The sequence below is a fragment of the Oryctolagus cuniculus genome, chromosome 2 (assembly GCF_051225735.1).
Source record: "Oryctolagus cuniculus isolate XC-2025 breed Fujian yellow rabbit chromosome 2, ASM5122573v1, whole genome shotgun sequence".
In the NCBI taxonomy this organism is placed as follows: Eukaryota; Metazoa; Chordata; class Mammalia; order Lagomorpha; family Leporidae; genus Oryctolagus; species Oryctolagus cuniculus.
This window is the reverse complement of record NC_142868.1, coordinates 184,293,493-184,581,850: the sequence shown is the minus strand read 5'-3', so window position 1 is coordinate 184,581,850 and position 288,358 is coordinate 184,293,493. Positions and strand designations below refer to the sequence as shown.

Sequence of the window (288,358 nt, the reverse complement as noted above, 5' to 3'; positions counted from 1 at the left end):
TATAAGTGCACTAGGTCTTCACATACTCATATTCGCCCATACGAACATGCTTATACTTTACGTCTCCATGCCTTAAAACATGTCTGATTCACTAACCCTGGCACCTGTCTGGTTAATTTTGTGAGATGGAGACGACAAGACAGGAATCCTCAATGTGTGGTGGTCAACAGTGTCCGCCCAAGCCTATTAGCACCCCCTTAGCTGTGGGCATCTGCTGCCCCAGGGCCTGGCAGCATGGGCTGGGGTTGGTGCCAGTGCCTGTGGAGCCAGAGCTGTTCAAGGTTCCCTGACATGAGCTGGCAGACGTGGCCTGGGGTTGGGGGTAGGACTAGATGACCTCCAAGTTTCCTTCTACCCCCCAAATCCCATGGCACACTTGGCTGACAAGATGCTAATATTCTGCAATATTAAGACATTGCCCTCTCTTCTACATACAGCTGTAACTGCAGCTTTTGTACAGTCTCTCTTTCTCCTTTTTTTTTTTGTCAGAAAACTAGTCCAGAATGTGTGGCATATAGATTGAAAGGTGATCCTTCAGTTTTGTTTTTATTTATTTATTTGACAGGCAGTCAGAGAGAGACAGAGAAAGAGAAAGAGAGAGAGCATGTGCTCCCATCTGCTGATTTCACTGCCCGAGTGCCTGCAATGGCTTGGACTGGGCCATTGCCAAAGCCGGGAGCTGGAATGCCATCCAGGTCTCCCACATGGGTGGCAGAGATCCAAGTCCTTGAGTCATCACCTTCCATGGTGCACATTAGCAGGAAGCTGGAGTCAGGAACCTGAGCTGGGGATTGAACTCAGCTACTCGGATGTGAGGCATGGGTATCTCAACCATGGAGCTCAATGCCTTCTTTAATTGCACAATGGTATTAGTATATTTATATGAAAACACATGACCAAATGTGTACTTCTTCATAAGCAAAAGTTATAAACCCTTCATAACTGCAGCTAAAATACTCAGAAGCTCCAGGCAGGAGTAAGTCATGTTTAATTTTAGAGAAATACAGAAACCAGTGAAGCAAACCCAAGAAGTTGTCTATGTACATAAAATTCTGGGCACAGTTCAGTTCAATTCAATTCAACGAATACACGGTCATCTCGCAGCATCCATGGGAGATTGGTTCCAGGATGCCCCAGCGGGTACCAAAATCCACGGATGTCCCTTACATAAAATGGCATAGTATTTTTCTATAACCTAAGCACATCCTCCCATACACTTTGAATTGTCTCTAGATTACTTCTAATACCTAATGCATGTAACTGCCACGCGAAGACTTGTTTTACTGTGCTGTTTAGGGAATAATGGCAGAAAGAAGTCTGTATATGTTCACTATAGTCACAAAATGGTGTCATTTTTTTTCATTCATTTTTGGTTGAATCCAAGGATGTAGAATGCATGGATTCAGAGGACTGACTGTGCCAGAAAACCTACTAAACATTGGGCACTGTTTGCATTTCTCTTCCATAGAAAGGAGGTCTGTTCACTTGCATGGATTTGGACTGCACAGATGGCTTTCATGAGGAGAGTGAGAGATGGATCAGAGCAAGAGAAAAGAATTCTTTTATTATAGAGCACCAGTCATGGGCCAGGCTCCGCCACACCAAGCATCTTATGTGAGCATGTGTATTTGTGCCAGGGTTCTTCAAAAAGTTGATGGAGAAATGAAATGAAAAGATAATATATATTTTTTTTCAAAATTGTGGAAGATTCTATATGTGTATAATTCCTAAACAGCTCAGCCAAGTTAGTTATTCTGATTTCCTACTTTACACATGAGAAAAACAAGTTATAGAGAGGTTAAATGACTTGACCTAGATCACCCAGCTATTAAATAAAATATACATTTTGAAAACACAATTGCCTGACTTCAAAACCAATACTTTCTGTGTTACACTATGTTTCAGCACCTTCCATCACAGTCAGAACTACCCAGCAAAAAGAAAGAAGGAAGGGCTCAGCCTGTGCTGTGACTCTTGGTGCCACAACTCCCTCATGCTAAGCTCCACCTCCCAGATCCTGCCCCCTTGTTAGTGTTCTCAAAGGGCCAGATAGGTGATCCAGGTAGGAAGTGATGGATGGCTTTTGAACTTGGCCTTGAGATGTGTTAAATATCCATGTAGTCAATTTAGGTCAAATGTTTTCAAGACACATTCATAAATTCTTTCTTCCATTAAAGCCAATTTGACTACAAATGTAGCCTCCCTGAGGTAGGATCCACTAGCAGCTGTGAATGGGGCCATCTACTGAGAGGCTAGGCTCCCAGATGGAGGGCAAAACTCACCTAAAACTGACACTTTGAAAAGGTGCCAGCTGTGGGCTCCCTGGCGGTGTGGTTTGAGTACCTGTCCCTGCCACCAAATTCAAGAATTTAAATCCCAAAGTCACAGGGGCATGGTACTAACTCAGTTATGGTATTTAGGGGTGAAGCTTCTCAGGACTCATTCTGGTCAGATTAAGTCATTCATGCAGAACCTTCATGACTGAAAGAGACAGAGAAAAGACAGATTCAGACAGACATGCATGCTCCCAAAAGACAGATTCGGACAGACATGCATGCTCCCTGTCTCCTGTCATGTGACGCTCTGTGCCACTCTGGGACACTGCCAGCAAGGGGGACATCTTCAGATGTCCTCAGTTCAGAGGCTGAACCAGTGGGGCCAACCCAATCTTGGATTGTGAGCCTTTAGAACCACGAGCTAAAACAAACCTCTGTCCTTTATAAACTTGGGTTGCCTTGTGTGTTTCATTACAGTGATGAAAGCTAACTAACATACCTGGAATCCATCACATGCTCTCTGCTTTCTGCACCTTCTGCTACTGTCAGCGTGACGTCTTCCCCAAAGAGGAGGCTCCCATGGGAACAGCAGGCTACTCCCAGCAGCAGAGATCCATCTCTGCTTCCCACGATGGGTTCTGCTCCTCTGGCAGCCACAGGCAAGATGTGTTTTATTCGTGAACATCCTTCTTGTTTCAGCAGATAATGGACTGTAGTTAGAAGACAACACAGTAAACGCAGCATAAACATTGGGATGTGCAGTTGGAATGAGTCTGCATATAAATAAGAGTGCTGGGAGCCAGGGAGGCAATAAGTCAGAAATGCAATGGAGAAAGGTTATTAAAAGTGAAGCTTGTAAAAACCTGCAACAAGTCTGAAAGCTTGGAGCATTTCTTCATTACAAAAGGACTAAGGACAGCAGCCTGTCTCATTTCTGCTGCTTCCTCGCTGGGTTACTGGATACCTCACTTATAATCCTGTTGCTACACACTTTGTTCAGCTGTAAAGTTGGAATTTTACACACTAAAAAAATGTTTTAGCGCTGTTGTAAAGGCATGCACCTGAAAGCATTATATATTAAAAAAAAAAAAGCTGGAAGTGCTTCACAAATGCAAGGTTATATTGTTCTTAATTTTTGAAAGTGGCTGATATTACTCTCCTATACATTTGAGTTCTTTTGTTGGTTGAATATCAAGCAGTGACATCTTTTATAAGAGCTATCACTCAGGTATCTATCAGGCATAAAAAGAAGCAAAAGTACTATCTGGTATATTGTAGTCATGACAGAAAGAAACTTCTTATTTGCTTGGTGTTGGTCAGGATAGAGAAGACTATGCTGCAATAACAAATAAATCCTTAAATCCCAGCGGTCAACCGTAACAAAAATGAGGATATTCCTGTCTCTCTGTAACAATGGCAGGTGTACCATGGGCATCTATCGGGTGTCTTTCCTCCAAGCAGCAAGTTCTGAGTCCAGGCTGCCTCTATCTGGACCTAGCAGTATCACAGAAGGGACAGAGAGAGCTGGAGGATTCTGGGATGCAATGTTTTTTAAATTAGGCCAAGTGGTTTTCATCGTCTACTCCTAACCCTGTGTCAAGAGCACCGTTACATGGCCCCAGCCCAGTTGCAAGGAAAGCTGTGAATGCAGAGCCCATGGGTGTTTCGGTGAGTACTGTCTGCCCTGTAATTAGGATCTGGCTAATGAATATACAGGGAAACCTTGTAGCTATGGAGAAAACAAACACTTTGATGTTGCCTCTCTGGCAGGTGGACAGGGTTAAAAATGTGCATACTTGGGGGGGGTAGGAGAAGATAACCCAAAAGAACTTCATAATCAGCTGTTGGTCTGTTAGGTGGGCCCAGAGTGATTCTAATACTGGAAACTGGTGTGTCTGCTTTCTGACTTATTCAAGGTAACATTAAGCAATTAAACCACATTTCCAGGCTAATTGCTTCCATGCCATCTTAGCAGCATGATATAATTGGGATAGTATTACCTTTTAGCCTTCTAATGCTAAGGCTAAAAGCTTTGGTCACCCATTTTACTATTGATCAGAACACTTTATTAAAAGCCTAGAATCATGTATGAAAAGAAAAACTTGTTAAATGCAGTCATGTATATTTATCGTGTAGCCTAACAGCTGGCACTTTCATAGTCTGAATTCATCGAACATTTCTGACATTCGTTACTGCCTACAACCTTTCTCAATTTTAAAGGGATTCATTGGTAACTTTGAGGGTCGCAGAAGCTCTCTCAACATTGAAAGCACTAAGATCCTAATGTTATATTTTATGACTGAGGACTGCATATGCACAGAAATGGACCTCCATGGAAAGCAAGTGGTACCTTAAAATAGCAGTCTGCATTTAAGTTAATTCTAAGTACCTTTTCCAGATGGACAACCAACTGTTTTCATCAGTGTTTGCAACTTTTCCAGCAGTAAAATGCTGGTGTGTAAAGGTTACCCTTTCAATGTATCTTCAACAATGCAGTCTGTCCATAGACTGAGTCCTTTCTCACAAATTGTGAGCTTGAATGCAATCCTGCATTCTATCTGCTTACTGTCTGTCAACAGTCTAACAGGTTTCAATAAATTTAGAAACTATAAATAAATCGTTAAGTAAGCCTGAATGATGGGCAAGATTTAGACATTGAGTTTGGCTAGCCCTCATATTTACTTAAGATTTACAGATGTGGATCTACTTATATTTTATCATCCACAAGATCAGGTAAGAATTCCCTAGCTTTTCATTCCCAAGTGATGACATCATCTCCTTCCAAACTCTGCAGAAGAAAGTAAACTCAGACAGCATTTAAACTACTTGATCTCTCACCTCTGGTTTCCCTAGGCCCTTGAATGTAATGCTCCATACATTGTTTTTGCATTTCCATCAGTTTCCCTACAAAAAAAATAAGAAAAAAATGACAATATAATACATACGACTTCTGTGTATTACCCTCTTTATGTATTTGAATTTATTCTAACAGCAGAAGTTGCGGTATTTTAAAGGCATTATTGAAATGTTTGGACAAAACAACACATTTTGTGGAAATACCAGGAATTCTGGGTAACACATGTTGATATAAGTTTCAATTAATTCTATCATAAAATTTCATATAATAGGAGCTACCTTTTCCCATCAACTATCACTCATTTTGTATCATAATTCAAGAATTGCTTGGCATTTTCCATATGGTATTCCATTAATGTTTGCAAATTTTTTTTTTTGGACAGGCAGAGTTAGAGAGAGAGAGACAAAGAGAAAGGTCTTCCTTTTCCATTGGTTCACCCCCCCAAAATGGCTGCTATGGCTGGCCAGCGCACTGTGCCGATCCAAAGCCAGGAGCCAGGTGCTTCTCCTGGTCTCCCATGTGGATGGCTTGGGCCATCCTCCACTGCATCCCGGGCCACAGCAGAGAGCTGGACTGGAAGAGGAGCAACTGGGAGAGAATCCAGCGACACGACCAGGACTAGAACCTGGGGTGCCGGCGTCGCAGGCAGAGGATTAGCCTATTAAGCTGCGGCACCGGCCAATGTTTGCAAATATTTTATAAGCTACAATTTTTGTACTCATTTCACACACGAGAGGAGTAAGTCTAGAAGAGGTTAGACACCTTGCTAAAGTCACAGGACTGCAAAGTGGGGGATCTCAGATTCAACTCAGGCCTGGTGTCTTTCACTGGGTTTTTATTGATGACATTGAGCGTTAGCAGTGAGAGAGGCTGCATCTTTCTTTGTGGCCTTTGCTGCTCCCAGAAGGCCTACGCTGATAAAGTAAGAAGATGCTCAAGTTTTATTTCACAGGAGTCCTTTGAAGGTTCTAGTTCAGAGGATCCTTATACAGGGACTGCTGAGCAGACCTGCTAACTTCCTTCTGTATTCACGTGAACCAGAGATGGGTGCAGGCATCTAAACGTGGGTTAGAGACCTTCTGTCTGCATTTCCACCATGAAACATGGATTTAAAATACATAGCTGGTCTGAATTTCTTTGTATTGCCAAAGTAAGCCTGTACTTTCATTATCTTTTTAAAGGAAAAACTTTATCAAAATAAAATTGATATACAATTAAATAGACTCATTTCAATGGCACAATTCAATGAGCTTGGATAAATGCAGTTGACACTCTGTATGTGTGGGTTCTATACTTATGCAGATTTAACCAGTTGGGAATTGAAAATATTTAAAAAGTGTGTGTACTAAACATGTAGAATTTTTGTCATCATTATTCCCTAAGCAATACATTATAATGATTTATATAACATTTACATTGTTTTAAACATTACAAGTAACCTAGAGATGACAAAATATATAAGAGGATATATATAGATTCCAAGCAAATATTGCACTATTTTCATACAAGGATTCTTGCAACTATGGATTTTGGTATTGATGGGGTGTCCTGGGATCAATCTCCATGAATATGAATGACTATAGATACACCCATTACCCACAAGCACCACAAAGATAGAAATTTCTCTCATCTTGGAAAGTTTCTTCCAAACTGCTTTTGCCAGTTCCTCCAACCACATATTTAGCCCAGGCAACTACTGATCTGCCCTCCGTGACTTTAGATTTACATATTTTAGAAGCTCAAATAAATGGAATTGTATCTTTTGCAACTAGCATTTTTAAACACACGCACAGTATTTTTCATAATATGCATTTCCATGAATTTTTTTATTTTTATTTTTTCTAAAGAACTTTATTTGTTTATTTGACAGGTAGAGTTACAGACAGTGAGAGACAGAGAGAAAGGTCTTTCTTCCATTGGATCACTCCCCAAATGGCCACCATGGCCAAAGCCAGGAGCCAGGAGCTTCTTTCCTGGTCTCCCAAGCTGGTGCAGAGGCCTAAGCACTTGGGCCATCCTCCACTGCCTTCCCAGGCCACAGCAGAGAGCTGGACTGGAAGAGGAGCAACCGGGAATAGAACCTGGTGCCCATATGGGATGCCAGCGCTGCAGGCGGAGGATTAACCAAGTGAGCCACCACACTGGTCCCCATGAATATTTTTTTAACTTTTATTTAATAAATATAAATTTCCAAAGTACAGCTTTTGGATTACAGTGGCTTCCCACCCCCCATAACTTCCCTCCCACCCACAACCCTCCCATCTCCTGCTCCCTCTCCCATTCCATTCACATCAAGATTCATTTTCAATTCTCTTTATATACAGAATATCAATTTAGTATATACTAAGTAAAGATTTCAACAGTTTGCACCCACACAGAAACACAAAGTGTAAAGTACTATTTGAGTACTAGTTATAGCATTAATTCACATTGTACAACACACTAAGGACAGAGATTCTTCATGGGGAGTAAGTGCACAGTGACTCCTGTTGTTGACTTAATAATTAACACTCTTGTTTATGACATCAATAATCACCCTAGGCTCTTGTCATGAGTTGCCAAGGCTATGAAAGCCTTTTGAGTTTCCGACTTTGATTATTTAGACAAGGTTATAGTCAAAGTGGAAGTTCTCTCCTCCCTTCAGAGAAAGGTACCTCCTTCTTTGATGGCCCATTCTTTCCACTGGGATCTCACTCACAGAGATCTTTCATTTAGGTCTTTTTTTGTTTGTTTTTTGTTTTTGCCAGAGTGTCTTGGCTTTCCATGCCTAAAATACTCTTATGGGCTCTTCAGCCAGATCTGAATGCCTTAAGGGCTGATTCTGAGGCCAGAATACTGTTTAGGACATCTGCCATTCTATGAGTCTGCTGTGTATCCCACTTCCCATGTTGGATTGTTCACTCCTTTTTAATTCTATCAGTTAGTATTAGCATGAATTTTTTTAAAGATTTATTTATTTTATTTGAAATGCAGAGTCACAGAGAGATCTTTCATTGTTCTTTAACACCCTAGATGGCTGCAAAAGCTGGGGCCAGGTGGAAGCCAAGAGCCAGAAGCTTCTTCTATGTCTCCCATATGGGTGCAGGGGCCCAAGCCCCTGGCACATCTTCTACGGCTTTTTCCAGGCCTTTAGCAGGGAGATGGACTAGAAGTGGAGAAGCCAGAACACAAACTGGTGCCTTTATGGGATGATGGCATTGCAGGCAGCAAGTGGCTTTACCCGCTCGCCAAAAGGCTGATCCTTCCGTGAAATTTTTGGTCTCTCAAATATATGGATTTCAGAGTTTTTGGCATCCAAACAGATTCATCTTTTAATTTCATTTTCCACGAACTTCTTCAAGTTTCTTCATATATACACAGTCAATCTTTGTCTTCAGTATGATTATAATCCCACAGAAGGTAAGAATCATCTAAGCAATAAACTGTGGTTCGGCCACATAGAACGGGAGAATTGGAAATAACAGTAATGATTGCTGCTACAGAGCAGTGCAGGTGAATGTGATTCCAGTACGCACAGCCAGGGATGAGGGAATGAGTAAAACCAGCCCTTACTAGGTCATTAGTGCTATCAAAATATCACACAGTGTGAGCCAAGTTCTGTCCTAAGTATTTTAGATACAGTGATTCCATTATTCCTGTCAACAGCCCTGTGGAAGTGAGCACAGCTCTCAGTCTTCATTTTAAAGACCAGACAACGTGGGCTCATGGAACTTAAGTAACTTACCCAAGGTCATAAAACTAGTCAGAGACAGAGCTGAGTTTTTTGAGTTTTGACCGAAATTTATACAGTCTATCTCTGAATGTCATGCTCTTAATAACTATGTTATTGAAATTTAAAGCCAATTAACTATAGCATATATAGACTCGCTAGGAAGGGTTCATACAGGAACTCAGTCATTCCTGAAAGATGAGGTAGGATTTAAAAACATGAAGAGGAAGAAAGCAGGCGGTCTGCATAGGATGGATAGTAGGAGCCAAGTTACTGGAGCAGGGATGACTAGACACAATGGCACAGTGGCCCAGTGTGTGGTTCCTAGAGCCAGACTGCCCAGCTTCCAACCCCAGTGCTACGGTTAACTAAGCCCTGTGACCTCCGGCAGGTTCCCTAGACTCTCTGCTGCCCTAGGTTTCATTTTGCAAAAGTATCCATTAAAAATAGTGTATGATAGCACAGTGGTAAGTATTTGCACATCACATAAAAGAGCCCCTCCATCACGTGGGTGCCTTAAATGTCAGTCAAGGCTTTACAAGCAGGTAAATGTTAAGGTTAAGGGCACTTAATCTTAGTTATAAGGCAATCCTGTATAAAAACCTGAACCATATTCCTCTGCTTGTGGGCATGCGTCTTCCTACACTGCCTTCCCCTCAAGGACCACCTCCTTGCACCCCAGTGAAACTTTTGCTTGGACATACAGTCCAAGCACAGCCCCGGTCAAGTTGCACCATATAGGACAGTAGTGAATTTGACACTGAAATAATCACAAACATTTACCCTGAGTCTGCATGTGCAAAGCACTTTTAGTTTTAGTCAGTAATACAGCGGGAAAAAAGCAGCAGCAGAAAGTGTGCTGAGAATGTCTCCAAGCGGAACCACTTGCATTGAAAGCCTGCAGCTATATCGGGCCCCTGGCTGGCTGCAGTGCAGTGCAGATGTGGCTGATTCCAGTGCTCCGAGCACTCCCGTGGGTGAGGGTACGAGTCAAGGGGGTCAGGAGCACTTACTAGCTCATTAGTGCTATCTAGATTTAAGAGAGAGATTCCCATGTCCCAGGAGGTGGCTCACTACTTGGATGCATTAACATCCTCATATTCCAAAATGATCCCTGAAGCCCTGCAGTTATGCTGATGGGATGTGATTTATGCCATGGTCAGTGTTACCAAGGCCCAGGCTGGCAGACAGGCTGGCAAGGGAATCACTGAAAAGGCAATGACTTTCTCTAGTTGGGGACCTCTCAATTAAATAGGACTTTATTGCTTCTGGGGAGTCCTAGGACTCCAGTCCAAGCCTCATGAGCCTCTCTGCCACCATGTACCTGGGGACTGCAACCCAGTCTCTGCAGCAGACCTTGCTCTGGGCAGCCTAGAGGCTTTACAAAGTACCACGAGGCCATCTCCAAAGAACTCTCTCTATGAACCAGCTGCCTTCAATCCGAGGATTAACCCAGGAGATGACCCCAGACCCACCCCCAAATTCGCTTCTATTTCTTTGGGGAGGATATATTGAAGGAAGGAGATGGGAACATGCTGGTGACGTAAGGAGTGGGAGAATCCACACTGTGCAACCAAGATGCCTACGTGGACAGCTGCAACCTGCTGTCTGCCTCAAGAATTCTGTGCATCACATTTTCCCTTCCACTCTACACAGCACCCTGCAGCTTGCACTTAGCCAGGGGGTGGGAGACCAGAAACGGACTGGGAGCACGCTGTCTGGTGTCAGATGGACCCAAGTTTGTATTCAGAACTCTATGAAATCAAAAGTTGGCTGCACGTGTTCATGAGTTCCCCATCTGAGGGTTTAATTAGACATCCAGTGACTACTGTCTTCAACCTGAAAGTCACTCAGTGTTACTCTGGACAAGCCGATTGCCTCAGCAAACAGCCCCTATTCCCAGGGAGTTAGCACAAGACAGAACTCTTTCTCACTCTTGCCACGATCTAATGTGGGCTACAGGGGCTTCTGCACCAGGCAGTCATTAAGGAATCCAGGCTTCTTGGATAGGGTGTGCCCCTCCCCCATCTTGTATGACCTCAGTATTTACTCGGGGTCCTTCTTCACTCACTAGCACAAAAGAAAATAAATGCAGGTGTTCGCAGCACTGTTTTTGGAGTGATACACATCACTTCCATCCATGTTCCAAAGTCCAGAGGCCCTGCTTCAAAAGGGACCCCCATTTCCATGGCAGGGGGGACAGTGTAATCTACACCTGTGTGCCAGGCCACGGGGAGTGAGCTCATGGATCTTGGTGAACACCTGTTGTCTGGTGTTCGGGAAGCTTCATGGAGGGAGTAGAATCTGAGCTCTCTGAGGACATATGTCCGTGCGTCCTCCCTGTCTCTCAAGCTGGAGGTCACCTCAGAGGTCATTCCGACACTATCTCGCACTTCAGAAAAGCACAGAGTTGAGTGCACAGTAAATTGCTTGGAAAACATGGTGTGGCTGATCTTAAATGGGATCTATAGGAAAATACAGCAAACAGGGATGCTGAGGGTGGTGACTGGGCCTGGTGTCCAAGGACAGAGCCTTGATGCTGTGTGAGTGGGGCCAGAGGACCCCCACAAATAAACTCTACACACGGTGGTGAGGAAGAAGGGCAGGAGACTCTTCGAGGGCTTTGTGACTCTTATGTGTGTTAGAAGTGTCTCCTGGGGCTGACGCTGTGGTGTAGCGGGTAAAGCCACCACCTGCAATGCCAGCATCCCATATGGACACCAGTTCAAGTCCTGGCTGTTGCACTTCCAATCCTGCTCTCTGTTATGGCTTGGGAAAGCAGTGGAAGATGGCACAAGTGCTTGGGCCCCTATACCCACGTGGGAGACCCAGAAGAAGCTCCTGGCTCCTGGCTTCAGATAGGCACAGCTCTGGGCATTTCAGCTAATTGGGGAGTGAACCAATGGAAGGAAGACCCCTCTCTCTGCCTATCCCTCTCTCTGTGTAACTCTGGCTTCAAATAAATAAATAAATCTTAAAAAAAAAAATGCATCTCCTGCACAGTACAAATATCTCAACAACTTATCCTGATCATTGTTTTTTTTATTTAAAAAATGTAGTTATTTAAGATACACAGACAGACACATACATAAGAGAGGGAGGGATGGAGAGAGAGAGAGAGAGAGAGAGAGAGAGAGAGAAGGCTCCCATTTGCTAGTTCACTCCCAAATGCTCTCAACCAGGGGCTAGGTCCAGCCTAGCTAGGTCCAGGCTGGGAGTTGGCAACTCAATCGAGGTCTCCCATATGGGTGGCAGGAGCCCAATCACCTGGGCTATTACCACTGCCTGCCAGCATCTATGTTATCAGGGAGCTGGAGCCAGGCACCAGCCCCAGCACTGCAGAATGGGACAGGGCATCTTCATCAGTGTCTTGTCTATCAGACCAGACATCTGCCCCATCATGTGTATTTCACAGTCACTGTACTTGGAATGTATAATCTGAAATACCCACAAATGCTTGTTTATAATTAGTCCACTCTTACTCCTTTTATGTGGAATGAAAATTTTCCTAAACTTGCAGTTTAAAAAATTCTAACATTTCCAGTCATAAATCTGTGTCTTTTTTTCCCCATAAGTTATGATCTCAAAACCATAGCAGCTCTCCAAGGTCATTTGATCTCTTTCCCACTTCCCTACAGAGACCCCAGCTAATGACAGAGAGGACATGTCTTAATTTTAGGACCTAAAAAAAGGATAAAATACCAGCTCTAGGAGAGCCCATGGCTGTCCCATTCTCTGAGATGCACCTGCAGGGACAAACTTGCCTGCAGCAACACTCACTTCAAGTACCTGTTGCCCTGACCCCAACTCCTGCACTTTCTCTGTCTAAGGCTCCAGCCCTCACTGGCAGCCCCTCTATTAGGCATACTTGGCTGCCATTAAAAATTTCAGAGATTGTGTAGCTTAAACCGCAGTACTTTATTTTCTCCCAATTCTGGAATCTGGGGGTCCAGGATCATGTCATCGTAGGATTGACTTCTGGTGAGACTTCTCTTCTCTCCTGCCCACAGCACTTTCACCCTATGCTCTCCCTCTGGCCTATTCTGTGTGCAGGTGCAGAGAGAGCACAGCCTGGTCTCTCTCTTCTGTCTCAGTCCTATCAGATTAGAGCCCACTCTTATGCCTCATTCAATCTTAATTGCTTCCAGAAAGGCCCTATTGCCAAACACAGTCAGGCTGGAGATTAGCCTCCAGCATGTGATCTTGAGGGGACAAGATTCAGTTCACAACAGCCCCTCCCTGCCAAAGACTACCCTACAGCCTACACAGGGCACAGTTGCCCAGTAGGGTGCTCCTGTGCCTTCCACAGCCAGAGCCTGAGAACTGCCCATTGCCTCTTAGGAGCCCTGAATCCCTTACCCTCCCTCACCTCCCAGATCTAATCATAAGTCCCTAGCATGCCAGTGAGCAACCAGCCACTCTTCTGACCTAGACACACTGGGGGCCAACAGCCTGCATCCTTGCTTCTATTGTCTTCAAGGATCTGATGCTGGTACACAGAGCTCTTCCACAGGGCGTCAGCATCGCCAGGATGCATTTTCCGCGGCCACGTGGAACTCTACCAATTAGATTCCTGTATCCTCATCTTACTCCTTATCTGACAAAGGTTATTTATTCATTCATCAGATTGGGGTTGATTCTGACTGATTTGTGAGAAGTGGGGCTCTTGTGTGTGCTGGTGGCAGAGATGGGAGGAAGAGACATGGCCCCAGATCTCTCTAAGAGATGTGATCAATTCAGCACTGTGCGGGGGAAAGCAGGGGAGCGGGGAGCTGGGAATAGGATGTCTGTGCCCTACTTCCTGCACACCATGCACACTGTGACTCTATCTAACTGACAGCCCCATGCAAGCATCAGTCCCCTGATATAGTCACTGGAAGTGTGGACTAACAGGTATCTCCAGTCTCCCCAAGCCCCACACCATGTCCTGTGCACCTGCAGAGGAATCCCTTTCCCCCTTTCTCTCTGGCCAGGAATGTCCAGGAGCAGCCAATCCCAAGGGCTTCTTGGACTCCACACTGATTCCTGGGGAATGCCCCCTCCAACCAGACGCATCCCCTAGGTTTCCCTGGATAGGACTGCAGCCCACGTACCTTCTTGTCAAGGTCCTGTCTCATTTTCCAGGTCCAAGAAAATGAATGCTCAGTGCTCGCACCAAGGGAATGGAGCGTTTCTTCCAGGAAGTTAATAAGATTGTATATTTTAGCCTCGGGGCACTGGAGAAGGGGAAGAAAAATTCCCTGAAACAACATGTCTCTTGTTTAATAAAGTTTTATTATTATTATATATGAGTGTGCGGGAACGAGAAATCTATATCCGTTCTTCGCCGTCACCACTTTATTGGTTCTGAGCTTAAAAAATCAGTTTGGTGACTAACAGAATAAAGAACTGACTGACCGGTGATTTTTAATATTTGACTCTTCCAGGAAGCAATCTAATAGAGTGAGGGCTTATTGGAAAGTGTAGATGATGTGGAAATGAGCTACGCAGAGGGGTGGGCTGTCCAGGCTCACACCTTGAGAAGGACAGGCAGAAGTGACAGGGGACTCTGCGTGCCGGCTGGAACTGCAGCCTCGGGAAGCAAGACGAAGCTGCTGGTTTTGTGTTTGCGCTGACTCCTCCTGCCTCCAGGTCTTTGTTTTACCATTGTCCAGCTGTCGGCTTCCTCCTCGGGTGAAACGCTTTCTTCAGAAAGGCCATCTTCTACCATCACATGTGTGCACATGTATGTGCCTGTGTGTGCGTGTCCCTTTGGCCACGGTGCCCCTCCCCCAAGACTTGCAGTCTCAGCCTGGGTTCTCCCTGAGTGATATAAGTAAGCCCTGCTTCCTCTTAGTGGTGGGTGGGGGCTGTGCACAACCTCGGCTCATCTCAGGGACTCTATAGCCCCTTTCATGCCTGGTGATCAGAGAGGGTTTTTTCTGGTCCATGGATGGTGGTTAATGCCTGTATTGCTCAAATGTCCACTACCATAATGAAATATCTGAAGCTGGGGGCCGGAGCTGTGGCACAGTGGGTTAAAGCCCTGGCCTGAGGCATCAGCATCCTATATAGGCGCCGTTTCTAGTCCCTGCTGCTCCTTTTCCAATCCAGCTCTCTGCCATGGCCTGGGAAAGCAGTGGAAGATGGCCCAAGTCCTTGGGCCCCTGCACCCACATGGGAGACCTGGAAGAAGCTCCTGGCTCTTGACTCCTGGCTTCAGATCGGCGCAGCTCCGGCTGTTGCGGCCATCTGGGGAGTGAAGCAGCGGATGGAAGACCTCTCTCTCTGTCTCTAACTCTCTCTGTAACTCTGTCTTTCAAATAAATAAAATAAATCTTTTTTTAAAAAAAGAAATATCTGAAGCTGAGTAACTTTTTAAAGAAAGGAGTTTTATTGGGCTCAGAGTTCTTGAAATTCAAGAGCACAGCAGTGGCATCGGCTCAACTCTGGTGAGACACTCACAGAGGATCGCACACAATGGTGGCCGTCACATCCCCAGGGAAGGAAGAGGTCTCATCCGCCGACGGGGACCCAGAGAGTGGCTCAGAGCTGAGACTAGGGCTGTTATGGTAACTTGCTCTAGAGAGAATGCACTCCTAGGGATCCGCAATGCACATCAAGGGCAGGGTCCGCAGTGACCCAAGGACATCCCACTGGACCCAGCTCTTAAAGCTTCTGTCACCTCCCTTGTCATCGCACTGGGACCCACCTTCCAACGCATGAACTGCTGAGGGGTCAGCCTCACTCCCCTTAATTTCCTGAGCTTCTTTGTTATCATTCACAGCTGCTGACTTTGGAAGTCCTGGAATGGATGAATCCTGAAATACCTGGAAGCCCGCTTTTGCAGAGTAGCTGATGTGAGTTCTTTCAATGTTAAAGTAATGCCTTGGGGTCCTGTGGGACGAGCGAAACCAAATTCAGCAACCGTAATCCCAGGAGACCATGATGATGCTAGGGGTGGATGGGCAAGTGTGTATGGTGGAGTGACATGATATTTGGGGTGAAGGGACAAAACCTACACTAAGTGAGGACCAGGACTCCAGCTATGAAGTCAGAAATGTCTTCACTGTTTCCAGCAACCCTCTTGTTCTATAGGGTGCTGTCCCCATTCATAGGTGCTCAGGGTCCCCATTAACCCAGGGTCCCCTCCCTCTACACATCTCTGGCATGTGAGAGGCACAATGATTGGAGAGACATATAAGAGCCTACCCAGGCCATGGGGGACTAAGCCTCTAATAATGGAACTATCAACATTGTCTATACAAGATGGATACTGATTTGGATAAAAGAGATATTTGTGTATCTCTGAGATCATATACAGACAGCAGCCACTCTCTCTGTCTCAGACTAAGGTTGGGAAGGATAAACCTTGTTCAATCCCTGCATAGCTGACTCAGCTACTAATGGCTTCTCTTCTGTTGTCCCCAGCAAGAGATATTGAGAAATAAACACTTTTAAAATCCAAAAATGCCAACTGGAGTCAACAGAGAACTCTATATCTGAATGACTGTTTTTCTTGTCAGGATATCAGAGACCAAGGTTCTACTTCTAGAAACGGAAAAACCAGGTTGTTGAAATTCTGGGAGATATGCTAACCTTCTTTCAGGGAAATGTTGACCTGAATTGTTTGGGGGAAGAACCTGTAGGAATACATTGCAGTTCAGCAGATATAAGTGACAGCTACAACTACTCTGTTGGGTAAATGGTTTGGGTCAAGATCTAGGACTGATCCTCTAAGTGGGGAGCTCCTTCCAGGCCAGGGATCTTGGTGAAAGCCAAGACTGGTTTCCCGAGTGGGCACCAAGCAGGTGAGCAATCTATAGTGGAAGCACCTGGTCTGTGTCTCTGCTGCCAGCATCCTTGGTCCTCTGACCTGCGGCTGAATGTCCTGAGGATAACTATTAAAACCTCCAAGTATTCTAATTTTTCACATCGAGTTTTCATTACACTTTAAACATTGCCATGGGTGGAATTAATGAGCAGAAGCCTACTGGATATTCAGCTAGAATTCTCAGAACCCCAGTGGTCTTGACTCTGAAAGCTTGGGACCACTTGTCACTTAAATGATCCATAATTTTGTTTCTGATTAGTACTGAGTAGTACCTTCAGTGACCCTGGGGATTCCTTAGCCTCTGCTGGACCATGAGCATGTTAGACTCACTCTGTACTGTGTCTGAGGGCAGGATTCAAGTCCAGAGGGAGGCTTGGGCAGTCACAGGTCACAACTCCAAAGGACATGAGCAACTAAGGAGGCAATCCTTTGTACAGAACAATCTTCACACAGAGGAGAGTCAGTAGCTTCCTGCATGGATAATCAGAAAAATCTCTGGCTCCTAAAACTTTCCCACTACTTTCTCAGTGCCTTGAATTATATTACTAGAACTTGACTCCTTTGGGATTATAAGTCAGTTTGGTCCCTTAAAGTCCTTTATTAAAATGCAAAGACATCTTGGAAGGTTGAAAACTGATATTACCAACAAGAATTTGAAGTTGTGGAGGGCAAGAAAGATGACTTAAATGCCTTTTCTTATATATTAAATTCTTAGCTGTCCATGACTCTTAGAAGGTTAAGTCATTCTATATAATCAAGGTTCTCAGCTTGCTGAAGGTTTATCTCTTATAAGTCTAATTTAAGCAATATGAAATATTTTGGATAGAGATCTCATCTAAAATGTTCTACTCTGTCCTATCTTATTAAATGCAGTCTCCAATGCAATGAAACACTTTCTTGATAACTCAAGGTCGTTATTATGAATTCCCATTACTGCTCTTGAGTCTCTCAAGGTCCACTAAGGTGGGCACGGCTGCTTATACCTGCAATGATTGTTCTTGGATTTGCTTTCAGGCTTCATGTCTTCTCACCAAGGCTGCTTTCACTATTGTCTTGCTCATGCCAGGGTGTTTTCCTTAAGCACTTCATTTCTTTTTTTTTTTTTTTTTTTAATCTTTTATTTAATGAATATAAATTTCCAAAGTACGACTCATGTGTTACAATGGCTTCCCCCCCATACCGTCCCTCCCACCCACAACCCTCCCCTTTCCCACTCCCTCTCCCCTTCCATTCACATCAAGATTCATTTTCGATTATCTTAATATACAGAAGATCAGCTTAGTATACCTTAAGTAAGTATTTCAACAGTTTGCTCCCACACAGAAACATAAAGTGAAAAATAATAGATGATTTTTTTTAAATGATGATGAAATCAGATCAGACCTATTGTCATGTTTAATCCCAGTGAGAGTCAAGTTGGGAATTGATAATTTCTTTCTTTTTTTTTTTTTTTTTTTTTTTTTTTTTTTTTTTTTTTACAGAAGATCAGTTTAGTGTACATTAAGTAAAGATTTCAGTCGTTTGCACCCCCATAGAAACACAAAGTGAAATATACTGTTTGAGTACTCGTTATAGCATTAAGCCTCAGTGTACAGCACGTTAAGGACAGAGATCCTACATGAGGAGTAAGTGCACAGTGACTCCTGTTGTTGACTTTACCAATTGACACTCCTGTTTATGGCATCAGTAATCTCCCTATGCTCCAGTTATGAGTTTCCAAGGCTATGGAAGCCCCTTGAGTTCTCCGACTCTTATCTTGTTTAGACACGGTCATAGTCAAAGTGGAGGTTCTCTCCTCCCTTCAGAGAAAGGCACCTCCCTCTTTGAAGACCTGTTCTTTCCACTGGGATCTCACTCACAGAGATCTTTTTGCCAGAGTGTCTTGGCTTTCCATGCCTGAAATACTCTCATGGGCTTTTCAGCCAGATCCGAGTGCCTTTAGGGTTGATTCTGAGGCCAGAGTGCTATTTAGGACATCCGCCATTCTATGAGTCTGCTGAGTATCTCACTTCCCATGTTGGATCACTCTCCCCTTTATTTATTCTATCGGTTGGTGTTAGCAGATACTAGACTTGTTTATGTGCTCCCTTTGACTCTTAGTCCTTTCATTATGATCAATTGTGAACTGAAATTGATCACTTGCAGTAGTGAGATGGCATTGGCACATGCCACCTTGATGGGATTGAATTGGAATCCCCTGGTATGTTTCCAACTCTACCAATTGGGGCAAGTCAGCCCGAGCATGTCCCAAATTATACATCTCTTCCCTCTCTTATTCCCACTCTTATGTTTAACAGGGATCACATTTCAGTTAATTTTCAACACTTAAGAATAACTGTGTAAGCACTTCATTTCTCTTCTAGCCCATCCTTTTAATCACCTGTGGATGAGAAATAAGATACACAAGTTTTAGGAGTCTGTGGGTAAACCAAGAACAGAAAGATTTTAAATAAAAATTTTTCCATAGACAAGGTCAAGAATTTTATTATAGAGAGGCCAGCACTGTGACGTAGAATGTTAAGCCTCTGTCTGCAATGCCAACATCCCATATGGGTGCCAGTTCATGTCCCGGCTGCTCCACTTCTGATCCAGCTCTCTGCAGGGAAAGCAGAAGAAAATGGCCCAACTGCTTGGGCCCCTGCACCCATGTGGGAGACCCAGAAGAAGCTCCTGGCTCTTGGCTTCAGCCTGGCCCAGCCCAGACATTGTAGCTATTTGGGGAGTGAACCAACAGATGAAAGATTGATCTCTTTCTTCTCTAGTTGCCTTTCAAATAAATAAGTAAATCTTTAAAAAAAATTGTTATAGGGCCCTCTTATTTTTACTTTATAGGAAGTTTTGCTTTTCTCTAATTATTGACCATCATTTGGATAAGGAAGGTATCCAGATACCCTTGTATGTGATAGCGGAGGTAAGTTTTTAGAAAGTTAGAGACAGGGGGCCAGCGCTGTGGCATAGCAGATAAAGCCACCGCCTGCAGTGCTGGCATCCCATATGGGTGCCGGTTCCAGGCCTCACTGCTCCACTTCTGATCTAGCTCCCTGCTATGGCCTGGGAAAGCAATAGAAGACGACCCAAGTCCTTGCGCCCCTGCACCCGCATGGGAAGACCCGGAGGAAGCTCCTGGCTCCTGGCTTAGGATCACGCAGCCCCAACTGTTGCAGCCAGTTGGGGAGTGAACCAGTGGATGGAAGTCTCTCTGCCTCTTTTTCTCTCTCTGTGTAACTTTGACTTTCAAATAAATAAATAAATCTTTAATAAAAAAAAAAAAAAGAAAGTTAGAGACATAGAAGTATAAGGGCACAGGCAGCATTTGGCAATCTTACTGCTCAATTTCTATCCAGTCTCAGTAAACTTCCTCAAAAGAAATTATTGCCTGAAGTGGGACAGTTTTGAGAATGAAAGGCTGCACTATCAATACTCCAAGACGACAGATATAGAGGATTGCCTCAGGCATATCAAAACCTATAGTTGTCCTATTTCTAGGAAAGCCTTGCAGCCTCATGTGGTGTGTAGAGCTAATACTGCAGGGACTGCAAAGCTTGACAACTTGCAGCAGCACCCATGGACTCTTGTTGGACAATTTCTCCAGCTGCATTTGAATCTGCAGGTCGTGGACTCTGGATAATGGTCCAGGATGACTGACATCCCAGCAAGGCTAAAACTGAGGTTTTATTATTCCTTTCATACTTTATATGCCTACCTTTCTGCCTCCAAATACCACTAGTTTTGAGGGCTGGCAAATGAAATGTGTTTCTGGATTATTTCTCTCAGAGTATCTGCTCTAAGAATGTGTGTATTGAAGGTTTGTTTGTGCAAAACTGTCCTAATCATGAACTCAGGAAATATATGTAAATGCTCAGTATGATGTCTGGAATATAGTACTTACTAAATTAGCACCAGTCACAGAAAGCACAGATGTATGCACAGATACCAACAGATAATTGTTTGAAAACTAAAGTACCATCTGGCAGGGTATATCGATATTTAAGATATCCTTTAGCCCAGACGTCCAACTTGTACAAATTTGTCCTAAGGAGAGATATCTTTATCTCAACGCTGTTTATAATAGTGAAAAATTGGAATAACCCATTTCCAAAAATACAGGATTAGTTAAAAGAATAGCAGGATGCATATACAATAGAATGTGGTATTCAGCTACTAAAAATAATGAAGTACAACGCTATTTATTGATATTAAAAATTAATATATAAAATAAAAATATTACTTACAAAGAAGTATTTATGGTGTGATTATTTTTGTCCAAACAAAAGAAGAAAAGGCATCAAACAATATCCCAAAGACAAAGTATTTTCAGTGAAGTCTGAATTCTGGGAAAGCTGGTAATCTTGCCTCATCAACAAAACCATGAAGAAGATTAGCCTTATTCATCTGACGTTCCTTCTATGGTAACTGGCTGATAGTTAATGCTCCATGAATGTTTATTGAATGAATAAGTGCATACATGAATGGGGCCTCGTGGCTTTTCATAAAAAGTTGTGCCTGATGTGAACTATACCAATCTTCAAAGTTGAATGAGAAGACAAGAACAGGGATAACCATCAACAAGACATTCAGGCTGCATTGCACAGAGCTACTTTCTCCTGAACAGCACTCCTAGGACACAGCAAGTGGGCAATACTTCTTTGCTAGAAGAAAGAATAAAGGACTGAATGAATGACAATGACCAGAAACGATTACATGACCGGCTCTATCACAAGCAGAGGATTTAGTCCTGGCTGAGCCCAACCAGTGACCCTGAAATGAGAAAATAAAAAGATGCCAGAGAAATTAGATGTTTCATAATCTGCCTTTGTCACTCTGTAGGTGAGGAGAGTGTGGCCCAAAGAGCGAGACGATGTCCCAAAGACACAGGGCAAGCTAGCGGCAAAAGCTCGGCTAGAACCCAGAGCTCTCCTCAACTAGCCTGGGTTGCTTCCTGCAAAGCTGCCTCTTCCCTGAGTCATAGCCCGAGGTTTCTGCATGCTCCAGTTTTCTAGTTGGACAAATAGAAGGTGAAATCCAGATGCTCCCTATTCATCTCTGTTTGTCTTTTTTCCCTCTCCCATCCACTCTGTATGCTGTTTGAACGGACCGCTTCCTGGAGCGGCTGCCCTCTGTCAGCACTCTGCATGTATCTGGAGACCTTGTTGCCCTGGGTGTTGGATCTCACCTACCAGGGTTTTGTTCTGTTGAATAAAAGCAAATCCTGCATCAGGCAACAAATGCTTTCCAATTCCTGAATAATTGAAAGGCTGGGTCCCAGGCCACAGCAGGCTTGGAATTGATTAGAAATGGAGAAGTGGGGAGTCGGCCACCAGCCTCATCCCGGTGGGTTTGGGGCATTGCACGGAGAAACCTCTCCCCTCGCGGCCTGTTCATGGGGCTCAGGCCTGTGTGGGGGACAGCAGGGAGAATTTTTCCAGGATTAATTTCCCCAGAGCTCCAGGGCAACACTGTGCTTGTGCCAACAAATTAATCTGTAAGGTAAAAGCAGTGAAAATGCAGATTGCTCCATATTGCCCATCCCCAAGCCTGGGATAACAAGTCAAGGGAATTGGAAATAGAACTCAGTGAGATGGACTATCAGTGAGAATATGCCCATTTTTCAGCCCACATGTGAGAGATGAGAAAATACAGGGCACTCTTTCCTTTGACCAAGCTCCTTTTCCAGGTCAGAAGAATACAAAACACGTGTTACGTTGACAGCACCCTACAGCCTGCTAAGCACAGTCCAGTCTTCTTCAGTCTGTCCAGCCCAGCCACTTCTGGGGTAGATGGGACAGAGATTGCCTTTATCTGTGGGAGATCAGGGAGCAGGGCAGAGACTGGATCCAGGATTTCTGCCCCGGCTCGTCCTTGCGTCACCCTCCAGGCTCCGCTGCCTCCAGTCCTGCACACTTCCTGCCCCTGCTCACTGACACACCCACAGCCCTCTCTGCAAACTCCAACTGTGGTCCTGTCATTTCCATGTTGAGATCTAGCTTTTGTGAATTGCTTCCCATTACCCTCAGGACAGAGGCCAAAAAAGTCCCAAGCAGAGATTTCTACAACTGCTGCACTTGGGTCTGTCTGCCTCTCTGTTCTCATCATGCCCTGCACGCCTCTGCAGTTGACAAGTTCCCAATCCCAGTGACTCATGCCTTCATTTTGTCTTCAGAAGCACTAGGCTCTGTGGCTCTGGTCCCCTCCGTGTGTGTCCACCAGGCCTAGAACATTCCACCCAGGGGGCACCTCCTCACAACTCAAGGCTTTCATGGGTGGGACTTCCTCTAGGATCTTCCTTCTCTAACTGGAAGAAAGTGAGCTCCTGTATGCACATCCCTCTAGCCTGCTCCACACCTCTCTCATCTCCCCGGTGATGCTACTCCAGCCACCGTCTCTCCCATCAGAGAGACCCAGCTACATTACAGCTGGGTCACCACCGTGGAGTTCAAGTCTGTGAACCAGCACCTACTATGATGTCTGGCTCAGAGAAGGGCTGAGTAAACATTTACCAAATGAACAAATAAATAAAGGGCTGGATAACAAGAAAAAAAAAAAAACAGGATGGCAATCAAGCCACTAAAAGTCCTTACTAAGTATCTTTTCGTTTGTTTGTGTTACTCTCATCAATGAATATTTATTTTGTGTCCGTTATGTGCCAGGAACTGCTGCAGGCACAGAAAAATACAACAGTGAACAAAACGGGCAAAAATTCTTGCAGTTGTGGTGCAACTTACGTTCTACTCAAAGGAGACATCTACGGAGGGAAATGCACATATATACATATATATATATATATATTGTTTTAATATATATTGTGCTGTTGTAGGGCTGGTATGGGAAGAAGTGTACATTTAAATGTGGGTGCTAACCACAGGCAGCCAGGTCTGACTCTGATGTCATGCCAGCATGAGAGGCCCCTGCAGTCTATATTTTACTAAATTTCTTTTCTTCTTTGCCCAAGTCCCCTAATGGTGTACATTTAATTAGCTTTCTATTTTAATGCTCTTTTAACTCATTCTAGGATGATATATGGGTCAGGCATCATTTTATTCCTTTGGATAAATTTCCAAATGGAGAATTATTTAATCAAAATGTATAGCATTTTTAAGTTCTCATGGTATCCTTCCACTTTGTTGTCCCGGATAATTTTAGAAATTTAGAAGGCCGTTTAAGCAAAAGATGGATGTACTGCTTTATCCTACCATCAGCAGAAGTGAAAATGAATGCTGTTGTTTGGGTATCATTATTTTAGTAGATGGAAAAAGGTACTTCATGGTTACTTCCTTCGTCCTTCTCCATTTCCTGTGTTTTTATTTTGTAATCTGGGTGCCCAGATACAAAGTGTGACCTCTCTGCCTGGTGAAGACATGACAGTACTTACTCAACTTGCGATCTTTGCCTTTTTAACCAGAAAGCAGAGACTGTATCAAAGGCCAAGACAAGGAAGTAGATGCCACAAAACCATCAGGTGTTTGCAGCAGGAGAGCTGGGTCATGAGAGCTGCTACAGCTGAAATATGAAAAACATGGACGGGGCTCTCAAGGCAACCTTTATCAAATACTTACAGGAGAAACCCGTGAAGCAAATGAGCAATAGTCACACACAATACCAAGAACCAAAGTTGGCATGGCTCCCAAGGACTCACCAAACACAAGCATTTTTGACCATTTTAAGAGTGACCCTTAGTGTAATGTGATTTGTCATTTACTTGTCTTTGCTGAATAAAGATATTTGGGTTTACATTTTGAAGATGTCATTATTCAGACTCCTTCTATATGACTGAATAAAGGCTTTTTCAGTTTTTATTTCCTTTAAAATGATTCTAAATAGCAATCTAGATCACTCACATCTCTATCATCATGGTTATCATTAATACATAGTTTTTAATGTTGAATATAAACTGTATCCTAATTAGACTTCTTCTATTTTTTATTTCAAAAGTGGTATTTGGAAATCTCAATTGTTAATTTAACTTTACTATCAAATATGAGCCACCCTAGATGATTTGTGTTTTTCTTGTTGTCTGGTATATTTTTCTTTTAATATCAAATAGATGTCACATCTTTTGGTTTCAGCTAGATTTCATGTATTTACACACCTTTTAAAAATGAAGCAAGAGGAAGGAAGGGACACCCACCTAGCCAGCCAGATCAGCCAAATCACTCCTGGCAATCAACGGGGTGGCAGATGTCGCAGCTGGATTCCCCCACGTTGTATTGATGAAATGCATGAAGTTGGTATACCTTAAATAAAAGGTTTCTGAGGAAAAAATTTCAAAATAATGAATCATGATTTACATATCATACTGGTGACTTTTTAAAAGATTTATTCACCGGCCGGCGCCGTGGCTCACTAGGCTAATCCTCCACCTGCGGTGCCGGCACACCGGGTTCTAGTCCCGGTTGGGGTGCCGGAGTCTGTCCCGGTTGCCCCTCTTCCAGGCCAGCTCTCTGCTGTGGCCAGGGAGTGCAGTGGAGGATGGCCCAAGTGCTTGGGCCCTGCACCCCATGGGAGACCAGGATAAGCACCTGGCTCCTGGCTTCGGATCAGCGCGGTGCTCCAGCCACAGCGGCCTCTTGGGGGGTTACCCAGTGGAAAAAGGAAGACCTTTCTCTTTGTCTCTCTCTCTCTCACTGTCCACTCTGCTGTCAATAAATAAATAAATAAATAAATAAATAAATAAAAGATTTATTCATTTATTTATTTGAAAGAGAAAAAGTTCTTTCGGTTGCTGGTTCACTCCCCGAATGCCTGCAATGTCCAGGGCTGCACCAGGCCAAAGCCAGGAATCAGGAACTCCATCTGAGCCTCCTGTATGATAGTAGGAACTCAAGTACATGGGCCATCATCATCTACCACACAGGTGCATTAGCAGGAAGCTGAATTAGAAGTATGGCATAACCAGAATTCAAACTGCCACTCCTACATGGAGTGTGCATGTCCCAGGTCACTGCTTAACCCAATGCACCACATCCCTACCTCACCATTGACCATTCTTGACACACAGTCCTTTCTATTTGACAAATAAAGTTGCACATAATGTACCAAATCTCAGAACCAAGATGCAGAATAGTTCAATTATGTTGAAAAGTGTTCCCATTCCCCACCCCCCTTTATTAAAGATTTTATTTATTTATTTGAGATGTAGAGCTACAGAGAGAAAGGTCTTTCATCTGTTGGTTCACTCCCCAAATGGCCCTGAATACAGCCCACCCAAAGCCAGGAGCCAGGAGCTTATTCCAGGTCTCCTATGCAGGTGCAGGGGCCCAAGGACTTGGGTCATCTTCTACTGCTTTCCCAGCCCATAACAGAGAGCTGGATCAGAAGAGGAGCAGCCAGGACTTGAACCAGCGCCCATAGGGGATACTGGCACTGTAGGCAGAGGCATAGCCTACTACACCACAGCATTGGCCCCTTCTATTCCCTGTTGAAGTCCAACTCTCTCCCACTTTCAGCCCTGGAAACTGCTGATCCATTTTTTTTTGTTTGTTTTGTTTTTGTTTTGCCTTTTCCAGAATGCCATATAAATGGAACCGGGCACTAGGCACACTTTAGAGTCTGGCTTCTCTCATTGGGCAGAATGCATTTTAGTCCCCTCCAAGGTGTTGCACACATCAGTACTTTATTCCTTTTTATTGCTAAATCGTATTCCTTTGCATAGATGTACCATGGTTTATCCATTTATAAAGAGCATTCACGTTATGTTCCGTATAGGCCAATTATAAATAAAACAACTGAAAGCATTCAGAGCATTGTTTTGGTCATTAAACCTTCATATCTCCTAGAAAATGATATGATGCCCCAATCTGTCATCCAAAATGAATGCGCATGCTGCGTTCCCATCAGCACAACAGTGAGAGTTCCAGTTGCTCTACACACTCATCAGCATTTGCTATTTTCTGGTCTTTTTCATTTTAGCCCATCTATTTGGGGTCTGACTCATTGTGATTTTAATTTTCATTTCTTATGACTAATGTGGCTAGGCAACCTTTCATGGGCTTTTTTTGCATCCATATTTTCTTGTGAGTTGTCTGTACCAACAGTTTTCCATATTTATTTGAGGGTTTTTTTTTTTTTTATGATGAGCTTGCAGAGCAAGGCGTTCATTCTGGAGACAAGTCCTTAAATTCTGAGTGTTTTTTCCTCAGTTCAGAGTTTGTCTACAGGACCTTTCGCGATACAGAAGGTTTTAGATGTGAAGAGTAACTTTATTTTATTCTTATTTAACAGTGTTGTTCTTGCTGGCTTTCTCTTCTCTTTTCACTGCTGCTGCCACCACAAGTGGTCACTGCTCAGCAGGCATGGTGTGGGCAGTTTTACTGGGCACGGTCAGTGGCTGCTCCATCTCCTTAGCATGAATGGAGTCAGTATGAGGACATGGGAGAAACATCAGAGTGACCATCAGATGTGTGTATTTTTACTTTGCCCCTGACCTTGGATAACTATTTATACCCTTTAGACCTCCATTGCTTCATTTATACTTTGTGGGGGGAAAAAATTTGCCCTACCCATCTCAGAAATCAGGAGGACAACCTAAGATAAAAGATGTAGAAGCCCTTGCAAAATACCAGAAGGACTACACTCACACTTCCAGAACATTACAAAGCGAACATTTTTCTTTTCTAAGAACCATCCATGAGCTTTAACAAACACATCTGGACTTCACATTACCGAAGTACTTTTATAACCACAAACCTAAAGCTCTTTCATTTATTTTATTTTATTTATTTGAAAAGCAGAGAATAAAAGAAATAGAGTTTCCCATCTGCTGGTTTTTTCCCCAACTGCCTGCAACAAACAGGATGGGGCCAGCCACAGCGAGGAGCTGGGAACTCAAGCCTGGTCTTCTGTCTGAGTGGCAAGGACACAGCACAAGAGCCATCACCTGCTGCCTCCCAGAGTGTGCAGCAGCAGGAAGCGGGAATGCAGCCAGGCCCAAACCAAGGCACTTTGATATGGCATGCAGGCATCCTAAGCAGTGTCTTAACCATAGTACCAAACATGCACTCCCAAACATAAAATTCTTAAGTACTCTTGCACCAATTTCCATTTTAAAAATTGCATGCACCGAACAGTGCTTAGTCTCAGGATTTCATTTCACAAACTTATAATTTTCAATTTTTTAAAAAGAAATGCTTTAACCAGCAACATAATTTAATGAGATTCCTTCCTTTGGACATTTGGCAGAAAAATCTTTTATGAAATAGTGGTATTATTCAACAATGGAGCATGATTTTTTTTTTCTGTTTCTCAAGGGAGGAAATTGAAATAGAACAGAAGATTAAACATTCCCTAAGATTTTATATATATACATATGTGCATATATATATATATACATATCCCTTTTCTAGTAAAACTAGATTTTAAGAAAATGATATTTCAGTTGAATATTTGTAGATTTGGCATTACATCTTTAAATTTCTAAATATTGTACCTATCTAGGAAAAGAATAAAAATCTTTTAAAGACAAGCAATAGAGAGAATTGGAATTAAACATAATAAGGAACATTGGGTGTGGTCTATAAATTGGGACAAATATACTAATACAAGACATTAATAACAGGGAAATCTGGGCATGGAGTTTATTGGAATTCATTGTACAACTCTACGCCATTTTTGCTTTGTAAATTTCAAGCAATTCTGAAATTAAAAGATCTTGCAGAAGATTTAGTTTTATAAGTCCACAGAACTGATAATTTGCCACTCTCACAAAGTGATTTTTTTTAACATTTTAAGTAAATATTTGTTGTAAATGTCAGAAGCTCTTCTTTATAAGCTGTGCAGCTAATGTTGGCAAAACTGTCATTAGCCTATTTTGGGAAATAGGAAAATCTTATACTGAACTCTGTGATAACAAGTTAGCACAAAGCTAGGATCATTGCTTTAAAGTGAAGACCATTTCATGGCTCGTCTGCTGCTTTGACATCCACACAATGAAAGTCACCATGTTGGCAAGTGGCCATCTTTGGCCCCTCCCCCACTGGCGAAATCACCCGTCCACTCAGTTGACTGGTCTCCTGGCTATTCCTAGCTCACTCCAGGCCTTGTGTTCTAACCGATGTCTTCTGCCTGGCAAGTTCTTCGCCCGGATACAGATTCCTGACCCAGGACTAGCTACATGATTTTGCATGCCTGATGTAAACTAAAAAAAATGCTCTTAAAAAAAAAATAAAAGTGTCAAGTCTCTGAAGATGGTGGCAGCAGAGTATGAAAGCAGGCATAGGACCTTGGGTGACCGCAAGGGCAGCAAGCTCATGAAGCCATTGCCACCTGGCTCCTTGCTTCTTTGCTGTTGCTGTTCCAGTGTCACCTTACAATGCAGGCGGCATCCTTTCATCTGTTCTCAACAAAGTATGGGGGTACTTTTTAAAGACATGGAAAGTAGAATTAAAAGATAAGCTTATTTTATGCAAAATATTTTGAAATCCATTCATAATTTTTTCCATCATATACATTTTCCATGAATTTTTAAGACTCCTTCACAGTTCTCCTGGCACCCTTGTTCTTTTCTCTTGTTCTATGGTTCTTCAGATAAGTTATCACCATCTAAGCTACACCACATTAAGTTGTTTGCTTATTTCTTTATTATCTGTCTTCCACCAGCCAGAATATAAAGCCCATATTGCTATATTATTTAAAAGATAGACCATGTTCAACTATTATTAGCCACTCAAATACTTGTTGGTCAAATTAACCACTAAATAAATGAGAACTAGGGAAAAGCCAAGACTCAAAAATATGTAAACAGATTTTTAAAAATCTTCTTCTTTTAAGAAGAGAACAGAGAAATTGTATCTGCAGGGCTTGCACTGTGGTGTAGCGGGTCAAGCAGTGCCAGCATCCCATATGGATACTGGTTCATGTCCCGGCTGCTCCACTTCTGATCCAGCTCTCTTCTGTGGCCTGGGAAAGCAGTAGAAGATGACCCAAGTGCTTGGGCCTCTGCATCTGCGTGGGAGACCTGGAAGAAGCTCCTGGCTGCTGGCTTCAGATAGGCCCAGCTCTTGCCATCAGGCCATTTGGGGAGTGAACCAGCAGATGGCAGACCTTTCTCTCTGTCTCTCTCTGTCTCTATAACTCTTTCAAACAAATAAATAAATAAAATATTTTTTTAAAAAAAGAAATCGTATTGCATGTGTATAAGGGCCCAAATTTGAGAATGCAAATGTAGGAATGTGGAGAACGAATGTGTCTTCACTGTCACACTGGCTGGTAATGTGACTTTGGAGCAACCCCTGGACCTCTCTCATCCCATGCTGTCACCAGGCCAGGAAGGGGCAACCTAGCACTCTGTGACTCTATGGAAGAGTCTTAAATACTTGTAAGTCCAAACTCAAAATTCCAAAGGAAGGAGTTGAATAATTTGGTCAGCAGGAGCTATTTCTTGTACATGTGATCAAAAACCAAAGCTACAGGCACTTGTTGGGAGTACTGGTCCAGCATATGTCCAATCTTTCCCTTCAATGTGAAGGTCTAGTAATGGCCTCAGAAAACCATTTTTTTTTTTCCTGGAGGGAAAATACTCTGCTATGTGCACAACTAGAAATCTTGTATGTGCAGAACTCCTGCAGTCACAGGGTACAGGGGACCTACTCCCAACCCTGCGAGCTATCCCGTCCCTGGAGCCAGCCTCAGTAGGCTGAGCATGGTGCTGTGGCAGGGGGAGGGAGAAGAGCCACGTGGCCTCCCTTCACGAAGCTAAGTGGGCACCCCACCCCCTGCCAGCTCTCCAGGCCAGGCTCAGAGTCAGTGGGAACCATGGAGTTCTCCCTCAGACAAAATCACCGGTGGCGCAGAGGCTGCCCCAGCCTCCTCTTACTTTGCTCTGGGAAGATGGTGTTTCTCCACTGGCCACCAACCACAGGAGTTGCTGGTCGCGTACTGCTGGCTGCTGCGTATTTGTACACTCCACTGGCTGCTCCGTGGAATCTCTGTTCTGATCTTTAAGTTTTCCATTGAAACCTTCTCTCCAACTGTCCACTGGGAATGTAGCCCTTTCTTTATTTTCCTGGTATCCTCCCCTGAATAAAATCAGTGTGTCTTTTCCCTATTCAGCCATCTTGGATCTCTGTGCATCAGACTTATGTAACTTGGCCATTTAAACTTTTAAATAGGTCAGGCTGATGCGCTTATTCAGACCCATGAGCTGGGACACGTTAGTTCTTTAGAAAGAGGCAGATACCAAACGCGGAGCTTGCTGACACCTCACTGCTGCTTGGGATGTTCTGGGGTATCCACTGTGAATCCACTGTAGAAAACAGAATCTTCATTTTATATGCCCAGCTCCTTTTTTTGTATTATTAATTTCAGAAATCGTGAAAAAATGTTCTGATCATAAATTCTCTTGGCATAGATGATACAAAAAACACAAAACATTAAAATGCCTTCTGGCTCCGTATGTGTCTGTGTTGAAAAATATTTGTTTTCTAAGCCTCAGCCTCTCTCCTTTTTGGTCAATAATTGTGCACAATATTTGCTTTGTAGTTTTTTTCATGTCCATTTTGCTTAAGATAATGTCCTGTGTCTTTTTCATTCCTATAATACATTCTCCTCTCCTCATTGTGATTTTTCCAAGAAGCAAACTGATTTTTCCCTAGAATCCACATTAATCATTCCCATGAAACATTTTTGATGTTTTATAACTATTTTAAAATAATTATTATATTCCCACTGATAGAATAAGAGCAAGGTGGACCCCAGTCACACAAAGATGGGCAGAGACAAAATGAGCCAAGAGTCAAACCCAATACAGATGCTGAGAGCAAGGTCATTGGCTTGGTTAATTGAATAAGGAAGGGTTCAAGAGTTCTGTAACTCTCAGTACAAGGTCAGAATACTACTTAATACCAGGCCCCACTGATGTTGAATATTTGACATCCTGATTAGAAACTCTGGTTCTAGGAGCAAGGAATATATAAGTCCTTACTGGAAGCCTCAGCTATTACAGTTAGGAAAACAGCGGCACAGGTCTTGCTTGGTCATCAGAAAGGCAGGTTATAATTGAGTGCCTTGTCCTTCAACATGAACAAAATGAGCAGAAAGGTGTCCTATTAACATGGCATTCCTAAGTGTTTTATTAGCATATGAGGAGCATCAGAGAAGCCCAAAATCCAGAGCAACTCGTGGAATAACTACAAGGGGCTCTACTTTATGGACAATGCATGTTATCACTTAATCCTGTTTCCATGAACTTTTTTATGTCACCTCATAAGTACATTCAAGGATACCAAGGATGATGCCTATCCATCCTCCATTTTTTCCCTCCTAAAGATTTGATTAGAGCAAAAGACAATGTCCTGTAAGAGAATATGAAAAGACAGATATGATCATCTGGTGTAACAGACTCTGAAAGGCATGCATCTAATCTCAAATGTTCCATTAGTCAGCTTCAGTAAGTTCTCCTTAGGCCCTCCAATTCAGCCCCTCTGCCAGTTAAACGCCATGGATAAGGTGACCCAGGTGCAGTCACTAGAACAGAAGAATCACCCAAATGAGCTCTTTTCAAATTTTTGAAGAATGTTGTTTTGAAATGTAATAAAATACTTGCTATTTTAAACCATGAAATGCAGGGCTAATTTCTGTACCTGGGCAGGCAGTGGCAAATGTACCATAACCCTAAAGGAGTAAATGTTGAGTTTGAAACAGAGGAGTTGATGAAGGGTAAAAGAACCTTGAGGATACTATTGGCAAAATCTCACAGGACAATAAGAAAAATGCTTTTGGAGGTTGGAAAAAGAGGTAGTGATGGGAAGTTTAGTGAAGCTGTCACCTTATAGTCATGTAGAAAATAGAAAGTGTGTTCAATACACTGTCCGACCCAGCTAAAGTGACTTCCAGGCAGAATTCCAAAAGTAGCAGCTGATTTCTTTTGACTGTTCACCACAAAGTACTAACAGAAATGAGATTAAGCAAGAAAATGTACATCTCTCAAGCATAATTTACGGGGATGACAAATTTTTGCTGTTTTCAAGAATAAAAATGTGTCTCAATCCCAGCATCTCCGAATAGTGAAATGATCTGAGAGTAATGATCTTAAGGGTGTTGCTTAAGTCTCAACCTTTGTTGAGACTCAAACATATTTAAGTGTACATTCTAGGGCTTCCAAGAATCATAAGGACATGACTAGTAGGCCATCAGTGGTAAGCAAGATCGTTAGAGATCATAAGGGTTACATATTGTAAAAATCTTTCATCTAGACAAAACGGCTTTAAGGATCTTGGAGGTTTTTTGCCTTACAACATCCTGTGTTACAACAAGCCAGGAAGGAACTTATACAAAAGATAATTGTGAGTGTGACTCTTATCTAATAGAATTAACCCAAAAAAGAGTCATAGGAAACACACAAATTTGTTTAAGAGAATTGCATCCCAAAAGCACAGCAGCTAGACAGTGACAATACAAAAGACTTTCCTTCTCACAGCATAGTGTGGGCAGCAAGAGCAGAGAAAATGACTCAGCTGCAACCATTGGCTATTCCTGTGTACAAGAAAAGATGATATACAGGGCAAATCCAAGAGCCCAAAGAGCAGGGGCAGGAGGCATGGACTGGAATCATGGCTATGAACAAAGAAGTGGCAACCTGTACCCTACTGCATTTTGGAACCTGTTGAATTTCTAAATTGGACACAGTGACTCCTAAGTATCTCCTATTTTCACCTTGTTAAATGAGAATGCTTACAATGTTTTTCCTCTCCATGTGTCACCACTGTATTTTGGCCATATAGGGGGAAGATAATTTGTCTCTCCATTTCACATACCTTTAAATTAAGAGTACTTGAACTCAAAGAACAACAACCAAGTAGCCTCATTGGCTTCTAGACTGATTTACATAATAAGATCCTGGACCTTAGCTTGAGCTTTAGGCTACAATAGGATGAGAATTTTGAGGGTATCGGAGAGGCTAAATGTGTTCATATGGAGTAGAAATATAATTTGTGGCCAAAAGGTGGACTGTGATGTGTAAAAGATGGTGACAATTCCTTTGACACTCTTTCTTTGAAAGATGGCTTCTGTAATCTGAGCTGAAATTGCTGATTTGTCTGCCCAACAGAATGCAACAGAATTGATATTCTTGGGTCTTAGAGAATAAATAATGCAAAGCCTTGAAGCTGGGCCTCTTAAAACAGCTCCCAGGCGCTGTGAACCAATATGCAGGAGAAGACACGTGCAGACATTCCAGTTGACAGTTTCAACTGAGCCCAGCCTGCTTACATCAAAGATCAGGCACATCATGAATCTCTCTGGGACCCTCTGGGCCTACCCATCCACCAGTTGGCCATTAAAGTGATATCAATGCCATTTACAGTGAAGGAAGTATCCAGCTAATCCCTGCCTGAATTCTTGACCCACAAAATTGTCATAATATTAGAATATGTTTCCATTCAAACTGCTACATATTGGGAAAACGTAGTATTCAGCAGTGGATAATCAGAATCTTTCTCTTTCTAGTCTCCATTTCCTCACTAACAAATGGGAAATTTGAATCAGATCCTTGAATTTCTTCTGATTTTAGCAAAATTAGCAAAATAGCATTTTTATTAACCTGCAACCATCTTACTTATAAGATTATACACACTACAAATTAAGCCTCTTCTGACTAAAATACCTGAACTAGAGTACATGGGGGAATTATTACCAATACATCCTATCTGCCATTCTGGATGAAGATAGCTTAGTAAGGTGAATGGTTTTATAGAAAAACAAAAGATTTCTCTTCAGTGGCTCTCCATAGAGGTTAGCCAAACCCAAATTCCCTTAAATCTAAAACATCTAGGCCTTTCGAACAAAAATTCCTTTCAACAAAAGTTTTTAGTCTGGAAGAATAATCCCTCTCCCCCACCCCCCGCAAACAAATTTGTAACTACAAATACACATGGGTCATCTGTTCTCCTGTGCCTTTTCATTTAGCATGGGAGTTATGCATGCTCAAGGCCATGGGGGTTAAATTGAGGGGCACTTGTATGTTCCAGGGAGAAAAAAGACAACTGTTTTCCTCAACCTTTTATTGAATTTAGCACTAAAATTAATTATAAATTCAGGCCACAAACTAGAAAAGTCTTAGCAGTACCTGTGATTTTTGTCATCAGTAGAAAGCACCAATATTTTCATATCACATAACAGTTGCTGTAGTTATCTCAAATTATCATTTATCCTCATCACATCTTCAAATTAAGGTTTATTATTCCCACTGACAGAGCTTTTTCTTAATGAATTAATGAAGAAATATATAGATATATAATGAAATGTATACACCCAAATACAATATTATAATATATATCTTACTATATAACAAACTTGCTTTTGACATTTTGATAACTATAGGTTTTATTTTAATGCTATGTATTTTAATTTATATATTTCAAAACATTATTCCAAAAAGGTATCCATGGACTTCTCTAGACTGCCAGAGGGGCCCATGGCAACCAGAATATTCAGGATCCTTAATTTGTAGCCTATACCATAGCTCTGCAGCCAACCAGTATGTGCGGAACACCTGTCACGTGCCCACTGTGTTCTGAGAGTCAACCAGCAGACATGGTAGTTTTCTCTTGTTTCCCACACTAGTTGCTCCAAATAGCAGCCCAGGTCTTAAGTCCCTGTCTCACTTCTGGTCCCTCATTTTTCACAGATGATTCTGCCCCACACTTCATGACGTGGAAGGGAGAACCCCCTCATTGCTTCTGTGCCCAGTCCAGCCACTTCTTCACATATGGTGTTCCCTCTAATATATTCATACATTCCCAAACTATCTTAGTATGTCTTATGTTTTCATAGAGTGGGTATTTACATGTTAAAATAAATTCAAAATTTATTCTGGCTCACAATTTGGGAGGCTGAAAAGTCTAAGTTTGAGCAGCCACATCTGGCATGGATCTCATGCTGCATCATAACATAGTGGGTAGAATCACATGGTGGGACCATGTGAAAAAGCTGTGAGTGGAAAATACAGAAGAGGCAAAACACATGGAGTGGCCTCACCTCATAATAATCCACTTTTGCAATAATTTACCCAGTCCCTCCAGACCCAACCACTCCTGCAAGAGCATTAATCCCTTCCAAGATACCCTCTTGACCTAATTGTCTCCCACTAGACCCCATTTCTAAAAAGGTTCCACAACTGTTCACACCTTTACATTGTAGACCAAGCTTCCAGCAAACTTAAGAGCTATGAACCTCGAGGGCACAAGCCCCATCCAAACCATAGCCCAATCATCCCTGTTTTAAGTTTAACAGTCTAGCTGCCTACTAATGTGAATATCCTTTATGTGCTACAAATTAAACAGGATCATTCATCAGAGATTCCTGCCATCACACTTTCTGACACACTGACACACAACAGCAATGATTCTCCACATTAGAATATTCAGAGCCATAACAGAATTTAACTCTTTCTCCCCCTATCCCAAATATATCAGAAATCCACTTTTTACTTAATACAGAGCCTGTTCACTTCTTGCTGTGACCATTTCAAATGCCTTTTAAAGAATATCCAAATTCTATGATTGCATTTCTTTTCAATTCTACTAGAATGATCTTCCTAGAAGTCTTTGCACTGCCTAGTTCAATGGGTTCTACCCAGATTGCTAGAGCCCAATCCCAGAGCATCTTATGTAGTAAGTCTGTGATTAGAACCAAAAATTTACATTTTCACCAAGTTCCCAGGTGATACTGACACTAGTCAGCAAGCCACATTTGAGAATTCCTGGCCTAGATCATTTGTCTTCAAATTGATTTGATTTGTAGTCCTATTTCATCAAAAATTCTTTCATCACAAATTCCCAGTGTATGCACACCTATTTTTTATAAATTATATATATTATATATGTTATAACGTACTATCATAAAGGTAAATATTATAAAACATATTAAAATAATCATTTGGAGCAGGCATTTGGCATAGAGGTTATGTCACCCACATTTCATTTCTGAGTGATTGGGTTCAATGCCCACCTCTGGCTCCTGATTCCAGCTTCCAACTCATGAGGACTCTGTGAGGCAGTGGTGAGAACTCAAATAACTGGGCCCCTGCCACCCATGTGGAGGACCCAGCCAGGGGCCTTGCGGCATTTGCAGAGTGAACCAGGGAATAAGAAATCTCTCTGTGCTTCTGTCTCTGTCTCTTCTCTCTTGCAAAGAAATAAACAGTAATGACTTAAAATTTCTTAAACTATCACTTAAAAAATAGTAGGGAAAAACAAATAGAAAATTCAAGAACATTGTTCCTACACCCAACTGAACCATGTTGTTCACCCCACATGAGAAGATTGTGGGAGGGACAGCGTTTAAGAACAAGCTGTTGGCTTGAGATGCTAACTCCTATGCTGTCTCTTTCAATCATAGCCTGTTTGCTTTCAAATCCTGGCTTCAGGCTACAGAAAGTCACTGCTTTAGGAAAGTTCCTTAACATTTCTAAGCCTCTATGTCCTCCTCTGAAAAGTGGCGATAACATTAGCAACTACCTGGTAGAATGGATTTTGGATGAAATAAATTAATATGCATAAGGAGATTAAAAATCCTAGCATATAAATAAAAGTTGGATTACTGTTGACTAGTATGGTTGCTCCTTGTTAGGCACCTTGGACTATAACCATAAAGTTCAGTTCACCATTTCCTGAAAAACATTCATAACTCAGTGTCTTTGCTTGTGCTGTGTCCTCTGCCTGGAATATCCTTCCTGAATTTCCACTCAGTAATATCCTTTTCATCTTTAACAAGCTGAAAATGTGTATCCCTTGTAACAACTTACCTGAACCTTTGGCATAATTCATTGCTCCCTTTTGCAAATCTCTAAATATCACTTTCCACAATGAATTGTGTATAATTGTTTGCATGTCATTTCCTCCAATGTTGAGAGTTCCTTGTTGGTATGTCTGATGGACCCATGCATCCAACACATCAAATAAATATGTGGTGTTTGCCTCCAGTACCTGACATACAGAAGCTAAATCCCTTGGAATCTCCAGAGTGGTAAGCCTTTTGTATGAACATAGGAAAATGGTAGCTAGGAGCTAATATAGCTTCAGAACTGGGGATGGGGAATGTCACCAGAAAAATCAAGGCTTGAGGTTTTTAGCCCCAGCCCTCAGCTTCTGGGAAGAGGAGAAGGGGTAGAAATTGAGCTCAATCATCAATGGCCACGAGTGTAACAGGTGGTACCTCTGTGATGGAACATTCATAAAATGCCCACACCCCAGGGATTGCAGAGATTCCGGGGTGCTGAGCACCCCCACGGCCTGGAAGTGAGTCATACTCCACCTCCACCAGACAGAGCTCTGGCACTCAGGACCCCCATCCAGATACCACCCCAGGTACTTTTTTACCTGGAGGTTCTTTGCTATCCTTTTTAATATCCTCTAAAATGAATGAGTGAACCTAAGCAAAGTGTTCTGTGAGCCATTCTGGCAAATTATATAACCTGGGAAGAGAGTGTTGAGAACCCCTGATTTACAGCCAGTTGGTCAGAAGGAAAGACAGCAGCTTTGCAGCCTGCGAGTGAAATAGAGGAGGTCTCTGGGACTCAGCCTTTAGCCTGTGGGTTCCGTCCAAACTCTGGATAGTTAGTGTTAGAACTGAATTGAATTATGGGGCATCCAGTTAATGTCCATAGAGCTGTTAGAAAATGCTAGCTAACCAAAAGTCACCATATTTGAACTATGCCCTCATCAATCCCCCATTCTGTTCACTGGAATGCAGTGTCCATGAAATGCTGACAGAACCACTCAAATTGATACCTTAATTCTTCTCCCTGGTTTCTATAATTTACTGGACTTAGGATATCAAAACTGAATAGGATATAAAAATTGGAGGTCTGTTTTCAGCATGAAAACTCTCCTCAAATCCATTATAAGATTGCCCGTGTTTATAGGCCCTGAAGTCTTCTAATTCATGTATCCTTTGAGTCAACACTGAAGTCTCCCATCCACATCCATTTGGTCCATTTGGTCCATGGAGTAGACTGAGTCAGCGTACATACTCCCTGCATTACCAGCATCACTATAGTGATGGGCTGTGGCCTGTTCTTTCAAAGTTGCTACCTGGTTCCCTGAGATGCCTTGCTGTTTGCAAGTCTTCATCAGCTGCTGACTATGTGAAAAGAATAATCAAATCACACTGACATTTTAGTAAATCAGTCGAAATTCTTCCATACCTTACTAACAAGGTTTGCATTGTTATCTCGCTTCTGCCCAGATTCACCATTCCATAGAGCTCTGTTTACATGTGCTCATAATGACTAGGCTGTACTACTGTGAAAGAAAAGCTCTAGCTTCATATCATATACAGTACATTCTTAAATCATAGCACACCGCATAAGGGAGCCAGTTATACCCTTGTCAGCCCTAATGAAAGAATATCAGATCCATTAAAAGGCTAAAGTCCAATCACCCTTCAGTGATTTTTCTTCTCATCAGCAAAAACACTCATTAATTCTAATATCTTTGCTTTTAGGCATGAACTACGAGATCTGAACAAAAATTTCATTTGTAATGAATACGTTTTGTCAGAAGTAGGATTATGATGATTCTACTGGTAATAATAATAATAACCATATCAAGGGAACAAGAAGAATCTATGTTCTCTCAGCTAGCCAAGAATGCATGAGAGCCCCTGTCTGTGCCATGGTCTTACAATGTTGATGTTCTTAGGGTATCCATATAAATAGTGTGACTATAAAATCACGGTGCTGTCCTTCCAACCAACAGACCACAATGCCTACTTCCAGAAAGCATCCATCCATTAACAACTTCTTGTAGGAAAGAGGATATGGACTCTTCTTTCAAATAACACCAAAAGCCTATTTATAAGCCCACATATGGTTTGTTTACAAAGACACATTTTCTGCACTGGGAGTTCACTTGGACAAGTAGGGATAAGGCTACAGTGTCACCTTGGAACTCAGAGATTCCAAGCCTAGGTCTTCCTAAAGGACACAGAACACCTTTCCATGATTTAGGAATCAGATCTGATAATCTAGATCATCTTGACTGTCCATTAGGGAAAATCTTGGTGCTCCACATTCAACAGGGACTCAGAAAATATTTTTTTCCAATGAGTAATTGAATAGGTTCAGTTTTGTCAGCATCCAACCCTGTCCAATTACTTTCCTGGTTGTGAAGGAATAAGACTGCCTATAAATCTTGATAGTTCTGTCATTCTTCAACCCAATCCCAATTTCACAATCACACTAAGAGCAGGGAGAAGACCTCATGGAATGGCCATATCAGCCCTGGGATCTTCATCTCTAAAACTATTTAACATGAACACAAACAGACTACCACTTTAAAAAAAAAAAAAAACAAAAACAAAAACAAAAACAAAAACAAAAAAACACTGTATTTGGATCCCTACTGCTAAAGGTCAAATACAGATTGTAATTTATACCAGCATATACCACTGCTTCCATTTTACAGATAAGTAAGCCAGGTTTGAATGCCTAAGAACCTGTACCAAATCACACTTCTAGAAAGCTCTAAGAGCAAAGTCTTGTTCTTCCTAATGTGTCCACAACTGAAGTGGCCATGAGTCAATAGAGCAATTAGAATTGTTATGTCTATTGTAATATTGAGTTAGAGAAAGGATTTGGTTTCAATGGATCAAAGAGAAAAGAAATTAGAAAGAGAGCCTGTGGGGAAGTATGTAGTGGAAAGCTGCCAGAAAGAGCCCAGCCAAGAAAGGATTTAACATGATTGCTTATCAGACAGGCAAAGGATAGGACACACAATTTATAAGTGAGGACACATAATTAGAAGACAAATGGAGAAAACATTTTACTTCTCTAGATATCAAGAAAAGGCAAATTAAAACAACAATTTTATGCCTTCCAAAACAGCAAAGAGAATGACAGCACCCAATGTTACCCATGGTGCCATGAAACCCTGTGCACAGACGAACCCTGGTGAAAATGTAATTTGGAAAACCCATTTGAAACAAATTTACCCATAATTGCCAAGCATCATGCAGATGTTCATGCCTTTTATCTTAAAAGAAAATATCTGAAAGGAAGAAATATCTTGATGTCAATAAAGACACAAACCACAGCAATATTCAGAATAGCAAAAGTTTGAAGTTAAACGCCCATGAACAAGAGGATGTTTCTGTAATAGGATAGATGGAGCAGTAATTGGTAGACTATTTCAGTTAACTCTGGTCTGGGTCACTGCAACAGACAGATCCCTGTCTCCAGCTTTATCCTGCTCAGTCTAGGCTCTCCCCTACTAAAGGGATCTTAAGTATGGTACCTGCATGGTGAGTTCCGAGAGCTTGGGAGGGTCCTGGTGGCCTCTCCAGCCTCTTTTCTTACAGTGGTCGCAGCCAGAGGCCTCTGTTCCTACTGCACTAAACAAGTCATACAGCCCGTGGCCTGAATAAATATACACAAACAGTGTCATCTCTTTGGTAGCCTCTTCATGGAATAGTCTTCCTTCACTTTTGGTAATATCCTCTCATCCTTCACGACTCAGCCAAAAATATTAGCTAGGCTTTGCTACTGCTGCTTTAGAATGGGTGGGGGCCTTTTCTGTACAACCAGCGCCAGTTTGCCTTCAAAATTGAGCTTATTTATGGTTTCTGTGTAAAGTTTTTCATGTTTTTCTACACCTCCATTCCCAGGGGGAAATCCTTCAACCTTTTCAGGGGCCCATGATGAAGCCTGTATAATAGACTGACTTCTGCCATTCCTTACTGTATATAGAGAGATAGGAAGGAGGGAGGGAGGCAGGGATGAAGGGAGAGAGGGAGGGAAGGAAGGTTGGGAGTAGAGGGGAGGGGAGGGGTAGGAAAGAAAAGAAGGAAAGAAGGAGTTAGAGAAAATAAGGAAGGGAGGGGAAAAAAGAAAAAGAAAAGAAAGAAGGGGTTGATGCCATAGTGTAGTGGGTACAGCCACCTCCTGGAATGCTGGCATCCCATATGGGTGCTGATCGAGTCCCAGCTGCTCCACTTCTGATCCAGCACCCTGCTAATGTGCCAGGGAAAGCAGTGGAAGAAGGCCCAAGCGTTTGGGCCCCTGCAACCATGTGGAAGACCTAGAAGAAGCTCCTGGCTCCTGGCTTTGGTCGGAACCTGCCCTAGCCATTGTGGCCATTTGGGGGAGTGAACAGCGGATGGAAGATCTCTCTCTCTCTCTTTGTCTCTGTTCCTCTTCATAACTCTACCTTTCAAATACATAAATAAATCTTAAAAAAAAAAGAAAGGAAGAAATTTAGGGGGGAGGAAATGAGAGAGAAAGAGTGCATAAAAACCCAGCTGCAGGGACAGGTATTTGGTGCAGCAGCTGGATGCCATGTCAGAGTGGCTGGATTTGAGCCCCGGCTGTATTCCCAAGTCTAGCTTTCTGCTGATGTCCACTCTGGGCAGCAGTGGTGATGGCTCAAGTGGTTGAATCCCTGCCACTTCTCCATTCAGGAGACCTAGGATGAGCTCCCCACTCCTGGCTATTTGGGAGTGAACCAGTGGATGGGAGCATATGCCTCTCAGATTAAATTGTTTTTTAGTCCATGGAACACATATGTTAGGAAAAATTATGCATCGATTTCAAATATTTTTGCACCAAAATATACTTATCTTTTAATTCCATTTTCCATGGACTTTTTGAAATATATATTCTTCTACTATACTCCTTGACATAGAGGTTAAATCATCATAGGCAGTCACGTCAGTATCTTCCTCCCCCACATTACTTAATCCTTATCATGTGCCAGCCATGCATTGTACATTCTGCTTTTTATCTCCATATCTCAATAAAATGTTGCAACTCTAATGAGGCCTGATAGTATTCTCAGTTTATCAGATGAGGAAACTGAGGTTCAAAGAAATCAATTCACTTGCTCAAGGAGAAAAGTAAATAGCAAAGCCAAGAATTTAAGCTTAGTCTATTTGATTGCAACTGTCTAGTCATCACGTGAAGGATCTTCAAACACGACATGGAAAAATGAGCATTATGAAAAAAAACTATGCATAGATTTCCAAAGTTTTTGCACCAAAATAAATTTATCTTTTAATTCAGCTTTCTCACATACTTTATTGAGTACCCTCATTCCCTTTTCCATCACAGTAACTGATACACAATAGGTGCTCAATAATTGTTATAGAAATGAAATTAGGTGTCATTAAAAATAAGTGTTTATGACAGATGGAATATACATGGAAAGAGAGGATGCAAAAATGCACCCACACAATGACTATAATGCAATTGCAATGTCGTGTGCATACTGGACCACAATTGGGTGGGAACTTAGCAACATCAAAGGTCAATTTGTTAGAGAAATAGAATTCCAGCAATTTTGACACTGATTTTCCTCTTGCATAGTTTTTAAAATTGCTTACCAAGACTTCTATCATGAGAAGCCAACTCAGCAATATATCACCATCACCTACTTGATATTCTTAGGTCCTGTCTGGTCAGCTCTGTGAATATTCTTATGGGAAGGTATATGTCCACCAGCAGGCCAAGCAAGGGGAGAAACAGAAATGGCAAGAAATACCAGTTGCCATTATGTGTGTGTGTGTACATATATTCATACAAATGCACAAATGCATACATGTATGTATATACATACACATACATACATACATGTACACACACAAGACTTACATAAAACTTTAATTCTGTGTGTAACATAAGCGAACCCAGAACTTCTCAATGTCCTTTCACAGAAATAAATTCCAAAGGTGAGTCTCTAAGCAAGCTCCCCACCTTATGAAAGGAATGCATTGGGAGGGACGTTATGGGGGGGGAAGCCATTGTAATCCATAAGCTGTACTTTGGAAATTTATATTCATTAAATAAAAGTTAAAAAAAAAGAAAAAGAATGGCAGAAAGGGAAAACAAATGAAAGCTGAAAGAAATAAAAAGAAAGAAAAAATGTTATTTAACAAGAGAGGCAAAATAAATTCACTCATTGATTTTCTTAAGAATCCTTCCCTGAGATTTTGTATTTCAAAAATTGCTATTGTTTAATTTTCCCAAGGAACAGGAAGAATGATGGTGCCATTCACAGAAACAGGAATCCAACAGGAGAAGATTCTTTGGGAAGGAGAGGGGACTCAATAAGTGTTTGCAGAGAGATCATCAAATGAAAGTCTCATTTGCTCGGTTTCAGTTTCCAAAGGGGCACTTTTCATGGCCTGCCAAAATTGCAGATGCCTCCTCTCAAGGGACAAGATCACCTTTTGGTTAATTGCCTATTTCAGTGAAATAGAAATTGTAAGTCAGGGGACCTAGCATTTAGTGGTGAAGACTACCCACCCCCACCCCCATCAGAATGTCTGGGTTTGATTCCTGGCTGTGGCTCCTGACTCCAGCTTCCTGCCAGTGCAGAGCCTGGCAGGCAGTAGCAATGGCTCAAGTGACTGGGTTCCTGCCACACACACCTGGGAGACCTGGAGGAAGTTCCCAGTTCCCAGTTTCAGCCCCAACCCAGTCCCATTGTGGCAATTTAGAGAGTGAACTGGCAAATGGGTTCTCCCTCTCTGTCACTCTCTGTCTCTAAAATAAAATTTAAAATAAAGTTTTCAATAAGAAAGAAATTCCAAATTATCTAGAAAATATAGGTGGGTTACACAGTTTCCTTCTTTTATTCTCAATTAAATGCAAGGCCTGACAACATCAGGATTTACATGTGTTGCTCTAGCTGTCTGCCTAGGGTGGCTGATGATAGGGAGAGTCTTTAATTGTCCAAGGAACCCAGAGCTCACTCATATAAAAAAAAAAAAAGTTACGTTCAGATGCATAATACTGCCTTACATGAAGGTTCTAACCATTTCATTGTTCCTCTCAGGACAGAAAGGCTGTGTGCATTGTGGCACACGTTATTACTTGAGAACTCAAAATTCTTCATATGCTGAGTGAGAAGCTAAAAAAACCTAGCATGCATGATTTTTAAACAAAGGAAGAAATTTCTTTTTCACTTCATTTCATATTTCATTTGAGAGGCAGAGACAGAGAGACATCTTTCGTCTTCTTGTTCACTTCCCAAATGCCTGCAACCCCAGGGACTGGGCCCCACAGAAGCTAGGAGCCAGGAACTCAGTCTAGGTCTCCCATGTAGGCAGCAAGGACCCACATACTTGAGCCGTTATCTGCTGCCTCCCAGGGTGCAATTAGCAGAAAACTGGAATCTGAAGTAGAGCCAGGACTCAAACCCAGGTACTTTTACGTGGGATGCGGTCAACCCAAGAAGTCTTCACCAAATGCCCACACCAGAGGAAAACTTTAAGCAGGAAGTTTGGAATCATACTATGATCCTCCTTGTGGCAGAAGTCAGTTTGATGGAAGCTATCACAAAACTATCTTTTGCATAACCGTTTAGAAACAATATATAATATCTGTGCTCTCTAATTTCATTTGCTTGCATGAACAGGAGAAATGTATTCTATGGAGTACTGTAGGGTTTCAGTCCATGAGCACGTTTTCCAAGGAAAGGCTGATAAAGCAGAGCTTGAGAAGGTAGAGTGAGCGGGGGTTGGGGCTCGCCTGGCGCTGAGGCCCTGTTGGGACTGACCAAGTCTACAGACAAGCGTTAACTTTTCCTGCCATCAGAACCTGACCCCTCCTCCCAACAACAAAACCACTTCCTCCCTTCCCCACTTTTGTAAGTCAACAAGAAAATTCACATTCCCTAAGTAAGAGATTGATTTCTCATCAAAAAAGAACCTTCTTTTAGGTAGCTACACATAAGCTTCCTTACTGAAACACCAAATGCAAAAGCAGCTACAAGTAAAAAGAATTTGCTCTTATCATAAATAAAAGATTGTATATGTGAACTTATTTGCAGTAAAATTTTACAATAAAAAGATAATTTATAGCCTAGTTTCTCCTGTGTATTTTATGTAATATCCTAGTAAAATATTTCCATTTTACAACATGTACCTATTAAAACCATTCCTTATAAAACTGTCGGCATAAAATAAAATACAAAAACTTGGAAGAAAAAGCAGAGGAAAAGAAAATATGTCAAAAAGAGGTGATGAAAGGCAACAGAAAGATGCTTGCGAAAATCCTCCCAGTGAGATATATAAATAACAGTAATAAAGAGACATTGGAAACTGCTGATAATTAATGAGGATATTTTAAGGTGAGAAATACTTAAATCCTCCTTCGAATGTCAGTCTTTTTTCTACGCTAACGAGTTCTATCACAAAAAAACTTGGAGACAGAACTCTACCAGCAAAGTACGTTGATTTTACAAAATGAGTCAATTAAAAAGAAAGTGTCCTGGGAATGGCAAATATTTTCTGTGCAAATGCTGCCGGGCATGGGCATTTCACTGACATTGGCTCATCAGCACACATATGCTCCTCCTACCTGTAGGTGGGGGTCTCAACTTCATAGCCAAGGATCCCTTAAACGAGCTCATAAGATCTGTCATTTTTTGTTGCTGTTGTTATGGTTTTTAACTCTTTATTTGGGAAATATTTCAACTTCACAGAAAACTTACAAGAAGAATGGGAAGAACTACAGATATCCATGACCACCTTCTAGAGTCTACAATTGTTAATATTCTACTGTATTCTCTTTCTAGCCACCTATCCAATCTATCATTTCTCTATCCATGCATTGATTTCTTTATCTCAATTTGGGGGTACCTTCTTTGAGGGTAAGTTATAAATTTACGGTACCCATTTACTCCTACAACTTCTGTGTACATTTTTGGATAGTTTCTCACTTAATTAGAATGAAATCATCTAAAAATATTTATCAGGAAAACAATATTTGATATTATCTAATCTGTAGATCTCATTGAAATTTTGCCAACTTTCTCAAAAGCAGCACTTACAAAAACATTCTGGTCCGGGACCACACATTGCATTCAGTTGTCAGAGCTCTGTGATCTCCTTTAATCTTCCAGTCTCTGATTTTTTTCTGACCTTCACACTTTTTGAAGAGTGCAAGTCAGTTAGCTGGTGGAATAATTTGTTTTTGACTGATGTTTCCTCATGGTTGTGTTCAGGTTACACATTTTTGGCAGATACACTGCACAGGCAATGTGCTTTTCTCAGGAGATGAATGTTGATTTGTCCCCTAAATGGTGATAACTTTGATCACTTGGTTAAGGCAATGTCCCTCATAAAATTAATATTTTCCTTTTAATTAATAAGTGGAGTTACTCTGAGATTAACTAAATACCATGTTCCTCATCAAATTTTTACCCAATAGCTTTCACATCTAGGGATGACTCTTGCCTGTCTCAGTTATCCCGATGGCTGCCAAAGCAGATGGGAGGCCATGTCCATGGAAGGTGTACCCCAGTATTTCTGAAAACTCAGAAGGCTTAATTTTCTACTTCAAATTGATGCGGTACCTATTTTTACTACCATGTATAGAAATTAAAGACCAGCAAAACTGTCCTAGTTAATGGGAGTCCATGGAACACAGTCCATTTTCGTGCCTCACTAATCCTCAGTGGAAGGGTGAGGTTTTTACTGCTATCAAAAAGGTCATAGGTTAGAAAAATTGAGAAACACTGCACCAGATGCTCTCCTTTCCAGAGAAATTAACCTTTGGTTTAGAAAATGAAATGGCTGCTTTTCTCCCAAGTAATTATTTTGTTTTTATGGAAAGACACTTTGAATTACATAACAATAAGCCTTTTTTTTTTCTCTTTTGATAACACTTTCTAGAAAACTTAGAGCCTTAACTATGTCCGATCCACCATCCATTGTTGGTCCCATTTCTTGGCCAAGTTATGTTTTTGGCTGGATTTTCTTTTTTCCTTTGTTCTAACTTCTTATGTCTGCATCTTATTGTATTAGGCATTTTTGTACCCATCATGAATTTTATGGCATAAGGTGGGCATACAAACATAAAATAGACATGCAAAATAAAATAGACTTTATTTCCTTTGCCATCACCCAAATATTCTGAATTCTCATTTCTCACCAACAAGGGCTATTTTAAGTTGCCCTACTTGACATGACATGTTGGAGGAGGGACACAGAGAAAGAACTTACCATTGGCTAATTCAATGATTTCAGTTTCCAGAACTCAGTGTGGTATATGAAATGGGTCCTTGTCGGTGCACATCTAAGAACAGTGGACCAGGGATCAGGAGACCCATGCACAGGACAGGTCTAGGTATGTAGTAGACCAGGTGCATGACCTTGAGTAAATCAGGTGAGCTTTCTGGGTTTCAGTGTCCTTGCCCAAACCAGAAAACAAAAGTACTTAAATTGTGCATCTCACCAAATTGCTGGAAAATTCAATATCAAAGAGCTTCAAGAGCCGCAAGATCCAAGGACTCCTTCTCATCTTACCTTCTGGTAAGAGAATCAGTCAGACAATAAACAAAGACACAGAGAATTTCATTTCAGTTCTTAGAAAATTCTGGGATGGCCGGCGCCGCGGCTCACTAGGCTAATCCTCCGCCTTGCGGCGCCGGCACACCGGGTTCTAGTCCCGGTCGGGGCGCCGGATTCTGTCCCGGTTGCCCCTCTTCCAGGCCAGCTCTCTGCTGTGGCCAGGGAGTGCAGTGGAGGATGGCCCAAGTGCTTGGGCCCTGCACCCGCATGGGAGACCAGGATAAGCACCTGGCTCCTGCCTTCGGATCAGCGCGGTGCGCCAGCCGCGGTGGCCATTGGAGGGTGAACCAACAGCAAAGGAAGACCTTTCTCTCTGTCTCTCTCTCTCTCACTGTCCACTCTGCCTGTGCAAAAAAAAAAAAAATTCTGGGAAAACAGAATAGAATAAGAGACTGAAAATGAGAGGGGAGGTAGTTTTAGAAAGGATGGTCAAAGGAGGCATCTATAGAAGAAGGCTAATTAATCAGAGACCCCAAGGAGGGTCAAGCTGCAAGTAACAGCAAGAGGCCGGTGCAGCTAAGGACACTTGTGCAGGGTAGGCCAGGAGGAAGGGAGCTGGAGGGCAAAGAAGGTAAGGAGGTTTTGCAAGCCAATCTCCGAAGTCTCAGCATCAAGAGCACAAGCCCTGCAATCCACAAACTTTTTTTCCTAAGATTTTATTTATTTATTTGAGAAGTAGAGTCACAGTGAGAGAGAGAGACAGAGCAAGAGAGGTCTTCCCTCCATTGGTTCACTACCCAAATGGCTGCAACGGACAGAGCTACACCAATCCGAAGCCAGGAGCCAGGTGCTTCCTCCCAGTCTCCCATGCGGGTGCAGGGGCCCAAGCACTTGGACCAGTGTCTACTGTTTTCCTGGGCCACAGCAGAGAGCTGGATTAGAAGAGGAGCAGCCGGGACTAGAACCGGCGCCCATATGGGATGCCAGTGCCGCAGGTGGAGGATTAACCTACTGCGCCACAGCGCCAGTCCCAATCCACAAACTTTAGTGCACTTCAGTCTCTGCCCCTTACTCCTCTCTGTGCAGATCTGAACCTGTCTGGGCTGCAGTTTTCTCACATGTAAAACAGGAGTAATCATGGGAGCTGCTTCATAAAATCATTGTGAGGATGCTGTGGGAGAATGTTTAGTACTGTACCCAACATGAGTGAACTCCCACGAAGCATTAGCTCTGTTTTCCTGGTCCACACTGACTTCTTCATCATTGAACACCTTAATAGAATAAACTGCACCACCCCGGGTTCAAAGACACATTATACAACTTTCCTACCAGGATAAGAAAGGAGCTCCTCAACTGTAGACAATCTGTCTGCTTTGGTCCCACAGCACCCAGCCCTGAGCTGCACACAGTAGATCCTCAGTGAGATCTCTATCCTGAGTTAATATCTATCAAATGCAGGCATCTCCCCCTCCTCTGCTGAGCCCTATATAAAATCCACAGTGGGCACAACTTGTTTTTCAATTCCAGCTATGTGCAATGTGTTTAGACCATCCTAACATATTCCGACGCATGCTCACCTTAAGTAATGTGTTGTCTCCAGGGTGAGCCCTTGAATCTGCCACAGTAACTGATTTTTATCAACAATTAGGAAAAGAGGCATTTGATTACTTGCCCAATTTCTGAACAAATGGTTCCTCGGCCAACCATTGCAAATACCTCACCGCTACCACCAGCATTTCAGGTTCAGACTTCTCATTCTGATCATGCTAGGAATGTAATCAAGGCCCTCTGTGGAGATAAGCTAATTATCTCCTCAGGCTATGAACAAACACGCGGGGTTGGTTTCTGACCATGTTGCCTAATGAGAGGACACCTCAGAGGAGCTGGAGAGCATGGTCAGGCACCACCCTAAGGCCCTTAATGACATCTGGGAGCTGCGGCCCAAAAAAACCACCCTGGCCTCTGTGTCCCAGGTTCCCCGCTGCACCTGCTTCTGGACATGACGTGCCCTGCGGTGGGGGACATTGGCTCCCGGCTTCATCCTGGAGCAGCAGGGCCACACCCACAAGACTGGGGTTGTGCTCCAGGAGCGAGCTGGCGCCTCCTGCAGCTCTGCACGAAGCCCCAGCAAAGGATGCCCTACTGGAACGCTGAGCCGTCTCCGCGGAGCCTCCCAAGATAGATAAGGGAGGAAATCAGCTTTTCTATCCTCTATCCCTGGGCTGCCAGGGACAGCAGGACCCAAAGGCTCAAACAGAAATCACCTGCCTATCTCCATGTTTTAAACTTCAGCTCTAATCCAGCTCAGAGTGGGATTAGCTGCCTCAGAGACTGCTAATTGCCAGATGGCCGCTGATAGCCGCCCGCGGAAGCGTGTGTGTCAGAGCCTGTCACACAGCTTTAGAAAGTCAGAGCTGAACAGCATTTTTGAAGCCCAGGTCAACTCTCCATTTCCTTGTTATAGCAACAGGGAAACCAAGGCCCAGAGAAGCAAGGTGGCTTGCTCTTGGATACACAGCAAGTTCACAGCAGGTGCCTGGCATCCATCTGGGGGTTGTGTGTGAATTGAGTAGAGAAGGAGATGAACACAGACGTCAATTCACCCCTAGCAGGTGATGGCTGCTGCATCCAGAAAGGCAGGAGCAAGAGTAAGGCAAGCTGACTTTCGGACTGCACCTCCTGTATTCCAGGCATGCGGTCAGCTGCTCGCCAGAGCCACCCCTGGGCACTAATCCTTGATCTGACTGCACCACTCATCTTGGCAAGGTACTTCCTTGGGGAGTTTTAGTACCTGATATGCAGATGGAGATGGGCAGAGTGGACAGTATCTGAAACAGTGGTGCTTGTTCTTTAACACACACCAGCAACCCCTGGCGATCTTACTGGAACAGAGTGTTAAACCCCAGGCTAAGCTGACTCCATGGGTGGGACAGGATCTGAGAACTTGCATTTAAAGGCAGCTCCCATGGGATGCATCTGCTGCACAGTGCACTGAAAGGTGGATTGCTGTACGAGGCAGCCAGCACCCCTGTAGTTAGGTAGCACGAGTAAGAAACACAAATACACACACACACACACACACACTCACAGACTTTTATGGAAGTACACCCCCAAACTAGCAGATCCATTCCAATGAATCTAAGCCTACATGTTTTCATAAACCTTTGAGAGCAACTTGAACACTGACATGTTGCAAACCAAATACAAACCCAGGTTTGTAGTCTGTGACTCAATTTCTTTGCTCAGAAAAGAATCGAGTTCCTTCTTATACTTGGGGAGGCTACAAGCTTGAGTGAGAGTTCATTAACAGAGCTGCATTCAGATGGAGACCCTAATGGCATCCCAGGAAAGCATTTGAAGTGTAGCTGGCACCTGACACATCTGGGCATTTCCTGTGTTCCCTGCAAGCCCTACAGCCTGTGAGGGTACCACTGACATAAGAGCAAGCCAGAGGTGGCCCCTGTCATTTTTCTGACAAGTCCAGAGACCCTGTGGTGTGTCACAGCCTACCCAGAGCACTGCCAACCTCCTAGGATATTTGAAGATTATTTCCAGGAAAATTCTGAAACATACATCAATCAAGATGAGAAAAGACACATATATGAAAACTCTCCAAAAAATACATGAGTGCTCCTAGCGGAGTGTGCTCCTCCCAGCAAACCTTACCCAGGAGCCTAACATCCATGAGCAAAGCTCCTTTGGAAGGGTCTTTTAGATCTTAGAGGAGAAAAACAGGCAAGAAAGAAATCAGAGAGCTGGAAACTGCCTGAGGGCTCTGCCTTTCAGTTAGGATATAAGGTAGCTCAAGTCCAGAACAGCTGACACTGGTGACATATTCGGCCTTGGTCCTACAAGTAGCTCCACTATCATTGCAAACAGAGTAAGTAATTTGGCCAAGGACATCACATATGGGGAGATGAGATGGATGAAACAAAAATCTCTTTTCCAAGGCCCCCATGAGGCACCCAAAGGGCTTGATCCAGGGCTAGAACCAAGGTCTCTCACTCAGAATTTCATTTCACCTGTCTCTCTCCATCCTTTTCCTTCTCGCCTTTTAGGCAAGTCCTGAAAGCAATTACACTAAAAAGTAGTCCTATGTAATAGTTCTAAGCATGGTCACAAACAGAAGGCAAATATCATAGATAATCTCTGGTAGAATAGAAGCAATGTAAAAAAAAAAAATCTGTTTTACAATAAGAAACTTAGCAAAAAGCAGCAGCTTACCAATACACACCTCAGCATGGGGAAGGGAGCCAGGAGCATGCCCAACAGAGGGACCGGGAGAGAGAAGTCAAAGTCAGCACATCCTTTATCTAAGATAGCAAAGATAGATCACTGACACTGATACTAAGTGATAATTCAGCTAGGATGCTTTTCATTTAATGTAATAGAATTTACATTTAATACAAGGTAAGAGGGTTTAAATTCTGTAGAAATTTCTGGAAAGAAAAGCACAAAATAAAGAACCTATTGGGGGGGCCAGTGCTATGGCATAGTAGGCTAAGCCTCCACCTGTAGCACCAGCATTCCATATATGGGCGCCGGTTCAGGTCCCAGCTGATCCAGCTCTCTACTATGGCCTGGGAAAGCAGTGGAATATGACCCAAGTACCTGGGCCCCTGCACCCATGTGGGAGACCTAGAAGAAGCTCCTTGCTCCTGTCTTTGGATCCTCTCAGCTTCAGCTGTCATGGCCATTTGGGGGAGTGAACCAGTTGTCTCTCCCTCTCACTGTCTGTACTCTGCCTCTCAAATAAATAAATAAAATCTTTTTAAAAAGACCACGTGTTAGAAGAAAGGGAACAGAAAAACAAGGCTTACCCCATAAAAAGGAGTCAAACAATAGGACAGAGAACAATCAGATAGCAGAACTAAAAGCACATTCCTAAAAGACAAACCGAAGCAAACAAAGTGTTACACAACATTACAAATGTATTTAGTGCCTCCCAACCCACACATTAAAAATTTACATGCTCAGTTTTATGGTCTGCATGTTTTACCACCATAATTTTTTGGAAAGGAATGAAGTCCCTATGTTGTATACACTGGAATGTGGATGAGTTTACCAATGTTAAGCTGAGTGAAAAAAGCCAGATAGAGACATGCTGCATGATATTGTTTATATGAAATATCCAGAATAGATAAATCCATAGAGACAAAATGCAGAGGGTGGTTGCCAGGCTGAGTGGGAGGAGAAGTGGGGAGAGAGACTAAAAGGGCAGAGTGGTTTGCTTTGGAGCTATGCAAATGCATTGCAGCTAGAGGGAGGAGCTGACTACACACCCCTGTGAGTGCAATAAATGCCAATATCAGTTTGCACCGGGTGTTGCAGTTCATTGGGTTAAGTCACTGCTTGGAATGTCTGCATCCCATGCTGAGTGCTGGTTCCTGTGCAGGCAATTCCACTTCCGATCCAGCTTCCAGCTAAAGCACTTGCCACCCACCCACGTGGGAAATCCAGATGGAGTTCCAGGGCCCCTGGCTTCAACCTGGGTTAGTCCTAGCTTTTGCAGGCATTCAGCGAATTAACCAGTGGATGAATAATTCTCTCTCTCTCTCTCTCTCTCTCTCTCTCTCTCTCCTCCCCCACACACTGCTTTTCAAATAAGTGAATCATCTTCTCTTAAAAAATTCTATTTGGCTGACACCATGGCTAACTTGGCTAATCCTCCGCCTGTGGTGCCGGCACCCCGGGTTCTAGTCCCGATTGGGGCACTGGATTCTGTCCTGGTTGCTCCTCTTCCAGTCCAGCTCTCTGCTGTGGCCTGGGGAAGCCAGTGGAGGATGGCCCAAGTGCTTGGGCCCTGCACCCACATGGGAGACCAGGAAGAAGCACCTGGCTCCTGGCTTCAGATCGGCGCAGCGTGCCAGCCGTAGCTCCCATTTGGGGGGTGAATCAACGGAAGGAAGACCTTTCTCTCTGTCTCTCTCTCTCACTGTCAAACTCTTCCTGTCAAAAAAAAATTCTGTTTGTGTAATGCAAATTTCATCTCAGTAAATTACTTTTTAAAGTAAACTGCTCCCTCCCCACCAATAAACACTGTTCTTTTGGTGATGGCTCCATATGGCTTCCTGCCTTTCCTCCTCCCTGCTACCATTCATCCTCTCCTTCTCTCTCCCGTTCTCACCCAGGCACCCGCTGGCCAGCTTTGCCCCGACCCTGAGTCCTCTCCTTATTCTAGATGAACACAGGATCCTGATCCAACACTTTGGCCTCTTGTTCCCTGGGTTTCTTCATCTCCACTTCTTCAGTGACCTCCCATCTACTCCAGCCACCAACGGCCACTGTCACTCGTTGAACTCTGTCATCACTAAAAGCATTCCATCTCCAAGAGTTACTAAGTCAAACACTGCGTGTCGCAGATCTTGACATTTTAACTGTGAGAGGAGTGAGTGCAGATCCCAGGGAAGGCTTTTGTTTGTTTGAGCTTTTAATAGAAGAGAATGAGACTTTGTTAAAAAGCCAATGGAAAGAATTGCAATCAAAGGAAGAGGATGAACAAACAAGAAAGAAAAGGGAAATCAATAGTGGCAAGTTTTAAAGACGGCAAGAAGAGATGGGGTCAGAAGAAAGGGCGGAGCCACCGGCCTGCAGAGTTAATTAAGCTTGCAACTTACAGCTGCACATCAAACTTACAGATGAGTCCAAAGCAGCACTGAGAGAAAATTTCTGGAACTCAATTTTGCTGCTTGAACAAGGATTAAAACAAACAGGCTAAGCATCGATCTCAAGGAGTCAGAGGAGGAGCCTAGTGATATGCAGGAACGAATGCCTGTGCACTAGTTCTCCAGGGAAATAGAACCAAAAGCACATGTAGATTTATTAGAAGGGCTTGGCTCGTGTGATTAAGCTAAGCTGAGAAGGTTCACAGTGAGCTGTCTCCAATGGCCCAGAACATTTGGTGTTGTGGTTCTAGTCCAAGCTTGAAGGCCTGAGTAGCAATTGCACCAATATCCAAGAGTAAGGGAAGATGGAATCTGTACAAGGCCTTTAGACCGTTTCTTGTGCACTTGCCCTGGTGTGCATATTACCATACTTTATCATGCACTGCTGCCTCAGACCCCACTAGGAAAGATATGCACTGTATAGTTTATGTACCTTATGATCTTTCTGAAAATCCTACTGTCTTGAATTTTGAGACATATCTGGAGCCACCTGTTGCAGGACTGGTCTTGGGGGCCTGTGTAACCTGTCACAAAGCACAGAAAAGATGAAAAGTTTCTCAGCTATTTAGAAGTTAGCACAAGCCCGACCCAAAATCAGTGAAAGAAAGTTCACGCAAAAATGAAACTGCAGCCTGATTTCAACTGACTGTGGAAACAAAGAATATAGTAAATGAAATTATGTATTTTTACAATCTATTGAGATGTGTGTGTGTGTGTGTGTGTAAACGTTCATGCACACATGTAGCAACTGTTATAGGCTGGATTGTGTTCCCCTAAATCATATGTTGAAGACCTAACCCCTGTTAACTCAGAGTGGGACTGTATTTAGAGATATGGCCTTTAAAGAATTAATCCAATTAAAATGAGGTCTTTAGGGTGAGCCCTAATCCAATATGACTGGTGTTCTTACACCAAGAACTGTGGACATAGGCACAGAGGAGGGGCCCTGTGGGGAAGCAGCCAGCTGCAACCCAAGGAGGGAGACGTCAGAAGAGAGCAACCCCACCAGAATTGTGTAAAAATGCATTTCTGCTGCATAACCACCCAGACTTTGGGTGTGATAAGCCCAGCAAGCCAATGGAGCCACACTTTAATATTCCAATTAAAATACCCATCAGTACGCATCTCACTGTCACAAAAACACTTCTTTTCTTTCCCTCTGGGTACCACTTTCATGAAAATTCTAAAAAAAAAAAAAATCTCAAGGACAGACCTCAATCTATATACTTCACATACATGGTAAATACCAGACACTCATTCTGTAAAAAAGACAAAAACTAGAAAATCTGATCAGTCCACCAGAGGGCCGAGCATACTCCTGCTGTATTTCTTGGACCACCCACGGTATCTCTGATGAAAGCCTGTGACCCAGCATTGGAGGACATCCTTATCCACAAATGCAACCCTAGCACTGGCCCAGACACCAGCCCCAGGTGGTCCAGTGCTTCTGGGCCAGGGTCGCAAGCCCCAGGGTGCTTGAAGCATGCACTAGCTGGATTGGTCCTACACAAGTTCTCAATCCACATCTTTCAGTTTCTGAGTTCCGAACGCTGCTGCTCCCTTACAGGGTCCTTTCTCACATCTTAACCATGTTCCCTACAGCATTTACAGGTGCCAAAGAGGCTGAACCCAGGAGGCACCAGACTCAGGCACACACCCGAACCCGACGCCTGGCTCCAAGGTCTTGATAGCTTGAGTCTTAAAAGGAAAAATCACTCCCTCACTCAGCCCCAAACCTGACTATACCTGCCTCGCATCCATCTGAGTAGTACTGGGGGGAATCTAACCCACAGAAAGCAATAGCAAACTGAGTCACACAAAGGAGAAAGGGTGGAGCTCCCTATGAAGAAGCAGTCATTCCAGGAATGCAAAGAAAGTGCAACACTAGAAAGAAACATAAAACTTCCTATCACAAAGTCAAAGGAGACAGTGCAATGAAGCCAAGAAACGAATCTTTAGTCACAACAAATAAGAAAGTGCAATTGTAACCACTTGCAGATGAAATGACTGCCCAGATGACAGAATCAACTAATGAACAATTGCAAATCATTTTGAAAAATTAATTAACTAAAATGCTTATTTATGTATTAATGACTCCTTTCTATGCCAGCATTAGCCAGTGAGAAAATAGCATACTGGAAAAATAAATGCTTTTTAGATGTTCACAAAATAAAGAGCATACTTAAGAATAAATTCCACACAAAATATAAGACACTTAACCGTCCAGCATTGTGTCACAGCAAGTTAAGCTGTTGTTCGCCATGCCAGCATCCCATATCACAGTGCCTATGTATTCACAATTCAAGTCCTGGCTGCTCTGCTTCCAGCCCAGCTCCTGGTTAACATCCTTGGGAAGGCTGCAGAAGATGCCCAAGGTATCTGTGCCCCTGCCTATATATGTGGGAACCTTGGATGGAATTCTGGGCTCTTGGCTTCAGCCTGGATCAGCTCCAGCCATTGTGGCCATTTGGAGAGTGGACCAATGGATGGAAGATCTTCTTGCCCAAGCCCACCCCATCTCTCCACCTGTGAAATAAAAAAATAAAAAAAAAAAATTTACAAAAAGAAATGTAAGACACTTAGATAAATAAGTAGCTTGAAACGGCTTTTGTTGCCATTTATTTTGTAAATAATTTATTATTTAAATAAATAAGATTTATTTATTTATTTGAAAGTCAGAGTTCCAGAAGCAGAGACAGAGAGAGTGAGAGAGGTCTTCCATCCAATAGTTCACTCCCCAGATGACTGCAAAAGCTGGAGCTGTGCTGATCCAAAGGCAGGAGCCAGGAGCTTCTTCCGGGTCTCCCATGTGGGTGCAGGGGCCCAAGGACTTGGGCCATCTTCTACTGCTTTCCCAGGCCATAGCAGAGAGCTGGATCAGAAGTGGAGGAGCTGGGACTCAAACCAGTGCCCATTTGGTTTGAGTCCCTGCACTGCCATCACGGTGCCAGCACCACCCACAGTTTAAGGAAGAGACTCTGTGATGACCAGAGAGCAGACAACAGAAACGAGTTTCACCTGTGACTACGCAGACTGTGCTCATCAGACAAACCACTTTCAGTGACTGCTGCTCCAGTATCCAGCCTGGATGACCATCTGCTGAAAGTAGCATGTAACCTGTAATGAAAGAACACCAAACTGACTGCTGCCCAAGGTTGGAAGGAACTCACTGATGAAGGGAAAGGACTTGCATCTCTCCTCCCAAGAACAAAACTTTGCCTGGACTTGAGCTGGACTGCTGGGGGCTCAGGAGGTTGCACTGTGTCCTGCCTGCCACTGTGACTGCCGCCAGGAGCCTGGTTTTGGTGTGCTGCCACGGTCCACGCTGGGGAACACGGTAAGGCAGGTACTCCACCTGCTGCAGCAGTTACTGTGACGTGTCATAGAGCGCGTGGTCCACTGTAGCACACTGGCTGCTTTTAAGGCACACCCATAAAGAACGTTTTTTTTCTGGACTCAAAACCAGAGCTCTTTTGGTCCTTCTGGGCCACGTTTCAGCTCTTTGAGAAGGATACGGAATTTCTGGCATAGGGGCCACAAAAGGCCTACAAAATCGTTTGGGCTGACCCAGCCAAGGCAATCATAAGCAGGTCTCAAAAATAAATCTATCGCAAGGCAATTTTTTAAAATATTTACCTACTGATTTATTTATTTGACAATCAGAGTCACAGAGAATGACAGAGAGAAACAGAGATATCTTCTACCCACTGGGTTCATTCCCCAGATGGCCACAATGTCCAGCGCTGGGCCAGGAGCTTCATCTACGTCTCCAAGGTGAGTGACAGGAACCCAAACAGTTGGGCTTTTTCTGGTGCGTTTACCAGGCCGCTAGCAGGGAGCTGGGTAGGAAGTGAAGCAGCCAGGACAGGGACCAGCGCCCGTACGGGATGCTGGCAAACCAGGCAGCAGCTTTACTTGCTATGCCACAATGCTTGCCCCTAGCAGGCTAATTTTTAAGTTGGTAATTTTGCATGGCCCATAGATGATGTTACAAATATCCAAATGACCCTTGGCAGCATAAGGGTTCCCCATCAGGAGAGCAATTCACACGATTCTCTTTCATTTGTCATTGACTGCCAGAAAAGTGAGGACAAGATATACAGCATATTTCTATCCAGTATGGTAGCACTCACAGCATGGAAGCTGAGTAAAGATCTTGTTGCTGGCTCCATATTCTGCTTCCTGTCCTCACATTCCTCTGGCGTGAATCTTTACTTCCTTTCTGACTACTGCATATAAAGCACGGTGTGCCCGCTTGTCCTGTGCTGACTTCTTGGCTTGTCTTCTTCCCTGGCCCTCTAGCTTTCCCATGTGGGACCTGCTCCTCCTCTTCTCCCTCACTTACTTGGGGATGGAGCTGAGACAGACACCAGCAGGCCCAGAAACTGAGGAGGAGCCAAACAGGCGCAGGAACCAGATCCTGGTGGGCTACACCCTGCTCAGTGGCATCATCTCCAACCAGTGGGCGACACCTGCCCATGCCCTGGGTACTCGGGCCCTGGGTCTGGCTGAGGAGGATGAAGAGGAGTGATTTTTTTTTACTGTCATGCATTCCAGAGTCCCCATGCCTCCCCATTGCTGCCCCCAGTCATACTGACCAGTATAAAAAACAAAAACTCACATCTCAGTGATCCTGTGTCGCTGCTTCGGAGATGAACACAGTCTCTCTGCACCTCCACTTGGCCACCCTACCGACAGCACATCCTTTTAATTTTGCACATTTGAAAATGAAACTCATGGTGCTTTTCATTGTGATACTGGAGCGCCAGTCACTAAAGTCTGGATACTGAGGGATTTGTAGGCCTATGGCCCATCAAGGACAGTCTTGTCTGCACTGAGGTTTAGTAAGGTTGTGAGAACATTCCTTCGGGAGTAATACTTGGTTGCCAACTTACTGAATACAGGAGGGTACTTGTGTGTGGTTTCTCTGAGTCTTTAGTAGACTGAAAAGGCCAGGCAGGGAGATACAGACCCATGCAGAAGTCCCTCACCTTGCTCATGGGCTCAGAGAGGCCTGAGACGCTGGGAGTTTCTAGAACCCAGAGTCTGTGATTAACCTGGCCTGAGGCTGGCAGTCTCCTTACCTCCCAGGTGACAGAATTCCTTTGTCCCTGGAGACAAACACAAAGGCCCCATGGGAATGCAGAGGGACAATTGACACATGCCCAGAGTTCCAGGGAGGATTTATGCTTCCCATGTCTCTCCACCCTGGACAGGAAACCAGGAATTCTTCAGAGATGTTTCTTGGGGACCAAAGGACCAGTGGTTACGAGAAGTGGGGAAGACTGTGGGCACAGGCTAACAGGAGTTGTGCCCTTTCCTAAAGCTTAAGCATTGGAGAAGTAGCAGATTTGTAGGTGGGGAGTTCAATTTGGAAATCACCAAGTGCAGATGTGTTAGCAGGCATTCAGACCTGGCACTAGGAAAGACAATCAGCCTACAGACACAGATGTTCATGACAAAGCTCAAACCAGCGGTATTTATTATTTCTCTCTGGGAAATCACCTAGGTTTTTGTTTCTGTGTGCACACAAAGAATATGTTTTCAGTGGCCTATGGGAAGATTCGGAGAAGCAGCACCCAACCCTTCACACAACACGGGTGGGCAGAAAGAGTGAGGGGCGCCGTCTGTTTCCTATTACTGCACAAGAAATGAGCACACATTTAATCCCTTTAAACAACACTCATTTATATCCTGAGTTTCTGTGGGGCAGGAATCTGGGGACAGCTTAGCAGGATTCTCAGCTCAGGGTCTAACAAAGCTGCAACTGAGGGGTTAGTTGGGCTGTGTTCCATCTGGAAGCTTTGCCTAGGAAGAATCTGCCACCAAGCTCCTTCAGGGTGCTGACAGAACCATTTCCTGTGGTTGTAGGACTGAGGGCCCCAATCTGTTTCTGGCTAAGGTTTCGAGGCTGCCCTCAGTAACTAGAAGCCCTCACCATTGGTAGAAGCCCATGTAGTCTTTTCCAACATGGACACTTATTTCACCAAACCAGCAAGGAGTTTCTAGCGTGAATCTGATTAGTAAGACAGAGTATCATATAATGTGACAAAGTCACGGGAGTGACATCTCTCTGCCAGATTTTACTGGTTAGCGGCAAGTCACTCATCCCACCCACACAGGATATTGGACATGGATAGGAGATGGGGCTCTTAGAGATCCTGTCTACTACATGGTCTATGGATGGGAGAAGACACTGAAATAGAACTGAAAAGCCATCTCCAAGGAGCAAACGCAGTGGCATGAACTACAAGTTCAGGCACCACATATTCTGCCATGACAAGCCCGGCAAAAGTTGTGAAAGATCAGAAACGCTGACGGTGTGATGCAGAGAGTAAGCTTGCCAACTTGTTTCTTGTTAAATAAATTTGTGTAACTCTGCGAGGATATGAAAAGTTAGCCTGACAAAAATTCAGAGGGTATTACTGGAGTGTTCTCAAGAAATTTTATTGGGACAGAGACCTGAACATTAAATGGGCACAGTAGGTTGGTCAAAGAATATTTTAATTGACCAATTTTTGCCACTTCCCCACCAGAAAGAATGGAGTTAACGAGTTCCTGGAAAGAAGAAATACTTGAAACCTTCTCAAGAGTCAAAAAGCTACATGAAGAATCAAGTAACTGCTCGATGCTGAAACTCAGATCACAGATACCCCACCTCATCAACAGCCTCTGCCAAAGATGCCAAACCACGGGACACATAAGGCTTTGGCCTCAGCGTTCTTCCAAGGCCTGCTCACCTCCTCTCCCAGCTTCTCCCCTGCCAGTGCTGCCGGAGATTCCCCAGAGCTGTCACTGCAGAGGGCTATGCAATTTCAGCTCAGTCATTTCTCCACCGGAAGCACGTCCAGGAGCCAGCCATCTGCTCAGCAATACGGCAGCCCAGGCCCCAGGGATATTCACCAGGATATGAATTGGGTCCAGGGCCATTTCCTCTTGACATCTCAAAACTCATTTCTCCTTTGAAACAATAAGAACAGAATGCCCTCTTTAGCAGGGACCCCCTCAGCGCGGCAGCAAACAGTTGGTCTCGCTAAGTCTGAGATTTCAGGTATGTTCAGCGGCAGCCAGACCTGGTCCACTTGAGCAGCTGTCTCTGCATAGCCAGATCCTATGAGAGAGTTGATAGGGAGAAGCATTGTCACCCTGCCACAGGTAGCAGCAGATTCCTGTTTGTCCAAAGAAATAAGCATAAAGGCAAATGTGGCTCTCCCAAAAGGGGAGGCTCCCATCTTGGACAAAGGGGATAGACACCACCAGGGGAAAAAAAGCTAGACAGGATAGGAATTGGTACAAGCAAGAAAATGCATAAGAATTTCATTGCAAACTTGGAAAACAGATCCTGTCCTTTTGTTTTGCTTGTTTTTTGAATGCAAGGGTGTTTGGGGAAGCTTAGTGCCTTTTTTGCAAAATAAATAAATAAATAAATGTTATGAGGTTTGTCGAAAGACAGTCCCAAATCTGAATGCTGGCTTCTCCATTTATTCACTGCCCACCTTTCCGAACACTACTCTAATCCTTTTAAATCTGTTTCCTCATCTGCTTAGAAGGGAAAATTTAAAAGTCTTTAATCTCACAAGGTGATTGCAATGGGAGCGTGTTGGGAATCAGTATAGCACAGAAGCCGCCCACACTCTGATGGCAAAACAGCAGGGCTGCTGGCAACCCTGGTCCAGCACACTCATCTTAACACTCGACATGCTTGGAAACTAATCTCATGCACGTGTCAGGATCCAAGTCCTCTGGCGCCGGAAGACTCGATGTGTGGTACTGCCTCCTGTAGACACCTGCCACGCAGGGAAGACAGCACTGCAAAGCAAAAAAAATATCCTGCAGTCTTGCTTCCCTGTTGGAAGTAGGGCCAGCAAAGGAGAGGACAAGACCCAGAGCAGACATGGCACTGGCTGGGTCATGAGCTTCACTGACCCGGAGACCCACTAGTCAATGGTGGCTCCAATTCGATCTTTAGCCACCTTGGTTCTACATGACTGCCAACTGTCCCCTGCTGCTGGGCATCACAGTGGTCTGTCATCCAGGGTGTCAGTCCAGCTGCATGTTCCAAGGGAGCAAGAGGGCAGTAGGGCTGGTAGAGGGGACGTTTAGCAGGCTCTGATGCAGACCAGCAGGTCTACGCCTGCACATTGGTGCAGCCCCGTCACTCTGCATCAGAAAGCTTCGTGGACATATTTGTTTACTCCATTTGCCGATATGCAGTTTGCATAATATTGAATCTGGAAAGGACACTGCATCCGCTGACAGGAGTTTTCCCAGCTGGAAAAAAAAGGTGGGGGGGACAAGCTTTATGTTGCAGAATAAAAATAAAGACACCAACGCCATGTGCCAAGCTTTCACGGGATGGGGAAGGCCACGTCTGCGGTCAGGCCATGCTCCCGGATCCAGAGTATTGTTGGATGGCTTTCTCATAAACACTGTTGGCAGCTCCAGGAATGGCTCTTTTGGTAAAAAAGGATGTGCTGGAACGAAGCATGGGCCTTCCGCCAAGACACATTTCTTCCTATAAAACAGAAAACATGCACGTGTCAGGATGCAAGGAGCCAAGCTCTCCAAGAGTGGAGGCGGCCTCCTGCTCAGCATCCCTGGGGGATGCAGAGGATCAGAACGAGCCGGGCACTGACCTAAAGGAGCTGAGGATGGCCAACAGGCCCGTGCCCCCAGCCCCTCTCTGCAATCAGTTGCCTTTTGCCAGCTTGCTTATGTTCTCAGATTGGTTCAACACCTGACGCAAACACAAGGTACAATGAAGCCCCTCCCCATTTGTAAAAGCAAAGACACCAAAGCACAAAGCCAAGATAAGTGGACAGAAGCCCACTGGGGGTGTTCTCAGGCCTGGACAGTCACACTTCTGGACACTCTCTTGTAACTCAGACCTGCACCCCTGGTGAGCAGTGCAGAAAGAGGCCTGTCCAAAGCTCATTCTCCACATGACACAGTACGCTGGGCTCTTCCTATGCACAGTGAGGGCCACAGAGCAGCAGTGTTCACATCACCTGGGAGTTGGTGAGGAATGCAGACTCTCAGGCCCCACCCACACCTGCAGACAGAATCTGCAATATTCTGATGCCAGATGCCCAGTGGATTTGTATGCACATGTAAGTTAGAGAGGCACTGCCCAGGGCCTCCCAGACCACCCTCATGATTGGACACATGCATAGCATTCAGGAGCCTGTCCCGAGGGGAAATGGACAATCACTGAGACACCAGTGCCCAAGGCCCTCCCTCCCACAGCACCTCCAGATCACAGCTAAGCCACATGTATGTTGGACTACAGGCCCCACTGTTCCTGGGACTCCAGTAGCCCCAGCCACCCAACCTCAGGAGTGAGGAAGCATTTGCTTACAACCTCATCCCACCCTAAAACCTTCCCAGAAGCAGGAAAAATACGGGAGCTCAAATCTAGGATGATTTGTGAACCTGCCTCAGAGTTTAGTGAATAAAAACATAAACACATCTGGGGGTCTCCTTCATATATTTCTCCACCCTTAGCAGAAATTTGGCTTCATCTTTCACAAAGAGAAAGGATTCAGGTCCTGCGTAGTCGGGGTGAAGTATGAAATGGGGACAGTTGCACTCATCAGCCACACTGCTGAAGAGCAGGCCCTGAAGTGCCACCGCACCTGAACCATCATTTTGTTCTTCAAATGTTGCTGTTGAAGCTGGTGCTATGGCACAGCAGGTTAAACACCACCTATATTGCTAACATCCCCTATGGGCCCCAGTTCAAGTTCCAGCTGCTCCACTTCCAGTCCAGTTCTCCGCTAATGCACCTGGGAAAGCAGCGGAAGATGACCAAAGTGCCTGAGCCATGTGGGAGACCCAGATGAAGCTCCTGGCTCCTGACATCAGCCTGGCCTGGCCTTGGCCATTGCAGCCATTTGAGGAGTGAGCCAGCGAATGAAAGATCAATCAATCAATCAATCAATCTCTCTCTCTAACTCTGGCTTTCAAATAAATAAATAAATCCTAAATAAATAAATAAATATTGCTGTTGTCCGTTGACTGGAACCTGGAGAAATGATGGGTTCATTCCTGGGCAGATCAAGCTCTGCAGATGACTCAGTGATGAACTGCTCTGAGAAGCAAAGTAACTCAGCACACCAGCAAAACGCAGAAACTCAAAGCGCCCTTCACTCTTAATGTGATGGCAACAACCGTGCCCAGTGATCACGGAGCGCAGTTGTGTGCCACTGTGCTACTCTGGGAGAAGCAGGGGATATCATTCCCTCCTGGGTGGGCCACCAGACCATGGGCCACAAACAGTATAACAACATTACTTTGTATCGTGGATGTGGCAACAGGAAATGCTTGTTCTGCTACCTTAAATTGGTATTGTACCTCCTAAGAACAATGAGACAGACTTTTGTTTACAATATACATGCTATGTATGTGTGTGTGTATGTGTGTGTGTGTGGAGTTGTGCTTTAGAGATCTTCTTTGTTTGGCATCAAACAGATAGATTGTAGAATTACAATTTTGGTCCATCTCACACACTTAACACTTGTCATGCCTGGAAACTAAAGCCTGGGGTGAGAATGGAATTTGCATAAATCCCCAGTAGTGGAGTGGCAGTTCCATTTTTCATTTTGTGAGGAGCCACCGTAACCAGTGTACCAGTTTACACTCCCACCAACTGGGCACCAGGGTTCCCTGTTTTCCCCACCCTTGACAGAATTGATCATGTACTTATCAAAACCGCAGTGAGAGGCCACCATTCTAACCAAGGTGTTCTCATTGTGGCTCTCATTTGCATTTCCCTGATGATAAGTGACACTAGGCATTTTCTCATACACTTGCTGATCATTTGTTTCCTTGGGAGAAATATCTGCTCTGACGTTTTACCCACTTTTTGTTCAGGCTACTCAGTGGGGAAGGTCCTTTGGGGGTTTGTTTGTTTGCTTTTGGTTTAGGTTTTTAGTGGTTGTTTTTGTTTTATTTTTGTTGTTTTAGTTTTGAGTTGTGTGATTTCCTTACATATTTTAGAAATTAACCCCATATCAGATATATGGCTTGCAAATGTTTTCTCCCATTCCATATGTTGTCTTTTCATTCTCTGGAGTGTTTACTTTGCTCTGAAGAAGTGTTTTAGCTTGATGCAATCCCATTTGTTTATTTTTGCTTTTGTTGCCTGGGCTTTGGGTGTCATATCAAAAAATTCATTACCAAGAACCAAGGTCAAGGAGCTTTTAACTTACATTTTTTTTTCCAAGAGCTTCACAGTTTCAAGTCATAACTTTGCCTTCAATTCATAGTTGATTTTTTTTGTGTGTATGGTTTACAATATGGATCAACTTTTATTATTTTGTATGTGAATATACAATTTTCCTGATACCATTTATTGAAGAAGCTATCTTTTTCCCCATTTTGTATCCCCGGCACCCTTGCTGAAACTTTGTAATTTTCTATGCTCAAACTTATTTGTAGACTTTCTATTCTGTCTCCTTGGGCCATGGGTCTGTTTTTATGCCAAGGCCAGATGCCTTTGATTACTGTAGCTTTGTAATATAATTTGAAATGAGGAAACAGGAGGTCTCCGGCATTGTGCTCTGTATTTATTCAAAGGAACTTACATCAGGATTTCAAAGAAACAGCTGCATTCCCATATTCATTGCAGCACTATTCACAAGGGCCAAAATATTGAATCCACCTAAGTATCCACCAATGCATAAATGGATAAGGAAAATGTGGCAGAGGTACACAATGAAAGATTACTCCATCTTACAACACAAGGAAATCTGTCATTTCAACACTGTGGGTGAACCTTAAGGCCATTAAGCTACATGAAATAAGCCAAAACACAGAACGATAAATTTTGTATTATCTTGCTTATATGTAGACTCTAGAAGAGTTGAACTCCCAAAGGCAGAGAGTAAAACGTGATTGCAAGGCACTTAAGGGGTGGGAAATGGAGAGGTCATGGTCAAAGGGCACCGTTTCAGTTACAAAAGATAAATGTCTGGAGGTCTGCTGTATCTACAACTAACAATACAGCTTTGTAGTCTTAAAAGTTGCTAAGAAGGTAGATCTTTCCTTAAATATTCTTACTACCAGAAAGAATGATGATGAAGACGATGATGATGATGGCAAGGAAATATTGGGAGGTGCTGGGTATGTTTATAGCTTTTGAGAAAAAACTACTCTTATAAAATATTGTCCAGACAGCCTTACCCACCAGGTCAATTTGATCTGGGTGATATTCCCATAGGGTCTATTTCATCTTAAACATCTCAGAGCAAACTTGGGTAATCTTCTGTTATTTATCTATGCACTTCTTATCTAGTCCCAGAAATGTCCTTAAATAGAACCAGTAGCCTGCTTTTCAACAGCCTCTTTTCATAGGTAGTATCTTCCTCATCTATGAAGGATGTTTGTAATGAATCACTTTCTTTTTTTAATATTTGTTTTTATTTCTTTGAAAGGTAGAGTTAGAGAGAAAAGAAGAGACACACTGAAAGAAATTTTTCATTCACTGATTCACTCCCCAAATGGTCACAATGACCAGGGCAGGGCCAGGTCAGAGCCAGAACCCAGTACCTTCATCTGTGTCTCCCACATAGGTGCAGGGGCCCACGCACTTGGGCCATCTTCCTCTCTTTCCCAGGCCATTCTCAGGGGCTGGATCAGAAGCAGAGCACCTGGGACTGGCACCCATATGGGATGCCGGCATCACAGGCAGCCGCTTCACCCACTGTGCCACCAGTCATGTTCTAAAGAAAATAATCTCCAGGGACAGGCATTTGTCACACCAGTGAAGGCAAACACATCCCATATCAGTGTGTCCAGGTCCATGTTCAGCTCCAGCTCCCATTTAACATCCCGTCCTTCTGTGTATACAACATAACCTGGGGAGCAGCAGGTGACGGCTCAAGTACTTGGGTCCCTGCCACCCACACAGGAGACCTGGCTTGAGTTCCAGGCCCCTGGCTTCAGCCTGGTCCAGCAGTTGCAGGCCTTTGGGGGGTGAAGCAGCAGATGGAAATCAATCAATATCAACCAATCAATCAATCTCTGTCTGTCTCTGTCTCTCTCACTCTCATACATTCCTTTTTAAAATGAAATTTAAAAAAAAGTAATCTCTAACCTATGAGAAATTTGTTTCTGCTTACCTAAAAATCCTCCATTTCAAACCAAAACAATGCATGCTCACTGTGCAATCATAAGTGAAGATTTACTGCCACAGAACACCTAAGTCCCGACTAGAATTCGACCTTTGGAAGACTTCCCAAGATTCATTACAAGCCATCGGGCTGTGTCTCCCAGGCGTACGTCACTCATATTCCACTTTGAGTAAATCTTGTGTTAACCTGTTTACAGAGCCTGTTAATTTCCTGCAACACCTTGATGGCAGTGATGGTGTCATGGTGCAACTCACCAACTGTATGCATTAAACATGCACAGCTTTTCACATGTGCACATGTCAATCACACCTCACTGAGTGGTTTAAACAGAAGAGCAAAGAAGGGGGTTTGGCCAAGTGTATTATCCTAGTTTTGTTTGAATTTTGAGAGCTATAGCAGTCATAAGGTTACCATCCTTTTAAATTTGGGGGGAGGCCAAAGCTATTATAGCAGATTTCACTGAATGGAACCCTGTGGCTTTGATTAACATTTTTTTCCACGTGTTTAAGTACATCCAAAACGACTTTCTGAGAAAAATCTTGGCCTTGCCCATAGGTACATCCTGGCTTATCTCCAACAAGAGATGGAAGAGATTTCTATTCAGGCAGGAGTTCTTGTAAGGTGACACAATTTTGACAAGAGCATGTTAATTCCACTCCCACCTTGGGTGACTGTTAGACACAAGGCTCAACACCCACCTACTTCCTGGCAACAGGGAATATTTGCGCCCCTGGTAGTTGTCAGGGAATGTAACCTTGAACTTGTTGCTGCTCAATCCTTTTCATTTCTCTGGGTTGAGAGGAACTGTGCTTAGGGACTATTTCCCAAGTGGGGATTATATTAGTTAAGATAATGTAACTTGACGCCAGCAGATAAATTCTGAACTCTCAGTAGCTCAGCAGAACAGGAGCTGTTTTCTTGTGTCTGCTACGGTCGGAGGACTGGTACTATTCCATCAGGCTACCCGAGCCCAGACTAACTCCTTTCTGCGGCTCCGCCCTCCTCTGGGCCCTTACAGCCTTCTCCTTTCAGCCACCCGACAGGCACTGGAGCCATGGAGAGAATACATTTACCCCGCAGTCACTTCTGCTCACTCACATTCGTGCTCTAAGCCACAGGCAGCAGCTGGGAAGGCTTGGAAAGCGCTCGTTCTAAGTGCCCAGGAGGGAAGGAAACAGGCTTTGGTGAACTCAGGGTAGTACTTGCCATGGGAATGCATTGGCTCCAAACCCTTAAAACTGACCCCAGGTTAAGCCAGTTCAGATGAGCACTGAGTATGTGGAGGGCGCTGGCTACTGGGGGCTGCGAAGGAGCTACAGAACACCTCCAGTCTAGACTGGGTGGGGTGGCGATGATTGCCTACCACACTCTGCAAGGAGCTGTTGTGGATGCTGTTAGCTGGGTGAAGTTTCATTTCTGGGAGGAGTCAGAAGAAAATCTCTCCCAAGTCTCTGAATCCGAAATAGTGATGTTCCTCCCCATCTCCTGCTTTGTCTTTACTTGGTTACATTGGCATTCATGTAACTTACTGGGTTTCCCTCTTCCCCTAGGCAGGTGGGAAGCGCAGAGTCAGGTCAGTACAGCCCAATCTCTAGCAAATACAGGAGATTTAAAGGGATGTATTTATTGAAATAACCTTACACCTCATTCCATCCATCTTTCCTATTCTTACTTCACCATTGCCTCATTTAGGGGGAGCTATTCATGTCATCTTGCTGTAACCCAACTATCTTTGTCAACTTTATCCAGTATATCAGAGGAATAAAATAAAATAAATACAAATAAATAACTACAGAATAATCAATAAAGTGCAAGGATAGCAATGATGCAGACGCCACCAGAGCAAACTGGAGGACTCGTGTTGTTTCTGCTCTGCCAGCCTTGTGGCTGGGGCTCTGAATGAGCAAGCCTCTCCCCTGTGTGCTGGTACACACACAGTGGGATAACCCTTCAGGAAAATACTTTCCCAGCTCTCAGAGCACCCACGAACCCCACATGTAGCCTTTTCCTGTTTCTCAAAAGGGTGATAATCTTCAGGTGGCTTCTTTGAGTGCAGAGGTCCTGATGTCATCGGTTTGTTTCCTGCTACACTTTTTCCTGTATCTGTGCATCAGGGTCATGGCTTGTTCCCTAGCTTTCCTGAGCTCCATGGACAGGTTAGCCAAGGTGCTACATTGCCCACTGGGGAAGAGCAAGACTGGGAGGAGTGCTACTGAGCATGGCAGCTGCTCATTGTATGCTTCTGCTAAGCACTTGAAAGGAAACTGATCTGAATGGCATGTGATGGAAGTGTAAAACACACTGACATAAAGACTATAAAATAACTCATTAATTAATTTTGATATTGACTAGATGTCTAAAAGATAGTATTTTAGATTTGTTAATTTAAAATTCATCTTTGTATGTGTGTGGCTAATGGAACATTTGACGTCACATACAGGGCTTGCCGGTTGTGTTGGGCAGAGCTGTCTAGAGCCAAGCTACCTGGATTTGAATCTTGCTTCTGCTACATAACAGCTGTGTGACTTTGGCCAAATTGCATGACCTCCAGGGGCCTCAGTGTCATCAGGATTAAATCATTAGTATTTGTGTGGAACACAGTTGGAACAATGACTGGTGTGTGTTAAGGGCAGGAAAAGTGTTAAAGGAAATACTAACGAGGGAGGGCCCTTCCAAGATCTGCCTGGGGCTTTCCAGGCCTTGAGGGCCCTCCCAAGAGCCCTGTGAGTCTGAGCATGCTCTGACAAGAGAAGTCACAAGGACTGAGAAGACAGGAGCAGAATGTGGACACAAGAATGGACCTGTCCTGGCTGACCACCAATGGAAGCAGAATCGCATATAATTATAACATAGCGAGTGGAATTCGTAAGGAGGAGAAGCTGAGCAAGAATGACCGAGGGCCAAAACACTGAGGACTGTGAAGACAGGAAGGCAGCAAAGGTCACCAGGGAAGTTCCAAATGGAAGATTGCACCACAATTCCACAGCCCCATATCCCTACCCACACCCTTGGCTGACCTGGCCACTGACCTCATCCTAGTTTGCTCTAGCTCTGCCTCTAGGGCCTGGATTGTCAGCTCTTTCTCTCGATACTCTCTCCCTCAGATGCCCAAGTTCGAGTCACCTGCACCATAACGTATGTAGGTGGAAAATGATGATTTCCTCACTGGAGGACAGAGTCACATCGTGTACAAAATGTTTTATGAACAGGTGGGAGGATGGCTGCTTCCATCACCCCACAGCCTGCTGTTTCATCACTATCATGTCCTGGCGAGGGGATGGGTGCTTTTTTCTAATAAGACACTCCACGTGCAAAGCAAATAATCCTGAAAAGTCACCTCACTAAGATATGATCACTAAACCCCTGAGCAGAAGTAAAAAGGGTTGGGATTAAGAGGATGGGACCAAGAGGACCCAAAGCTAATTTTGTCCTCTTCTGCCTTCTTGGGAGAAGGTCTTTATGAATCTCCTCCATGACTTTAGCTTGACTCTTGTCTCTCTTTCTTGGACTTTAAATGCGCAAGAACATGGTAGAAACTGGCAAACTTCAACCCACTGGAGGCATGCTGTTCCCCTACTCCTATGGTACAAGGACTAACAATGGCTTGAAGACTGAGAGCTGGAATCCAGGCTCTTCTCCAAAATCTTAAGGCACCTATGTGTGGCATCTTCCTCCAACCATCCTGCCCAAGGTTATCACTTGGCGATCACAGGGAACAGCACAAAGTCAATTGTGTCTCTAGGCTTCTATTCCTTTTGCTCTCAAGTGGGAATAATAATTCATGCTGTGTCATAGTTTTAAGAGAAAGTGCTAATAGAACATGCAGGAAAGAGCTTTGACAAAGTGCGTTGACATTGGAGAGGTTAGAAACCACACGAGTCCCTTACATCGTGAGACTGTCTGTAATTAGCATTGAAGAAAACCCTGCCTGACCCACTTTTCACTTCACCCAGTGATGCATGGCAATATTCTCTTCATAACTGGGCATATTTAGTTGCCAACTGGGCCACAATTCTCACCATATGGCCTTTTTCTGGCATCTTATGCATGGTACTTCCTAAGCTGCCCTTCTCTTACACTAACTCAGACACTGCCTTCGTTCCCACATCACACTGTGTTCCCTGACAGCAGTGCCTGTAGTTTATTGATTTTGTTCCCCTTCTCTCCTGCACAACAGTGCCTAGCCCAGCGCCATGAATAGAAAGTACCAGTAAACAGCTCCTCAAGCAAAGGGCAATACATCCTCCCCCCAAAAAGATGCAGCTCTCCTGCAACTTCGCCTGTATCCAGGAGACGGACAAGTCAGCTCTTCCACATACACCTGTAAGTCATGAAGAATTACAGTGCTGGTGAGTTCTGGCTGACCTCTGGTTGCCATCTGGTCTCTCACCCCCAAGTCTGCTGGCCTTTGATCAGCAGGGTTTGGGCTGGTGCCCTGGAGGAACAAGAGACCCATGTTCTAAGGCAGAAACTGAGGATTCCACGCCTCCACCTGCAGGTTTTAGCACAAGTTTGATGCATTCAGCTCTGAGTCTTTGTTAGAGAACACAGGCTTTAGGGAACCACTCCCTTGCATTGTGTGGATTCTGTTTTCAAGTACAAAAGAAATGGCAACTTCAGGGGGAAAGTCAGTTTGAGGTTTGTGGGGTTTGTGTGTGAAATTAAATCTTACCTGGAGAGATGTTCAATCACCCACCCCCAGACCTCTGAACAGCAACTAAGAAAGATAAAAATATGGTCCTGGTCGGAGATGGTAAGCGATCAAGAGCATTGCCTATGTGGTGAATGAGCAACTGGCCTATGCTGCTTGTCCATGGAGCTTGGGTCAGCTGCCCAGGAGAATTTTGGAGGAGCTGTGTGGGAAGGAAACAACCAGTGTGTGGAAACACTCCCTGTGAACATGGTGATGAGGGGGCCGGCTCATGAAAGCTACAGGGAAGAGCAAGAACTGAAGCCACATCAGGTACATCTGAAAACTCATAGACTTGCAACACCAACAATGGGGCCTCACTGAGTTGCACAGAGACCTCCACCCACCACCCTGCAGCCCAAAGAGGCTCAAGTTCAAACAGCCCACCTCCAACCACCCCCCTCTAATCACCAACATGTCCCATCCCCCATCCTGGCCCTGCTCCCCTCCTTCTTGTCACACAATGTGGCCAATTTACCTCTTAAGCAGTCAGCATTTCTGCCCTGGGAAGCACAGTCCAGCAAGAGCCCTTGTTTTCTTCCTTGCCCTCTACTCAAGTTTTCACCCTCATGTGCTCACAGCATAGCCAAACAACCTAGTCCATATTTTTAAAAGATTATTTAAGTTTTATTTATTTATTTGAAAGGAAGGGCAACAGAAAGACAGAGAAATTGAGAAATTGTCTATCTGTTGGTTCACTTGCCAAATGGCTGCAACAGCAAAGTCTGAGCCAGGAGCCATCCAGGTCTCCCATGTGGATGGGCAGGGACCCAACTGATTGGGCCATCTTCCACTGCCTCCGCAGGCACATTCGCAGGGAGCTGGATTGGAAGTGAAGCAGCTGGGATTTGAACAGGCTCTACATATGGGAGGCAGGTCATAAGCTTTGGCTTAACTCACTGTGACACAATGCAGGCCCCAACCTAGTACTTCTTAGCTTACACACAGTCTACTGAGCTCCTTTGCTCCATTTCTAGCTCCCTTATCCTCGTCCAATTCCTTTACAACACAATCTTCAATTACTAAAAGAAATCAATTCTTCAGTCCCCACAGCAAGGCAGTCTTGTCCAAATTAGAGGAAATTTTAAACGAACTCAGTTGAAGCCATAATAACTCAGTTATATTCAGAAGAAACCCATTCATTCATTAGCAGATGCTCACCCAGAATTCTATGGGTAGAATTTAGTGAATGGACTTGCCAAGTTACTTAGCTAGTGAATGGTGGCAAACCCAGATTTGAACCAGGAGGTCTGATTTGGAGCCTGGACATGCTAACCTCTCCCTAAGCTGCCCTTGGGCCTTGGCACTGCACCCCTTTCTTGTATGTGATGTTCAGGCCAGCCCCCATGGGCCACCTTTTAAACCAGATTCACTAGAGCTTGTGCCAAGAAACCGCCAATGCAGAAAAGAGTTTCCAGGTAGCCTGATGCTGCACCCTTGTTCAAACCTCTCTCCCTGCTGAAATTCCCTCCAGCCTCTGCCACTCTTGCCGGTTCTAGACCTCAGCTCTCCTCCTAGCCACTCAGAGAGATTTCAGGTAGGGATACCTCCTACTGCTGTGCTTTTTGAGCCAAAGTTTATTTCACCTGAAGTTTAAACTGGAGCCCCACAGAGAAACAGCAACATAATCCGCAAGTCCCAAGGGAGGAAAAATCCAATCCTATAGGCTGGCTTTTTCTGTCCCGTGACACGAATGGACATGCAAGGCAGCAGAGCCCTTCAACTCTTTCTCCTTGGTTAGGAGAAGACTACCCCTTGTGGTGGGACTTGTTCCAATCCCCTCCCATAGGGCACAGGAAGTAATGGACAACTCAGATCCAGGCAGGAGAAGAGATCAATGGCTGTAGAGGCGAGTGTGATGGGGGTGAGGCATGGAGTGGGACACTGCCACCAGGACCCAGAGCAGAGCAACCATCTGAGCTGTGGATGGCCCCCAGGGCAGTACCCAGCCCCCTCTCAGTCCCCTGGGGCCCTGGGCTCCAGACCTCAACAGCCGGATGCCTCCCCCCTTTCAGAAGTAGCCTGTTCTGTGTGACATGAGAAGTAAATGGACTTGAAGGCCCATCATTAAAGCAGCATTGGCCAGAGAAAATGAAATTATAAAAATTGTAAGATTAATTCCTTATTAGAGACTTGGCAAGGGCCTATGGGCTTAGGGCCATCTCAGCAAGTAAGCAGGAACAGGCACTGAGGAGAGGAACAGCTCTGGGCAGAATCGGCAGCTGTGCACCTCCCAGCCCCTTAATTTTACAGGTAGGGAAACCGAGGCTGTAGACAGAAAATGTTGCTTGTCCCAGGTCTCAGGGAAGCTGAAATCCAGGCCAGGAATCTTCCTCCATCTGCTCAGGCTTCTCCTGGAGTTTCACAGGGAAAAGGGTGCTGCATGGCCTTTGCTTACAATAGCATTTGTTCATCACTCATGCACTGATTTGTTCAGCAATGTTTATAGACTGTCCACCACAGGGCAGGTGCTGTTCCAAACCCAGGTTACAGCTGTGGACAGAAACACACAAATGTCTCTCCCTGCGTGGAGCTACTTGGTGAGGGGTGGAAGACAGAAATTAAACACACACTAAACAGACAAATGCCATGTTAGCAGGTGGTAAGGACGATAGTCAAACACAGACTGGGCAGGTCTCAAGTCAGAGACCAGCAGGGCACTCTCACTGCAGTCAGCCCAGTGGCAGGAGGAGGGAGCCCACTCTTTGGTCCTGGTCCTCTTCATGAGCTCTCCTGCCTTGTGAAGGGACAGCAGGTGAAAGGGGAGCAGAAATACAGAGCTGGAGGCTGCAATCCTTAAGACCACTGAAAAAGAGGCCAAGAGGCAGTGTCCTCGAGGGGACCAGGTGTGGGGAGCAACCCGGACTAGACTAAATTACTCAAATTAAGACTTATTCTATGCATCTGCTCTCCCACAACATGGCGTTGGGAGAGAAGTAAACAGCTTCCGCACAGCTGCCTCCAGTTCAACTAATAAACTGTAGGACTTGCTCCTGATTGGAGGAGAGCAGCGTACTCGGCGTGTGGGCAGCCGAGTTGGGATTGGCGGAGGAGGACTATAAAGGAGGAGAGAGACGGCATGCACCAGGAACATCTATGGGGAACATCTAAGGGAACCCGTGCAGCCCCCGACAGAGCCGGCCGGCGGTGTGCCGCTCCCCTGCGGAAGTGGGGAATGCGGCCAGGGGGAACTGCCCTTCCACGGAGGTGGAAGGGATAGTAGCCAACCCGGGAAGAACCAGCAGCAAACCCGGGGAGGGCCGAGCAGACGAAAGAACAGCGCAGGGTCCAGTGTTGCTCCTCCACGAAGACGGGGAGCGACATAATGGTGCCGTGACTCGGATATGAAGCCTAGGCAGGGTTTAGTGTCGTTCCTCCACGAAGAGGGGGAGCGACATAATGGTGCCGTGACTCGGATATGAAGCCTAGGCAGGGCTTAGTGTCGTTCCTCCACGAAGAGGGGGAGCGACATAATGGTGCCGTGACTCGGATATGAAGCCTAGGCAGGGTCTTGTGTCGTTCCTCCACGAAGAGGGGGAGCGACATAATGGTGCCGTGACTCGGATAGGAAACCTAGGACGGATAGGAAACCTAGGAGGGAAGAAATGACTCGGATAGGAAACCTAGGACGGATATGAAACTTAGGAGGGAAGAAACGGGAAGAAGTGGAAATTACCGGAGAGAGAGACTAGCAAACAGCCTAGGGAAAAGCCGGACGAAAAAGGTGCCGGAGGAAGCTATTGAAAGCCTAGGCATAGATTCGGATACGGACTACGGGGGGAAGCTGGGAGAAATCTCTAAGGGCGAAAGCGAAAGTGAAAGCTAGAACAAACAGACCCGGACGCGGACTGTGGGGAGAGGCCAGGAGAAATGAGGGAGGAATATTGTTGGAGGAAAGCTTGGGGAAACATACCGGGTAGAGAAAAGTGTTAGGGAAATTGAAGCCGCGGGGGGCAGGCCAAGGCGGAAACGAAAGCCACTTTGGGGTTCTCAAGTTAGCCCGGGAATAGGGGGCGAAAAGTTGAAACTAGAAGCTGAAACGTGAGCCTGGTTGGGATCCGTCTGATTAGCCCGGGGAGCAAAGGACGGGAAGCCAAACCGTGGGGCGGAGACGTACGCTGGGTTGAATTCGCCAGGCTAGCCCGGGGAACTTGGATTGAATGCTAGTGGTGGAGACGCAAGCTACGCTGTGTTACTCGCGGAAGCCGCCGCGTGCAGAGAGAGCACGGGGCGTGAATAGATAGGGAACGCTGGCGTAGGCCGTGGTTCAGACGTGAAAGGGTTAAGCGTGGAGACCGCGGAGCGCGCGAAGCCGAGCCGCGCAAAGCCGGGAAGCTGCGCAGATGAGAGAGGCGCGCGGGCTGAAGCGGCGAGGTGCCGGGAAGCTGCGGGGATAAGAGAAACAGAAGTTTGGAAGTGAAGTAAAAGAGAAATGGGAATGCTGGAAGATAGAAGTGAAATGGGAGAGGTAGGAATGCCCGGAGATAGAGAAATAGAGAAAAATAAGGCCTCCCCTCAACATGCCAATTAGAAGGCTTGGATTCGGTCTGCCCGATTAGTGAGGCGATGAGCACCTGGGCGGCTAGCCGCAGGTCACCGAAGACAGGCACGAATTAACATCAGTAAAGCTTCCCCACAATGCAACAATTAGGAGGCTTGGATTCGGTCTGCCTGATTTAAGGCGGTAAGCGCCAGCAAAGCTCGACCAGAGTATGAGCTGCAGGTCACCGAAGATAGGCACGAACCAACACTAATAAGTCTCCCCCACAATAAGGCAATGAGAAGGCTTGGATTCGGTTTGCCTGATAGGTTTTGTAAGCCCCTGCAGGCAGAGCAGAGCATGCGCTGCAGGGCACCGAACACAGGCACGCATCAGCGCCTAAAAACCTCCTCACAACATGGCGAAGAGAGGACCCGGATTCGGTTTGCCTGATAGGACTTGTAAGAGCCTGTGGCAACTCTAGCAAGTAGAGCAGAGTGTGTGCCGCGGGACACCGAAGACAGGCGCGTATCAACGCTAAAAAATAAAAAGAAAGGGGGATCTGTGGGGAGCAACCCGGACTAGACTAAATTACTCAAATTAAGACTTATTCTATGCATCTGCTCTCCCACAACATGGCGTTGGGAGAGAAGTAAACAGCTTCCGCACAGCTGCCTCCAGTTCAACTAATAAACTGTAGGACTTGCTCCTGATTGGAGGAGAGCAGCGTACTCGGCGTGTGGGCAGCCGAGTTGGGATTGGCGGAGGAGGACTATAAAGGAGGAGAGAGACGGCATGCATCAGGAACATCTATGGGGAACATCTAAGGGAACCCGTGCAGCCCCCGACAGAGCCGGCCGGCGGTGTGCCGCTCCCCTGCGGAAGTGGGGAATGCGGCCAGGGGGAACTGCCCTTCCACGGAGGTGGAAGGGATAGTAGCCAACCCGGGAAGAACCAGCAGCAAACCCGGGGAGGGCCGAGCAGACGAAAGAACAGCGCAGGGTTCAGTGTTGCTCCTCCACGAAGAGGGGGAGCGACATAATGGTGCCGTGACTCGGATATGAAGCCTAGGCAGGGTTTAGTGTCGTTCCTCCACGAAGAGGGGGAGCGACATAATGGTGCCGTGACTCGGATATGAAGCCTAGGCAGGGCTTAGTGTCGTTCCTCCACGAAGAGGGGGAGCGACATAATGGTGCCGTGACTCGGATATGAAGCCTAGGCAGGGTCTTGTGTCGTTCCTCCACGAAGAGGGGGAGCGACACCAGGGAGTGACCCGGGCAGAGGGGTAAGCTGGTGAGGTCAGGATGAGCTGCCAAGGACAGTGAAGCTCGGCAGAGTATTAAGGAAGTGGCACCACAGGCGACTAAGGGATGCAGTAAAAAGAGGATACATGTGGATCCCCCAGGATGGTGGGGGAGTAGAGTGTGGGAGGGGAGCAAGTCAGGGGACTAGAGGTGTCACCTGGGAGCCACCATAGGGTGCCGTGGGAAGAGGCTGCATGGGTTTGCTCTCCCAGCCACACTCTAGCTGGCAGATGATGTTGCAAAGGGGCCACTGTACCAGGGTCATGCTGGCACCTGCAGGAGGGTGGCACTGGAACCAGAAGCTGTCTGTATCCCGCAGCCTATGGGAGGCTTGAGTGTGAGGTGGGAGAGGGGATGGGCGTCAGAGGGAGGAAGAATCGCAGCACTGGAGGCTGAGCTGCGCCGTCGTCCACCTGAGGGTGCTTCTGGGGGCTGTGGCAGGGCAGCAGCCTCCTGTGTTCCTGCTCTGCACACGTGGCAACCTTCCAGGGTGGGTACAGGATACCTGGTTGCCTGGGGACCTGCTCCCGATGCTACCTCACACTACTACCGCTGTGCTCAGCCAGCCTCTCCTCCAGTAGTCTTCCTCCCCCAGGACTGACTTGGACTTGACCAGCCAAGGTCAGACAGGCTCTGGGTCACCCTCAGCAGGAATGTCTGGGCCGGCTCACAACTAAAGGAGTTGTACGTGATCTGTTCGTAGAACACAGCAAGAAGGGATCTCCGGGGGCCGGCACTGAGTCCATTTAAATTGCAGACAAGGAGCCCCCGGCCACTTCCAGATCCCCGTTGTGTTGTGTGCCAGTGACTCCTTTGAGGATCTGTGCTCTCGGCCTCTGGACTTGTTGCAGCCTGGTAGTGACCTTTGGGTTTTCTAAGTGGACAAAGCCTGACCCAGTTCCCAATGCCTTTTGCAAGAGTCATCAATTCCAGCCTGGACCAGAACTGCCTCTGAGAAGGGAATCATGCCATGATTCTCCAAGCCCTACCAGATGTTCCTGCTGGAATTCCCCAGAGAAACTCTGCACAGACATGGACTGGGCCTCTGGGGTCCAAGGCCAGAGCCACGCTTGGGACAACATTAAAAGGTGCCAGAAAATGTATGCAGTGGAGAATGGTGCGGTGGGTAGACCAGATGGATACCTGAAGACAGACTCAAAGATAGGAAAGGAATTCTGATACAAAATAGAGCCTGGAATCTTGGCATCTCTCCAGGGCTCTGGCAGGGAGCTCTCAGGGGCCACGATGGGACAGAGGACTTCAGTGGCAGCAGCTTGAAGCGGGTGCTTTGCCCTGATTCAGTGAGGCATTGTTGCTGTGCGGCAGCGGGCTCCCCACCCTCTCTGTGCCGACTGCGGTGGGTGTGTACTTTGTGCTTAATTATAGTGCACATAACCAGAGAGGAGCTGCTTGGAAGCACATGTCACTTTGTTTGGGGATAACAGACAGGAAGGCTGGAAAGTACCTATTAGATCATCCCGTCCTGCCTCTGCCAGAGCCGCTATGACTGGTGTCACATCACGCCAGCTTTCTTCAGCCTGCAATGCAAGCAGGGGGGCCAGGGCTGGCTCCTCTTGTTTTCCTTGACTTTGTACTCATTCGTCATCCATGGACCTGGTTCTGAAGGCCTTGTCCACTGGAGTCCTCCAGTTCCAGCTGTCTAGCTCTGCTCAGTGTCAGGCCAGTGCACACTCAGTTCCAGGGGCACAGATCATGATGGCCATGGGTTCCTGCCCCCAGTCAAGTGCAACTCGAGGGGCAAGCATTTAGCACAAAGAGTAAGATACCACGTGGGATGCCCAAGTCCCTATCTAAATGTTTTTAATTCCAGCTTCCTGCTAATGCACACTCTGGTGGGGCAATAGGTGATGGTTTAAGTACTTGAGTCCCTACCACCCACATGGGAGATGTGGATTGAATTCCTGGCTCCTGGCTTGACCTGGCACAGCCCCAGCTCTTGCAGGCATTTAGGGAGCGTGAATGTCCTCTGTTGTCCTCTGTCTCTATGTCTCCTTTGCCTTGTTACCCTTTTACCTCCCTCTCTTCTGTTTCATCCCAGGCAGGCAGGTTAGGGTGGGACTCGGGTGACCAGAAGTTAGTGTCAAACGCACCACCAGCCCACAGGTCCTGAATCTGTAGAATAAAGGAGGAGGGAGATCCCCACAAACCCTGTAGGCCTAGTGTTCTGGGACTCTCAGGAGCAGTGAGCCTCCCAGCTGAATGAATCTACAGGTGGCCACCCCAAGGGACTCCCACTGCTATGACGGGCCTGGAAACCCCCAAACTGCACCCTTGGCCCAGGTTTCCCTCCTGATCTGCGGAGCCACTCATCCCCAGCTGCCAGCCAGCTCTCTGGAGGTGCTCTACCATCAGCCTGCCCAGCCTAGGGGACGTCACTGAACCGTACTTGCTTCTGAACCACCTGCTGCAAGAACGCACGTGCAGAACACATGCACGCTTGCACAGTCTCGCAGAATTCCCGGAAAACCAGGCTTAGTGTAGTATAGATCTTGAGACACTCAACCCCAGCATCATCTCTCCTTGATCCTGATCTCCCAGCCAACCTGAACTGCTGAACACACCGTGATATTTCATCCCTCAGTGTCTTTGCAGAGGCTCCTCCCGAGTCTGGATTATCCTCTCCCAAGTTTCCCAAGGAACTCCTATCCATTCATCAAAATCCAGCTTATCACCTCCTCAATGATGCCTTCCTGGACAGCACTTGTCCCTATTAATTGCTCATTTTCACTCCTTGTTGCCATCCTTTGGCCTTGTAAATACAGTTCTTATAGCATTTATCAGTTGGTTGCTGTCAGTCACAGTGTGTAGCTTCCCATCTCCTATCTGTCGCTCCCCCTCTTCGTGGAGGAACGACACAGGACCCTGCGCTGTTCTTTCTGCTGCTCGGCCCTCCCCGGGTTTGCTGCTGGTTCTTCCCGGGTTGGCTACTATCCCTTCCACCTCCGTGGAAGGGCAGTTCCCCCTGGCCACATTCCCCACTTCCGCAGGGGAGCGGCACACCGCCGGCCGGTTCTCTCGGGGGCTGCACGGGTGTTCCTTCAGCTAGATGTTCCCCTTAGATGTTCCTGGTGCATGCCGTCTCTCTCCTCCTTTATAGTCCTCCTCCGCCAATCCTAACTCGGCTGCCCACACGCCGAGTACGCCGCTCTCCTCCAATCAGGAGCAAGTCCTACAGTTTATTAGTTGAACTGGAGGCAGCTGTGCGGAAGCTGTTTACTTCTCTCCCAGCACCATATTGTGGGAGAGCAGATGCATAGAATAAGTCTTAATTCCAGTAACTCAGTCCAGTCCGGATTGCTCCCCACACTATCCATCTTTTGGTACCAGATTCCTATAGCACAAAACACATAACTTTCTGCATGCTATAGTATCTGTTTCATTTTGATTGTTTAAGATTTATTTTTATTTATTTGAAAGTCAGTATAACTGAGAGGGAAAGTGAGTAGGAGAGGGAGGAGGTAGGAAAAACAAAACAAAACAAAAAGATGTCTTCCATCCACAGGCTAATCCCCAAATAGCCACAAAGGCCCGGGTTGAGGCAGGCAGAAGGCAGGAACTGGAGCTCCATCCAGGTCTTCTACATGGGTGTCAGGGGTCAGGCACTTGGGCCTTCTTCTGCTGATTTCCCAGCTGCATTAATTCAGAGCTGGATCATAAGCAGAACACCCAGGACTCTAACCCATGCTCCAATGCAGGATGCGGGTGTCGCTAGTAGTAGCTTGAAGCACTGAGCCACAGCACTGGCCCTTGTTCTATTTTTACACTGGATTGAGATGAATTCCAATGGCTATGCTGGTGAAGGGGCGGGGGGCCTCACCACCTGTTGATATCAGGACCCTGCAAGGTCAGGCGTGCATTTCCTGAGGGCTCTGCTGTGGGGACAGCAGGAGCAGTCAGTGTGCGTTCGGCTCTGTGCGCTCCGCGTGGCAGGTGTTCAGCGTTTTTTCTCTTTCTAGGCTAGCAGAGCCCTTGAGCTGACCCAGAAGTTCTGAGAATTTATCACCCGGTATTGATGACCATGTATTTTACCTCCCTTTCTTTATGCCTCCAGATGAAGGAAGAAATACAAGCTCATGTTACAAAGAGTATTTCCCTGGTTTATCAGCTCTCCCCCTCTCAGCTCGAGCTCAGACGGATTTCTCAGTTCTCAGCTTTTATTCCTCTGATCAAAGTGCCTGAGGCAGTGAGCGCCAGGAGGGCTCAAGCATCTCTAGCAGAGTGCAACACTCCCCTCTTCTGCACCTGTTTTAAGAACCTGGGCCCCAGGATTCTGTGGTCAGACAGGTGTGGCCAGGCTGTGCAAGGGTCTGCAAGGGCTCACCAGTCTCTGCTGGTTAGAGATGTGGAGGGCGGCTGCTCTGCCTCCATTGGGACCACATTAAAGCCCCCTTTCCTTTCTTTGTCCCTCTCTTCCCCACTCAGCTCACTTAATCGCTCTTTTCTCTCCAATGAATTAAATGCAGCAAATCCATGAGCAGGATTTCTCTCTTCAAAGGATCAAATAACCTTTCTTTTTTTTTTCCTCCTTTAAAATAAAAACTTTTTTTTCCCAAACTGCAAAAGGAAAACACGCAAACAGACTTGCAGTTAAAGGTGAGACAAAGAAAAGTTGCAGTAAAGTAATTTCAACTTGAGAAGTAGAGCAGTTGAATCCCAGGAAAAAAAAAAAAAATGTATATTCAGCAATATGGTGCTTCCCTACAAATTAATTAACCCAAAGTGCTTGTTTAATTAGTGCGAGGGGTAGGGAATTGAGTAGCTAACAATATCTCTCACCCGGTTTAGAATTATGTGCACAAAAGAATTTCCTCTTCCTCTCCAAGAGGGAAGACAGCTGCCCCCAGTGATCAGGAATCAGCAGGTGCCTCTTGGCTAGAGAGGAATTTTCCAAGGAGGTGGGTCGCCATGGAGGTGGCCTTTTGGATGCATCCCCACTGACCCCCTGCCTGTTGGCCTGTTGGCATAGGTGGCCTTCCCAGAGTGAGGGCAGGCAGGGGCCGCTGGGCTTTGCTCCTGAGAAAGGGGCCCCAAGAGACTCTGGCAAGTGGCTCTCTGGGTCCCTCAGTCCTTCCCACCCCCACTTCCCATCCCCATGCTGCAATGTTTTTAGTTTCTTTTTTTTTTTTTTTTGAATTTGTAAAAACTTTGAACAGGTAATACACTTTTTTATGGGATACAGTGCAATATTTCAGCACATGTGCGTAATGTCAACTGATCCAATCAGGCAATTAGCTTTTCCATCTCTTGTTCTTTAGGCTGGGAGCCGACTAGCTCCTCTTTCCGTTCTTTAGAGAGAATACATTATCGTGAGCCATAGTCTCCTATTGCGCTGTGGGTTTTCTGCTTCTGATGCAAGTATGGGCATTTATCCCCTCTCAAGGCAGTAGGAGAACTTAAGTCTCTGAAGTGCCCTGAGGGCTACTGTTTAAGACGCTGGTTTAGCCCCTTTGCTGCTGCTCTAATGAAACACCGGAGACTCGGTAATTTCTAAAGAAAAGAAGCTGGGGCAGATGTTCAGCACAGCAGTTGAAATAATACTCAGGATACCCACGTGCCATATTTGAATGCTTAGGTTCAGGTCCGAGCTCCACTTCTGAATCCAGCTTCTCACAATGCGCACCCTGGGAGGCAGCACGTGGTGGCTCTGGTGGTGGGTCCCTGCCACCCATGTGGGACACTGGGATGGACTTCCAGTCTCTTGGTCTCAGTGTATTCCAACCTCAGCTGTTGCAGGCATTTGGAGAATGAACCAACAAAGATCTCTCTTTCTCTCTTTTTTTCTCCCTCCCTTGCCCCCTACCCAAATCTATGATTTTCAAATGAGTGAAAATAAATAAATCAGTAAATTGTTTTAAAAGAGAACAGTTTTTGGCTCATAGGTCTGGAGGCTGAGACGTCCGAGAGCATGGTGCTGGCTTCTGGAGAGGGCCTTCCACTGCGTCAGTCCATGGCAGGGGGCATGACAAGGCAGCCAGGGCAAGCGTGCTGGCTCCCATCTCCCTTCCCTTTCTTCTAAAGCCATTGACAGCACATGGGCCTCACCCCTATGACATCATCTAACCCTAGTCACTTCCCAAGGCCCCATCCCCAAATAACGTGAGCACATAATTTGGAAGCTAGCATCTAACACATGAACTTTGGGGGACATGTTTACACCATACAGGCTCTGTGACTTGTACTGTCACAGGGGTCTTTGCAGTGGAAGTGATAGGGGAGTAGGGTGGGTGACATTGGAGGCATTATTTTCCTTTTTTTATAGAGACTCTTTTGGTATCTGATGAGGCCTATGGATTCATTCTCAGAGAAATGCTTCACGCACAAAATAAAATGCATAGGCTTACAAACGAAGCTAATTGTACTGAGAATGCATATATCAAAATACAAACAAAATATATTTGTAGTATAGTCATATATGCACATCCTTATTAACTTTTTAAAAAGCAAAATCTACTGTATGATTAATAACTGTCATACACTTGAAGTATAGCAACCAAAACCAACTAAATACTCAATCATCACATGTTATGATTGTACACTATCATAACAATCATAAGATATTAGAAATACTTGAATCCTACTGTTGGCAAACTACAGACATTGCCGAAGCTAGAGGTTTGTTACATTCAAATTTGAAGAAAATGCTACAACTGTAAGTGAGAAAAGCTCAAGATGGATCTTTTTCCAATCCTGGTTCCTAACCTCTCTCCCCATCTGCACACGAGAATAATAAGAGCACCCACTTCACAGGCTTGCTGTGGCAATGGAGTGATTCAGTATCAGTAAAGTCCAGGCCAGCGCCTGGGACACAAGAGGCATTCAACAAATGTAACTTTTAATAATAGAATGACATATTCCTCCCAGTCACTACTGCCCCCCTATCATTACTGCTACCACCAAAGACAGCCCAAACTCTCCACCCCTCAAAGCCTCCAGACACAGCCTCCTGCATAGAGATGCTGCAGGCCCTCAGAAGGGCCAGGCTCTAGTTCCCAAGGCAGCCAAGTCCCAGGCACTGTATGAGGTCCCCCTGCCTCCCCATGAGAAATGACAGGGCAGTCCTTCATCAAAAGGAATCAGTCAACCTCAGAAAGAAGATGCACCCTTGGAGGAATCCCTGGGAGAAGTTCTGGCAGATCCCCAGATCTGCCTCCACAGGAGGGGTGCTAAGTCTTTCCTGAGCCCCTGGGTGCTGTTCTGAGAGTCCCTTTCTGCCTGGCCTCCCACTTTGTCATCTCTTCCCTGTCTAGAGCAGCCAAGCTTGGTGCCTCACACCCAGGAGAACTAAGCAGTCTCCAGACCAATCAAGAAACTGCTTCCTATGGGCAACCCACATGCATCTCCAGCCTCTGGTTTCAGACAATGATTTCAATTGCCAGAAAAAAAAAATAATTCATGCAAATCAGGGCCAAATTGAAAATCTGTTCATCACTTCTTCTGGTGCCTGGGGTCCCTTGTTGGGGAATTTTTAAATGGCTCAGCTCATCTGAAGCCAAAGAAGAGAGAGGAGACAGATGGAGTCATGCATTTTTACAGAGATTCTTAAGAATTGTCCTTGTGGAAACCCCCTCTGCCCATCCATGCTGCAGTGGGGAAGTCTCATTCCATGACCCGTTCTTACTAAAGATATTTCTCCCTGCACCTGACAGCTTGGGTATGCTTCTGCAGGGACCCACTGGCACAGTGGCCTTGTCTCTCACACACTGGCTCAGAAACATCCGAGGCTTGCTTACAAAAAAAAAAAAAAAAAAAAAAAAAACTTTCTGCTGCCCAACAAAATGCATGAGCCTTGGTTCTAGTAAGAGAATGGCCACCAACAGTGGGGCTTCTTGTTAATTTAAAGCTGAGTCCAGCCAAGAGGTAGAAAAACTGGGGCAAGCCAGGCTTTGCCCAACGCACTCATCTCCTGCCTGCCTGGAAGGCCTGATGTGATGAGCCCCAGGGATTCCCTTTGCCTGTGCTCTTCCAGGCAGAGTCTTGTGGTGTTGAATTTGGAAGCAGAATTTGACTCGATGTCTGGTCTTCAAATACTCTGCAAAGGGAGCAGGGTTCTCAGAAGCTGCCCTGGGGACCATGATCACTCGGCAAGGCCTGCCCCTCACGTGGCATCATTATTCAGGGCTACCCAAGGAAGCGGAACCAATGGGATGCAGATATGTGTATAGAGAGAAAGGAATATATTTTAAGGAAGTGGTTCATGGGTGTAGGCGAGGCAGGCTAGCAATCCAGGTAAGATGTTGATGCTGCAGCCTTCAGTCTGGGTCCCACAGAGCAGCAGACTGGAAGCTCAGGCAGGATTTCTATGGATTCTGAGGTCTTAAGGAGAATCTCTGTCTCTGTTCCTAAGGCCTTCAACTGATTGAACAATGCCAAGCCTATGGTAGAAAAGAATCTGCTTTGCTCAATATCTGTGATATAAATAGAAATGCTAACCTGATTGTCACACAGTGAAAACATGCATTGACTTATCACACTGTTTCCTATAGGTATGTACAATCAAAATAATAACTTGGAAAATGCTTTTTATTCACATTTTAACAGACTTTCATAGCCCATCTATTACTGTTTGACAAAATGACTGGGAACCATAGCCTAGCCAGTGTCACATAAACTAACCATCACTCTCAGCATGCCCTGGCCACTCCCCGGACACACACCTGGTCACTCCGTCCCTTGTACCAAAAACAGTGCAGCTTCCTCTCCCTGAGCACACACTTACCCACAGCTCTGTGTTCCTGCCACACTGCCCCTCCCTCATAAAGCACCCCTAGCCCATCCTTGGCTGTGACACCTGCCATCACCGTCCAGTACCCTACTCCATCCTCGTCCCTCTGATGGAGTCTTCCCAGGCTTCTCTCGACCAACTGCTGCTCCTCCCAGGACTCCTGAGCTCCAGCTATCCACTGCACAGCATCTGCTTTTCATCCCACATCTCCTGAACCACCCCTTCCTTTCCCTATCCTCACTTGTGAATCAAGAGATCCGTACACACTCCTCCCCCTCCCACCGAGGGAAGATACAGTGCAAACGCCTGGATTGTGGGTACTTTCTCTGCCAGGAAACCACAATGGTGGCACATGTTGGATTAAAAAGCAAACCAATAAAATCAGAGCAGCAGTGCCAGCAGGATCAGATGAAGAAGGTGACCTCACTGTAGATAAATACATTAAATGGCTCCCGCCCAAGCTAATCTTCTGGCCCTGGGATGGGCGGTGCTTCTGGACTGCAGCTGGGGCTTCCAGCAGGCGTCAGGACAACACTGAGGGAGGACTGAGTGATTCACTCAAAGGAGACCTCGCCAAACAGATGAGTTCAAAGTTCTGCTTTTAATCGATTCCGTGTGTGATATCACTGGGCAGCATTTCCTCCAAAGATAAGGCACCATTGATTATCACACAGGGAGAGAGGCAGCCCTGAGGAACAAGGGCCCATGGCAGAGCCAAAGGCCAAAACAGCACTAAGAGGGGCGCTGGCTACTCTTTGCCAGGGAGAACGCAATTCCCGGCTCAGATTCCCACCTGGCAGGCAGGAGGGCCCAGGGCCTCCATACAAGGAACAGGCCCCCAGCTTGGACGCAGCAGAGGCAAATACACAAAGAGCAGGGACGTTGCTTTATAACGGAGTGTGGCAGGTCTCAGTGTCTGCTGCATTTCTGGGTCATTGTTGATATTGCAGAGCATGGAAAAATACCATATCCTGTGCCAAATGCTATGGAAATAGCACCCAGCCCTGGATCCTGCTTGTAGGGGCACACACTCCAGTGGAGAAGAAAGATACTGGGCAAGTATTACACACAATTGCCCAGAGGATCAGCCAAGTGACACCACAGGAGTGAGAGACTTTTCCCTGCTAACAGGTGGAAGGGACTACACAAAGGACGGCTCATCTGTTGACAGAAGGCTTCCAGCACTGCCTTTGCTCCTTGGTCCTCCCTGCTCCAATTTGGCCCCCAGAGCCTCCGTCCAGCCTGGCAAGGGCTGGCACTACATCTTGAACCGGATCAGGTGTCCCTGCAATATGCCTCCTTTGTGACTGGTGCTGCCACCCCAGCACCACTCCCCACACAGCTTGCCACACTATGTTTTCATTGTCATTTAGTTGCCTGTCTCATCCAGAAAAACATGAGACCTTGTGCTCACAGCTCTGAGTGCTGCCTGTTTAATTTGCTTTTCCAGAAACTTCCCCAATAACAATAGCTGAGATTGTTTGAGGGCATCATTCATCACATGTTGCTAAGCACTGGGCAAACATTGGCTCCCTTAGTCCTCACAATAATCACTTAAGTTTGGCATTAGGAACCCCATCATGCAAATAAGGCACCACCTGAAGTTCAGAAAATCCATATAATCAGCCCAAGATCACACAGCTTGGGACCAGATTCACACTTGGAACTGCCCCAGGTTTCCATATGTGCTAAGCCGGGTTCACCTGGAGTGAGACCGTGTTCTCTGTAGATGCAAAGGAAGCATAGTTTCTGCTTCTTGCCAGCTGTAGCAAGGATCCAGAGAGCTCTGAGCGCTCAGCAGGTGCGCAAGGAAGCAGGATGTGCAGTCATGACTGAAAGCTCCCGGTGGTGGGGCTCCTAAGTCCACTGGATCCTTTGTGAGGAAGTAAAGGCAGTGCCAGACCCCACCAGTCTCCACCAAGAGGAAGGAAAAAGCCTACACCAGGAAAAGTGGGGGCGGGGGGAGGCAGCCAAATACAGTGAAGGGTGCAGAAATGTCAATCAATGCCCCACCCCAAGGTTCTACACATTCCTCCGGCTCATCAGGGCTTCTCCCTGAAACTCAGGGCCAACTGCTTGCACCAAGTTCCAGGGCCTGCCCCAGCCCCTACTGGGAGTGGGCAAGGAACAGAGAGAGAGAGCATGTCACAGGTGAGGGTCAGGGCAGACATAGACAGGGAGGGAGCCAAGGCTCAGAAGCGACAAGTGATTTACCCGCTGTGATACGGTAAGCCTTCGGTGGGGGATGTGCAAAGACAATTGTCCCTGCTGTGGCTGTGAAGGGATGAGTCTCCCTGAAGAGCCACTTCAGCCTCCTGCTACTCCCCTGTGGAAAACTGAGAGAGGAGTTTGTCATCACTGAAAGCAAGAAAAGTAGCCTGCTCATTTCATCACAAAAACTCCAGCGAGCCCATGGCAAATGGCCTCAATTCTTCCTTCCACCTGATTTATATTGAAGCCATTGTTCACCCTGATGGTGTTCAATATATCACTGGAATGAACACCGTGCATCTTGGTATTTCACCCTCCAAAGCCTCATAGAAAAATGGATGCTAATGAAGAGACCTTCCGTGTTTTCCTAAGAAGGCTATCACCTCTGATAATACAGAGTGCTCCAGCAGATCAATAAAGGCAATAAATCAATGCAATTTATTAAATACAACAAGCACTTTCCTAGACAAGCGCTCAGGAAGAGTCCAGAAAAGCACGTCATAGGCACTCGGCATGAGAAAAGGTGCTGGTGCCTATGAATAAAGGCCCAACAAATAGCCCAAGAAGAGATTTATAGCCAGGGACAGTGGTGCTCATAACTGCCCCACCCCAATCTGGCAGGGCTCTCCCTGCAGAGATGACCATCAGCACTCCACAGACCAAATCCCATTCTCCACTCTTTCCACAGAGATGCTCAGATGGGTCCCTGGGACAGAGTTAGCAAGTGTTCGGGTGAACAAGGCCAAGTTCTGCTGGGTGAAGACAAGCACAAGAGAGGTGATAATGAACATGGTGAGTCGCAGATGGGAATTAGTCTTTGTATCTTCCCAGAGAAGATGCAGGGATTGGCTCTCCACGCAGGGGTCTAAAAGCCCTTCCAAAGGCGAGCCTGCATCCCTACACTGCTCTTGACGCTTAGTGATGCTTGGGCAATTCACTGGTATAGGTAGACTGCTAGGTTTCACTTCCTCTATAAGCAAGCGATCCTACAACAGCTGCAGCTCTGTGGAAGGTGAGAACATACCTCTCAGTCCCAGCTCCATTTTAACCCCCTCCCCATAAGACCACCAGGGAAAGAAGAGTAGAGCAGCTGTGGGGCCATGGTGCAGATTCACAGGTGCTCAAAACCCAGCCTGGGTGAAGGCTCCTCCCCAGGCAAGGAACTTTATAAAAAACATTCTCCCTTCCTGTCCATCTTGCTCTCTTTGTCTCCACCTGTCTATCTCACATACCCTCCCTCCACCCATCCATGTATCCATCTATCTCTCTATTCATCCTGCCACCAGTCTACCCACTCTGCAAACACTTGCCAAGAGCCCCACTACATGCAGACTCTGTGGGAAAACAGAAACAGAAGATCTCTCAAGGATTCAGAGTACAAAACAAGTGAAAAGATCACCTCATGACCAATGATCCCATGAACAGCCTGAATTCCACAAGCTCCTAGGTCCTCACCTCGGCTGTGTATTCTTGGATAAGTTACTAACAGAAATAACAACGATGCCTACCAGTTAGGTTCCTCATGAAGATTAAATGAGATAATGGGGTCTTTCTCGGAGGAAGGGAAAGTATACTGTCTGCAGCACAAGGAAACTTCGGTTGGGACAGGGACACACTTTTACTGAAAACAGACATATCTTTTAGGAAAAGCAACCAAACAACAAACTCATAATTTCACAATGACGACTATGTAAGATAAATCTTAGTTTACACAGAGGGAGGAAGTTACACGCAATGGCATTTACCATTCAAGGGGTTATGTGCAGAATATATAAGAATCTCAACAAATCAATAGCAGATTCTTAAAAATAGAAAAACAGATAACAGATTTGAACAGGAACCTGTAAAAGTAGGTATCAAAAGTCTCAATATGAAAAATATGCTGAAGTACATTGATAATTCCCAGATGGCTGAATGGAAGCAATGATAACCCTCAGTGTTAATAAGGGTGCAAAATGATGGAAAGTTGCATACTTGGCAACTTGTATGTAAGGTACTCTATCTTTAGCACTATAACAATTGGAAAACCTATTTACCACTACTCACTAAAGTTGATGGTATTTGTAATTTATAACCCAGTAGTCCCTAAATGCATACTCAGTATAAGGGTGCTTCAGTATGTGTGAACAAAAATCACTAATATTCCCAACTACCAAAAACTTAGAGTAGTCAAAATGTCCAGGAACGGTAGAATAAACAATGTGCTGTAAACACACAATACATAGCAATGCAAATGAGTGAACCACAGATATATACAAAACCAGAGGTAGATCTTTCAAATATAAAACTGAATTATAGAAGCCAGGCTGCCTTAGTCCCTTCACGACGCTATGACAAAAAAAAGAAAGAAAGAGAGAGAGGAGGTGGGGGGAGGGAGGGAGGGAGGGAGGAAGGAAGCCGGAGACTAGGTGAAGAAACACATTCCATATAGTTCCAAAGACTGGGAAGTGCAAGATCATGGCCCTAGCAGATGCAGTGTCTGCTGAGGGCTGCTCTCTGCTTCCAAGGTGGCACCCTCTTGCTGCAAACTCACCCAGTCAACGGTGCGAATGTTGTGTTGGTAGCTAGAGATGCAGGAGGGCAAAAGGTGGAGCTACTTCTCTCCTTGCATGAGACAGGGATCCCACCCATGAGGCTGGAGCCCTTCTGGCCTAATGACTTCCTAAGCGTGCCACCTCTCAATCCTCCGGCATGGAGGATTAAGTTTCAAATGACTTTTGTAGGAGGCATATACATTAAAACACACACAAAAAATTATAGCCTGCATCTGATCTCATTTGTATCATGAGCAAACACAGGCAAACAAAACCATTGTTTGAAAGTTAGAACCGAACAGAAAGTTACCTCCAGAAAAGCAGGAGAGATCAAACAGCAGAAGGGTTTCCATGGTCCTGATCCTGTTTCTTGACCTGAGTGTTCATTTTGTTGATTTGTACAATGAAATTTCTTGATTGGTTCATTTATGCTTCCTATGCTTTTTCATATACCTATTATAGTCACAATATCTACAAAGCCTGCAAAGTTTTTAAATATTAATATATGGTTGGATGATTATAGAAAAATTGTGAGAATAATGACTAAAACGATGACAGAGCTAATTAACTCTACAAGATGCAGATCCTATTCAGCACACTTTACAGAAATTGTCTCAATGGTCACAACAATCCCATGAGGTACATTATACCTGTAGCTCCATTTTACAGATGAGAAAACCAAGACAAGGAAAAGTTAAGTTACTTGCCTAGTGACATGCAGGTAGTTAGCAGCAAACCCAAGATTCCAACCCAGGCAATCAAGCAGTGAGGCCTCTGACCTGGACATCACACCACACTGCCCTCATGCAAAGGACTAGCATGATACCTGGCACGTAAGTCACGCTTGCTCAGTGTCGACTCCCACAGTCATCAATCATTTGCTGCATTCTGCTCTGAAACCTGCCTGTCATTCATCACTCCTCTTCCAGTCGGTTTTGTGTTTTGGCTTAGAGACTCCTTCCTTCCCCTGAAGTCATGCTCCCCCATTTCAATAAATCTGAAGAGGGACCTAGGAGATATCCAAGGTAGAACAGCACCGCTTTTTTTTTTTTTTTTTTTTTTTTTTTTTTTTTTTTTTTTGACAGGCAGAGTGGACAGTGAGAGAGAGAGACAGAGAGAAAGGTCTTCCTTTGCCATTGGATCACCCTCCAATTGCTGCCGCTGCAGCCGGCGCACCGCGCTGATCTGATGGCAGGAGCCAGGATCCAGGTGCTTTTCCTGGTCTCCCATGGGGTGCAGGGCCCAAGCACCTGGGCCATCCTCCACTGCACTCCCTGGCCATAGCAGAGAGCTGGCCTGGAAGAGGGGCAACCGGGACAGAATCCGGCGCCCCAACCGGGACTAGAACCCCGTGTGCCGGCGCCGCAAGGTGGAGGATTAGCCTATTGAGCCACGGCGCCGGCTTAACAGCACCGCTTTTTGAAACATACCACAAATGCCCAGGCTGGTTTCCTGAGATATTACCCACAAGCTCTCAAGGTGAGACTTGGGTGCACTTCAGCATGGCCGTCTCAGGGAGACCACCAGGTTTTCAGCCTAGGGGTGATGTGTTAACATGGACTTGGGCTTCCTCTAGGTCTTGCACGAGCCTGAACACTGCAGGTGGTAGGATCACAGGAAAAGCCTGCTCTAAACAGTGGGCATCTTCCCCTCCTAGGAGGAAGCCAGAGGTGGATGATGCAAGTGCATTCAGAATGAAGCAGTGGAAGAAAAAAAAATGGTTCACAAATGTTAGGCAAAGCAAGAAGATGCACTCCTGGTCCCGGGCCTTGAGGCTGTTTCCTGAAATAAGCTCAAGCTGCATCTGCTCCCAGGAAACATCACTGTTTGAGATTATGGGGTCAGCCACTGGGGAGTCAAACCCTCTGAGCTCCCCCAGAACATTCTGGGAAGCCTGGCTAATTTGTCATGTCCAAGCCACTTATGATTCCGAACAACTTCACAGTCCTTTCGGCACTAGATGTGTTTATAATCATCGCAGCAGCCTGTTTGATTATGACCAGTGGGCCTGCTCATGCTAGGTGGCATGCTGCTAGAAGTCCCTTTTCCCCAGCTGAGAACACCCACAAAGTTGCATAGAGAGGCAGGGCCAGGAGGCAAACATATTGGAGACCAGCCTCCTCCCTTTGAGGCCCTGCCTCCTATGGAGAAATTTCACCCAAGAAATGTCCCCATGGGACACCTGTGGGGCCAGCGCCAGCACCTTCAAGCTGTGGGGACAGGGTGTCCTGCTTGCGAGCTGCCATTGCTGGAAGCTGGGGGGCAGGGGCAGAGCCCCCCCACCCACAGACCTCCTACAGGCGAGGTGATTTCCCATGCACATTATTAATGAGCTTCATCCTCAAGTTATTCTGGCTGCATGTGGAGCTCAGAGAACCGGGGAGCACAATTTGGCAGGCAAGATGGGCTTGAAAATACAGCACTTCCCCAGCCTCTTCATAAAAAAACTGGGGGATCCTAATATCAAAGAGGAAATGGGGATGGGGGGTAGTAGGAGAAAACAAGGGTTAGGAAAAGCAAAATGTGGAAATGAAATCTAAAAGAAATGCCTTTTTTTTTTTTTTTGAGAACTATACTCATGTATATATGCATTGAGTTGCATTTCTGTTCTGCTCTGTTCCTCCCAGCCTGGGGGCCGCTCTCTTGCCAGAAAGGATTTTGTGTTCTCTGCCCGGTCAACAACTGCAGGTCCTTCGGTGATACCCAAGTCATTTCCGAAGTTTCCCCAGATCTCAGAGCACTTTTCCTCCTGGACATCTCTTCCTAGTAGTCATTTGGCACCTCATTCATTTAATTATTCATCAAAACAGATATAGATATCTTGCTGTGCAAGTAATTGTGGCAGGCACTAATCCCAGGCTTAGATAAGTCAGCTTGCCCTGTGGGGGTCTTGTCTTTTTCAAGGGGTTGAGTTCCCACGAGTAGGAAGTTCACAGCCATGCTGCTCAAAGCCTAGCATGATGCATGGCACATACCGGCTCCTTGGTGGTGACCGCTGGATGACCTAATCGGACTCAGCATGGTGGGCAGTGGCCTTGCTTGCTCTTGCCCACTGACCCCAACAGGATATTATCCACAGCATCATCTACCATCTTCCCAGGGGGCAACTGGGGGCTGAGGACTGGTCCCCCAAGGGGGAGGTTCTTGGATGTACGTTTGCTTTTGCTGGGTAAGGATCAAACCTCTGAAGAGCTACAACTAAAGCCACAAATATCACTGTACTCCTATAGATACCCTGTCAGGAAGGGTGCCTCTGGAGGACCAGGCCAGAGATGGGAGGAGTGGGGAGAAGAGCCATGGACAGCTAAAGACAGGCTGGGTGCTCTCAGAGAAGACTTTTAAAAAATGTTTATTCATTTATCTTTAAAATCAGCGTGACAGAAATAGAGAGATATTCCATCCACTGGCTCCTTCTCCAAATGCCCACCAAAGTTAAAGCTGGGTCAGGTTGAGGCCAGGAGTCAAGAACTCCATCCAGGTCTCCCACATGGGTGGCAGAAACTTGAGTACCAGAGCCATCCCTGCTGCCCTCCAAGTCATTAGCAGGAAGCTGGATAGGAAGTAGAGGCAGAGGTAGGAGTCAATCCCAGGTATCCCAATACGCGTTTCCCAAGGGGAGGCTTAACCCACTGCACCACAACACCTGCCCTGGGAAAAGATGTGGTTGCAGTAAATAATGAAAGAAGGATCACAAGAAGGATGGATGAACGGGGAGCTCTGTGGGATGAGAGGGAAGAAGGGATCATGACCTGGGCCCTACCCTGCCCTGCTCTGCCCCTTTAAGAAACCAAAGGTGTCTTGGAAGAATAACTCATTTCTCATCAGGATGGAATGGCAGAGCTATCTCAATCCCACTTCAGGGAAGAGTCCAGAGATCAAGCAACACCCTGCTCATAGATGTTCACAAAGGAGGCTGGCCACCTGTGACACATGGCATAGTCGCTCTCTCTCCAAGTATAGCCACTTTCCAATCAAGCCCTCTTCCCCCTGTGGGGCTCTTGCCTTTTCCAAAGGGCTGAGTTCCCACAAGTAGGAAGCACAGCAAGTTCACAGCCATGAGGCACAATCTTCACGACTCATATAGATCCCTGTTGTGCGTCTCCATGCGGGTACAACTGGCTTCCACACATTGAGTGGCAGCTCCCATGGGATACCAGAGATGTAAAGGGAGCCTTTACAGGAGAACTTACTGGTTATAAATACAAAAAGAGGAAATCTTGTCATTACGATAATGATTCATTTACAAAAAGAGAAGGGAAAGAAACACATTAGTACACCAAGAAAATCATTGTTCCCTGACCAAAATATTTTCCAGAAGTTTCTATGATGCATCAATTACTCTGCAAGCTGCAATGAGCAGAACGAGTGAGCTATTTTAAGCCTGGAGTTTAGGGATGTCCACCCAGACTCACCAGGTGCTCCAATATCATAGGCATAGGGTGGTCACTACTTCTCTTGAGGCAAAGCAGACCACTGCCAACTTTACAAAGGAGTGAAGCAAAATGTCCAGATATAAGCCATTCCAGGGGCTGGGCAATGCTATGAGCATCTGGATGATGAAAAATACTATTTTCTATATTTTCCTGCTATATCCAGGTTTCTCCACTTCAGGAGGGAGGGAGGCAGTCAGACATGTTGTTTCTGTTGCAAGATAGGACAAAGCGGTAGCCTCTTGGCCAACATAAAGACATGTGGATGGACCTGGACCTCAGCCCTCACCCCTTTCTAGATCACTTCAGAGAGCTTGAATGAGGCTTTCTTCTACTGGTGGGCACCTTACTCCAACTGCTTTCTGCAAGGAAGCACACACACACACACACACACATCACTGTGGCATACACACATCACTGCAGCAGCGAGTGCATCAAAATGAGACATGACCCAAGCCACATCTGACGTGAGAGGATCTCTTAGTTGCATTTTACAAACATCAACAACTGTAAGCTTTTCTTTGCATGAAATTAAAATCTAGATTGCTAAATCTAGCAACAACCACGCATCATACTCTGTTTTTCTTTTTTTGCCCCACACAAAAATCTTCTGTGCCAAGCAGGGCTCTGGGTGATGGAAAAGCTTCCTATTTCTTCCCTACTCTAGCCACAAAGGTTCACCCTAGAGCAAGCATGGATCTGTCAGCTTTCTTTCCTGGAAAGGTTGTAGTCAGGGTTAAATAACAAGTGATTACAAAGTGCCTTTCTCTTTGAAATGAAATTAATATTAATGCAATTATATGCTGATGGCTTCCGAGCTCTGCTGGAATAGATCAACATTGAAGCCTTACCATTTAACAAAAATGAAGGCATCCTGCAATACGACAAGAGTGTGTTGAAAGGCAGAAGTGCACGTGGGATTTTACCATTTTTTTGTAATGACTATTTCAAGAATAAAAATCGAGGAAGAAAAAAAATATACAACTCCCTCAGTTGAAGATGTTTATTCCCCTAAAAGGTAAAAGTTGCTTTATTTTCATGAAATATTACAAATATGTTCTAAAGTCACTGAATTCCTTAGCTACCTCACCCAAAATCATTGTTTTATGGAGCTTTTAAGGCCTTAAAAATCTAGCACTGTAGCTAAAATAGAGCCATTCCCCACACAACAGGATTGTAAACAGGATGTGAACAGAAGAAAGAACTTCTTCAGTGCAGTCCCAAGCTCCTGGCCATTTCTGGCAGCCCAGATGGTGAGACTGAGGGCAGCTAGACAGCACAGCTTTGCCTGCTCCAGCTGAGCCCCACATTTAGAATCAACCCTTTGAGTCTCCGTCTGTTCAGAATGCCAGGGCTAGTAGGGACCCCAGTGGTCCTCCAGGTGAACCCCTGCTAAGACGCAGCTGCAAAAATGCAAATCCAGAGGCTCATTCAGGGCCATACAAATAGTCCTTGGCCAAATTTTGGCCCAATGCAAGGCTCCCATATGCCAAGCCTGGTACCCCATCCATCACTCAGCTATGGGTTGCATTGTGTCCATCTTCCGAAAGGGTACGTTGGAGACCTAATCCCCAGCATCACCAGTGATGACTTTATTTGGAGGTGTTTGCAGAGGCAATCATGTTAAAATGAGGTCTTGGAGGTGAGCCCACCTCCAGTATGAGAGTTGTCCTTATGGAAAGGAGAAATAGATATGCGTGGAGAGAAGGTGGCAGGAGGCAGGGAGACAATGGCCATCTCCCAGCCAAGGATACGGGCTTTGACCAGTCCTTCACTCACAGCCGTCAGAAGATGATGTCAACATGAATCTTTCCTGAAGTTTCAATCTCCCAGCTGGCAGTACTATGTCAGGACAGTGCTTGCAAATTTGTACACCAAAGATCGACCATCTGCAGGAGAGCAGGTGCCCATGTTAATGTCTGTTTATCTGTTGGTACTTCACTACAAAGGAATACATAAAAATAAGTTTCCTTAAAAGTATCTTTTGCAAATGTGAGCCCTTAAAGGACTCGACCTTGGTCCAACCCTAAGGATAGGCCCCCTGTGAAGTAGATACCACTACTAACTCCATTTTAGTGATGAGGACATTGTGATACAGAACGGTTGCAGAAACTGCCAGAGGATAACCGCTTAGGAAGTGGCTGATGATTCCAAACCCAACTCTTTGGGGTTCCAGTGCCAAAGTTCCCAAGGACTACACTACACTTGAGGTAGTGAGAGGCCCATCGCTAGTAGTATCCAAGCAGAAGCTGGAGGACCAGCAGTGAGAGACACTTTCTAAGAAATTCCTTCCCTTGCAGGAGAGGGGTGTGGAACATCTTTTGAGACCCAGCTGGCCTTGAACTCCTTGCAGTTTACAATATCACAATCACTGCCAGTTTGAGTAGCCAAGGGGAATTTCCAAGAGGAAATAAGATGATAATGAGAGCCAAAATCAGAGTAGACAAAAGGAAATTTATGATGGGGGTGGGAGATTTCAGTAGAGTGACAGAAAGTAAGGTACTAACAATTTTGAATTCTTGGGTTTTTCTCAGTAAAATGGATCAAAGCTCTAGAGACACCTACCTTTAGGCTGGCTGTGGAACCATCTGAGCCTCTCAGTGGAGCCTCCATCCTTTGCACAGTCTGAGTAGATGGTCATGAAGCTCGCTAACTGCCATGTCATTAAGGATGGGTATACAGTCAGTGCACTGTGCTCTTCATTTAGTTCTCTTCTGTGAAGCCTAGGTTAAGCAGGTTTGTGTTCTCTCTCCCTCCATCTCCCTCCCTCTCCCTCTCTCTCCCTCCCTCTCCCTCTCTCTCCCTTTCCCTCTCCCTCTCTCTCTCTCCCTCTCCCTCTCCCTCTCTCTCCCTTTCCCTCTCCCTCCCTCTCTCTCCCTCTCCCTCTCTCTCTCTCCCCCTCCCTCTCTCTCCCTCTCCCTCTCTCTCTCTCCCCCTCCCTCTCTCTCCCTCTCTCCCTTTCCCTCCCTCTCTCTCCCTCTCCCTCTCTCTCCCTCTCTCCCTTTTCCTCCCTCTCTCCCTCTCCCTCTCTCTCCCTCTGTCTCTCTCCCTCTCCCTCTCTTTCTCCCTCTGTCTCTCTCCCTCTCTCTCTCCCTCTCCCTCTCTCTCCCTCTCCCTCTCTCCCTCTCCCTCTCCCTCTGTCTCCCTCTCTCTCTCTCCCTCTCTCCCTTTCCCTCCCTCTCTCTCCCTCTCTCTCCCTCTCCCTCTCCCTTTCTCCCTCTCCCTCTCTCCCTCTCTCCCTCCATCTCCCTCTCTCTCTCCCTCTCTCTCCTTTTCCCTCTCTCTCCCTCCCTCTCCCTCTCTCTCCCTTTCCCTCTCTCTCCTTCCCCCTCTCTCTCCCTCTCTCTCCCTTTCCCTCTCTCTCCTTCCCCCTCTCTCTCCCTCTCTCCCTCTCTCTCCCTCTCCCCCTCTCCCCCTCTCCCTCTCTCCCTCTCTCCCTCTCACACTCTCTCCCTCTCTCTCCCTCTCTTCCTCTCACTCTCTCTCCCTCTCTCCCTCTTACTCTCTCTCCCTCTCTCTCCCTCTCTCCCTCTCTCCCTCTCACACTCTCTCCCTCTCTCTCCCTCTCTCCCTCTCACTCTCTCTCCCTCTCTTTCCCTCTCCCCCTCTCTCTTTCCCTCTCTCTCCCTCTTTCCCCCCTCTCCCTCCCTCTCCCTCTCTTCTTCTTCTGCTCCTCCCTCCCTCTCTCTCCCTCTCACTCTCCCTCTCTCTCCCTCCCTCTCTCTCTCCCTCTCTCTCTCTCCCTCTCTCTCCCTCTCACTCTCCCTCTCTCTCCCTCCCTCTCTCTCTCCCTCTCTCTCTCTCCCTCTCTCTCTCCCTCCCTCTCTCTCCCAGTCTCTCTCCCTCCCTCTCTCTCCCTCTCTCTCTCTCTCCCTCTCACTCTCCCTCTCTCTCCCTCCATCTCTCTCTCCCTCCCTTCCCCCCCACAACACTGCTTCTACCACACTATGAGTTAAATTCTGCCCGTGTCTGAGTGCCTGCATATCTTACATTATTCTTAATGTGAGCTTCTAGCTCCTGCAGTGGAGAGAGTGGGTGTCAGAGCTCTCAGTTCCCTGAGCACTTCCCAAATATATGCAGCCGGAGTCAGAGCTGTTTGAAGGACGGTTGTCTGTCTCTGCCACAGTGCAGGCTGCAGACTTGTGCTTCTGATGAGGCAGCTGCAGAACACGGAACTCGCTTATTTTCAAGCTGGATTTTCATTTTCTCTGGTTTCAACAGGGTGCTGTGTGAAATACCTACTCAATATGTGACATTTCCCCAGCTTGCTTTAAAATGAGAAAGGTAGATTCCCAAAACGCCGCCGAAAGGGTTTCTTGGTGAGGCAGGCAGGAGGCACTCAGAAGCCTGGTGCCCATCTCCAGGGAGGCTCTGAGAGGTGGACAGAGAGGGCCATCAGGAGCACCTGCAGGGGGAAGCACAGGTGCTCACCAGGGCCCAGGGGCGGAGCCCAGGTTTCGAGGAACTCTACAAACCGCTCTAAGCAAACGTTAAACTTGTCCCCCCCCCCCCCATCAGTTTCTGAGACATATCTGCTCATTTCTGCCCGAGAAAACGGGAACTCTAAAAGGGAAAACAAGCAAAGCTGCGTGGAGAATACCATGAGTCCTTGTGGGAGCACTGCTTCAGCTCCGTGCATTCTAGGGCTCCTGGTCCTCCTTCCTGGGTGCCAGGAAACACCAGTTCTCCCCCAGCCTGGGGCTCCTCCCAGCCATGGGATAGGATTCTTCCCTCTCTTGGGCAGGAAGCTCAGGGCTCTCATTTAGTGCTCACTTGAAAAAGCCACTTCCACCCAAGGCTTCTGTCATGCTGTCACCCACCACCATCTAGCAAATGATATTTGACTCAGAGAGACAGAAACAAACATTGCTCCCATCTGCTGGTTCACTTCCCAAACACCCACAGCCGCCAAGGCTGAAGCCAGGAGTCTGCCATTCAATCCAGGTCCCCTGGATGGGCAGCAGGGGAACCAACCAGCCAGCACTGCTGCCCCTCAGGGTCTGCATTAGCAGGAAGTTGGAGCCAGAAGCTGAGGTGGGCATCTTAACTGATGTCCTAACCATTAGGCCAAATGACTGCCCCACTCGTCACCTTTTCATTGAGTCCACCATGACCACATCTCTTATTGTAACCTGAGTCAAACACTCTGGGGAAATAAGCCAGCTGGATATCCACAATAAACATCACCAAAAATTACTTCAGTGGAAGGGGGGCAATACTCAGATGTTGGGGGAGGAGGCAATCCTTCCAGGGAGCACACACAGAACCTCAAAGCCAGAGGGGACCATCACGTGCAGTGTCTCATTTTTCAGATGGAGCATGGATGTCCAGAAAGGGAATGAGATTTGCCAAGGTCATCCCTCCTCCACCCCAGTCACTGGGCAAATGGACTGAAACAGAAGTGATCTGATTCCAATACGCTGCTCTTGCCCTCACAGCCACTGCACAGAGATGTGTTCTGCCGTGGGGGCTCTGGCCACCTCTAGAGATGCTGTCACAGCTACACTTCCTGTATCCAGCAAAACCGAGAAATGGGAAACTCCTTTTCTCCCTTTTATGATGTCTGTCGACTGTTCCCAAAGTCCCCGTTCACATCACAGTGGAATTTACCTTGCTGGTGAGAACGAACATTTAGGGACATGTAATGTTATCATCAGACATCGCTGGAGGTGTGCCTGTCACAAACAAGCGGGGGCCTCTGCATTTCCTAGGGAACCATGCAGGATGTAATTAAACACAGACAGAGCAACCCGATGCCCATAGCCATGTGCAGAATAGTGTTCATCCCAATTATCTTATGTCAAATTTCTTTCTTCCCACTCTGCCACAAGATTTTTTTTGAGGGGGTGGGGGAAGCAGATTCCTCTTGGGAATTTGTTGTTCTCAACTTGAAGCAACACTTCCTTGAGTAAAGAAGCCAAGGCTGCCATGAGAATAGGAGACAGAGAGAGTGCACACCTGGTGACCAAGGACAAGGCCCGTGTACTCGCAATAACCAACGCAAGTCCCTGGCCAGGGTCCTTCCAGATTCCCCAACTCCCACATCTCCACATATGAAGTTCAAAGACCTTGCCTGATCTACAAGGCCTTCCCCAGCCTGCCCTGCCTATGTCTCTGGCCTCAGCTCAGCACTTCCTGCCATTCACTTGGCATTCCAAAGACAGTGCACGGTCCCACAGTTTTCTAATCACCCAGCCTCTGTTCTGCCCTTGGTCCTCTGTGCACTTGGCCTTTCTATCCTCTACCTCTGCTTGCCTCCCCTGCCAGACAGGGGCCTGGACTGCCTCCTCTTGGCCATGTAGCCTACCTTTCTTCTTCCTGCAGTATAATGTCATTCCAACTGTTAGAAAGACCCGTTTCATTCTAGAGTACTTCAGTTTCCCTTAAAAGCTTGGGGGTCCCAGAAAATGTCCAAAGGGTTATTCCCCATGGGTCACAAACTCAAAGGTAGCTTCACAGCACTCTGCTTGTCTTTCCTTTTTTCTAAAGATTTACTTTTTTATTTATTTGAAAGGCAGAGTGATAGAGATGGAGAGAAACTGACAAAAACATCTTTTGTGTGATGGTCCACTCCGCAGATGGCTACAACAGCCATGTCTGGGCCAAGCTGAAGCCAGGCATCAGGAACTCCATCCAGGTCTCCCACATGCGTGGTAGAGGCCCAAGCATTTTGGCCAGCCTCTGCTGCCCTCCCAGACACATTAGCAGGGTGCTGGATTGGAAGCAGAACTGATAGGACTCAAACTGGCACTTGAATATGGAATGCAATACAGGCCTAACCTGAATGGCTCTTTGGTTTTCTTTTCTTTCTTTTTTTTTTTTTAAGATTTATTTATTTATTTGAAAGTCAGAGTTGAAAGAGAGTCTTCCATCCACTGGTTCACTCCCCAATTGGCTACAACAGCCAGAGCTACACTGATCTGAAGCCAGAAGCCAGGAGCTTCTTTCAGGTCTCCTACATGGGTGCAGGGGTCCAAGGACTTGGGCCATCCTCCACTGCATTCCCTGGCCATTGAAGAGAGCTGGATCAGAAGTGGAGCAGCTGGGACTCAAACTGGCGCCCATATGGGATGCCAGCACTGCAGGCGGCAGCTTTACCCACTATGCCACAGTGCTGGCTCCAGCTTTCTAGTTTTCAATTGCCTGTGCTCCATGTCCTGAGGGGTGACCAAGGTAGGAAGGGATTTAAATAAAGCCCAACTTCAACATCAGTAGTTGTTTCTTTCCCTAAACCACATAGTCCAAAAAAAAAAACTTTATTTGTCTGCCTCTCAGAAAACATTTTATGTCCATCAGCAAATGTTTCTCTCTTCTTGGCTCTTAGACATCGGGAGTCTCCCTAAAGCCGAGGGTCAGCTGGTCCTGGCCACTCTGGGGTGTGGCTAAAAGAAGTACTCAGAGGTCTGGGCTTTTCTCTAAGTGTTGCTGATGAGTAGACCCAAGTGGGCAGGGTGCGGCCCAGACATCTCCATGGTCCAAGTCAAATTCCAAGGTTACGCTTTGTTGACAGGATCAGAAAAGGAATCATCGGAAAAGTATTTCCTTAAAAATTCCTTGGCATAGCTCTTTACGCAATTATAGAAGCTGCTAGGGTTTGTTCAAAATCTTTAATCCACCCACGTTTCTCAGATGGTTTGACCAAGGCCAAGAGAGGCAAATTAACTATATCACGTTTCCTTATTAGGGCCAGACGCTGCTGCCTGGCCCCACCCACTGCCTCATCACACAGGGATCTGGCCTCATTCAATGCCTCCCAATTTAAACACAGGCATGGAGTCTCTGCCCTTGCCATGAGCCCCAAGAACAGCCACACACCTCCCAGTGGCAGCACCACAGCAAATGCAGCTCAGACAGGCTGCCTGACCCCAGCAGCAGTAAACTCTCCCACATTCCCAGAATGACAGTGGGACACACAGGGTGCCGTGCTGTCTGAAGGATGTCACCCTCATGCCCTCTTCTTCCTCTGCCCCATCTCCTTGAGCAAGACAAAATGAGAGGGGCTAGCTCCACAGCTCCACCATGGCCTGCGAGCACTCGTCTGAGAGCCAGAATGTTCTGCAGCGTGAATGTCCAGCAGGGATAACCACCAGAGGTTTTCATCTTTCAGCATGAGCTCCAGATAGACTTCCAGTGTGTGGAGCTATCTCCCTTCCTTAGGTGCTAGCAGCTCAATTTCTCTTCCCAGAGACCAAACTTCTGATTCTTTAGTCCAGAAATAGCAAAACCATGTAAGACCCCTGGGGTAGACCAGAACTTCAAGGCTCAGAATCATTGATTCCACAGAAATGGATCTGAACTAAGTGGAGCCACAGAGAAGACACTGGCATTGGGAGTCTGATAAGTGGCTGTTTCCCTAGAGAAAAAAGGGCAGTTTTGTCCTAGGAAGCACCATCACTGTGCCATCCAGGTACCTACAGCACACTCTCTTGTGTTCAAAGTACCTGGCAAACATGGTTCACTCACTAAACCTAACAGCATTTAGCCAGAAGCAGCCATCGGCCCTGCGGTGGTAGGAGAAGCACAGATGCCTAACATTTTTGAATATTTGTGATAGGAATGGGTATTCTCATTTTAGTCTCAAGTTAATTTTATGTGGTAGGCACTACAATAGTGGAAGGCAGAGTAATGCACACACACATGTCTACAACCTAACCCTGGGATCTGTGAATATGTTAGTTTACATAACAAAAGGAATTTGCAAATGTGATTGCCTTAAATAGCTTGAGATGGCATTTGTCATGAACTATATGGGAGGACTGATGTCATCACAAAGGTCCTCATAAGAGGAAAGTAGTAGGGGCTGGCGCTGTGGCGTAGCAGATGAAGCTGCCACCTGCAGTGCTGGCATCCCATATGGGCACCAGTTCGAGTCCCAGCTGCTCCACTTCCAATCCAGCTCTCTGCTGTGGCCTGGGAAAGCAGTGCAGGAGGACCAGAGTCCTTGGGCCCCTTTACCCATGTGGGAGACCTGGAGGAAGCTCCTGGATCCTGGCTTTGGATCAGTGCAGCTCCAGTCATTGCAGCCATCTGGGGAGTGAACCAGTGGATGGAAGACCTGTCTCTGTCTGTCTCCCTCCCCCTCTCCCTCTCCCTCCCTCCCTCTCTCTCTCTCTCTCTCTCTCTCTCTGCCTCTGCCTCTCTATTGCTCTGCCATTCAAATAAATAAATAAATATTTTAAAAAATAAAAGACGAACGTAGTAGAGGGAGAAGTGAAGAGGTCAAGTTGATATGGCTGCTAAATTGAGTACTGGAGGGGTTCAGAAGACACAGAATGGGGGCAGCCTCTAGAAATTGTAAGTAAACTCATTCTGCCCCAGAGACCCAGAAGGCACACAGCCTTATCTACCAGTTCTTAACCTATTGAGACCTGTTTGGGCTTCTGAGTTCCAGAACTGTAAGTAATAAATCTTTGTTGTTTTAAACCACCAAGTTTGGGATAATTTGTTACAATAACAATAGGAAGCTAATACAAATATCATCACCCTCATTTTATAGATGAAGAGACTAAAGTACACTAAGGTGAAATAACTCATTCCAATTCATATACCCAAAGATGGTAGATCCAAAACTTTCTGAACCACAGTTTGACACCCAGAGCCAGGATTCTTAAATACTATACTGATAACTAATAATTAAATCCAGGAATGAACTAAGGAACAAACATTAAATACTTTCACAGAGGTTGTAGAGCTTTGAGTTGAGCTAAAAGATGATACATAAACAATGATAGAGATCCCACAAGGATCAACATGGGCAAAAATCCAATAATATCTTTTGCAAGAGAATTACTATGACATAAAATGATCAAGGATTGCTGCTGTGAATACAAAGTGGTACAGTTACTATGGAAAACATGTTGATAGTTCCTAAAATTGTCACACGTAATCACCACATGACCCAGAAAGTTCACTCCTGGGCATATACTCACCAGGATTTTTTTCAGTATTGAAACAAACACTTGTACACTCAAAATAGAAAAAGAAGGCAGAAATAGCCCAATGTCTATCAACAGATGAATAGACAATTTGAGATATACACATACAATGGAATACTATCCCACTGTAGAAGGGATTGAAGTACTAGTACATGCAACAGTGACTGTGTGAAGGAACTTCAAATAGTTCAAGAGAGCAACCAGGCACAGAAAGTCACATATTGTTCAATTCTATTTATATGAAGTACCCAGAATAGGCAAATCTGTAGAGATGGACACAGAGTCCTTTGTTTCCAAGGGCTACAGGAAGGGGCGGTAGGGAGTAACTACTTCATGGACATGAGTTTTTATTTTGGGCGGTAGTATGAATATTTTAGAAGAAGACAGAGGTAGAGGTTCACATTCTGAACATATTATATGTTACTAAATTTTCCCTTTACAGTGGTTAATGTTACATTATGTGAATTTGATTTAAAATTTTTAAAGGAATAAATAATCATAAAGAAGGCTTTCCAGAAGATGCAGAACTTTACCTAGGCCTTGAATGACAGCAGGGAGCGAGAGACAAAGTAGAGAATGAGTTCCCTTTAACCCCACACAGAAGGCTTTATGGCATATCTAGAAGCTCCTACACAGTCAGCTCCAGGCTCACCTCACTTTACCTCCTCCATAAACTCCACCCAACACCCAGTGACTCCGCAGGAATTAGCAAAGACACTCTGCACATTTGCAGATGGTTTTATATAAAGTGTGTGAAAAAGAATATTTAGTGAAGAGCAATGTGCTAATATCAGAAAATCTGGGGCAAGTTCCAAATGACTCAGAAAGCCACACGGCACCTCCAATTAGTCTAGGGAGGGCTTGCAATCAGAAGATCCGGCTGCTTGTGCAGCAGGTGGCCCAACCCAGTTCCTGGAGGCACTCAAAGCTCTGCCTTGCAGCAGCCCAACTACCAGGACCTGCCTGGTCCTCCCCCATTAGCCTCTAGGACCCCCACCAAAGGCATAGGTCAGGGGTCCCAGCAAAGCTGCAGGGACCTAGAGGGGGTTACCCCAGATTCTTTAAGTCACCACACACTCACACAGCCTCCGGGGCAAAGGAAATGTCAGTGGGACTCCGAGCTGCTATAGAGCGGGGATGGACGCCAATACAAGCAAGACTTGCTGTCATGACCAGCCCCTCAAGGCATGGAACAGAGAGGCAGCTCTGAGAACTGCAAGATCAACCCATGTCTCAACCCAGTTCTCCTCCTCTGAGCTCCAAACCTTTCTGTGGGAGCCTCCTCTAACTACCTTCAGGCACATTGGGGTCATCTGGCTCCTCCTCATCAGCTGAGTCAGCCATCAGAGTTGGGTGGAAGACAGGTAGGGAGGAGGAATGGGACATGCCGTATTCTGTTTCACATTGCTTTCAGCCCTATGGAGAGAGCCGCTTCTGAATGTGAAGTGCTAGAACCCTTCAAGGAGGCAAGCATGTGACAGATAGCCTTGGCCTGAAACCTGTCAAGGCTGGGGACAAAGCCACCACTCACCTGTGTCCCTCCTTCCTCATGCAGGAACAGGGATGCTGGTGACGTTGTCCACCTCTTCACAGAAAGGTATCACCCCATCCATGCCCAGAGAGCTCTCCTCTGGAAACCATCCACCCTCCTTGTTCCCTACTCTCAAAGGATGAAGGTGTGTCACAGACAGCCTCATAACCTTTTCCCAGGTATGCCCTTCATCTAGCACCAGGCCATCAGTTCCCCCAGAGTAGAGGTCTTGGCTTATTCATCCTGAAGTCTCTCATTGAACCTGCCACAGGACCTATACATATACCCACTCATCAATCAAATGTTGGCCAATTATATTCTGTGTTACCTACAATGAAGTCCTGTATGATCTCAAGATTTGTATAGACATGTATTAAAATTGTCAACATTTGCTACATGCCTACTGTGTGCCAAGCAGAGTGCTGGGTGATTTATATTCACTTTATCCAAACCTTACAACTACCCTGCAGAGCAAGTGTTCTGCCCACCTCCACAATCTCAGCTCATTCTCCTCCAAGCCAAGTGGTGCTCACTCCTACCCTATACCCTTCCACCAAAACTGCTTTTTCTGTTGTTGCCAATACCTTCTATGCTATATCTGACCACAATGACCCCATCGACCACATCCCCTTCACATAATCTTCCCTCCCTTCACTTGGCATCAAGCTGTTTGTTTTCCTCCAAACTCCCAATTCTTCTGGTTACTCTGTTCCAGCCTCCATAAGAGCTAAGGTGGAAAGGTCTGGAGCAAAATTATTGAGTTCATACCAGGGTTCCTCCTTCTACTAACTATGACTTGGGCAAATTATTCAGTCTCGCATAACCCAGTGTATTTCACAGGGGTGTTATGAAACTCAAGGAAAAAAATTCCTGTAGCACAATTAAGAGAAAATCTGGTACACTGTAAGACTTCAACAAATGCTAGTTCCTTCTACAGTGACTATTTCTGCAATAATCCATTATTATTACACCATCTCCAAATTTTGAAGTTCCACAGAGTTTTCCGGTCCTTTTCTCATCTCACTCTCGCCTAAGGCAGCCTCATTCATCTCCTTGACTTTCAATGTCATCTATATGTTGGCATCTCCAAATTCATATCTCCGACCCAGATCTCACGGAAGCTCCAGACTCATTTATCCAATAGCCTCCCTGACACATCCATTTGGGACGTCTCAAAGCCATCTTAACTGACATGTATAAAACGGAACATTCCTCTTCCACTTGCCCCTCCTCTGTCTTCTTTATCCCAGACAATGGCATATCATCTACTGGGGACTTAAGAAAGAAACCCTACATCCTGGACACATCTCTTTCTCTCACCTCCCACACTGACTTCATTAGCAAGAAGCTTCCAATTTCACCTCCAAGATACATCTTCACTCCATTCCCTTTTCTGCATTTCAATTGCCATCGCCCTAGTCTAAGTTGCAGGTGCCCCTGTTTTAACTCTATGGATACCACATTCCTTCTTCTCACATACAACAACAAAGAAGGGTTTTTGTTTGGATGTTGCTCAATGTAAGTCAAATGGTAGAGGCAATCTCTGCTTATGGCACTCCAATTGCTTCCCATTGTCCATGAGAAAAATCAAATTCTTCAGAGTGGTCCTCAAGGCTCTTCAATATCTGGTCCCTTGCACCTCTCCAGCCTCACCTGGCAATTTTCTTCCTGGTTGACTAGTCTTGCTTCTCTGGGACTGCCTTCCGCCCCTTCCTGTATCATGGCTTCCTTCTGCAGGGCCGGCTGCTCTCTCTCTGTCTCCTGCTCTTAACCCTTCTGTGCCCTGGACCACATTTGTAACCTGGTACAGTCTGTAAAACCCTGCTTTGAACATTTTAAACGTAAAATGAAGTTGCATGGGATTGCAAAGGAAACCAATTCTATCAAAATAATCTGCTTTTATGATGCACCACTCTGGTGTGGGATGTTGAGAGTGGGGGGGGGGGGCTGTGCACGTCACTGGTGGGAAGACCACCAGGCAGTATAGAGATCTCAGTTCAGTTTTAATGTGGTCCTAAAATTGCCCCCAAATTCAAAATCTATTAAAAAAATACATTCGTGATATAGATATAACATCCTTTACCATGTGTTTACTAACAAGATCCAGCAATAGGGTCTAGTAGCTACTGTAATTGCAGTGAACATGATAGGAAAATAGCTGTGATTTCTATTAACAACATAGTTAGAGGCACTGCCTACAACCTTGTGAGATACAGTTGAATTCCCCTGTGGTTTAGAGCCTTGCTCTCTCTCCCTTTGTTCTCCACTGAGTGGTTCCTATTCATGTCAAGCCTAAAATGGCCTTCTCCAATCCACCAAGCTAAGTGAGCACCCTCTTGTTCTGTAACCCTTTCTCTGTTACACCTAAAAATTTGTTTCAAGTTCTTACAGCACATGCATTTGTTTGCAAGATTAGGATATTTCTCTGGCACTAAACTGAAAGATGTGTGATGACTGGAAACATGCCTGCCCTGTTCAGTGCCTGTGACATAGCTGGGAGTGGTTCAATGAAGGAATGAGTGATGGAGTGAATTTGCTCAGAACTGGTAGGCAATGAAGCATGGCTATACTACACCCATCTGTCTACTGCAGAGGTTTTGTTCTTTGTTGTGTCACATTGAAAGAAGGGTGCTTAAGAGACCATGTCTTCTCACACATGTCCCTTCTTGTACTATCTTCCAGTGATCTCGCTATGTAATTGAAAAGTTGTCTAGGTAACTTTCTTTAACTTGGCCTTCAGAAAGGCCAACTTTACCAAAAGTGGATCTGTTTACAATGATAGCTTTCCTTGAAAACTGATGGAGAAAAACTGGGTTCAGATCAGATCATCATTACTTTAGTTTATTGAAATGTTAAGTGATTTCAGAACTATTTAGGGTCTAAGAAATAGAAAACTCTGATCATAGTGATAACAATAATAAGCATTTGTTGAGTGTTCTAAGCACTTTCCACACTTTAGTTAATTCAATATTTTGTGGTTTTTTTTTTGACAGGCAGAGTTAGACAGTGAGAGAGAGAGAGAGACAGAGAAAAGGTCTCCTTTCCATTGGTTAACCCCCAGATGGCCGCTACAGCTGGCACACTGCACCGATGCAAAGCCAGAAGCCAGGTACTTCCTCCTGGTCTCCCATGCGGGTGCAGGGCCCAAGCATTTGGGCCATCCTCCACTGCCTTCCTGGGCCACAGCAGGAAGAAGAAGAGCAAACAGGACAGAACAAGCACCCCAACCAGGATTAGAACCCGGGGTACTGGCACCACAGGTGGAGGATTAGCCTAATGAGCCACAGTGCCAGCCAGTTAATTCAATCTTTACCATACCCCTACTTCATGGTTTAGGAACGTGGGGCACAGAGAGATCATGAATCTATGCAGAAAGCTACATCCTATCTCCCCTCCACTCACACATGGAATAACTTAAACCTTTCTCCACCCACTCCAAGAGCCTGGGAATCAATAACAATTTGATAACTACAAATCATTTATACAAATAGATTCTTAAAGGGATGATGCCTCAATCCATTCATATCAACTAATACACTGCATAGGATTAGTCACTCATCAGACCAACTAGTCTTCCACCTTAGAAATGAAAAAGCAATGATGAAATGTTCAGTGCTCAGACTCAAAACCTGGGGGCAAGGGTCATAACATTAGAAAGCCCAGAGCAGCAGGCAGGGGAGAGGAGGAGTTAGTGATGAAAGGACAACAGAGCTTAGTGACGTGGACACAGTCAGGACAGCATCTGGCAGTTTGAAGAGTCATTCAAAAGCATATTTAGATCTGAATGCATGCCCTATAGAATGGTGTACAAAGTCCAGGCTAATGATTCACAGCCTGGGATTTGGGTGTAGATGTGGGACAGGGTTGTCGATCAGTGAGGTGCAGATCATTGGGACTGCACCTTAGCAGACAATTGCACGCCTAAAGAGGGCATTCGGGGGGACTGGCACCATGGCTCACTTGGTTAATCCTCTGCCTGCAGTGCCAGCATCCCATATGCATGCCAGGTTCTAGTCCCGGTTGCTCCTCTTCCAGTCCAGCTCTCTGCTGTGGCCCAGGAAGGCAGTGGAGGATGGCCCAAGTACTTGGGACCCTGCACCCACATGGGAGACCAGGAGGAAGCACCTGGCTCCTGGCTTTGGATCGACACAGCTCCAGCTGTAGTGGCCATTTGTGGGGTGAACCAACGGAAGGAAGACCTTTCTCTCTGTTTCTCTCTCTCACTGTCTATAACTCCACCTGTCAAATTTAAAAAAAAAAGAGGGCATTGGGGACACAACTGCCAGCCAGAGCAGCTTCACTCCAAGTGCGTGGGCTTAATTGTAGCTATGAATAAGGCATGCCAGGTGTTCAGACCCTTCACCAACTGGGAGTTGCTGCTGACCCTGCCCTCTACCCTGGCTTGTTCCACTTCCCAGGCTGCAGTCAGCAGCCCTATATCTCACAGAGAAAGTCAATGGTTGCCCTGCCCCTGGACAAACAAGCCAAGCAGGCCTCTAGGAAACAGAGCCTTGGTTATTCCACTGATTCAAGCAAGGGACTGCCTTGAAAGCTTAGAACAATGCAGGGGACAGACCAGGATGGGACATAACTGTGAGTCTGTCTCCCCAGTGCCCAGGACACCACCTCCTCTATGCCTCAGCCCCAGCTTCAATCAGCTCTGATTGTCCTTCCATCCTAAAGACCGTTTTCTCAGTCATCTGGATTTGGAGCCGAATCCCCTGACCTCTAAGGACAGCAAATGTTGAATGCTAAGTCCCAAAAGCAAAAGGGGCAAAGATCCCTTCAGATTCATGGAAGATGCTCAGGACATGGCTGGCCCCACCCAGATACCACAAGCCCCTCTATTCTGGTGGGCATTGTCTAGAAAGAGCTGAGACCAAGGGAGCCAGTGGAACACACAGGAAAACCAAGGGGACAGGGATCCTGGCCTCTTTTAGGAGACACTGAATTCACAGAGGGCCTTGTCCAGCCCCTTCCTAGGATAGCAAGATCTGGTTTGCACAGCAAGTACTAAAAGTACACATCCATTTTTTTTTTTCATGAAACTCTTATGAGGACCATTTGAAAAATAAATTGTAAGAAGAACCCCCTTTTCTACTGGGAAAACATTGTAATTGGAAAGAAATTTCTCACCAAAGCAACACTAAATAAGAGAAAGAACACAGGGAACCTGAGCTCTACCCTGCAAAAAACCACCACCAGTGTCGCATGGAAAGGCTCCCTCATTGAGGACTTGTGAGGGTGTCTGTAAAAGGAATACCCCAGCCAGCTCCACCCCACGGAAATACTGAGGCAAGGGTGAGACAGAGCAACCAGTGCAAAAGCCAGGGAGCTCGGACACACACACAGCTGGCACCTTCAGAGAGCTCGGTGCAAGGCTGCAGAGCAGCCACCTGGGAGGAAACAGCAGCATGCAAATGAGTCCCAAGCTCAACCCTGGCCTGCAGGATTGGCTCCAGAGGGGCGAGTCCCCCACAGGTGGGCTCCTGTGTCCAGCTGACCTCCCAGGCACAAAGTGCTCTCCCCACACAGCCTGCGTTTGTCCTCTCCTAATTTGGGGCCATTTCTCCTTGTTGTTCCTACACTGATGACTAAAATTAATCCCTGGCATTTCCCAACAGCTAAATCATCATAATCAAACGCCGCAGCTGCCAGATCTGCTGACTCAAACCCCCTATGTATTCATATGATATTTGCCGGGTAATTACAGAATAGAGGTAATTATATTCATGACTCCATTACTTTCATAATTCCAGAGACCCAGAAATCACTAAAAAGGAAATTCCTTCAATCACAGCCCTAGCCCACCTCTTACCCTGTGTGCCTCTCCACGTCATTCGTCCCTCCTCTTCTCAATCCCTTTACACCTGACAGCAGCGGCTCCCAGGATCCTCAGCGAAGGGAAGACAGGGGAGGGTGAGACACACAGGAGGAAGGGGCACCTTTGGTTGCTTAGGACCACAAAGTTCTAGGTTCTCTAAACCAAAAATGGGGGGGGGGGCACCACCAGTTACTGTACAAGTTAAGCTTAAGTTTCCATGAGTTCTGGGGGAGCTCCACACAATGAGGATTCCCTTCATGTCACAGCCAATTTGCCAGGCACCTGGCATGTGTTCATTCAAGGACTCAGGTCCTCTGTCTCTGGCCCTGCCTGCTCTAAGTGCTATCTCTAATCAGCTGACAGAGGAGGAAGGACTTGTTAAGGCCCTTGGTCCAGAGACAACACTCACCAATTCTACTTTCTCATTCCTACTGACAACAACTCCTTGCAGTGCCCACCTGAGTGCCAGGGCACTGGTGGATGGAGCCCTTGCTGGACAGCCACCCCAGCATCAGCCCTGGCAAGGGACACACATCTTTGGGGGTTATCTGGTCACTTCTGTCAATAGGGCAAGGCCAACAGGGTGATGCCTCCATGAGCATCCCAGGATGTTTGTGAAATGATGGACAGCCACATGCTGTGTACTGTGCAGTACAAACTAAAGTGGAAAAACAAAATATCCTAAAGAGACAAGGACACTCACTGTCCCTCTTCCCATGACTTTGCCACTTACAAAGCCCCCATCACAGCAGTATACAAATGGGATCCTTGAGTCACTCCTGGGCAGTGTATTTAGACTCCTTTGCCTCATATCTCCTACTCCCCTACCCTACCTTTGGTTTGTGCAACAGTTTGACAGTGCTGCTTTAATGTCTGCATTGGAAGCCCTCCTTAGAGATTCACTGTCTCCCCATGGCCCACACTTTGTGCCTCATTTGTCTGTCTCTGCAGTTTAGTCCTCAGAGGCATCCACAGTAGGGAGTACTTACATGTGTTGCAATGGTAAGTGACGCCAGCAAGGACTCTGGTCACACTGAGCCTGGGGAAACTGGAAAAGGAGGCTGGTCAAGAGGGCAAAACTCAGGAGTCAGGGTACACTCAAGAGCTACCCCTGGGGACGCTTGTCCCAGGGCTGGTAGCAGCAAAGGAGATCTCATAGCAGTGACATTCCAGAACATGACAGGGTGATTGGGTCCCTAGCCTCTGAGCACTGCAGAAATCACAGGAAGGGCCCTGCAGCTTCTGGCAGACCTGGAAGGCTTCACTAGGGACTGAGATGGAGTCAGAGGCCACCAGCCAATGTCCCAGGACACAAGAGCAGAGGAAACCTGGCTGCTGGGAAGAAGTGAGGACCGGCAATGAGGGTAAGTCCAAGGGAAGCTTACACAGGGTTCACGAGCTGCATCCCATCCATCAGAAGGGCCTGTGAGCCAGACGTCACTGCCCACTGCCCAGCAGACGGGTGGTCCCCACCCCACTCACACATGGGGAATACACAAAGGCATTCTCTCCAGTTCTTAAAACTCCAACCGGATGGCTGTCCTACATTTCCCATTCTGAATTTTCCACTTCAGCAGTTTTCTTTTTTGTTTGTTCCAGAAAAGGGATAGAATTAAGTTTTATTGTGCTTTTTACACTTGAAAACTTTTACAACAACAAAAAAATACAGCTTTTCCCCAGAACCATTTTTGTGGCTGGTCAGGGCAACCCATGAGTGGGGACACAAGGGACAGCCTTCCAGCATGACAGTCAGGGGCCCTGGGTGAATGAGTCCTCTCTCTGGGAAAGTGAGGAAGGCAGGTCACAACTTCCAGCCCATGAATAAGAATTTTCCAATTAACAAGCCATCCTCCAAGGCATGATTTGCCCTTGTCAACTTTCTCATCTAGGAAACTCTGGGGATTTCCAAACACTGGTAGAGAAAGCTTTTTTTGTGTGTGTATCTGCGTATGTGCATATTAGATTTATTTAAATGCAATGTTTAGAAGCATATACTAATAAGCAATAATAAAGAACAGATGTGAAGGTTTTTTTTTTTTTAAACTCATCTTTAAATAGCCGTGGTGGCCATTGGAGGGTGAACCAACGGCAAAAGGAAGACCTTTCTCCCTGTCTCTCTCTCTCACTATCCACTCTGCCTGTCACAAAAAAAAAAAAAAAAATAGAAAGGAATGGACTTTTGGAGCTTTATCCTTTGTGTCCTGCTCATTTCTCAAACTATGTCCCATCTGTCCAGAACCTGATGCTCCTACAACCCAACCATGCAGTGCACACTTGAGAAAAGAAAGACCCTCCACAGGCAGCTGAGCACCCAGGTGAGAGGTACTCTTGTCCACTGCACTCACAAGGAAGCCTCTCCCTCTCTCATTACACCCGCACTTTAGTCATTGGTGAGCTGGGTTCTTAGTCCATAGCATTCCAAGGGCAGCTCATTGCACAGGAAGTGGGGGACTACATGGCTGGCTGGGAATACTGGCAGCAAGGAGAGGCGAGAAGGCAAGAAATCTAAAACCAGGCAACAAAGCTCTGAAACCACATTAGGCTGAGTTGTTAATGCCTGAACAAACACCCTGAGACATTGCAGGAGCCTGGGATGGCCTTGGAGGAGAGGCCCAACTCAAAGAGACAGAGGAGCGCATTCCAGTCCAGCAAAATTTTGAAACAAGCAGTTGGTTATGCTCCAGGCAAGAGTAGAGGAGCATAAGACTGAAGGCCATGTGTAGAAGGCAGGCGAAGCTGGTCCTGGAGGCTGTGAACAGGAGACAACCTGATAAGGTGCTAGGTGCAGAAGAGGATCGTAGAGGTCGCACAGTCACCGGGAAACCAGGGAAACCAGGTGCACCAGGACCGCGCTCATGCCAGCTCAGAATGGCAAAGCAGCAAGGGCTGGGAGACATCAACACCCACTTCCTGTTTCTCATACACTAACTCTGATTGGGGGCGGCTGCCTGTGATAGTAACAGCTCCATGTTCTGCCAAGCGGCCAGCATGACAGCTAGAGCTGGCCCTCAGACCCCTGGCCTCCCAGCCCAAGCACCTCCCCTGCACAGCGCTGCCTCCCAGTCCCTCCCTGCCCCCATCTTGTGAGGTTTCCAGCAACCGGCCCTGGCCTGTGTTGGGGTCAGCAGGATCTCCCATTACCCTCAGCTCACCTGGGGAGCTGGCCTCAACCATTTAGCCTCGACTGCAGCAGGCAGTGGGGCGCCTGCCCGGCTGGGGAGTGGGAAAGCTTCCTTAATCATGCTCTCAGAGCACTCTGAGATGCAGAGATGAAAGACGGCTGAGCAGAGCAAAGTACAGCCATTACAATCTCCATCTTCCTAATTGAGGAAAATGAGGTTATTTCCAAATCCTCTGTGATGCGATGGGAAATGTACTTGATAGGCCCACGCTTGTGGCGGCTGCCCCTCCCACAGCGACGCGGGGCTGAGACAGCGATGTGCCGTGTGTGTGTATGCACAGCACCCAGGTTAGAGCCCCAGCACCTGGACGTCCTGCTCCGGCTGCCCAGGGGTCACCCCAGATGCTTCAGCCCCAAGAAGGGCGGCCTTGACCAAACATCAAAGTTGAGCACCTTCCTGCAGCATGGAAGTCGTCCTCCTCGGCACTGAGTAATTGGAACAAAACGACCCAGGTAGTCTTGCTGTAACATCAAAGCTGCGTATAATAACCTCAGAGATGAATTCAAGAGTGAATACACTCACAGCCACTGCTCAAGTTTGAAGTATGCCGCAATTTTTTTTCAGCTTCAGAACCAAGCAAGAAGAAAAAGAAAAATCACCAGCCACAGCTTTCTTTATTAACCAACTGCCTCTCCTTTCAGACTGCCATGAGAGGTGTGGGTTCACAGCCTTTAAGTAATAAGAAGTCAGTCTAGGGACAACAGTGGGAAAGGGAGCAACCAAGAATAGGACTGGGGGTCAGAGGAGGGCTTCCCAAGGAAAAACACCATGAGTCACATTTCTGCCCATAGATGCAAACCCTGGCTCCTGCACAGGCCCCTGGCGCCCAGTGAGCCTCCATGAGACACAGACTGGCAAGGATCAAATCATCTGTGATGGGGACACCACCAGGATCAGGGTGCAGACCTGGCCATCTGCTGCCACCTCCAGGGAATGGCACCCTCCACGCAGGCCAGAAGGCAGAGGTGTGTACACGTCTGTGAACAGGACAGCTACCAGAGAGAGGGATCCAGAATTGGTTAACAAAGCTAATGGACAGGCCCCTTACTGCTGGACAGCTGAAGTCCTAGCACTTTACGGGAGCAAGTCACAGGCTCCCAGGTCTAGCAGGGACCCAGAGGCCAGAGCCAAGGGGACCCTAGGAGAGGACTGCCACATGCCCTGTGGCCAGTGTCTGTAATATGACAGCATCCTTTGGAGCACACTGAAGGCAGAGCCTTCGGACATTTCACTCCTCAGTGCCACCCCACACGATCCCTGCTGCTCTGCTCCCTGGCCCAGCAGGGCTCTTCAGCCCCACTCCCTTTTCCTCTCAGTTTAACCAAACTCTCTGGGTCTTCTATTCCCAGTTGATTTTAAGTCTCTGGTCCCTATATCACAATGTGCCCTGATATCTGCATATATATGGTTAGCCTTTTCTATAGCTACCATGCTGTAGAATTACACATCCAGTTAATGACAATTTATTCAACCCATTTCACAGTTGAGAAAACAAAGGGACTAAAGGTATAACTACTTTCTTCAGTGAGATCAGATCTAGGGGCACAGCATTGCCATAGTAACCGGTATGTGCACCCTTCAAAAATCAAGAAAACTTGAGAGACATTATCAGCCTCACACCATGAAGCAACATTGTTGAAATGCTGAGACCATGTGGCAGGGCTGCACTTCAGCCACTTCTTAAAACTCTTATTCTTCCCCCATATACCTATGGTCCAGTGGCACCTGGCTCCTCTTGTGGGTTGAATGATGTCCCTCAAAAAGACATTGAAGTTCTAATCCCCTGTGAATGTGACCTAATTTGGAAGCAGGGTCTTTTCAAATGATTGGGTTAAAATGAGACCATTAGGGTGAACCTCCAATCCAACCAGTGTATTTAAAATGGAGAAACTGAGGCACAAAGGCATTCATAAGTGGACACCATGTGATGACGAAGTCAGAGATCGGGGTGATGCATCCCCAAGCCAAAGTGCTCCAAAGACATCAGCAGCCACCAGGAGCTGAAGAAAGGCTGTGGGAATGCTTCCGCCCACAGCCCAAGGAAGGAACCAGCTAGCTCACTGGCACCTGCATCACAGGCTCTGGGCCCACAAAACTCACACAGTGAATGTCCGCTGCCTTGCTAGTGAGCAGCCCAGTCTGGGGTCTTTTGTGCAACAAAGAAATACACCCCCTTATATTCACTTCAACCTCAGTCCAAGGCAACAGGCCTCCCCCAGGACTCTAGCACAGGGCAGCATCAGAGAAGTGACTACACCCCTCCAATTACCTCCTGTGCACTGAAAATGGGTAAGGATGAGCTGGTTGCTGGAGAGGTTCACATCTGCCCTTTCATTCCAGGTCCTGTCCACCCTATGTGCTCTCCTGCATTGGCTCATGTGCTTTCTTTCTTTCTCCCCCCACCAAACATGGAGCCAGGGACCAGTGGAACAAAAAAGCCTGGGGCTCACTTGGCACAGAGGGAGCCCCCTTGTTACTTAGCCTCCTGTCAGTGGGGTAAGCAGCCCCCAAAGCAGGTACAACAGTGTCCTGGGAAGGCTCAGACCCTCCATCCCATACCCCACAACATACCCTGCTTGTCCCATGCCTACCTCATCAGTGGGCTGCCAAGGCAGATGCCTGCTCCCCAGAGCAAGCAGCCTTTGACAGCAATACCTGATGTTGGGGAGCCCTGGAGGGCACAGACCTCCTTGTCCCTCTTAGAGGGCTTCCAAGAACATTTCTTGATGCCCTGGAAATTCGCAAATTTGTACCCACTGTGTTCATAGGAAGTCACTGCTGCTTTTAATCACCACTTTGCCAAATCCATGGCCAAACTCAGAGGGTGTGTGGAAGTGCCTGACTCTGCCTCTGCCTCTGTTGCCTTCTGTTCCGGTTCAGGTATCTTCACCAAGCAAAACCGATGCCCTTGACATCCTGACAGCTCCGAATGAGGCCAAGGCTATCAGTGAGCAATAAAGCAGCAGTCAAGACAGGAATGGGACAGTCTGCATAGATACAGACGTCTAACTCACCATCCTTCTGCAGCTCGCTCTGCCTCCCCACCCTACCCCTGGGTCCTTCTGCTTGCCATCCAAGTTCCTCCGAGGTGAGGAAGGAGGCTGGCAAGTTCAAAGAGTGAGGAAGCAAGCGTCCCCTTGGACAAAAACTGATGGCTCAGGAAGCAACCAGGCTGAATAACATCTACAAGAGCCCCTGTCATGTCACAATTTTGACTTGGATACTCGATTTTAGAGTTTGTTTAATGTTGTGCTTATTGTGAATAGCATAGCCTTATTGGTATGATTTTGTGCCGCTGTTCATTTTCCAATGAAGAGGTGATTTCTTACACACTTGCAGTTAAGTATGCTTGCATCCCATCTCAGCCCGAGCTGACTTTCCTGCTGATACGCAGCTGATTGTATGCTATGCTCAACAGCTATCCCTGTGTAGCCCACTTCTCTCCCATGAAGGCTGCAATTTGATGCATTTTTTTTCTTTCTGTCAGCCCCTGCCCCTACACACGGGGCATCAGCACTCATACAGGAATGCAGCAAATTTAATGCAGGGGTAGAAGGGGAAGAAGCTCCTCCAACAACTGAAGCACCTGGAGACTTGTCACCCTCTCTAGGGCACTGCAAGCCTCTCCAGGTTACCTCTGAAGCACACTGGATTTAGGAGGGATTAAGAGAAACTTGAAAATCTCCAAGAATGCAAGGAAACAATTAATGACTTGGAAAATAGGACTCTTTGAGGTTGGTTAAGAATGTGGTCATAAAACAAAAGACAAGAACACTATAAGGAACCTTTGAATCTAGAATGAAATTGCCACATCTGGTTTATTTTTTTTTCACTCTTTTTGTTATTAAAGCAACTGCTGCTTCCCTCTCAGTCTCCTTCCCCTGGATTGCTACTCAAAGGCCCCCACTCCCACCTGCACCTACTTAGTGTTCATCAGCTCAGAAATCAATGTCTTTGATAGTGTTTCAGTGGTTCTAAACTATGCAGATGAACTATTCAGTGGAACATGACCAGGTAACCAAATAATGGCCAACTGTCCACCCATTATCTGCATAACAACACCAAAGCATCCTGCTCTATGTGGTGACTTCTACATTTTCCCCATCACAATCAAGTTTTATTTACCCCTGCTTTCTCCACACCCTACAATATACTTCACATCTGTCCCCCATCTGATTGCCTCTACTAAGCAGACCCTTCCTTCCCCCCTAGTCATGCAAATGTCTTTGTTCTGTAAGGATTAGCTCAAGACTCTTAACTCTCTGTGGATCTAGTTCTCTTCCCTCCTGTTAGTGCCTGGAACCAGTTATGCAACATGCCCCCAAAGCATTTAGACTTGTGTGCAATACCTTCTTGTAGAAAGACTTTAGACTGGGGCCAGTGCTGTGGCACAGCACATAAAGCTGTTGCCTGCAGTGCCAGCATCCCATATGGGTACCAATTTGAGTCCCAACTGCTCTACTTCCGATCCAGTTCTCTGCTATGGCCTGGGAAAGCAGTTGGAGATTGCCCAAGTCCTTGGGCCCCTGTACCCTCATGGGAGACCTGGAAGAAGCTTCTGGCTCCTGGCTTCAGATCAGCACAGCTCTGACTATTGCAGCCAATAGGGGAGTGAGCCATCACATGGAAGACCTCTCTCTCTCTCTCTCTCTCTCTCTCTCTCTCTCTGCCTCTCCTTCTCTGTGTAACTCTGACTTCAAATGAATAAACTTTTTTTAAAAAAACAAAGTTTATATGTTGAGCACATGGCTAAGATTCAATAAATATTTACCAATGTGAAGGACTGTGGCCAATCACTCCCTACTGCGTTTGAGAGTAGAGTTGGGGGAATTAAAATAGGATTCTTGTGGGTGAAACATGGAACACTTCTAATGCTTTCCCACTGGCTCTAGGTCCGCTCCATCATACCTGTCCAGCGTTTTGGCAGACATCCTAAGAGTCCCAAGAACTAATATAAGTATACAAGTTAGTGCTGCAGAAACTATGTCTGCTAACATGCTAAGCTCTTGTGCAGATGCTAGGAGTATACCCATCCTCCAGATCTCATTCCCACCAACATACCATGGCTCACCTTAGCTGGTACAGCTGGAGAGGCAGATTTGTCTCTGTTCTTTCTCGATCATGCATCTCTCAGAGTTGTCTATATTATGGCCCTCCCCCACCTGGAGCCCCGACCATGTCTATCTCCTTATCATAGGTCATCAGCCCTGGATACATGGGCCTCCACCCTAGTGGCTGATGGAACTGGCCCAGGTTGAGCCCAAACATTAATATTTCTGAAAAGCTCCATTTGTTTCTAAAGTGCAAGCATAGGAAAGAACTACTGCACAATACCCTTCCCTACTGCCACAGCCTGGGCAGAGGAGGTCCTCTATGATCCTTCCCTTGGCTCAACAAAGACAGACCTACCAAAGGCTTGTGAGCAACTCTGAGGAATGATAAAACAGGGGTGATGAGATTCAAATGAGATATGATATGACTGCACAAAAAATTCAGGAGAATTATTGAGCTCTCTCCAGTGTTGAGATTGACCAAACCCCTCTGAAAGAGAGTCCCCCTCCAGTCCCGTTTTTTACTCGCCACACACTTTACTCAGATCTTTCCAGCACTTCATCCAATCTATTCATTTCACAGGGAAATCCTTGAGACACTGTTCTTTACTTATTGGACTTATGCCACCTGGAAAACCCCCACTGGCGCTTTCAGATCAGCCCAGGATTGTGCATGCCACTTCACGTTCATTTCATTTCAAAGTCCTGCATCGGCACCTAGCAGCAGCTTTGGCCAAATCAACAAGTATTTTTCTCAGACCATCCTGCAAATCCTTCATACGCTGTAACACCAAACAGCTGCATGTCTTCTCTCCTGCTTCCAGACCATGCCTCGGGGTCCACCAATGCATCCTAAATACTTTGTCAAACAAAATCATGTGCCCCCAAGGGCCACCTGTATGCACCCAGAGACCCTGAGAATAACAGTTTAGCAACCCAGGCTGCATACCCAAACTAGTTAGGAGGGCTTTGAAAAATGACTTGTGTCTGGATCTTAACCCAGGTCAATTGAGAAATTCTGGAGATGGAGCACAGGAATGGTTGAGAACCACACTCACAGAAGCTTTAAAAGTAAAATATTTCCCTCCCTTGCAGCAGAAGTTCTAATACAGGGCACCTGTCCTTCTGTTCTCCATGGGCAGCACGGGGAAATATTTGAAGGTTGTTTTTTGTTTTTTGTTTTTTGTTTTTTTTTTGTCCCCTCTCCCCTATATTGAACAAACCTTTGGAGGCAGAGTAGGAAGGAGACATATTCATACTCTGTTACACAAAGAGGAGTAAGGTATACCCTGTGACAGGCTCACATACATCCTCCCAGGTCCACATGCTGGAGTCCTAATCCCAGTACCTTCGAACATGACTGCACTTGGAGATACAGTCTTTCAAGATGTGATTAAGGCTAAGTAGAGTCATTGGGTGGGCCATGATCCTTATAAACCTTAGGTGTCTTTATCAGAAGAGGCGTTGGGACACAGACACACACAAAGAGAGACTGTGTAAAGGTAGTCCCAAGACAGCCATCTGCAAGCCAGCAACAGGGGCCTCAGAAGAAACCAGTTCTTCCAATAGCTTGATCTTGCACTTGCAGCCTTCAGAACTGGGAGATACTAAATTTCTGCTGCATCAGCTACTACCCTTGCAAACAACAGTGAGCCCACATCTCCAAGAAGCCAGCAGCGAGAGCTTGAGACAGCCCCCACCCCCGCCCACACCCCAAGAAGACCCCCATGATTAATGACAAGACAGGAGCCGAGAGGCTGGCTCTGGACAGTTGTGGGAACTTCCTTCCAGAGCTCCGAGCACACAGGTATCTGTTTCTATCAGGAACACTTAGCTGGAGTTTCACTAGAGCCACACAATAAAAGCAACGAGACCTCTGCTTCTAAGAGCCCCAGGTCACTCACATCCCCAGGGGCCTGAGAACGCTAACTCTGTCCCCACATGGGCTTCCGGTTCCCTCAGAGGCCTCGACTGTCCCTGGACCTTGATGTGAGGCAGGGCTGTATGCACTGCCTGCCAGAGCCGCCCCTCTCCCTTGCCGGAGTCGGTTTCCCATTCAGACGGAATTCAGAAGCTCCCTGTGTGGGGTGGGACACGCATGAATGCTCGCAGAGGAGCGTCTTTGTCCCGGAGCCTGAAGCGGGGACAAAAACGTCTTCACCTGTGAATTAGCTTGATTTTTCCAGCTGCTGCTGCCGCTGCTAACTCCTCCATCAGAAGGGCCTGCCTCTGCACACACGGCATCTCTGAAAGCCGGAGCAACTTCCCCCAGCTAATAGCAGGTTTAAAAAAAATTTTTTTTTTGGCCACAAAATGTCCTCTTTTAGCAGGTAACATGAAAAATGCCCTTCCCAAAAACTGAGTTGTCAGTGTAAACATCTAAATGGACCATTATTAGAACCATAAAAAAGGCTACTTTTAACATGTAATTGGACCATTCTTCATGCTTAAATACACTGTTAAAATTGTGTCAATAGCTAGGTTAGAAACCCAGGCTAAAAGGCAAGTGTTTTATCTGCAGGCTCCATTTTATAGGCTGGTAAGATGAGATCACATTGATCTCTACAGCTTTCAAAGGAAATAGAAAGTTTCCCAGGTACCTCCACGCCATTCAAGCTTTCCACTTAGATTGACCAAAATTAGCTAGTGGAAAAGCCGCTCTAACAACATCATCCCACAAATGCTTGCTCCAAGCAGGTAGGAGAGATGATCGCAAGTCTCCCTCACCCTGATGTGGGTCCATTTCCATTTCCTTCCCTAATCCTAATGCTCATAGTTCTGTTTATTATCAACCAGTTTATAGATCTCTAGTTAATATTTGCTCAGGGCTTATGTTGATTTCTCAATACATGCAATTTTCTGGTTTCATCTTTATCTTAAAGGATTAGATTGGATCGAGCTGCCTTGTAGTAATTTAGTTTTTATCTTATGCCTTACAGTTTTATGTTCTTGTAATAGCACTTGCTTTTCCTTTTTTATTTAATTAAATATATCTTATTTCACAACTACAGCATTTTTGTTTCGAGTTTATTTATTTAACAGCTGGCAGGGTGCTGGTGTTTTGTAGAGGGAACCACGCTGGGTATTTTTAGACATTCAGAAGTTGGGGAATGCACCAGCTGAGAAGAGGGAAGAGAAATCTGAACTTGGGAGATGAATACATGGAGATTAAACTTGGATTGCTTTGGTTGCATGACGGAGCTCCATATATTAAGTCCTTAAAACAAAAACAGAAACAGACGACCCAAAAAAGTGTATTTAGAAGTATGTTCAAGAATGAAGCTGTAAACTCCATCTTCACTCTTCCACAGAACAGCTGGCTCTGTTCATTGGCTCAGTCAGTACAAAAATACCAAGTATTGCTAATGCCTCAGGAAAGTGCATTCACATTATCTGCAGAAGGCTCTACAGATGTGTGAGGCTTTCCAGCTGTCTCTGCGCCCAGCTCCATTCAGCAGCCCTGTGGGCCCAGAACACGAATCAATACGTGCTGTATAGAGTAGTATGGTAGCCTCTGGCCAAAGGATATGACTCTGCTCCAGGAAGGACTAAAATGCCAGTGATGGGATCCGATAGCACACAGCTGGAGTCCACAGGCCTCCTCACACCATGCTGACCTCACCAGGCTGCTTCCACGCTTGAAACAACAGCCACGGGCATCACAAAATCGTGAGGCAAGAGTGGGTCAAGAAAGGCACCTAGGAAGCAAGACGTAACGAGGTGCTGCTACTTGGGGTCAAGCGAAGTTTGCACAAACTTGAAATAGGGAGCTCCCTAAATTTCACACGCTGATCACTCTGCTTAACTCACCCTAGCACTAATCCTGTTGTCTTCCCTTGCAAATATTCCTCATACAGGCTACTACCTGATGGATAGGGCCCAGCTAGGCAGCAGGCACGGGTTCTTATTGCACCTGTACCTGGAAACACTTGGAACTGTCAGCCGAACAACTTTTCTCCATCTTGACCAGAAAGTTGCTGCTCCATGCTCTGCTCTGAGAAAAAGAGCATCCCAGGGAGAAAGACCTCAGAAAAGACCCCAGCCTTTCTCACGCACCCAGCCAAGGCATCAAATCTTGCTAGCTCTTCTGTGCTGCCTCTCCTTCTTTTCCAAGCCACAGATCCTGCTTTGAGTCAGGCTGGCACCCCTTACAGCTGTTTCCTAAACAGCTCCACGCCTCCAGGCCTCCTCACCATGATACCCTGCACAGAACTGGATTCCAAAGCTTAGTCCCTTAGCATCAACATCACCTGGATGCTTGATAACAATGTCATTTCTCAGGCCTCTTTCCCACAACCATAGCACTCAGAAACTCTGGAAACTGGATTCGGCATCACATTTCACCTGCCTTCCAGGTACTCCTGATGCTCAGCAAAGCTTGCAAACCACTACTCTACCGTACACAGATTCTAATGAACTCCACACTACATTGTAGCTTAAAAATCCTTCATTGTGCCCCTTAAGATGATGGTCAAATTCACTTGCCTGACTCTGCAGGTGCTTTGCAATATGGCTATCCCCACTCTCCATCTCAAGTCACATCATGCCTGCCCCATACCTGAGCCCCAACCAAGGGGCATCTCTAGATTAATCCCCAGAAGGGTCAGTTTCCTCCTCAACTACCTCCTGTTTGCCAGGAATAACCCCCGGAAATCCAAAACCACATTATTCTGATGAAAGCATGACCGTAGCACTGGGGAGTGGATTGACCACAATGCAGGAACAATAGATAAAGTCGAGAGTGGAAAGGCAATAATAGACGCACTGGGTCTGATCACTGGCCAGCCATGCTATTGATTGATTACCTTTCAATGTTTCATTGAAAACTCACCTGAAAAACCTAGGAAGGACTGATGTGAACAAGGAAGCCAGGGTATCCCAGTCACAAAGCAAACATGAAGATGAGAATCTTCCTGGCATACAAAGAATAGGAATAGATCCTGGCTTTGGTTCAGCTCAGCTCAGGCTGTTATAACCCTTCAGACAGGGGGTGGGGGTTGGTAGTAGGGGGTAGGGGAGGTAGGCCAGAGAAGACTGAGCCAACAGATGAATGATCTCTCTCTCTGCCTCTCTTTCTCTCTACCCCTCCTATTCAAACAAAAATAAATAATAAATTCAATTTTTACAAAAAGACAAAAGTGGACGAAGTTTGATGCTAACTCTTGCTATGCTAGGCCAGCCCAGAGTCCAGTGCTTCCTTGGGTGCCCCACTAGGATCCCAGAGCCCAACAACCAGCCCAGGTCCATCCTATGATTGCATTAATGCCTTTTCTCTCTTTGCTGATTGCTGTTGAAGAAAGTTACAAGGGCCAGATAATTTTTGCATCATTTTTGCTGAGTCAGAATAAGCAGAACCAGTTTCAGAGCCATAGAAAGGACATGGGAGGCCTCAGGGCCCAGGAGCAAGCACAGCGCTAGATGCTGTGAGTCCAGGTCTCCCAGCCACACTCGGCTCAGACAACATCCAGCCCCAGTGCACTGCCAGTCCCTAGCCTGGACTTCACTTGTCTGACTTTATGCATAATGAGGTCACTGATTCAATCTCTCTAAGGACTGTGCATTATTCGGCTTTTCATTACTACAATGAAACACCCAAGGCAACTCTCTTTCTAAAGATAAAAAATGCCACTTACTCACAGCTTGAGAGGTTCAAGATCAAGATTGGGTGCCATCGGTTTGGCGTCAGGTGAATGTGTGCAGAGGATCACATGGTGAGTCAGGAAGCAGAGAGAGCAACTGAGCCCAACTCAGGGTTTTGTAATCAACCCTTTCATGAGCACTACCTTCCAAGGACATGGCCCCAGTGACCTAAGAACCTCCACCAGGTCCACGTACACCATAATTAGATTAAGTTTCAGTCTCTTAGTACCGTTAACTTATGACATTGGGGTTTAAATGCCTGCATGAGTTCAAAGACCAAACTATATTCAAACTATCAGCACACTGGTCAAGTCAACCGCTCTGTCCCTGGCACAAGGAAGAGGTCACCACCTGTAGCTTCAGCCACTGCACAGAAGCTACCATTAAACCATTCTTTGTATCCCAAACTCTGCCAGGTACCACCATCCTTATGTGCTGGAGCCAAGCATCAACTCTTGGGGCAGTGCGGGGAGGCGCAGCTTTTGAATTTTTCTCTTAGAGTCTGGGGTTTCCAAGGGTGTTCTGTCTTTCAGATTTATTTCAGCAAGTTGCTGTTAATTGTGTTTTCAATTAGTTATGTTTAAAACATCTTGAGATTTGTGCAACTGAAATTGCAGTGCATTAATAATTATTAAACAGAGGTTCTAATCCATTATTTATTGAATAAATTTTTAATACTAATGCAGAATCCATTGTCACTGCCACCATGAGTTTGGCCATTAAGAAAAAAGCTGACGAAAGGAAAATGAAACTCCAGGATTCTTAAATGAAGGCCTGTGGAGCAGAGCTTCCTGGAGGAAGGATTGGCAGCTGTTTCTCTTTTATGTCTGTTTAATCAAGGCTTTGTTGCCTAGAGAGAGAGAGAAGGAGTTCCCACATAGTAGGTACTCAGTAAATGTTTGCACAAGCAGTAAATGCATGCATGGGTAAATAAATGAATTTAAGAGGAATTAGGCTAGGAGAGATCCGTTAAGATCTAAGCTCCTTTTTATTTTAACCGCTAACAAACACTTAGAAAGCATTCAGCTAGGTACTGAAGTGACTGTGATGGATAAGACAGTAATCCCTTCCCTCTCAGTCTGACAGATCATCATAATGCACGTTCAAATATAATTACAATAAAGTGTAGTAATCCAAGAGGGCACAGGTGAGGGGGTGACCCTGGCTACAGTCATAGGAGAAAGCTTCAGTAAAGCGATGATGTCAGGTCCCAGAGACAGGTTTGACCAGATGTAGGAATGAGAAAAGGATAATACTTATATTTATATATTTATAATATATACAATATTTATATATTATAATACTTATATTTATATATTTATGTATTTATGTGCATATGCAAAGGTAGCAAGACACAAATGGGGACATGTTCAAAATCACGTGCAGTTTTTGGGGGAAATGAAGAAGTGAGGCTGGACAGTAGAATGGGCTCAAGAAAGTAAGAACTTTGCACGTCATGATCAACTTGGTTTTCATCCTACAGTCAAATCCACAACATGGCTATTGAGCAAGGAACTGATGGTTGCATTTTTGTTTCTGGGCAATTATACGATTCACGTTCTCCTGAATAACATAAGCATTGTGGAGAGAACTCTGGGCTGCGGTTGCAGCAATGAAGACCAGGGATCGGATGACTTAGCACCTGAAGGGTGAAACAGACACCATCTCTAGGTTGAGGGTGAGGGAGGAGTAAGAGATGTCCACCTCATGTTCTGGCTATCAGGGTTTCAAGGAAGGAGGGTTAAGTTGAATATGTGGACAGGGGTGGCAGACATGAAGAAAATACTTGGAAATAATAGCTTTGAGGTATCTATGGGCTATCCAAGTGATATGTCCATCAATGCTTAGATACATAGGTGTGGAGATCAGCAAAAGATCTGGGTCTGTTCCAGATGGAGAGTCTTTCACACAGGGTGGTTTTCGAGCATTCATTCGGAATGCACTATGCCCAACATTTGGTTAAATAAATGTTTTTGCAATGGAGAGTCATTAAAAATGATTTCCCATAAATTCTTAAAAACACACTCTAATTAAATGTAGGAAAGTCTAATGTCTTTTTTTAGGGCAGAGAAAGAGAGATACAATGGGAAATAAAGCAGCAGAAGGAACAAAAGGGACATTTGGAAATAGAGCCAGTCTTGGACTCAATCCAAAACTATTGGATCAATCAGCATTACAAAGCACCATCTCCAAAGTACCACCACCTTTCAGAATCCAGAGATGCAAACAATGACATCAGGCAATCCCCTCTCAGATTCATCAAAATCTCTCAGAAGCTTTGAGCCTTAGCTCCAATCCATCTACAACACCCTTTTTCCAAAGTCTTCTCTGAACATGGCAGACAAGAGAGAGTCCACTCATCTGAGCACCTTTAGCCCTGCCAACCTCTGATTCTCTTTAGTTTCTGAACATGGTGGCCTGGAAATCTTAATTTTTCCTGCTCAATCATATACCTCCACACATTAAACCTGTGCAGTTTGGGCTTCTGGAAGGCCACAGCCCACCCCCATCTACACTCAAAGATTCTGTCATGGCCCAGAACAAGGTTGAACATATAACATTTTGTCCTGGTAACTGCTGGTTCCCCAGGAGCACAATCAGCCCTGGAGGCCTCTACTCTGCCACCCCTGTCCTACTTCCAGTGTGGCTCAGCTTGATCAAGCTCAGAGGTGCGCAAACATTAGGATCTCAGTGAAGACCTCAGTAAGATGGTGCATTGCATCCAAGTCTTTCTTTCTCAGTCAAGAAAGTTCCGAGATTCAGGAAGTTCTGAACCATCTTTCCAATACCAGCAGGACTCTGAGCCCTTGACCCATGGGACCTTTGCCAGGTGGAGAGAAGAGATGCAGGACGAGGTAGGCAACCCTCAGTCTTCCCTCTCAGAGACACTCCTGTAAATATGTTGGAATCTCTCAGAACGTACATCCAAAGGACACACAACACAATCTGTGCCAGGGAAGGTACAAATAGGCGAGATGATGTCAATACACAGGAATTAGCAAAGCCCCACCCCCACCCCAGTTGAGCTGTATTGAGGCCAGCAGACTCTGAAGTGAGGTCTGCAGGGATGGGCAGAAGCAGGCCATGGAGCAGGTGCCCCTGCAGGCTGTGGAGCAGTAATAAGTGAACCAAGTTGGTAAATCTACTTCATCCTTCCAGACAAAATTCACCGCACCCCGTCTTCTCCCATTTTGAGTTCATCTGCTTGTTGTCCTGTCTACTCCCTAGATATAAACTCCTTAAGCCTGGGAATCTGAAATGCCCATCTTTGTGTTCTCCATAGTTCCATAGGACTTGGCACATAGATTCAAGTGCTGTAGAATAAACAAATAAAAGAACTTTATTTCTTTAAAAAAACTATTTACTAAAAAATAGGCTTTTATAAATGAGTTTCAACCTCTAATCCGTCATTAGGCTCGCAAGAATATACAAAGTAATGCAGTATAATATACTATTAAATACTGTTTGTTGGCTTTCTAAATGCATTCTACATACCCAAGGACAACAGAAAGAGCAGAGACAAGCAGGCACAAACTTGAAGGTCATTATATGACTGTACTGTTTTAAATTGTGTCTGTTATTTGGGTCAGTATCTTTCAAGGGGGAATAAGGATCCATTAATAATCCTTGAATTTTAGGAAAACTCTTTTCAAAGGAAAATATTGTGCTTTGTGAACATTCTGGGTCCTTGGAGAAAGCAAAGCTGTAGCCAGCCCACTCGGGAAGAATTGGGTTGGGACCAGAAAATCAAAATGAGAATGAACTTAGCACTGGTGTTGTTATTACTGATTATCAGGAAGAATATTTAGACTATTTTTATGGGAAACAGGGAAGAAGCCATGATGGTCTTCATAAAATTATACCAGTCAATGAATTACAGGATTGGAAAACTTTTTCTGTAGCTGTTGAGTGTAGTAGCTAACACCTCACTGCTGAGATAGTCACATCAGTGTAGTATTGACATATAAATCCAATGACTTTTTAAATAATGACAATATAAACAGCAAAACAAGAAATCATCTTAAATATTATATGACTGAATGTGTGTTACACAACACTCTCACAAGTGTCAGTACTATTGTCCCTTCTCCGAGTGAGAAGGTGAGGGTCCACCAGTTAACCAGTGTTAGATGTTGGGTTCCAACACATACCTTCTGACTTCCAACCCTGTGATGTTTGTCCTCCATGTGGCTTGGAGCACTTTCTGATGGAAAATCCTCTGTAGATCTGAGAGCTTAGAAGACTGGAAGTCCCAACTCATCACAAAGAAAACCAGAGCTACTGGGGCACTTGGATCTCATCCATCCAATCTGCACTTGAATCCCATAATTAGCATTTTGACACATTCACTTTTTTCAGGCATGGATTCATAGTAGAACTGGCTTGACTCACATGGCAGGGAAGTGGGTCAGGGTGGTGCTCAGTCTGGAACAGGACTACCTGATGGCCCCATCAGAAGGTGCCTCATAGAATCAGTGAAAATATTTCACTGCAGAGAGTAATGTCAATGTCTTGTCCTTAGATTGCATCTCCAGCCGTGTGACTCCTGCTCTTCTGGCTTGGCTACACCAGGATATTCACTATGAAGTGGGAATGAAAATACTAATTACATCGGTGTTGTGAGTGTGAACTTGTGCTTATTAATGCAGCCCACCTGAGCTGGGAAGACAGCCTGAAGATCATCCTGTCCCTAGCCCTTCCCTCCGTGAACACCAAACACTGTTTATGTGTGAGGGAAGGCAGGTGCCCCTCCAGAACTCAAGCCCCTCTCACCCTTACAACAAAGGTCCAGCCAACAAGGCTCTGTCCAACCCAGGGGTAGTTCCCCAGTAGGGACACTCAGTCTGGATCAGTGCTCCTGTTTGTGCTAACTGCATTTGTGTGTTGCTGTGCTTCTAACTAGATCCATGCCACCCTGTGGAGACAATGAAAGTGTGCCCCCAATGAAAGCCATCTCTTTTCCCTTGACTGTGCTAAATTTCTTCATTTCTCTTCTCCTCCTCTGCAGTTAGTAACGTAAGTGTGCTCGTAGCTAAATGACCCAGTTAACACAGCCTGGATAGCTGACCATCTTGTACTCGCTTACGAGTGGCCGTTGCAACACAGTGTCTGTTACACATTGCATCATTTTCCACTCTGTTCATGTTTTTTATGTTTCTAGGCCAGGGACTCAAGAGGCATAGTAGGTCTGGATTCCCAAGGAGAATCAGGATCGCCTTGAGTCTGACCTCACATGTCAAATGGTCCTTTTCCCCCGAGGCCTGGATGGATGAGGAATAGGTTTATCTTGTTTATTAAGGGAGCAATGCTTTGTCTTTTAGAGAAACACACTGAAATATTTATAGATGAAATGATATGATTTATGGGATTTCCTTCAAAATCATATGGGGAGGGGAGGCATGGATGGTGTGTAGATGGGGCCAGTGTGGCTGGGGGCAATGGCCATCAGGACGGGGCAATGAGTACAAGGGTAAATGCCCAGTAAAAGTGATTCCATCTGCCTTAGTGTATGCACAAAATCCTCCATAATCAAAAGCCTCTTTTTAAATGGCATGATTTAAAAACTGGAAGACTGAAGTGAGAAATCCTAAACAAGCGTATTTCTAAATATATAAAATCCTAAAGTTTGGTGGTTGGTACCTCTCTCACCAAGTTGGACTGTGTTTTATCATTATTTAATCAGGGCTTTCCTCCCAGTCTTAATCAGAGAACTTCCTTGTTAATTGATCCTAAATCTTGATTTCCAAAACAGTCCCTTCAGGACAGCCCCAACATAGCAAGCCAGGCTAGCTTCCCACGCTGTCCACAGCTTTCTCCACCTTAGTCATGAACAGATTATCCCTTCTCATCCAGATGCCCTGTACATCCATGTTCAGGTCAAGGCATAAAAGGAGAAAGGTCTCAATCACAGTCGTGTTTGTGACTTCAACGCCCTCAAGAGAATGTTCTAATTGGGGGGAAAAAAAGCACATAAGAATCTTCTCCATTGACCCATACTCACACCCTTCTATACACCACTGCCTGGACCCAGGGGTACACCAGCATTACCTATGCTTACCAGCTCTTGCCCCATACCAAATCACAGGTCTCCCCCAAGAGGAAGGAGCCTTCTTGCAATTCTAGTATGGCAAAGCCTATTCTGTTAAATCCCCGCCAAAGCCTCACCACCATGTTCACCATGCTGGCTGCTCAATCCCACTGGATTCCTCTGCATATATCTTGATATCTTGCTGTTCTTGTACTCCAACTTTCCAGCTTTAATCTAGCCCATGCCTCACCAACAACGATTAGCTTCCTTAAATTGATGTATATACAAATCCATTGGGATTTGCCCCAGAGAAATGCACACATGTGCATGCCTGCAAACTATGTTTCCCCCAAAGACCCTGCCTGGTTTCTTCCTATTTACAATCAGCATCAGCACTGATAACCCCTCAGCCCAACCACTCGACACCCCATTCCCTGATGCCATTCCCAGCACTGTCAGCTGGCCACCGCTAAGGACAACTTCACGTCACTTCTTTATTCTTTGTCTTCTTGTCATGCTGTAGATGAGAAACAACTCTCACAAAGAGTGTTCAGTGGAGGAAATCACCAGCCAGTTCCCAGTGTATTTCAAACCCAGAGTAGAACAAGTCTGGAAAAGGAGTATTCTAGGAACAGAGAAAGCAAAACAGGTGGCTTCACCCTCCACGAATGAATTTGAACCCCTGGTATATCTCGTTTCCTCCTTGCCCACTGTGTGTTACCCACTACTTGGCTAATTGTTTGAAGGGTCAAATGGAAAAGCCAGAACAGAAATTAGAGCTGGAATTGGGTATGAAATAATTGTTGGGGACATCAGATGCCCCTGCGTTTGTTGTATCTCATCCAGGAAAGACAGGACTCCTGTCCACCACAGCACTTAAATGTGTCATGTTTCATAACACTGCATGGGAGACATTGGTGCACCCCACTTCCTGAACAGGAAACAGCTTGCTAACACCTCTGCTAAACGTTTGCCACATGGCATTCTACCTCCACCTAGCAAGGCGGCAGATAAACAGGGAGAAACGTGGCTGATCACTGGATCTCCCTTTTCAGCCTCCAAGATTCAGCCCACTCTAACTTAGCCATAGTCTTCATCTTGGAGTCCCACTAATGCCAAACCTTTAGTGCTTAAGCCTGGATATCAGTGATCAAGGACAATTAAACTTCAAGTAATTCTAGGTTTCTATCCAACAGGTGAGGATGTGCTGTTGGTGGTCCTACAATATGCTCAAGCAACCACCAAGCCTGTTGAAGCCCCTCATCCTCACCAAAGAAGTCAGTCCACTATTCTCAAGCTAAGCCATACTCCCATAGCCCCATCACTTTTGCACACTATCAACCACATTTGCAGTGCTCACTGCCTTCTGAACAATCACAACTAGTTCAGTCAGTCTGTGGGGGCATTTGAGCAACACACTGGGTAAGACTTAAAGAAAGAAAAAAGAATATTATTATAAGAAAGAGTCAGCCGGCTGGCGCCGCGGCTCACTAGGCTAAACCTCCGCCTTGTGGCTCCAGCACACTGGGTTCTAGTCCCGGTCGGGGCGCCGGATTCTGTCCCGGTTGCCCCTCTTCCAGGCCAGCTCTCTGCTGTGGCCCGGGAGTGCAGTGGAGGATGGCCCAAGTGCTTGGGCCCTGCACCCGCATGGGAGACCAGGAGAAGCACCTGGCTCCTGCCATCGGATCAGCGCGGTGCGGCGGCCACAGCGCACCAGCCGTGGTGGCCATTGGAGGGTGAACCAATGGCAAAGGAAGACCTTTCTCTCTGTCTCTCTCTCTCTCTCTCTCTCTCTCACTGTCCACTCTGCCTGTCTGTTCTACTTAATATGACTGGTTTAATTCTGTAATTAATACACAGTTATTCTTAAGTGTTGAAAATTAACTGAAATGTGATTCCTGTTAAACATAAGAGTAGGAAGAAGAGAGGGAAGAGATGTATAATTTGGGACATGCTCAAGCTGACTTGCCCCAAATGGTAGAGTTAGAAACATACCAGGGGACTCCAATTTAATCCCATCAAGGTGGCATGTACCAATGCCATCTCACAGTCCAAGCAATCAATTTCAATTCACAATTGATCATAATGAAAGGACTAAGAGTCAAAGGAAGCACATAAACAAGTCTAGTACCTGCTAATACTAACCGATAGAATAAATAAAGGGGAGAGTGATCCAACATGGGAAGCGAGATACTCAGCAGACTCATAGAATGGCGGATGTCCTAAACAGCACTCTGGCCTCAGAATCAGCCCTAAAGGCATTCCGATCTGGCTGAAAAGCCCATGAGAGTATTTCAGGCATGGAAAGCCAAGACACTCTGGCAAAAAACAAACAAACAAACAAACAAACAACAGCTAAATGAAAGATCTCTGTGGGTGAGATCCCAGTGGAAAGAACAGGTCTTCAAAGAAGGAGGTACCTTTCTCTGAAGGGAGGAGAGAACCTCCACTTTGACTATAACCTTGTCCAAACAAGAGTCAGAGAACTCAAGGGGCATCCATAGCCTTGGAAACTCATGACTGGTGCATAGGGAGATTACTGATGCCATAAACAGGAGTGTCAATTTGTAAAGTCAACAACAGGAGTCACTGTGCACTTACTCCTCATGTAGGATCTCTGTCCTTAATGTGAGACTTAATGCTATAACGAGTACTCAAACAGTATATTTCACTTTGTGTTTCTATGGGGGTGCAAACTGTTGAAATCTTTACTTAATGTATACTAAACTGATCTTCTGTAAAAAAAAGAAGAAATTATCAATTCCCAACTTGACTCTCACTGGGATTAAACATGACAATAGGTCTGATCTGATTTCATCATCATTTAAAAAATCATCTATTATTTTTCACTTTATGTTTGTGTGGGAGCAAACTGTTGAAATCTTTACTTAATGTATGCTAAACTGATCTTCTGTATATAAAAAGAATCGAAAATGAATCCTCATGTGAATGGAAGGGGAGAGGGAGTGGGAAAGGGGAGGGATGCGGGTGGGAGGGACGGTATGGGGGGGAAGCCATTGTAATCCATAGGCCGTACTTTGGAAATTTATATTCATTAAATAAAAGTTAAAAAAAAAAAAAGAGTCAGCCAGTACCTGGGATGTGGCTTAAAAGATCAATCCTCTACTGCCAAGAGAGCCTGACCTTGTGACTGAGGTTGGAATTCATCCCTCCAATTTTGTAAAGATGTGGAAACTAAAATTCAAAAAAGCAGATTTAGGGGCCGCATTGTGGCACAGCAGGTTAAGCCATCACCTGCAATGCTGGCATTCCCTATGAGCACCAGTTCAAATCTTGGCTGCTCTTCTTCCAAAGTAGCTCCCTGCTGAAATGCCTGGGAAAGCACTAGAAGATGGTCCAAGTGCATGGCTCCTACCACCCATGTTGGAGATGCAGATAGAGCTCCAGGCTCCTGGCTTCGATCTGGTCCTGCCCTGACCATTGCAGCCATTTGGGAAGAGAACAGCAAACAGAGATAGAGGATTCCTCTCTCTTTCTCTCTCTGTCTCTCCTTCCATCCCTCCCTCTCCCTTTCCCTCTCTCCCTCTTTCTCTGTAATTCTGTCTTTCAAATAAATACACTTTTAAAGATATAATTTATTTATTTATTTGAGGGGCGGGGGAGAGAGAGAAAATTCCTGTCTGCTGGTTTATTTCCCAGGTATCCACAAAGGCTGGGGTGTGACTGAGCTGAAGCTCAGAATCAGGAACTCAATTCAGATCTTCCACATGGACGGCAGGTCCCAAATACTTGAGCCATCAGGACCACCTCCAAATGTGTACATTAGAAGGAAGGTGGAGGGGTGAGCATTAGGACACAGCAGGTTAAGGTGCTACTTGGTAGCCTGCATTACATATCAGTGTTCCTGGGATGGAGCTCTGCCTCTGCTTCCTATCTAATTTTCTGCTAATGTATATGTTGGGAGGCAGCAGACGATGGCTCAAGTATCTGGGTACCTGCCCCCCATGTGGGAAGTCCATATGGAGTTCCTGGCTCCTGGCTTCAGCCTTGCCCAGCTCCAGCTATTGCAGGCATTTGAGGACTAAACCAGAAAACAGAAATGCTCTTTTCTCTCTCCTTTCCCTTTCCCCCTCCCTCTCTCTCCCTCTTCCATTCTGCCTTTCAAATAAGTAAATAAATAAGGCTTTAAAAGAGAGGGAAGCTGGAGAAAACAGAGTCCAGAATCAAGCACAGGTATTCTGACATAAGACGCAGGAAATTTAATCACCAGGCTAAACACCCACTTCAATCATTTTATAGTTTTAAAAATACATCTCAGCTGAGGGCCTGAAACACAAGAAGCATTCAATAAATATTTAGTTATTTCATTAAAAAACAACACAGTCAGAAAAACACAGAAGACCTTATCTTTCTCGCATCTCTTCTCTAAGGGTCTCAACCTCTAAATGTAAGCTATGATCACTATGGAATTCTTTTATCACAATGACTGTCTGAAGCCAAGAAAGAGCTGACTTATTTCTGAAAATGTCAGAATTATGAAATGTTCAGATTATACCCCAAAAGGGGCTTTCCTGTTCTCAACCCTGCTGGCTGGATCCTGTTCACACCCAGAGGCTTGCATGGTCACTCCTTAAATTGATGATTCTCAGCTCCTAGTAGAGAACTTCTCCCATAGAAGCACCCAGTCTACTGCAAGCACAGATTTGCTGCATGTCCCCCAATCCAGGGAAGGTGGCCTGCCTGACCATACCTATTGTGTTCAGAGACAAAAATCAGAGGCTAATTCTCATGTGTGCAATTCTAAACTGGAGATGAAGATGGGTCCTCAAGTCGCTGAAATCATTAAGTTGAGGTGATTCTATGTGAACCCCAGCCCCACCAAGGCTTTCCACTGTGGCACTGAAGACTGGCTTCAAAGATGGGAAAACTGGGTGTTTCTGATGTTCAGGCTGTGGGTCACTCTTCACTTGTGTGTGTCAGCAAGACAGCCAGAGTTGTCCATCAACAACTGCACACTGTTTTTACTTTCCTCAAGGAATACTTGCATGATGTTACTGGATCCTGTGACAGCTCTGTGGGGAGGGCAGGGTGGGGTTTAGTATGCTCACTGCCTGCCTGGCAATCCTGCATCATTTGGCATCACCAGCATGTCGTCTGCGGTCAGATGGGGTCCAAATCCCAGTGTTGCCTCCAGCTTCCCCTGCTGGTGACTGCTCTGCCACTCACTGCTCCCGACCCTCTGCAAACTGAGAGATCAGGAAAATCTGCCTCTGTCTCTCTCTGCTTTTCCCTTTCACCATCCTCCACAACTCACCCTTCCTGCGGCCTGGGGAACATAGTCTGCTCTGGGGAAATCGATACTCATAGCAAGTACCCCACTCTCACACACAGTATGACCTTTTCCTTTGCTTAAAGTCTTACAAGCCCTGTAAAAGAATTCATTTTCCATGTGTGTTATATGGTTTTCCATCATATTAATTCTTAAATGTCTTATATGGCTTTTTGGTTGATAATGCAAATGGCATCTCATATTCCAGTATATCTTCCATTTCCTTATTTCTGATACAGAAATACATTATATATTTTGTGTCTATCTTATTTCTGGAAATATAACTAAACCACATTATTGGTTGCATAGTTTTCTTTGTACTTTGTTTTTCAAGGGGGAATAAATAGTCTTTCTTGGACTCACATCAAAAGTCTGTGGATTTTGAGGACCTCTGCCTATTTGTCAGTTTCCTTCTCCATGTTCCTTTTGGTCTGTTTCCATAATCTCATAACCTGTGTTTTCTTAACCTTCCTCTTCTCCTCAAGGGAGGCTGTCACTGCCTGACTCTCCTATCCAACCTAAGGAGCCAGGTGGCTTTCTCAATGGCTTCAAAGAACCTTGAGGGCAGCAGAGACCATCATGCACTTTTTCCTGTCATTCACCAGCAAGACCCATCGAACACCTTGAGGCAGGCCAGGGCAGCCTGGCCTCGCCTGGTCCCAGCGGGCAGCATATCTACAAGCAGAGGAATGCAGGCCCGCTCAGTGGGGCTCATGAGGGGAGCCAGGGCAGGCCTTGCACGGTAATGTATGCAGAGTCATCTACTGGTCAGGAAACTTGAAAATGAGTGGGAGAGGCTTCATCACTGACCACCACAGCTCCACGATTCTGATGGCTCTTCTAAGGACACGGTAGTTGTTTGGGATCTTCCTTATAATCAACGTGCATGTGTGTGTGTGTGTGTGTGTGTGTGTGCACTACTCTTAAGGGGAGTGAGTGTAAAGGGAGACAAATATTATATGTATGCTGCAGTTTTTTAGTAAAAGAGTTTCATCAAATGGAAGAAGCTGGCTTTCCAAGAGAGTGGCTATCATAAACACGAGTTGAATTTTATCAGTTTTTATTCTTGCCTTTATTAATGTACTAACATGTTTTCTCTTCTGTTTAACAATGCAGTAAATCACATTGGTAGATTTTCTGATGCAAATTTACAAGTGAATTAGCAGGGTCCCAGGACACCTGCTTCCACTGAGGACACTAGGATCGAATAGCTTGTGGGCAGACCAATACTCCTTCGGAACAGCTGGGAAATTCAGAAAGAAATACCAAAAGAAAAATCCATTTAGAACATAAAGGGCCAAAATTCCTGCATGCAGGGAAACAGAGAAAAGGTATGTTGGACCTATTTCCACCAGGAGAAATAGCCAATTCTTGGCACACATACCTGGCAGAGAACCCCTGATAAGGAGTAGAGGAAGCCGCAAAGGCTTTGGCAATCTCATGGGACTGGATGGAAAAAAAATAAAGAAAGGTGCAAAGTAAATGGACTGAAATAAATAAAAGAAGAGTAATGTCCTCTATGTCAGACAGCAATACCTACTATAAGGTATAGCAATTAGGAGAGTGTAGTATGACACAGGGGTAGACAAATAGAACAATAGAACCAAGTAGTCCAGAAGCAGCCCTATGTGTATGCATCATGAGGCTTAGGACAAAATTGCCCCTGAAATGCAGGAAAGAAATTGTGCTGTGTACATCCATATGAGAAAAAGTAAATCTTAAACACTACTTCAGACTGTATGCAATGAAAAAATTCCAGATGGATTATAGATCTAGATAAGAATGGAAAAGCCATAATATTCCTAGGAGAAAGTAGGAGAATATTTTTATGACCTTGGAATAGACAAAGTATTTTAAAAGCAGGACATTAAAGATACTAACTCTGAAGACAAAAGATTGATGTTTGACTAAATTAGAATTAACAACTTCCGTTCATCACCAGATACCTTTAAAAGAGTGAAAAGGCTACCCACACTTTGGGAAGAGGTTTTAATCCAAATAACTGACAAAGGATTCATATAGAGAGGCATAAAGATGTCTCTGAATCATAAGATGAAGACACACACCTCGTAAAAGTGTGAAAGATAACTTAGCAATCACTTCGCCAAAGAAGAGATCCATATGGCCAACTGGCACACGACAAGACCACCTGGGAAAGGCAAAGTAAGAGCACCATCAATACCGCTCCTCAGTCATCAGAGTGGAGGAGGAGGCCAGGAGAGAAAACCGAATCATGCACAGGGTGTGGAATAACTTCAACACGCCCACTCTGCCGGAGGGTACACCAAAAGATACAACCTCTTTGAAAAACACATTTGGCAGAATCTACTAACACTGAACAATGGCATACACTGTGACTCAGAAATCACACTCCTACCTAGAGACATATCCAAAAGCAATATATGTGTATGTTCACATACACATACGTAAAAGAATGTTCAGAGAAGCAGCATAACAATGACAACCTGGAAATAACTGCAGTATTCACAGATGACTGGATGGGGAAACAAATCACTGCTCCTTTACAATGGAAATGAAATGACTGTTGCCATGTGCATCAGGTGGGTGCACCTTACAACCTAACTCCAGGAAATGTTCTCACCCCTGGTGTCCTCTAGGTAAAGGGACTCTCACTGTAGACTTTCAACTCCCTCATCTGCTCCCTTTTTCACTTGTTTACTTTCTAGAGGAAGCTGCCAACCCTTAATTCACACTAAAGAAGGTGTCACTAGTGAGGTGCCCCTTAAGAAGAGCTCTCACTAGTGGAATTTGCCTTTCAACAGGGAAAACCCCATCCCACAGGCATGATCCTCTAAGGCTGTATCGCTAAGTCAGCTGAGTACATAGTAAGCCAGAAAGGTGGAGAATCTTCCAGAAGAGTAACTAAGGCTGCTTCACATGTTTGTGAGGCTGCTAGAGCCAGACACCCTGGCTAAAAAAATTTCTAACATGTCCGCAAATCTGAGGAAGCACACTTTCTGAGTAAGCACAGCTGCTCTCCATTTGGTTAATGATAGCCCATCTCAAATTTGGTGTATGTAAACAGAAGAGCCAGCAGGCCCAGCTCCGCATAGCTTGCCTACAGAGGCCTCTGCACTGCAGGCTGCCACATGATCTCTGGTAGAAACACAATGGTCTATGCTGCATCAAGGCTGGACTGTGCCAGGTGAGGTCCAGGTACAGATACTGGCTTCTACTATGGTCCGGAAGCATCTGGTAGCAGACAAGATAGTGAAAGGATCCCAGAAAGATACCAAGGGTTGTGCCAGTAGCACAAAGCAGGAGTAGAAAAAAAATAAGTACAGTTGGCCCTCTGAATTGGCAAGTCCCAAATCCATGGATTCAACCAACTGCAATTGAAAATATTTTTTAAAAACTGCATCTGTCCCCAACATGTACAGGCTTTTTTTTCTTGTCATTATTCCCTAAACCACACAGTGTAATGACTATTTACATTGTGTTTATGTTGTATGTGGTAATATAACTAATCTAGATAAGATTAAAAACACAAGGAGAACTACAAAAATTTGTGGAAAATGGAATTAAAATATGGGTGTATTTTGATGTAAAAAAGTATTTTCATAATATGTGGAAAATGCATATTATGAAAAAATTATACAATTTTTAAAAAATTGCACCAAAATAAACTCATTCTGTAAATCCCATTTTCCTGATAAATGTTTTGAAATATTCTCATATATGAGAGGATGCATGTATTGTACATGCAAATATTATGCCATTTTATATGAGGCAGTTGAACATCTGCTGATTCTTGTATCCACAGGGATCTTGGAACCAGTCCTCTGTGGATACCAAGGAACAACAAGCTATAGACCCTTGAGGCTAAGACAAATCATTATCACTCTAGGTAGATTTCTAGACATCTCTGTTCTGTCTCAAAGGCCAACCCAATTTTTCAATCAATCTAATGTTGACCTACTCTATAACCCCTATTAAGAAAATGTATTCTCTCCAACACTCCCATGAGCCTTCCTTGAATTTTTGCAGTGCTTGGTCTTCACTGTCTCCCAGTGTCTCCATTTACACTCAGGATAGGCGAGAAGCAACAGGAGAGGACGTTCCCCAGTGATCACCCTACAATAGAGCCTCCATCCTCATCCCTCTACTTGAATCACGTCCACAGGCTGGGATCTGTCACTTTGGATCTCTCCAAAAGGAATGCAGGTTGACCCATGTCCCATCACTAAATCTAGTTAGAACGGTGAGCAGGGAGAATCCTCTTGAGAGCAGACTGTTGAGGTGACCCCTCCTGGTCATTCCACAAAGTGACCTCTGGGAGCACAAAGATTTTTGCCTGACTTGTTTGCTGCTGGCTCCCTAAGGTCTCCCACAGTTCCAGCACATAGTAGGTGCTCAAATATTGACTTCTTAAATAAACAAGGGCTGTTCTATTACAAAAGAAATGATTTCTGTTGTGCAGCATTTCCCTTTTTAAAGATTTTTTTTTATTTGAAAGGCAGAGTTACAGAGAGAGAAAGAGAGAGGAGACAGAGTCAGAGATGGAGAGAGACCTTCCATTCACTGGCTCACTCCCCACATGGCTACGATGCACACAGATAGGGCCAAACCAAAGCCAGGAGCCTGGAATTCCATCACTGTCTCCCACATAAGTGTCAGGGGCCCATGCACTTGGGTTATCTTCATCTGCTTTCCCTAGCACATTAGTAGGAGGCAGGACTGGAAGTGGTACTTCTGGGACAGGACCCATCCCAGGTAGCTGATTAATGAGCTGCAGCACAACACTGGCCCCCGGGTGCTACACTTCACACAAAGGACTGCTCACGCTGCCTTGTATAAGTAGGAATACTGGGAATGGGCTGAATTACTTGCAGAATCTCCTTCTCAAATTCAACCACTTGCTATTGATGCTTTAAACCTCTACATTCTCATCATTTTGGTACATTTTCTGACTATCACCAGGTCAATAAGTCAGCTGAGCTGTCACGATCTATTTTAAGGTCTACCTCACAATCACCAGAACTGCTCAGCTAAGCCAACTCAAAAACTACTTTTGATGTATTCGAAAGGATGTGAGAGGCCACTGTTTCGGTTACAGGACCTGTAACTAAAGACTAAGCATCTACTGTAGGCCAAAGATGACTTTCCTATAAATTTGTGTTTTTCAGCAGGGTGGGACAGTGTGTGTGTGTGTGTGTGTGTGTGTGTCTAGGGAAAGGAGAGAGGAAAGATGGAGAAACAAGGGAAAGGAGGAGCAGAAAATATAAAATGCAATAAAGAATCTCGTCATCTCCAACACCACTTCCCTTAGTGCCATTACCCCTCAGCCCCCTCTCCTACAATCCTGTTTCCTCAGCTCCAGATGGTGAGGATTGAAATCAGAGACAAGCCAATTTCTTTCTGAATTCAGTAACAGAAACTCACAGACAAGAGAATAAAACAGAAGTGAAATATTAATTTCCCATAAATAACAGGAGTCTTGGCACAAATTCAGCACAGACACCAGCCCCTAGATGCAACCCTAGTTGCTGAGGGCTTGGGGCTTTCAATCCAGGTTTGGTTTCTGGGTCCTAGGAAAATATGGCTGAGGCTGTAAATACAAAATCACAAATCTAGCTGTTATTATCCAAGATTGAGCTGGTCAGGTAGGCTTATCCTGTAGATGGAATTCTCAAAGGGAAATTTCATTAAGTTGAATAGAAATAATGGTTAATGGTGCTTTTATTATTTTTAACTTTAAAAAAATCATAAAAGCAGATCAACACCACTCAGTTTGAATAATGCCCCATCACTCACACCACAAGGCCCAAAGTCCATAGCCTGACACCTAAAGCTACCAAGATAGATCTCTAACTTGCCTTCCCAGGCTCAGGTTTCAATGCTTGTACATAATGTTTGTGCCCCTTCAAGGTACTTGCTGTTTCCTTATAATCAGTCTCTTGTGATCCTTTATCATCTTTTGGTTCATACCATATCTTTCAGCTGGAGATCCACTTCTTTTCCATTTGTTCATGAACAAATTATTTCTCCATGACTCAGGCCCACCTCAAATGCTACTTCCTTTCTGAAAATATCTCCTGTTACCCCTCCACATGGACTCTCGCATTCATCCTATAAATCCCATATCTGTATAATCATTCACCAAATTCTATAGTATGCATAATGAAGACAACAATAATAACTTTTAATAAAAACAGCTAACAAATATTAAGTCTCAATTATTTGTCAGGCATAATATTAAGTGTTTAATATTCATTAATTCATATAATTAATGATTTTTACATTTAGTGCCCCATTCACTGATGACAACCTTCAGTCTACATCATCTTTCTCTACTGTAATACTTAGCATTATGCCTACACAGATTAAATTATCAAAGCATGTTTATTGAATATCAATGGATCAGTATAAATATTGGTATATAAATGTAAGACTGAATAAAACAGAATGCCCTTTGTTTATAAGCAGTATTCTGTAGACCACTGGGATAATTTTCTGGAACTCTAGTCACATTATTTGAGCCGCTTTCTACTCCAGAGAAGATTCTAGAACCTCAAGCAGCAAATCAAAAAATGCTGTATCTATAATATATAATGGGAAGTGTTTTGCTTCTAATAATAAAGAAAATGCATATGCTTACCTTTTAGCCCTCTAATTCATACTCACCTCCTCAAAAAACCAGCAAACAGTCCAACGAGCTAACACCCTTACTTTCCTGGCCCACTGTCCCCAGCTCTAGCACTCAGAATGTTTATGCTTCCCTGTTCCACAGTAACTGAAGAACTAATGAAAACATACACAGGTGCATATGTATCCCCTTCCAAGCATACTTACAAGACTTAGAGGGCATCACTTAAGGCAAAGGAACTTAAGGAGTGATTTCAAATGCCAATGATGTGGGGAAAAGTATAGCCAGACTTTGTTGCATGCCCAGTTTCTAATATTCTATACAAATTAACTCCTGTGATGCTTGCAGTAATTTTAATGATAATATTAACATGGCACTTACTATGTACCAGGTATAAGGGGACTTCAAAAAGTTTGTGGAAAATAGAATTAAAGTTTAGTTGTGGGCATTTATCCTAGTGTTTAAGACACCAGTTAAGAAACTTTCATCCCATGGGGCTGGCATAGTGGGTAAGGCCACCACCTGCAGTGCTGGCATCCTATTTGGGTGCCAGTTCAAGTCCCAGTTGCTCCACTTCCTATCCAGCTCTCTGCTATGGCCTGGGAAAGCAGTGGAAGATGGCCCAAGTACTTGGGCCCCTGCACTCGTGTGGGAAAACTGGAGGAAGCTCCTGGATCCTGGCTTTGCAGTGTAGCTCTGGATGTTGTGGCCAATTGGGGAGTAAACCAGCAGAGGAAAGAACCTTCTCTCTCTCTCTCTCTCTCTCTCTCTCTCTCTCTCTGCCTCTGCCTCTGCCTCTCCTTCTCTCTCTGTGTGTTTAACTCTTACTTTCAAGTAAATAAATAAATCTTAAAAAAAAAAACCTTCACCCCATGTCAGAGTAACCAGATTTGATGCCCAAGTCTGACTCCTTATTCTAGCTAATATTCCTACTAATGCTGACCTTGGAAATCAGAAGTGATGGTTCAAGTAATTGGGTTCCTGCCATTCATATGAGAGAGCTTCATTGAGTCGTTACTACCAGCTTTGGCCAGGACAAACAATGGCTTTGAAGGCATTTGGGGAGTGAATCAGAGAATGTGGGGGTCTCTCTGTCACCCCTTCTTTCTCTTTCTCTATTAAAAATAAGTAATTTTAATTAAAGAGATATGTTTGTTCTGTTTTTCTTATTGAAGAGATGAGAAAACAGCAATATAAGTCACTAACTTGCCCAAGTCACTAACTTGCCCAAGAGCCCAAAGCTAGTAAGGAGTCGAGGCAAAATTCAAATCCAGTTCTCAGAAGTGGTCTACATCTTCTAAGGGAATAGTTCTTCAAATGTATTTGTAAAAGGTGAAAGATTTATACAATCTGAAGAGAAATCAGAGTATAACCTCAAATGTATTTGTAAAGAAACTGGTCCTCAAAAAGGATACCAGGTCCAAAGTCATACACTTAGTAAATCCAAAAGCTAGAATTGAAGTCTTAATATTTTTGTTACAAAGAACACACTTAAGATGATCTTTTAGAGCAGCAAAGTTTCCTTTATGGGTTTCTCAAATGACAGTGCATGTGCCTCTAAATACAGTCATCCATTGAGAATGCAAGTGGCTTTCTTGTTTCCTACTAAACTTCCCAGAGTTTTGCTCCAATCATCCCCAGCTACAATCTCCTCTGTCCATGGTGCTGAATTTAAAGACTAATATAATATAGCTGCCATAAAGAAAAAATCAACCAAATAATCAAAACATAAGTGTAAGGATCTTAAATAGTAATCTGAGCCTGGTCACTGATAATTGGTGAAATCTTTTTCAAACTCCTGTTTTTTTTTTTTTTTAAACCAAAATCTCCACTTTCTTCCAAAATCTTCAAGTTGAACAGGATAAAATAAATGAGGCTTACAATTTACAATGGTTGTCTAAAACATGGTCTTGTTAATGTCACAATTCCGAAGATTCTGTTATCTGGAAATAAATTGAGATGGGGGCCTGAGAAACTCTACTTCACAAACACCCACACCCAAATGAAGTTCAAATAAAAAGTAATCACAGACTTCGGAACTCTCAACTGAGTATGATGCCACAGCAGTGGGCCAATAGAGGGTGGCTGAGGCCAGTGCTGGAACAAAGGCTGGAGACAGAGAATGTCTTTATATCTGGTGCAGAATTGATTTTCAAGCCATAAAAATGTTAGTTAAGGAAACACTGACATGAACTAGGGCAGGGAGGGGGTAAAATAAGTTGGAAAATATCAAGTGCAATTTCAGGCTTATGAGAAATGGAATTAAAGTTAAGGGAAGGAAGGCAATCTATTGTTGTCCAGAAACTGGCAAACAGCACAGCCACTGCATCATTATAGTGGCAACGACCTGCTGTGTTCATTTGTCTCAGAGCTGTCTGACCTAGGAGCTTGGTGATTTATCTACTTTCCACAGCTTCAGCTGGGCCAGGCCAAGAGGATAACTTGGAGAAAGGGTTGAAGGTGGGGGTGGTGACACTCAAGCACCAAGCCAATGAACTCCATATGTCTTGTATTACAGGGCACACTCATAAATCAACCAATATCACACATTTATTTCACACCTACTATAAACAAATCTCTGTGCTAGAAAGATTCCAGTCCTACAAAGATTGAAAAAGATAGAGCCATTGGCCTTGAAGAGCTTACAGTCTAGTGGCAAAGATTAAACATGAAAAAATAAATTAATAATAAATGCTAGATTATGGTGAGAGACAACAATAGCCATCAGACTGTGGAAGAGGACTGTTAGTTTTGATTATCAGGGAAGGCTTCCCAGAACAGGTAAGCACCTTGACTTGAGCTCAAACAACAGTTAGGATTTGCACAGTCAGAAAAAAAAAATGGGGTGAGCATTCAAGGATGACAAAGCAATTGGCAAGGTCTCAGAGCTAGTAGTAGGTCATTTACATTTTGGTGAAGACATTGCCTACCCAAAGCCAAATTCCTGACCCAAAACCTAGACACTAAGTAGAAAGTCTCCAAGTTTTCCATATACATGTAGCAAGTTGAAGCAACAGAGAGGGCTTAAGGCTGTCTAAACTAATACTGTGTTGAACCATTTTGTCAAAAAAAGAAATAGAATGACTTCAAGTATCAAAATTAAATTTCTAGACTTGTGGTCACAGTAGGATATTCTGCCATGGTGGGGGAGAAAAGCATTCAAAGCAAGCATTCTTTTACCACATGATTCCCAAAAAGTTTTCTGTGAAATTAGACAGGATATCACTCCCACATCAAGAAAGCCTACTCTCATCTTGGTAAATAAAATCTAGTCATGCAGGTCAATTCTGGCAAGAAAAACAGAGAATTCAAGATCCTGAGAAGTTAGACAAATACCATGATGTTTACCTGTCGGGGAGTCAATGACCTCATCGCAGACTTGCCATTCTAACTATTCACATCACATCCTTATTACAATAGACTACTTCTCAGAGCTGCCACAACATCACAATTTCCCAGTCAGAAGCAAAATTAGAGGAAGGAAATAGTGAAAAGCATAAGGAAAAGGTACCTTATTTCTATTTCTAGATACATTTCTAAAATATACATAATTTTTAATTCTATGCCATGGCAGGACTTCAGAGAAGAAAGTCAAGATGGAAATTAAGATCACATGTCTCAGAGATAGTAGTTTTAAAATAATAACCCTGTTTACATTACAATAAAAAAAACTTTGGATGTGTGGGGAAGGAGGCAGGAACAAACATGTGCTTTGGTGTTGCAAACACATCTACTACACACGACCACCATCCTGAGAAAAGACCAAAAAGTAGTATGTCTTCAGGCAGATGTAAAACAAACAAAAAAAAGGTAGCTAGAAATGTGGTGTTTTCAACTAATAGAAAAATACAAACTTCACTCAGAGAAAAGAACACATCTGGACATAGAGTAAAATGTGGCTATATCATACCACTGAGAACATGCTTTGGAAAATGCCAGATGGACTCACAATTGCTGACTCATGAAGCATTCAAATGAATGAAGCACTTGCATGAGTCATCATGCTGGATGACTTTAACTCTGAGATTCCCTAATCCCTTAATTTCTGCCACCAGCACCTTCCTGGTGCTTCTTCAACATTTCTTCTGCACAGTACACTTCAATCTTTTTTGCACACCATTCTTTTTCCTCTTCCTTCCTGATAGCAGGTGTTCCCCCTGAGATACAGATCTCCCTTTACTCCTTTCATCCCAGGGACAGAAGGGAAGAAGGATTAGAATTTAACTTCAGGGAGCCCTAGTGACTAGAAATTAGGCCAAGTACTTAACTACTCTAAAACTATTGCCTTACCAGTGACATGTATCTGCCTTCTTAACTAATGTCAACTATTTTGAAAAATCATATGTAATGACATAGGAAGAGTGCTTGAAGATTGGAAAATACTTTGGAAGTTGATCATCTACAAAGTAAAAATGAGTGGACTGAATCCTATCTCACCGAGGCTGCATCCCCTACCAGTTTTTGCACTGTTTCTTTGTCCCTTCATCTGACTCCAAACATAACTTTCATGTTTTATCTCTCTCCTCAGTCTACCTTCCTCCATTTTGTCACTCTAAGGCAACGCTAAGAAATTATTTGGTCTAAGACATGGCTATGGATTAGCTGGAGACTTTGGTTGAGAGCAGATAAAGCAGAGTTAACTCTAATACACTGTTGCTCTACCAAGAACAGTATCTTAGTGTTGTATTTAAGCATGAAGTCTACAGGTTCAAATCCCAACATCATCAGTATTATCTCCCCTTTGTTCTTCAGTAAGTTACTTGACTTTTCTGGTTTCAAATTAGTCAACTATAAAATAGAACTTTATCAATAATATATGTTTCTTGGAGGTTTTACATGAAGCAAGGGTATTTGAGATGTTACAAATATGGGTTAAATATCTGATTTTATTTCACAGAGCTACAAGCGATAGCAAATATACAAGATTGGTAATCTATGTGCTCCAAAAATGAAGGATAAAGGGACAATACAATAGAGGTCTACTTGGATTTATTAGAGTCTTGTATGAAATATAAACATGTAAATAAGAAATTATAACATTGGTAAGTGCCATAGTAGAGAAAAATATAGAGACTATGGAAATACATAGGAAGGACATCTTGGAAGATTGAGACATGAAAACAAAAAATGGGGCACTGTAGGCTGAATTTTGTCACCCCAATGATCCCAAAATTCGTATGTTGAAATACTAACTCCCAATACCTCAGAAAGTGTCGACATTTGACATAGTCTTAGACAGCTAACTGAGTTAAAATAAGGCTACTAGAAAGAGCTCTAGTTCAATATGACCAAGAAATAAGGGCACAGACACACACAGAGGAAAGACCATGCGAAAGCATGGGATAAGGCCTTAGAAGAAACCAACCTTGTTGACCCCTGATCTCATATTTCTGACCTCTAGAACTGAATGAACATAAATACCTGTCACTTAAGCAATTCAACCTGGGATGCTTCCTCATGGCCTCCATAGTAAACTATGCATGGACTATGGCAATGGAAGTCTTCAGAGAGATGCAACATTGCATCTTGGCCTAGAGTGTGAATAGGAGTTGCTGTTTGAGTGAGGGCAGAAGGCAGGGGGCCAAAATCAAAGGTCAACACCACTATTCCTAAGACCTTACATTTGCACAGATCTCAAGCTCTTTAGGAGCACATTCATTTATATTAACTTCTTTTGTCCTCACGACAGCCTCAAGGTGGTTGGCCCCATCTGCTTCATAACTATCCTTGTTTGATAGAGATCAAAACTGAGGCCCAGAGAGATACATGAAAAAGCCTGGCATGGAGCTGAACTTGTCTTAATCAAACTATATTAGTGCAAGGGTGAAGATCTTAGTAAAGGAACAACAAAGCTATCTCTTTATATTTGGAACTGAATATAGTTTTGCTTTATTGATGTCACAGAGTAGGGAAAAAATAAATTCCCAGTGCAACCTCATAACATGCAAAAATAGCTAAACCATACAAAAATAAAACAGTTTGGAGGCAGACAGCAAGTGTCCATTTTGAAAACTAGAAACAATGGCTGTATAGAAACCTACAGATGACTTAAGCCAGCTTAGGATAAAAATAGAAGCTGGATATGCAAAATGTTTTGGAGGCATTGTGTATGGTGTGAGAATTTAGTGAAATCTGTGTTTTCCAAGGAAGGAGAGAGGCAAATGGTGAGTCCAAATTTCTCCATTAGTTATCAAATGTCATTGATGATTGAGGCAGTCTTACTCCACACTTAGTACATCTTCCTTAAGGAAATGAGTCTATACCAAATGAAGACTTCCAAAAAGTGGAAAAAAAAAAAAAAAAAACCAAGGCCGACATCTCTCCTGGAGACCGAGACTGAGAATATTTTTGTTTCATTTTGTTTTGTTTTTTGCTGTTCTGATACATTCTAGTGGTGGAAAACTGGGTAAATTAATTAAGTCAACATTCTTTGAGCTTTATCTCATTTTCCTCACCTATAAGATGGGGTCTCATTTAATGTGTGAGTTCAATGTTAAGAGTTGGAGGTAAGGCATTGCACCTGCACTGTGTGGGTGGGCACAGGATAAATAGTAGGTTAATTTCTAACATTTTAGATGGATAAAGGGAGTTGCTCTGACTCGGAGGCTGCAGAACAGTTGAAAGACATCCAGCTTCCTTCCGCTCTGAACGTCACACCATACAAATGCATCAGTTACAGAAGAACACTTCCACAGCCATGAGCTCCCCAGAGCAGACAAGGGAAGACAGCTGGCAGCAGCCAGCCTCGTCCTCCTTCTTCCAGAGGGGAGCAAGCTAAAGTCCCAAGAACCCAGTAATGTCAAATAAATATATTTGGGCCTGTCACTGGAAAGTTCCTAATAAGGTTTTCAGGTGATTCATTTGGTGGCAGAGGTATCTGACTCACTGTGCCTGCCCTTGTACACATTCATAGATTTGATGGACAACTGGCCTCCAATCACGCTATTTCAGGACAATCCAAGGAACTCTTTGCAAGGCATCGAGAACAGAATTACTCCACTGAGAAATGATGAAAACCCAAAATAACAATTATATCATCTTCACCAAGACAAGAGCAATAGAAAAATGAAAGCCAGTATTTTCCAGGAAGAGGGACATGCCATCCGGCAAGCCTATTAGGGCAAAACCCAAGACCTCCAGATTACCCACTGGAGTTCCTGTCAATGAGTTGCACATGACTGTTCAAATGTGGAATGTCAAATTTTGGGAAATGTCACTAAGGCAAAGGATTTCAGAGAGGACATCTAGTCCTGAGCTAATTCCAAACAAGCCAGTGGCCGCCATCTGGCAAGATTCCAAAAAAAAGACACTTGGGCTTGTGACCCTGCTCCATGGAGCCTCCGGAGAGTGAATCAGACAGCCTGTCGATCAGGGTGAAAAAGGTCTCTGGAGACCTCTATGCAGGGTGGTACCTCCCAGCACAGTCCCAATGCCCCTCTAATCCCACACCTATCCCATTCCAGAGATTCCTGCTATTGATACACTGTTTGACTTTTGTTGCAATACTTCCATTTGTTCAAGAATCTGTGTCCCAGGGGCTGGCGCCGTGGCTCACTTGGTTAATCCTCTGTCTGCAGTGCCGGCATCCTATATGGGTACTGGGTTCTAGTCCCGGTTGCTCCTCTTCCAGTCCAGCTCTCTGCTGTGGCCCCAGAAGGCAGTGGAGGATGGCCCAAGTGTTTGGGCCCCTGCACCCGCATGGAAGACCAGGAAGAAACACCTGGCTCCTGGCTTTGGATTGGCACAGTGCCGGCCGTAGAGGCCATTTGGGGTGTGAACCAATGGAAGGAAGACCTTTCTCTCTGTCTCTCTCTCTGTCTATAACTCTACCTATCAAATAAAAAAAAAAAAAGAATCTGTGTCCCTTCCTAAATTTTAAGTCTTCAAAGGCAGTAGGCAGTCACTCTAGAATTTTAAATGTCCTTATTTCGGGGGCGGAGCCAAGATGGCGGAATAGTGAGGGCGCGCACCGATAGTCCGGGAAAATTTAGTTTAATAAAAGGGGAGTTACGGTAGCCGCAGAAAATAGAACCAAACAAAAATTGCAGGGGAAACCCTTCTGAATGGAGCAGGCGTGAATCGGACGACCTACTGGGAGAACAAGGTCGCCCACCGCACGGAAGCAAAGTCGCGGGACCCAGCCGCAGAAGCCCCAGGGTCTGCGCGACAGTGCTCCAAGGAGAGTGCACGCCACACAGAAAACAGCGGGGAGACTTGAGACGCTCAGGGCGTCCACACATCGGCGCTGGAAGGGGAGGTGAGCTCAATAACCCGAGACATTGGTGGGGAAACGGGGGTCAGAATCTAGAGGGGGGCCGGAAAGTGCAGCAAACTCACTACCGGAAAGAAGGAAAAAAAAAAAGCTTCGGGGTTTCTCTTCCCCCTAACCTTGCAAAGGTTACAAGCCTGCAAGACTTGAAGAATTCCCAAGAGACAAAGAGCAGGCCTCCTCTTTGAATTTACATATCAGTGGGGGAGAGTTAAGGAACTGAGTCACTACAATTCAGTAGCCTAGGCAACCCAGTGGGAGTCCAGAGGAGCCAAAGACTGGAAGCTAAATACCATCAATTCTGCACAGCCCTGCCCTGCAGTGTTACTTACCCCCTGAATAAATAAAATAAATAAATAAATAAAAAGAGAGAGATTTACCACGCATAACCTGAGGGTGTCACCTTTGCACACCCTTAACCTGGAAGAACCAGGCAGAGCTCTCAGGCCCCACCCATCTCAAGCCTCCAAGGCTCCTCCAACAGCAGGCAGTCCACTTAACACGGACACAGTATAAAAAAAAAAAAAAAAAAAGAAAAAAAAAAAGCGCACAGTGACGCAAGAATTAACTATGCCGAGTAACAAACACAGAAATAGAGGGAGCAAGATCAACGATGACACTATGATGCCTCCAAATAAGCAAAACACCCCAAGCCAAGAGTATGAAGATGATGAGATAGAAGAAATGCAAGATACGGATTTCAAAAAATTTATGATAAGAACATTTAGAAGTTTTCAAAAGCAAATCCTTGAACTACAGAAATCCTTAATGGACAAGATTGAAAATCTTTCTCGTGAAAATGAAATTTTAAGGAAGAGTCAAAATGAAACTCAGAAACTAGTAGAACAGGAAAGTGTTATAGTGAAGAGAAATCAAAATGAAATGAAGAGCTCAATAGATCAAATGACAAACACATTAGAAAGCCTTAAAAACAGAATGGGTGAAGCAGAAGAGAGAATATCGGACTTAGAAGATAGAGCACAGGAAAACATACAGTCAAACCAAAGAAAAGAAGAGGAAATTAGAAACCTGAAAAATATTGTTGGGAATCTACAGGATACTATTAAAAAAACCAACATTCGAGTTCTAGGAGTTCCTGAAGGCATGGAGAGAGAGAAAGGATTGGAAGGCCTTTTTAGTGAGATACTAGCAGAGAACTTTCCAGGTTTGGAGAAGGACAGAGATATCCTAGTACAGGAAGCTCATAGAACCCCCAATAAACATGACCAAAAGAGATCCTCACCACGACACGTGGTAATTAAACTTACCACAGTGAAACATAAAGAAAAGATCCTAAAATGTGCAAGAGAGAAACGTCAGATTACTCTCAGAGGATCTCCAATCAGACTCACAGCTGACTTCTCATCAGAAACCCTACAAGCTAGGAGGGAATGGCGAGACATAGCACAGGTGCTAAGAGAGAAAAATTGCCAGCCCAGAATATTATATCCTGCCAAGCTCTCATTTGTGAATGAAGGTGAAATAAAGACCTTTCATAGCAAACAGAAATTGAAAGACTTTGTGGCCACTCGTCCGGCCCTGCAAAAGATACTTAAAGATGTGCTACACTCAGAAACACAGAAACACGGCCATCAATATGAAAGAAGGGAAAGGAAGAACACCTACCAGTAAAAGAGCATGGGAAGCTCAAAGCATATACTAGAAAATATTTCCGGGAAAATGGCAGGGCAAAGTCACTACGTATCAATAGTCACATTGAACATTAATGGTCTGAATTCTTCAGTTAAAAGACACCGTTTAGCTGACTGGCTCACAGAACACAACCCAACTATTTGTTGCCTACAAGAAACACATCTCTCTAACAAAGAGGCATGCAGACTGAAAGTGAAAGGTTGGAAAAAGATATTCCATGCCAACAGAAACCAAAAAAAAGCAGGTGTAGCCATATTAATATCAGACAAAATAAACTTTAATACAAAAACTGTTAAGAGAGACAAAGAGGGACACTATATAATGATTAAGGGTTCAATTCAACAGGAAGATGTAACTATTATAAATGTATATGCACCTAATTACAGGGCACCGGTCTATTTAAAAGATATGTTAAGGGACTTAAAGGGAGATTTAGATTCCAATACAATAGTACTGGGGGACTTCAATACTCCACTCTCAGAAATAGACAGATCATCCGGACAGAAGATCAACAAGGAAACAGCAGATTTAATTGACACTATTGCCCAAATGGATCTAACAGATATCTACAGAACTTTCAACCCTACATCTACAGACTTCACATTCTTCTCAGCAGCGCATGGAACCTTCTCTAGGATTGATCACATACTAGGACATAAAGCAAATCTCAGCAAATTTAAAAGAATTAGAATCATACCATGCAGCTTCTCAGACCACAGCGGGATGAAGCTGGAAATTAGCAACTCAGGAAACCCCAGAAAGTATGCAAACACATGGAGACTGAACAACATGCTCCTGAATGAACACTGGGTCATTCAAGAAATCAAAAGAGAAATCAAAAACTTTCTGGAAGTAAATGAAGACAACAACACAACATATCAAAACTTATGGGATACAGCAAAAGCAGTATTGAGAGGCAAATTTATAGCAATAGGTGCCTATATCAAGAAATTGGAAAGGTACCAAATAAATGAGCTTTCAGCGCACCTCAAGGACCTAGAAAAACTGCAGCAAACCAAACCCAAATCTAGTAGGAGAAGAGAAATAATTAAAACCAGAGAAGAAATTAACAGGATTGAATCCAAAAAAACATTACAAAAAATCAGCCAAGCGAGAAGCTGGTTTTTTGAAAAAATAAACAAAATTGACACCCCATTGGCCCAACTAACTAAAAAAAGAAGAGAAAAGACCCAAATCAATAAAATCAGAGATGAAAAAGGAAATGTAACAACAGACACCACAGAAATAAAAAGAATCATCAGAAATTACTACAAGGACCTGTATGCCAGCAAACAGGAAAACCTATCAGAAATGGATAGATTCCTGGACACATGCAATCTACCAAAATTGAACCATGAAGACATCGAAAACCTAAATAGACCCATAACTGAAACAGAAATTGAAACAGTAATAAAGGCCCTCCCAACAAAGAAAAGCCCAGGACCAGATGGATTCACTGCTGAATTCTACCAGACATTTAAAGAAGAACTAATCCCATTTCTTCTCAAACTATTCAGAACAATCGAAGAAGAGGGAATCCTCCCAAATTCTTTCTATGAAGCCAGCATCACCTTAATCCCTAAGCCAGAGAAAGATGCAGCACTGAAAGAAAATTACAGACCAATATCCCTGATGAACATAGACGCAAAAATCCTCAATAAAATTCTGGCCAATAGAATACAACAACACATCAGGAAAATCATCCACCCAGACCAAGTGGGATTCATCCCTGGTATGCAGGGATGGTTCAACATTCGCAAATCAATCAATGTGATTCACCACATTAACAGACTGCAGAAGAAAAACCATATGATTATCTCAATTGATGCAGAGAAAGCATTTGATAAAATTCAACACCCTTTCATGATGAAAACTCTAAGCAAATTGGGTATAGAAGGAACATTCCTCAATATAATCAAAGCAATTTATAAAAAACCCACAGCCAGCATCCTATTGAATGGGGAAAAGTTGGAAGCATTTCCACTGAAATCTGGCACCAGGCAGGGATGCCCACTCTCACCACTGCTATTTAACATAGTTCTGGAAGTTTTAGCCAGAGCCATCAGACAAGAAAAAGAAATCAAAGGAATACAAATCAAGAAGGAAGAAGTCAAACTATCCCTCTTTGCAGACGATATGATTCTGTACTTAGAGGATCCAAAGAACTCTACTAAGAGACTATTGGAACTCATAGAGGAGTTTGGCAAAGTGGCAGGATATAAAATCAATGCACAAAAATCAACAGCCTTTGTATACACAAGTAATGCCATGACTGAGAAAGAACTGCTAAGATCAATCCCATTCACAATAGCTACAAAAACAATCAAATACCTTGGAATAAACTTAACCAAGGACGTTAAAGATCTCTACGATGAAAATTACAAAACCTTAAAGAAAGAAATAGAAGAGGATACCAAAAAATGGAAAAATCTTCCATGCTCATGGATTGGAAGAATCAACATCATCAAAATGTCCATTCTCCCAAAAGCAATTTATAGATTCAATGCAATCCCAATCAAGATACCAAAGACATTCTTCACAGATCTAGAAAAAATGATGCTGAAATTCATATGGAGGCACAAGAGACCTCGAATAGCTAAAGCAATCTTGTACAACAAAAACAAAGCCGGAGGCATCACAATACCAGACTTCAGGACATACTACAGGGCAGTTGTAATCAAAACAGCATGGTACTGGTACAGAAACAGATGGATAGACCAATGGAACAGAATTGAAACACCAGAAATCAACCCAAACATCTACAGCCAACTTATATTTGATCAAGGATCTAAAACTAATTCCTGGAGCAAGGACAGTCTATTCAATAAATGGTGCTGGGAAAACTGGATTTCCACGTGCAGAAGCATGAAGCAAGACCCCTACCTTACACCTTACACAAAAATCCACTCAACGTGGATTAAAGACCTAAATCTACGTCCTGACACCATTAAGTTATTAGAGAACATTGGAGAAACCCTTCAAGATATTGGCACAGGCAAAGAATTTCTGGAAAAGACCCGGGAGGCACAGACAGTCAAAGCCAAAATCAACTATTGGGATTGCATCAAATTGAGAAGTTTCCTTACTGCAAAAGAAACAGTCAGGAGAGTGAAGAGACAACCGACAGAATGGGAAAAAATATTTGCAAACTATGCAACAGATAAAGGGTTAATAACCAGAATCTACAAAGAGATCAAGAAACTCCACAAAAACAAAACCAACAACCCACTTAAGAGATGGGCCAAGGACTTCAATAGACATTTTTCAAAAGAGGAAATCCAAATGGCCAACAGGCACATGAAAAAATGTTCAAGGTCACTAGCAATCAGGGAAATGCAAATCAAAAGCACAATGAGGTTTCACCTCACCCCGGTTAGAATGGCTCACATACAGAAATCTACCAACAACAGATGCTGGCGAGGATGTGGGGAAAAAGGGACACTAACCCACTGTTGGTGGGAATGCAAACTGGTTAAGCCACTATGGAAATCAGTCTGGAGATTCCTCAGAAACCTGAATATAACCCTACCGTTCGACCCAGCCATCCCACTCCTTGGAATTTACCCAAAGGAGTTTAAATTGATAAAGAAAAAAGCGGTCTGCACCCTAATGTTTATTGCAGCACAATTCACAATAGCCAAGACCTGGAACCAACCTAAATGCCCATCAACGGTAGACTGGATAAAGAAATTATGGGATATGTATTCTTTAGAATACTATACCGCAGTAAGAAACAACGAAATCCAGTCATTTGCAACAAAATGGAGGAATCTGGAACACATCATGCTGAGTGAAGTAAGCCAGTCCCAAAGGGACAAATACCATATGTTCTCCCTGATCGGTGACAACTGACTGAACACCAAAAAGGAAACCTCCTGAAGTGAAATGGACACTATGAGAAATGGTGACTTGATCAGCATAGCCCTGACTGCTAATGGACAACTTAATACATTATCCCTCATAGTATTTTTTTTTTTTGTCTGTTCTACTTAATATGACTGGTTTAATTCTGTAATTATCACACAGTTATTCTTAAGTGTTGAAAATTAACTGAAATGTGATCCCTGTTAAACATAAAAGTGGGAATAAGAGAGGGAAGAGATGTATAATTTGGGGCATGCTCGGGCTGACTTGCCCCAATTGGTAGAGTTGGAAACATACTAGGGGATTCCAATTCAATCCCATCAAGGTGGCATGTGCCAATGCCATCTCACTAGTCCAAGTGATCAATTTCAGTTCACAATTGATCATAATGAAAGGACTAAGAGTCAAAGGGAGCACATAAACAAGTCTAGTATCTGCTAACACTAACCGATAGAATAAATAAAGGGGAGAGTGATCCAACATGGGAAGTGAGATACTCAGCAGACTCATAGAATGGCAGATGTCCTAAATAGCACTCTGGCCTCAGAATCAGCCCTAAAGGCACTCGGATCTGGCTGAAAAGCCCATGAGAGTATTTCAGGCATGGAAAGCCAAGACACTCTGGCAAAAAGATCTCTGTGAGTGAGATCCCAGTGGAAAGAACAGGTCTTCAAAGAGGGAGGTGCCTTTCTCTGAAGGGAGGAGAGAACCTCCACTTTGACTATGACCTTGTCTAAACAAGATAAGAGTCGGAGAACTCAAGGGGCTTCCATAGCCTTGGAAACTCATGACTGGTGCATAGGGAGATTACTGATGCCATAAACAGGAGTGTCAATTTGTAAAGTCAACAACAGGAGTCACTGTGCACTTACTCCTCATGTAGGATCTCTGTCCTTAATGTGCTGTACACTGAGGCTTAATGCTATAACGAGTACTCAAACAGTATATTTCACTTTGTGTTTCTATGGGGGTGCAAACTGTTGAAATCTTTACTTAATGTACACTAAACTGATCTTCTGTTAAAAAAAAAAAAAAAAGAAAAGAAACTATCAATTCCCAACTTGACTCTCACTGGGATTAAACATGACAATAGGTCTGATCTGATTTCATCATCATTTAAAAAAAAAATCATCTATTATTTTTCACTTTATGTTTCTGTGTGGGAACAAACTGTTGAAATCCTTACTTAAGGTATACTAAGCTGATCTTCTGTATACTAAGATAATCGAAAATGAATCTTGATGTGAATGGAAGGGGAGAGGGAGTGGGAAAGGGGAGGGTGGTGGGTGGGAGGGACGGTATGGGGGGGAAAGCCATTGTAACCCATGAGACGTACTTTGGAAATTTATATTCATTAAATAAAAGATAAAAAAAATAAAAAAAATAAAAAAAAAATAAAAAAAAAAAAATAAATGTCCTTATTTCCTTCTTCAAATCCCTGTCCCAAGCTTAGCTTCATCCTCAGCCTCAGCACAGGCCACTAGGCCCAGGGGCCTCACACTAATGCTTGTGGTGTGACAGAAATAACAGGTTCATGTTTGCCTCCACCAAGGAGAGCATGGAACTCCCAGGGGAAATATCTTCATCCATAACCTTGGCGAGGACAACTGTCCGGTATAAGTGCTGTCACCATGTTCATTCTTGCATGTCAAACTCCTGCTTATTGGACTGATGTGTTAAGCTTTGTAAATGACATGCAATTTACTTTGCAATGTGTGAAATGTCTATGATAGTTTGCAAGATATTCAAAACAGAGAACATAGAAAGACAGAAATGGTTTTAATCAGGGCCAAGTTTTGGTGGTAAAAATAATGAATGTAAGAATATGTTAGTGCTCTCTGTACATCTCACTTCTCACTTCACACTGACATTGCTACGAGTGGGGAAGCAGGGAGGTCTTTTTAAGGATGCAAAACTTCCCCACCTGCAATCAGACCCTGGAAGGTTATACAGGCTCATTCCTCAAACTAGAGCCCCAGGATCTGAAGCTCTGCTGGGCAACTTACAGCTCCAACTGCCGCTTTTTAAAAATTTAATAATATGTTATTATTTTTAAGATAACATATATTTAATTTACATTGTAGTCAAAGGCATATTGGGTCCACTAGATAAAGAGTTCAACAAATAAAATGCAAAAAGATCATAGTGCGGCAGTAAAATAGGCAAGAGCTACAAACAATGATCAGATGAAAAGATGTTTGACTTCACCCACAGAAAGAAGGTCTTCAAATATTCTCAAAAACATTAAATATATCATAGGATATAATTCCTATTGATTTGTTTGACAACAATTTAAAACAATGTTTGGCAAAACACTGTATTTGCAGCAAAACTATATACTCAGGCATTTCTTATATAAAAAAAAAATTAGCTCAAACATAAGAGAGAAGCTTCTAAGAAGCTTCCAGAATCGAGATATCCACAGGGAAGCTCTAATGGCCCAGGGACATCTATTTACACACTACTGTGCAGTCCTGGAGTACCAAGAGACAGACAAGGTCAGAAACCCCTTTATTTTCTCACGCTTACCATCTTTTCTAGATGCCCCCCCCCAAAAAAAAGCAAGTCAACTTTCACCAATCCTGATCCCCTCCCAGATTAGTTGACCAAAAACTGATGGCAATAAAATCCAGAAATTACGCATGTTCACTATAAATTAGTTGGCTATTAAATTAGTAATTATTCATTGCAAAAAAATCCTATAACAATGAAAAGTAAAAAATCAAAGTTCCCATATACACATGGTTTATGAATATGTCACAGATGGGGCAGCAAGCACTCTCCTTACACTCTTAATCACAAAACTTGTACTTTCTGGAAGACTGTGCGTGACTAGAACAGATATGGAAAAAACATACAGATTGACAAACTATATATTCTTGGAATAGAGAAAATTTTTCATAAACTTTTAAAGTGTTTAAATGTTTTACTCTGAACATGTATTGTCTTACAAAAGTTAATATAAATAAGAAAATTAATAATTGACTACTTTTTAGAAGTTCATTTTGTGAACAGGCATCAAAACCTGTTTTCTCAAAATTCTTTTCTCTCTGAGAACCTAAAAACAGGGTTCAGTCCTAGCGCTTTCCTTAACTTTCCCCTTGACCGATAAATACAGAGTAGTTTTGCATTTATTGATTTCATGGAATCCTTTCATTGATGTTTTAGTTTTCCACATATAGATCTTACACATATTTTGTTACCTCTATTTTGTAGGCCTTTAATTTGGAGGGGTATTATTGTAAATGGTTTCAGTTTTTTTATATTTTTAATAGACTTAATTATACATATTTGTTGAGTACAATGTGATATTTCGATACATGTATACAATATATAATTATCAGATTAGAGTTAATTGGTATTTCTAGCATCTCACACATTTACCACTTTGAATGTGTGTGTATGTGTGTGCATGTTGGAAATATTCAAAATGTCTTCCACTTGCTATTTGAAATGCAACGGTACATCACAAAATTCATGAAAAATGGAATTAAGATGAATTTATTTTGGTACAAAAACTTTCAAGTCCATTCATTTTTTTTATGATAAACATTTTCCATAGACTTTTTGAAGACCCATCACATACAATTCATTGCTGACAGCTATAACTGGTCCTAACATGCAACCAAACATTAGAAGTCATTTATCCTATCCAACTGCCTCCCCATACCCTTTAACAAGTCTCTCTATCTCTGCCTCCCACATCCTTCCAAAGCTTTGATAACTCCAATTACACTCTCTATTTCTATTAGATCAACTTCTTAGCTTTCTCACATCAGTTAGAATATGCAATATTTGGCCAGCACCACGGCTCACTAGGCTAACCCTCCGCCTGTGGCAAAAGTACTCCAGGTTCTAGTCCCGGTTGGGGCACCAGTTCTGTCCTGGTTGCTCCTCTTCCAGTCCAGCTCTCTGCTGTGGCCCGGGAGGGCAGTGGAGAATAGCCTAAGTGCTTGGGCCCTGCACCTACATGGGAGACCAGGAGGAAGCACCTGGCTCCTGGCTTCGGATCGGCACAGCACGCCAGCAGTAGCGGCCATTTGGGGGGTGAACCAATGGAAGTAAGACCTTTTTCTCTGTCTCTCTCTCTCTCACTGCCCAACTCGGCCTGTCAAAAAAAGAAAAAAAAAAAGAATATGCAATATTTGTCTGTCTCTGACTTACTTTGTTCAACATAATGTTCTCCAGTTCCATCCATGTTGCTTCAAATGGCACACTTTCATCTTCCCTATGACTTAGTAATAGTCCACTGTATGTGTGTGTGAGTGTATATGTATGTATATAAGTATGTTTGTGTGTGTGTGTGTGTGTATCACAGCTTCTTTGTTCACTCATCCACTGATAAACTCTTAGGTTGAGTCCACATCCTGGATATTGTGAACAGTGCTACAATAAATATGTAAGTGCAAATATCTCTTCCACATTATGATTTCACTTCCTTTGAATGAATACCCAGTAATGGGATGGCTAGATCTGTGGTACTTTTATTACTAATAATTTGAAGAACCTCCACACTGTTTTTTAATGGCTGCACTAATTTACATTCCTACCAGCAGTGTCCGAGTATTCCCTTTTCTTTGCATCCTTGCCAGTATGTCAATATTTTTTATCTTAATTTCAAGACTAAAATGTTCACTGCAGGCATTAAAGAAAGCATTTGATTTTTTGTGTTAACATTTCGTTCTACAGCCTTGCTGTACCCACTTGATAGTTCTTAGAGGTATTTGTTTTGTTTTCAGTTATGTAGATTTTTATACATAAACACATCTTCTGTGGACAAAGCTTTATTTCTTCTTGATCAATTAACTTTATTTCCTTTTCTTGTCTTATTGCATTAGCCAGAACTCCAGAACCAGACTGACAGGAGTGATTTGCTGCCAATGTTAGGAGGAAATAAAGATGTTTTTTATAAAGCTGAAGAATTTCTCACTTTAAAAAAATTACATTTATTTATTTTGAAAGAGTTAAAGAGACAGATCTTGCAACCATTGGCTCACTATCCAGATGGCCACAATGGCCAGCACTGGGCCAGGCCAAAGCCAGGATCCAGGAGCTTCATCTGTGTCTCCCATGTGGGTGGCAAGGGCCCAAACACCTAGGCCATCCCCCACTGTTTTTTCCTGGCCATTAGCAGGGAGCTGAATTGGAAGCGAAGCAGCCAGGACACAAACTAGCACCCATATTGGATGCCAATGTCTCAGGTAGCAGTTTTACCCACTGTACCAGCATGTCAGCCACAGAATTAATCCTATTTGTTGTTAAGTTTTCATCACAACTGACTGTTGGATTTTTGTCAAATGCTTCTCGTATACCAAATTATATTATTTTTCTTTGCCTGTCAATATGATGGATTAAATTGATTAATTGTAATATTAAACTAGCTTACAAACATAGAGTAAATCCTATTAAGTTGTAGTGTTTAATTCATTTTATATGCTATTAGATTCAATGTACTAGTATTTGTGGAGGATTTTTGCTTCTATGGTGATGTAATTTTCTCTTCCTGAAATGTCTTTATCTAGAGCTTTAGTGTCAGAGCAACACTGGCTTGATAAAGTAAGTCAGGAAATGTTCCCTGTTTCTATTTTTCTAGATGAGTTTGTGAAAAATTAGTGTCATTTCTTCCTTAAATGCTTGGTGGAACTACCAGTGAAACCATCTGGACTTTTTGCTTTCCTATTGAAAAATTATTAGACATTTTGAGATTCAATGATTTTTTTTTTACAGCCCTTGTCTCAACTGTTGAGGAACAGTGTTTTTTGCGTTTTTTTTTCCCTATTATTTGTTGAACTCTTTACTTAGTATATCTTATATATATAAAGTTAACTGGAAATAGATCTTTGTAAAAATTAAAAATGGGAATAGGAGAGGAAGAAGGAAAAGGGTGGGAGTGTGGGTGGGAGGTAGGTAGGGTAGAAAGTATCACTATGCTTCCGAATCTGTATATAGGAAATACATGAAATTTGTATACCTTAAATTAAATTTTAAAAATAAGAATATATATTAGGGTATTCATGTCATCTATTTTTCTTGTGAAACTTTGGTGTTTGGTGTCTTTCAAAGAACTGATACATTTAGTCTACCCAATCTGCAGTCACTGAGTTGCACGTAGTATCCCTGTGTCATCCTTTCATGGTTATGGAATCAGTAGTGATGATCTTCTTTTATTTCTTATTTTGATCATTTGTGCCTTCTCTTCTTTTTCTTGGTAAGCCTTACTAGATGGTTATCAATTTTATTGATGTTTTCAAAAAGCCAAAAGTTGGTTGTTTTTCTCTATTGTTTTCCTGTCTTCAGTTTCATTGATTTCTGCTCTATTTTTATTACTTTATTTTTCAACTTGCTTTAGGCTTAAACTGCACTTCTTTCTCTAGTTTCCTAAGGTGGAAGTTCAAATTATTGATTTAAAGTCTTCACTCTTCTAATATGCATTTAATGCTAAAAGTTTCCTTCTGAGCACTGATTTCAGTGCAGCCCACATATTTTGATGTTATATTTTCATGTTCACTTAGTTCAAAATGATTTTAATTTTTCTCAAGACGTCTACCCACATATTATTTGGAAGTGTTTTGTTTAATTTCCAAAAATTTGATTATTTTCCAGCTGTCTTTCAGTTACTGGTTTCCTGTTTAATTTCATTGTGGTCTGAGCACATACTTGGTGTGATTTCAATTATTTTAAATTCGTTATGTGTGTTCTGTGACACGGAATGCACTCTGTTTGGTGAATAGTCCATGTGAACTTGAGAAAAACATGTATTATGCTGTTATTAAATAGAGTATTCTGTGTCAATTTGATCAAAGTGATTGACTATGCTGCTCCAAATATATCCTTACTGATCTTCAGCCTGTTTGATCTACCAATTACCAAAAGGAAGATATTAAAATACCCTACTATAGAAATAAATTTATCCATTTCTCCATCAAGGTCTGTCAGCTTTTGCCTTATATATTTTGGCCCCTTTTTGTTAGTTGTGTTCACATTAAGGATTAAGTCTTCTTGGATAATTGATTCCTTTACTGTTTTGTACTGTCCCTCTTTATTCCATAAGTTTCCTTGTTCTGCACTCCACTTTATCTGAAGTTACTATCATTATGCCAGCTTTCTTTTGAGTAATATTTGAATGATACATATTTATCCATCTCTCTCCTTTTAACATTTCAGTCATTATTTTAAGTGCTTCTCAATATGTAAAATATTGTTGACTGTTGTTCTCTTATATAGACTCTTTTAATTTGTATATTTAGACCATTGATATTTAACATGATTATTGATTCAGTAGGATTAATGTCTTCTACATGTGTAACTGTTCCTATTCATTCCTTGTTTCCCTTTGACCTCTTTTTTTCTATTTTTAATGGAGCATTTAACATTATTCAATTATTTCTCCTCTCATAGTATATCAATTATTCTTTTAAAGACATTTTAGTGATTTCCCTAGAGTGTGAAATGCATAGTTTGAATTACTCTTAGCAGACTTTCAAACAAAAATATAGTCCTTCATGTTTAGTGAAGATACTTCATAAAGAGTACTTCCAAATCCTTCCTGTCCCTTATGCTATTCACTTCACTTACACATAAGCCATATCACTCAATAAATGATTACTATTCTTATTTCATCATACAATTATCTTTTATACCCAGAATAAAGAATATAAAGAATTTTTAAAATTTCTTACATATATAATTTTCCTTTTCTTTACACTTCTTTTAACTGAGATGAATTCTCTATTTTTGCTTGTGGGAGAAATACTATTTCCCCTTTTATTTCAAAAGATAATCTTTCTGGATATAGAATTCTAAATTGGTATTTATTTCATTTAACACTCAAATTCTACTCTCTTCTTGCTTGTGTAAAAGTCTGCCATATTATTATCTATACTCTTTTATAGAAAAAAATGACATTTCCTGTGACTTCTTTCATAATTTTTCTCCTTGTCTTTGGTTTTCTATAGTTTGAATACATGCCTACATGCAGTTTTCTTTTTATATTTATAATGTTTGGTGTTCTCTTGGATGTATGATTTGATATTTGTCACTGGTTTGTAAATTCTGTCATCATTACCTCAAATATTTCTTTGGCTGCATTCTCTCTTTTCTACCTGGTATGCCAATTATATCCATGTTACAGCATTTGAATGTGACCCATGGTTCTTGGATATCTGTGTTGTTGTTGTGTTCTTTGAATTTCAGTTTTGAAAACTTCTATTGTCAAGTTTCCAAGCTTTCTGATTCTTACCTCAGAGGTATCTACTCCACTGATGAGCCCATCAAAGACGTACTAGCTTCTGCTGCAGTTTTTACAGTATTTACTTTGATTCTTTCTAGAGTTTCTGTCCTTATGTTTATACCAGTCTGCTCTTGTGTGCTGTCTGTTTTTTTCCTTTTTTCTATTTATGTTTGTATTTATATGAAGGAAACAGAGTTCATAAATTTCATATACACCATTTTAAGAATATCAGGATTCTTTTCACCTCCCTCTTCCTTCCTTTCTCTCCTTTTAATGACATACTTTTAATTTTCTTTGTAATCACAAGTTTAATCCTCCACTAAATAAATAATTCTACAAATAGTAACTATAAAGACTACTGTTGGGACCCTTAAATATTGATTATAATTACTTTATATTTTCCGATCATTTCAACATCTCTGTCAAATCTAAGCCAACTGGTTTTGATGCTTGTTTTGTACCTTCAGACTCTTTTCTTCAGTGTTTTTCAGCATGCCTTGTAATGTTTAGTTGAAAACCAGATATGATGTATGGAACAATAGGAACTGAGGCAAATAGGCTATTAGTGGGGTTTTTATGATAATCTGGCTAGGAACTGAGGCGTGTTTAATGTTTGCAGTGGATATTAGAGACTTAAAATCCCCCAGAGCCTTTGTTTTTGTCTCCCCTGTTGTCTTTGTGTTTTCATAGCTGTAATCCACTCTTCTTGTACTGGAACCCTGTTGGTATAATAATAAGATGTGAGGGAAAGGAAGCATTATATAATCTTACGATTAAATCTCAGTCTCTCAGTGAGTCTGTGTCCCTGGGTTGTGACCTTCACAAGTAGCTGTGGCTTTCTTTCTCCCCTTAGGTAAGACAGAAGTCTAGAGGGGGCTGAAGACAGATAAATGCTGTCCTCTGGGTGTGATAAGGCCTTGCCAAGATCTTCATCCCCTAGGAGTGGTGTGTTTGCCTTTTATAGAGGATGAGTTGGAATTACAAGGATACCTCAAAAAGTTCATAAAGAAATTGAACTATAAAATAAATTGTTGGTGCAAAAAATGGAAATACATCAATCATACCCATTTTCCATGAACTCTTTGAATACCTCCTATATTTCCCAATGGTGACTTTTTGCCTCTACCTGCCAGAAACAGGAGATCTTTCTTGATTCTTCACAATAACAACCTAGTAGAGTTCATAGAATTAAAACCCACAAAACCACAGGATCCACCTCAAAACTGTGAGTCCCACAAGCTATTTGCTTTGACACTAGTCCACATTCAGCCTCCAGCAATTCATCAAAATTACCATTTAAGTGACTTCTGCTCCAGGTAAGCAGATATCAGCTGTGATTTTGCAGTTGTCATCTGTCTCCCTGGATTTCAAAGGGGTGGTTTGCTTTGCAACCTCATTCTCCTGTGGATCCAAAAGTGTTGATTTTCAGTTCATTCAGCTTTCTTCTTGGAAGGATGGAAGCAATGACTTCCAAGCTCTTTACATGTCAGAGCTAAAACCAGAATTCCCCTTGACTTGGGTTTCAGAATCGTCATTTGCAAATTGGAGACTGACTCAGAGGACTTGCAGGGCAACAATACACAGAGAGAGGGTTCTTAGGAGTGTCTCAAGCCAGGACAGTCTATGGGAACTACTAGCCTATCTTTTGTTTCATCAAGCACATTCGCTTTTTCATTCTCCTTTTCCAGAATCTTCCAGATTTATGTATCTTTGTCCAAGAGAATTTTTTAAACAAGCCATAATGACAGCAGACTATGAAGCATTGCTTTGGCCCTCTATTTGCTTAACATTTTCTCAATCCTTCATTCTGACAGGACAGATCCTGCCTAAAATGGAGTCACACTCAAGTTAGGGACAACAATTGAGGAACGTGGGAATCAGAGATGTTATGGGTTGTGGGATGGAAGTGCACGGCTTTGTGATGGCAGATGCACCAGAAATAGCACTTCTGAACTGAAGCAGAGCATGCAATGAAAAATAAAGAGTGTCAAAGAGCCTCTGATCTTCGCAGGAAGAGCCTGGGAGAGCTCTTTCCGTGGAATTCCATATTAACCTCTGCATGACCTCTTGCCTGCTTCTTCCCACAGTTCCAAAATTATGATAACCACTATTCTTAGAATTATAAAATCCCAAATGAATAAAGAACATGAGAATTCACATAGTCCAGTCATCTATCCAAGGCAAAATCTTTTCAAGCACAAAGGCATTATTGAGTTAGTATCCTGTTTTCTCTTCAGTCAAACTTTATCTAATAATTTCCTAATCTCATCCAGCAGACTTCGCATTTTCAGAGAACCTTTCCAAATCCTCCAGTTGAGAAGCATCTGAAAATTTCACTAACCTGGATGATTTACTTCCCATACAACCATGATCTGGATAAACTGCCATCTGCCTCACCCTTCTCTCTCTGTGGTCTTCCATCCACGCTCCATCCACACGGCAAGGGCCCCTACAGCTAAGCTCCCCCACCTCTGAAATAAATGATGTGAACCCTGGTGCCAAACCTGTGAGTAAAGTTCAAAGATTTATGCTATCTTTTAAAATTCAGCCAATTCCTGTGCACAAGAAAAAAATCAATTGTTGGACCTGCTTTGTTCTTGAAAAAAAAATCAATCATGGTTCTTGCCAACGATCCCATTACCCTCTGAATGCTGGGGTCTTTCCTTCACATCCCCACTGCATGTCGACATCAGCTGTATTGAACTACATTTCCATAAGGCTTCTGTCTTGGTTCAAGATTGAAACCACCTTTTGTATTCCCTTCTCTTCTTAGCATCCTTAGATCCCTATTAGTTTTCCCCAAAATAACTGTAAGTGTGTGAACTAATTAGCTTAGAGAGCACAAGCTCCCTTAATGCCTACAGAATCCTGCCATCCAACGCTGATTTCTCTATGTTCTGAGCTGCAAAATAGCCCCTCACTTGGTTTTGGTTTAATTATTCTTCAAGGTCATCCCTGTGCCACTCCTGTCCATGTTTCTTTTCTTCTCTGCTCTAAGAGGATTTTTAAATAGGTTTGGCAGCTCAGCCGTTTTTGAGTCATTACTAGCTTCAAGCCCCTTTTGCACTTATTACTTGGCCTATTTTTTTTTCTCCAGCCTCACCTCTTCCTCTGCTGTATTTCTGGGAATGTTTCTGATTCTCTCTAACCCCTTTGCTGGGTTGGAATTGTTCTGTATTTTTGTGGCCTGTAACTCTTCCCTGCAGTTTGAATCAACCATGCCAGGCCTTAGTTTGGGAACTGGATCTTCCCCCTTCCTCACATGGATAGCACACACATGTCTTTTCCTTCCATTTCTGCTTGCTCCTTTAGGAATGAAACTGAATGCTCCTTTCATCTTTAAGATGCTCACAAGACAGACAGAAGCCCCAAGAAGACAGCTTCCCTCCACTACCTAGGGTTCTTCAATAGCACCCCAGCCTCAGGATTTCCAATCCACTCACTGGTTTATTCCTGTGTTCAACTTTAGCAGAGACCAGGTGAGAATAAAAAGATTGATGCAACAATTACCATCATAATGCCACCTCCCACAGGAGAGCCTTGAAGGCTTTTCAAGCTCTTTCCTATAAATTACTCAATTCAGGCGACATTGCATAACAAACTATTTTTTGGCTGTCATCTAATTATTATTCTAAGTATTTTCTGTTTTCCTCTATTATCTCTTCCCTACTCACCTTGCTTTGTAAAGCACCATCTTAAAGAACTGTAGAAGACACTCCAGGGCTGGATCTAAATCAGGGGTGGATCCTTTGGAAGGAACAGAACATGAAGATTCCACTAAAGCCAGGTTCATATCCCACAAGGAATCTGGAGGTAAAATTAAGAACTCTCACAAGCAGCAACAGCCAAGAGAAACTGGGGAGATGCTACAACTCAGAGGCACACGGAAGACACAACATCCCATAATAATCCCAACACCAGACTCAGGGCCGGCATCCCAGGCAAAGGTCAGGAAACCTGGAGCTCTTCACAAGATCACTTTTAGGATAATCTAAGCAGAAGAGACTGCCAAGCCAGACTTCCTGTGTTCAAATCTCCCCTCCACCACCTACAAGCTATGTAACCTTGGACAGTTTATGTCACCCACCTGTGACTTAACTTCTCCATCTGTGGAATGGGGAGAATAGTGATATCTACCATCACAGAGTCGTCATAAGGATTCATGAGTTCGCCTTGTAACATGCCTACAAGATTATCTATCTAGCACACGATAGAGTACCACATGAGCATTAACTCCTGCTCATAGTGCAATCATCTAAATTGTTAGGATTTTTCATGGGTTTCTGGAGTGGCAGAAGAAAATCTATTACACCAGGGCAAACATGTAAATAGAAACGGATTTTTGAGGGAGAAAGTGTATGGCCTAAAGCTTCCACTAGGCACACATCGATAGCTAATTCCAGGAAACAGAGATGGTCCAGGAAGATGGAGTATTTTTCTTCCTTTAATTTACACACATTGTCTGATGTATGGGCTCCCCAGAGTTCAAAAACATCCCGGCAATAAACATCAAACACCAGCATCTTCGACAACATGAAGAAAAAGAACAATAAAGGGAAGTATCAGTGCTAATGTGGGGGAAGGCTTTATGCTACCATAGTCCAAAACCAGAAAAAAAAAGAATCTGGAGTCACATTAATTTTTGATGTAGAATTTCTACATCCTCTTCTTTTATCTAATTGCATAAGAGAAAATGTGGACATTCCATTCCCTTGAAGAGAAGCCCCCACCCCACACAGGAGAGAGATGAAGTGGGAAGGAGCTAGCATTCAAGTTGTCAGGTTGGAGAAAGTTAATCCTGGTTTATAACCAATAATACATATGTTATTAGATGTAAAGAATATTTGTCCCCCCAAAAAGGACCTCCGTGCTGTGATTCTAACATGAAAAACTAACCATGTGGCCCTTCAGATTCCACAGTCTTCATTTCAGCCTGGCTAGAAAAGGAGATTGAAGCCACATTCCCAGAAGTGGCATATTTATCGGCAGTGATAAATTTGGCAGACTCTGAAGGTCTCATCTGCACTGACTTTAGCAGCATAGACTCAGAAAATGGGCAATTGCTTCCCCAACATGAAAAAAGTATCGCAGAGCTGAGCAATTGATGGGAAAAAATGAGACTAGCCTACCAAAGATGAGAACTCTGGGAGATCATTCATGTTCAGAGAAAGAATCCAAGCGTGGTAACAAAGGCAAGCTGACAAGTGCAATGAGAGGAACTGAGTACAGACCACATACTACAAACACAGGGACCATGGCTCATTGTGAAATTATCATTTTTTCCCAACACTTAGAAGACTAGGATCAAACTGCTTATCCCAGAGTTCTACCAGCCATCTGGTAGATGGTAGATCTGAATCCTTGGTTTTAGTCCTACTTTTTTAAGGCTCAAGAAAGACCATTGTTGGTTTGAAAACAAGAGATTCTTTCAAACTCTGTTATTCCAATCCACTGAGAAATCAGATTTCCAAAAATATTTCCATTAGATGTGTGGCTCTGTGACCCTTCAACCCTAACAACAAAGCCTAGGGGCTATGAGTTATGTGTCTGCCAAACAAGTGAAGGAAGGTTTTTAATAAAACCAAGAAGGACTGAGCTCTGGGTAAGGCAGGTGATGAAGGAAATGTATAAGCCATTCAGTGTTTTAAAGAGTTTTTGAGGATTTTGCCTTCTGCCAATGCAAACCACACCGAGAGTAGATCCACTCCACATCCCGTGTGATAGACCCATTGATCTATCTGCTACTCAGACTCTGTACAAGGCTGACTAGGTCACACAGCTAACCCAAGTTCTGCAAATGCAGAGGCCTGTTGACAATAGTTGCTTTTTTTTCCTCTTTGTTTATCCTTATGTGTTGACACCCAGAGAGATTCTCAGGCAGGTCCCGAAGATTTCAGATTTTCACAATATTACAATTTCAGCAGGCTGGATGTTAAAAAATGGAAATTGGACAGACTGTTATCAACTTTAATCGACCATTAGCGCATCGGAGCCTGAAGGCACAGTATTTAACGGTAGGAATGGGGTGGTCAAGTAAAATGCTGTCTCTTTCATTTGGAATCTGGGAATAAAGCCAACCCAGATAAAAAGGGAAAAAAGCCATTACTCTGACAGCTGTGGCAGAGCACAAGGATCAGTGTTACAAAGGAGGCCAAGATGCAAACATTGCACTGCACTTGGGTAAGGTTTGTCTACTGAATTCTGGTGTGCAGATTTTGTACATAATGGGAGATAAATAAGCCAAGGAATGAGATACTGACCCAGCAGAATGAAGGCTATTATCAAATATCAAAAATGGATCCTGTGACATCATTGCATTGCCAGACTTGGCCTCAATATGTCATCACCTTCCTGTGTAGCAATCGCCAGTTTCTGAGGAAGGCAAAAAGATTTGCTACCTTGCTTAGACTCTGCTTCAGCCCCCAGGCATGGTGCACTGTGCATGCTTTAGAGAATGATTCTGGCATTAAGGTTTTTAATTACACCTGACATTAGTGAGCTTTCACCTGTTGGCAGCCATCTTGTTAAAACCACCCATGGGAGAAAAGTTGTTTTACTCGAAGTCAAGGCTCCGTTCTCCGTTATGCCTCTGTGGGCTGTGCCACCAGCTCCTTCTCAACACCATTTACTCTGCTAATGTGATTTTGCACATTATGAACTTTCAAAATGTTGAACTGAGCACAGTTTTTTTTTCTTTTAAACAAAATATATTGTTTATGTAAAGAGTCTAATGGCCCATAGCAATCCAATTTACATGTAAAGTACAAGATTTCATATTGAATCAGTTTTATTACTTCACATATGAAAGATATTGAGCAGTGGTAGGTATATTGCATTTGTATCAGAAAAATACAAGGGCAGATTTATTGGGCCTGTGCTTAATAATATTAGAATCGATTATCTCAATGAGAGGCAAGACATCTGTGCACTGTAGGAAGAAAGATTATTTCCACCACACCATTGCCGTCCAATGAACCTTCCCCGTCTTCACTCAATGAGAAACTATCGTTAAAGGGTTAATAAGGCTTCCCAAAATGATAATACTAACTATCTCTCAACAGCAAGAGAATATTGTTGAGACCACTTAAAATTAGCCTATTTGGTTTGCTAGGAATTACACCAAACCATAAAACACATGATATTTTATCACTAGAAGCTTTTATGCTAATTTTGTGGATTTGTTTGACCTCTCAAAAACGTGATTTAATCTTTCCTGTATTTTCTACATTATGGAAACCCCAAATCTATTTTTGTTTACATGTGAGTTTTTCTTTCCATAAATTCTGATCATTAGATGATCTATTTGAGAAGCAATCTGTACTCTCGCAAACTGTAAACTGTCTTAAGTGTTTTAGGAAGAACGAATCATTTTTAACATATTAATCAGAAGGTCATTCTGTTAAGTACTGCTGTTGAAAAGAAAGAGTTGGGATGTAACTAATGGACAGATTGTGCTGATGCCCCTTTTCCTTTTACCACAATACATTTTCATTTAATATGATTAAAAACCTCAATTTATATCACTTAAATCAGATGAGGATAAAGCCTGGTCTTGTTAAGAAAAACTAAAAGTAGGAGGCAATGCTATAAGGAACACATAATAATTTGAAATGGGACTAATGCAAAATTAAATTTGCTTATAATATCCTGCTGGAAATTTTGTTACATTTCTGGAAACAAGATTTTTGCTTTATGAGTTTTCATTTCTAAACATGTTTCCCTCCTCATCTTTTCAAGGATGAAGAGAGCTTTCTTCCCTACCATTACTTCTTGCAGTGAAAGATGGTCCCTCGTTGTCCATGGCTGAGTTGATGTGATTTTGCTTTTGGATTTAGTTAGAATGCACACATTTTCCACAGCCTGCCACCCCTAGGCATGCAGGTAACGTTCATATACAACATTTCAAGTAAACAAAACTAAATGGAACAACTGAAATTGTTCAAGGAAAGGAAAACAGATTAGGGCAGGCCAGCCCAGAGTATGATTCTTCCTGATGCTCCCAAAGATAAGATAACCGTATTCACTCTAGAGAGAAATTGTGCATGAGCTATGTTGTGCCCACACATAGTTTGTCCCTCATGGGCCCTGCACAATAAGGCCTGTGATATGTACTATATATAAAATCACTACACTTGTGGGTGTTGGTGTTAATCCTGTCTCCCTTCAGCAGAAAAAGAACACCTAGCAGAATACTGAGCTTGCAGTAAGAAAATATTTCCCATGCAAGCACCCTCTCCCCCTCCTTCCCTCCTACAGATTCCCCAGTCTAGACTTAGCTGCTACACTCCACCTTTGCCAGCATGGCTGCTCACCAGGCAGAGAAGGAGTTGAGACAGATGAACCTCTCTGGCCCACACTAAGTGAGCCACCTGGGTGGGTCATAACCACGTGATTACTGTTCCGCCAAAATCAGCAGTGTGCATCCATCAGATCAGAGTGCCCTCAGGGGTGCCTATCCCCTTGGACTTCAAATGGGAGGAAAGCACACATTTAATCAGGCAGAAATTTTTTTTTTGCTTTCTCCTTTTTTTCTGTTTTTTTTTTTTTTTTTAACTTTTATTTAATAAATACAAATTTCCAAAGTACAGCTTTTGGATTACAGTAGCTTCCCCCCCTCCATAACTTCCCTCCCACCTGCAACCCTCCCATCTCCCACTCCCTCTCCCATCCCATTCACATCAAGATTCATTTTCAATTATCTTTATATACAGAAGATCAATTTAGTATATATTAAGTAAAGGTTCCAACAGTTTGCACCCACACAGAAATACAAAGTGTAAAGTACTATTTGAGTAGTAGTTATAGCATTAATTCACATTGTACAACACACTAAGGACAGAGATTCTTCATGGGGAGTAAGTGCACAGTGACTCCTGTTGTTGACTTAACTATTAACACTCTTGTTTATGGCATCAGTAATCACCCTAGGCTCTTGTCATGAGTTGCCAAGGCTATGGAAGCCTTTTGAGTTTGCCAGCTCTGATCTTATTTAGACAAGACCATAGTCAAAGTGGAAGTTCTCTCCTCCCTTCAGAGAAAGGTACCTCCTTCATTGATGGCTCATTCTTTCCACTGGGATCTCACTCACAGAGATATTTCATTTAGGGGTTTTGTTTTGTTTTGTTTTGTTTTGTTCTGTTTTGCCAGAGTGTCTTGGCTTTCCATGCCTAAAATACTCTCATGGGCTCTTCAGCCATATCCAAATGCCTTAAGGGCTGATTCTGAGGCAAGAGTGCTGTTTAGGACATCCAGACAGTAACTTTAAGGGGATCTCCTCATGCCTTCACATGGAACTTACATTTTTAACATGTTGCAGTTTCTTAATGTGTTAGCTCCAACATTTTTCATTGATCATCATCCATTATTATTAGACAAGCATCTGTGACAATTCACTCATCAGAAAACTAAGGCAGCCAAAGAATCGGTGTCTCTTCATCATTCCAGTCTGATTCACTATTCTTTATAAATCATTGCTAATGTCTAAGTCACTGGGCTAAGCTTTCTGGGGCAGAACAAGACATAGGAAATATAATCTGCTCCCAGGGAAGTCATAGGCTCCTTGGGGAGGTAAGTTTCACACATGATATAGTTTGTAAATAACACAACATATGGGATTAAGACATCAAAATGCAAGGTTGGAGCTGCGGCATAGTGGGTGCCACCACCTGCAATGCCAGCATCCCATATGGGCACTGGTTCATGGCCGGGCTGACACAGTTCTGATCCAGCTTCCTGCTCATTTGTCAGACAGCAGCAAAGGATGGCCCAAGTACCTGCACCCTGTACCCATGCAGGGAACCCAGATGAAGCTTTTGGATCCTGGTTTTGCTCTGGCTTAGCCCTGTCTGCTGCAGCCATTTTAGGGAGTGAGGCAGAGAATTATAGATTGATATCTCTCTTTCTCCCTATTTCTCTACAATTCTGCCTTTCAAATAAGTAAATAATTCATTAAAAAAAAAAAAAAAAACATCAAACTGTGAGGTCCTTGAGGTTCAGGGAAACAATTATTCCATTATATCCACTACACTCCATTACCAAAGCAGAAAGGTAGATGAACATATTCTTGAAATATTTTCAATGGTAATTGAAATAATGAGTACTCTTTTCCTTATCTATAAGCAGAAAAGTCAAGTAATCATATTATGTTAGTACCTCATCATTCTATTTACTTGATTAAGCAAAATAATAGACATCATTTTTATGTGAATCTTAATGTCTTTGGTTTCTGCTTTTCTTTCTTACTACAGAATGCGGAGTTCCAAAGAAAGAATGTCATGCATGTGGCACTTAGTACCCACTCTATTTCAGCCCTTCAAATGCACTTGGAAAGCCTGATCAGTGGTTAGGAGAAACCATTAAAAAAAAAAAAAAAAAACTTCTAGAGTATCTACAGGCTCCCTCTAGCCTGCCAGTACCACTCAGGCACATTCATTAGTTTCCCAGTTCTCACCGCCTTTCTATCCTCTTTGATACATGTCTGGCTGTCATACTAGCAAGTGCCTTGCATTGACTTCAGAACACAACTTCCTACATCCACTGATGTGCTCCACATGGGAGAAGAGCATCCATCTAAGCCTTACCAGAACGCGTCCTGCAAGACCCAAGGATGATGCCTAGACTCAAAGGATCACAGTGAGTGTCAACTATGTGAATGTTAAAGGCAATATTATGGAAGGAACCAGCGTTTTCTCAAACTAGAGAACATTTTGATGTCAGAAGATTATTCTGAAAACATCTGTTTCCCTGAATGGAGGTATATATGGTAGGGGAGTTCTCCAAAGGCTGGGGCAAAAACTTCCTTATCTCCTCATTCCAGCACAATGCCAAGAACAATAACATGCAGATGGTTGCTTAATTAATTAATCAATCCATATTACAAAGTTAATTAACTCCCCAAGACAAAAATTCCATTTATTCAGTGGTCTCAACTAGAGCTGAGAAAGAAAACAATCTACTTGAATTAATTCACTCTAAGGCATAAATTATTTAAAATACATCAGCCTGGCAATTCTAAGATGGCTGAATAGGGAAAAGACATGCTGATTCTGACCAGGGGAAGACAGCAGAAGAAAAACAGAGGATGTATATTCCCAGGGGAGAGTTGGAGACAAGTTTGCAGTGGACATCCTACAGAAAGAAGAAGACTGGCATGGAGCAGCATGCAAACTGTAGACACACAGCAGCAAGTGGGGACACCACACGTGAATCTCGCAGCCTGGGACTGGGGAGACCCCAGGTTCTGAAAGCAAGGTGAGGGGCCGGCACCATGGTTCACTTGGCTAATCCTCCACCTGCCGCACTGGCACCCCGGGTTCTAGTCCCATTTGGGGCACCGGGTTCTAGTCCCGGTTGCTCCTCTTCCAGTCCAGCTCTCTGCTGTGGCCCGGGAAGGTAGTGGAGGATGGCCCAAGTGCTTGGACCCTGCCCCCCATGGGAGACCACAAGGAAGCACCTGGCTCCTGGCTTCGGATCAGTGCAGCACCGGCTGTAGCAGCCATTAGGGGAGTGAATCAACAGAAGGAAGACCTTCCTCTTGTCTCTTTCTCACTGTCTGTAACTCTCTCTCTGTCTCTCTCTCTCTCACTGTCTAACTCTGCCTGGCAAAAAAATTTTTAAAAAAATAAAAAAAGAAAGAAAGCAAGGTGAGGACAGACTGCGGCAGACAATGCCACCGGAGACACTGCCTAAGGGAGAACCTTGTGGACCACACTGACTTTGAGTCCAGCCTGGAGCCCTAGCGGGAGGGGAGGAGGGCAGGGTACCAACCTAATCCAGTGAAGGGAAAGCACATTTCTTGTCTTCCCATCCTTCCACAAGGGCATCCAGCAACTGGCAGGGAGAAGGCACCATTTTGACACCAGTAGAGGCTGTGGTGGCTCCCACATATGTAGCCAGGTGATTTTACCAGAGGCAGAAATCCATGTTTCCCACTGACTTTGAGTCTGGCTGGGAGGGTATCCACTTATGATAGTGAGGTGCAGGCCGGCGCTGCAGCTCAATAGGCTAATCCTCCGCCTGCAGTGCTGGCACACCGGGTTCTAGTTCCGGTTGGGGCGCCAGATTCTGTCCCGGTTGCCCCTCTTCCATGCCAGCTCTCTGCTGTGGCCTGGGAGTGCAGTGGAGAATGGCCCAAGTGCTTGGGCCCTGCACCCGCATGGGAGACCAGGAGAAGCACCTGGCTCCTGGTTTCGGATCAGTGCAGTGCGTCGGCCGCAGCAGCCATTGGAGGGTGAACTAAAAGCAAAAGGAAGACCTTTCTCCCTGTCTCTCTCTCTCACTGTCCACTCTGCCTGTCAAAAAAAAAAAAAAAAAAAAAGATAGTGAGGTGCCCCCATCTTCTCAATCTATCACAGGCCACAGGGCTCAAACTGCCAAGGCAGAGCACTCACAGACAGCCAGCTCTGGAAATGACTCTGTTCTCTCCGTGGATGGGGCAGGCTCACAGAGCAGAGAGCGAATCCTTTTGCACCCTGTGACTGTGGGAGCCTTATATGCTATGACCATGGAATCCTATATGGTAGGGTATGGGGTATAGCTGGGACTCTGGACAAACACTGTGCCTGGTGAACAAGGCTCAGAGCTCCTTACTACCTTAGGTGGGTGGGTCATTGCAGAGGGTTCCATGCTCACACTGAGGACTGCATAGATCCTTTGTGTGGTTCATTAACATGGATGAGGACTGTACCCACTGTGGGCTAACCCAAGCATGGATCACCTAGGAAGAGAGAAGGCGGTGATTACAAAACAGGCATGATCATATGTTCCCATGACATATGACATGTGACAATAGAGATCTACCATGCCCAACTTGGGTTCTTGCCCCACTCTTGAGCACTGACCACAGCTCCTTGGCCCCACCCAGCATATGTCTCTGAATATTCACTGAAGGAGCAAACATTCCATTAAGCCACAGAGGCATAGTTCAAAGACAAAACCCACCAATGGAGAAAAATAGCAAGTGTTTCCACAAATACCTAACATTAAGTGCACAAATACAAGAAACAAGAACAAGGAAGACAACATAGCTCCCCAAATGTGCAGACAAGGGCCAGTGCTGTGGCATAGTGGGTTAACACCCTGGCCTGAAGCACTGGCATCCCATATAGGAACTGGTTCTAGGCCCGGCTGCTCCTCTTCTGATCCAGCTCCCTGCTATAGCCTGGGACAGCAGTGGAGGATCACCCAAGTCCTTGGGCCCCTGCACCCACATGGGAGACCCGGAGGAGGCTCCTGGCTCCTGGCTTCAGATGGGTGCAGCTCCGGCTGTTGCAGTCAATTGGGGAGTGAACCAGCGGACAGAAGACCTCTCTCCCTCTCTCTCTCGCTCTCTCTCGCTCTCTCTGTTGCTCTCTCTCTCTCTTCTCTCTCTGTGTATCTCTGACTTTCAAACAAATAAATAAATCTTAAAAAAAATGTGCAAAGAGATTGATGAAATACCTGAAAAGGAATTCAAAAGAATGATCATGGGATTACTGAGAAGTAATGAGAAGCAAATTCATGAGTTAAAGATATCCATACAGGACATGTATGAAACATTTTCCTGTGAGATAGACTCTGAAGAGAAATCAAACTGAAATATTAGAAATGAACACTTTAATACATCAAAAAATATAGTGGAAAGCCTTAACAACAGACTTGGTGAGGCAGAAAAAAGAATATTGAGCTTGAAGAAAAATCTTTGGAAATATCTCAGTCAGACCGAAAAGAAAGAGGAGAGGAGAGAAGAGGAGAGGAGAGGGGAGGAGAGGAGAGGAGAGGGGAGGGGAGGGGAGGAGATGGGAGGGGAGGGGAGTGGAGGGGAGGGGAGGGGAGAAGATGGGAGGGGAGGGGAGGGGAGGGGAGGAGATGGGAGGGGAGGGGAGGGGAGGAGATGGGAGGGGAGAAAGGAAGAAAGGAAGAAAGAAAGAAAAAAAGAAAGGAGAAGAAATTGGAAAAAAATAAAAGCAGTGATTGAAATTTATGAGATACTATCAAGTGATCCAATATATGGGTTCAAGGAGTTCCTGAAGGTATGGAAAAAGACAATGGATTATAAGGACTATTCAGTGAAATAATAACAAAAAACTTCCCTAATTTGGAGGGGGAAAAGGGATATCCAATTACAGGAAGCACCTAAAACTCCTAATGGACATGAACAGAAACGATCAACAAGAGACATTGTAGTCAAACTTTCAACAGTAAAACATAAAGAAAAGATCCCACAATGTGCACAAGAGAAACCCAAGATTACCATTAGAGGACCTCAAATTAGACTGACATCTGATTTCTCATCAGTACAGGCTAGGAGAAAAGGGAGTGACATAGTCCAAGATTTAAAGAAAAAAAAACTGTCAACCCAAATACTGTACCCTGCAAAGCTCTCATTTATGAATGAAGGTGAAATAAAGACCTTCCATAACAAACAGAAATTGAAAGAATTTGTCACCACTTGTCCAGCCTTACAAATGATGACTAAGGACGTACTACACACAGGAACACAGAAAAAATAGTCATCATTATGAAAGAATGTGAAGGTAGAAAATCTCCTAGTAACAGTACAAAGGAAATCCAAAGCAAACAATGGGAATATTTATGGAAAAATGCAGAGCCAAGTTGTTATTTATCAATACTAACCTCGAATGTAAATGAACTAAATTCTCCAATTAAAAGATACAGGCTGGCTGAACAGATTAAAAAAAACAAGACCCTTCTATTTTATTATCTATTGACATAAGCAAAGAGTACTTGGAAAAGACCCCAGAAGCACAAGCAACCAAAGCAAAAAATAGACAAATGGGTTTGCAACAAGCTAAGAAGCTTTTGCACTACAAAGGAAACAAAGTGAAGAGGCAATGAACAGAATGGGAGAAAATATTTGCAACCTATGCAACTGATAAAGGATTAATATCCAGAATCTATAAAAGTTCAAGAAACTCAACATCAACAAAATAAACAATCCAGTTAAGAAATGGGTAAAGGACTTGAACATGCAAATTCAAATAGCAAACAGACACATGAAAAAATGCTCAGGATGACTAGCCATCAGGGAAATGCAAATAAAAACCACAATGATGTTTTACCTCATCCCAGTTAGAATAGCTGTCATACAGAAACCAATAAACAATAAAGGCTGGTGAGGATATGGGGAACAAGATTCTCTAATCCACTGCTGGTGGGAATGCAAACTAGTACAGCCAATGTAGAAGACACTATGGAGATTCTTCAGAAAGCTAAAAATAGATCTACCATATGACCCAGCCATCTCACTCCTAGGAATTTACCCAAACAAATGAAATCAGCACTTGAAAGTGTCATCTGTGCCCCCATGTTTATTGCAGCTCACAATTCACAATACCTGAGATATAGAATCAACCCAGATACACATCAACTGATGATCAGGTAAGGGAAATGTGGTATATATACACTATGGAATATTAGTTATACATAAAAAATAATGAAATTCTGACTTTTTCACAAAATGGATGCAACTGGAAACCATTATACTTAGTGAGATAAGCCAGCCCCAAAAAGGCAAATACCATGTTTTCCCTGATCTGTGCTAACTAATATAGTACAAAAAAGTAGCATATAATTATCAGCATTGCAATCTGCATAAAATTATTCCTGTGCATACACTGTTAAGAGGAAATCGCTTACCTAAACAGCACCCTGGCCTCAGAATCAGCCCTTAAGGCATTCGGATCTGGCTAAAAAGCCCATGAGAGTTTCTCAGGCATGGAAAGCCAAGACACTCTGGCAAAAAATGACCTAAATGAAAGATCTCTGTGAGTGAGATCCCAGCAGAAAGAATGGGCCATCAAAGAAGGAGGCACCTATCTCTGAAGGGAGGAGAGAACTTCCACTTTGACTATGGCCTTGTCTAAATAAGGTCAAAGTTTGTGAACTCAAGAGGCTTCCACAGCCTTGGCAGACAAGAGCCTCAGGTGATTACTAACATCATAAATAAGAGTGTCAATTGGTAAACCAACATCGGGAGTCACTGTGCACTTACTCCCCAAGTAGGATCTCTGTCCTTAATGTATTGTACTATGTGAATTAATGGTAAAACTAGGATTCAAACAGTACTTTATACTTTGTGAGTCTGTGTGGGTGCAATCTGTTGAAATCTTAGTATATACTAAGTTGATCTTCTGTACATAAAGAGAATTAAAAATGAATCTTAATGATGGGAGAGAGAGTAGGAGATAGGATAGTTTGTGGGTGGGAGAGTGGTTATGGGGGGGGGATACCTGCTATAATCCAAAAGCTGTACTTTTGAAATTTATATTTATTAAATAAATTTTAAAAAAAGAGTAAATGGCTTAAAGTCTAAATGAACTTAATTAATATATTTTACCCACACAGGAAATATTTAGGTGTTACATTGTCATTGATTCTATTTCATTGAAAGAAATTATGAATGACTAATTGATTAAAAAAATCCTGTATAAGGGTGAAATGGTCATTTTTCCACTCAATTATTTTTATAGCCATTATGTGTATTCCTACTAAACTAGGGTCTTTTTACATTTTATTGGTTAAACATCTAATTCAGTTAAGTACTAAACCTTTTTACTGTAATGTAAATTTAAAATATGCTATCATAAAAACAAAAGAAAGGTAGAAAGAAGGAGGGAAGGAGAGAGGGGGAGAATATCATTATGTCCTTAGACTTGTATCCATACATCATATTGAATCTGTTAAAAATTAACTAAAATGAAAAATGAAAGAGAGAAGCATGAAATCAAAGCAGCCTGCAACATCAAGTGGCTGTGTTGCAGATAACTGAAAGGGATAGTTACCTGAGTCTGGAGCAGACTTCACAGGAGCAAGAAATAAACTTCTATTATGTTAAGAAAAAAAAAAAAAAAAAAAAAAAAAAAAGCATCAGCCTGAAGTGGGAGTTGGCAATGTGATTTTTAACTGACCCCACTCGCAGAAATTTTCATGAGCAGTCTGGCTACAGAACTGCTCACATGAGAAGCCCTCTCTGCGCTTACACGTGCTTCTTTCTGCTGCATCTTCAGCTGTCAAGCACTTCACGCATGCACACCGCTAGCCATCCTATGATAGACGCTCTTTCCCATGCATGCACACACCTCGTTCTTCCACACGCCTCCCTCTCTCACCAACTTGCAGAAATTTGCAGTCAGAAAAGATATCACCGTCTCCCCAAAGTTGCCCCATCACTTCTCGTGTTTGCCTCCTGAATCCATTTTTTTTTTTTTTTTGGAAATGGATATCAGAAATTATGTTTCATTTTGAATAAGCATTAAATCATCAGAGTCAAATACCCCCTTCACCATAAGGAAATTAAATCAAAAGATACTGGGGAAATTATGGGATTTTTGATGAATCTAAATGAGATGAAAATGCAGAGATTCAGTGCTTAAGATTCATCTGCTGCAGCTCAGCTCAATGTAGGATGGACTGTGTTGGTCCTGGTGTTGGTTTTCTTCATCTTCAGGGTGAAACACATTGTTAACGATGGAAAAAGATTTATTGTAGTTGCCAGAGCCAGGAAAGGGGATAATAATTCCTGACACCTCTCCCCGTTGTGTTCTCAACCTCTAGCATAAAATATCCACACAATTTGGAAATGACTTAGAGGGTGCTGATGCTGATGGTGGAGCTTGGGATTTCATGGTGACGGACTGAAGCCTGACTCATCCTGCCTGACTCCCATGGTTGCAGGGAAGATCGGAGAGACCAACATTGTGAGAAAGGGCAGGCTCCATGGACATAAAAATGGATGTTTATCACAAAATCATCATAATTGGATTCTCTGACGATGGATCTGCCAAATGGATGATTCCATTTGAAATATTTAGGGGCTGTCCATTTAAGATGGTCCTTAAACACCCCCTCAGCCTGTCTTCCTTTTCTGAGCCATCCTTATGTAGCAGGGGGGCCAAGGAGGGAGGGGGGTTTAACAGGATTAATTAATACACAAGAGGAAAGAGATGTGTGTGATTAAACTCACTTCCTAGGTTCATCATAAATATTTTATTCATCTATGTGACTGCAATTCTGTCTTTGTCACTTAAGAAACAGCCTTAAATGTGATGCTTGAAGCTTTATAGGAGTAAAAATGAGGGGCAAGGATTCTCATAGCCAGGGCTGCATTTGGAGTGACCCAAAGAGGGAGCTGTGGGAATTCAGTCACAGTCTAACCCTTCAAGGAAGGTACGATGGATGCAGCATCTCTGTGTGACCCTGGCTGAGGCTGTTCCTCTGTGAGCGAGAAGCTTCAGGAAATAGGAGGAATGCTGAGCAGATGAAGAACACCCCTTGGAAAGTGTGTGCCAAGCCAACACCCCCCAATCCTTCCTTAATGAGTCTCTCCCATGGCCTCTCAGCCGTCCTTGGAAATCAGGTTCCAGTTCATCTCTGCCCTGAAGACTACCATGACAATAATCACTTAGAATTATCTACATCCTTTGTAACCGGAGGATTTTGAGTGAGGCTGATTTCAAAAATAGAAGTTTTAGTCACCCAAAGTATTTAAAAAGAAATTTCATTCTCAACTCACATCTTTCACAAAGAATATAAAAAGGTCTCCAAACATATAGTATATAATAATATTTATTACAACATTCTTTTATCAATTTCCTTCCCATACTGAAGATACTCAAGAGGCAGACTCCCCCTCCCCAGAAACTCTCCTTCTTCCCCAGCTCACAGCCTTATGGCAATGGGGAGCCTGGGCAGCTGACCACAAGATTCTCTTTGGAATTCTGGGGCAAAAGCAATGCTTAAGAATACACAGTCTCATGAATTTATTTATTTATTTATTTATTTTGACAGGCAGAGTGGATAGTGAGAGAGACAGAGAGGAAAGGTCTTCCTTTTGCCGTTGGTTCACCCTCCAATGGCCGCCACGGCCGGCGCACCGCGCTGATCCAAAGGTAGGAGCCAGGTGCTTCTCCTGGTCTCCCATGCGGGTGCAGGGCCCAAGCACTTGGGCCATCCTCCACTGCACTCTCGGGCCACAGCAGAGAGCTGGCCTGGAAGGGGGGCAACCAGGACAGAATCCGGCACCCCAACCAGGACTAGAACCCGGTGTGCTGGCGCCGCAAGGCGGAGGATTAGCCTAGGGAGCCACGGCGCCGGCCAAATGAATTTAGACCCTACCATATAATACATCCTTATATTTGGATATTGATCTATCTTCCCAAATAAATTAGGAATTATGTATTGCAAGAACTATGCCTCCTTAACTTTGTGTTCTAGTAAAATGTAGGTTTGCAATCACCATTTGTGAAATGAATGAATTAAAATATATACCAAAAAAGTCAAAGATTAAATTTTGTGTTTAATTCCTTCTGCAAATACCCCCACACCACATAGGCAACTACTATTTACTGAGGATCACACAGCAGGAAGGCAAAGCTACCTCAGTGAAGGGCAGAGGAGGAGAAGGACTGAGTCCCTGATCTCCGAAGAGTCACTGTGTCTCCTTACTATCTGCTCATCCCTCCCCTGCCCTCACTAAGCCAAAGGTGCTGATGAAAGTCATGGAATTGACAACAGGCACCAAATTTCCCGCATGCTCTCCTGAGACCAAAAGTGCAAAATAATGTCCCAACTTAGGATTTCTAAACACTAGGGAGATCATCAGCTTTCAGAAACAAGTAACAGCAATGGTCTCTGAGTTATTTATTCTACCATAAATCACAGTCAAAAATTCCTTGCTAAAGCATCTCCAGCAAGTTCTAATGCAAGCTCACTACCCTCCAAATCACGTCAAAATCCTGGTGCACTACTGCATGTATTAGAAATTACTCTCATGAGGAAGGCATTTGGTCTAGCAGTTAAGATGCAGGTTAGGGTGTCCACATCCCACACTGCAACACCTGAGTCCAATTCCTGGCTCTGGCTCCTGACTCCAGCTTCCCACAAATGCAGCTCCTGAGAGTCATCAGTGAGAACTCAAGGAATTGGTTTCCTCCCACCTTCTGGGAGACCTGAATTGAAGTCCTGGTTCCTGGCTTCAGTCTGGTACACAATGGTTGTGCCACCATGAGCATCTGGGAAGTGACCCAGCAGATGGGGGAATCAATCAATCTCTCTCTCTCATAAATGTTTTTAATGAAAAAACAACTCCCTTGAATTCAATCAAATCATTGCCCATGAAATTTCTATACACTGCTCCTAGTGCTGTTCTTTGGAGATGCACGGACGTCTAAGCACTCCTTCACCTGGGCTGTTCAGATGTTTGGAAACACTTATTGACTGCTCTATGACTTCTCTCCTTAGCTAGACTTCTTTCCAGTAATTCTTCATCACATAATTTTCTGAATCTTCATTCTGTCCAAAGTCGTAAAACAGCTGAGATTTTACTCTGCTTACAAGCTAACAAGCTGGCATGTTACAGTTTCACAAATGGTGACCAAAGACATGAAACTCCTGGATCAGAAACAAAGAACTTTCTCTCACACAGCACAGAAGGAAGTGTGAGCTGCACATATGTAGCCATTCCCCTCGCTTGCCAGGTTCCGAAGGGGACAAGGTTGCCGTGGAGCAAGATGAATGTTGTGTACACAGTGAGTTTATGTCATGGCCAAGGGAATCTGAGCTCAGGAAGCTCCCAGTGTTACAAGGAGCTGCTACAAAGCATCCCAACAATTGCCCTGAAGGATGACATCATCTTCATCATCTGGTTCAGGAAACAAATCTGCCTGTGGCCCCAGAGGGATGCTCCATCCCCATCTCTCAGAGCTGTTGCAGCTGCAAACACTCAGGAATGGTTCATTTGCCACAAAGCTGCCTGTGCCTCTTGTTCAGAAGATAGACACCAATGCAGGCGACCCAGGGAGAGCTGGCCCCCAGCATGCATTCTGTTGAATCCCTTAACTCCTTTCCATTGGATGAACTGGATGATGCTCTGTTGCAGCTTTCTGGATGGGCTTAACCAGCACAAGACTACAGGGGGATGCCACCCTTCCGAGGTCTGAAGGCCTATCTTCACTAACGCAGGCAGTGTTGCGTTCGATTGGGAGACTCGACAACTTTCCCAGGGACAGGATATCTTTCACTGGAGCTGCATAATTTTGGATCTGTGACTCAATGCAGATTCTGGAAAGGCAAAGGCACACAGGGAAGCAGGAGGAGATACAGCTTCTCCAGGCATGGCTTGACTATCATGGGCCAGACGCTGTTTTCACAGAGCCCAGTGGGCAAGAAGCCGGGCCAATTTGTTGACTTGCAACTGCAGGCCAGCACCTGCTGTTGAATTTGCTTTTGTTGTCAGCCAGCTGCTGCAGCAGAGATCTGTTGGCTTCCTTTTGAATATAAGAAAATTAAGGCCCAGATAAGGCCATGTGTCCATTCACAAGGTTAGTTAGCATCCACACCAGTGCCTGACCCTGGGGCTATCTGATCCAGCCTCAAATGTCTGGTTTCAGAAGGCTTCTCTGACTACAGATACACTCTTGGCAAACCCCTAACCTGCCTCACACCTGCAAATCAATACAGACCTCAGCCTGCTCTTTCCTGTCACCAACCACCGCCCATGCCCAGAGGAAGGCCCACAGCTTGTACAGGGCACTCGTGCCAGACTTCTGCCCTAGCTGGACAGAGGGCACAGCCACCACCTGTCTGCCCACAATGGCAATGCCAGGTCTCCACCCTCTGCCTCAAGCACACCACCCTGCCATCGCCCTTTCCTCCCAGATGAGGTGCACAGCCCCTAGTCCACTTGGTTCAGCTTTCACCCACAGCTCATCCGGAGGCAGAATGGTGTCATGAAGACTCACTCAGCAGAGCCACGCTGAGTCCAAATCCCAGCCCCTCCACTTTCCAGCTGTGTGATTTCAACCAAGTTATGTAGCCACTTTCAGCTTCAGCTTCCTTAGCTGTACAATGGGGATAATAGCTGTGTCTGCCTATTGGAAATACTGGGCAGTCTGAATGAACTGATACATGAAAAGCATGGTGCCTGGCACGAGGTAAGCATGAGATACATGCTCGTCCCTACCTGAGCCAGCTCCAGGAATCCACACAACAAGACAAGCGTGACCCCTGCCTTAACACTAACACCAGAGTCCATGTAAACACATAATTAGACAAGTAATTAATTAGAGTTGAGATGAGTGCTCCGGAGGAAAAGCACAAAGGGCAGTGAGATCGTGTACGAGAGGGTCGGGCAGCATCGGAACCAGCCAGATCAGGGGTCGGGAAAGTGTGGCCCAGCCGGTTTTAATAAATAAAGGTCACTGGAACCCGGCCGCACCTTTTTATTTATGGCCTGTCTCTGGCAGCTTTCACTCGCAAACAGCATAGTTGAATGTCTGAGACAGAGATCTTTCAGCACACAAAGCCAAAAATATTTACTATCTGGCCCTTTAAGAAAAGGTTTCGTGACCCCTGAGGCTGACCCCAGTGGGAAGGGGAGACTCCCCAAAACACCAGATTAGGGAAGTGGGTCTGATATTGAAGGAATTTGGGAAACACGAGTCCCCCGGGTATGAACTCCCCAACTTCCTGAACCCCTGTGTAAAAATGCATCTACAAAGGCTTCACCCTCTCCCCCTGGTCTCTGAGGACAGGACCAGCCCAATCTCAGTCAGGCTGTATTTTTTTTTTTTTTTAAGATTTATTTAGAGGCAGAGAGAGAGAGAGAGAGAGGTCTTCCATCCCATGGTTCACTCTCCAATTGGCCACAACAGCCAGAGCTGAGCCGGTCAGAAGCCAGGAGCCAGGAGCTTCTTCTGGGTCTCCCACACGGGTGCTGGGGCCCAAGGACTTGGGCCATCTTCTGCTGCTTTCCCAGGCCATAGCACAGAGCTGGATGGGAAGTGGAGCAGCCAGGACTTGAACCAGTGCCCATATGGAATGCCAGCTCTTCAGGCCAGGGTGTTAACCCGCTGTGCCACAGCACTGGCCCCCGTCAGGCTGTATTCTTTGAGCTGTTGTTCAGCCTCCTACCTAGATGGCCACGCTCCGTATTGGCGTACCTGGGTTTGAGTCCTGGCTCCAACACCTGATTCCAGCTTCCTGCTGAGGCAGACCTGGGCAGCAGTGGTGATGGTTCCAATAACTGGGTTCCTACTATGCACATGGGTGACCTAGATCAAGTCCTTGGTCCCTGACACTGGTCCAGCCCTGTCCTGACCATTTTTAGGCCTTTGGGAAGTGAATCAGTGCACAGGCACTGGCCCCCTCTGTCTGCCTCTCAAATACATTCATTTAAAAAAAAAAAAGCATCCATCCTCCTCTGCTTTTGTACTTTCAGTCCTTCGCTCTTTACTGGGCCTGTTTCCCGAGCCTCTTCCTTAGTTACAGCCATCATCACACCCCTGCTGCCCACCCCGCCAAGAAACCCTGGGGGTACCCCTCACAGCTCACCCCTTCTCCATTACATCCCACCCCATCTTCTTTGGTTCCATGACATTGCCCATCCAGGCCCTCCTCAGCTCCTACCAGAACCTTCTCTCTCTACTCCCTCTTCCCCAACAACTGGTCCTGCTGTTGCCAGCCCCAGCTCTCGTCCCCTCTGCCTGAAGGGTCAGCTTCCACAAGTGCAATCTGACTGTTACCTCCCTGCTTAATACCCATCAGTGGCTCTGGATTGTTTACGGGTAAGAATCTTTAATTAAGACATGTAAAACTTTGTATAGTATCATCCCCTGCAGGCCAGGTTCATCTATCCTTTGTAACAATCATCTGTCTTTCTCCTTGATCACCTGGTACCTTTGAACACTTTTCCAAACTCCACAAATTCCCCACCTCATGAGTTTGGGGATAAGAATGCAAACCAGATGCTCATTTTTCCAGCCTCCTTTGCAGCTAGGGTCAGGTTGTCCAAGATGACCAAACCTCCCAGGTCAGAGCAACCTCAGTCAGATTATGAACTTGACACCTGCAGCATGAAGGACTCACAGCCCTGAGTCTATTCTGATGTCAGTGGGGCAGTGATGCCAGCCACTCCTGGTGGGGCCAACTGCCCAACTGTGTAGTGTCAGTAGTGCATGCCATCACAACTGTGTCCAGTGCAGGGGCAATGTTGCCTCCTGCAGACCCCTCAGGTCAGTTGTGTGATTTAGAACATGATTCCTGGGTCCGTAGCATCAAGCCTGCAGTTTCTACACTCCTAGATATTCTGCGAGCTCCATGTTCTTTAAGAAATTCATTTTTCTGTGCAACCTAGCAGAGCTAATTTCTACCTATGTTGCCTAAATCTAAGAGTCCCTGCAAAACCTTTTCTCATATCCTATTCCCTTCCCACAAGGAAGACCAAACTCTGCTTCTTTTGTGCTCTCGTTGAGCCCTGATGCACACATACACACATGCAGGCGTGAACACAATTTAGGAACTGCAAGATGTGCATGATTTTTATATTCATGTCTATCTTCTTCTCTACTACAAAATTCTTTGTTCACTCTGTTTCTACTGTGCTCCGTCCTCGCATTAGAGCAGAGAACAAGACAGAAAAAGTCTCTGTCTTTACTGGCTTGTACTTTAGAAGGCAGAAATAGCATCTTACTTGAACAAAGTCTCTTCAAAAAGTTCATGAAAAATGCATATTTAACAAAACTATTCATTGATTTCAAAATGTTTTAAAGTTTTATTTATTTTATTTATTCAAAAGGCAGATAGAAACCAAGATGGATCCCCAGAGACAGGGCCAAGCCAAAGCCTAGAGCTAAGCTCAGTCCAGACCTTTACCACATAAGTGGCAGGGACACAACTACTCAAGCTATCATTTGCTGCCTCCCAGGGTACACATGAGTAGGAAGCTGGAATCAGGAGCAGAGCTAGGAGTCAGAGCTAAACACTCTGATGTGAGATACGATGTCCCAGGCAGCATCCTAACCACTGTGCCAAACGCCCACCACTCCCTCCCTTGAATTTTTTTGTACCAAACCAATCTTCTAATTACATTTCCTACAAACTTTTTGAAGCACTTTCCAATTTATCTCAATGCTCGCTGTATCCCCGAACTTAAGGAATTCACTTGATGCACGTTAACTAAATGAAGGAGTGAATGAACAATGACTTTCGTTGTCCCAGCCACCCACACATTCACAGACACACACAGACACACCCCACCTCTCTTCAGTTCAGCCTAATGGTTAAGATCTCGTGCTACCCACGACCTTCATCCTGAGCTGGGCTTCGCCACCCGCACTGGAGCTTTGGAGGGAGATAGACATCATGACACGCCTGGTCTCCTTTGCCTTTGACAAAATCCATGGAATGACAATGACAATCCTGTTCCTTTTAAGTAATGAGAAGTTGAAATCCTGCTCATTGTGCGTTCCAGTGTTTGGACTTAGCAGTGACCAAAGGTTTTGGTTTGCCTCTCTCTTCGCCCTTTAGTCTCACTCATTCCAGAACTGTGAACATACTAGGCATTCGATAAATTGAATTTGAACTTGACTTAGTTGTTGAATATATGTACATATATCCTCACAAACAGACCACGTGAAGAGAGCCATAGGGCCTAATTTCTGCAGAAAAATTCAGAACAGTCTCTGATTAGTGAGTTTGTTCCATTTCCCAAGAAATCATTTTAACCTTTAAACACAGAAGGTCAGCATCTCCTCTCTCTGCTCATGCATAATTCCCCTGCCCTCTGCTCTTGCGCGCTGCAGCGACCCGCCTGGGAGAGAGACAGTCAGCAGGAGGAACCACGTGGGGACTCGGAGGCCCAGGCCGCCTCCCTGGGATTGACTGAGCCCTCAGAATATGTTGTCTCATTTGCTACATTATTAATAACATTGCCAGAAGTTGGGAAGAAAACTTTTTCTCACCTAGAAAAATTAGCATTTACGCCACACACTGTGCAAACTTAGGAAGATGAACATCAATAACACAGAAAATGTTCCCTTTGAGTCTGATTTAGCAGTCAGTGCCAGCAGAGGGGTCTAAAACAAAGAAGGAAGTGCAAAGGTCAGGTTGGGCAAGTCAAGGTTGCCAGGCAGGCGCTGTGGGTGGGCTGGAGGAAGTCCAGCTGGTCTCCACATCCCGGCACTATCACAGACTGGGGTGGGGGGAGGGGGTTGGAAGTAGTCAGTGATGGGGAATCCCATCTGAGAGACGCAGATTTATCAAAACAAGGCCAAGGTCAAGCACAGTGGCTTGGTAATTTCCTGGATGGCCTGCGCTGACTTGCAGGGCTGCACCTGCAGCTGGAAGTGGAGGCATCCAACAGGTCCTCCTATTTACCGAGACGAGTCAGTCACGGAGCCCAGGATTTTGGAACATTTTAGCAGCTGCATTAGACAGCTAATGGAACAAACGCCCCCGAACAGAGTTCCCCTGACTCTGTGACCTAATCATCCCATTGCTGGTCACTCTGCTGCATCTTCCCCTCCTGCCACGTGATGATTTCCAGCTCCTGTCACACAAGGTGCTATCTGTATTGCATGCACACTACGGAGGGCGGACAGTGGACTGCATCACATTACTGTGTGGAATGAAGGCTGCATGGCGATGATGTCATGTCATCCACTGCTGTGTCCCTTGCCTCTGGATGAGTGCCTGGAATCTCATAAATATTTACTGAATTTATAAATAAACAGTTCTTTTGTAAAAGATTTTTTTTATTTATTTGAAAGTCAGAGTTAGAGAGAGGGAGACAGAGAGAGAGTGATCACCCACCCACTGGCCCACTCCCCAGATAGCCAGAGCTGGGATAGGGGGAAGCCAGGAGCTTCCTCTGGACCTCCCATGTGGGTGCAGGGGCCCAAGCACCTATGCCATCCATTGCTGTCCTCGCAGGCACATTAGTAGGGAGCTGGATCAGAAGTGGAGCAGCTGGGACTCAAACCGGCATAATATAGAATTCCAGTGTCACAAGCGGCAGCCTTATCCACTACGCCACAGCACCAGCCCAATAAATCCTTCTTAAACTGACACTCTGAAGTATTCTTCAAACTGGTCATAGGCCGGGTTTATATTTGTGTAACTGTGAATGTTACAACAAAACAGGCAATATTTTATCTTTGGGATTTTGGTTCAATTCCCAGTCTTTCAAATTTAGTATTTCTTGATTTCAACACAGTTTTGGCTGCTCCCTTACTTGGGTCAATTCCCCCAAAACCAGGGCAACAAGCCATCACCACCCCTCTAGCCACACTGGTGATAAACAGTGACTATCCAGAACCTCTCCAGAGACCGCAGCTAGAAAGGGGCTTCCAAAAGTCCGTGGAAATACTTACCATGAACAAACTGCATCTCCTTTCCAAACATCTTTCCACCAAAATAAATGTATCTTTTAATTCCATTTTTCCACAAGCTTTTTGAAATACACTCTGATGTCCCCTCGGGGTTAGGTTCTTTGTTCTGAATTATTTGACTCAGGAGCCACTGCGTCATAGGCTCTCAGCCCTGGAAAGCAGCTCAGAGATCAAGCAGCCAGATGCTTCCATTTAACAGATGGGGATTCTGGGGCCACGGCGAGGTAGGGAGTGACAGCATCAAGGCCTCACTGGGACGTCTTACAGAGTGCGATGGTGAGTTCAGGAGCCTCACCCACATGAAGTAAATGAAAGCAGCCTCTCTGCTCCGAGTGGGAGGCTGCATAGTAGCAAGCTCCCAGGGTGGCCTTGGACCGCAAGGGGCCCATCCCGCACCTGTCATGCAGCCAGTCAGGTGCAAGCCATCCATGAAGCTCACTTTTTCTTGATGTCTCCCCAGCCCGAGTGTGGTCATGCACAGCAGCTGGAAGACTTGGGCTCTGCCCAGGGCTCTCGGCCTCTCGGTTCCTCACCCTTTCCTTCCTCGTCCCTCTCCCTGGGACAGACGGTGCTCTCCTGTTCTTACTTTCCACCCCACGGAGACTTACAAGCTTCTGTACATGGGGTGCAAATGGCAAGAATGCACTGATGCACTGGGGCCAAAGGTAACAGAGAGCTGGCTTGGCACTTCTGAAGGAACAAAAGCCTTGGACTTTCAATGACTAGTTCAGAATTTACAGAAACGTATCCTGAAACAGTCAGAAATGCAAAGATAGATGGTAAGAGCTAATTACAACAGGTATGATTGAATGAACGAATGAGTGAATGAATGACGTCAGTGAGTGAAGAGGCCTGTGCTTCTGTGCAGGTGCTCTCTCCTGAGACTGACCTTGGTCCAAGTGGGAACATCAGCAGGAATTAAAACCAGTGCCTGCTCTAGGAAAGCTGGGCAACGAGACTCCAGTCCTGGGGTGTACCTCATACGCCAGGGCTTGCTGCAAGCCCAAGGCAGGCTGCTGCAGAGCTGAGCCTGTGTGCTTCCTCAGCTGTCTTCCCTGCCCTATTGCCCTTCCCTCACTGTCTGAACACGTTCAAGAATCCCCCTCTGGGGCTCTACTTCTAGTGTGCCTGGCCTCAGACAGCACACAGCTGCAACATGTGAGCTGGTGCTCTGCCTCGAATCTGGCCCCAGGAGCATCCTTTTCAATTCCTTCCCCCCTCATTCATCTCTTGCCCCAGCTCCAATGTCATCAGACTCCCCCTGTGCTGCCTGCTCAGCTTGGACTGCCTCTCGTGACACACTAAGAAGGCACTCTGAAGAAAACTGTGGAGTCTCAGGGTTTCTTTATTTATGATAAACTTTAACTTCATTAATATTGCATTTAACATAATTTCAAAGTGGGTCTGTGCTCTAAGATGAGCAAAATACCCTAAATCTCATCAGCAGATTTTTCTTTCACCCTATTGCTCTGGGTAGGGTGTGAGTTTTCAGGGCCACCAATGTTGACACCCAGCATTTTTTACTTTAAGCTCTCACTCAGATACAGAAAGAAGATGCAACACCAGCTCATAAGAATCTAACTGTACGAGGGTATTGTTAAGTCCTTTTCTCGTTTGTGTGGCTTAACGGTGATAACTAATTTTTCCCCTATCAAGTTCAGTGTCATTTTTTTAAAGTGAAACAATACACTATGAAAAAAATGCTGTGCTTGTTTCTTTAATACACTGAAAGTAGTGGAATTTTGGAGATTTGTAATTCCTCATGAGCCCAGGAGAGGACATGATTCCTATTGATGGGGTCTATTCAATATTCTAATTCAAGTTTGGTGAAAATCAGCAAACGCACCTGCAATCAAACCTGTAGGCATCCATCTTCCAGAGTGGTAGAATCTTATTCCCATAGTGTCAGCCAAGGTTCCGGATGTAGCCAGGAAAATCCAAATGTCCCTTGGGTCCCAGGGACAGCTGGTAAGCCCCCAGGTCCACCAAGCCCCCGAGGAGGACCCCTGCAGCCAGGGTTGCCACGCTACCTGCTTTTGCATAACCAATGATCCTACCAGTAGCAACCAATGCCACAGAGCCAAAGCCAAAATAACGTAAAGGCAATAGGAGACCTGTGTCCTTCCACACTGTTCTCTTCTCACTCTGTCCAGGAAGGAGGCTACCCCTGACCTGTACCAGAACCCCTTTCCCCAAGTCCTGGGCTGCAGGTAGAGGAGCCACAGTCTTAGACACAAGGTGAGCAGCTCAGCCTGGGAAGCCAAGAAAGGCACAAGAGCTCCAAAAGCTGCCGAAAAGTGTCTTCAGTTACATGAAAAGAACCTGCTGTTGCAGTCATTAATTATGTGTGGGACAGATTTGGGGAGGAGGAAGACCAGGTGGTAAGACAAGCAACACGGAGACAGGGACAGAAAACGAGCCTCGCGTGTGCTTATTTTAAAAGCTCACAGGTGCTCTCCTCCCCACTCTTCACCGGGAAGTGGTAGCTGGGCTGCTCCCTGCACTGCCATTCTGCTGTCCTCACTCTGGGAGGCCTAGAAGGTGCTCTGCAGGCAGAAGCTCAGATCTTCTCAGGCTGCTCACTTTTAGATTCCGCAAGACACCCAGCAGCTCACTGAGCCCAGCCACTTGGTGTGGCCTGCAAGCATCCCTGTGGTCCATGTGCAGAGACCCTCCCATGCAGGCATGGCCACTTGCTCCTGCATACAGTGTCCACAGGGGCTGCTCCAAGCATCTCCACTCTCCCCTCACCTACCCTTTTCCACCTTCCTTATGCCCAGGAGAGGACCCGGCCTCCAAATGCACATAAAACATAGAAGGCAGCAAATGTGAACTCTGACCCTTTTGCTTACACACAAACATATACATAACAAACACACCATACACACACACCACCTGCATCTCTACCTGTCCCTTCCTTGGAAACTACGGGAAACACACAGCCCCCTCCTCAAGCCCCCTCCCCTTCTCTCCCATATCAGCATCCCCTCAAGCACTGTCAGCTTCTTCCTGGGAGAATTTCTGTGTTCTGAGTTTCGCTTCTTAAAAACAAAATATGGAAAGGGTGACAATCAACAATGGCCTCTCATCTCCTCTGACCTACAGTGAGACTAGAAATCATCAGACAGGCACGCAGCCTCCTCCTGCACACCCTCCCTGAGCCGTGCCTCCTGCAATCACTTGTGGGCCAGACCCAGCCCACCACTTAAGCAGTCATTCTCTCCCGTGACGGCCCCTTCTGCTGAATATTCAACATTTCCCCCTGCCAGCTCCTCTCTTTCCCCCCTCTTTAACTTTGGTCCTTATTTCTCCTCTTTGTTCCTTTGCTTTCATAGCTTCCAATGTCTACGTGCAAATAACATTCACACCTTTGACTCAGCCCCACACGTGGTCCTAAACACATCACAGGTGTAACATACTACCTAATGGACAAACACCTTCAACAAAACCATCTGTAACTGAAACTCTTACAGTTCTCTCCCAACCACTCTTTCTCCATCCTTAAGTTCTTGTGGTAAATTAGCATGGTTAGCCAGCCAGGTGCCCACACCAGAAAGACCTGGAACAGCCTTTGACCTTGACCTTTAATCTCTGTAACAGTAAGGGTGTTGTCATCAAAACTAAATATCTGAGGCAGTCGGGCCTATTTTGGCTCATAGGTCTGGAGGTTCACAGTCTAAGACCAGGTGGGCCTCACTGATTCAGCCTCTGCTGGTGGCATCTTTGCTGGCAGGGTCCCGAGGCATGGAGTGGACACAGAGAGTGCATACATGACTATATCTATGTGGTCTCACCTAAGGCCACCAGAATTCAAGCTCGGGGTATGCATCCTAATGACCCAATGCCATCACCTCCCAAAGACCCTACCTCTATACACCACAGCTGGATGAAACTTCCACCCTCGTAGTATTATTAACAGACTTTAGGGAGCAAATCCCTGAGATCAGGGGACAAATACTGAAACCACAGCAACGCCCTTCTCCCTCACCCTGCAAATCTTCACGTTCTACATCACCTGTATATCCTGCAAATCCATCACTTTCTTAATTTCATTTCTTAATTGCAGGCTCCGTGCTCCACCACTGGAGTAGTCTTCCCTGAAACATGCCCACTCTGTCCCCACCACAGCCAGAGTGCTATAAAATGCAAATCAGAGCTTGCTACCCTCTCCTGAAACCCCTTTCCTGAGTACCCACCCACCCTCACAGTCTGCCTCTCATGAGAAATTGACTCAAAGAAGAGAAATTCAGCAGAATACAGCAAATCCAGGAGTAGGGAAATTATTGATTCCTACATTTGTTTGTTCATTAAATTATACCTTCGAAACGTGGAGTTAGTCCTTCTGGGAGTCCCCAGGCCCAAGCACTTAGTTTCCTTGTTTATTTCCTTCATAGCATTTACCTCCACTTGTTATTGTTTTCTCTGCTTCACTGTTTTTGTACTTTCTTTAAACTCTGTCTCCACTTTAAGAATATAAATTCCTCAAAGGGTAAAAAGGGGAGGGGCATACTAACTGTGTGACTCAGTGGTGTGGGCTGATAACACAAGACACCATACCTTGGGTGGTTTAAGCAACAGAAATCTATGTGTCATGCTTCCAGAAAAGTCCAAGGTCAGGGTGCCAGCAGACCTGGTATATCCGGCGAGGATCAGTGTCTTGGTTCACAGATGGCCCTTTTCCCATCGTGTCCTCATGTGACAGAAAGCAGAGAGAGGAAGCCAGCTTTCTTCTGCTGCTTCTTATGAGGGCACTAATTCTATTATGAGGGATCTATCCTCATGATCTCATTGCCTCCCAAGACCACACCAATTAGGATCATCCCACTGGGATCCAGGGCTTCAATCCATGAACCAGAGGGAAAGGACAAAAACCTTCAACCCATAGTGTGGGCATGCACACGGCCTCCAGCACAGATTGGGACGCATATGTAGGAGCTCAAGAAATACTTATGAAAGAAACCAAGGGATGAACAAGTGGCCAAAGTAGCTTCTGGCCTGTCAGTTCAATCAACACTAGCTTCAGACCAAATTTTCTCATCTTCTGTTCCCAAGACTCTATCAAGTATGTCCTATGCTCAAAGTCCAGGTGCAATGGAGCAGGTGCTAGGAACAAAGATGGAGAAGGTACAATTTCTATACTCAAGTCCCTCTGGCAAGGTTCAAAGTCTGAAGTACAAAGGGGAAACCATTAGCAGCTCTCCATGCCCAGGGTGCTGACCTGACCTGGGCAGTGAGCCGATTAATAGGCATTGTGCTGAACTGCTAGGTTTGTGGTACTTGTGTGGGTGAGAGTCTGGGTACGGAATTTCTGAACCTTCTCTTCAGGGCTTTCCAAGGCTGAAATCAACACCTGCACCCTCATCAACAGCTGAGGGTCCTCTTCTAAGCTCACACAATTAGGACAGAATTCAGTTCCTTGTAGTTGTAGGACTAAGGTCCCCCCTTTTTTACAGGCTTCTAGCCAGGGGCTACCCTGAGCTTCTAGAGGCTGCCCCACTCCTTGCCATGTGGCCCCTCCAACTTCAACATCAGAAACAGAGAGGCTGCCTCACTTAGAATCCCTCTGACACTTTGAGTATCTTCCACCAGGAGCTCACTGTCTCTGAAGGGATCACTTGTTTGGTACACCCAGGAGAATTTCCTTCAAAGTCACCTGGGGTATGTGGTGTACCTAATCATGGGGGTTGATATTCCCATCATATTCACAGATCACATTCACACTCAAGGGGAGGGGTGTGACCCAGAGCATCCACACCAGGGGCAGGGAATCTTGAGGGCCATCTCAGAAGTCTGCCTACCACACCCCCACTGGAGTACAGCTTTGCCTGCCTTGTTATCTCTGTGCCCTATGGATGAGAATAGACCTTCCAACCACACACAGCACAGGCAGGAAAGGATGCAGTACAGAGGGGAGGCAATGGGACTACTCAGCAACCAGAGCCCAGGAGCCCTCCGCGGCCCAGGTAGGTCCTGCCTGTGCAGCCCCAGGGACTAAGGGAATCAAAGTACACACCCCAAACGCAATCATGACCCACAGCACATTATTAGAAGCCCAAAGACTGGAATATTTCCAGAACACTAAGGATGCTCATTAATTTTTGTTTCATTTATTAATGGAATGAAAAGGAAGAGAGAGATTTCTTTTCTGGAAACTAGATATGGAGAAAATTGGAAGAATTGAGAGGCAGGGGGGCAGAACAGGAGCCATGAGCCAAACAGAGACTCCTGTCTCCTCCAAGACCCATCCAACACACCTGCGTACGCCCAAGCACTAGCCCACACCTGGTTCCAGAAAGATTCACTATGCCCACAGTGGGCCAGGAACTTACCAGAGTCCTGGACCCAGTCTGGGCTCCCTACCAGGAAGACTGGTACTTCAAGGAGATCTGAGGGCAGCCTCCAGGGTGATGAGAAGGCGGGCAGCAGGGCCTGGGAGAAAAAGAAGCTGGGATTATTCATCAGGGGAAGACAGGCAGGCGAGATTTCATGCAATCTTCAGGTATCAGAAGAGTTCTCAGGCAGTGCAGGCTAAGTCTTGGCAGTGGCTACTGAGGATAGAATAAGAAAAGGAGCTTAATCTCCAGCATGAGGGATTTAGGATAGCTATGGGGGAGAATTTCCTGATGGTGAAAGTTGTTAAAAGTTGCAATGAATGGTCTCGAGAGAGATTCAGGTCTGCTCTGGAAGCTTTTACAAGTAGAAGAGATTATCCTCTGGCAGGGGCAGCTTATCTCTAATCCTGCCTGAAGGCAGGGGAATGGACACAATGACCTCGGGGTCTCCTTCAGACTTAGAAAGCAGGCCTTCCCATCAGCAGGCCAGCCAGCACTGCCGAGCAGGTGGTGTGCTTCAGGAAGCTCCAGAGTGTGCCCAGGAATAAGGAGGAGTCCAGCCATGGAGATCTCTTTTCCCATGTCCACGCTTTAGCCACAGCTGCCTTAGAGTCATGGCCAATTCCTCTGTAATGGCAGGTGTAATCAAGGGCACCTTAGACAAGGAAGCCAGCGGCAGCTATAACCACACAGAGATAGATTATTCCCCACTCTGCAAAGCAGCCCCAAGAGCTCTGCATTTAACAACTCATATGAAAACCCTGCTGACCCACCTAGACAGTCTCAACAGGACACCCGGGGCATCCCCACCTGCTGCTGCCTGCCAAGATGACAAAGAGGCTGCACCGGCTCCAGCCTTTTCAATATTAGGCTCCCACTTCCTGACAGTCAAGTGACAACTGTTCTGGGACACCAGCCTGTGCCCAGCCATTCAGTGTAGAAAGCCAGAGAAGAGAAGCATGTGCCCTTAACACACTACATGAGAACAGACATGGGGTTATGCTGCAATGAACAGCCTGCAGAGGGCTGTGATGGCCTCTGGAAACTCCTGGCCTTGCACAGGGCTCAGAGAAAGACTTGAGAGGCAGAGAGGAGACTGCAGACCTTCTGAACTGACTCTCAAAGGTGCTATCCAGGCATGAGAAAGACTGTAAGACCCACTGTTGATCTGATGCTTTCTGCAAACCAGAAAGCCAAAGAAGGCACGACCTCTGGCCTGGCTCTCTGGAAATTGGGGTCGGCTCTGTGCCATACTCAAAGCCACAGGTCAAGCTGGAAATGGGCATGTCTCTATTTTCAGGCCCATTTCCCCAGGGAAGAAAGAAAACGTGGCCACTGATCCTGTACTTTATAGTGCTAGGTCTGGAGAGGTCCTTCCTCTGCTATTTTTCTCCTTAAAACATAGCTGATATTGCCTCAATGCCTTTTCCTGGCCCTGCATATCTTGGTTTTGATGTTTTTGTGTTATTTTCCCTGGCCCCATCACTGCTTCCCACCGTATAACTTCCCAAGCACAGTGTACTCCCTCACCTTAGTGGGAGTGCACTGGGCTTAGAGCCTTAGAGACCATGTCCTCTTTTCAAGGACAACTTAGCTTCTAAAGGCTTAAAACCCCAGCCTTCTGGACTTTTCCGCATAGGCTGCACCGCCCTCCAATCAGTGTAGACATGGCACTGGTGTAAATGGTCGTGAATCTGTCAGAGAAAGAAGCATGGGAATATATTATGCTGTGCATTGCATATACTCCCCAGAACAGGAACTTGTTGCAAAAGCATATTAAGTATGCAATCAGCTGCACTCGCATGCCCAAATAAAGCTATTTTCATTTCATAAAGCAAGAGAGCAAGTCAAGTCATTAGGGAAATAGAAATGGGGAACTTAAATGCCTAATTGGAAGCTCTATTGCACTTGTAAAGTACCTTGGTTTGTCTAAAAATTCAAGGGAAACACATTGAGCTGATAATTGCAATAGATCGATGCCAGGTTCCTTCCTGCATCAGCACTCAAGGAAAGTCCCTTCCTGCAGACCCATCCCAGTCCCAGCTACACTAGGCAAACCACAGTGAGAGCCCAGAGGAAGCAAGGGCACTGCTGGTATAGGAAAAACTGAGAGGAGAGCAAAAGTTCCTTCCCTCGACATCCACAGCACATGCCTGGCTCTTTGTGCATAGCTCTTCTGCCTCACAGTCAAGAAGCTGATGTGTCGGACATATTTATTGAACACTTGCCATGTGCCATGCAAGCCTAAACCTCTTTTCCAGCCTCCATGACTGCATCTGTAAAATGCAAGCATGATGCGCAATGCATGGCCTTAGTTCTGGGATCCCATGGAAGCACCCGGAGAGTGGCTGAAAGGAGGAACCATGGGGATGCACATACCAGGAAGGAGGCACACAGGGAGATTCCAGATCTCAACACCTGACCTGAGTGATGTTGCCCTATAGGAATTCATATAAGGTATTTGGGTGAGAATGGTTTCTATTGTTTAAATAAATCCAGAGAGAGAGAGAATGCACAGTGCTGGATCACTTCTGTGGTCTAGATCCCTGGTCTCACTGTGGAGATGAGAGACACCTCCATCCAACAGCTTGCTGGCTTGATCAGGGAGCTCAGTCTCTCGTGGATTCTCTGGAGTGCCTGTCCCAGGAGTTCAGAGTGTGAAGCACAAGTGTTGTGTTCCTTGAGCCTTTGGTTGACCCTCCTCATGTGATTGCTTCTTTTGAGGTGGAACTGGAGCAATTCCTGAATCACAGATTTTTGTTTTCCATTGAGAACCCTTCCAACTCATCTTTTCCAAGTCCTGTCAACTAGGTTTCCTATGAATTGGAGAAAGGAGAACATTCAGATTTCCTTGGGTTTTCCTTTGAGTCATGGGGTGTTCTTACAAATAAAGTCTTTTGTGCAGGAAATCGCCATATCAGGAGGATGGGGGGATCATTTATTAGCAGAGGACTTCCCCACCCTGACCCACCCCAGTGAGAGGAGCAGGCAGTCAGCACACAGCACAAGCACAGAAGAAATATTCTTTTCAGAGTTGGCATGATGGTCTTTCTGAAAAATTGCAGAGAGGCCCAGACCAAAAGGACTCAGAGTCTAGTGGCTGAGTATTGGGTTTTCCAAATGTAGGGAAGAGGGACACTAGAGGTTCCATGCACAACTGGCTGCCAGGACCACTTAAGCAGTCAGCCCTGCCCACAATGGGGCTTAGCCTTGGCTTTGCCTTCTGATCCTAAGATGGGTTCACGCTGGACTCTGGCGAGCATTTTCCCTGTGGGGAGCAACCCGGACTAGACTAAGTTACTGGAATTAAGACTTATTCTATGCATCTGCTCTCCCACAATATGGCGCTGAGAAGGGAAAAGCAGCTTCTACACAGCTGCCTCCAGTTCAACCAATAAACTGTAGGACCTGCTCCTGATTGGAGGAGAGCAGTGTACTCGGCTTGTGGGCAGCCGAGTTGGGATTGGCGGAGGAGGACTATAAGGGAGGAGAGAGACGGCATGCACCAGGAACATCTAAGGGGAACATCTATCTGAAGGAACACCTGTGCAGCCCCCGAGAGAGCCGGCCAGTGGTGTGCCGCTCCCCTGCGGAAGTGGGGAATGTGGCAGGGGGAACCGCCCTTCCACGGAGGTGGAAGGGACGGTAGCCAACCCGGGAAGGAACAGCAGCAAACCCGGGAAGGGCCGAGCAGACAAAAGAACAACGCAGGGTCCTGTGTCATTCCTCCACGAAGACGGGGAGCGACATAATGGTGCCATGACTCGGATATGAAGCCTAGGCAGGTTTAGTGTCGTTGCTCCATGAAGAGGGGGAGCGACATAATGGTGCCGTGACTCGGATATGAAGCCTAGGCAGGTTTAGTGTTGTTCCTCCATGAAGAGGGGGAGCAACATTTCCCCATGCTGTCGACTGTCTGGGATCCCCTTTGTCTTCACAGAAGAGGAGGAAAAGAGATCAAGTTAAAAAGCACGTTTTACCCTGTTCTCTAGGAACGACACACAGGTCTCAGGCCTGTGGTTCATAAGATTATGGTGATTATGAGCAAATCAGCCTGACATGCACAGGTGGCCACCGCTAAGTGTGATTAGCTCCCCAGTTTCATTGGAAATGAAACCACAGGCGTATAATGGATAACCCGAGTCCAGTCCCACACAGTCATTTGTGCAACCCCACTGGGCTGGGCACTCACCTCTCTGTCCTTACGCGCTGTTTGCTGAAGACATCACGGGATTTGAAGCCCACCTGCTCCCCCAGCATAAAACATAGCTGTGTTTGTACCACCGGCAGCCATTGGCCTGTCACAAAACTCTAAGCTCCCCCAAAGACTCTCACCCCAAATGTAGATAAACATGACCCTGGTGGATCAGAAGCAGGTGGAGAGAGGAAGAGGAGAAGTAGCCAAGAGTGATGGATGGCTAGCCTTGTGTGCAGAGCTAGTTATTAGGAGCTGTTTGCCATTTGACCCATGTATTTTTAAAGCATTCGGTTAAGGAGCATTTATTAAAATGTTTTCAAGTTGTCCTTCTAAAGAAGAGCCCCTGACAGGCCACTCAGTAAACTGCAAAGGTGGGTTAAATACTATTATCCCTGCTGCAAAGATAGGAAGACAACAGTATAATGGATTGCCTTAATTTCCCAGAGACATGCAGTGAATTCATTACTGGGGGGAAGAAAGGAAAAGAAAATCAGATTAAAGAGTCCTGAAGCCTGGGCTGCTTGGCCAAGAAATTCACCCAGTTAGAAGGAAGGAGAGCCCAGCACCAAACCCCCAAACTACTGCTCCAAAAATGCAGCCCTTCTGGGTGCAGACACCTGTAAGAAACTCACCACACACAGCACCACGATGGCTCACCAATCTGCCTCATGCTACAGAATGAGGGTTTGGGGGGAGGAATAATCCAGATCCTAATTTAGTTCAGGAGCTTGTTTTCTTACACTGATAAATCTTTCTAAAAATGATTTCCTGATTAGACGAAAACGGCTGAGGCCAAACCCCTCAGGGACGGTGGTGCCGTCAGCATGTTAATGGTGTCCCTTCGCAGCTGCCTTCCCTCTACTTTTAGGGAGAAACAGCACCTCTGCCAGGAACCCAGGCTGGAGAAACCTCAGCACCTCTGATGATTCATGACTTTGGAAGGGAGATGCAGACATCAGAGGCTGACGCAAGGCTGGAACCCTAGCCAGAAGTCACAGGACTCAGGAAGAAAATACAAAGGCAAGCCACTGGTGGCCTGTGCAGGGGATCTGCGGAGAGGGGAGGGGTTGCCACTGTGTCTTTGTATCTCTTCAATACCTGCAACTATCATGCGTGGTAGCGTGAACTGAAATGTAGAGGCCATTGCCTAGAATTAACTCACATTACAGTCTATGTGGCTCCTTCCCCTGGGCCAGAGGGATCACAGTAAGTTCATGGACATGACCCAACCTCACCAGACTTGAAGATGCAAGAAATGGTTATAAGATGTCACATCAGTAAAGAAGAAAGTAAGAAGGATTTCTGGCCCGATTTTGTTAACTTGAAGCAATGTTTTGGGATGCTCAGAACTGAGGATCAGGGCTCGATTTACCCATTGATAATGATGAATGACACATGGACACGGGGCCAGCTCTGGTCTCATGTGACCATATTATTTATGTTGGAGATGAGCACTCCTAACGAACCCTACAGCTGGAAGGGATCATAACCACATGAAGAAACCGAAGGCTTGTGCAGTTAACTTCCCTGAGGTCATGAGTACCTATGGACAAATTTAGCGAAGGAATCCAAGCACAAGAGTACTCCAAAACACTTGTGGAAAGTGAAATTAAAAGATAAGCTTATTTTTTGGTGTAAAAAATAAAACTGAAATCCAGCCCTAGTTTTTTTTTCATATTATGTATTTTACATGAACTTCTGGAAGACCCCTTATATTTTCACCATGACTACTAACTCTCAGACCAAACGCTTCCAAACTGGACTTGGATGGTCTCAGTTTGAGAAGGGAGATTCGTTTTGCCAATATCCACATTTTTGGAGGAAGCGATATTCATCTTAAGCCAACACATATTGGTAAATTCTCTAATTTAGTCAGATGATGTCTCACTTTACATGATAAATGTTTCTAAAAAGTTGCATGCAAATCAAATTTTTGTAAATTGAATTACTCTTTTAAAAGCACAAGACAGATTGCTCTGTAAAGGAACCCTGGGCTGAAAATGAGAAATATTTCTGCAATTTAAATAATAACTACCTCCATAATTTATCTCTTCTGTAAATTCATAATTTAATATTCCTTGGTTTTGTTTAGCATCACTTGTTTAAAACAAGAAAGATCTATATTCATGCAGCTAGTGTCACCAAGGAGTTTGAAGTACATTAATAATAGCTAATGCTTTTCTTCTACAGGTCCTTAAGAACCAACTAAGAATCAGTGTTCCCATTTGGCAGATGGCAGAAACTGAGGCACACAGTGAGGACAGATCCAAGATCATGGAGAACGCCAATGAAGTATATAGGATGCCTGCTGGTTATAAACCCTTCATGTTTAACCTGCTGTGTTCAATACCTCATGCTTGGGATGCTGTGGGAAGCTATGCTATCCCAGGGACCACACCACAGATGCAGGCACTTCAAAGACATTTACGAGCCAACTCAAAAGAATATGCTCCAGGAATCTAGAAAGAGCCTCATGACATCCTTTCTGTCCAATCACTTGACTCACCCAGAGACAGAGAACAAAAAAGAACACTTGATGACATGTTCACAGAACAATCCATGGCAATGGGTCTTAACCAAGTCTCTGTCATATATTGAACTCTTTCCACTGTAGGGAAGACAAAGGGAGAATACACAGGCTCCGGTCTCAAGGACTCCTAGTGTAGATAAAAAAGAGAGTCTCACACACAAAACCAAGTTAGAGTTCAAGTTCACACAGGTCTTCCCCACCAAACTGTGGGTCCTTAAGGATAGGGATCTTCATCTTTGCAATGTTCATACCTTGCCTTGGAAAAGTCAGCGATTGGTGAATTATTTTATCCTATTAAATAATGAAAGCTTTGAGGAATAACATAAAATGGAAAAGTGCTCAATAAAAAGTGCTTCTCATAGAGTGAGACAAATAATGACTTAATAATGTGAGCACCCTTTCTCAGCTCCATCTCAGCTCAGAGGAAAGTGAGCTCAGCTAAACCAAGGAGGTGAATAGAAGATGAGAAGGGGAAAAAGGGGAGTCATGCATTGAAGGAGACACCAGAAGAACAGAAAATTAGTTTGCAGGATTCCAAAAAAGGGAATAAGGTCCCCAAACTCTATTGTAGAACAGATAGAGAAGAAAACATGTATTAAATTTTACAGTAAAAATAAAGGCATATGAAAGTGTCATAGCTCTTCCTGGATTTTGTTGGGTGCTCTCAATCATTAAATCTACATTTAGAAATATTTATATTTGCTGAAAACCAAGAGCCTTGGCACACAGGGAGAAAGAAAAGAGCAAGGTACAGGGTCCAATTCATCAGTAAAGGGCTGTCACATTGACAACCAGAAGAATTGGAAAGTTACAAAGTAGCAGCACCAAACAGCATCAATCACCCAACGATGGTAAATAAATTAATCAAAAATCATTGAGCACCAAAAGGTCTGGGGGAAAAAATAAAAGGCAGAAGAGAAAAATGATCAGAAGTAGCAGGCAAGCAAAATAGCAGAGCCTGACCCTGTGAAAGCTGAAGCCACATACTCCAGCAGACTGCCGGCCACTCGGCCTTCAATGCCTTACCCATCCCAAGCCAGGTACCAAGTACAACTGGAGGCAAAGTAATTGTAGACGCCATTGCCTTTGAACATATTCCTCCTTCCAAACTAGACGGGAGATCCACCTACCACCCACCCCCAATCCCTAGAAAAAAAGAAAAGTATCATGCTAGTCATGTAGGGCATGCTAAACATCACTTAGCTCAAAGCCATTCCCTGAGCGCTAAGCTGCCAGATTTGTGAGTTGGAGTTAAACTCCCCAACTCCACCTGGACTCTGAGGATCACTTATAGCCAACTGCAGGTCTTGGTAGACTAGATGACTCTCTCCTCCGTGGCATCAAAGAACCCTGTTGACCCATATTACAAACACCCAGTCTCTTTTTTTCCCCAGTTAGCTTTTTCTTGACAAAAAACAGTGGCTGCAGGGTATGTTAACCAAATCACCAAACTCCTCGCTCTTTTTCCAATCAGGGTACACATATATGCCTTCTGAGTTCACACAGGTCTTGGAAGTCAATTAAAAGGAATACACATCTGGTTCTCTATGCAGCCACACAAGTCATGAAACACTGTCAGGGCTAAACATGGAAGGGGGTCCGAGGCCTCTCACATTTTAATTTTATTTTTTTTTAAATTTGAGATCTAGAGAGACATAAACAGATGAAGAGAGCTCCCATCATCTGATTCACTGTTCAAGTGCCAGCAACAGGGCTAGGGTTGGGCCGAGCAGAAGCCAGAAGCTGAGAACTCAATTTAAGTCTCACATGTGAGTGGCAGAGATTCAACCACTTGGGTCACCACCTGCTGCCTCTCAGGGTACACACTAACAGGAAGTTGGACTCAAGAGCAGAGCCAGACTCCAACTCAGGCATTCCAAGAAGAGATGTGGGCAGCCCGATTCGTACCTTAACTGCTAGGGCCAGAATTTCTGATGCTCCAGATCACACATGTTCTTTATAATTCACCCACAAATGAACATTTGCAATTTAAGTACATTTAACAGATATTTAATGAGCACAAAGATCATATAAAAATAAGTGAAGCCATATCTCTATATTCAAAGAGCTCATAGACTAAAAGGGACAGAAGCCATCACATGTGATAGGACCACAGTACACAGAATGACTAAGGACAGATGTACTCTCATGGGAGGCATCAGCAAAGGGCTCTGGGTACCTGAGATGAAATGGGGGCAAGTCAAGATTTGGACAATGGACATAATAGTAGGATATTTGAGGTGCTGAGATCAGCTTAAGGAAACTCCAGAAAATAGGGAATGTAGGATACAACTTGGGAGCCACAGGGAGATTCAGTGCACAGATAGCAAGGTCATGAGTAGGGGACAACAATGACAAGCACCAGGGAGAGACTCATGAGTGTGAACACTCCTTCTATCTTGGCTGCCAGGGTGTTCTCTCTTCTTTATATGTCCACATAGTTCATGTAGGACAAGCTCTTGGGGTGACTCCTGTCTGCTGACAGGCTGGATTCTCCTGCTATAAGGGCATCAGTAGCACATAGTTAGTCCCAGATGGTAGTGGCCATAGTTGAGGCCCATCAAGGGATAAAGCACATAAATGATGTTTGGTCCCAAATAGGTTATGTGCAATAATGTTTGTCCAGCCAGCTGACAGATGGGTTGGTGTCAAGAAGATCCTGTGTATGGTAAATTTTGGAAAATGAGGCACAATATGCATGTGACTGACTAATTGAAAGAACCAGACTCAATAGAGCATGAACAATAAGAACTGTTTGCCACTGAATCCCTTTTCAGCCTATTCAGTGGAATAATTTCTCTCTGCACCTAAATGAATGGCCAAACAAGTCCCAGGACATTTTGCTAACTCTCAGATAAAAAAGCAAATATCTTTAAAGGGAGCATAAAAAGGGGTGGTGACGTGACACAGCAGGTTAAGCTGGCTTTGCAACTCCAGCACCCCATATGAACACTAGTTCAAGTCCCAGCTTCTCTACTTCTGATCCAGCTCCATACTTATGAGCCTGGGAAAGCAGCAGCAGATGACCCAAGTACTTGGACCCCTGCCACCCATGTGGGAGACCCAGATGGAGTTCCCAGTTCTGGCTTCAGCCTGGCCCAGCTCTGACAATTGCAGACATTTGGGGAGTGTGCCAGCAGACAGAAGATTTTTATCTCTGTTTCTCCCTCTCTCTCTGAAACTCTGCCTTTCAAATAAATAAATCTTCATTTTTAAAAAGCCTTTGTAAGGGGGTGGGCAATTGACACAGCAGTTAGGATGGTACTTGGGATACCCACATCCCATGTTGGAGTGCCTGAGTTCAAGACCTGGCTCTGCTTCCAATTTCAGCTCTACGTACACTCATCTTGAGAGATATCAAGTGATGGCTTAAGTATCTGGGTCTCTGACAGTCATGTGCAAGACCCAGACTGAGTTCCCAGCTCCTGGCTTCAGCCTGACCCAGGACAGATCGTTATGAACATTCTGTGAGTGAACCAACAAATGGAAGACCTCTCTCTGTCTCTGTCTCACTGCCTTTAAAATAAATATATAGGGAGCCAAGATGGCGGAATAGTGAAGGCGCGCACCGATAGTCCGGGAAAATTTAGTTTAATAAAAGGGGAGTTACGGTAGCCTCAGAAAAAAGAACCAGGAAAATATTGCAGAGGAAACCCTTCTGGATTGAGTGGTCGTGAATCGGAGGACCTACTGGGAGAACAAGGTCGCCCACCGCGCGGAAGCCGAGCCGCGGGACCGAGCTGCTGGAACGCGAGGTGAGCCGAACCTCAATAGCCCGAGACACCGGCAGGCAAGCGGAGAGAGGAGACTAGAGGGAACGACCCCCGGGGGGGGGGGGGGGAACTTCACCAGACTAACTGGAAGAGAGAGAGGGTGACTGGCACGGACACGGGTTTCTCTCTCTCTGCTCACCTCTCAAGGGCGAGCAAGACAAAGAGCAGGCGCCATCTTGGACATACATCGTAAGCAGAGCGACCTCAGGTCTGCACCGGCCCTGAGCCTAGCAGAAAAACCTGACTCTGGGCGGGGCAAATTAACAGGAGATTAGGACCTAGTAAATTTGTGGTGCTACTGAACTGAGACTGTGAAAAAAGAGACGGTGGGGGAGAGAACTCACGGAATTCACGTGAGCACTCTCCAGAGACGCTATAATTCCGTAACTTTGGCAACCCAGTGGGAGACTGAAGGAGAATTTGAGCCCACTCTGAGGGCCGAACAGATAACCCTGTGTGGTCCTTGGGAAAGAGCTTCTGATCTCTGGCTCCTGTGGGTATATCATTTGCCTGCTAACTACCTCCAACTTCGTTCAGCTGTGCAGAATAACTTCCCTTTTGAATCAAAAAAAAAAAAAGAAAGAGAGAGAGATAGAGAGGTTTACCATGCCTAACCTGGGAGTGTCACCTTTGGCACACCAAACAGAGCTCTCAGGCCACACCCATCTCAAGCCCTAAGGCTCCATCAAAAACAGATAGTCCACTTAATCTAGAGTCATAGTATAACAAGAAAAAGCACCACAGTGAAGAAACCAAATATCTCCAATATGCCAAATAACAAACGCAAAAACCAAGGTAATAAAAACAAGGAAGTCACCATGAAGCCCTCAAATGAAAAAGACACCCCAATTCAAGATTATGAGGATGATGATATAGAAGAAATGCAAGAAGCAGATCTCAAAAAATTGATAAGAACATTAAGAAGTTCTCAAAAACAAATTCTTGAACTACAGAAATCCTTAATGGACAAGATAGAAAATCTCTCTCGTGAAAATGAAATATTAAGGAGGAATCAAAATGAAACGAAACAACTAGTACAACAGGAAACTGGGATAGTGACTGAAGTGAAGAATTCAATAGATCAAATAAAAAACACAATAGAGAGCCTTACAAACAGAATGGGTGAAGCAGAAGAGAGAATATCGGACTTAGAAGACAGAGAACAGGAAAGGATACAGTCAGACCAAAGAAAAGAAGAGGAAATTAGGATTCTAAAACATATTGTCGGGAATCTTCAGGATACTATTAAAAAACCCAACATTCAGGTTCTAGGAGTTCCTGAAGGCATGGAGAGGGAGAAAGGATTAGAAGGCCTTTTTAGTGAGATATTAGCAGAAAATTTCCCAGGTTTGGAGAAGGACAGAGAAATCCTAGTACAGGAAGCCCACAGAACCCCTAATAAACACGACCAAAAGAGATCCTCACCACGACACGTTGTAATTAAACTCTCCACAGTGAAACATAAAGAAAAGATCCTAAAATGTGCAAGAGAGAAATGTCAGATTACTCTCAGAGGATCTCCAATCAGACTCACAGCTGACTTCTCATCAGAAACTCTACAAGCTAGGAGGGAATGGCGAGACATAGCCCAGGTACTAAGAGAGAACAACTGCCAGCCCAGAATATTATATCCTGCAAAGCTATCATTTGTGAATGAAGGTGAAATAAAGACTTTTCATAGCAAACAGAAATTGAAAGAATTTGTTGCCACTCGTCCAGCCCTGCAAAAGATGCTTAAAGATGTGTTACACACAGAAACAAAGAAACACGGTCATCAATATGAAAGAAGGTAAAGGAAGGAAACCAAGGAAGGAAAGCTCACAGCAAAAGATCACAGGGAATTCAAAGCATATATTAGAACTTATCTTTGGCAAATGGCAGGGCAAAGTTACCACTTATCATTAGTCACATTGAACGTGAATGGCCTGAACTGTCCACTTAAAAGACACCAATTGGCTGATTGGGTTAAGGAACAAAACCCATCTATTTGCTGCTTACAAGAAACTCATCTTTCCAACAAAGATCCATACAGCCTGAAAGTGAAAGGCTGGAAAAAGATATACCATGCCAACAGAAATGAAAAAAGAGCAGGCGTAGCCATCTTAATTTCAGACAACATAAACTTTACCACAAAAACCGTTAAGAGAGACAAAGAGGGACACTACATAATGATTAAGGGATCAATTCAACAGGAAGATATAACAATTATCAATGTATATGCACCTAACTACAGGGCACCAGTTTACCTAAAAGATTTGTTAACGGACTTAAAGGGAGACTTAGACCCCAATACAATAGTACTGGGGGACTTCAATACTCCACTCTCAGAAATAGACAGATCAATAGGACAGAAGATCAACAAGGATACAGTAGATTTAAACGACACTATAGCCCAAATGGATCTAACAGATATATACAGAACTTTCAATCCTACAGCTAAAGATTTTACATTCTTCTCAGCAGTATATGGAACCTTCTCTAGGATTGACCACATACTAGGCCATAAAGCAAGTCTCAGCAAATTCAAAAGAATTAGAATCATACCATGCAGCTTCTCAGACCACAGCGGGATGAAGCTGGAAATTAGCAACTCAGGAATCCATAGAGCATATGCAAACACATGGAGATTGAACAACATGCTCCTGAATGAACAATGGGTCATAGAAGAAATCAAAAGAGAAATCAAAAACTTTCTGGAAGTAAATGAGGATAACAGCACAACATACCAAAACTTATGGGACGCAGCAAAAGCAGTGTTAAGAGGAAAGTTTATATCAATAGGTGCCTACATCAAGAAATTGGAAAGGCACCAAATAGATGAGCTTTCAATTCACCTCAAGGATCTAGAAACCCTACAGCAAACCAGACCCAAATCTAGTAGGAGAAGAGAAATAATTAAAATCAGAGAAGAAATCAACAGGATTGAATCAAGAAAAACATTACAAAAAATCAGCCAAACGAGGAGCTGGTTTTTTGAAAAAATAAACAAAATTGACACCCCACTGGCCCAACTAACTAAAAAAAGAAGAGAAAAGACCCAAATCAATAAAATCAGAGATGAAAAAGGAAACGTAACAACAGACACCACAGAAATAAAAAGAATCATCAGAAATTACTACAAGGACTTGTATGCCAGCAAACAGGGAAACCTATCAGAAATGGATAGATTCCTGGACACATGCAACCTACCTAAATTGAACCAGGAAGACATCTAAAACCTAAACAGACCCATAACTGAGACAGAAATTGAAACAGTAATAAAGGCCCTCCCAACAAAGAAAAGCCCAGGACCAGATGGATTCACTGCTGAATTCTACCAGACATTTAAAGAAGAACTAACTCCAATTCTTCTCAAACTATTCAGAACAATCGAAGAAGAGGGAATCCTCCCAAATTCTTTCTATGAAGCCAGCATCACCTTAATTCCTAAGCTGGAAAAAGATGCAGCACTGAAAGAGAATTACAGACCAATATCCCTGATGAACATAGATGCAAAAATCCTCAATAAAATTCTCGCCAATAGAATGCAACAACACATCAGAAAGATCATCCACCCAGACCAAGTGGGATTTATCCCTGGTATGCAGGGATGGTTTAATGTGCACAAGACAATCAATGTGATACACCACATTAACAGACTGCAGAAGAAAAACCATATGATTATCTCAACAGATGCTGAGAAAGCATTTGATAAAATACAACACCCGTTCATGATGAAAACTCTAAGCAAACTGGGTTTGGAAGGAACATTCCTCAATACAATCAAAGCAATCTATGAAAAACCCACAGCCAACATCCTATTGAATGAGGAAAAGTTGGAAGCATTTCCACTGAGATCTGGTACCAGACAGGGATGCCCACTCTCACCACTGCTATTCAATAGAGTTCTGGAGGTTCTAGCCAGAGCTATTAGGCAAGAAAAAGAAATTAAAGGGATACAAATTGGGAAGGAAGAACTCAAACTATCCCTCTTTGCAGATGACATGACTCTTTATTTAGGGGACCCAAAGAACTCTACTAAGAGACTATTGGAACTCATAGAAGATTTTGGCAAAGTAGCAGGGTATAAAATCAATGCACAAAAATCAACAGCCTTTGTATACACAGACAATGCCATGGCTGAGGAAGAACTTCTAAGATCAATCCCATTCACAATAGCTACAAAAACAATCAAATACCTTGGAATAAACTTAACCAAGGACGTTAAAGATCTCTACGATGAAAATTACAAAACCTTAAAGAAAGAAATAGAAGAGGATACCAAGAAATGGAAAAATCTTCCATGCTCATGGATTGGAAGAATCAATATCATCAAAATGTCCATTCTCCCAAAAGCAATTTATAAATTCAATGCAATACCAATCAAGATACCGAAGACCTTCTTCTCAGATCTGGAAAAATTGGTGCTGAAATTTATATGGAGGCACAAGAGACCTCGAATAGCTAAAGCAATCTTGTACAACAAAAACAAAGCCGGAGGCATCACAATACCAGATTTCAGGACATACTACAGGGCAGTTGTAATCAAAACAGCATGGTACTGGTAAAGAAACAGATGGATAGACCAATGGAACAGAATTGAAACACCAGAAATCAACCCAAACATCTACAGCCAACTTATATTTGATCAAGGATCTAAAACCAATTCCTGGAGCAAGGACAGTCTATTCAATAAATGGTGCTGGGAAAACTGGATTTCCACGTGCAGAAGCATGAAGCAAGACCCCTACCTTACGCCTTATACAAAAATCCACTCAACATGGATTAAAGACCTAAATCTACGACCTGACACCATCAAGTTACTAGAGAACATTGGAGAAACCCTTCAAGATATTGGCACAGGCAAAGAGTTTCTGGAAAAGACCCGGGAGGCACAGGCAGTCAAAGCCAAAATCAACTATTGGGATTGCATCAAATTGAGAAGTTTCTGTACTGCAAAAGAAACAGTCAGGAGAGTGAAGAGACAACCGACAGAATGGGAAAAAATATTTGCAAACTATGCAACAGATAAAGGGTTAATAACCAGAATCTACAAAGAGATCAAGAAACTCCACAAAAACAAAACCAACAACCCAATTAAGAGATGGGCCAAGGACCTCAATAGACATTTTTCAAAAGAGGAAATCCAAATGGCCAACAGGCACATGAAAAAATGTTCAAGATCACTAGCAATCAGGGAAATGCAAATCAAAAGCACAATGAGGTTTCACCTCACCCCGGTTAGAATGGCTCACATTCAGAAATCTACCAACAACAGATGCTGGCGAGGATGTGGGGAAAAAGGGACACTAACCCACTGTTGGTGGGAATGCAAACTGGTCAAGCCACTATGGAAGTCAGTCTGGAGATTCCTCAGAAACCTGAAGATAACCCTACCGTTCGACCCAGCCATCCCACTCCTTGGAATTTACCCAAAGGAATTTAAATTGGCAAACAAAAAAGCAGTCTGCAGCCTAATGTTTATTGCAGCACAATTCACAATAGCTAAGACCTGGAACCGACCTAAATGCCCATCAACGGTAGACTGGATAAAGAAATTATGGGATATGTACTCTTTAGAATACTATACTGCAGTAAGAAACAACGAAATCCAGTCATTTGCAACAAAATGGAGGAATCTGGAACACATCATGCTGAGTGAAATAAGCCAGTCCCAAAGGGACAAATACCATATGTTTTCCCTGATCGGTGACAACTGACTGAACACCAAAAAGGAAACCTCCTGAAGTGAAACGGACACTATGGGAAACGGTGACTTGATCAGCATAGCCCTGACTGTTAATGAACAACTTAATACATTATCCCTCTTAGTAGTTTTTTTGTCTGTTCTACTTAATATGACTGGTTTACTTCTGTAATTAATACACAGTTATTCTTAAGTGTTAAAAATTAACTGAAATGTGATCCCTGTTAAACATAAGAGTGGGAAGAGATGTATAATTTGGGACATGCTCAAGCTGACTTGCCCCAAATGGTAGAGTTAAAAACATACCAGGGGATTCCAATTCAATCCCATCAAGGTGGCATGTACCAATGCCATCTCACTATTCCAAGTGATCAATTTCAGTTCACAATTGATCATAATGAAAGGACTAAGAGTCAAAGGGAGCACATAAACAAGTCTAGTACCTGCTAACACTAACCGATGGAATAAATAAAGGGGAGAGTGATCCAACATGGGAAGTGAGATACTCAGCAGACTCATAGAATGGCAGATGTCCTAAATAGCACTCTGGCCTCAGAATCAGCCCTAAAGGCATTCGGATCTGGCTGAAAAGCCCATGAGAGTATTTCAGGCATGGAAAGCCAAGACACTCTGGCAAAAGATCTCTGCGAGTGAGATTCCAGTGGAAAGAACAGGTCTTCAAAGAAGGAGGTACCTTTCTCTGAAGGGAGGAGAGAACCTCCACTTTGACTATGACCTTGTCTAAACAAGATAAGAATCGGAGAACTCAGAGGGCTTCCATAGCCTTGGAAACTCATGACCGGAGCATAGGGAGACTACTGATGCCATAGACAGGAGTGTCAATTGGTAAAGTCAACAACAGGAGTCACTGTGCACTTACTCCTCATGTAGGATCTCTGTCCTTAATGTGCTGTGTATTGAGATTTAATGCTATAACGAGTACTCAAACAATATATTTCACTTTGTGTTTTTATGGGGGTGCAAACTGTTGAAATCTTTACCTAATGTATACTAAACTGATCCTCTGTAAAAAAAAAAAAAAAAAAAAAAAGAAATTGTCAACTCCCAACTTGACTCTCACTGGGATTAAACATGACAATAGGTCTGATCTGATTTCATCATCATTAAAAAAAAATCATCTATTATTTTTCACTTTTTGTTTTTGTGTGAGCAAACTGTTGAAATCCTTACTTAATGTATACTAAGCTGATCTTCTGTATATTAAGATAATCGAAAATGAATCTTGATGTGAATGGAAGGGGAGAGGGAGTGGGAAAGGGGAGGGTAGTGGGTGGGAGGGACGGTATGTGGGGGAAGCCATTATAATCCATAAATCATACTTTGGAAATTTATATTCATTAAATAAAAGTTAAAAAAAAAGAAAAACACTAAAAAAAAAATATATATATATATATATAAAAATCCATTAAGAAGTGTAGTCCCAGGACCAGCATTGAGATGCAGCAGGTTAAGCCATTTCTTGGGATGTCCTTGTGCCATATGAGTGTGCCTAGAATTGAGTCCTGCTTCCACCCTCATCCAGCTTTCTACTAATGCACATACACTCTAGGAGGAAGCAAAACTAAAGTACTTGAGTCCTTGCCACCCACATAAGGGATCCAGGTAGAATTCCTGCTCCTGGCTTCAGCCTGGGCTAATCCAGACTATACAGAGTGCATTTGGAGAATAAACCAGCAGAATGAAAATCAATCAATCAATCTCTGTCTCTCTGCCTCTCAGACAAAAATAAACTTAAAAATAAAAGTCCAGTCCTCTGTAATATTAGAATTACAAAGTCTAATCCAATGGACTTCATTGGGCAGGCCCACTATCTGACCAGTCTTGGAAGCCTAAGGGGAGAAGTCAAAATCTTTGCTGTTTCCTTTTGGTCCCTCCTCCCCTACTCTGCAGCTCTGATTTGTGACCCCAAGAGTAACAGCAAGGGGGAAGGAGGGAAAGGCAGGGGCAGGCACATTCATCCTTGGAGGACACAGATACAATCCAACATTGACATTCTCAGGATGTGGTCAGTCTCCAAAACTCTTCCCTCCATGGGATGACTTTCAGCAATTCCATTTCTCTATCCCCTTGCAGGAGCCTTGCACTCCCCCAGTCCTGGAACCCTGTGTGTGGCCCATCCCTCTCTTAGGGCCCCCTCATACCCTCAAATCTCCAATGAGTCCCTTTGGGTAGCTGAGCCCTGTGCACATGTCTTCCTTGGAATTTCCTCAGCTCTACAAGAAATGTGAATCCTGCACCTGGTTACACCGTGGAAGAACAGGCCATTCCCATGGTAGCCTGGTTGCTTTTCTTTCTCTTGCCCCTGCCCAAGTTGACCCCCAGAACACAGTCCCAGGTCTACCAAAGGCCCGAGTACTCACAATAAGCCTCCTGGGAGAACTCTTGATGACAAGAGGACGACTCTACCTCTTCCGACTTGGGGAGAAGTGGTGTCAACTAACCAGTTGGCAACTTTCCCCAAAGGGATCCTTTATTATGGCTGCCTCTTTCCAGGTCTTTTTCTCTATATCCTGGAAGTGAGCAATAAGCTCACACCGGCAGAAGGAACAATTGGAGGTCACCTGTTTTAAAGTGCTTTGGCAATCCATGTAGCATGTTGCTTTAAAATGTAAGCGTATTTGGCACATTTTTCTCAAACTTTGGACATTCATTGTAATTCCTGGCAACCAAAAAAAAAAAAAAAAGTCTTATCTAACACCCCAGCACATGCCTATCATCACAGAGTCACAAATCAAGGGCCCTTAGGAGCCACACAGTACTAACCCCTCATTTCACGTTAGAAAACCAAGCCCTCTCCCCACCCCATCTTTTGTGTTCCTCTTGTGTGCTATGTGGTGTCTACCAAAGGCTAGAAAAAATTGAATAACAGCAAGAGGAAAATGGTTGCATCCCTGTTGTTCAGACAATATCACCCTTTGTTAGACCTGAGAGCCCATCCCTCTCCCAAGAGGAAGGGAACGGAAAGGTGCACAAGGCAGCTGGGACACTCACACCTACATTTTCATCAGGATGGGTTCGTCTTGCTCTGAAATATTGGTGGATTAAGGTAATCTATGTCTATTTCTCATTTACTATTAGTCTGATTGAACAACCATAACAAAATACCACAGACTGAGCAACTTCAAGCACAGAAATGTATTTTTCCAGAGTTCTGGAGTCTGGACATCCCAGAGAAAGGTGCGACAGGGTTGCTTTCTGGTAGGAGTTTTCTTGCTGACTTACAGATGGCCTCTTTCTGGCTGTAACCTTGTTTAGGTTACCTCAGTGCATGTGCGCACACACACACACACACACACACACAGAGAGAGAGAGACACTCTCTGCAACCTCTTACAAGGACACTACTTCTACCAGATCAAGGACTCACCCTTCTGACCTCATTTAATCACCTCTTCACAGTCCCTGTCTCTGAATGCAGCCACGTTGAGACACTGATGATTGGGGCTTCAATATAATAAATTTGAGGCTACAATTCAGTCCATAGAAAACTCCAACTTGAATGGGCATTGGTGGGTCTCCAGGGCAGCTCTTCTCCCTGCACTGATCCAGGCTGCTCTCCTCTTATGGTTCCATCTCATTGTGACTTTAAGGCCACTCTTCAAGGTTGTCAACAGCCAGCAGGTGGGGCGGAGGGGAGGAGCATGGGAAACCACACGATTACTTAGCCACCATGTGATTTCCATTCAGGTTTCACTGGCAAGAACTAAGTGAATCTAAGCCAAGGGGCTTGGAAAAGTAGCAAAGTCCTCAGAAACACACCCCATTTACTAAGTTCCCATCTCATTCAGTGGACAAGGGAATTTCTCCTCATCACTCCACTATGGAGATCCGCCTTCTCCTTGCCTAAAATCTCACTTCTCCCTATGTTGTGGTTTGATTAGGGAGGAAAATTTTGTCATTAATTGCACACAGAATGTCATTAAGGTTAAGAGCACAGACCCTAGCAACAGAATGCTACAGTGTGAGTCCAGGTTCTACCTTGTGTTAGCTATGCCACCAGCAGTAAGTCACTTGACTTCTCTCATCTAATACAGGAATGACAACAGTACCCAGCTCAACGTGTTCTTTTGAGGCTTTGACCAAGTCAAATATTCCTTATCTGAAATGCTTGGATCCCTACGTGTCCTAGGCTTCTTTCTTTTTTTTTGGTGGGGGGGATTTGAAATATTTGCATATAAATAACGAGATATTTTATGAATATGACCCAAGTCAAAACACAAAATTCATTTTTTTTTGTTTGACAAACACCTCACACACAAAGCCTGAAGGTAAAGTTAAACAATATTTTTTAGTGCCCCTGGTCTGATCACAACTCATCACATGAGTTGTGTGGAATTTTTCACTTGTGACAGCATGTCCAGGTCCAGAAAAGTTTCAGATTTTGGAACAGATTCATGATGTTCAACCTGTATAACTATAAGACTTGGAATTGGCTCATAGCAATCCCTACCCAAGTATTTGCTGTCAATATCATTGTTAGTATTATCCTCCATACCAAACCCTTTGTCCTGTTAATTACAGTCAATCTTGGCCATGGGAGAATTCTCCATTAACAAACAGCATCTCACAGAAAGACTCCAGAGCACTGTAACTCATTGCTTTGGGGAAGAGGATGGACCCTACTGTCTGCTAAGCTTCCATGTCATTTTTCCAAATCAATTTTCTAAAACTAGGCACAATCATAACAAAGCCTTCACGGTCACATACAAGGCTGGCAATGTTGCATGCTTCAGTAGCTCAGTGGCCTCACAGCAGCTTTCAGTGGCCTGCAGCTCTCCGAAGAAGGAACTATGTCCTAAGGGTAAAAGTTATTTAGTTTTCCTGCCTGACATTCTAGCTCCTGGCCTTCTAGAAACAGAGAAGCTGTTGTCACCATGCCAGGACATGACAAATGATACAGAGAGAGTGTTATGATACAGCCATCCATCCACCGTCAGAGGCCAAGATCACAAGGGGAGGGAAAATGAACAGGGAAATTGTTAATTGTGTAGCTTTAAAGCCTGCCCAGAGAAACTTCAGGGGGAAATGTGTCTTACCCTCACCCAGAGAAGTGGAATACACAGAAAGCCTTCAGGAGGCCAGCTACCAGCTACTCAGAGGACATGCAGACTAGGGGCAGGAGAGGGAAACCAGCTCAGAGAGCATGCAGGAATCAGGAGGTGGAGCTCCAAAGACAACCACTGCAGAAGCAGCTGTCAGATCCCATGGAAGAAGATCGAAAGTTCTGCTTCCTTCACACACTTTTTATAGGAGCCTAACTAAGTCCCTTGATACACACACTCGCCAGAATATGTAGAACTGAGGTGCTAGAATCTTAACTGCCAAAAGGCAAGGGGCTATTCTTGAAGACCCTCCAGGATGTAATACTATGTAATTCTTTAAACACCCGATGCCCTTTCTTCTCCTCCAATGCTCTTTGCTTTTGATATAGAGTTGTTTACCGACACATGTGAAACATGAGATTTCATGGTCTCATATTTAGTCTCCTTCACAGAAAAATCTAAGTGGAATGGAGACTGAATACACATATAATGAAATCCCTTAGTTCAAATCACCTCTTCCTACTGGGTTCTACCATCACAAGCAAACATCTGCCATGTCTGAGGATGTGAGCTGGGTCTTTCTCAAGAGAAGGGTCTAGCATGGACCACAGAACCTTGTTGCCTTCCTTCTCTTGGGATCACAGCAGAGACTTTTCTGAAAGGAGCAGCACTTTGTGAATGAAATGCAAAGAATCCACGTCAGCATTTCAATGCAGGATTTCTTCTGCCTAAGATGGAGCAAGGGGACTCTTTATCCACCTATCCAAAATAAAATAAACTTAAACAAACAGAATAAGCAACCTATGCAGAGCGATGGCTTTCAACACACAGCCCATCAGGCAATGAGGATGGTGATGTCTAAAGGAGGAGGAGCAGGTGAGGAGAGCCTTGTGATCTCCCAGCTTTTCTGCCCTGAGAGTCTCTAAGCTATGACTCAAGGGCAGGGAACCTAGGCAAAGCCCAACAGACATCCTGAGTTAAGTAGGTAGAGATGAAAGTCCAGAGTCCTGGAATTACTATGATAAGGATTTCTACCATAGTTGAAGCAATGTAATTGCTACTGGGAGGTAGACTGTGATAACTTAAAGATGTGTTCCATAAACTTAAAAAAATCAAAATTATAAAAAATACAGTTATATTGGCTTTACAAAAAAGTCTAAAACAGACTAATTTTAAAATAACCCAAAATGAAGTAAAAAAGAGAAAAAGGAGACATAAAAATAGATGAAACAAATAGAAAACAAAAATCAAGATGACAGTTTTACACCTAACCATACAAAAATATCACATTAAATGTAAATGATCTAAACATTCCAATTAAAAATCAGAGGTTACCAAAACTAGAAGATAGTACATAAAAAGGAAATTACTGACTGGTATTTCCTATTAACTTAGACACAAAAATCATTAACAAAATATTAGCAAACTAAATCCAAAGATAAATAAAAAATAATTAGGTATCATGGCCCAGTAAGGTTCATTCTAGGTATGCAAGATTGTCTCAACATTCAAAAATGAAGCAATGGAACCCATAATTTCATATGATAATATAAAATAATGCAGAAAAAGCATTTGGCAAAAGCCAATACTCATTCATGATGAAAATCTCAGCAAGTTAAGAACTGAGAAGAATTATTTCAATTTCATACATATCATCTACAAAAAATTCAAAGCTAATATCATAATAGTGAAAGACAGAATGTCAGAAAGACCTAAAAGATTAGTGGTTGCCAGGGGTTAAAGGCAGGTAATAGGGAAGGAGCAACTCAAAGATTTTTATGTTGATGGAATTATTCCATATCTTGACTATGGTGGTGAACACAGTAAATTACACATGTGATAAAAATGTATTGCACACACACACACATACATACGAGGGACTTCAAAATGTTCATTGGAAATGGAATTAAAAGACAAATTATTTTGGCTTAAAGTGTTGATATCTTTGTATAGTTTTTCATGATGTGCATTTCCATTAACTTTTTGAATACCCTTCATAAGTATAATTAAAACTTGGGACATTTAAACAAATTAGATAGACTATATCAATGAACATATCCTGGTTGTGATGCCATACTGTAGTTTTTCAAGATGTTATTGAGGGAAATTGGAGAAAGGGAATGCAGAATTTCTCCATATTCTTTTTTACAACCACATGGGATCCTCTATCTCAAACTAAAAGTGTTTTTAAGAGGCACATTCTCAAACTTGATTCTAAAAATATAATAGCAAATTTGAGCTGCCTCTGAAAAATAAATTTTAAATATGAAGACATAAATAGCTTAAACATAGAATGAAAATATATATACACATTCATAAATCATTTTTATGTATAAGAATGGAAATATACACTGTAACATTAACCAAAATAAAATTGGAAATGGCTATATTACCAGAAAAAGTAGATTTCAGAGGAAAGTCTATTACTCAAGATAAAGAAGATCACGTTGCAATGATGAAGTCAACTCACCAGAGTCACATAACAATCCTAAGTGTTTCTCCAATTTATGTTTATCAATACATGAAGCAAAACCTGACGCAGTTCAAAAAGAAATACACTAATCCACAATTATAGTCAGAGATTTCAACATTCATCTTCCAATAACTGATAGAATGAGCACAAAGAAAATCAGAAATACAATCCTTGAACAACACTATCATATGACCATGTAAAGATTTACCAACAAACATTCGCAACAGCTTTATTCATTAATGCAAAAACTGAAAATTATCCAGGTGTCCTTCAACTTGCAAATACATACACAAATAGTAATATACCCATACAAAAGACTATTACCCAGTAATAAAAGATATGAAATATCCATCCACACAAAACATGGAAAATTATCAAAATAACCATGCCTTTGGGTAAAGTTAGTCAGAAGAGTCCCTACTATTATACTTCAATTATATAAAATACTCAAAGATACAAACTAATCTATAGTGACAGCAGATTACTGGGTTGCCTAAAAGTGTGGGGATCAGAGAGTAGTAACAGGAAAGGAATCAGAAAAGGCTCCCCAGATATTTTGTAGGTTGTAGATAGTTCATTATCTTGATCATTTCATGGGTGCCTGCAGAAGTCAAACCTTACCATACTGTACACTTTAAGATGTGAAGCTTATTTTATGTCCATTATCCTCTAATAAATCTGCAAAGTACACATGGTGTGACCAGCACCCTTCAAGGGATCTCAACCATTATTTCCAAGTGATCTCTTCTGCCCTAGCCCAACTTGTGTCTTCACTGTCCAATCATCTTGAACGTGCTCGTCCTTGCCTCTCTTCTTCAGATCCTGTTTGTCTGAGGAAGATGCTTGGCACAGCAGTGAAGATGTCACTGGGAATGCCTCTGCTCTGTGTCCCAGTGCCTGCTTTTGAGTATTAGCTTTACTTCCAATTGCAGCTTCCTGTTAATGTGCACCCTGGGAGGTAGCAGGTAATGATCAAGTACGTGAGTTCCTGCCACCCATGTGGGAGGTCACTATTGAATTCCTGACTCTTGGCATTGGCCTGATGCAGCCTTAGCTATTGCAGGCATTTGGGGAGTGAACTAGCAGATGGAAGATTCACTCATTCATTCATTCATTCATTCTTTCTCTCTCTCTCTCTCCCTTCTTCCCTCCCTCCCTCTCTTGCTTTCTCCCTCTCTCCTTCTCATAAAACATTGAAAAGAAATTTTAAAAATATTTTAACCCTATTTATGCTTCAAAGATCAGAAAGCTTTCTTGATCACTCTCATCCATAATTCTCATACAATCTTTAATAGCTCTATGTGAGTATCTTCATCACCCAACTAGAAGCTGAGCTCTCTGAAACCAGAAACCCTCACATTGAAATCTCCCCTCTAGGGGCTGGCACTGTGGCATGGCAGGTTAATGCCTTGGCCTGAAGCGCTGGCATCCTATATGGGCACCAATTCTAGTCCCGGCTGCTCCACTTCTGATCCAGCTCTCTGCTATGGCCTGGGAAAGCAGTAGAAGATGCCCCAAGTCCTTGGGCTGCTGCACCCTCGTGGGAGACCTGGTGGGAGCTCCTGGCTCCTGGCTTTAGATCAGCACCGCTCTGGCCATTGCAGCCAACTGGGGAGTGAACCAGCAGATGAAAGATCTCTTTCTCTTTCTCTCTCTCCCTCTCCCTCTCCTTCTTTCTCTGTATAACTTTGACTTTCAAATAAATAAATAAATCTTTAAAAAAAAAAAAAAACAAAAAACAAACAAACAAAAAAATCCCTCCTCGGAGGAGTGCTCCAAGATGGCAGAATAGGGAGGGAGCACACCAATGGTCTGGGAAGGGAAGGTTCAAAGAGGGGTGAGAATTTGTAGTTTTGGGGAAAGGGAAGTGTGGGGAGCAATCCGGACTGAACTGTGTTACTGGAATTAAGTATTATTATTCTATGCATCTGCTCTCCCACAATATGGCGCTGGGAGAGAAGTAAACAGCTTCCGCACAGCTGCCTCCAGTTCAACTAATAAACTGTAGGACTTGCTCCTGATTGGAGGAGAGCAGCGTACTCGGCGTGTGGGCAGCCGAGTTAGGATTGGCGGAGGAGGACTATAAAGGAGGAGAGAGACAGCATGCACCAGGAACATCTAAGGGGAACATCTAGCTGAAGGAACACCTGTGCAGCCCCCGAGAAAGCCGGCCGGCGGTGTGCCGCTCCCCTGCGGAAGTGGGGAATGTGGCCAGGGGGAACTGCCCTTCCACGGAGGTGGAAGGGATAGTAGCCAACCCGGGAAGAACCAGCAGCAAACCCTGGGAGGGCCGAGCAGACGAAAAGAACAGCGCAGGGTCCTGTGTCGTTCCTCCACGAAGAGGGGGAGCGACAGGGAAGCTCTTCCAAAATGGGGGAGACAGGGTGGACCTGCGAGGAGGATGCGGACACCTGAGGAGCAGGACACCAGCAGGAGTGAGTACGCACCAGTGCTGGAAGCCGAGGTGAGACAGGGCGCTCACCCAGCACCGCTGTAGCAGCCGCTGCCTCCCCTCCCCCAACCCACCCTGGACGGACACTGAGACATGCACAACTGAGTGGGAGAGGAAATAGAAAACGGAACAGAGTGAGTAGCGCCTGCGGAAACAGTGCGCGATTCCGGGGGACGAATTGAGGGACTAAACAAGCGAGGATCCCTCCCCCAAGTCAGAGCTGCAGGGGGCAGGAAGCAGCCATCTTGTTTGTTTACATTTGGGCTTAAAGGAGAACTGCCTCTGCCTCCACACTAACCTTCGGAGGCGGAGCCCAAAGGTGGAGTGGAGCAACACGACACTCCTTGCGCAGGGGCGGGCAGCGAGGGAGGGCAGCTCAAAGCCCTGACACCAGTCTACTCAAGTTACCAGAAAAAAAAAATTGAATAGCACCTGCGGGAAGAGGGCAGAATCCAGGGGGACAAACTGAGGGATCAATAACGCCAGGATCCTTAGGACCACCCAACCCACAATCAGAGCTGCAGCAGGCAGAGTGCAGCCATCTTGTTTGTTTACATTCGGGCTTAAAGGAGGCTGTCCTCTGCTCCGAAGGAGGAAGCAGCAGGGGCGGAATCCAAAGGTGGTCTGGAGCTACTTGACACTCCTCACGAAGGAGGTGCAGTGAAATAGAGTGGCTGACCAATGAACCCCAGGCAAAGACATGTAAGGGCAAACATAGGAACAAGGAAACCGGCCCCCCAAGGGGCAGAGATAGGCACCTCAAAGCCCTGACACCAGCCCACTCAAGTTACAATAAATAAATAAGTAAAAAATAAACAAACAAACTCTAGAAGGCAGAGCAGCCTGCTTACACTGGATATTGGTACAGACTCAACAGCAGCCCATAGCAGAGGGAAATCAACCTGAAAAACCACCCAGACAGAATGCCAAAAAACAAAACAAAAACCCACAATAAGAATATAGAAGAACATATAAACTCACCAATGGAGCAGGCTAAACCAACCATAACAGAGGCTGAAGAAGAATTTTAAATTATGCCAGAAAAAGAATTCAGAAAATTAATAATCAGAATACTTAGAAATAATGAGAAACAGTGTTGAGAGCTGAACGAAAAACAAGTCCAAGGATTAGAGATCCTAAAGAGAAGCCAGAATGAAATACTGGAAATGAAAAACTCAATTGACCAAATAAAAAACACCGTGGAATCCCTCGGAAATCGAACAGATGAAATAGAAGACCAAATACCAGACTTCGAAGACAAACTTCCAGAAATAATACAGTCAGTTCAAACGCAGGAAAAAGAAATTTAAAAATTAAAAATATGGTCAGAGACCTACAAGATTCAATCAAACGGTGTAATGTTCAGATAATAGGAGTCCCTGAGAGGGTGGAAAGAGAGAATGGACTGGAAGGTGTTTTCAACGAAATAATATCAGAAAACTTCAAACAAAGGCAGCTGGATAACAACAGGCAAATTCAACAGATAGCCAGGACTCCGAACAGGGTAGACCAGAAGAGAAATTCACCACGATACATTGTGGCAACACTCAGCTCAGTGACACACAAAGAACAAATCCTAAAATGTGCCAGAGAAAAGCGACAAATCACATTCAGGGGTAAGTCAATCAGACTCACCCCAGACTTCTCATTGCAAACACTACAGGCAAGGAGACAATGGCATGATATATTTCAAGTTTTAAAAGACAAACAATGCCAACCTAGAATACTATACCCTGCAAAGCTATCATTTATGAATGAAGGGGAAATAAAAATCTTCCAAGACAAACAGAAACTGAAAGAATTTGTACCCACGTGTCCAACCCTACAACACTTGCTCAAAGACGTGCTGCACACAGAAATACAAAAACAAGAACTTCACTACAAAAAAATGCGAATCTAGAGTAACCTACAAACAAAGTTCAAAATACATAAACAGCTCGTTTAGGAAACATGAATGGGAAAAGACAGTACTTAACAGTAATCACGCTGAATGTGAATGGTCTTAATTCTACTAGCAAAAGACATAGACTAGCTGATTGGATCAAGAAAGAGAATCCATCTATATGTTGCCTTCAGGAGACACACCTTATCAGCAAAGATGCATGCAGACTGAAAGTGAAAGGATGGAAAAAGATACTCCAAGCTAACATAAATCAAAAAAGAGCTGGTGTGGCCATCCTGATATCAGACAAAATAGACTTTAACATAAAAACTATTAAAAGAGACAGAGAGAGAACTATATAATGATTAAAGGATCTATCCAACAGGAAGATATAACTATTATAAATGTATATGCACCTAATTACAGGGCGCCAGGCTACCTGAAAGAATTACTAAAGGATTTAAAGGGAGATATAGATTCAAATACAATAGTAACAGAGGACTTCAACACCCCACTCTCACCAATGGACAGATCAACCAGTCAGAAATTCAACAAGGAAACAACAGAGTTAATTGACGCTATAGACCAAATAGACCTAATAGATATCTTCAGAACCTTCCACCCCACAGCCAAAGAGTTCACGTATTTCTCCCCAGTACATGGAACATTCTCTAGGATTGACCATATGCTAGGCCATAAAGGGAGCCTCAACAAATTCAAAAAAACTGAAACTATACCATGCAGCTTCTCAGACCATAGCACAGTGAAACTCGAAATCAACAACCCAATAATCTCTACACCATATGCAAATATATAGAGAATGGACAACATGATCCTAAACGAACAGTGGGTCATCAAAGAAATTAAAAGAGAAATCAAAAGATTTCTAGAAACAAATGAAAATAATAACACAACCTATCAAAACCTGTGGGACACAGCAAAAGCAGTGCTAAGAGGAAAGTTTATAGCAATTGGTGCCTACATCAAGAAGCTGGAAAGGAGCCAAACAAATGAACTCTCCATGCACCTCAAGGATTTAGAAAAACAGCAACAAATCAAGCCCAAATCCAAAAGGAGGAAAGAAATACTAAAGATCAGAGAAGAAATAAACAGAATTAAAACAAAACAAAAAAAAAAACACACAATACAAAAGATCAACAAAACCAGGAGCTGGTTCTTTGAAAAAAATAAACAAAATCGACACACCATTGGCCCAACTAACCAAAAAAAGGAGAGAGAAGATCCAAATCTGTAAAATCAATGATAGTAATGGAAATGTAACAACTGACACAATAGAAATAAAAAGAATCATCAGAAACCACTACAAAGAGATGTATAGTAACAAATTGGGGAACCTGGAAGAAATGGATAGATTCCTGGAAACATACAACCTACCTAAACTGAGCCGTGAAGATATAGAAAATCTAAACATACCCATAACCATGGAAGAAATTGAATCAGTAATAAATGCACTACCGAAAAAGAAGAGCCCAGGACCAGATGGCTTCACTGCCGAATTTTACCAGACATTTAGAGAACAACTAACCCCTGTTCTTCTCAAGTTATTCAAAACAATTGGAAGGGAGGAAATCCTCCCAAATTCTTTCTACGAAGCCAATATCCCCTTAATTCCTAAGCCCAGAAAAGACACAACAGAGAAAGAAAACTACAGACCTATCTCCCTGATGAACATAGATGCAAAAATATTCAACAAAATTCTGGCAAACCGAATACAACTGCACATCAGAAAGATCATTCACCCAGACCAAGTGGGATTTATCCCTGGTATGCAGGGATGGTTCAATATTTGAAAGTCAATCAATGTAATACATCACATTAATAAATTGAGAAACAAAAATTATATGAATATATCAATAGATGCAGAGAAAGCATTTGGCAAAATAGAACACCCTTTCATGATGAAAACCCTAAGCAAATTGGGGTTAGAAGGAACATTCCTCAACACAATTAAGGCAGTCTATGATAAACCAATGGCCAGCATCATATTGAATGGGGAAAAGTCGGAGGCATTTCCATTGAAAACTGGCACCAGACAGGGATGCCCACTCTCACCATTGCTATTCAATATAGTCCTAGAAGTGTTATCCAGGGCCATCAGGCAAGAAAAAGAAATTAAAGGGATACAAATGGGAAAGGAGGAAGTTAAACTATCCCTATTTGCAGATGACATGATACTATATATATGGGACCCGATAAACTCCTATAAGAGACTATTGGAACTCATAGAAGAGTTTGGTAAAGTAGCAGGATACAAAGTCAATGCTCAGAAATCAATAGCCTTTGTATACACAGATAATGCCAGGGCCGAGGAAGAACTTCTAAGATCAATTCCATTCACGATAGCCACAAAAACAATAAAGTACCTTGGAATAAATTTAACCAAGGATGTCAAAGACCTCTATGATGAAAATCACAAAACACTAAAGAAAGAAATAGAAGACGACACAAAAAAAATGGAAAAACCTGCCATGCTCCTGGATTGGAAGAATCAATATTATGAAAATGTCCATTCTCCCAAAAGCAATTTACAAGTTCAATGCAATACCAATCAAAATATCAAAGTCATTCTTCAAAGACCTAGAAAAAACAATGCTGAAATTCATATGGAGAAACAGGAGACCGAGAATAGCTAAAGCAATCCTTTACAATAAAAGCAAGGCTGGAGGCATCACAATTCCAGACTTCAAGACATACTACAGGGCAGTTATAATCAAAACAGCCTGGTACTGGTACAAAAACAGATGGATAGACCAATGGAACAGAATAGAAACATCGGAGATCAATCCAAACATCTATAACCAACTCATATTCGACAAAGGACCTAAAACTAACCCCTGGAACAAGGACAGCCTCTTCAACAAATGGTGCTGGGAAAACTGGATGTCCACATGTCGAAGTATGAAGCAAGACCCCTACCTTACACCTTATACAAAAATCCACTCAACATGGATCAAAGAACTAGAGATGCACCACAACACCATGAAACTAATTGAGAGCATAGGGGAAACCCTTCAAGATATTGGAACAGGCAAAGAATTCCCGGAGAAGACCCCAGAGGCACAAGTAATCAAAGATAAAATAAACAAATGGGATTACCTCAAATTGAAGAGTTTCTTTACAGCAAAGGAAATAGTCAGGAAAGTGAAGAGGCAACCAACAGAATGGGAGACGTTATTTGCAAACTACACAACAGATAAAGGATTAACAACTAGAATCTATAAAATGATCAAAAAACCACCACAAAATCAAAACAAATATCCCAATAAAAAAATGGACCAAGGACCTTAACAGACATTTTTCAAAGAGGAAATCCAAATGGCCAACAGACACATGAAAAAATGCTCAGGATCCCTAGCCATCAGGGAAATGCAGATCAAAACCACAATGAGGTTTCACCTCACTCTGGTTAGATTGGCTTACATACAGAAATCAACCAACAACAGATGCTGGCGAGGATGTGGGGAAAAAGGGACACTAATCCACTGTTGGTGGGAATGTAAACTGGTAAAGCCGCTATGGAAGACAGTTTGGAGAGTCCTCAGAAACCTGAATATAGCACTACCACAGGACCCAGCCATCCCACTCCTTGGAATTTACCCAAATTAAATTAAAGGGGAGAAAAAAAGAGCCATTTGCACCTCAATATTTGTTGCAGCTCAATTCACAATAGCTAAGACATGGAATCAACCTAAATGTCCATCAACGGATGACTGGATAAAGAAACTATGGGATATGTACTCTATGGAACACTATACAGCAGTAAAAAAACAATGAAATCCGGGCATTTACAACAAAATGGAGGAAGCTGGAAAACATCATGCTGAGTGAAATAACCCAGTCCAAAAGGGACAAATATCATATGTTCTCCCTGATTGATGGCAACTAAATGAGCATCTAAAATGATATCCACTGAAGTGAAATGGACACTATGAGAGACAATGACATGATCAGCCCTTGTCTAGACTGTTGAGGAACAACTTACTATTTTATTCCTTTTAGTATTTTTGTTGTTGTTGTTGTTGCTCTGTTTGTTCTACATAAGACCACTGGTTGAACTCTGTAATCAATGCACAATCATTCTTAGGCATTTAAAATTAACAGAAAAGTGATCTCTGTTAAACATAGGAGTGGGAATAAGAGAGGGAGGAGATATATAGGTTGGCACATGTTCACTCGGACTTACCTCCAATGGTGGAACTAGAAATGTGCCAGGGAATTTCAACTCAATCTTACCAAGGAGGCAGGTACCAATGCCAATGCACTTGGTAAAGTGATAAGTATAAATACACAACCGATCAAAAAGATAGGGTATGTGTCTATGAGATTTCACAAATAAGACCAGTGTAAGCAAATAATGAAGGATAGAATTAAAAGGGAGAGAATGATCCTGCGGGGGAAACAGGACACACAGCAGACTCATAGAATGGCAGCACTCCTGCTTCAGAATAAACCCTTGGGACATTCGGACCTGGCTAAAAGCTCCATGAGAGTCTCATAGGCATGGAAAGCCATGACACGGTGGCAAAAAAACAATCTAAATGAAAGATCCTGGTGAACAAGACCCAAGCAGAAGGAACAGGCCATCAAGGAGAGAAGCACCTTTCTCTGAAGGGGAGAAGGAACCTCCACTGTGATATGGCCTTGACTAAACAAGTTCAGAGTCAGTGAACTCAAGGGGCTTCCATAGCCTAGACAGCTCATAGCAAGAGTCTCGAGTGATTGCTGACATCATAAATAAGAGTGCCAATTGTTGTTGTTGTTGTTGCTCTGTTTGTTCTACATAAGACCACTGGTTGAACTCTGTAATCAATGCACAATCATTCTTAACAAAACAATAACAAAAAAAAAAATCCTTCCTCAACCTCCACAGGTTTGTGTCTAAGAGTTTCCATTCTCACCTGTTGATTATTTTGTTGATGCACCTCCCAATGATTGATCTTGATCAAGGGGCTACCTCTCATTCTATGATGACAGGACATTAATTTTAAAGAAAGAGAGGATCTTTGGCTCTTTAGTGGCTCTGTGTTTCCAACGAGAGCATACCTTTGGAAGGTCCTATGTGCTTGCATACATAAGAACCCCTTGCAAGTGGCTGCAGTGCAGACAGGGCTCACTGCAGAAAACCAGAGACCAGGGGCTGCTTCTGTCTGCTCGGGTTGCATGTACACCAGGGGCTCAGCAGCCTTTGTAGAGATGCCAGGCCCTGCCTGCGGTTACCACAGTTTCAAGACATAAGATGATATCTGGTGCCAACTCCTCACCCAAGATGAGTAAACCAAGAACAGAGAGGTCACATGGCCAATTCTGGGTCATTCACTAAACCTTGCTTCCTCCATTCTCATATCCTTTGTGCTTAAGTTATTCTCAAGAGATTGTAAGACAAACAGAAAGCACAGAGCTGTATTCCCAGCCCCTTCTCTGGACAGAGAGGACATTTCCACGCTCTTCTACAAATGCTTCATGAACAAATTCTCTATCATTTGGTTAAAAGTAATTTCTTCTGCACCTCACACTCCAATCAACTGGTTAAAAAAAAAAAAAAAAAAGAAGAAAAGAAAACGAAGTCAATAGGCTGACAGCCTTAGAAGTGAATAAAGATATTAGCAGGAGGCCTGCTGTTTCCAACGAGTGTCAGACAAATAATGATCAATAGTTTTTATCTCGTAATGACTGGATGGTGATTGGGTAGCCTCCAGCTAAGAACTTTATTGACAACCCCAGTGTTGTTTCTAGGATGGAGGGGAAGTCAATTTTTATGAGGCCTGGAGAGGAAGTCCCCTTCAGCAACACCTGGACCCCAGTCTCTACCATCCTAGCAAGGAAAATGAGCTGGATTCTTGCCTCAGCACCTGGCAATCGCACATTCTTCTCCCAGCCTGCTCTTACCTTCTGTCCCTGCAGTCTCTGCTCAGGGTAGGAACCACCTCATAGGCGCCTCAAAGTAGGCAAAGGGGCTTGGTCCATGAAGACTGTTTACATCTCATCATGTCCTTCCTGGAAGATTCTCAGTGCCATTCATAACTCTTCAATTTCCGTGGTGAGGACACAGTGTCCTTCACCAGCCGGCCTCCTTTCTTCTTTATCACTACTCCTCCCTCCTGCATCAGCCAAGGCACGAAGCACCTTGGATTCCATCCACCTTCCATCCACTAATGGCGTCCTCCTTGCCTTTGCTGAATTGACTGGCTCCAGCTAATATACTCTTTCCCTAGCTACTCAGATAAGTCATTTTCATAAAATCTCCACCAGAAAGCATAGTGATTAATTTTGACACCTTTTCTCTGTGCTCTTTCCCATTTCCTGACACAAAATGCTGGATGCCATCTTTGTTAGACACCACACGGCTCTAGAGTTGGTGATGTTCCCGGTAGGAGGAATTCTCAAACTGATTATCCAACAAGAGGCAAGCAAATGTCTCCTGGACTATAGAAGCACCCAACAGGCATTCAGCATGATTACGAGTGAATGCACGGAACAGAAACATTCATAAGTAAGCCACATAGCTTAGCAAAGCATTTCCATAGGGTGTCAGATGGCATGTTAATTCTTCAAGATGTTAATGGGTATTGGAATCTTCTTTTTGAGCCATTCCATGACCAAATAAGCATGGTAAATGTTAAGTAAGAAAGTTATAAAAGCATTCTTTACTGCTGCAAGTCTCACAGCTTTCCATATGATCAGTTGAAAGGATCTTTCCAAGAGGGAGACATATTATATGTCACTCCCAGATTATATGATCTCAGAGCTCCTTATATACAGAGTGTCTCACAGGGTTATGGCATTCCAAGAGCATGTCTTGGGAAATTTTCCTTGAAACATTCAACCTAAACTAAAATACACAAACTTACTTAGGTCCCATGAATTAGTCCTTATCTCTTAGGGTCCTCATTTTATCAGATCACATCATAATCTTGCTTTGCTTCATCCTCATATAACCTCAGTACACCATATTAGTGTGTGTTACACACACACACACACATACACACACACACACAAAGTAAAAGTCAAAACTCCTGCTAAGCATTGAAATGGAAATTATCCTACAATGAAATTACAGCATAAAACACCCCCCAGCAATAAGCCAAAAGGCAGAAAACAGAATTACATCTAAAAATCAAACTGCACCCTTACCACCTGTTCAGCAATCAATACACCATTACTCTGTCTACAGAAGTGGTTTGCAAGTAACCCTTCCCAGGCTGCAGTAGGGGTGAAGATAGATTGTAGAATTGCATTGACTTGCTTACCAGCCCACACTAGAAATTTAGGATTCTGGACACACATCTGGGGAAACACGGACTGCGTAACCCCGACTGTAAACAAATGGAATCACTCCATGCAATTAGACCACAAAACTAGTCATGGAGCCAACTGAATCATTTTCACAGCCAAGGAAAGCTTAGGGCAAGATTGCAAAGAGTCCTCCTTTCTTATCCTTTCACAATTTTAGAATTTCCCATTCTTAATGTAAAGTTTCTACACCAAACAAATGGCCAAGAGGACACAGAAAACCTATCATGAAGTGTCACAAAGATTATGAGGGATCCAGGGGAATCTGAGTTATAAGGGAGAGTGCTAAAGAAAATAGGAGGATTTAACCCAAAAAAGAGAAAATTTAAGAGTAGAAAACTGAACAGCCTCCTACATCTGAGCAGTTCTCAAGTCAGAGTATCTATCAGCTGTGCCCATTTGATAGCAGTTACAAAGAGATAAATGCAGTCTTAGTAGTAAGAAAACTTTCTTATTCCACACCAATGTCAGCAAAGAGTATATTGCCCTGTAGGATCTAGAAGGATGGCCTTGGGAAAACATTGCAAGGGTTTTGAAAAATGCAATTGCCTTCCCAATAATCATGAATGTATATGATCTCATGTGAAGGAATGCTGGATTTATAAATCTGAGTTTACTTCCAGTAACTGAAAATCCATGGATTGATTGTGCCCTTTGAGCTCCATCAAGAGAGGAAAATATACTAGAGAAGGTTTTTGCACATGAACCACACAGAAAGGCATCCACTTGCCATGAAAAATTCCTTGGACTGAGATATAAGCAAGGTACACAGTAATGGTGCATATTTGGGTCTCTGTGGTTTAGTGAGGGTTGGACACAAATTCTCCTAAATGTCTAACCTAAGAACATGTGCCAGATGCTTCTAGAAGTTCAAATCTGTTATTCCCTACTGGAACGTTACATTTGTTTCATGGAAACTGGAAACTTTCAATCAAAATAACTGTAAGTTTATACCTTGACATTAGAATCCTGGCTGCAAACATGTAGCAATACTATATTCAAAACACATCAAAACAAAAACACAGCCGGGCTGAGAATCAAGTAAATGTCTTCATGCATCAGGACCACAACAGCAACTCCCAAACACAAACAGCTCTGAAATCATGAACCACTGGGCTTCATGCTCAGACCAAGGCAGTAGTAACCTGTGGTTTAATTCCTTTAGGATAGAAGAGAACTCAAAACAGGTTCACTGCCTAAAGGTAAGCTTAAGATTTCCCCACAACTACTGTGTGTGCACGCGTGAACACACACACACACACACACACAATCTGAGACAAGAGGAAGGAAAGAGCTGTCCCCAAGTGCTCCAAGGGATTATGGTTTATAATGGGTTACAAGCCTATGGAAGCACACAAGTACAAATCCAGTCCCAACATCAGGGATCAACCAAGGCACCCACTAGCTCAGGGACAAGATCAGTAATTTCTTGTCATACAACTGGGCAGGAAACCAGAACCACCATTATAGGATCTGTTCAGGATTAGGTTATTAGGAGTATGTGATAACAACCCAGACAGAAGGAAGCATTCACAAGAGAAAAGAAAGAGAATTACAAATAACAAACAAAATCTCTCCCTGAAAATGAAGCCATAGATCAAATTTCCAAATCATTTAAAGAACTAGAACACTAAGAATAAAAGCAAACAAAATGAACAATTGAAACACATTATTAATCCAGATCCCCTTACAGAAGTATGGAAAGTAAATATATCTAGGTGAATTAATGAAAGAATAACATCCTTTAAATAGAAAAATTCTATGTTGAAAAGACAAAAATGAAACATGAAAATGAATCAGCTAGAAATTCTAGAAATGGAAATCAAAGTAAAATATAGGAATGATTTGTTTAAATCAATAATGGAATAAACTAGCCTGAAAATGGAGGTGCAGACAAATTACTGAAGCTGAAGATAGTACCAAAAATTTACCCAGAGGCTGTGCAGAGAAGAAAAGTTTAGAAAGATGAAATAGTCACTCAGAAACGTGGAGGATAAACTGAGAGGCACAACATAGTATGAATGGAAGTTTCCCAAGAAGAAAGCAGAGGGAACAGTGCAAAAACAATATTAGGAAGAGAATTTTCAAGAATTAGAGAAACATGAAATCTTGAGAATAAAGCACCCTCTACTTCTCACATAAGGAAAATACAAATAAGCCTGCACCTGAACATTGCAAAGTGAAACTACAGAACATTAAAAGTAATGAGAAAAATCATAAATCCTATCTTTAAAAAAGATCATCAAATTGAGACTGAATGCCAACTTCTCAGTCGATCTTAGACATCAGAAGAGAGGGGAGTATCATACTCAAAATGCTGAAGGGGAAAACTCTATGCAATGTTTATAACCAACAAAACTACCAAAAAGGCAAAATCAAGCACCTTTTCAGATATATAAAATTGAAACCCATGAAAGATATAACATGTAAGAAACAGTCATTACATGAATACTGAAATTGACATTATACATCATTAAAATACATATTTAATATATACAGCACCATAAAAATACAGCCCTTGATTCTAAAATGATCCTGAAATGAAATTTATAGGTAATAGAATATTTCCTTTATACACAAGTTCATAAATATTAACATGGGGCAGCTCTAGGGGCTAGAGGAGGAAGAATTCCTCTACAGCAGTGGAGCCCTGTGAGATAAAAGTGCTTTGGGGGGGCTGGCACCGTGGCTCACTTGGTTAATCCTCCGCCTGCAGCGCCAGCATCCCATATGGGCACTGGGTTCTAGTCTCAGTTGCTCCTCTTCCAGTCCAGCTCTCTGCTGCGGCCCAGGAGGGCAGTAGAGGATGGCCCAAGTACTTGGGCCCCTGTACCCACATGGGAGACCAGGAGGAAGCATCTGGCTCCTGGCTTCAGATTGGCGTAGCTCCAGCAGAAGCGGCCATTTGGGGAGAGAACCAATGGAAGGAAGACCTTTCTCTCTGTCTCTCTCTGTCTCTCACTGTCTAACTCTATCTGTCAAAAAAAAAGTGCTTGGGAAGAGAGGCCTCCTGTGGTCAGGACATTAGTACACAGAAGGTGATTGAGAGATTAAATAACCTGAGAACATGGAAGCCAGGTGCCTTGCTATGGAGAATGGAGTGCAAATGTGGAAAGGAAGACTAGTACAAACATACAACGTTAGGTTGTATCTAGAGTTACTGCTGTGCATAATACATAAATATTCATTAACATAGATAGTTTTAGATATCCATAGATGTAAATATTCTAGCTCTGCCTGCTGAGAAGGCTAGGACACAAGACACCCTAGTAGCCGTGAATACATCCAGATCTTGCTTTCTTAAAAAAGTAAAAGATTCCAAGAGAAATTACTGATTCCAGGGCTGGGACAGGGGCCATAACAGGTTGACCATCTTGTCTGGAATAATATTAATGTGTACAAATGGCACAGGATCCAGCTTGACAGGGACTTCAGCAGTCAATTCAGAGACAACTTGAACATCAAAATAGACAATGATGAGAAGGGATTATAGCCCATGGAATAAACTAGGAATATATCAGCCAATTCAGACACACACATGCACTCATAGGATTTCTACCTTAGAGTGCCAGTTCCTAAGTGTCAAAGGAAAGACGGAATCAGAAAATTGTCATTTGACAACCATTACAGTAATACTTGATTCAGGCAAAAATCACTGATCAATGTTAATGTTATAAGGAGAAGTTTTGATAAGAAGAGTACATAGTACCTCCTCTTCCAAATACTTACTAATTAACTTCACAATAGAGAAATTTGGCAATCAATATATTAGCTAAGTGATCAGAGTTAACTTTTTTTTATCTTTACAAGTAGTGAGAATATCGACAACATGTACCTTCTGAGATGACCCACTGAAAAGAATACAGCATCATTTCTGATATTCCTACCAAAAAGACATACTTCAACCTTTGAGAAAACATCAGAAATTCCCAAACTATTGGACAGTCTAACAAGTAACAGTCCAGTACTCAAAAATCATCAAGGGAATACAAAACAAGGAAAAATGAGTAATTGTTACAGGGGTGAAGATATACAACTAAATGTCATAAGTGGCCATGAATTAGCTTCTGCAACCACAAATGGCACTGTTGGAACAAGCAAGGTCTGTGATTAGAATTAGTCATAGTATGCCTATGGTAGTCAATGCTTGGGATAGGCAAAGTTGATTGCCTGGTTGCAGGAGGTACAGGGTAACGCCTGCGTTCTTAGTAAATACACACAGGACAACAGGGTATCATTGTGCACTTAATATCAAATGTGTTGAAAAGCCAAAGGCATCACAATACCAGATTTCAGGACATACTACAGGGCAGTTATAAACAAAACAGCATGGTACTGGTACAGAAACAGATGGATAGACCAATGGAACAGAATAGAAACACCAGAAATCAATTCAAACATCTACAGCCAACTTATATTTGATCAAGGATCTAAAACCAATTCCTGGAGCAAGGACAGTCTATTCAACAAATGGTGCTGGGAAAACTGGCTTCCCGCAGTGCTCACGTCAGAGCCATCTGAGAGTCACTGCTCTCCCTTTAGAAGAAGCTTTTAGTGATGCCCCTTTGCTATCCTTCATATTAAAATCATGAACAACACATTCCTCACACATCATCTTAAAAATGGACATATCATGTCCTAACCATAAGTTAAAGAAGAGATGAAAGGAAATAATTTTCAATAAAATATACACTGTGGGATGCGCATTGTAGCACAGCAGGCTGAACTGCCACTTGGAAAGCATGCATCCCATATCAAAGTGCCGAGTTCAAGTCCCAGCTACTCTGCTTACAATCAAACTTCCTGCTAATTCATTCAAAACAACAGATTATGGCTCAATTGCTTAGGCCCCTGCCTCTCATGTGGGACACCCAGATGAGTTCTGGGCTCCCAGCTTCTACCTAGTCAAGTCTTAGCTATGGTAGGCATTTGAGGAGTGAACCAATGTCTCTTGGTCTTGCTCTAACTCTGCCTTTCAAGTAGATGAAAATAAATAAACAAATAAATAAATAAATAAGCAAGCAATTTTTAAAAATATATATCTCAATATGTGAATGAGCTTGACTATAGAAAGCAATAAAATCATCAGATGTTCACACCTAATTTTGGAAGAATCATCATAACCAAAGACATATGAAAATGCAGACTGATTCAAGTGTCTTCTATTTGTGATTCGAATGATCATGAGCACTGTTTATATCAGGGAGTTGATTTTTCAAAATGGTAAATAACTCTTGGTAAAGTTGTGGGCAAAACAAAGTATAACCTTACCTTGTATCACAACATCACTGTCTAATTAGGTAAAAGAAGCACCAAGCAACAACCTGCAAAAACAAAAAATATAATGCCTTAAATATAAAGTTGTGGGAAAATACATGGAAAAGGAAATATGACAAAATCCATTTTTTCAATCTGTAAAAGCTCACAATGATGACTAACCTAGATGACATTACAAAGTGACCAGATGCTTTGTGTCTTTGCATAGACTCACCAGGAATTAGAGAGCTTCAAGTGCAGATTGCTACTGGTGGGTTGTAGGGCAACCGGATACTCTGAGAGGCATTCCCATGGGCGATCATGATTTGCCATGATCAGAATGATGCAAATAATTTTTGGTAAATTCCAGAACACAATGAAACACAATCCTCTCAGTTTACACGGTGGATACATTCTCTGGGAGAGCCAGTACTTATTGAAATTGTGCACCAAACATTTTGTGTTCTCTGTGGAACAGTTAGGATCTAGGCTCAGCTAATTGTCAAAAGCATTTTCATTTACATTCATATTCAGTGAGACTATTGAGATTCATGCAGGATGAGGAACAATTCACATACAAGACCCATCCTGCCCTAGTAATCTTGTCAACCAAAGACCCCTCGGACTTTTCCAAATGCCCTTTGAGAGGTGGAATTTCTCCAAGATCATCAAAGAGCCTCCACTGACAAAATTGTCTGGACATAGTCTGCAGATCTGCTGACCCCTAACGGATGGCATCCCATCCCCTCCCAGCCGATACGGATGCTATATATGGAACATTTCAGTTCAGAGCACTCTGCAATGATACCTCACTGAAGGGTGAGAGAACTCTGTGAATGAATGGCCAAGTCACTTCTTTGACTTCTGTAAGAAACGATACAGATGTCTCTAGGAAAAGGTCAGTAAGCTCATATAATAGGAACTGCAAATAAGAAAGGAAACTTGTCCTTAGGTGCACAGTAACAAATGGTCAGGTGTGGCAGCTGGGGAACCGGGCCAAGCTTTAGAGGCCTGCTTGTTGTAGCTGCCATGGTCATTTCTCCACTTGGCAGCTCCAACTTTCTCAAGCCTGAGAGTCAGTGACAGTTCTGCTCACTTGCCAGACAAGAGGCCCCCATAACTTCTCACATTCAGGTTCCTCCTAAGGTGGGCCATGAATGACAACTGAAAATCCCAGCAGGATTCTCCCCAAAACAGGAGCTCAGGAGGAGGAATCATTCCAGAACTTTCCAGAACTTTTTTTGACTGGACTGGGCATGGATGACTGCCACGAGCAGAGAGGACCAAGTCCTTGGAGTCACAGGGTCCCCAGGAGCAAAATTTCAATTTCTCCACTTTTGCCTGTTCAATGCGATGTAAAATTCGGAGTGCTTATAATGTATTGTCAGTATTCAAAAGTTCATATTGATGATTATTATTTCCATTATTTTCCATCCATGAAAAATGAAAACATCAACAGCCTCTCAACCATTTCCTGGGCCTCTGAATTCAGTATTTATAAGCTGAAACTGGGTCTGTGCATCTGTGAAGATGATTTTCAATTGATAAACATCTTACTGTCAATCTTTCCACATCCTGTACAGATTTTCTTAAAAAACTGCAGCAAACCCACAGCAATCTCAGCAATTAAGTGCATTAAATAGAAGTGATTTCTAAAAGCTACAGCCAGACAGATTACATGCGGGAATAAAAGATCACAAACTAGATACCTCTTAGAGACTCACTTCCCAGTGCGGGTGGAGGAGGGGAGGGGGATGAGTCTCCCCTTTCTTTCCCAGGACACTTGGATCCATCAAAAATGTAACCTGGGACAGGCATTCGGTACAGACCCTTGCCTGGACCTTCTATATCCTTTATCAGAGTGCTTGGGTTCAAGTCCTGACTCTACTCTCTATCCATTCTTCCTGTTGATACACACTTTGGGAGGCAACAGGTGATGTCTCAGATCCTTGGATCCCAGACGCCTACATGGGAGACCTAGACGGAAGTCTTAGCTCCTCCTGGTTTCAGCCTGGCCTGGCCCTTGTTGTTGTGAGCAATTGAAGAGTAAACTAGCAGATGGAAGATTTCTGTCTCTGTTTCTTTCTCTGTGTTTCTCCCTTTCTCTTCCCCTTCTTCCTTTCACATAAATAAAATGGCTTTTTAATTCAGTCCAAGAAATTGCCCTCCTCCTTCCTGATTTCCTAGTAACTATCTGCTCAGTGGGGAAGCAGGAGGGGCCGCACGTGCATCAGGCCACTTACCCTTGAAGTCTCTTGTGCAGAACCCCAGGCATGACTTAACCTCAGCTGTGGTTCAGCTGAGACTTCTGCCCCCACACCCAACAGAAATGTTTTCATGAATCCAGCCTTGATCTAAATCTCAGTCCTCCAAATGAATTCCCCATTTCCCCCATCTCCCCTCCTGTTAGGATCCCTGCTGGCACAAAATTGGGTGGAAGTGAGGCCTCTTGCTGAGTCACATGGCACTGGGTAAATGAAGCCATTGTTTTTATTTCAGAAAACAATGTTTATGTGCAACAAATGTATCTTTTTTTTCTGGGCCTGAACCCCAGACACTGTAGGATGCATTCAAAAGACAGTCATCGAAGACACTTCTGAGCCTTGCACCATGGATGCAAAACAGATGGACCCCTGTCTTCTCCATTCCAAATCCCTGGTACTCAACACAAACACAAATAGTTCCTTTCCTTTTTGTGCTGATCTCCGTGCACAGTGTGTCCAGCTAGGCTCAGCCTGTGAAAGAACATGGGGCCGAAGCCTTGATCCTGGCCTCACCTGGAGGATCGGCTCTCCAGACTGACAGCACCCTTTGCCCAGCTGAACAAGCATCAGGCATCTGGGGCTGTGATCTCCTCACTCGTGTTGTATGTCTTTGTGTCTGTGTCCTTCTGCATGTGTTGTCTCCTGGGAAAGAAGGAAGAGGTGTCATAAACTCTGTCTTCCCTACCCCCCATGGATCTGCAAACATGGAAAAGACACCCAGTAGCAACCTAAATCATGCTGAACAAAAGAATGAATGAAATAAAGTGCTCCTGGCTCTGTTCCCAACTATGGAAAAATAACAGCAAGCATATGTCTTCCCAGCACACTCGCTGAAACATCTCCACGAGACTCAGATGCTCACTGCTGCGCCCACGGCCCCTTGTGCCTCTCTTTCTGTGCCTAACAGGAAGAAACCAGGTGTCCTTGACAACCTCCAGTACCAGGAAACAAGGGTTGCAGTCAGCACACACATGCCAACTGACCCTGAGAAAGGGAGGAGACATTGTTGAAATAAAGGTCAGCTGTAAAAAGCACCTACGAATGTAAAAATGCTCCCCTGCTACCCAGCATGCTTCTGGAATGCAGCAGGTGCCATAAGATGACTGCAGCCCATACACACCCCCAGGCACATGCAATGCCAGGACAAATGAAGAGTATCCATGCAAACACAGGTCACAAAGAGACTGGTTGACCACAGCTGGGATCTGTTCACTAAACCAAAACAACTTGCCCTTGCTGTCTGACCCACCTCACCAGTCTACCAATTGTAGATGAGATGTTTGAATTCCACTGCTGAACTGAGATCAGACCCGAAGATGACCACACTACAAACTATGGTGCCATATTCATGACTGGACACTGACTGCTAGCCCTCAAAACCAAGTACTTAGTGGATATGAGTAGTCCAGGTAGAAGCAAGGAAAGATATCTGTAACAGGCGCCATTGACATTCGAAGCTGCCTTAGTCACTGCCAACAGTGTGTCTCTCAAGCCAAGCCTTTTATTGAGTTTATGCCAAACCACTGATTAGGAGTGAGATGTAAAGGGTGATAGGGAAGAGTAGATATGAAGCCCAACAGACAGGCTGAGATTTCCTATGTGTGAGAAGATACCAGATGTCCAGGAGCATCAGCAACCTAATCCAGTCATATCGGCATTTTTTTTTTCAACAGAGAAAGGCATTTTAGGAACCAGGAATGGAGCTATCCTAAAGCAACAGCACTTGGACAGCCCCAAGAGACCAGAGGAGCAAGTGCATCAGAGCCTCAGGAAGACAGGAAAAATGCAGCCGCCCCAGCCCGGAATGCTTAGCATCTGCACAAAAGAACCACAGCAATGAAACTAGAGCATCCATGAAAACTGAAAGCAACCTGAAGCTGCCCAGAGTGGGTCAGGCTGAAAGAATTATCATAACAAAAACAACCCCCACACAGGAAGGGCGGACTTGAGTGGGTGTATAATCACAGACAGGCACGGTGTCTCCCGGTGTGCATGTGGGCCTGGTGTCTGGGAATTAAATGTAATTGCAAATGTCTGTGTTGAAAATAGGAATCCCATTCTTGAGCTCTACGTGCTGCTGGCGCCCTTCCACAATGGAAACCATAAATCCCACAAAGAAACGCCACTTAGCTTCCTGGAACAAGGGGCTCGGAGCATGTGGGAGGTCGGTGAGTGCTGTTTGATGAGGGGCCAACTGCAGGGCTTTGCTAAAGGGCACTCGTCCTCAACCAAGCCTGGAACGCAGGTACCCATCAGGGAGGGTTTTTTTTTTTTTTTCTATTTTAATTTGCTTTGGATTTTCTTTTTATTTTACTTTATTTATTTATTTATTTTGCATAAAAAGTGCCTTATCATGGCCTCCTAATATCCGTTCTGGATGCTTAGGTTTAAATATCTACTTCTGCTGCTTCCAGACTCCCACAATCGCAGAAACATCAATCCTGCCCCCTAAGAAAGATGCTCGAGGGTCCCTGAACAAACAGACTTCCTGTTGACCCTCACCAGCTCACCATGCACCCCCGATTCATTTGAATCCCACTGGCGCACAGAGACAGAACTCATGCCAGAGCTCACCAGGCAGCATGGGCCAGACCTTGCTGAGTTCACACTCAGGTGCAGCTGAATGTGACCTGAAGCAGATTCAGTTAAGTACAGCCCGTAGAAACCAGACGTGTCCCACAGAGGCAACAAACACTGCAGAAGGGAGAAGGAGGAAGTGGAGCAAGAAAAATTCGCAGTGATTTGCAGGGGAAGTTGCCCTCTTGTGAACAACATGATTCAGTGAGGAATGTAAGGTATGCATCTGCATGTGGACCCCATGGCCCTCCAAGTGGACCCTTTTGTATCTTAGTGTCAGCAGGGAGCTTTCAGAAAACATGGCCGGCCGTTCTGATCCCACTCCAAGAGATCTCAACTCCAGTTCAACTGCATGAGATACATGCATCACTACCATGTCACACCTCTCTGAGTATTTCCATCACGTGGCCATGACTAAAAACCATTTAGTCTAACCAGAGAACCTGTAAGAACTCAGCTATGCCAACAGGAGTAGTCAGGGAAGACTTCCCAGAGGGTGTGCTCGGGACAGCAAACAGCCAGGATTGCAAGGAAAGGGTGGAAGAGGGGTCTAGAACACGCCTACTTCTGACCTTGAACGCTGAGCCCCATCGTGAAAACTTGGTCTGACAGCAACAGGAAGACAGGGGGTCCTTCCGATGAGTGGGTCCCCTCCCACATACACAGTGCTTTTCAACTTCCAGGGCACTTCTCCACCGTGGTCTTTTTTGATCCTTTCAACAACAATGTGAGGTAGCCAAGCAGGGAAAACATAAACATATCCATTTTGCAATGAGGAAATGGAGACTTAGAGAGTTTGAGTGACTCCGTAAGAGTGGTGTTTTCAGAACATTAGTCCAGTGGTAGCATGCAGTGTGAATTACAGTGTGGGACAGAAAATTCCAGGAGGTCCCTTAGAAGACTGATACCTTCCTGTAAATGGGAGGTAATCTTAGTCCATGGCATGGCAGAGGCCTTGAGAGACACAGCAGAGAGAGGGTCTAAGAGCCACTTTCCTGCTCTGCCTCCCTCTATTTGCCTCTGGTACATGGGCACTGATGTTTAACACAGTAGGTTAGAGTTGGAGCAGCTCTGCATTAACAGGAAGGAGGCTGCAGAGAAGAGGGAGTAGGAGAGACAGGACTGAGAGCCTGGTCTTCCAGCAAGGGCGGCCTCCCTGCTCCAGGCGATTTTTAAGAACAGAGGACACTTTGTCTCCATTCCTACTGTCTCTGTCCAAGTGGAGGGAACTCCACGGTTCAGAGGCTTTGGTCTCCTACCACCTATTTAGTTAGTGGATTAGAGCAAAATAACCAAGGATGCCCAGCTGATTTCTGGATTCATTGCTGTGGGAGCCAGTCAGTCCACGGGGAGCAAGAGTTCTCCCAGAACAGCCCGCTCTCTGCAGAGCTGTGCCCTTCTCAGTGCTGCCTGGAGTGGATGGATGAAGCTGCAGAGTTCTGGACTTAGAATTAAAAAGCCCATTTGGACGGTGCCCATGACCTCCAACAAAACACTTTAACTCTTCAGTTCATAGCTTATTCAGAACCCAGGAAGCCAAGATGAGCCCTTTTCATAGGGGGCTTCTTCAAAAAGACCCCAAGAGTTGACAACATTATTGGAGCAGAAAAACAAAGGGATTTGGCATGAGCCCCATGACACTGACAGACCCCATGTGGCTTTTCACCCTTCTACAGCCACACAAGGAAAGAACAGGTGACATTACTCCAAGGAGCCTAGCAGCTTAATTAGTCTACCTGCATGCCCGGGGGATGAGCTGCCAGAGCTGCAGCTCTGCAACCCTCTCTGGGAAAACCCATCAGGCCTCAGGAGAGTCGCAAATTCACAGGCACCTTGTTCCGTTACAGACTGTTGCCTCCATCAGACGCCTTCATCCAAGCAGCCCCATAAATGATTGGCAGCCTCTATTCTGTGATGTTGCAGCACTGAGAAACTGCAGAAACCAAGCCAAATATGTTAATATTCTTTACCTGAAAAACAGCTTACCAAGACAGCTGACTATACAATATACCTTTAAAAGGCAAAGATGGTGTAAATAAAGGGTCTTTTTTAGATGGCACAATTTTAGACTCTCAAATAGGCTTCAAGGACTAATATTCCTTCCCTGTTTCCTACAGGTTTTGAAATTAAATGATTAAGTCTCAAGTGCACACATACACAAGAACACACATATATCATTTTTTTTTATTTGACAGGTAGAGTTATAGACAGTGAGAGAGAGACAGAGGGAAAGGTCTTCCTTCTGTTGGTTCACTCCCCAAATGGTTGCCATGGCCGGCGCTGTGCCGATCTGAAGCCAGGAGCCAGGTGCTTCTTCCTGGTCTCCCATGTGGGTGCCGGGGCCCAAGGACTTGGGCCATCCTCTATTGCCCTTCCAGGCCACAGCAGAGAGCTGGACTGGAAGAGGAGCAACTGGGACTAGAACCCGCTATCCATATGGGATGCTGGCGCTGCAGGTGGAGGATTAACCAAGTAAGCCATGGCGCCAGCCCTCCACATGTATCATTTAAGACCCAAGCTTTTCTAAGGCCTGGGACTAAATTGACCTTGGCCATTCAGAGGCTTCAGCTTTCCATGGGCATCCTCCCCACACTGGATCGTAAGATCCTTTATCAATACCACTTGCTTTTACCCAACGCTCCTAGATCCCCCAGAGAAGAGGTACAATAATTGCCCATGTCCAGCTCAAAACAGGTTAAATGACGTGATGAGTACAGAAAACAGAAATTCAAAATGTTGCTACTATCACATTTTAACAATTTTTACTTTTAACATTTTTCCAACATTTGCTCCCAATTTATCTGTTATATTTCCAAGCCCCCGCTTTATTAGTCTACATCTTTTTGGAGTCTAAACAAACTTGGATGCGACTGAAGTTTGCTGGGTTTGTGTGACTTCTCCCTTCCTTCTTAGAGCATGAGGGGTGAGGGTAAAGCAGGTGGAGGCAAGGCTCCAGCAGTCCAGGGGACCTGCACTGTGGCAGGTGTCATTGCTCACTGGACATGTATCCCCAAGAGTGTGGAAGCAGAACCTCAGAACTGCACCTTAGTCCAGTTCAAGTCTAGCCTCCTCCAGGAAACCTTCTCTGACTGCATCTGCTATAAGCCATAATCTTTTAAGAATAAAGAATCTAGCCTGGAAGCATCGATTGCATGTTCGGGTGCATCAGTGATACCAATGTTCGATTTCCTGTTTAAATATGTATTCCAGACACAAGTAATACAAGACAGAGCAGTAGAAATACAACTTTAAAAAAGAACCATAAGCAACAAGAAGTTAAAATTATGCTTTCAGGTGAAAATGAGGGACTAGGGGCCAGTGCTGTGACATAGCGAGTTAAGCAGCCACCTGCAACGCCATATCCCATATGGGCACCAGTACAAGTTCCAGCCACACCACTTCCAATCCAGCTCCCTGATAATGTGCCTGGGAAAGCAGCAGAAGATGGCCCAAGTACTTGTGTCCCTGTACCCATGTGGGAGACACAGAAGAAGTTCCTGGCTCCTAGCTTTGGGTTGGCCCAGCTCTAGCCGTTGTGGCCATTTGGAGAGTGAACCAGCAGATGGAAGATCTCTCTCTGAGTCTAACTCTGCCATTCAAATAAATAAGTAGAATCTTTAAACAACAAAAAAAAGTGAGGGACTAGAAATGGCTGCAAGACATTGAAGAACATCAGGATTCACCTAGCTCTGACTTTCTTCAATGAGTAACTTCTCCTAAACACACACACACACACAGAGTCACATATACAAGCCATACCTGAAACCTTGTAGAAGTTGTTCTCCCCAGCTCACTTTTAGAACATCTTCAAAAGTCAGAAGCAATTCCTTAGACTGGCTTGTTGTCTAGTTCTTCATGTGATAAATAGTAAGATATTAAGATGAATTCTTCCATTCATTCTTCCATACTACATATATCTGTGCAGAATCAGTACAGCAAGTTATCTATGTATCTACCTACCTATCTAGTCAGTGCAAATGGTCAACCAGCAGGATGAAATTTCAACAAACCAAGTACTCTCAGGCATGTATAGGCTGTAGCCTGACAAGGAGACATCAACACCACGTGTCACGCACACAGCCCTCTATATTGAAGATGTGTGATATATCAGGGGCTGCTGTTGACACTGAGTGTACAGCAGAGAGAAACGCAACTGAGGCTCCTGCCCACAAGGATCCTATGTTCTGATGCGGGAGACACAGTAACTGGAAGTAGTAAGCACACACACTAGATGATGCAGGGGTATGGGCTGGAAGGAAAGCACAGCTGGACATACATCAAGGGACGGGCACTCACTGATGGTCTGAGGATATGAGCTTTGGGCAGAGATCTGAATGAAGTGAGAAATGAGGTCCATTACACCTCTGAAGGAAGAAGCTTCCAGGGGAAACGCACCTAGTGCCAAGGCCGAGGTGGGAGTTTGCACAGTACATCAAATGAACAAAGGGAAGGCCTGAGGAGTGTAAAACAGCAAGCAAGAAGGAGGCAGGGAGGGTGCAAAGTCGGGATGGGGAGACAGCTCGATGGAGGAGGGCCTGTGGGTGATACAGAGTGACTGGCTTTGTTCTCCACGTGGAAGAAAGCTGTTGAAGGATTTTGAGGGAAGCCGTAGTCTGATGTAAGTTTTGCAGTGTTCATGCTGGCTGCTCTGTGGAGAACAGAACAGATTGTACAGGGCTAGGAGTGGAGGCTGGGAGCCCAGGCAAGAGTCCCTCTTGCTTGTTCCTGCTGTTTCCTGTGCATCATCTTCCCAGCTCAGTTGCCATCTGTTCTAGGGCAGACTGTTCTGGTCTGTCTGGAAACCTCACTGCTGGGCTCTAAGGAATAATATCGAGCCCCAGACAACTCCATAGGTTCTCCCCCAGTGGATTCCCCTTCCCCCTGAAACCCAACCAAATACACTCTCACTCCCATGTCCCTCCCCAAACGCTGGCTCTTCCCATTCCCCTGGTCAAGTCCTGTTCAGACAGCGCTAGAGGACCAGCTAACTAATGCTACACACTGGTTCTCCCTGGGTGTGAGTGGCAGGTATAACTGTAACATGGTTCTTGTCCAGGGGCCATTTCCTCAGCACCTATTCCAAAAGAATGCATCTTTAGCACCATCATTTTCAAAATCACAACAGACTTGGTACAAAGTGTTAGCAGGACGTGAGCCCCTTTAGAAAATTATAAGAAAAAAATGAAACCATACATTTTCAACTTTTGATGTGATTCAAATTAGATTATGAATATGGAATTCATCCGATACCCAGGATATCAAAGCCCTAAGAGATTGCCTAATTGAGCCAATCCATTTTAGGGATGACAGGACTGAGACCTCTAGATTCAAAGACTTTAGCAGAGAAATCACAGGATTGGTTCCTCCTAAACTGAAAACTGTGAAATGCTTTCAGAATGGATGGGATGATGCTGGGCCTCACTATATTATTAATTGTCTTCTAGGAGTCTCTTCTTCATCTCTTTCAACCTTTTATTCTCTGTGATATCCGTAGCTTGGAACTCACGTGGCTTCAAGAGTCAGGTCCCTCGAATGTGAGTAGCTATAGCCTTACAGATCCACATTTTGACCATTCTGTCCAGTGGACCCAGCCCCAAAAGGTGATCTGGCTTGGAAAAACACGGACAGTCCTGAGCACTGGACCCTAACACCAGCAACCAAGCAGCTCATGTACTTTATGCTAACCAGGGGCATTTAAGAAGGCATACATTTGTTCAAAAGACCAGTTGAAAGAAGGCACGTTTCTTCACTTGCCACTTACTGGGCTTTTCAGAGGACCCTGGTCACCTCTGAGAATCATGTCCTCCTGTGCACCTGGACAGAGAAGACAGGAGCCCATGGTCTGTAGTCTGAAGAGTGGTGGCACCGCTGAAGCAGCTGACTAAATATTTTTATGATTCTATAAGCAGAAAATAAATGCTCAATGAATGACAAGCACTGCACAGATGTCACCTATTAAATAATTAAAATAAAGTAGAAATTAAAAATAAACAGTGGGAAATGATTTGAAACACACACAACCAAAGGAAGCAGAAAGAGTAACCTGGGAATGAAGAAGTGAGTAAAATTAGATTTGAGCTATTTCTAAATTAAATTGCATCTAGATTAACTGACTGTCTTTCTCCTATTGTCAGCACAAAATAAACAATACCTTAAGCTGAGAAACCCTGAAGTGCAGCAGCCATGTGCCACTTCTGATGGGCAGGTGGGTGCTCAGCAATGCTGACAGGTGCACAGTGGGATACAGTGAAAGGGAAGGAAGTAGAAAAGGCAGTGATCAGCAAATGCTGGGCAATGAACACACAGAGACTCCTAGGAACACAGAACAGTAAGTATTTCTCTTTCTTGTTGGCCGGTCAGTTACGAATTTGCTGCTCTGTTCTGGGCATGGCTAGGTGGCTCTGCTTCAAGCTGCAGATCGGCCTGGGCTTGGCACACTTCAGCAGAAGCTTGGGCTCTGGTCTCTTTCAACTGTGCCTGCTCTGGCTTCCAAGTGAAAGGGCAACAGCTATCCAGAGGAAGCTTGCTCCATGGTTATGACTTCTGCTACAGAAGGTGAGCGCAAACATACAATTCCTCGGAAGCTTCAACCTGTACCTGGCACACCACCACTTCTAACCTACGTCCCATCAGCCAATGCAAGTCCCACTTCTCCCTACATTCCACACTGCTGATGCAAGTTCAATACCATTGAGATGAGAAATACACTCCCATCAACTCTGCTAACTACAAGTCATCAGGGACAAGGTATGGCTAGGTAATCCTAATGCAAGGACCGTGAAGAATCACAAGCAATGATCCAGTCTTCCATAGATTTTATTCAACATGATGCTTTCCAAATAAACTTGTTTCTGAGGTCCATCAAAATGATGGTCTAATCCATGGCCCACAGGACAAAACCTAATCCTGAATTTGTATGTCTTAAGATGGTTTCTGTATTGTTACACCATTGGCAAAAGGAAAAAAAATCACAAGAATGAAGTTTAGAAACATATGAAAATTATCTAAAATTCAAATATCAATGTCCATAAAGTTTTAGTGTATTATAGTCATATTCCTTTGTTTTTGTATTATTTATGCTCCCTTTCTTTTTTTAGATTTATTTATTTATTTGAGAGGCAGAGTCACAGAGAGGCAGAGGCCGAGAGAGAAAGAAAGGTCTTCTATCCACTGGTTCACTTCCCAGATGACCGCAATGGCCAGAGCTGTGCCAATCTGAAAACAGGAGCCAGGAGCTTCTTCCAGGTCTCCCATGCGGGTGCAGAGGCCATCTTCTACTGCTTTCCCAGGCCATAGCAGAGAGCTGGGTTGGAAGTGGAGCAGCCAGATCTCGAACTGGCACCCGTAGGGATGCCAGCACCGCAGGCTGTGGCTTTACCCACTATATCACAGCACTGGTTCCTATGCTCATTTTCAGTGGCAGAGCTGAGCAGTTATAGCAGAGACCATATGGCCTGTGAAATCTAAAATATTGAGGATCTGATCTTTAAAAGAAAAAGCTTCCTGACCCCTGATCTAGGCTACTATTGTCCACTAGACAAATAATGTGAGCAAATATGCAATAGTAAATGTTCCAATAGGTACATTACAAAGCTAAAAATAAGCAGGTGAATTGTAATAATATATCTATTTCTCCAAATATACCCAAATCAGTGCTTTTCCACATAAATGAGATATTTGAATTTTCTTTTTTATAGATCTTTAAAATCTGGGGTTTATTTTGTACTTAGAGCACATCTGATTCAAGACTAAACACAGTTCAAGTATTCAACAGATCTAAGTGGCCAATAGGCGCCAAATAGGAAAGCACAAAGGTAGACAACTTTAATCTCCCTTCATAAAGCTTGATCGTGGCTCACCTTTGCTTTGTTGGGTTCTGTTCTGAACTCAGTTTCCTCCAATTGGCTCTTGGTCTGGGTGACTACGGAAAGTATACAGTCAATGTAATGCTCTGTCTTTTGAAGAACCCTGCCCATAGCAGATGCTCAACGCATGTTTGTAGGATCAATAAATACACACATGGGCCCTTGTTCATGTCATGTTTCTGAAGCCATTCATAGGCATCTGTCTTGGACTCCCATCCTCCAACTGAGCAGTTTTCTCCTTCAAAATAAGATCAAGCATCTCCTGTGGGACCAACCTCCTGCAGACAAAACTATGAACTGGGAGAAATGTCTTAAAAATGTCCAAATGAAGGTCCAAAGGAACAATGAAACAGGAAGAAATTAAGACTGCATGGAGGGGAGGGTAGCACTGGACTAATGTACCATTTTTACATTTGATGTATCTGAACACAGGCTTCCATCAGCAGCAGTGGGGCTGCTAAAGCTTGAGAGAAATCCAGAGGACAAGTTCAGGGTCATAACGCAACAGAAAAGCGGGTGAAGTATAACACAAAAAGAAACAGACTGAGGATGAAGAGCCCTATGCTCTGCGCTTAGTTCTGACCAGTCTTCCACTGTCCCCTGAACTCTGCATGCATGGGGAAGACGTGAAGAAACATAGGCAAGGGTAGAATCAGACAAGTTTTCTACTACTTACAAGGTTGGAGACAAAATTCAGAATTTTAACCCAGCTAAAACTCAGAATTTTATCCCAGTTAAACTTTCTGCTGAAATAAAGAAAAACTGTCCAGTGGCATGTAACCAAAAAAATGTAGAGTGCCCACAACAAATCACTGAAGATGTCCTGGATACAACAGGAAATAACTAGACATACGTAAAACAGCAAAATGGAGGCTGACCCCCTGGTAACCCAGATGTTGACATTAGAAAAGAAAGGGTTTTCAATTGGCTGTTACAACTACTAGAACTGAGCACAAGCACATAGAGTCCACAAAGCCAATAACAACATCAAAAATCTCAGCAAAGAAATAGAAATGATTTTTTTAAAAAGAAGAAGAACCAAATGAAATTGTGGAATTTAAAACAAATTTCCTGAAATAAAATGTTCACTAAATGGAGATAATATAATTATCTGTGTAGGAAGCAATCTTACAAATTCTACCCACCCCCAAAATTACTAGAACAAATATGTTGTAAGAAAAAAGCTCTGTAGTTAAAAACTGAAGGTGGGCATTTGGCAAAGTATTTAAGATAACACTTAGTACCCCTGTATCCCATGTAAAAATGCATGGGTTCAAGTCCTGGCTCTGCTCCCAATTCCAGCTTCCTGCAAATGTGCACCCTGGGAAGTGGCAGATGATGGCCCAGGTGCTTGGGTCCCTGCCACCTACTTGAGAGACCTGGATTGGCTTTTTGGTTCCCAGCTTCAGCCTGGCCCATCCCTAGATGTTGCAGGCATTTGAGACGTGATCCAGAGAATGGATGATCTTTCTCTGTGTCTATTTTTCAAATAAAAATAAATAAACAACAATTTTGAGAGAGCATTTATATTTTATTTCCTAGCTCTAGGTAACCAGAAGTTAAAAATTTAAGAAACAATCTATTTTAAGATAGAAACCAGAATTATGAAATGGAAACAAATCCAACAAAATATATGCAATGTCCATACATTTAAAAGTACAAACCAGCCGGCACCACGGCTCAATAGGCTAATCCTCCGCCTTGCAGCGCTGGCACACCGGGTTCTAGTCCTGGTTGGGGTGCCAGATTCTGTCCCGGTTGCCCCTCTTCCAGGCCAGCTCTCTGCTATGGCCCAGGAGTACAGTGGAGGATGGCCCAAGTGCTTGGGTCCTGCACCCCCATGGGAGACCAGGAGAAGCACCTGGCTCCTGCCTTTGGATCAGCGCGGTGCGCCGGCCACAGCGCGCCAGCCGCGGCAGCCATTGGAGGGTGAACCAACAGCAAAGGAAGACCTTTCTATCTGTCTCTCTATCTCTCTCTCACTGTCCACTCTGCCTGTAAAAAAAAAAAAAAAAAGTACAAAACATAGCTCAAAGACATTGACGACAACTCAAATCAAGAGATAGATTGCTGTGTGGACAGAAAGATTGAGTATTGTCAAAATGTCAATTTCCTCCAAACTGATCTATAGATTCCACATTATCCCAATCAAAATTGTAGCTGACTTTAAGGTGATCTAAAATTTGGCAGAAATATCTCAGCTGGGAAAGCTTTAGACATGAGATCTAAAATTCAAATGGAAAATTACAGGAAAAAAAGAGATATTTTTCCTGCGAAATTAAAGGTCAGAAACATTTTATAAAACCCTCTTCTCTCAGATACCAGATTTCTGTAATTCTTGCAAAACCAGAGTTTACGTAACAATAACCACCCTTTACAATTCTTTAGCTCTTGCCACTCACATAGCACTAAAAAGACTTTTACCCAGCTCTTTTGATTTCTCAATGATGCACTATTACCCCAACATAACAGAGACATTTGATGACAAAGAACTTGTCCATGATCTCTGGCCCATGACAAAAAAGATACAAAGCTTTGACTTAAACCCAGGTTTTCCATGGTTTGTTCTTTGTTTTTGAATCTCGCAATCCCTAATGATTAGATTATGTGCATTGCCTCCTAATATGGACGAATCCTATTGCCCCACTCCCACAGATGTGTGGTCCACCAACAACAATGAACAGATACGAAGGCCTTTGAGGGTGCTGGGAGCAGGGGCTGTGAGAGGCCCAGGGAACCCAGTTCCTGGTCTAAATGAAAGGTTGCAGGCCAGGATCTGGCTCCCATCACATGAAGCTAATACTGCTCTTAGGCTCAGCTCTTCAGAGGGGACTGTTAATTTTCCTCTGTCCCCTCTTGCCCCAGCTCCACACTAAACATGGTTGCAAAAGGAAGCTTCTTGATGCTTAGATGCAAGGGGCTTAAATCAGGGGAAAAGATTTTGTGGAACTAAATCACCAGTGCAGGGGCTTCGGCATTTTAGCACAGGAGGATAAGCCCCTTCTTGCAACACAAACATCCCATATCAGAGCACCGGTTTGAGCCCCAGCAGCTCTGCTCCGATTCATCCATTTGGGAAGTAAACCTGCAAATGGGAGCTCTCTCTCTCTCTCTCTCTCTCTCTCTCTCTCTCTCCATCACCTCTTTCCACTCACCTCAGACATGAACCTCAATGTGGCTTCACATCAGCCAGACTGCTTTGGAGCACAAAAGTGATGCTTTAGCTGTTGATGCAGTCAGACAAGGTCCCTGAGGTCACCTAAGTCACCCCACCCCTGAGTGAGGCACTCCCTGCACGTAGTACCTGTGTAGGTGGCTACAGGAGTTCTCCAGTGAGAGTCAGGGTGCATTGCCCCAAGACAGCCTCCAAATTTCTTGGAGTATCTTGAGCTAGCCAATCCTTTTTGGAATTTGCCTGCCTCTCAGAAAGCAAGCAGTTTTTAAAAACAGAGTTTCTCACATCCATCCCATGGTGATTTTGATTCCCTGATTATAGGATGGGTCTCCCAAAAAACACAGATTCCCAGACCCTACACCAGACAAGCTGAGTGGGTATTATCTAGGGAGAGGTATGGGAATTGTTCTTTTAAAACATTCCCATGTGGTTCCACTGTACAGCCTGGCTGGAGTCACTGAATTGGAGTATTCAATTTTCCAACCCAAACCCCTATCTCCCACCTCTCCTGTTTCCAAATTGTCTGTCCCCTGCAGCCATCAACACACCCAGGAATTCCTCCCCAAGGCACCTGCTCCATGTTTGAAAAGTAAATATCATCATCGTCCCCTTAAGTCTTCTTTTTTAAGACTAAAAAGAACACCACAGCTCTGCCCACCAAGAGCCTCCAGAAATTAGTCTCAAATAGTATTTGCTTCAGAAATGCTTTTATTATATAATTCAGACACGACCTGCTGAAAGTGTAGGGAAGACTCCATCAGCTGTGTCGCACCCACAGATCCATGGATGCTGAGCATTTCTGTCTTTGGAGTCAGTCTTTTGTTTTGGCAAGTGACCCTGTAGAAAATCAAAGGAGGGAAGTGTTCAAGTAAATGAGGCTATCATCTACTGGGTTCCAGTTCCCAGCTCTTTAGGGGAGGTAAGAGGCTCTTTCAGAGAGAGCCTCTCCACAGAGGTACCATTCCACCAGCCGGGAAGTCCAAGTTCATTAGCAGCTGGCTCTGGAGCTGGACAAAGATATCATCCACAAGTACGTACCTGGAGGAAGCCAGGGGCTGCAGCGTTCCAATCTCATGTCCCCACTGGAGTCCTAACCCATGAGAATTAACAAGGACAGGGAAGGGAACCAGAGAAAGCCAGAGTCACTTGGGGGCAGTGGCTGAGATACTAGTAGCACAATGCCAAAAGCAGGCACCTGCACCTTATACTAGACTTGGCATTTCAAGGGTCAAGGATTGACCCAGTTAGTTCCAGCTGGGCCAGTGGGTTTCACCAGTGGGCAGCCAATGTGCTGCCCACACCTGGTCAGGATGAGCAGAATATTTAGTACCAAATTTGATGAACTAAACGACATTAAAGTTATCAAACATAAATAATGTTTATGTATCCTTAGTGGGGAAAAATCAATCTAGAACTGCTGGATTATGTTGCTGCCTGAGAGGGAGAGTGGGAGACAGGGTAAGAATCACTGCTGGGAGTAGGCACCTGGCCTAGAGGTCAAGGTGCCCACATCCTATATCCTACAGACTTGACTCCAGCTTCCCACTGATGTACACCCTGGGAGGCAGCAATGAAGACCTGGATTGTGTTTCTGGCTCTAGCTCTGGACCTGGCTCAGCTCTCCCACTGAGGGAAACTCCATTCCATCTCTTCCCTCTTCCTCTCTTTCCTTCAAAGAATAAATTTACTTTAAAAAAAAAAAAAAAAGAAAAGAAAAACATTCCTGCCACGGATATAGCATTTTTCACCCAATGTTTTCACAATCCTCAAACTCTTTCTCATGCTTTATCTTTTTATCTTAACTCAGCTTCAAAAAAAAAAAAAAAACCTCAATTCTCTAGACAACACTATAATCCCATTTTTCAGATAACATAATTGATGTACAAAATGTATTTCACTACTAACGGTGGTTCAGGCAGAGAAGTCACAGAGCCAGGACTCAAAGTCTCTAGCTCCTAGCTGAAGGATCCTCCCAAAAGATGTGCTTTTTCTCAAAGGCTAAAAGCTCTAAGTATCAGGGTGTGCCAGGACCTGGAGCCTCAAGTCCTTAGCACTCAGAGTGCCCAATCTAGAAATATTACCTTTCCAGGTTGACGCTGTGGCTCATTTGGCTAATCCTCTGCCTGCGGCACCGGCACCCCGGGTTCTAGTCCCGGTTGGGGCACCGGATTCTGTCCTGGTTGCTCTCTTCCAGTCCAGCTCTCTGCTGTGGCCCAAGTGCTTGAGCCCTGCACCCGCATGGGAGACCAGGAGGAAGCACCTGGCTCCTGGCTTTGGATCGGCGCAGTGCGCCGGCTACAGCGTGCCAGCCATAGTGGCCATTTGGGGGGCGAACCAACAGAAAAGGAAAACCTTTCTCTCTCTCTCTCTCTCACACTCTCTCTCTCTCTCACTGTCTAACTCTGCCCGTCAAAGAAAAGAAATATTACCTTTCCTGCGTTAGTTTGGCTTTGCTTCTGCGAATTATCTACATCCCAGCCTGGGGAACAAGCAAAGTCCTGAGCACATGACAGAGCCTCGCGCCTCCTCACGTCATCAGCATGTCTCATCCAAGACTTCCTTTCCCACAGTCCCGGCATTAAGATGCACACAGAAGAGAGCCTCCCTTGCTCTCTGGGAGACAGGGCAAGAGTTGCAGTAGTGTAAACTGAGGCTGGACACTCTTTCTGGAAGGGAAGGCGTTGACGTTCCCCCAACTCCAGGAGGAGTGGACAAGAGAGACTGTGTGAGGAAGGAGGGGTGCTGACTTGAGAAACAGGAAAGAGCAGAGGTCGGACGTGAATCCATCCCGGGAGTCACTCAGCCCCTCCACATCCCTCTCAACTCGGGAGAACCGAGACTGAATGTGCATTACAGTTACTTGCAGCTACAGCCCTGCCTCCTCCTCTAGTGGCCATGGATTTGACCTGCCCGATCCTTGCAGTGGAAATCTCAGAAGGAAAGCAAGAGGGGTCGGGGGGTGGGGTTGAGGGAAAACAAATGGTACTGTGCAGGGGACTTGGAATGAGGAGCCATAGGAGCAGAGCGGGGACCAGGGAGGAAGCTGGCCTGGCTTGAGGGGTAGAGCAAGAGGATACACCATCTCACAGCCCCTTACTGGCCAACAAAGTGATCTTGTAGGCATTATAAAATAAAGGGGCCTTGCTTTCTCAGGACCACTTATGGCCATCAGCTGAAAAATTCTGAGAAAGGTGATAGAAACTTAGGATGACCATGACCATGAATAGCACACCCTGGGGTGGTATGGGCCCACTGCATAACCAAGCATGGGGCTCTGTTTCTGGGCCAGAGCAGCACCAGTGACAGGTAAAACCACCAAGGCCAAGGCACTACTACCTTATTAACTAAAGGGACAGTACCTGCAACCTGGAGAAATCTCAAACACCTCTTTGTGCTACCCCAGTTCAGGTCACCTTATCTGATTCCCAGGGAGAAGAGATTCGAACGAGGAGGTAAGACCAGGAGTCCCGAGGCCCTTGTTGCTGTCTGTTTACACTGCTTCTTGCCACTTCTGCTCCCCTTCCAGGTCTGCAGTTTCGAGCACTTGCCTGTGATTTCACTCCGATGTTCAGCTTCCATTCCAAAGGCAAAACAAAAAGATACTCAGCGGGATTATCTCACACACCCCTAACCCAGACACAGGATTTCCCAGAGCATACATATTCACCCATTCTTTCTCATGAACGTCTACTCTAGAGTAGAACACGACTCTGCGAGGGTCCTGGGGGTAAGCAAAGTGCAGACAGGAGAGCTTGGCAATGCACAAGGACTCGGAAGCCACAGAACCAACACACAGCACAGGCGACAGGTTTGTGGGGACCAGCCCTGGTGTACATCACAGCCGGGGAAACCAAGACACACTGAGGCCTCATTCCTCACTTTCCCTTGGTGGGGAGCCTGGATGACCTCAGATCTCTTACGTCTCTGACCATGGGCCACCTCTGGATTTAGGGGCTTCAAGACCAGGCAGCTCAGTTCCAGAAGAGAGAGAGGCAGTACTTGAAGACTCACTCTCAGGGGCAGGAACTAAGGAAGCCTCAAGCCTCCATCCCGTGGACACCTACCAAAGACGCGGCTGCAGAAACCACACCCACACCCAGAGGGAGAGAGAAACTGACCACCAGACGGCATCCAGGCCCACACAGCTGGTCACACAGGCAGGTAGGAAAGGAAGAGCCCCCATGTACCACGCTCTGCAGTGTGCAGCCCCTGTACTAGGTAATTCATAATCATTATCTCATTATCCTCCCAATAATCCCAGTTCTTAGCCACTGCCCCTTCACAGACAGGAAAAATTGAGGCTGCAAAGAAGAATAACGCACCAAAAACTCACACAAATACTGTATGTGTGACAAATTTGTCACACAAATACTATGTATCAGAGTGAGGTCTCCAAAACTGCCTGTTCTCCCCGATACCTCCCCTGGAAATTGATTATAAAAATGATCATAAATACTGTTCATATGGGCAATGAGGGAATAGCATAGATTTGTGATGATCAGGATCCGATCATAGGTGATGGAGGCTAACTTTCTAAGGCACTGCCGTACAAGTCCAAGTCATTTCCATGAAGTAACCCACAGAATCCTCAGAGCAACACTGTGAATTTGTAACCATTTTATAGATGAGGACAGCCACCTGGAAGAGCTAGGTCACTTTCCAAGGTCTGGTAGCCGCAGGGTGGGAGAACCTGGCTGAGATCTCGGTCTTAGCACCTTGTGTGGGTCCCCGGATCAGGGACACTACGGTCAGGCCGAACTGGACCCTGGAGTCAGCCCCCAGGGGATGACTCCTTGCATCTTTCTGGGTGGGCTGTGTTGGGGCAGGGTGGGGTGGGGCTCGCTCCCCTCAGGCTTCCGTCCTTGGTCCCTGTTCTTCTTGGCTGACCGTGCAGCTCCGGCTGGGCAGCTCAGAAGCAGAGCTGTGGGTCTCCCAGGAAGGGCCTGGCAAAGACAGCCAGCAAGGCTGGCCCTGGAGGCCCGGCATCCCCAGGGAGGGGAGTCAGCGCTGCTTGTTCAACACCTGAGTGCTTCGGCTCTCCAGCGCAGAAAGGACAAGACCATTTTCCAGATGGCTGAGCTCAGGGCCTGGGGAAAGCAAGGCTGCTGACTGGGCTGTCCCCAGCACCACAAGGAGCAGCTCACACCTGCTCCCTGCCCCATCCTCGGACCTGGCCTCCCAGGCTTTTTGTCTCCACATCCTCTCCTTCCCTCCGGAGGCAGCCCCTCTCCTAGCCCCTCTCTTTCAGCAGATCAATCCATTTTGTATGAGCAGAAGAGTGAGGAAGAGATCAAGCTACAGAGACTGAATGCACAGCCCCGATAAGAGAAGCAAGAGGAACCTGCGGTGGCACAAGGGACTGTAGAGGGGATAATAGCCCAGACCCTGTGGCCACACAATGGGCCACATTCAGCACGCGCCCTCCTGGTCTCTAATCTAGCGGGAAGGGCATGTGTGCAGTCTATTAGCATTTAGTTTCCTTTTCTGCATTGTGCTGATAACCCACTTTCTGACCCAACCTCTCGCTTTTCTTTTCACTCACATTATAATTCTGCTTTCTTAAAATCCTATTCAGCTATATTAAAAAAAAAAAAAAACTCAAACTCTACCTTTTCAAAGCACATCAGTAATTTTTTTTTTCCCCAACTGAACCAAGGTGACTCCTACAAAGGATCTACCATTCTGGATCGTAATGATGGTTCAAGAGCTGAGGGACAGGTAGCATTCTCTGGGCTGTATTTATAAATTCGCTAATAGAAATCAACATAAAGGATGAGTCTCGGCAGGGAAACACACAGCAGCCACCCAGACCGGCAGCGCGGGATGGGCAAAGGCTGGTGAATGGCTCTGCTTTCCAATGAACCTGACAGTGAGCGCATCGCGCAGACTGTCTCAGCCCGTGTCACCCTGCGGTCACCTCGTGGTCAGCACTGTTATTCCCTCTGTTATTTGTTTTTAACAGAATTTGCCCAGAGAAAAATGTGGAGTTTAATCCACAGTTAATGATTCTGAAGGCAGACATTTCATGAAACCCACTTTCGGCTTTTTCGTGGCGAACGAGCAAATTGCCGGTAATCATAGAAAGTGGCATCCTATGCAGCCAATGCCTTTTGTTCATTACAGGAATCTCCCCAGACAGGAGTTACACATATTGATCACTGGAAGGTTCTAAAACAACAATTGGACAGATGAGAAGACGGCTGGGATGTGACCACAGTGCGGAATGCCGGGCTGCTGAGCCAGAATGTTCGCTATTCAAGTGCTGGTTTTGTTTCGGCTATTTGTATTCCTTCTGTGACTTAAAAATAACCTGCCGACATAACCAAATGAATAGGCATTTCCAACCCCAGGGAAATCTCCTGGACTCCACAGCGATGTGGTGTGGTTGTGTAAACATTAAGAGAAATTCCGATCCACAACTTCATCTTAGGGAGTAATTTCTCACAGAGTCTGACCTCCTGCCACCCTTGAGAAATATAAAAATCTCCAGGAAATTGGCCACATAGATGAGAGAACAGGACCATGGGATGACTGACACCCTGAGTGTGACCCATAGGGTTTTTTCTTTTCCAGGAAAGGACCCAGCTTCCCAAGCACGAAATTATGAAGGGGGTGAAGGATTGATTGCAAAGACCCGCATACCTGGCATGAGTGTTATGTTGGTCCAGGGAAGAAAGGAGAATGCGTTCTGGTTGTAGGTGACAAAGAAGGCTATAACACACAGTGTTAGCTGGGCCACAAGGACTAAATTAACAGGACTTGAATCTTGAGTTGTTTCTCCCAGAGAGGAGCTATGGTTGACACTAGCAGGTCACCCCTTCGCACCATGCTTTTCTGCAAAAGTCTAAGACATAGCCAGCGAACAAAGAAAACTCCAGGTTGTCCCATGACATGGCCAGGCCCTAACGGGGACCAGGCATTGGCCCTCAACTCTTCATGCACCTGTTGAGGACTGTGAGGACTGTTGACTGATCCCAGGCTGGTGAGAAAGGAAGGGCACCAGGGACATTCTTGCTACCTGCCTGCTGGTGAGAATGCCATGCAGACATCCAGAGAGGCCAGGATCCCAGGCCCAGACACCAAGCAGGTAACACAAATGAGCAAATCAGGCTAAGAACGAATCTTCCTTGGCCAACTGGGCAGTAGGGCCCTGGCTCAAGGGCAACAATATCCTCACGTTGCCAGGCAGGAATGCAAACTTCTATGTTGCCAGACAGCTCTGACTTTCAGAAAATCTATTTTGTTTTACACTGTCAAGTAATACAAAATTTTTAAAATACTGGACAGGCCAGATACGCACCTCGGGCTATCAGCAGGCAACGTTTGTCCAAAGAATAAGAAATGCATGATCTTTATCATGACCAAGAATATCCCCGCATCTGTTTAGACCAAGAACTTGTTTCTTTGGTAAAATTACTTAAGTCAGTCTGCCTCCCTGGAGCTGGGTGCCGCCTGCACAGAGGATATTTAATTCCCAGCTGCAATGCCACTGTCTTCTTTCAATGTTCCTTGAGATATTCAGAGCATCCTAAGACAAGGACCCTGCTCATAGAACTCATATTTTTGTGAGGATGGTAGAGAAATAGGCATAAAGTACATATACACACATCCACTCATACACATATACATCAGCACAAATACACATATACGTGCACACACGTGTGCACATCCTGCCACACATGCATCTATGTTATGGACAGACAGAGGTACGGGGTATAGGTAAAGCAACAGGATTATCAAAGCTTTGGATGCAAAGTAAAAAAAAAATTCAAAGGTGAATGAGGAAGGTTGGGGCATAGGAAGTTTGGGAAAGCGTCTTCAGTTCTATACAGAACTTGTTGAGTCTCAATTGTGTATTAGATGTCCAAGTGACAGCAACAAATAGAATTCTCAAGACCACACTCATGAAAGTAAACATATGCTGAGGGCTTCCTGAAGACTATCTAAAAAGTCAGGGGAAGGGGCTGGCAGCTGTGGTGTAGCAGGTTGAGCTGCCGTCTACAGCAACCAGCATTCCATATGAACACCAGTTCAACTCCCAGCTGCTCCACTTCCAAACCAGCTTCCTGTTAATGCGCCTGGGAAAGCAGCAGAAAATGGCCCAAGTCCTTGGACCCCTGCACCTGTATAGGAGACTTGGAAGAAGCTCCTGGCTCCTGGCTTTGGTCTGGCCCAGACCTGGTTACTGTGGGCATCTGGGAATTAAACCAGTAAATGAAGATTCTCTCTCTCTCTTTCTTTCTCTCTTTCTCTCTCTGACTCAACTCTCATTATAACTCTGTCTTTCAAATAAAATAATTTTTTTAAAAAAGTCAGGGGAAGTAGATAAAAAATTTATGAAATTTATGAATAGTAATGTTGACAATCACAGTATTTTGTGGAATATTATGAGTAAGGGCTCATGCTCCATATCACCAGCATCTCAATCATGTTAACCTAAAAGTTCCCAATTATTTGTATGATGTTATGATACAGTTGTGAGGAAGGTGTCTCTGTAAACTTGAATAGCTCTGTTTAGACATCTTACTTACTAAAGAAAAGGCTTTTATCCTGCACAAGAAATAGACCTGGCTTTAGCTTTCCGCGTTTCATCATCACAAGTCCCTGACAGCTGCTTTGACACTGTGAGCCAAGGAACAAGAGAGCATAAAGGGGTGGCTTCTGTAGCCTGCCTGAGTCCAAGCACACACACACACTGAGCACATCCTAAGTGAAAGCGCACATCTCTGAGCACGAAGAGCTACCCACTGTTCTTCATTAATTATAATTGTCATTATTATACTATGAGAAGTGGCTCTGGTTTCTAGCCTGCCTGTCTACAGCGTTTCTTCCTAATAGAACTCTAGGGTTTACAGTAACTGCAATACTGTGCATGACTGTGATTTCTGACAAGGTGCACGTTCACCATCTTCTCCTAATTAATGAATCCCTCTGCCCCCAGGATACCTTGTCAGGGTCTCATGCTTTTAAAGCGTTCCTCCCAAAGGATACTGTGTCATGTCAAGGCATCATGGAAAGGGGGAGCAGAACCCTAAACCAAGGCAGAAGAAGCCTCAAGAAGAAATTAAACCCCAGACAAAGCAGAAGGTGTTCTTGCGTCAAATGGGCTGTGAAGATTGAGGATCATTCAGATCAGTTTCACCAATTTCAGAAAATTCAAAAATAGAAGGGACCTAGAAGAGCCCTTCTATTTTATGAAACTGGCCTCTACTTTCCTCAGACAGGAGACCTGTCCCCAGAAGAATGGGGCACAGGAAATGCACTGGTCTCTTCTGTGCGGAGCTGGTTCCAATCCCTGCTGAACACAAGAGGGAAAGTGCCTGCTCCACTAAACACCCCCTAGCCCCACATCAGCCTACTCAGATGAGGATGCCTCCCAATATGACTTTCTAAATGTCGGGAGCAATGACCTGAAAAAGTGAAAAACTTTGCTTATGAGTGTTGATTTCTGCGTTCATATGGATGTCAGAAGAACAGAACAATCTATGGTGGGAGTTAAATAATCTTTTCACAATCAGATAGGAAACCTGTTGTTACCCCAGTGAAGGCATCCAGAGAGCAGAGCTATAAAACACAGCTGTCCGCATGGGATGTAAAGTTCTAGCGGAGCACCACACCCATCTTAACATTAGAAGAAACCAGATAAATTGCACAATTATAGTTTTTAAACCTAGCAGGGAGCTGATGGGGTCAAGAAACCTCAATGAATTAAATTCTTGAAAGCAATGAGTTCTTTCTTGGAGAGTAGATATTCACTGCTTCTCTCAACCTTAATAGTGGTCGAAGGAGGAATCTAGCATAGACAAGGAAGAAAGGAGCCAAATGTTTTATAGATATCTCGTGGCCATGTCTGAACTGGTGAGACAGGATTTCCATGGAGTCTATTACACACAATTCTGCACGCATGTCCCAAATCTTTCCCACAGACCTGTATTATCTACCAAGTATATGGGAGCTGGACATTAAAGGGTAGGGGCAAGGCAGAGACACAAAGCAGACGACCTCTCCCAAGGCATGCAAGTCTCCTGTAAGTGCAGGATGCGTGATCTGTTGCAGGTAGGGAGAGGCCGGGAAAGAGAGATGAGAAAACCTCCCCAAGACAACACAGACTCACAACCACCCAGAGGAGGCCACTGAAGGCCAGGACCAGACAGGCAGGAAGCCAGGCAAAATCGCTTCCAGGCTCTGAGGCTCTGCAGCTGGTGCACTGGAAGTCCTCCCAAGGCTGGAAGTTGGCATCAGGATGGAAAGAGACCTTACAAGGAACAGAAAGCCAGGGGCAGGACTGAAGACAGTGGATTCTTCAGTGAACCCTAAAAGAAGGGATATAAAATGGGCAGGCTTCTGTTGCTCAGAAAACTGGAACTCTTAATGAGATCCCCCGAGTCTCATCTCATAGAGCTCAGCCCTGCTGAAGGATAAGACTCGATCACACTCTGAGAACATTTAAAGCCAGCCATGAACTGAATCTAACCAAAGCTGCGATAAAACCCAGGCCTAACTCAACCACACATTGGATTAACTCATCTTTCCACATGACCAGCCAGACTGGAAAGGGCTTGCTATTTTCTCAGGATGGATTTTATTGACTTCTACCTTGGTAGTCCCTAATTCATATGTTCTTGGACACATTGCAAGAATGAATTAGGGGCTGGCGCAGTGGAGTAGTGGGTTAATGCCCTAGTCTGAAGCGCCGGCATTCCATATGGGTGCCAGTTTGAGATCTGGCTGCTCCACTTCCGATCCAGCTCTCTGCTGTGGACTGGGAAACCAATAGAAGATGGCCCAAGAACCCTGCACCCATGTGAGAGACCCAGAAGAAGCTCCTGGCTCCTGGCTTCGGATCAGTGCAGCTCCGGCAGTTGTGGCCAACTAGGGAGTGAACAATTGGATGGAAGAACTCTCTTTCTGGCCGGTGCCACGGCTCAATAGGCTAATCCTCCGCCTGCGGCGCCAGCACCCCGGGTTCTAGTCCCAGTCGGGGCACCGGATTCTGTCCCAGTTCCTCTTCCAGTCCAGCTCTCTGCTGTGCCCCGGGAGTGCAGTGGAGGATGGCCCAAGTGCATGGGCCCTGTACTCGCATGGGAGAACAGGAGAAGCACTTGGCTCCTGGCTTCGGATCAGCGCAATGCACTGGCTGCAGCAGCCATTGGGGGGTGAACTAACGGAAAAGGAAGACCTTTTTCTCTGTCTCTCTCTCTCTCGCTGCCCACTCTGCCTGTCAAAATAAATAAATAAATAATAAAAGGAAGATATCTCTCTCTCTCTCTCTCTGCCTCTCCTCTCTCTGTGTAACTCTGACTTGCAAATAAATAAATAAATCTTTAAAAAAAAAAGAATGAATTAAGCCCAAAGTAGATCAAAGAAATAAAATAATTAAATAGGAACACAAATTAATGCAATGGAAACAGATGAACAACTCTATTAGAAATATTTCTTTTCACCTTCTCACGTGTTCTTTGACCCTTAGATTATGTAGTAGTATGTTATCTAAGTGAGAGATTTCAAAACGTATAGGATATACCTAAAGCAGAGTTTAGAAGGAATGAATGGCTATAAAAGAAAAAAATAGACAGCATTAATATCATCATCCAGCCATCATCGCAACTGGAAATCATTATGCTAAGTGAAAAAAGCCTGGCCCAAAAAGACAAATATATGTTGCCCCTGATTTGTGTTAACTGATATACAGAGTACAAAAAAGTAATGTATGTGAGTGAAAATGACATTTTGAGATTTGATTATTATTTATAGCCCTTGTCAACACTCATGAGGAACAGTGTTTTTTCTACTTACCACTTGTTGAATTCTTTATTTAGTAGAGGGTTATGCTGGTAATTATAAAATAAACTGAAAGTATGTCATTGTAAAAATTAAAAGAAAAAATAGGAAAGGAAGGAGGGAAAGAGGTTGGGAGATGGACAAGAGGACGGGTAGGGTTGGAAGAATCATTATGCTCTTAAATCTGTATATGAAATACACAACATTTGTTCACCTTATATAAATAAAACATTTTTAAAAAGCAGCTAGGAAAATAAGAGGTAATTAAAGTAAGTAAAAGAAATAACAAAACAAGAACACAAATAAGTGCTGTGGAAACACAACCAACAAAGAAATCAGCAAGTCAAAAGTTTGTGTTTTTTAAAGATTAATAATATTGATAACCTTCTCAGACTGAATGATCAGGAAATGAAGGAAAAAAATGAAAAATGCCAATATCAGAAATGAAAGACACTATCTCCAGAGATCCTATAAATAATAAATATAATAAACAACTTTATGCCAATAGATTTGATGATATAAGGGGAAAATCTGTTCAAAGCTCAACCTAAATTATACATAAGGAAAAATAATAAATGTAAATCATTCCATTGCTATAAAACAAATTTAATTTGTCATGAAAATTATTTTCACATGTGAATTTTATTAAACGTTTCAGAAAGAAGTCCTTCCAAGCTTAATACAAACAATATTTCAGAAAATAAGGAAAGTGGTGATAAATCCCAACCTGTATTGTAAAGCCAGCATAGGGGATGGGCATTTAGCCTGATGATAAAGACTCCAGTAAAAATGCCTTCGTTCCATCTCAGCTTTTACTCTCAATTCCAGACTCCTGCTAACAATGACTCTGGGAGGCAGCAGAAACACCTCAAATGATTGGGTTAGCACAACCCAGACGGGAGACCTGGGTTAAGTTCTCAGCAACTGCTCCAGCTCTGGCCCTCACAGGTACTTGGGGAGTGAGTGAACAAGCAGATGCCAGAGCTGATGCGTTTGCACTCTCATTCTCTCTCTCTCTCTCAATCTCTCTCTCTCTCTCAAATGAATAAAATAAATAAAACCAGCATAACCCTGATTTCAAAAGCTTACGAAGATATTTCAAGAAAATAAAGCTATAGATTGATATCATCAATAGGCATAACCATGCTTAAAAACATGCGTGTAAATTGCAGTCATCAATAAGTAAAATGGATAACTCATCAAGATGAGACTTATCTCAGTTACATAAATTTAGTTTTACATGCAGAAGTCAAACAGTGTAACACACTATTTTGAATAAGGGAGAAATAAATAAGTGTAGAAAAATGACAACATTTAAACTTATTGAGATAACTCCTATCAAAAAAGGAATTAAAGAGAACATTTTCAAACTAATAAAAGAGATCCAAAATACTCTGCAAATATCATACTTGTTCTCTAAGATCAGGACAAAACAAAAATGTACTTTCTCACCATTCTTTGACATTGTCTCAAAGTTCCAACCCATGTGAAAAGGTAAAATATAGATGGAGAGAGAGCTTTCTCCAAAAATGAAAAGGAAGTAAAACTTATTATTTGCAGACAATATGCTTCTGTACATAGAAAACCTTAGGGATCATTAAAAAGCTGCTGGAACTAAAAAGTAAATTTAGAAAAGTTACATAATCCAAGGTCAATATATGATAATCAATTGTACTTTCATGTATTTTCAAAAGTTGAAAATTTCAAAAATAACATTTAAAATGGCATAAAACAACACAGACCTAAGAATAAACTGAACAAAAATGTGCAGAAATGTTACTAGAGTAATACATTGCTAGGAGAGATTTTGTTAAAACTGAAACCAATGAAAGCTACATCATGTTCTAAGATTGGAAGACCCAGTGTGGTTAAAGAAAATGACAAGTTTAATCTAAAGTTGAATGGAAGTGCAAAAGATCTAAAATAACCAAGACACTTTGTTTCCAAAAAAATTTTTTTTAATTTTTTTTATTTTTATTTATTTTTTTTTTTTGACAGGTAGAGTGGACAGTGAGATAGAGACAGGGAGAAAGGTCTTCCTTTTGCCTTTGGTTCACCCTCCAATGGCCGCCACGGCTGGCGCACTGCGGCCGGCGCACCGCGCTGATCCAAAGGCAGGAGCCAGGTGCTTCTCCTGGTCTCCCATGGGGTGCAGGACCCAAGCACTTGGGCCATCCTCCACTGCACTCCCGGGCCACAGCAGAGAGCTGGCCTGGAAGAGGGGCAACTGGGACAGAATCTGGCGCCCCGACCAGGACTAGAACCCGGTGTGCCAGCGCTGCAAGGCAGAGGATTAGCCTAGTGAGCTGCGGCGCCGGCTTGTTTCCAAAAAATTTTTTAAACATTTATTTTATTTATTTGAAAGACAGATTTACAGAGAGAAACAGATACGGCAGGGAGGGTGTCTTCCATCCACTGGTTCACTCCCAAGATGGCTGCAATAGCCAGAGCTGGGCAAATCCAAAACCAAGAGCCAGGAGCTTCTTCTGGGTCTCCCACGTGAGTGCAGGGACCCAAAGACTTGGGCCTTCCTCCACTGCTTTCCCAGGTGCATTAGCAGGGAGCTGGATAGAAAGTGGAACAGTCAGCACTGGATCCAGCACCCATATCATATGCCGACGCTGCAGGCTAGGGCTTTAACCTGCTGTGCCACAGTCTTAGCCCCCCCAAGACACTTCTGAAAAAGAACAATTAACTGGAGGATTTATTATTTAATCCAAAATGCATTGTAACACTAAGAAGCTACTGTATGAAAGAGAATATAGTATTACCATGAAACTAGAAATGTATCAATGAAGCAGAACAGAAAAGTTAGAAATAAACACATGTGAATGAAAAATTCACATTATCTTTTAATTCCATTCTCCTGCAACAAAAGATGACTCAAGTCTCTGGGCCCCTGCACCCACTTGGGAAACCTGGAAGAAGCTCCTGACTCCTGGCTTCGAATCGGCACAGCTCCAGCCGTTGCAGCCATCTGGGGAGTGAACCAGCAGATGGAAGACTTCTCAGTGTCTCTACCTCTCTCTCTGCCTCTGCCTCTCTGTACTCTGCCTTTTGAATAAATAAATAAAACTTTTTAAAAATTCCATTTTCCCACAAATTTTTGAAGCCCCCTCATCCAGTAATTTAATTTTTTTAACCAAATCCCAAAATTAATTGAGAAAAGGAAATCTTTTTTTAAAAAATGGTGCTGGAAAAATTGGATATCTTCTTTTCAAAAAGAAAAGCAATCTTACTACCTGTCCCTTTGAATGTCCAGAAATTAATTTAAGATGGATCATGGAACCAAATAGAAAAGCCAGAATAGTCAAGCTCTGAGAAGAAAACATCCGAAAATACTTTTAAGAATTTGGGCCATAAAAAGATTTTTTTTTCAGAAAGGACACAAATAGCACAAAATATTTGAGAAAATAATATTGGATTTCATTACAGTCTAAACCTTCTGATAATCCAAATCTGCAGTTAACAATATACATAGGCAAACTGTCAACTAAAAAGATCCTGGCAAAGAAATTATATCCAGAATATATAAAGTTAACCAGAAAGAGAAAATCTAATTTTCAGTGGGGAAAAAAAAAAACACAAAAGAAGTGAAAGAATGGTCAAAAAACATATGAAAAGTTGTTCTTCTTGGTATCATTAGCCATCGGAAAAATGCACATTGAAACTACAATAAGACACCGTTTCCCATCCTCTACGCCGGCCGAAATCAAAACTGCCAAGGGAATATTCCCAAGGATATGGGGCAACTGGGACTCCCATACATTGCTGGTGGTATTGGACCACAGCACTGCCTCTTTGGGAATTGTTCACTGTTTTCTTATAAAACTAACCATACATCTACCCTATGACTCAGCAATTCTAATTCTATATATATACTCCAAACAAATGAAAACATATACAATTCATAGCAGTTCAAAACTGAAATCCAAATGCACTTCAATAGAAAAACAGAGAGTGCATCCTGGTATAGTCATCTAATGAAATATTATTCATGAATAAAAAGCATCAAGCTGGGTCAGCACTATGGAATAGTGAGTAAAGCCACCGCGGCATAGCGAGTAAAGGGTGCCGGTTCAAGTCCCGGCTGCTCCACTTCCAATCCAGCTCTCTGTTATGGCCTGGGAAAGCAGAAGATGGCCCAAGTGCTTGGGCCCCTGCACCCACTTAGGAGACCCGGAATAAGCTCCTGGCTCCTGGCTTGATATCGGCCCAGCTCTGGCCATTGCGGCCATTTGGGGAGTGAACCAGTGAATAGAAGACCTTTCTCTCTCTCTCTCTCTCTCTCTCTCTCTCAGCCTCTCTGTTATTCTTCCATTCAAATAATAATAAATTAATCATTTTCTTAAAAAAAGCATCAAGCTGCCAATATACACAATCATATAGATGAATCTCAAATGCAGGATGCTAAGCAAAATAATCAGGAAGCAAAAGGATTCCTACTGTATAATTTCATGAAGTTCAAGAACAGATAAAATTGACCTACGATGATAGAAATCATAAAGAAGTTGCCTCGAGCAGAGAAGACTTGAAGAAAGAATGAGAGAAGTTTCTTGAATGATGGAAATGGTTCACATGCTGTTTTTCAGTGGTGATTATACAGAGTATACAGTTGTCAACAGTCATTAAATTGCACCCTTAGGATCTATGCATTTTTTATGTAAATTAAATATAAAAATTATAGATGTGCAAAAACACGGAAAGATATTGTTCAACACATTGAGTATCAGCATGCAGTGGAGATAAAATCAGGTTCAAGGTGTGTACATTGTTTTACAGAGTTGCATTCCTTTTCATGGCATTGTTTTATCATATGAGATTTAAACAGAGTGGGGGAAAAGTCTCATAGAAGGGTTTGAGTTGAACTGAGTGACAGAGGATGGCACACTGGACCTCACTCATGTCTCTCCCCAGCAGCTGTCAGGAGGGGCTAGATGACACAACACAGAAATTCAAGGGAACTGATGCCCCACACAGGAAGTGTAGACCAATAAGAGACAGGAAACAGGGAAGATCCGACCAATAAATTACCTCTCTTCCTTCTACTCCCACCACACAGTGCACTATTGCAAGGTACAATCTTTCCATATAGCACCTCTGGGAGAAATCTCTTGTGACAGCCACACAGCTGTGTCTCTCACTCTTGCTACCTTGGAATTAACCCTCCCCTCTCCCAGTAAGCTTGTCCGCAGCACACACTTGGCCTCTGGGTCTGCTTTCTACATACCTAGGCTTATACTAACATGATTTTAACCAAGGCAACACAGTTAGCAATCAGCAGAAAAACTGAACACATCCAAGCAGTCTGGCTCCTGAGCCCATTTCCTAACCACCATGCTGTACTTCGTCCTTAATATTAGATAAAATCAATGCAGTGAGCGCATCTGGCACATTGCCTGCGACCACATGAGCTTATTAAAGAAACTGAACTCCAGAAAGAAGCAAGAAATACAAATCCGAAGCCCAAACTGGACCCACATTGCAGCCGAGGTCCTATCTGCAGTCCATACCAGCTCCCCGATCTGGCATTTCCTGACCCAGTGCAGAGATGAGCGTGTGCACACCTCTGCACACTCATGTGCAAGAGTCCTGGGAGGCAGTTTGCACTCCCCCTGTCATACTGCCCATGAGAACAGAGGACAACTGTCCTCATCACTCTCCACCCCTCCCCCATCCCTGCAGTCCCCCAGTTCTTGTCCACATGCTAAGAGACTTGTCACACGATAATGAAAAACTGAAATGTGACGGATTCAATTACAATTTATATTTTCACTTAACAATCAATTACCTTCCCCTGATTGGTGGAACATCATTAAGCTATGATCCCAGCTCTGGAGAGCAATCCTCTCGGGGAGGGGAGCAGCTGGCCCAGCCAAAGAGACGCAGGGCTTTCCATCTCCCAGGGATCTGGGGGCAGGAAAGGTTCAAGGAAGGGGTGGCTTCCTGGGGCTGCCCAGGGCGAGCAGCGAAGCCTTCTCTGCCTGTCTCTGCCAAAAGAGAAGTAGACAGGGGTCCCTGTCTTCCTCCAGCCCTGTTTGTGTGTCTGTGGCTGCTTCCCGGGCTCCAGAATGAATGAGAGGGGTAAAGCTCCCAAGGATGTCCCCCAGAGCACTCGCAGTGTGTAGCTGAAATCGCACTGAGCAAGAAGAAGCCACAGCTAAGCGGGCAAGGGTGCGCCAGGCAGGGACGCTTCCGGAGAGCAGCCTCCTCTGAGATCCCTCAAGAGGCTGGGGGGAGGCTGGTGCGTACAGCTCCCCGGGTGGGCCTTGTAGCTCAAGAGCTCTCTGGGGCTCTGCCTCTTGGAAGCAGCAGCGATAAGCCCTGCACAGATGGAGCAGCCTCCGCACAGCAGCTGCCCAGAGGAGAACTGAAATCCCAGCTTTCCTCCCAGAGGCTGGAGAGAAGGGAGGAAATCCCAGGGCAGCTTTCATTCATTCACACTCATTCACTCATTCTCTCTCTCTCTCCCCCCCCACACCCCAACCCACCCTCCCAGTCACTGAGGCAGAGCCCGCACTGGATACTGCTTACTGCTTCCAGTATCTCCCCTTCTGAATCTATCTTCCAACTGCAGCCAGAGCAACCCTGTCACATAGGCTTAAGACCTCTCGTTAAGAAATAAAACCCCAATTTCTCAGTATGGCATCTGAAGGGGTCCGAATACGCCACCCCACAGGGTGTCAGTATGACAAAAGGACTCTGCTGAGCTGAAGGCCACGGAGAAGCCACAGATTCGGGAAGGGAAGAGTTCTCTGAGTTCCCTTTATCTGCCTGAAAGCAGGACATGGATTTCCCTTTGTGCAGGGAAGCCTGATTCAGGCAAGGAGATGAGTTTGCATAAGGAGGTCTTACTAAAATAGCCCTGCTCTTCCACTGAATTCCCCACCCATCTCCTAGGTCACTTCCCCACAATTTTTCAACCCGTGAAACTCCCCTTTCCTTTGTTAGAGTGGTGTATTAACCCAAGTCTATCTGCTTCTCAGTTTCATTTCTCTGAGAACTGCTGTTCACATAAACATTAACTAACTGTGTGTGCCTTTCCTCCTGTTAACCATCCCTTTGTTAGTTTAGAAGACTGGGACCACCCTGCCCCAGCATGTCACAGGAAAATGTTTTCTCCTTGACACATTTAAAATCTTTTCTTCTGTCTCACACATCCTCTGCTCCATACTTGATCCTGTTCCCCAAGCAGTGCCGTCTTTCCAGCTTCCTGCATTTAGACATCCTTTGGTTTTCCCAACTTCACCACTTCACTCAATTCCCTTTAAATCTTTAGAATCACTTCCAAGATTCCCCTCTCCTGAATCCTTCCTTCAGTATCCCTGGCAATGGATGCTTTCCTTATCTTGCACCCAAAACACCTCACTCACACATTATCACAATAATGATGATGTAGCAAAGAGTACACAGGGAGGAGAGAAAGCCCAAGACCACTGGGGGTGAATTACATGGATGCAAATCCCATTTATGCCTCTTCCTAACTGTGCTCAGAGAAACTGCTTACCCACTTGGGGCCTTAGTCTCACCATCTATAAAATGGGATTGATCCACCTACGGCTTAGGCTGACTGGAAGGATTAGATGAGTTGCTGTATAAAATCACTTGCTCTATGCCTGGCACGTAGCAAGTGTTCAATGAACACTCATTATTAATCATTTATTTTCAGTGAACCAAGAGTGTTATGAAAGTGTCATTTAAATCTGAATGATCTTTGTGCTCAATGTCAGAAAACTCTATCACAGAGCCTGGTGCTCCATACGCACTCAAAATAACACAAAGGGTGTACTGAGTGACTGAACAGTCACCATATACAGATATTGTGAAAACAGTAGCTGCTGGTATTCGAAACTGTGAATACATAGTTTTGTGGAACATTTCAACTGCTGATCTTGTCAAATGTGCCTACATGTAAGTATTGTGAAAACATTTTAAGGGCTGATACTGTCAAACGCATTGAGGAACCACTGTGAATGCTGACACTGTCAAATGGGGTGTCAGATTTAGTTATATGGAAACAATATAACAGCAGCGTGTGTGACATAGAACTGTATAAGATATCACGCTAAAGAACAAAGTTAAAGCAAAGCACATTCCTAATAAAAGACAAAGTCCTACCTTTTAGCTCATCACCTTAAAACTGAGATGAACCCAGAAACCAGGTACATGCTAATTCTCTTCAAAACACTGTGTTGTCCTGGGTGAGGGGGTCAAACTTAATAAACTCAGGGCCCCCTGGAGGGCAGCAAAGGTGTCTCCCACCTGCAAAGAGGAAGAGCCTCCTCCTTGAAGTGTCTGCATATCTTTCATCTGATTTACTCAAGCTGGCCCTACTGTGAACTGTGAGGTAGGAGTGGCCTGGCTGCTCCGATGCAGTGGGACTCTTTGCTCCTAAATGAAAGAGTCAGTCCTTACTCATGCCACTGCAGGAAGGAAGTTGAGGCCCCCTCTCTCCCCTGCACAGGGTCCCCAGCTGGCAGTGAAGGTATGGCAGCCTGGATGCTGCAACCCAGGCCCACACCCTGCAGAGTGCCACTGTAACGGTCACAATTTCCAGGACACTGGAATTATCTGTTACCCATTATATCATCTTCTACTTCCCAGAGGCAGCCATTGCTTTCTAGCTTAAAATCAAAACAAACACAGAAAGACAAAACACCCTTTCCACTGCATGAACTTGTCTACTGTATCCAGGAGAGAAAAACTGTGGTTTTGTTTCACGTTTGCTGGTCCGATATCTGAAATCTGTATCCAGGTCAGGAAAGGTGATAACTGAATTACTTAAAAGTTTTCGGCAATGTGTATCAAGACATGCAAAATGTGTTTCCCCTCTGTTGAGATCCTTTGTTTCACTAATTCCAAATCTGGGAATTAACTCAGAAAATTATCCACAATGTGGTAACGATGTCTGTGCAAACACTTTCATCATAGCACCATGCACAACAGGAAAACAAATTACAAAAGCTGCATAGAACAAATATCCAACAATGCTAGAAAGACTTGGTAGATTGAGAAGATATGTTAAGATTTATCCAAGTGGGTCTTCAAAAAATTCATGGCAGATTTGTATTTCGAAAAAATCTATGCGTGAATTCCAAAGCTTTTTGCAACAGAATAAACTCATCCTTTATTTCCATTTTTCCACGACCTTCTGAAGTCCCCTGGAATTGGTCTGCTAGTGCACCTGCCATAACAAAATGCCGTAAGCTGGGTGGCTTCAATGGAGCAATTTATTTTCTCCTCATTTTGGAGGCTGGAAGTCCCAAGATCAAGAGACAGACAGGGCTAGTTTCTCCACGGTCTCACATGGTCTTCATGTGGCCTTTCCACTGCACGTGCACTCTCCTAGGGACGCCAACCCTATTGGATCAGGTCCCCACCCTTAGGCTCTCATCAACCTGAACTACCTCTTGAAAGGCCCTATCTCCACACACAGGCATAGTGGGGGCCAGGGTTTCACCATATGAACATCAGTCGTGTTCCAGAACCAAAGGGGACACAGAGCAACCCTCTTACCCAATAAAATGCATATTTATGAAGAACAAGGAGACACTGCTGCACTGACACTTTGGAATGTTCTGGGGCCTGTTTGACCCCCAGTGCTGACCTCCCTCAAAAAGAGGCTAGGGCCCCAGGTCAAATGTGAAGTGAGACCCGACATTCCTCTTCACCCACATGCCTCCCCAGGTCAGGAATGGCCCTGCTATAACCCCCACTGTGTCACAGTACTGCGGCCTGTGTACAAGTATTGCACTATGTACAAGGCAACATTTCAACAGAAACACGTATCTTACACCAACCACGCAAGCAGCCAGCCCTTCCATTTCTGCATGTTTGGAGCTACTTTCTGCTCCTCATTTGGAAGTCACTCCATCCACCCTAGACTAGGATGGCTGCTCATTTCTTCACTTTCAGTACCACCACCAGATCTGCTTTAATCTGTTTATTGGTCTAACGGCCTCATACATGCACACACGACATCAACAACTTAGTGCTGGGGGCTCTGTCTTCATCCACCTTCCACTTTGGCGCCCAATATGGCCACATTTTAATATCATATGCTTGGGAAAGTCACTTAACTCCTGGGCCTGTTTCCTCCATACATATGGGAATCTCATCACCTGCCTCATGGGATTACAGTGAAAGTTAAATGAGAGGGAAAGAGGCCAGCGCTCACTAGGCTAATCCTCTGCCTGCGGTGCCGGCACCCCAGGTTCTAGTCCCGGTTGGGGCGCCAGTTCTGTCCCGGTTGCTCCTCTTCCAGTCCAGCTCTCTGCTGTGGCCAGGGAGTGCAGTGGAGGATGGCCCAAGTGCTTGGTCCCTGCACCCACATGGGAGACCAGGAGAAGCACCTGGCTCCTGGCTTCAGATCGGCGCAGCGTGCCAGCCGCAATGCGCCAGCCGTAGCGGCCACTTGGGGGGTGAACCAACGGTCAAAGGAAGACCTTTCTCTCCGTCTCTCTCCCTCTCTCTCACTGTCTAACTCTGCCTGTAAAAAAAAAAATGAGAGAGGGAAAGATTCAGAAAGTGCCTGACTTGGAGTCAGTACCCCAATGTGGCTGATGAAGAAGACTGCGAGGGCTCAGCTCACAGAGTGCAGAGAAGACACGTGATGAAAGGGTGTGACCCCACCTTTGCTCTCCTCCGAGAGACCTTCCGTGGGTCCAGGTACAGGAATCATTTCTTAATCAAGATTTGAAGTGAAGGAATGACTTGGGCTCCATCTGACCGAGATGTGGGACCACTGGGTTTTGTGGCGGGCTACTCTTTGTATATAACCCTAATTGATCACGGGTGGGAAGGAGAGATGAATAAATGCCCTACAATAGAAATGAAAATTCAACCTCATGCAGCCCCACATACTTGATCCTAAAGAGTTCCTTCAAAGCTTACCCTGTCCTGTGAGGAAAGTGAGTCTCTGCCCATAAGGTGCTACCCCAGGGCTCCCGTGCACACCTGCAGAGTCACCCCTGCCCCACGACACACAGCATGAGTCAGGACCATCTCAGGAAAGTGCCACCAGAGGCGACATCACCCACTTGACTCTGTGGTACCACCTCTGAGCAGTCATCTTCCTAATGTTATTCCAAGGAGGGAGACGCCCTGTGTCTGAAGGTATCCACTGCAGTAGCATTTATAACCTCAAAAGTACTCAGAGCCATATGAGCACAGCTCACTGTGCCTGGCATTCACAATAGAGAGCCTGTATTTATGAAAAGCAGTAATTGGAAGTCTATGTTTACAACTAAAAAGAGCCCAACATTGTGTCTGCACTACGGTTACGGACATCTAAAACTATGTGTGCTAGGGCCAAAACACAGAAGACGCCAAGAATCCAGTCACTCAGTTAGGAAGGAGGGGAACTTGGGAATTTAAAATGTGGCGTTTCATTTTAAAAAAAAAACAAAACAATCCCTCAATACTGTTACAGGAAGGGTTACACACTAAGATCTTATCACAGCCAATTCTCAGATCTTTGGGAATGTCCCTGATGCCAGAGGCTGCCTCCACTGCCGGTCATCGTGCTCAAAATCCCATAAAGTTCACAGTCAAGAGAGTCTCCCAGGGAGATTCTCCTAAGGGCATCAGGTCCTGGGAGGTGGTAGCTGCCCGATTCCTCTTGGGGTTGTTCCAGTTCCAAGCTGCTTCCGAAGGTCTTCTTTAGATTTCCTTTGTTTTGTACACTTCATTCATTAATTTAACCCAGCCGTCAGCACTCTCCTGGTGTTTTTGAAGACCATCTCTGCCAGTTTGTGCAATTTGGGTGACATCGAATCTTCACTGCAGCTATGTCCCCTGCAAGGGCGCCATGTGAACCACTCAGATGAGAAGCCTGGGTGGGGCTGGGGGGGCCGTGTGCTCACTGGCAGGGCTGGGCTAGTTGGAATGCCCTACATTTCTGGTTTTAATTCCATTTCAATAATGCTATGAAATCCATCTCCTTACGGTGCATGTAAACAGGAGACTTCTCGACTCACTGCCTTTACTCAAACATCATCTCATCCCTCATCCCCATCATAACTTTCTGATCAATTTAAATCTCTTCTGCTCCCTACCTGCTTCCCCCATCAAGACTGATGAAGACCCTAACAGCTCCCCAGGGTGGGGAGGGCTCTGGTCCCTCAGGCCACCCAACCTCTCAAGGCTTAGCTCCTCTGGTGATAGGGCGTGAAGAAGAAAGGAGAGGAATGAAAGCTACTGACCTCTGTGGGCAGCCTCAGCTCCCACCAGCAAGCCTGTAGGCAGGACTCTCCCCTCCCACCCCTTCCTCACTTCCCTAAAAGAACCAACTTCAGCTTTTATCTCTTATTGCACCACAGTATGCGCCAGTCCTCTTCTGCTGGGGTCCAGAAGATGCCCCAATGGGCAGCACACCCCAAGACCACCCTTTACATTGTCCACCAGACCCACAGAAAACTTGGGCTGCCTTCCAACCCCCAGGTGCCTGTTCTCCGCCCACTGTGTGTTCATTTGCCCTCTCTGCCTGACTGTGCCCTCTAGGTTCTTCCAAGCGTAGGTCTACATGAGGAAGTCGGCGATCTCAGCAGACATTTGGTATGGGAGGTAGAACAGAGCTGCTCCTTCTGGGTGGAGGTACTTTGATTGTCTTGAGCCTTTTTTTTTTTTTAATTTTTTTTTTTTTTTTGACAGGCAGAGTGGACAGTGGGAGAGAGACAGAGAGAAAGGTCTTCCTTTGCCGTTGGTTCACCCTCCGATGGCCGCCGCGGCCAGCACGCTGCAGCCGGCGCACCGCGCTGATCCGAAGGCAGGAGCCAGGTGCTTCCTCCTGGTCTCCCATGGGGTGCAGGGCCCAAGCACTTGGGCCATCCTCCACTGCACTCCCGGGCCTCAGCAGAGAGCTGGCCTGGAAGAGGGGCAACTGGGACAGAATCCGGCGCCCCGACCAGGACTAGAACCTGGTGTGCCGGCGCCGCAAGGTAGAGGATTAGCCTAGTGAGCTGCGGCGCCAGCCGAGCCTTTTCTTAACTCAGGCACTGAAGGTGGAAGTGAGGCATTCAGCTCTCTCTGCGAACCCTGTGCTATAACGGCTCCAGCATCGTTTTTCTCCCGTGCCATCCCCTCCATCCGTAAACTGAGGAGATGCTGGGAGCAGAGCGGTGACAACAGGACCAGTGCTGGCCCAAGTGTCAACAGTCTCTCTAGCAGGCACGAGACTTAGCATGTCTTTGACCTCAGTTTTTGCCCTGGCCACCAATTCTGGACCAACAGGAAAATGCACTCAACTTCCTGTTGCATATGTATGTACCTTTGGAATGTGGACCCAAATCAGCCTTCTCATTCCTTGGGCCGATTGTTCATTTTCGGAAATAGAATTTAGTTTCACGTGGTTTGGGCTCTGGTGAAAGAATGAAGCAGGGCTGAGAGGCTCCTGCTCCGGGCCAGTTGCAGAGGGAGGGCACAGCACGGGTGGGTGGGGAGGGAAGGAAGGCCCAGAGGAGCACCCCTATCTGCAGCCCCACCCTACATGAGGATGCACGGAGACCTCCAGGGCGCCAGAGAGGCTCCATCCTCAGCCACGCCCAGCTGAGTCACAGCTGATCTCATCCAGGCAGAGCATCTACAGGACCCCAAATCTTTGGATCCTCCTCCAATTGGGAAAGGTGTGGGGTTTCATGGCCATGGGCTGCTCACGTCCACTCTTCATAAGCTGGAGGGGCCAGGGGTTCCCTTACTTGGGCAGCAAACTCTGTACCCTGGAAAAGCCACAGCTTCTTCATCAAGATGCCAAAGGACACATGAGATGACTCTGTAAGTGGTGCACCTAGCGGGCAGAATCCACGTCCAACCTGCCCTACCTTCACAGGGACTATGATTCCTCTGCCTTCACACCTACCCGTGATCCAGCTGCTACTTCTTCCCATGGCCACTGTATCACAATGGCCCAAACGCTCCTCAAATCTCACCTATCTCACTGTGACAGGCTCCAAACAGAATCCTTGCTTCTGCCCCTGCTCCCTACCATCTGCAAGGATGACCCTCCTGAAAGCTAAGCTGGCCTGTGACATGCCCCTGCTCAAAGCCCCGAAGTGGTTCCTTCACAGTGGAAGCCTGAGGCTCCCTCCAGCCACCCTCCCATTCTGCACATCGCCCCATCCTTTTCTCTACCTGCTGCCTACTTCAGACACAGAAGACCTGTTCCTACCTCAGAGTCTTTGCACTGATTCATCCCTCTGCCTGGAATATCCCCCTCCCCCAAATCTACACTACTATCCCTTACCTCTCCCCCACAGCAAAGCCACTGAAGCAAGATCTTCCCTGATCACCCTTTTTAACATTGTCACCCCCCCACCCACTCCATAGTACGCAGTATCCCATTCCCATAGAATTCGATCTTCTTCCAACATACCACAGAATTTACTAATTTATTTTATTATCCATATCCCCATCCTCATCCATCCACACATTAGAATGTAAGTTCTATCAGGGAAAGAACTGTTTGTGTTTCTTTTCATTCACTGCAGTATGCCCAGCATCTAGGACAGTGCCAGGCACATAGTAGGTGCTCACCAGACCTTTGTTGAATGAATTGAGTGAGTTAAGGAAAGGACACAAGGACCCATAAGCAGGAAATGTAAGACCCAGCAAACTGCTCAGGGTTCCAGCTCCTGTCTCTGCAGCCTAGGTGCAGGCTGCCGATGAATCAGAGGAAGGATGAAGTCAGCTCGGAAGAGAATCTCAGGCTGAGTAATTGGTCTCCGCCCCTGCCTCATCTCAATTTACACCCAACACTGGAAATTCATTTTGAAAGCATCCTCTTTAGTCATTCCAATCACTGATTTTCTCTAAACTCCAACTTGTCTGGGGACCAAAGTCCAAAAAGCTCTCACAAATAGAAGCTGCGTCAGGCACAAGTTCAATGGTGCTTTAACCATTTTGACTTCAGAGAGCAAACGCACAGCCTCAAAGCCTCCCAGCTACTCCCCGCGGCTCTCCCAGGCACCTGCCATCCCAGACACTCTGTGCCCAGAGCCTTGACTCACACCTTGAATGGAAGAGACACAGCCCTTTCATATACGTGGGTCTCTGCTCCTCACATGAATTGCAAGCAGAGCAACAGCTGGGTGTTAGCAGGCAAGGGCTGGCTCCATCTAAAGGATTATACTAAAATAAATGAGTGCACCATGCAAATCAAACAAAATGTTCTACCCCTGAAAACTGCCCTTTTGCAGCTCCCGTCTTGGTTGTCAGCCTAGCCGGTACGTAATGTGCAAATGCAGTAAACACCTAAGGAATGCCTCTTGACCCATGCCTCTTGTAACAAAGGACTCACCCAGGTCCCAGAAAGACTCCAGCCAGGGACCCTCCCATTTTGCAGTGTGCGGAGGCTTCTGTTTTCACTCCTCTCTCTCCCCTGGTCTCTAACCACAAGAACAAATGGGGTGTCCCAACCTCCCAGGCAGGGGGCCTGAACACGTGGCTGTGTTGTGGTCAGTATAGAGGCAGGGCTGAGAAGACAGGTGCAGAGAGAACTGAGACGGGCAAAGATGGGGCCGGGCTCCAGCTCCACTGTAGCTTCTACCCCACGTGCTGACCTTCTGTTAAGTCTTTACAACACATGCTTCGCAATCCCACAGGTGGGGACGCACCTGTGAGCCCACATGCCTCTCTGACCCGCCTTCCTGCTCTCCTTTCCTAATTCCACTTTCACTTAACCTACTCAGTAGCCTTTAAAAATCCTCGGGACATTTGCAGCACTAAAACAAGTGTACTTCCGTTTTATTGAACCTGTATTTCTTGTAAAGAGCAATTTCATTTTGTGTCTCCATTGTATTCAGTCCGACTTTTGCACTCTGAAACTTCTTCCAACAAAGCTCCCCTTGTGAGGCAGAAAACACAGCTGAAAGCCTCCTAATCTCCCAGTATTTTTTTTTTTTTCAGAATGAGAGAAATGCACAAGACTCAGCCTGGAGCAAGGCCAGCCCAGGGCTGCCTCATCTCCAGGACACGGAAGAAAGAGCAGCCTCCACCAGGTGTTAAGAGGAGGCCACCTCTCCAAACTTGCTCCCCACAAATGCAGACAGGAGACAGGAGCTGATGAGTGAGTGAGTGAACGGTTGAATTAGTGCACCAACCGCTGAAGTCACATTTGACTGTGATTTTTCCACCCAAATCACTCTCCACATGACTTCAGAGAGATCGTGCACATCACCCTTAATTCAGTGCCCTCAGGATAAACCTGGTTTTCTCAGCCACAAGTGCCATACATTACTCTACAGCACACTTTTCACCCTACCCTGGAGGGGTGATCCACCTTCACAGCCAGATCCACCTTCCCATACCTGTGTCTCACCACACTCCCTACCAACTTTGACATCCGGCCCTTTGTTTCTTTCCCAGAACATTCTCCTCTCCCTCCCATTCCACCCCTGTATAGCCAACCTTGTCCTCAGGTGAATGCAGAAACAGGTGACTCAGATGCGATGGCGTGGAAACACCCTGTCTGGGAGTTCAGAAGACCAGTTTGAGCTTCAGCAGTCAGCCCAGGGCCCCTTCAGCTTCCATCCTGGAAGGAGCGGCACCTGCCAGTGAATATGGGCACAGAGGGTCCCACAAGGCTGAAGAGGCATGTCTCTGAGAGGGGCACCTTGCAATGTGCGCCAGGGAAGCAGCTCCTGGCAGCCAAGCAGCTGCTCCCACAGGGTCCTGTCCCCACTCCTTCCCCAGGTCCCGCCTCTCCCGTGACCTCTCCACGAAGGGAACAGGCAGGACTATGGCTCAATCAACCCTCCTGTGCTATTCTATGGGCAGCCACGCCCCTCCCAGCCTGGGACAGGTTTGCTCGAATGGAAGCACACCGCTGAAAGCAAAGCTTCCAACAGCCCAGGGAGCAGGAGCACCCGTTTCCCTGGTTTGGGTAGAACTAACCAGTCCATCTCACCAGTGCTCGCGCTCTGCCGGCAGGGCCCAGAAAAGGCAGAGCCGGAGAATCCAAGTGAAGCCCGCTGGGGAACAAAGCCCCAGGGTCTGAGGGAGCAACCGCTGAGATCACTGGGAAGGAAAAGCTTGGTCCAGGCACACGGCTTTGCCATGTCCAGGAAACAGGAGGAGAGCCCTTAGGGGACACAGGAAGACAAGACCCACGTGAGCCAGGGAGTTGCTTTACACAGCAAAGAGGAGACAAAATCAGCTCAGCATGGAGAGCACTTGTCTGTCTCATTCGCATCAGAAGTTGCAGTGAGACAAAAACAAGATTTATAACAAGACAGGAGAAAAAAAAAAAGATTGTTCCATTAAGTGGTTTTTCTCCATTTGAGAGCCAACACGAACAAGTCCATTACAGGTTGAACTGTGGCCCTCCCCCAAACCCATGCTGGAGGCCTCGGAATGCGACCTTATTTGGAAATAGGATCATGGACAACGTCGTCATTCAGATGAGGTCATTAGCGTGGGCTGTCATCCAAGATGACTGGGGTCCTATAAAAAGGTGGAATCCAGACCCAAACACATGTACACAGGGAGGATGGCATGTTCTGATGAGGACAGAGAAGGAGGTAAATTTTTAACAAGCCACGGAAAGCCCAGGACTGCCAACAAATTGCCAGACCCCGGGGCAGAGGTGTGGAACAGACTCTCCCACAGCCCCAAGAAGAGACCAACCCTGCTAACAGCTGGATGCTGGATTTCTGGGATGGGCTCCACAATAGCTAGACAGTAAGTTTTCCATTGTTTCAGGCCTGCCATCTGGGGGCCACTGTGTTAGACTCCCCATAGGAAACTCATGCAAAAGGCAGACTATATCCAGAAAATATTTTTCCTACTTGGCACTCATGTCAAACACAGTAAAACCACCTTTGATATCCATATACCTGCACGGCAGCTCCATCAGTCACAGAAGGGCACCTGCACCCTGAGGGTGGTCATCAGCTTTAGGACTAGGTGGCAGAAACACGTGCAGGGGAGGAAGAAACAAGAGAGGCTGGAGGTCAGAGCAGCTCAGCCCAGCTCTGACAAGCAGCACCAAGAGGGAGAGCAGCCATCGCCTGAAGCGTGGTGGGGGCCTCTCCCTAACTGGGAGGACAGAGTTCCCACCCTATGGGGCAGACCTCTGCAGCCTGCCAGTCACCTGTGAGAGCAGGCAGAAGTGAATTCAGGGCAGCCAAAGCTGGAGTTGCATTGCCTGGGGGTCACTGATAGGAAGCAAGTAAGGCTTAGTGAAATCTGGGGCTGTGTAGCCTCAAGCTAAGAAAACTCACTCACCGGCACCCAGGACTGTGCTGGTAAAGGTTTAACACCTGGCTCCTGGAGGCATTGCCAATGCCCATGGTGTAAACGTGCCTGCTCTGGGCTGCTGGAAGCTATCAAGAAGTTACCAATCGGGTCATCAAACACCTGAAAACTTGATTGGTTTTTGCAAGGCTAAGTACTGGCTGCAGCATGGACTGAAGCCTAAGTGAATCCAGTCATTCTAGGTCCTTGATCTTAGTTCCTGGGTTGATAGAGCGCTCTTTCCTGCCTATTCTCCATGCCTCCCTCCCCTGTCGTCGCTCTGCCCACTGGGTTAGCAGCAGTGCCTCCCCTCTGCTCACCCCCTGTATGTGCTACTGAGCCACTCCTCTCTGCCATTCACAGACGGTGACATGGTAGCTTGGGCTAAGGGACACAGCCATGTCAGGTACTAAACAAAGCTGGGTCCACGTTCTAGCTGGGTGCATAAGGAGCCATGGCCTTGGGGAAAGCCTTGGCAGTGCAGGAATATGCAGGCTGTCCCAGGGGTGTCTCTCAGGGCTGGGCAAGGGGACCCCGGGAGCCCCTCAGCCCTGCTGCTCTCTCCTGCGGCTGGTTCCTGGGATTGTGACCTGCTCTCAGCTCCCTGTCGCGCTAGCCTTCCCAGGAGCGGCCTCTCCTCAGCATCACGCGGTGCAGATGAGTGCTGGCCTCTGCCACACTGACTGCAGCTCGGAAGGCGCCTCTCCCGGGGGGTCGATGAGAGGCCTTGGGGCCGGGACTCCAGACCCACGCAGGGGCATGAGGTCAGGCCTCACTGGGCCATTCACGCCTGGCTTTTTTCCTTCCTGGGCAAGACCCATCATCAGCTTCCATCTGCCTGCAGGCTGCTGCGAGGCCGGTTCAATGGACTTACAACAGAATGTTCTTTTCCTCTCAGGTAATTAAGGTCTGGAGGAAAATGTGACCACCCGCCAGCCTGCCCAGACAGCGGCGCGGTGAGCATGCAGGCGAATGGACGCGTGGCTGCCTGCAGCCCGCCCACCCCTTAGTGTCATCAGATGGGGGCAGATCCAGGTCAAGGAAGCTTCTAGGCCTGGGGCTAACTGAGGCCCTGCGGAACACGCAGGGCAGGGCCAGAAGCAGGAAAACTGGGATCCTAGCCTGCCCCCCCCCACCCCGCACTCACTGTGCCCTCGGGCGAGGCCACCTCACCCCTTG

The 288,358-nt window shown here is 44.5% G+C and overlaps 1 long non-coding RNA gene and 1 pseudogene across 6 annotated transcripts; both read right to left on the bottom strand.

Moving 5' to 3' along the window:
• Positions 1-59,993: 59,993 nt before the first annotated feature.
• On the bottom strand, positions 59,994-287,200 carry LOC103347828 (uncharacterized). Of its 6 annotated transcripts, XR_016230509.1 has the most exons (6): positions 285,852-286,544; positions 285,353-285,492; positions 244,067-244,195; positions 241,305-241,357; positions 200,664-200,763; positions 59,994-63,056 (listed from the first exon to the last, which is right to left on the bottom strand). It is a non-coding gene; the product is annotated as an uncharacterized LOC103347828 (long non-coding RNA). The 6 variants fall into 6 exon arrangements; XR_016230511.1 differs by lacking the exons at positions 244,067-244,195; positions 285,852-286,544 and adding an exon at positions 286,780-287,200 and having other exon boundaries at positions 285,353-285,476; XR_016230510.1 differs by lacking the exon at positions 244,067-244,195 and having other exon boundaries at positions 285,353-285,476; positions 285,839-286,544.
• On the bottom strand, positions 196,122-198,927 carry LOC149128176 (transmembrane protein 14C pseudogene; annotated as a pseudogene).
• Positions 287,201-288,358: the final 1,158 nt, after the last annotated feature.